Source organism: Thermobia domestica, chromosome 3, assembly GCF_964235325.1.
Source record: "Thermobia domestica chromosome 3, izTheDome1.hap1.1, whole genome shotgun sequence".
NCBI lineage: Eukaryota > Metazoa > Arthropoda > Insecta > Zygentoma > Lepismatidae > Thermobia > Thermobia domestica.
Window position 1 is genome coordinate 201,356,059 of NC_137456.1, and position 246,636 is coordinate 201,602,694.

General features: G+C 35.5%; 1 protein-coding gene across 1 annotated transcript; it reads right to left on the reverse strand.

Annotated features, from left to right (window-relative positions):
* Positions 1–27,296: 27,296 nt before the first annotated feature.
* LOC145681564 (uncharacterized) lies at positions 27,297–163,901 on the reverse strand. The gene is made up of 6 exons (XM_081753202.1): positions 163,812–163,901; positions 157,975–158,108; positions 150,127–150,228; positions 106,334–106,447; positions 87,977–88,093; positions 27,297–28,060 (listed from the first exon to the last, which is right to left on the reverse strand). The coding sequence occupies exons 1-6, from the start codon at positions 163,828–163,830 to the stop codon at positions 27,977–27,979; spliced, it is 570 nt and encodes a 189-aa protein (XP_081609328.1). The 5' UTR covers positions 163,831–163,901; the 3' UTR covers positions 27,297–27,976.
* Positions 163,902–246,636: the final 82,735 nt, after the last annotated feature.

Here is a 246,636-nt window from a genome sequence, read left to right on the forward strand (position 1 = left end):
TCTTCAGGGCTTAATATACTGTGAAAATGCCACTGAATACTAGATTAGACTGTACAGTAGAGTAGACGGCACCAGCGCGGGCCCCCCTTAGGCGCGGGGCCCGATTGGAAAAAATCGGATCAATTGGCTTAAGGGCGGCCCTGAACGTACAGATAATATAAAGATTCTCATCCAATCCGCGCGGGAGTAAATCAAGTTACAGGTAGTTGCTTGTAAAGCATAACGAGAGGAAATGTACATGTTAGATGAAACAAAAAAAAAAAAAAAAAAAAAAAAAAACATAGAGAAGTAAAACATTAGTATGGTTTGGGATATGCCAAAATATTTCAGACCTCATTTATAATATTACTAACCTCTAGAAGATTGAAAAATCCATCTCTTCAGCGGAAACACGTTTTCTAAACTTTATACTTCAAAACTTTATAAAATATCTGCATTAAAACACTGGATTATGAAATTGAATAAAAATGAGACATTTATCATTGACCCATTCTTCATAATATCCTATGCTAGTCAATGAGTTCAATGAGAACTAATTCTACATACCAAGTGACAATGCATTGCAGGAACAGAAAATTACAACGTAATTTCCTAAATATTCATAAATATCTTCCCAAAAATACAGCTTGCTAGACTCATTCACTTGTATACGTTCTACACTTGCTTTCACAAAGAACATTTTCCGCTTTTCTTTTAGTTGAGCATTTGAACTAAAACTTATTATAATATAAAGCAGAAATGAAGTAAATATCTTACAATCGGAATTCGACTCAAATCAGAAACTATTGTGTGCGTTGACATTACTGAACCCCCGATATAGAACAATGAAACTGACTCAAGATGTGCACCAGGAGCTAATTGGTATTTGTTAGCAATTGATCCTTTTTTTCGGATTTTAACGGAACAGCGAATTATCAACACGGAATTATCTATATTACTACATCTAAGTAGCAGAATTCAGAAAATTTATACAGAGAGGTCTACGTCGGTTTGGTATGCAGTAAAAAACGAGAGGGAGTCGGTCTATGAAGTACAACGGTAGGAAGGCTGTTGAGATGTTTATAGTTCTACAGATGTGTGCGAATGCAGCACTTGAAAGCTTTTTAAATAAAACAGTCATTGCTTTTTAATTTGATACTACTATGGAATTCTTTGCCAACAAAAATACAAATTTTATTGCATAGAGAATATTTAGATGCCAATCAAGTAATGTTTTAAATGTTTTGTATCTAGTAAATATATGCTGTATTCTCCGTTTTACGTATACTCAGTATATTGTGTGTGTATGTTTATTCTTTTGTTTGTAATTATGTATTGTTGTATTTAATACTCCGGTGTAAAGAACATACTTGAAATAAATGCGTAAATATGCAGAAAAAATATTCATTTTTCTTTTGTGCAAACCTTATTCATTTTTTCATTCCAATGAAACATAACACATTTTTGTCATATTAAATACATTTAGATCGAGCGTATGAAGGCTATAGAAGAAAATTTATAAATTGATACAGAGCATTTAATCCCAATTCACAATACGATTAATACCTTTTCAGTTAGCCAGCCATCTTCATGTTTTTGAACTAAAGGGTGGAGAAAATATTGACTTCAGAATGTAGGGTCATAATATCCCAAATGTGTAACTGTGTACCTTTAAGACTTAAAGAGATCATCTGTGGCAATCCTATGGATCAACAAATATTCAAAAACAAATTTTATTATTTCTGATAATACAACTGTTTTCTTTTGAGACATTTAAAAGCCTGATTGAATACACGCTTTTTCGTGAAAACTACATGGTTGTTTCATTTTAATAAGTTCACTTGATATCGGATTAAGTTTCGAAATAAATATTACATTGAGTCCGTAAGCTATAGTTAACATTCTATGCAATCAGATAGTCCTGGGTGTGAATTTTGTGTCGGATAAACAAACTGAAGTTTTCTCAGATTTTTTTTCATATTTTTACTAGCTGAATGTAAAGTGATATATTTAAATACAAGCACCGACTTCTTTTCCTCTCGTCCTTGTTGTTTTGATTGTTAATGATTGCGTACGTACAAATTTGTTAAATAAAATACAGTATTCTATGAACTTGCACAAATTCAATTCTCGTCCTGTTTCTCACACTACTTTTCCATCGTATTCTATGAGTTTCTTTAAGAGTTCTTTCCCATCACATTCGAATTACTTCTATATAAGTTTCGAACACAAATCATATCTTATTAAAACCAATTTGCCCTGCTCATCTCCTATATCTAGATTTAATTATCTGCCTTTCTTGATGCGTATATTCTGAAGTTAAACGTTGTGCAACTTTATTCATTGCCCCTTTCTTTGTCTCTTTTCACATTAAATAATTTCAGTGATACCTTATTTTCGAACTTGTACCATAATTCCCTCCAGACTCAATTGAAACGAAGAAACGGAAAACATCAGAAACAAACGCCTAGAACTAGCAGATTTGGAAGCCAACAAAGTTTTTTACATCGAGAAGAAAATTGAATTCAATTACTAATGAAATCTTTTTCATTACATGCAATACTACACGCTGAATTTCATCAATGAGAAAGCGCTGGTTCAAACTCTCAATTTCAATTATTTCAGGATTTTTGAATATATTGGCTGTACTCGTATTTATTACTGTAAGTGTCCATTTGTGCAAATCTCTTAAGGGGAGGTTAAAATCAAGAAAATCCCGCTTTGTGTACCCCATTGAATACATGAACCGTGTGTTTCTATAAAAAGTTTACAATTTACTTTGAAACACCATTGCATTTTAAGATAATTAAGAAAAAATGTTAAATTTCCAAGATGCAAACAATGTCAGGCGACATTGATAATCATATTCTGCAAAAACAAAGGATTAAACGTGTTGCCAACAGAACATAAAATTGATTTTTATTCAAGTAATACTACGTTAGTTTATTACATATTACAAATCTACTTGTTAAATGAAACCATAAAATATCATATTTATTATTCAGTATTAGAAACTAGATGTATTAATAATTTTGACAACAGTTGATTGCACTCGGATGTGATTGTATGAGGGACGTCCTTGACCGGATTACGAAGTATGATATCATTTAAGACCATCATCTCTAAATTTTTGGCAGCGGTACGTTGGGTCATTCATAATTTTCGGAGAGATACCTAGGACTATCCCTGAAATTTTGGAAATTGACAAAATTAAAAGATAGGTATATAGTATAGGACCGGATTATGTATCCCAATAAGTTTGCCTTTTCCATCTCGTTATTTTTTACGAGTAAAAGAATTTATGAAAATTCAAAATTTTGAGGTTTTCATCTTTTAACCATCTTTCATGAGGCTATCACGTTACATGTTTCAATAGAAGAGTTCATTCTCTTTTATAGTACATGAAACCAGTGATCCTAATTCTGAAGTTTCGAGAAGGATATCTATGACCCCTTAAATTTGATAATTGTCAAAATACAAAATTCAGTAAACATTCTCTAGGGCTCGAATGTATATATTTTTGTGAATTTGGTTGGTTCTGCTTGTTCCCTTCTATGGGTAAAATTGTTAAAATTATAGCAATTAATACGTATTACCACGTTATAGGTTATGACCTGTTTTATTCGCTTCTATAAATTTTCATTGCATGGTATGGTAATGAAAAAGTACTAGGGTTCATTTTCTTCCTGAAGATATTAATATTCTTAAATTTGGGAATAGTTGTATTGGTCCATCCCCAAAATTTAAAGGGTTTTCAAAAATATTTTTATTTATTCTTTAAGACTTAAATTCATACATACTTAGTATATTTGGTTTAATCTGAGAGCAACTCATAATCAAAGCTCAATGAGTGATTGACCTTACTCATTTGGAGTGCACTAGTGACTCTGATTAATAGGTTTTACAAAAGAAACACGAAAAATCAGCAAGTGAAAAACTTTTCGAAAAAAATCGTTTCAATGGATAAAAAAGTTTTCAACAAAAAATTTCAAACTGAAAAATTCTAAACTATAATCTCAAAACAAAGATATTCAAACAATGCAACACAAAATCTTAAGGGAAGTTCCAAACTAAAATTTTAAAAGAAAACTTTTCAGACGTATTTCAAACTAATACTTTTTTTAAAAAATTTCAAACTAAAAGAATAAGTAATTGCAATAATTTTCAAACATTAAACTCTACCCGGCAATTTCAAATGCAAAGTGAAAAAGATAACGAACACTCGGAATAAAATCTGGAACAGCAATGTTCAAACATATTTTTCCCATCAAACATTTTTTTCTGCAAATACAAACAGTTTCAGTTTAATAACTCAACAACTACGCAGCAGAACGAACAGTGCAAAGTAGAAATATTGTAGCAATGAAAGTCTAACAGTTATTCGTCAAACGTTATCCGCTTTTCAATTATTCGATTAACAAAATAATTAATTTTCAACTATTCGACTAAGCCTATTTTTTATCCATAGAAGAAGATAAGCAGGACTAATTTATATTGGTTCCTAGAGAACATTACTAAATTTAAGAATGAACCCATGCACTCGTCCATTTAACCACTTAACGTATTAAAGGCTCATCAAAGAAAATATGAAATGAAGTGAAACCTTTGAGTTTTGCGTCCTACGGTTATGCGTGCAAGGCTAAAGGAGACGGTGAAGATGATAAATGAATTGAATGGTGGAACGAAGAAAGTGGGAGGAAACGGAAGAACCCCAAGGAAACCCACGCACTCGGTGTTTGGCCACCACAAAGTTCACTTGGCGGGAACAGGGTTTGAACCCGAGACCCCACGTACCAAAGGTGAACGCACTACCACTTTTTAAAAATATTTTATTTTACTCTTATTAGCCAATTACATCAGAAACGATTAACAAACAAAATTGTACTGTGAGCAGCCAATTACATGAATGAAGTACAGTGAATATTAGAGGGAGTTTTTTCTGCAGGTACGGGCCATAATTTTTTGATACTGAAACCATATAGCTGTGTTTCGTGAGCAGCTTTCGAGCCCGTGTTGGAGAGTAGCTAGAACATAACAAGTACCACAGAAAGAAATATTGCAGATAACCAATTCATGAAGTTTCCCGTTAGTAGAATATATATTTAGAACAACACTGTATTAAAGAGATTGTATGGCAGGAGACAATACCGGAGTATGAATGTTTGCCCAGAATTTATTCGTGTTTGTCATTGGGTAATGTTCTACAATACTTAGAATAGAAATTGTGGTGGCATGGTAACGACTATATAATTGTCTTACAGAAAGATCTTCAAGGTGATTCCGTGCGATAAGCCGGTAACTAATATCAAGAAATACGTCTTTGGGGCATGGCACAATGGAAACCCAAGGTTGTATATCCAGGGGAGCTTGTAACTCAATATAACATAATGGTACAGCCAGCTACAAAAGTAATCCCCCCTAAGCGCTCTAATTCCATTACGTGGGTCACTTGCGGTTGTGAGAACGCCTAGACAGATGGAAACCAACTTACACGTAACTTTTCTCGGCACTTACAGCAGTTGGTAGCACTGTGTCAAGTCTGAATGAAAGTAAAATTATGAGTAGATGACGCACGAAACATTTCTGCATTCTGAGATAAATTTCTCTGGTTTAGAGCGTGTTGTCGAATGAACATCATATGTTAATCTCACTATTGCTGTGTGTGTAATGTATTTTTTCATTATATACTGTATAATCAAAGAAATAAAAACACTGATCACATATGAATCAGAAAATGCTTGAAAGTAGCTGAAACTATCAAATCTGGAACAACTGCTGAAAATAACTTTGTAAATGATTGCCTCCATTTCAGACCTTCTCCAAATCTCCTCATTCCAACATCATCTTCTTTCTGGAGGAGAGATCTTGCTTATCACACTGAGTATGCATTGAAATTGAAACAAGAAAACTTCAAAAAGCTTCAGCCTGGCCGGAACTCGAACCCGGGTCCACCAAATAGAAGTTCAGTGCGCTAACCATTTTTTAAAAATACATTTATTGAACTGTAATAACTAGTACATTGCAAACAGTAATGTAACACTACATCAGACCAGTATACTATGGAAAATTAGAAGATCACTTTGAGGAAATTAGCAAACGCAGGTGTCTCATGCAGATTGATTATAGGAAAAGTCGGATGAGCATATTTTAAGTACAAATAATATTCCTCCACTGTACACTTCGGCGTACAGGACATAGTATAATAGAGAATATGCCCGATAAGCCAATTAACGACATTGAGTTTTGTATTGGGATACCACACATTGTCCGGAAAGGCAACTATACGGCGGTCAAAATAGTTAGCTGGTTTACTACAGATCACTGCCAGTAATCCACATAAAGAAGTCCATATGCGAGCCGTATCAGTGCACTCAGACACAAGATGCAAAAGATTATCCAGTCGACCGCAGTGCGCACAATTAGGAGATTCAGAACGACGAATAGTATGAATTCGTTCATTGGTAGGGTGTAAGTCATGAATAAAGCACAACCCACTACGAATATCCCAAGATAAAATTTGGTTGTGCACATTTCGCCAGATCGCATGCCAGTCATAGGTGGGAAACTTATGACAAGTTTGAGGTACAAAAGGACATATAGCACTGTTGATTAAAGCGACATACAACAGTTTAGTGGACATGGTGCAAGCCTCGGGTAATAGTGGGATATATGCCCATGCGGAAATGAGTTCCCGCACATATGCAGGCAATGAGGAAAAAGCAAATATTTATTATTGGCGGATTATTTTCAGTTAATGAAACAGTCCAGCACGATATCCATTGCGAACTGTGAGAGTCAGAATCAAGAAATAACTTCAACTCATTACGTATATAAAGAGCTTTGCAATTTTCTCTCACATTAGTAACTTGTAATCCTCCTGAAAAATATGAGAAATAGATATTGTTTCGTTGGAGTCGAAAATAAAATCCACTCCACAGAAACCAGCCTATGAGAGAGTCAATCTTCCTTGCATAACACTCAGGCAGTGGACAGATCTGAGCTGCATACCACACTTTAGAAAGAATGGAAGTGTTAACAAACCAGATGCGTTGGATCAAATTCAAGCTCCGACATTTATTGTGTGCACTAAGTAGGCGTAAGTTCTGAAGAATAGGATCCGAAATTATATCGGTCAGCACGTCAGTTCGAACTGTAAAGGTAATACCAAGTATTTTGACGTGGTCATTTATTAGATAATGGTGGTCAATAGAAAAGGGCGACTGGACAATGGAAGCATTATATAACAACAACGTTGATTTATTCACATTGATTTTTTCACCAGTCATCTGCACGAAAGTCTGTAGATACTCTTGAATATGCGCAAACTGTCCATTCGTAGTGAAAAGGAGTGTCACATCGTGCTTGAACATTGATATTTTGAAAATCATGATACACTGACGACGGGAGCGATATGGTAAGCTTGTAGGCTCGTAGAACAATGTAGAGATAGTCGTGGGATAAAAAGTCAAAAGCATTTTGGAAGTCCACTGATAATAAACATACAGATATGCGCTTAAATTTAAAAAAAAAATTCAGTGATGTCACGGATCTTGCTAAGAGCAGAAAACGCATTTTTGTTGGGATGAATTGCTGCCTGGAAATCACTAATAACCTCGTGACAAACAAGTTTCAAGCGTCGTACCAAAATTTTAGAGAAAAGTTTCATGTCAGTATTGAGTAACGTGATAGGACGGTAGTTCTATATGATCGCCAGAAAATTCGTTTTAGGTATGAGAACAATAAGATCTTGATTATCAATGAAATTGCGATGCCTTAAGAGTTCATTAAAAAGGTGGCATAACTCCGCGCCAAAAATATTTCAAAAGGAGACATAAAATTCATAAATAAGTCCATCAGGACCGTGACACTTGAGGTTGTTGTACGTCAGGAGACAGTTGGAACATTGTCTCCGGAAAATATGTCTCTAGTGCAGTAGCATTGATTAAACCAGTACGATATAACGAAGAGTCTTAAGAGTCTTAAGATCCGTAACTTCGCCAGCACCATACACCGTAATAGCTTCAATGTAGTTCTCTTGACGTCGCTTCTGCGATTGAATATAATGGTAAAAGGAGATGCCTTCAGATTTACAAAATGATGCAGATGTGGAAGCCGTATGATATCGTTCAAGAGCCCGAAGTTGTATACGTGTAATCTGCGCTTTAACCCTATGAATATGACTGAGATTTTGAGAGCTTCTGGGTTGAGACCAGCGATCGTTTAATACAGCGTAGTAATATTCTAATGTCTGATGAGTCTCGCGCTTAATTTCTTTTCCATACCATTGGAAAAATCGATTTATGTTGGGTTTAACAGTGTTGTAAATAGAAATAAAACGTTCGCATTTTTTCAGGAATGTACGTTTTATTTTAAAAAAATTCCCTTTCGTTTTTTTTTAAATTTTATTTTTTTCAAATAGTCATTTGTAGCGCATCTTACGTCTATTTAAGTATGAAATATTTTTATGTAGGTATAATTACCGTAAAATGCAACATAAATTAAACGCTAAATACTGATACGCTACAAATATTTTACAATTTATATGAGTAGCATTCCTACTAACAATTTGGATTTCAGCAGTTTTTATCAATATCAACCTCGCCTCCAATACCTGGTTTGATTCCAGCTCCACCAAGTGGGGTGTGTGAGTAAACATTGTATGTATATTTTCTCGGGATTCTCTCACTTTCTTCATTACATTATTTTCACTCATTATCATCATAACGTCTCCTTGAGCTTCCTAGCATAAACGTGGGACATCACACTCCAGCAGAAATTGTTGCCGTTAGGGTGAGGTAGACGAATAATTCTTGAATCTGAATTATCAAGAAGCTCGTATAATGTTGGAGGAAACTGGAGAATCTCGAGTAAACCCACGTCGATAAAAACGAAAAGTCTTGAGAAAGTGGACAGTGATAAAAGGGAAACTTTTCAACTGTCTAATACAGCAGAAGTAAGTAACGTAGTTAAAACACAAGTCTTTATGGTCTTCGTGGAAATTTCCAGCCTTGAAATGAAGGCACAGTTAGCTGGCATAGAAATCGTTACACAAATTCTAAGTCCAAATTAATAGCAAACTCTTGCCCCGTTTTCTTATGCATCTAGAAATACATGTCTCAATCGATACAAGCTAATATGATGCTCCCTAAGAAATCTATGGAAATTGCCAATAACGGCAGTAGGTTTTGTGCTTCCTAAAGTCTGTAATGCACGTACAGAGCTCTAAAATATCTACTGACAGAAATGAGTGTTATTCAATTATTCATTTCATTTCTTTTCAGTAATTGCAAGCAAATATTCCAAGGGTGTAATTTGGGCAGGACAGGAGGGTGTAATTCCCCTTCTCTTGAGCTTCATAAATACGTATTGTTTGATCAAATGTATAGTAATACATTAATAAAAAAACTGAAAATCTTATGCAGGCGGAGAATCACCCCCACCCCCCAAATAAAATCTAAAAGACACTGCTTTTAGCAACAAACTTATAGAGTTACGATAGCACATTCCTAGAGAGCTTACATTTGGTTTCAAGAGTCTAAGGTTTGATCTCAAGCATATGAGTTCCTGGAAGATATTGAGAGAGTGAGAAAGAGAGAGATTCAAGTATGATGACAGAGAGGGATAATTTATATACACAGATTTAGAATTGGGGAAAAATGATCGGACAGTATTCGTATTATGACGAAAATTGTGATTTTGTGAAACAGACGCAGGGAGGGTTTCGAACTGCGAGGATCACATTAGGCAGTTGTCGAATTAAGGTGGAGAACACTTTTTAGACCATCAGATGATTACGAAGGGAGAGAAAGATCTTGAGAACTGAGGAATTAAGAATTTAAAAAATCTTCAGCTTCCGAGACGCGTTTCGAACCACGCACCTTGTAGTTATCGATCCATGACTTAATCTATTCTGCTACGAATGTGTACTTGTTCTCATACGTTTCCTTTAGCTAGGTTGAAAGCTAACTTAATGGGATATTCAAAAAGTTGATTTGGTGGATGCGCCGTTCAGATAGGACGTAAACCTCTTGCAACTTAGTTACAATGAGTATAATGAACTTCCCCTTGTTAAGGACAGTTTTTTAAAGCAATAAACTTTGTTACTATTGTGTTAATTAAGTTACGTTTGATAGAACCATCAGATATAGTAGTGCCAAACCCTGTGCGTCATCGTCTGTTAGGTGAATGGTTAATGTAAGTTACTCCTTTGTAGATGGTCCGAGCTTCGAATCAAGACTATTCTTATTGATTATTTTCTTTGAGCTACGCTCATACTGTGCATTCCACAAGTTCAATATTGAAGTAATGTAGTCACAGTTAGTTTAATTCGAAATTATTTTCAAATATGCTATTTGTTATTACATGGCCTCATTTGTTTGTAGCCCTGCATAAATGCAAATTTGTTTTAAAAGTATTTTTTACTTTCAAGTATGATTGTTTAAATAAAATTTGTCCTTCAACTTTAATTTATAATTATTTTCTATTTCTTAGTTATAATAACATATTTTCTATATATACTGTATTCTATGTTATACGTTTATTATTTACATTTGAAGAGGAGCTTATGACAATTCAGATCAGCAGGGACATACACAGGATGCAGGCCTTGGGAATCCAAAGCTCCTGCCCTCACGAAATCACTACTTTTCTGTGATTTTTTTTTCAAAAACTTGGACAATTTTAATCTAGAACATTGTTGAGATTCCATTATACATTGTTGAATCATTGTTTGGAATAGAACTTCAATATATTTCATTGTTATTTGACGTTAAATATGAACACCAGTGAATGTCTGTAAATTATATATAATATGAACAAAAACACCAGAGATGTAAAAAGTGCAGCCAAGTTCGTCAGCCTCAACAAAAAGTGTTGAGATGAGGATGGATGACCCAAATTCCTTGGCCACTGCATCTGAAAGAAACACTGGAACTTGGCGCGAGGTGTCAAACATATTCGAATACATTAAGATGTCTGTTCCTAGTTTTACGGCCGGAGCATTTCAGCCCTAAGGCTAGTGGTGACCCCCAAATTCACCACGCTCACAAACACCATCCTTAAGCCTCGTTAACTTCATTTACCTTGACACTTCGTGGAGGAATATAAGGTTTTCTTGTCTGGGTATAGAAACATCAAATCTTACTGCAGTATAATGTGTATGTGCCTTAGCGCCTTAGCAAAATTGATATTCCTAAGTTGGTGGTGGTCCTAAATCCACCACCACTATCCCTAAGGTTCCTTAAAATCATTTTCCTTGACACCTCGCGCCAAGTCCCAGTGTTTGTTTCAGATGCAGTGGCCAAGGAATTTGGGTCATCCATCCTCATCTCAACACTTTTTGAGGCTGACGAACTTGGCTGCACTTTTTACATCTCTGGTGTTTTTGTTCATATTTCACTTCTTTTTGTAGTTCACTATGTCAATATCGTATATTGGGATTCTCAATTGTGGCTTATTGCTGGATTTAAATTTAAAATTGTACATTTTTAAAGGAGTCATAATGTGTCACATGCAACATTAGTTCCCAAGGGCTCTCCCACCGGGAATCGAACCCAAGACCCTGTACAAGAAAGGCGCACATGCTGGCCACTAGAACAGCAGGAAGGATTTATTCTACTAAATATCTGTCAGAGAGTTATGTCCAAACGAGATTCTATATCATTTACCCGAACTACAAAATCACGATCGCTAATATCTCATTTTTCATTACCTAAATACGAAGAGTATCAACAGGGCCCAAAACCCTTGATGCTGAATCCTCGCTGCTACATCACTAGACATGGCTGGTGTTTCAATATACTTAGTTGTTCTCTACCCTTCCACATTGCGAAATTACGGAGTTCATGTCGCGCAGTTTCATACTGCCTCGGGTTTTCCTTTCAATGATATACACCTTTCAAATAACTTGTAAACTTAATAATATTTGCCACCAACATATCCTAACTGTATATAAAACTACATGAACTGACATAAATTAAAGGGGTGCTTCCGGTTGACGTGGAAAGTTGAAATGATGAAGAATTTTCCCATGTTATTTAAATGGGTCTGGATGAAGAATTTTCCCGTTATTTAAATGGGTCTTTTTGACATATAATCTCATGTTTTAGGAACTTGGAATTGGAATAAAAAATTGAAATTCGGTATGCTTGTACGTTTTCATTAGTATTACCTAAGTAAATCAGTAAAACTAACAATTCCAACGTTAGAGTGGTTTTATGGGGAACTGAAAAATCTTTCCCATGGTACGTATTTATATGGAACTCCTTTTACACCTCAAAATTATAGGGCACTTTCTGTAGGGCTACAATGATTAAATTTGACATGATTCTAGTTTTTCCGAACTAACCGACAGAAAAATTGCCAAAAGTGAATATTTTTAATTTTTAGGGAGTCTAAAGGGGAGAGGAAGAAATTCCCCATGCTATTTAAATAGGCCTTTTTTGGACTTATAATCTCATATTTTAGGTACTTGAAATTGGAATACAAACGTGAAATTCGGTACGCGTCAACATTTTTGTTAGTATTAAATAAGTAAGTCAGTAAAAATGAAAATTTCCAACTTCAGAGTGGTTTTATGGGGAACTGAAAAACCTTTCCCATGTTACTTATATTGGACGTCTCCTAAACCCCAAAATGTTTAGGCACTTCCGGCTGGATTAGAATGATGAAATTTGGCACGATTGTAGCCTCCCGGGACTAACCTACAGAAAAATTGCTAAAATTGAATATTTTTAATTTTTAAGGAGTCTAAAGAGAGATAAAGAAATCATCATGTTATTTAAATAGGCGTTTTCCTGGAATACAAAATCTTATCTTTAGCTGAAATAGGAAAAGAAACTTGAATTCGGGAATTGTAAGCTTAAGAGGTGTGAGGAAGTAGGCCGAGCAAAGGCGAGGGTGTGGGGGGCGAACCCCCAGGAAGGCAAATTCAGGAAATATGAAGAGCAAAGGCACGAAATTCACTGTTGATGAAAATACTGATACGTAAGAGACTCTCACACCGTTCACAGATAGTGACACGAATCATCAAGACAATTTTTAGATAACGATTGTGGTAACTATAATATAACTCGTGGTACCAATATATTTACGAAATTGGTTGCATTTTGTTGCTAGTCTCACATAAATTCGAACAATTGAATTTCTCATTTCTTCGAAATCTTAATTAATTTTAAATATTCTCACCTCTACAGTATCTTCCTTATCAAATTAATTTCAATATCTATTTAATACCAATGACTGCAATAAAGGAAAAAATCTTCACCGAAAAAAGACAAAATATTGGCTTTTCTTTTCTGGGTTTCCAACCACGAAATTTACGGCAGTATGTACGTGTATTAGCCCACGTTTTTAAAAGTTAACTGATTCACAGAACGTGACTCATTAACTTGCTTAACTACTTATTACTAGCTTTCACTTATTTCACTCGCACACTGAGAAAAAAATGTATGTGGCGTACGTAAAAACGTTGGTTACATGTGTAAATCCTGTAGTTTTTGGACTTAACATACACTAAACGTATAACTGAAAAAGTATATTTTAAACATACTTTCCGTAGAAGTGTTCCGAATAAACGTACTTTCCGCACGAACGAAAAGCCTGTATGTAGGTGGTCAGGATCTCACATACAGATGGTCGTATGTAACATAGCTGACGTACGTAATGTACGGAAGACTGTTAGATGTCAGACATCCTGCAACGACATTGTGTAACATCTAAGCGGGAAAGAGGGCAGCATGTAGCATATGCATAACGTATATTAAGTATTGATTTATGTAGTAAACATAAGAATCCCGTATAATTGTACACTATACCGCTGTCCGGATAACGGATTTTTCTCAGTGACCTTAGCTCGTTTTTCTATTAACCTAGAACGACAGGGACACGAACACAGAAACATCGCGGAGAGTTAAGATTCCAAAGGCTGTTCCAACGGGAATCGAACTCAGGACCCCATACACCAAAGGCGCACGTGATAGCCAATAGACCAGCGAGGGGGGTACCAGCTCGACCACTCAGATGATTGACAACATTATCACTATGCACATGATGTGTTCAATAGCGGAATCGTTCCCGATTTTTGATTGTAAGGACTGTTTTTTTTTGCCAATGAAAAACTTTTCATAGCAAATTCCTCAAATTTCATTTTCAAGCCGTTATAGGGTACCTTTATGGAGAGTTTTGCATCTTTATCTCATTAAGAAGTACCTAATGGCTATGGACAGTTTCTCGCCAATAAACATTCCCGTAGTACATTCCTTAAATTTGGAACCTTTACTTACACAAGTTATTACATTAGGTGGGTACCATTATGCAGAGTTTCAATTCTCTATCTCATTTGGAAGCATCTAATCAATGATGAGTGAGTAAATGAACCGATCTCTGTTTGAGTAAGGACAGTTTTTCGCCCATAGAAAATTCCATAGCACATTCCTTAAATTTCGGATATTTTTCATTTTCAAGCTATTATAAGCTACCTTCGTATAGACATTCACATCTTCATCTCATTGGGAAGTACCTAATAGCTACGGACAATTTTTCGCCTATAAAAAATTTCCCATAGTCACATTTCGGACTTTTTCCATACTCAGGTCATTATAAGATACCTTTATGCAGAGTTTCACGTTTTATCTCATTGGGAAGTACGAAATCAATGTGATGAAAGAGTGAGTGAACCGATTTCTGCTTGACTAAGGACAGTTTTTTGCCTATAAAAACTTTCCCATAGCACACTCCTCAGATTTCGGACTTTTTGCATACTCAAGTGGTTATAAAGTACCTTTGTGCTCAGTTTCACGTCTCTGTCTCATTGGGAAGTACCTAATCAATTTGATGAGTGAGTGACTGAAACGATTTCTTGCTTGGTTAAGGACAGTTTTTTGCCTATAAAAACTTTCCCATAAGGCATTCCTCAAATTTCGGACTTTTTCCATACTCAAGTCGTTATAAAGTACCTTTGTGCTCAGTTTCACGTCTCTGTCTCATTGGGAAGTACCTAATCAATTTGATGAGTGAGTGAGTGAAACGATTTTTTTCCTGACTAAGGACAGTTTTTTGCCCATAAAAAAATTCCCACAGCACGTTCCCCAGATCTCGGACTTTTTTCGTACTCATTTCGTTATAGGGTACTTTTATGCAAAGTTTCACTTTTCTATCTCATTGGGAAGTACCTAATCAATTCGATGAGTGAGTGAGTGAATCGATTTCTTGCTTGGCTAAGGACAGTTTTTTGCCTATAAAAACTTTCCCATAAGGCATTCCTCAAATTTCGGACTTTTTCCATACTCAAGTCGTTATAAAGTACCTTTGTGCTCAGTTTCACGTCTCTGTCTCATTGGGAAGTACATAATCAATTTGATGAGTGAGTGAGTGAAACGATTTTTTTCCTGACTAAGGACAGTTTTTTGCCCATAAAAAAATTCCCACAGCACGTTCCCCAGATCTCGGACTTTTTTCGTACTCATTTCGTTATAGGGTACTTTTATGCAAAGTTTCACTTTTCTATCTCATTGGGAAGTACCTAATCAATTCGATGAGTGAGTGAGTGAATCGATTTCTTGCTTGGCTAAGGACAGTTTTTTGCCTATAAAAACTTTCCCATGAGGCATTCCTCAAATTTCGGACCTTTTCCATACTCAAGTCATTATAAGGTACCTTTGTGCTAAGTTTCACGTCTCTGTCTCATTGGGACGTACCTAATCAATTTGATGAATGAGTGACTGAAACGATTTTTTTCCTGACTAAAGACAGTTTTTTGCCCATAAAAAATTTCTCACAGCACATTCCTCAGATTTCGGACTTTTTCCATACTCAAGTTATTTTAGGGTACCTTTATTCAAAGTTTCAAGTTTCTATCTCATTGGGAAGTACCTAATCAATTTGATGAGTGAGTGAGTGAATCGATTTCTTGCTTGGCTAAGGACAGTTTTTTGCCTATAAAAACTTTCCCGTAGCCCATTTTTCAAATTTCGGACTTTTTACATATTCAAGTCATTACAAGGTACCTTTGTGCTCAGTTTCAAGTTTCTGTCTCATTGGGAAGTACCTAATCAATTTGATGAGTGAGTGACTGAAACGATTTTTTTCCTGGCTAAGGACAGTTTTTTGCCCATAAAAACTTTCCCATAGCACATTCCTCAGATTTCGGACTTTTTCCATACTCAAGTTATTTTAGGGTACCTTTATGCAAAGTTTCACGTCTCTATCTCATTGGGAAGTACCTAATCAATTTGATGAGTGAATGAGTGAAATGGTTTTTTCCTGACTAAGGATAGTTTTTTGCCCATAAAAAAATTCCCATAGCACATTCTTCAGATGTCAGACTTTTCCATATTCAAGATATTTTAGGGTACCTTTATGCAAAGTTTCACGTCTCTATCTCATTGGGAAGTACCTAATCAATTTGATGAGTGAGTCAGTGAGTCAGTGAGCCTGAAAACTGCATGCTTACGGCAGTGCAGGCCAGTTTTCATTTTCTCCGCGGAACTTGGCTGCCATGCACTGCCGTGCATGTTGATTTTAGGTATGATAATAGACATTTTAGTAAAATATGCCCTCAATCGCTGAAATAAATTCCTGTACAGCTTTCGATGCCATGCCAATAGGGCCAACCTTGGACATATGCACATCTGAAATATTACCTTTTATGTCAGTGATCTCGAAAATTATACATTCGACACAAATATAGGATATTTTCGATTCTTTTTTTTCACCCTTCCATTGTCAACTCCATGCCAAACAAGGCTTAACTTGAACTTACGCAACATGCACAGTGTCACTATTCATCTTTGCACGTGAATTCAACATTAATATCGTTCGTATTTGACTACTTTTACATGTCACTTTCACCTCTTGGTAGGGATGATTTCAGTGTCTCGCTCCCACAACTATGGAGGAATTTCAACCAACGTAAGTGTAATTATAAATTACCATCTGAAAAACAACTGTACGGGTGATCTTTTTCGGATAGGAATTCGTTAGCTACTTTCACAATATTAATGTATTGCCTTTTTATGCTTTCCATGCTGAATTCACTAACAGGTATTAGATTTGATTTAAGCTTGAAGATGTGGAATGCACCAACTCACTGCAGCTAAAAGAAAAAAGCTACAAGAATTTAAAGGATTTGAACGTAGGACCACCAGCAGAAGAATCCCGTTACTAACTACTCATCTAACAAGCCATCAGCTTTTAAAAGTTATAAATTTGCATGCAAATGAAACCATTATACGTTTGTGCAATCAATGTTTTGCTCTTTTTCTCTTCAAAAGCGTAACATGTTTACGACGATTCGTTTTCCATTAGAGCTTCGAAAGAGATGATTTGTGTTTGAGTATAGGATATTTTGTCTACTTTAACCTACAGTTCTAGCAAATACAACTCAATTGACACATCAGAATAAAAAGACTTGTACTGCTTTAGAAAATATTCCTAAAAGGGGGAAACTGCATCATGCACCCTAAATGGTGGCGTAACTAACGGGAGTGCAGTGAGGGAGGCCCACAGCAAAAAGGGGTCCATTGAAGTTTCGTAATTCCACTTTGAAGTTTTTTATATACGAGTAATTTCACACTTTTTTCCTCAATGTCTAAAATGCAACTGCTTTAGCCTTAGATGATAAAGAAGTTGTGAAAGAGCTGTAGACTGTGAAGTTTACTGAAGAGATTTATCACGTCCTTGGAGCAACAACTTATAAAGTTTTCGAACAATAATGAAGAACAAGATTGATTGAAATTTTAACTTAGAACTAGCTGAACCTGCGCTCTCTCGCATATGAGCATAAATATCCTTCTCATTCCTCACAGCATCTGCACATGTCCCTTTACAGACACAAGTGAAAGAAGTCAAAAAAAATCGCCAAGGCATATTATAAAGGGGAGATTTTATTGGTTATTTTTTTCTCAATATCTCGCACCGTGGGAGTTTCTAATGCACGCATGACCAGTATTTCCTTTCTTATTGCATGCAGTATGTAATAAGCAAATTCATTACATACACAATAAATTATAATGGAAGTTGTATATGGTGTTCATTGGGCAAAACACTCTACTTAATCTTCGAGTGGAAAAATAGTTATCCTTCCTTTTTGAATATTATTTGGCCATGAAACAAACGTCTGAGATATATACAATCCCTATATACAACATTGTGGTGTTGGAATGTACAACGCGCAGGAAATGAAATCTTTGAGTTTTACGTCCCGCGGTTATGCCGGTTAGGCTAAAGGAGACGGTGATCATGAGTAATGAATGAAATGGTGGAATGATGAAAGTGTGAGGAAACGGGAGAACCCCAAGAAAACCCACGCACACGGTGTTTGTCCACCACAAAGTTCACTTGGCGGGAGCTGGGATCGAACCCGGGACCCCAAGCACCAGAGGTGAACGCTCTACCACTGAGCCACCGCGGCCCCAACACAACGCGTAGGGTATGATGCTTTAGTTTAGTTTTTAATTTCAACGCTTCCAGTGTACCCTAAAAATGTAATAAAGATATAATGGCCACGTTTTTTTAAAAAATATTCAATTAGAACTGGACAGTCAACGCAAAATTTCATATCGAACAGTGAAAACGTCAACTTTCTAAAGCCTGTAGTTTCCGAGATCTCATTGTCGAAAGGATTGACCACAAACATATAAACGTCCACAACATATACTGTAGATTAAAAGAACTCGGAAGATGGAAGCACAATTCACGTGAATTGATTTTAGAGAAGGTTTATTAAAATACAAAGGCTTTGAACAATAATTTTATATCATAAACTTTATGAAAAACTTCTAGTTAACTAATTTATTTGAAGTACACATACTTAAAATGTTTGTCTCTGTTAAATATGAAATTACACATAATCGTAAATGAAAGATTTGAAATAGAAAATTATAGGTTGGAGCTCAGGCGTTTTTAATTTCTATTATAGTATTTTAATAGAAAGATGAAATAACTAAAAGTCTAATCTTATATAACTCTCATTGATAGTAGTGTCCCGTATTTGTTTAGAAGCCTATTCTTTTATAACTTTACCTATGGTGCATGGGGTTCTTGATTCGATCCCAGTTCGCACCGAATGAACTTTATTATGGACAAACACCATGTGCATGAGTTTTCTCGGGCTTCTCCCGTTTCCTCCAGCTCTCTTCATTCCACGATTTCATTCATTTCTCATCATCACTGTCTCCATTAGCGTAGTCGGCATACACGAGGGACGTAAAACTTAAATATTTCATTTCATATTTCTTTTATGAAATATGTATCTCACTTTTCCTGTGACGAGAGCAACATCTAAGCGAGAATTCAATAAAACCTATATTCATAGCACAATAATGCAGATGAAGTTTAGCCCTTTGGCAATCTTCAGCATGGAAAGCGAAGAAAAGGAAATATATTGATATTGAAACAGTAGTTCACGAATTCCTCCCCGAAAAAGATCATCCGTACAGTTGATTTTTCATATGGTAATTTATAATTATACTCACGTTAGTTGAAATTCCTCCATAGTTGTTGGGGCGAGACACTGAAACCATCCATACCAAGAGGTGAAGGTGACGTAAAAGTAGTCAAATACGAACGAAATTAGTGTCGAATTGACGTGCAAAGATGAATAGTGACACTGTGGATGCCGCATAAGTTCAAATTATGCCTTGTTTGGCATGGAGTTGACAATGGGAGGGTGACAGGAAAAAGAATAGAAAATATCCTATATTTGTGTCGAGTGGATAGTTTTCGGGATCACTGATACAGAAGGTGATATTTCAGATGTGGATATGCCCAAGGTTGGCCCTATTGGCATGGGGGTCATAGGGAGAACCAGTGAAGACTTAAGGACAGTTCCTTTTTGGTGCTTTTCAATATACTGAGAGTGAAAAGTGATAATGCACAAATACTGGTATCACTTTCGGAATTATCGGAGTTATGACTTCTGGGTAAGTGTCGTTGCTCCAGGGAGGCATTACTAATTGAACATTCCCTAAAATCGTCACCGCTTTGCAGGGACGTAGATAGGAATTTATTTAAGCGACTGAGGGCATATTTTACAATAATATCTATCATCATCTCAAAAATTTGACATAATTTACAGAAAAGTAGTGATTTCGTGGATTGCCAAGGCCTGCATCCTGTGTATGTCCCTGCTGATCTGAATTGTCATAAGCTCCTCTTCAAAAGTAAGACATAAAACGTAAATAATAATAACGTAGAATACAATATAAATAGAAAAAATGTTATTATAACTAAGAAATAGAAAATAATTATAAATTAAAGGTGAAGGAAAAGTTTTTTAAACAATCATACATGAAAATAAAATATACTTTTAAAACAATTTTCCATCTATGCAGGGCTACAAACAAGTGAGGAGTGCCATGTAATAACAAATAGCATATTTGAAAATAATTTCGAATTAAACTAGCTGTGACTACATTGCTTCAAAATTGAACTTGTGGAATGCACAGTATGAGCGTAGCTCAAAGAAAATAATGAATAAGAATAGTCTTGATTCGAAGCTCGGACCATCTACGTAGAAGTAACTTACATTAACCATTCACCTAACACACGATGACGCACAGGGTTTGGCACTACTTTATCTGATGGTTCTATTAAACGTAACTTAATTAACACAATAGTAACAAAATTTACTGCTTTAAAAAGTGTCCTGAACAAGTAGAATTTCATTATGCACATTGTAACTAAGTTGCAAGAGGTTTACGTCCTATCTGAACGGCGCATCCACCGAGTCAACTTTTTGAATATCCCATTTTAGTTAGCTTTCAACCTAGCTAAAGGAAACGTATGAGAACGAGTACACATTCGTAGCAGAATAGATTACGTCATGGATCGATAACTTCAAGGCTCGTGGTTCGAAACGCGTCTCGGAAGCTGAAGATTTTTTAAATTCTTAATTCCTCAGTTCTCAAGATCTGATCGTTTTGAGATATGTATTTCTGGATGCATAAGAAAATTGGACAAGAGCTTGTTATTATTTGGACTTAGAATTTGTGTAACGATTTCTATGGCGCGGACTGTACAAAGTATTTGTTATATTTTAAATAACTTTACTGTAGATGTTCATGTAATGTAACTTCTTTATTCACTAATAGATTGAATTTTTTCGCATCTTTATATTTTGTTTATACCCTTTCCCTTCTCCCTCTCATATTTGAGAACCTTGCTTCTTTGCACCGTTTCTCGCTTTTGAGTAAGATATTTCTGAAACTCGGGGTTATATGTCTCATTTCCTCAAATGTTACTTTCTAAATTTTAAGAAGAGATAAATTTTTCTCAAATTTAAAGAAAAATTTGCACCCTTAGAAATGAGGCAGAATTCCACACATTTGAGTCATTGTTTCTCAAAATGATTAGAGAAAATCGAAATATCATTTTTAAGAATATATTATTCGGTGCACAGGTTGGAAACGGATGTTCTCAAATAGGAGAAAAATTTTCTGGATTTTAGGAAACCATTTTTAACATCCTACCACATGTTAATTTTTGCCAATTCCCAAATTTAAGAGGTGAATCAATCTACTCCTCGCAAATTTTGTACAGGTGTATCAATGTACCTATCTCTAATGAAAAAGGAATGGCCAGCTATACTTAGCTATATAATCATATAACGTGATAAACACTTATCGAAGGGATAAATTAGATCAAAAAACCTCCGGAGTATTAAATGTTTGACAATCTTATACTCATAATAACTAAACGATGTGAATTATAATGTTATATATTAGCAGTGGCGTATTTAGGGGGGGGCTTCCGGGCTTAAGCCCCCCCCCGAAATCTTACTTACTATAGTAAAGTATATGAAATGTCTTGCAGAATTTTCACATTTTCAGGGGAAGCCCCCCCGAAACTTAGCAAAGCCCCTCCCGAAACAAAATCGTAAATACGCCATTGTATATTAGGATCCTAGAGAACATCTACCACTTAGTATTTTTTTCACAATTCACAAATTGAAGTGTTGGTTGAATGTATCCCTCCCAAAATTTAAGAGGGATGCAAATTATAACCGTTTAGCAGCTCTTGCGGAAATTTTTCACTGCTTCTGCTAGGAGTAAAATATCAAAATACAGGCAGTCTTCCAGTGTGTTATACTTGAACTCACAACATACTTTTTTGACATGTTTGTAGTCCTCATCATTACTCAGTGGAATTTAACTTGTTATTGAAGGCTTCTGGGGCGGTAATTCGCGCTCCATGAACTTTCGCCATTCATCGACATATACTATTCATGCGGATAAGACACCTTTACATCTATTTGCAGTTGGTCAACCTCAAAGTGCGCCACATTTTTCGTAACTCATTGTGGCTAAGGTGTTTCACAAGCTTATCAAGGGTTTAGGTAAGGAAGTGGAATGAATCAAAGGACCACTGTTCAATCTCCCGCCCATGTTCTCAAATACGAGAAAAATTTTCTCGAATTTAGAGATATAACACACAGCTCTCTAATATGATGATGATTCTTCCTGGTTTAAGATTCAAGTACCTCATGGAAAGGTGAGCATTTTCTTTTCTTTTTTTTTTTTTTTTTTTTTTGAAATATTATCTATAAACACAGGCAAAGTTTTTTTTGTTTGTCTTTTTTATCTGCAGGTTACAATTATTTGATATTAGGGATGGCCAGAACCGGTTCCTAGTGGAACTGGTTTTCGGCTCTGAACGGATCCGCTTACAGGAGATCCGGTTTCGGAACCGGTTTTTCGGATCCATGTCTGAAACCAGCTTTTCGGATCCAGGTATAGAACCGGTTCCGAAACCGGTTTTGAAAACCAGATCTCCAAGAAGCGGTTCCACCGGAACCGGCACTTTGTGGCCATCCCTACGCTAAACCCGAGCTGCTGGCAGGCTGTGAACTGTGTGCTAGATGAAACGGTGGAAGCAACAGACAGGTGCCCAGGCGGCGGCCGCTTGTCTCATTTGGCTCAACAAACTGGGTAACTGGCAAACTCATTGGCTAAACAGGCGAACTGGCAAACTCATTTGACTAAATGCCCACTGGTGAGTCAAACATTTTTCCTGGGGGGCACAAGCGTATTTGGGCGGGGAGGCCACGAGCGCGTTGTCCTCTTTGCAGTGTTTTGAAGGTGAACTTTATGCCACCTTTATGTGTATTTGAGAGATTTCGGATCCAGGTCTGGAAAGTTTCCTAAGATCCGGTTCTGGAACCGGGTTTTCGGATCCAGATCGAACTGGTTCCTAAGGTCCGGTTCTGGAACCAGGTTTTCGGATCCAGGTCTGGAATCCGTTTCGGAATCTGTTCTGAAAACTGGATCTTCAAGAACGGGCTCCGTCGGAACCGGAACTTTGTGGACATTCCTATTTGATATACATACCTGCTACAAAGACTCTCGTTAAATAATGATGGCCCACTTTAATATTTCCACAGATTATTATTTTACATAGAACATTCCATTGCATTTCCGTGCATCTATTGCTGTTCATTGGTAAATCGAAGCATAGAAAATTCACAATCTAAATCGTCACAATCCCACGTAGTTGGCGTCAAAAGAATTTATCGGCTAGATCATCATATGTAGCCTATTTATTTTCCATGCGGATAGTACAGGTTTATGTACAGCTTCATTGTCCTAAGAAACTTGGTATGAAAACCTGCAAGACACAAGCTTATGCGGCAAGCTAGAATGTGAATGTAAGTCGTCATAACTAAAGCTACAGAAACTCGTGGTCGAAATAAGGAAACACTTCCAAAGAAACTTATAAAATTCAAATAACAAAAGTCAGAGGGTGATCCGGCTCGGCATAAAAGTACGACTTGGCAAGTTTAAAAAACCATTCACAATCTGCAACAATACTGCTAGCCTTCAATAATGATCTGTAGTTGTTTCACATGCCTGTAGTGCCGACTGGGATTCTTCATGCAGAGTTTCTTGTGTCTTAGAACTTACCTTTAATATTGACGTGGCAGAGATATCGTCAGTATTTTTCGAAGTGTTCAATGTGTTCTGTTACTTGATTTCGCACTAATCGGGAGAGGTAACGAATTAGTAACTAGTGCGAATCCGCTTCCCTGTTCTCGAGCCACAATTCTTCCTACCTTGTTTTCCTCCCTCACGTATTTGGGGAAGATAACTGCTTCTTCGCGGCTTCAATCGACATCCAATCCATATACGTGAACAGTAATGGGCCCATTTTTGTACAGTTCATTGTATTTCTTCTCGAAACTTTCAACGTGTTTAGGTGATACAGGGACGTCTAAACCCCAAAGTTGCTTCCACAACTTGTTATTGAATTTGTATTTGATAAATTGATCCAGATTTTGATCCGAAGGTACCGGGTATAGTGCAGCTAAATTGCACCAGGTAAAGCAGTGTTTACCTGGTGCGGTTTTGAATGTTCAGAACAGCATGCTCATTTTTTAACCATGCTGGTAGCTTTATTTATTGAGAGGTCCCAATTCTATTTAGTCAGTCCACATCTGTTTCAGGTGGTTAAACTGTTGTAAGTTTTGCGTTTCTTGATTATTGCACAGAACCTGTTTAAAGCATTTCGTCAGGTTATATATTTATTCCCTTGTCTTAATGACATATAGCCTGAACAAAAGTAAAATCTTAACATCTTATCATTGATTGACTTCTCAAATATAGAACCTAATATAAAATTGATCTTGAAAGTTCGTTCTTTGTTTAATAATCGCCGTTATATGTCGATGCCTTCAGGCTTCACTTAATTGAGGAACATCGGCGTATCACCTGGCTATTGTACCTCTTCCTGACAGGAAAAGGAATATATTATGAAAGTATTGTTAAATACACACTCAGTAATTTTAAGCCGACTTTCCCGAACCCACTTTCATGGTGAAACACTCATGTTTAGTAGTAGTTTCATAGGAAGTGTATATAGTATTTTTGGTAGGAAAGGTAGCTAGAATCAAGTTGTTTGCTGCTAGCAATTAAACTACCCCCACTAGCTCGTGCCTGGCTAGAAGCTACTCCATGCACCTAAGTAACCGTAGGTGTGATCCACTAGCTCGTGCCTGACTGGAAACTACTCCATGGACCTAAGTGATCGTAGGTGTGGTGTGTATGCGTATATAGGTATAGATCGTCACAGACCACTTTTGCTGCTTTAACATTAAACTATACACTAGCTAGTGACTGGATAGAAATTGCTTCTTGAAGTTAAATAATGAATGGTGGTGGTGGTGTGTTGGTGTGTGTGTGCATATATTGCATGGCCAGGCTACAGTATATGAGACGTGGATGTACAGTTTAACGTGGGCCGAACATCATCTGAGCTCCTGAAGAAAATTAATTCGTGTCTCCCGCTCCATATGCCCGTACACTAACTATATAGCCAGAAGCTCTGAAAGGGTACCTGTATTAATGGGTTTGTTACAAAAGTGTGGAGATAATTCAGCCAGTTTGTATTAATGAGCATAAAGCTGCAGACAATATCAATTATTCTTTTACCCGCGCTTACGTCATATGATTATAATATCACACGGAAGACGATGCATCCTGAAACATTATAACACGAAGTTACGAAGAAGATGCATCCTGAAATTAGTCTGAGAGTGTTCCCTACACTCCTTAATTGCGGTGTCAAAACATTAACTTATAAAAACAGCACTTATTAACTACAAACAGTCCAAGAGAGAGAAGAAACTAGACTTCTTTTACTAAGTCAAAGTTAACAATGTGACCAGGAAGAAAATAGAAAAATATATTGCTGTTGATGTTGTTTGCAGTCATACAATTATTAATCTAAATATAGAGGAAAGAGAGAAAAGGAATGTGAGAGAGAAGATACGGAAAAGACGAAAGACTCTCCCATATAATGTTTGAAGTCACACAACTAAAGCCAATAACTTTAAGCTAAACATGTAAAAGACTATCGTTGCCAAGTATATGCAATACACGCTCGGCGCACATTTTCAATAGGACTCAATTTCTTCGTATATAATTCACACTGGAGAAAAGAAAAATTAAGTCAATAACTATTGATCTCTCCAGATCACCGACTATCCATCCCGAGAAAAGAGAGATGAAACAAATTAGTAACAACAATCTAAATTGCCATTAGACAGTTGATCCAGCTCCGTACACGAGTCTTTGCGTTGTATCACCAACACTGAACCGTATCAAAATTACACCTGCTTAAAGCAGCATCAGTTGGCTCTAAGGAGATGCACCAAAATATACTTGTTTAGCTGTATTCTGCGAAGTATTCCTCTGTTGTAAGATCAGTGTCTTGTAGTAGTGTGTGGAGCATTGCTTTTAGTTGATCTGGTGGCATTTGACGTGGTGGTTAGAGATGTACAATTAAACTGCTATAAACCACTAGTAACAGCCAAGTCGCATATGTTACATGGCTGCAAGTAAATATGTATATAAGATGCTCGAATAATTAAAGTAAGCTTTATTTATTTATTTAACAATACCAGATACAGCTCAAAGGCCATTTTACACTGGATATCTAACAACAACAATAACAACGGAAAGAATTTGGGAGGGTATCGGCCAGGGCCTATTTAGTAGGTATCATCCCGGCATTTGCCTGATAGGACTGAGGGAAATTCTGGAAAACCCCGGTCAGGGTGGTCGGCAGCGGGAATCGAACCCACAACCTCCCGAATACGAAGCCAACACTCTATCACGTGAGCTACTTCGGTTACTTTTAGTGGATAACGGTTTACATTTGTACTTAATTGTGCTAATTATCTTGGGTTCATTACAAACATGCGAAGATAATGTCTAAGCCTCAAGTTGTAGCATTTATATCATGAGCAAGAAGTTGCATTAATGAGAAATATAAAAGCAACACAGAATAACCCCGAAAATTATCAAATGATTATATATTTTTATTTTTTCACGCTGCATACGCTATACCATTATAACGTCATATAGTAGAAGGTGTATCATAAAACATTACCTATATGAGAGAAAGATATGTGTGTTGAGAGCTTCCCCCCATGCACCTAAATTGCAGTGTTAATATATTAGCTCTTAAAAACATCACATAATGACCCACTATGCATTTTACAATAGTGAATAATAACCATATTTGCACGCGTAGTATTCTATTAACATCATATTACTACCTCCACGTAACACAAACTAACTTTTCTGATAAGGAATATAATAAAAGTGATACGGAACATACTTTTCCCTACTATTTGTACTATCACAGACCAAAAATAACTAAACTTTTGTAGAGTCGAATGTACTGCTACTAAATTTTGGGAGATGTTCAAGATGGACCAATCTAGATGTAAATAAATAACCACAATTTAAATCTACTAACAATAAAAAGAAACAATTTTAGAGGAAGCTTTTATTCATCATTGGACCAAGCATATACCGATAACAATACTTAAGGAGGTGTCAAACATTATCCTTCTTGATCAGAGGGGTAAAGTGTTGGCCAAACGGTGCACATCGTGTACTCTTCTCAAATAGTTTTTTTTCTGACATCAGCACGTTATAAGACTTAATTATAAGTTTGAACTTTGTAGACTTTAAAGAGAATACCTCATATATTTAAAGAAATATCTTTAACAATTAAACTGGGTTCTACTCACAATATCCATAAAGATCCTAAAACCATGAACCGGAAAATGTTATATTGCATTTACGTTTTTCCTTCCCCTTACTGTTGTTTAATTAAGATATTACGTCATGCGAATAAGGGATGTGCGGATTTCAAGCGCAAAACTAGCAACATTAATCGTATGTTAAAATCTTTTTTTTTTTTTTTTTCAAGGAGCTTGAACAGTTCAGGGTTGTGTTTATAACCTAGAAATATGTTAGAATACAGTATTTTGTACCATTGTGATAAGTCATAAAGAGGTTATTTACTTACTGTTTGTACCCTATTAACTATTTAATTCGTAAGCCGTTTATAGAAGAAATCTTTGATTAAACTGTAAAAACAGTTTCTTTATATTGTCATAACAGTAGAGCTTTTAAAAACTAAATATTTATCCACTCTATAAGCGATTTTTATTGAAAAAATGTTCAAGAACACGAGTTACAAATTGCTTCAATCATTTTACAATAGGTAAAATATATGTTGGGTCCACAGTGTAATAAAATCCACCAAAATAAGAAGAAAGTGTACCTCGAACAATCTGCAAAGAGAATAATATTGGTGAGAAATCTTTAAATTACAAGTCAATGTCATCATAAATAATACTGAAAACATTAATAAATTGTCATAACCATTAATCTTTAATTGTTAGTCTAACCTTAGAAACAGAGATAATTAGCTGAAATGATAGTCAAATTGCCTCAAAATGGAATTAATTCATTTAAAGCAAGTTTAAAATTAATATTTAAGTATCAAATTAATATAAGTTGAATAATAAATATAAGTTCCAATATATTTTTAAATACTATCCAGTAGGTTCCTGTACAAAGTAACTTTATAGCAATTCAGCATTTGTCGTTAATTGACGTTATTTATCATAAATGTCATCTATTTTTGTGTATGCAGTAGAGTTGTAACATTAAACATACAGAAACATTGAATATGTTATTCACAACTAAAGCATTTTTCAAACAAAAATTTCGTAAGCGCCCATACAAAATATTGTCAACATATAACAACGACGACATTAAGAAGACAATATATTTTCTTTCTTGTAATTTTGCTGGCATTTAAGAGAAAATTCAGGTTTGTTTTTTTCTCTTTTCATAATTCACCTATTACTAACAAAATTTTTCACAATTTAAATTTATTGTCATTAGGTATTTCATGATACCAAGAAAATCCTCCAGTAAGGGGTAAAATATTAAGAAGAAATACGAGAAAGCAAACAATAAGATCAGATTACGGAAATGGAAAATAATTGAGAATTAAATGCATAACTTCTGGAATAAAGAAAAGAAGTTCAAATATTTGTTGTTTCTTGTTTATCATTCCTTTTCAACATGAAGGCTATATGAGAAATGGACTTTCAACTTAAGACGGAGACTAAACTAAAGCGTTCAATGTTCTCCCTCGGAGAATCGAATCTTGGACTATATGCACCAAAGAAGCTCGCGCCATCCACTAGATCAGCCGGGAGAAGTAGATAAGTTCAAAATTATAGTTAATTAAGTATACATCAGAGGAAATTATACTCTTATACATGGTCCAATATCAAGAATGGAAAAAAATCATAATGTTTTTTCAATCTTTTAGTCTTTTTTCGTTTCCTCACATAATAGTGTTTTCATGCAGATGCACTTTGATGCAGCTCGATCTATTTCCTTGTACCTTTCCTAGTGGCTATATGCTAGATCTTTCTCCTCCTTTTATTTATATCCATCCCTTTCTTACTAAGCAGTGGTTTGATCTCAGTTGCTCTTCCTCATCTTTCAGAGTCGAGTCATTTCTTCTTTCTACCTACCTTCTCTATCTTGTTTCTTTTAATTTCTAACTTAAATTTATCTTCGTCATTAGGTCTATTTTCCTGGAGACACTATTAAGCACTCATAATGAAAGGAATAAATTACTTTCATTCATGTATGTATGTGATAGCTTGGCATAGGAAAAGACAAGAAGAGTCAAACATAAAACACTATAAATGTGTTAGAGCAGTGGTCGGAAATTCTTATTTTTTATGTTTGGGCGGCCGCCAGTTGCATTTGCACAAACCGGGCAGGAAGCACAGAAAAGAACTCTAGCATAATCTGTAAGTGCAATTCACTATTTCCAATTACAGTACAATAGTGCTACTCCCTAGTATTCTATCAATGAAAACATTAGAGTTGCGTTAAAGTAACTCATTTCTGCTGCTCAATCTAAAAGAATGCAAGTACTTATTAGCATTCTCTATCGATAAAAACAATTTAACGAATTGTATATATTATACATTTAAGAAGGTATAAAATTCATGCAGATGCTTACTATATAAGCATATGCTACTATCTCACCGCCCATTTTTCTTCCACATTTATATTTTATTGTAGTTTTTATTGAAATGTGATATTGTAAACTTGAAAGTGCACGTGCACACCTCTGTTTTTAAGAAGAGTAATGTAAAAATTAAAAAATACAGATAATTGTTAAGTTTCTAATCTAATCTAGTTTTTCCTGTTCTTCATGCATGAATCAACGAAGAATATAATGAAAAAAATATCTACACTTAATTTCCGTTCACAAATCTTCAGTGAAATTAAAATATGCAGAGAACGAAAAAACATTGTCCTACTACAATAGCCAATATGCGTTATAAGAGAATTTTCAGGCAAAACCCTTTAATGTAGGAATTTCAACTAAGCTGCAATTTTTCGATTCACGAATCATACACTCAACTAAATGTACTTTATGAAAACGAGGAGCAACTTATGTTTTCAAAAATGTTACTTCGTACTAAAACGCAAACATTAAAATTAAGAAACTTAAACACGTACCATAAGATTACAAAGAACCAAATTAAAATAATAATTATCTACTTCAAATGGAAGAAACAAACTATCTTGTAGACGACCTGAATCTATACATACTTGATTCAATAAAAAGGTAATTGAGAGAAAAGTCTGTCAATGAATTTATCTCGTCCAAACATCCAATCAAAAAGCTTTACAATTAATTTCCCCTTTAATTCGTCTCAATCTATCTCACCTTCTTTCGATCTACAAAAAGGTATTTTCCTCATTCTAAAAAGCAATTCCAGAAAGAAACTTCACGTTACTTCCTTGCTCCACTTTAAAGTTTTGTTTTATTTTAAAAACCATACCTATTGTATGCCATAGGCGATGGCCGGTCATCACACCCAAAATCATAATCATCCTCAACGTAGCTTGAGTCTAGGACACTCATTTCCAACTGAAGAGTTGTCGATGGTCACTCGTGGGTTCATGGTTGCACCTTCACAGAAAATACTTACTCTCCTACATCAACCCTACTCTTCTTCCCTCATTCTACGTATTTATTTCTGCTTTTCTGACATTGTATTTATATGTGGCTGTTTAATCTTCTTTTTTTCTGTACGGTAATTTTCGTAAAGCGAAAAAGGATATATATTTCCTTATCCTTAACACAAGTATTACCTTCTTTCAACAGAATTTAACAAGCTTCAAAATTACAGTTACAAAATTATAACCCTACATAATTCAAGTCTATTGAATGATAATGTAATTGTTCAAACTTGACAACTTGAAGTATTAGTCTATTAGTGTAAATTAACGTTTGTTTCCAACACCTACATGAGGCAGAGCTACTGTTTTAGGCAGAACAGAACCATTACTCGTATTCATAAGAGGCAAGCCTCTTTATCTGTGACGAAACAGGGACCTAGTGCGTTAGTCACTTAGGAATAAAAACCTCTGGGATCTAGCGCGAGAGGATAATAATAACATAGTGAAAATACTTAATATCCTATTTACGACTATGGCATTTTGCACTTACATTTCTTAAAATATTGTTTCCTAATCGAATTTGAAATGCAAAGGAGTTAATAAAGAGCATTCAAATAAATGCTCTCTCTCTGTGTGTGTGTGTGTGTGTGTGTGTGTGTGTGTGTGTGAGTGTGTGTGTGTGTGTGTGTGTGTCTGGTTCAAGTTATGAGCAGGCAATAAAAAGAACTTCACCTACTTCAGGATTTGAACATATGAAAATATGACTAATAAACTGTTCAGACAAACCGTTAAAATTTTCTAACGTTACTTGATTCTGTATTATGTAAAGTGGTTTTCTATTCCACAGTACGATTTGTTTATAGTCATATACGATTGAGTTTGGGTCTGATAATTGGAATAGTTATAATATGTAAAGTATAGATGCATTTCTTTCATAGGACACATTTTCTTTTACGTAACTCCAGTAAAACAGATTTAATCTACGAAAAGAAATGGTTTGAAATGATCGTTATAACAACTACATAAATAATAAAATACGATGAAAATTAATTAATTAAAGATCGTCTTCTCACATGAACCGCAGTGTCTTGCCTACGTTTACATAAAGGATCTTATCTAACTAGCTAGCAGTTTTTATCCAACTTCAAGGAACTGACTAGTGTAAGTAATTGATTACTGAATTCAATAACCACGAAGAAGATCTGGTTCGAATCCCAGTAGATCCGAATTTTCTATTTCCAGCATGCTTCAATTTCTATTTCAATCTATACTATTGCGATAAGCAAGGTCATCTCCTCTGAAGGAAGAAAATATTTTGAGATGACGAGAAATTTGAGCAGGACCATGAACGGAGACAAACATTTGCAAATTTATTTCCTTCGATTGATCCAGATTTCATATTTCATGTATATTTCAAGCATTCTCTAATTTATGTACAGTGTCTTTTTTCTTTCTTCTCACATGCAATATACAGGGTGCTAATGAATCATAACGACAAACTGTATGATCTGATTACTCATATCAAAATAAGAGAAAAAGTAGATACGGACTTATGGCGAAAAGTCCATACTTTCAGAGCTGGGGCTGCCCAAAATCGCGAAAAACCTCAATTTCGAGAGGCCCTATTTCGAATTCCAGAAACTGTTGATGGCGATCGTTATCAGCGTAAAGAAAGCTACACATACACAATCCAAAATGTATATTTCGTCAATTTTCAATAGGTGTACAGTGGGCCACAGAAATTCTTGATGTACAAAGTCCGTGAGTTAGGCAAACCAACTGACGCCCGCTTCAAGATTAATTACGCCTGGTAGAGTAGCTAGAACAGCAGCATGAAGTTGCCCCACTTGTTAAAAGAACAAATCATAAAGAGTGCTTTTGTGTAGGAGTGAGGAGAAACGCCGGCTGACGAAATGACAAAAGGAAGTCTTTGAATACTTGTACTCAGAGTAAACAGCACAATACCAGAAAAAAATATACGGACACCAGAGGCACCGATGAGAAGAAAACAGTCGGGGAACTTGAATAAACTTATAATTAACTCAAATGAGGAATAATAAACAAGTTAACTTACTTCAAATGACTATACATATATGCGTATAAAATAATATACGGATAGATTATACAGTATATGTAGTAGGTTATTTTTTAATAAACACAAAGCCTTGCAATGAGTTTTGAAACTATTAACAATAGTCCTACCTGCAAGTCAATTAAAATATGGGTCGACCATTCGGGGAAAGAGCCCATCCTCTAATGAAAATTTTGGGGGTGTAAGAGGGCCTGAGCTCCTAGGTTCCGGCGCCACTGATTGATACGTAATATTACTTCGAAAGAGGGACATTCCATGTCAAATCACCAAGTCATAAGACTTGACAATCTCAGATTTTTGTAAAAACTGGTGCACAGGTTTATTAAAATGGGAGATGAAAAAATCCCAAATATTACCTCTCTCCTCCTAAAAGTGTCCCCATACAAGGTGTTCAAATATGTCAAAAAAGGGCATTTTTCAGTCACAGTGATTATTAAAAACTGTCATAAAATTGTTAGTATGAGAACTAGAGACATGAAACAAACACAATTGGAAAGCTTAAAGACTCCTATATAAGTTGTACTATATTGAAGAAACATGTAAAATAAAAAATAACAGTTCAAAAACTCAAATTCAAATTTTAATTTTGAATTCCGCACTGAAATGTCCCTCCAAATTTGTTCAAAGTTGTCCAGATTGTAGAGTCATATGTGTACTAAAAGATCACAAAGTTTCGTTTTGGGTACTCAATGGAATCCGATTTAAAAATCAACAAAAACCAAACATTGCACAATATTGACCTTGTGAATATCTGGGTTCAGATCGATAAACACTTGCCTGTAGCTATTAATCTGCAGCATCAAAGCAATTTATGTTCAATTTCATTTGTTTCTTGATGTGTTTATTTGAATTTACACAATTATCCACCTTTCGAGTTATTTAGGGAGGTATTACGTTTCCGGACAGTATTCAATACAGGTCATAATTCTTGTTAGTCAGTATGGATGTTTCTAAATTTATATTGGCTACATTGATACAAGTTATTTTCATTCCTTTGTTTCAGGATTGCTGTCACAGACACGTGGAAGTGTATAATTGAAATAGGAAAAATAGTTTATTGACTAATCGTTTGTGCTGATAGTGTGTGAAGTTTTTGTGAACAGTGTCACTGTGTTGCATAGCACATTTGATACAAATATTGTGAAAAGGAGGGAAATATATCCCTCCATTTCATAATAAGTTCTGTAACAGCAATCCTGAAACAAAGGAATGAAAATAGCTTGTATCAATGTAGCCAATATAAATTTAGAAACATTCATACTTACTAACAAGAATAATGACCTATATTGAGTACTATTCGGAAACGTAATGATAATTCCCCAAATAAATTGAAAGCTGAATAATTGTGTAAATTCAAATTAATACATCAAGAAAAAAATGAAATTGAATATAAATTTCTTTGATGCAGCAGGCAAATAGCTACAGGCAAGTGCTTATCAATCTGAACCCAGATATTCACATGGTCAATATCGTGCAATGTTTGGTTTTGTTGAACTTCGAATCTGACTCCATTGAATGCCCAAAATGAAACTTTGTAATGTTTTAGCACACATGTGACTCTACAATCTGGATCACTTTGAACAAATTTGCAGGGACATTTCTATACGAAATTCAAAATTCAAATTTTAATTTTAATTTTTGAAGTGTTATTTTTTATTTTACAGGACGTTTAGTATAGTATAACTTGTACATCAGTTTTTAAGGTTTCCAATGTTGTTTGTTTGATGTCTCTAGTGCACATATTAACCATTTTATGACAATTTTATTAATCACTGTGACTGAAAAAATGCCCTTTTTGGACATTTTTGAACACCCTGTATGGGGACACTTTCAGAAGGAGAGACCTAATATTTGGGAATTTTTCGTCTCCCACTGTAATAAAGCTGTGCACCAATTTTTACAAAAATCTGAGATGGTCAGGTCAGATTTTGTCAATTCATTGGATAATTTCACATGGAATGTCCTAAGAAGAACTTGCCCGATTTCGTAATTCGTTAAATGACTTTTAAAACTACTAAATATTGGTAAGCAGTAATTTATTTATAAATATTAAAAATGCAAAATTCGATAACACTCAAACGAGTTGGAGAACCTATCCGTACTAAACGTATTTCCCCTTAGGTTGAAAATATAACTGAAGATTCTTGATTTGAATAATATTTGAGAAAATTTACACATTGAGACACAAGGAGAAAAGAGGAGAATATAGTGTCAATAAACAACAATTTAAAAATGCACAAAATTAACGATTAATATTAAATATAGAACCATTAACAGAATTAACTCTGTAACCTGTTTTCTCCATTCATTTTTCTTCCTTTATTTTCAGATTACATCATCACTGAATTTCTACACTGGAGTAGTGTTGTAAATCGAAAAAAAACGTTCGTTTTTTTCAGAAATGTACGTTTTTTAGAAAAAAACATTGCCTCTCGTTTTTTTCTAAATTTTGTTTTTTTTTTCAAATAGTCATTTCTAATGCATCTTACGTCTATTTAAGTATTAAATATTTTTATGTAGGTATAATCACCGTAAAATGCAACATAAATTAAACGCTAGATACTGATACGCTACAAATATTTTACAATTTACATGAATACCATACCTATTAATAATTCGGGTTTCAGCAGTTTTCATCAATATCAACTAAGAAATAAAAGTAGAAATGAAATTTTGTTTCTTCGTGAAAGCAGGCCTTTAATAAGTACGAAAATAATGTCACGAACAGTATAAAATTCATATAACTTGTCTAAAGATAAAAACTAATACAAATTTGTCTAATAGTATTTTTCTAAATGTCATATATAAATAATTTGTCGACTAGATACATATGATACGCAGAGCCGGCTCTACCATATATGCAACACGTGCATTTGCGTAGAGTGACAAGTTTGGATGGTCCGGTAAAATCTGTCATAAGTATATTATTTAAATTAAATATTTCTTGTTGGAAACAGACTTTATGATGATGGTAGTTATATTTACTAAGCTGACCTTCTATTTGAATACTACATTCATAAATTATGTTTAGGATGCATTAGTTTAAGGCCACATGGACAATGCTAAAGCAAATAGTCGAATAAATCCGAGCACAAATTGCTTGATTGTTGCCAAATGCAAGAATTCAATTCTCGAATAGTAGTGAATATCTGTTCCATTTAGTAAGTTATCACAGTTTTGATACGACAACTAGTCTTGTTTTTGTCAGAAACAAGTTCCTTATCATTGAAGATAGAAACAAGTTTTTTTTTTAAAATGTTAACAGATATAGAAGAGAAATCAAGAAATAAAGATAAAAGAACTAGTTGCACTGGAATTGCAAACTGATACATTGAGATAGAAGCTCGATAGTGAATTCTATAAAAAGGATTACCATCTATCCTCTGCAGGTGTGTTTGCTTTACGTTTCACTAACATAATAAATTAATATTTAAAAAAATACACACACACACAACGGGATTGCATTTTTAGTAAGTATTTAACCCTTATCCGGGCAACCGGGGCCTCCCAGGCCCAGTAGCTTCACTTTTCTAAAATTTCTCAATAACCGTACATATTTCGAAGACATAAAATACTGAATTCTTCTATCTTTCGTCGAAGTTAAATCATGAACATATCGAGTTGGTAAAGCTTTTTTTTTTTAATTTCAAAATCTTTTCCTGACGTAACCGGGCAACCGGGGCCTAGGAGGCCCCGTATAACTTTAGTGAAATTCCTGTCAAATATTAGATCAAATTGTCACATAATTATATATTGAACACGCGACTATTGTAACCTTTAGTCGGAACAGTATGCGGCAACAGACATTGAATTTTGAGTGTTCTGCAGTTAAAATATATACTGGGCCTGACAGGCCCCGGTTGCCCGTTTACGTTACAAAAATGTCTGGACCGGATTTGCTATTCTGCTTGGTCGGCTTACAAAACCATGACACGAAGTTTCGCTACTTGACAAAAATATATACCGGTACATTCTTGTGTTGTTTAATATAAATTTGATAATTATATTTGAGTATAATTAAAACTTTTTAAAAAAACTCATTTTAAATATAAAGGCAATAGCAACACTCTTTAGAAAACAAGATATTTCATCAGACGGACAAATCATTGTAAACAACTTCTGGTGAAAGGGAAAGTGTTCTGCCACAATCATATAAAAGGACTCACTTTTAACAACAAGTTATGATTTGGAAGATTTGAAGATTCGAGTTGATTAGACTACCAAGGTTCTTACGAAGTCTTTCAAGAATGGCAGCACACTCTCCTGGCCAGTAAGTTGTCCTTTCTCTCCTAACTGCTTATTTGTTATGATGACATTTGCTATGCCAGATTGTTGGTAGGTCTTCCAACAACAGGCTTCACTTATACTACTGAGCATTCAGATTTATAATTTGTGTAATTATCATGATTGAATAGTACATTTGCTTTGAGAATGCAAATCTCAAGTTGGCTCCCATTTGTTAATGTGTTTGTGTAAAAGATATCTGCTAATGCTAAAGGCACACACACACACACACACACATATATATATATATATATATATATATATATATATATATATATATATAATTAAGTAGTCTCTATAATTGTGCCTATAATAGCGAAAAGGCAGAGTGTGACTTTGTATATTATCTGTCTAATAAATCTGTTAACAGATCCCAACCATTTCATTTAATATAATAATTATATAAGAAAACAATAATATTTTTTTAAGAGACAAAACATTCTAGACTAGTCTGAACAGTAAGTGACAATAGGCATTGATTTTGTGTATTCTGCACTTAAAATATATACTGGGCCTCACAGGCCGCGCTTGCCTGTTTACGTTACAAAAATGTCTTGCCCGGATAAGTTAAGCCTTTCTGAGTGCAACTGCACTTACCCTCACCTTTGTTGTTCATGCTGGAGTAGCATACTTAAAATCATGACTTTTAAGATTTGTTCTTTCTGGAGAAAGGGGGAGGCGGCAAATTATGTCATTGCATGGGGCGACAAATTGACTAGGACTGGCCCTGATGATATGTATATAAAAGACACGAATATAGGATGACTCAAATTGAAGTAATGCAGGATGTTTCAAAATTAATATTAGGGTTTTGAAACTTTGTAGTATCTATTACAATTAACTTACAATTATAAATATTATATCAAATGAAAGAGCAACTCAAACAATTTTGTACGCACGCATGTACATGCATTGTTTCTTCTGTCTGCCGTTAGAAACAGCAAGCAGCAAAGATGTAAACTGGAGAGCAGAAAGTTTTCTGTGTTTTAATAAAGACTGAATCTGTACAGTGCAACGGTCTGTGTGAGGAATATTAAGGGGACGCTTGCAACTACGTCCTTATCGCTTGCAGTTACTACAGGTCTAAAGCCTACAGACTACGGTTTACATGCCAATTTCGCAAGTGAAATATTGCTGCATAACAATGAAGATTTTCTGGATCGTGTCGTCTTCAGTGGTAAATCAACATTTCACCTAAGAGTTAATGTGAACACTCATAATGTTTGTATCTGGCCGTCAGCAAATCCTCAGGAGATGGTACACTTGAAACGAGACTCTCCTAAATTGAATGTGTTTTGTGCCATATGGCGGAAAGTTTATGGGCCTTTCTCGCCTATCGACTAGATGTGTGCCGTGTGACGAATGAATCTCACATTGAACACTTATAGCAAAGACTGTTTGAGGTGCTCTTTTACTTGATGCATTGCTTATAATTGTACGTAAAATGTAATAAGTACTACGAAGACTTAAAACCCTAAAATTCATTTAGAAACACCCTGCATTTCTCACCAACAGTGTTGGAACTAAGATGTAAAAAGGAGAAAATTTTCCTTATAAAGTTATTGTTTACAACTACGATAGTATTATTAGTCGAGACTATAACTACAACAACAACACGAGTTAGTAGTAAAACAAAATGTAATCAAATGTATACTCAGTGGCCCAGGTGGCCAAAGTGGCACACACGGGTGTGCCATTTGTTTAATCCACTCCTGCGTGGACACTAATTAAGAGATCGGGATATTATTCTTGCAAAATATGGTTGGACTATAGTTTATTATATTATTTTTTTCTTCTGGTATCGAATTTCCTTCTCAAATTTCACCCCAGTCAAAAATGCGAGAATTTTCTGATTACGAATTTCCTTTACTACTTTTTTCCCTGTAGCTTCCTTCCTTGTAGAAAGATCTCCTTGAGACTTGCCAAATTGATACCTCGGATGGATACCTACCTGATGACATCAATTGGACGGGCCTGCGCGCAGTGTTGCCAACTAGGGAAATTAAAATTTTCCTAAATTTGGGCAAAAATTAGAAATTTTTATTTATAAATCCGTACCTATACGTCCGAGTGCAAGTCAACTTACGCCAATCGAACATTTGTCCTTACTTAAGAAACGCAAGTTCAGATCGTTACAATGGGATAAGTAGGGAACGCACGAAGAATTCATATTTAGGTTCTAACCCTTGATTTTTCTAGTTTTTCCCTACTTTTCTGTTTACCGTAATATATTTTTGGTAATTACAAGTTTTCTTCCTTAAATATCGTCATAACACTTGTAGAATATATTAGTGGTGTACCAATGTTTAATTTAAGGTAGTTTACGTCTGTCTGGTAGCAGTATTACCAGATACAGAAAATTTTAATTCCAGATTTTAGGGGAAAATTTTAGAAAAAATATCTGTTTTGTCTCTATTATTTCCCTCTTGTTGGCTATATCGGACCAAACGTACCAGTATCTGGAAGTCTCGTCTTTGCTCTACACAACGCACTATAGAAAGTTTCAATAGGATAATTAGGGGAAGTACAGTTGAGGTTTACAGTAGGCCTTGTTCTCTAATTGGGAAGATAACTGTGATTTTTTTAAAGGTAGAATGAGATATTTTTTATTGACATGCTTACTTTATTAGATATCGTCATACTACTTGTAGGATATATTAGAGGGATACCAAATCTTATTTTAAGATAGTTTGTGTGTGTCTGATAACAGTGTTGCCAGATACAAAAAATTTTAATTCCAGATTTTAGGGGCAAATTTTAGAAAAAAATCCCTTTTTTATTTCTATTATTTCCTTCTTGTTGGCTACATTCGAACAAACGTAGCAGTGTCTAGGAGCCTCATTCTTAGCCTAAGCAGCGCACCATGAAAAGTTTCACTAGAATAATTAGGGAAAGTACAGTTGAGGTTTATAATAAACCATGTTCTGTAAGTGGTAAGAAAATGGTGAATTTCTGAGGTAGAATGAGATTTTTTTTAAATTTCATGCTTACTTTGTTATATATCGCCATGATACTTGTAGGATATATTCTTGGAGTACAAATGTTTATTTTTAGATAGTTTTCGTCTGTCTGATGGCAGTGTTTCCAGCCAAAACAATTAATTCCCGCTTTTAGGTGAAAAATTCGGGAAAAATCCCTTTTCTCCTCTAATATTACCCTCTTACTGGCTACATTGAAACAAACGTACCACTACCTGAAAGCTTCCTCTTTGCCCTACAGAACGCATCATAAAAAGTTTCAATAGGATAATTAGAGAAGTTGTAGCCCCGGCATATTTGATTTTTGCTTGTGAGTCGTAAAAAGTGTCAAAATTTCATGTGTATGACAGAATTTTTTCTTTCTCTCTTTGGATGGAAGCAAGCGACTACAGGATTTCACTGTACTTTGTCAACACACCAAAGATTCTTTTAGGTGATTTGAACCCATATAGCAGGAGTGGTACTAGATACAAAAAAAAATTGAAATTCGGTTAGGGATTTTTTTGTAAATTTTCACCCCTACATTTCCCTCAATAATTTCCCACCCATTGGCAACACTGCAATGCAACTTACACCAAAAAATAATCACATCTATTTTCTAAAAAAACAAGGCCTTAACCATATCAATCGAATGAATGGTTTTTGGGCAATAAGTCACTAACTGGAAATGTAGGAAAACGTCAAAAATGACCTGGGGCCGAAAGGAATAATCACAATTTTGCTAGTATATAGGTACAAACAAACAAAAGATTTGTAAGTTACGAGGGCTTCGACTCAAGTTCTGTTGATTATTTCAATAATCTGCAACGTAAATCAATAAACAATAGTTGCCAGAAAAAAAACAGACATTTGAAAAAAAACATGAAAAAGAACGATGTTTTTTATTGAAAAAAACTTCACATAAAAAAACCGTTTTTTTACAACACTACACTTGAGAATATCTTCGTTTAGCAGCATCCAACTGGAGCTCAGGCTTGTAAATGAAACATTTTAAGAAGTTGTAAATGGCGAGGGGGAGACTCGAACTCTTATCACCAATTTAGAAACTCACAATGTTAACCACTTTTTTAAAATACATTTATTGAACTGAAATAATTAGTGCATTGTAAACACTGATGTTACATTGCATCAGACCAGTATACTATGAAAGCTTACAAGATCGCTTTAAGGAAATTAGCAAACATAGATGTTGCATGCAAATTCATTACAGGAAATGTCTGATGAGCATATTTTAAGTACAAGTAATATTCCTTCACTGTACACTTCGGCGTACAGGACATAGTATAATAGAGAGTATGCCCGATAAGCCAATTAACGGCATTGAGTTTTGTATTGGGATATCACACATAGTCCGGAAAGACAAGTATACGACGGTCAAAATAGTTAGCTGATTTACTACAGATCACTGCAAGTAATCCACATAAAGAGGTCCATATGCGAGTCGTATCAGTGCACTCAGACAACACGATGCAAACGAGTATCCAATCAACAGCAGTGCACATAACTAAAAGATTCATAACGACGAATAGCATGAAGTCGTTCATTGGTAGGGTGTAAGTCATGAATAAAGCACAACCAAACACTACGAATGTCCGAAGATAAAATTTGGTTGTGAACGTTTCGCCAGATCGCATTCCAGTCTTACATGGGAAACTTATTACAAGTTCGAGGTACAGAAGGACACATAACACTGTTGATTAAACCGACATACAACATTTTAGTGGACATGGTGGAAGCCTCGGGTAACGGTGGGACATATGCCCATACGGAAATGAGTTCCCGCACATATGCAGGACAATGAGGAAAAAGTGAATGTATGGCGGATTATCTTCAGTTAATGAAACAGTCCAGGACGATATCCATTTTGATTTTTTGTCTCACAGTAGTAACTTGTAATCCGCTTGTAAAATATGAGCAATAGGTAACATTTCGTGGGAGTCGAAAATAGAATCCACTCCACAAAAACCAGCCTATGAGAGAGTCAATCTTCCTCGCATAACACTCAGGCAGAGGACAGATCTGAGCTGCATACCACCTTTAGAAAGAATGTAAATATTAACAAAACAGGTGCGTTAGATCAAATTCAAGCTCCGACATTTATTGTCTGCACTAAGTAGGCGAAAGGTCTGAAGAATAGAGTCCCAAATTATATCTGTCAGCACGTCAGTTCGAACTGTAAAGATAATACCAAGTATTTGGACCACCATTTATCAGATAATGGTGGTCAATAGAAAAGGGGGACTGGACCATCGAAGCATAACATAACAATAACATCAATTTATTCCCATTGAGATTTTCACCACTCACCTGCACGAAAGTCTGTAGACACTCTTCAATTTGCGCAAACTCTTCATTCGTAGTGAAAAGGAGTGTCACATCGTTAGCGAAAGCTTGAATATTGATATTTTGAAAATCATGATTCACTGACGAGGGGAGCAACATTAGATGGTAGAACAGAGGTTCAAGCGCCAAACTAAATAAATGCATAGATAAAGCACATTCTTGTCTTACTCCACAACTTATGGAAAAGGGAGCTGTAAGGTGGCCATTTATTTGCACACGGGAAGTTGGTCAAGAGTACAGCGCACGAATCAAGTCAATGAATGAATCAGGAAACTCGTTGGCTAGTAGAACAATCTAGAGATAGTCGTGGGATAAAAAGTCAAAAGCATTTTGGAAGTCCACTGATAATAAACATGCAGGTATGCGCTTAAATTTAAAATAATCAGTGATGGCACGGATCTTGCTAAGAGCAGAAAACACGTTCTTAGTGGGATGAATTGCTGCCTGGAAATCACTAATAATCTCGTGACAAACAAATTTCAAGAGTCGTGCTAAAACTTTAGAGAAAAGTTTCATGTCAGTATTGAGTAACGTAATAGGACGGTAGTTCTGTATGATCACCGGACAGTTCGTTTTAGGTATAGGGACAATGATACCTTGATTATCAATGAAATTGCGATGCCTTAAGAGTTCATTAAGAAGGTGGCATAACTCCGCACCAACAATATCCCAATAGGAAACATAGAATTCATAAATTAGTCCATCAGGACCGGCACACTTGAGGTCTTTACATGCATTCAATGCTTATGCTTCTTGGACTTCCATCGGTATAATGTCCGCCATTAATTGTTGGTGTATGTCGGGATACTGTTCGGGCATTCCTTCCGGGAAATATGTCTCTAGTGCTGTAGCATTGATTAAACCAGTACGATATAACGAAGAAAAATGTTCACACACATGAGTCTTAAGATCATTAAGATCCGTAACTCCTTAAATAATTTCACCATCCATAGTAATAGCTTCAATGGGGTTCTGTTGACGTCGCTTCTGCGATTGAATATAGTGGTAAAAGGAGATGCGTTCAGAATTATATTATGATTCAGATGTGGAAGTCTTCTGATAGCGTTCAAGAACCCGAAGTTGTATACGTGTAATCTGCGCTTTAACCCTATAAATATGACTGAAATTTTGAGGGCTGCTAGCTTGAGACCAGAGATCCTTTAAGACAGCGTAGTAATATTCTAATGTCTGATAACTCCCACGCTTAATTTCCTTTCCGTATCATTGGTAAAAATGTTTCTTCATGTTGGGTTTAACGTAAGAAGTCCACCATTGAGAGATAGTCGAAAAGTAACGTCGTCGATGTACACAAAATTGCTAACGTTGACGAAAATCATTCCTAATGGTAGCTGGATGGAGAAGTTGAGCATTTAATTTCCAGTAACTTCTACCATGTGTATGCGAGACACCTGTCGGAATTTTAAGAACACAAGAATCCGCTGCATGGTCTCTAAATGAAACTGGGAATATGACCGTTACAATTATATTTGAACACTCAGAAGACGTTATGTACCACCTATCTAACCTGGACATCATATGACTATTCTTAAAAGTAATTTAGGGACGGTCCAATGGTTCCACCACACATCCCTGAGCCGCAACTGTTGGATAAGGTGGGAAAAAGTGACACTAGGATGGAAAATGCCAGTTGTATCGATTTTTCGTTCCAGTACATCGAAGTCACCAGCCAGAATAATAGGATCACAATTATCTGGTAAAACCTGCAAATTTCTTCGTTATAAAAATGACCACGAGAACGCCTGTTAACTGTTCCAGAAATACCATAAACGTTCACAATATTAAATCCATAACAAAATAAACTGATACCACGGCCAGAGAGAAGTCGCTTAATGCGTTCTACGACAATACCCTTTTTGATTAAGATAGCAGTACCACGATTGTTGGGTCCGATATTCACAATTGCATTGTACATTGTTAGAAATTCAAAACATTCAAAGCGGACGGCTTGGAGAAGAATGATGTCGTAACCACTTTGCATAATAAAAGTTTTTAAACTATTTTGTTTCGCTGAGTGGTGAATGCCAGCGATATTGATTGTACATAGACGGCGCACGTTAGGTCTAGTAGGAGAATCTGCCATCAAGTTAATAAATACATAAAATAAGAAAACAATGTGAAAAAATAACTCCCAAAACTGGTGTAAGTGCAAGAATACACCTTACAACAGAGGGGGTAGAGGAGAAATATTGCATCCATCTGGAACACAATTTCCACCACTCTTCCTGAAGTTTGAAAAGAAAGAAAAATAAAAACATAAATAGAAACAATCTGGTAAACATCATGTGAGGACTGCACTGCAGGGAAAAAAATATATGACATAAGAACCCGAAGGCAAGAATGGTGCTGACAAGATGCTATACACAAGAACTTCCGAAGCAGTAGGTTCTGTTTCACCACTCTTCTCACGAGACTCGCCTGTAGAACAGAAGTTGTTACAAACCATGTCAGAGTCAAGGTCAGCACCGTCGCTATGTGTTTCCGGGTTACTCACACTATGTTGGATCGCTTGGCTAACATTGTCTGTTTTATTTGAGAGCATTTCTCGTTTCTTACATAACGATCGCCGTAGTTGATTTATATGAGCACTAGTAAAGGGCAAAGTAGATTCAGATGCATTTTCCGGAGTTGTGTCAGATTTCTTGAAGCTAAACATGAGAGGTAGACAACGGTACATCATCCTGCGACGTTGCCAGGTTGGGCGGGGCAGTTTGTAGCACTGAGGTGGTTGAGGGCCACTGAATCGGGTCAACACAATCATGTAAAGATGTAGTATTTGGCTCAGGTTCGGTTACGACATCATGACATAAAGTAGGAAATTCTGTAGATCATGCACCAAGGGAAGGGGACTCGAGACGCATCATGAACACTCGTGGAAACATTGGGCCGTAAAGAAGAAGATAGAGAGTTTAAGGAGTATTACGGGGTTTACGGGAGATTACCAGTGGATAAAGCTGTCATACGAAAGTCGTCCTGTTTGTGCTGAGGACGAGGTAACTGACGAGGTGGTAATTTGCATTGGGAAACTAGATGATCCGTACTCAAACAGCGAAACCAGGTATGAAGCTGTCCAGGATACACAATCGAAGCCTTATTACCCATGAAGTGGGGTTTACAGGGTACATGTTTTTCCAACTCTATAAACTGCACGAACACCATTCAACACAGGGTATTTTAAGTGAGTGCCCCACTTTTCATGTACAATTTTTAATCTCACTATATTCACGCAAGGTATCACGTACTACATCATCACTAAGTTCACATGGTAATTCAAAAATACGAACTTTAGTATAGTTAGTAGTAGCATCCAATATATTCACCACAGAGGAAACACCAGTCGAATGACGGACGGGAACAGAGTCTGGCAAAGTACGTTAAGCTTGATAAAGTTCTTCTCGAACAATCAGCCAGGTGAAAACTGGTGGATAGGCCAACGTTTCGAGAGCTGTCATCGTTCTCATCATCAGGGCAATTATGTAGAGATCAGCGGATATAAGTAATATATACTCTGGGCTGGCGAAATGCTGGTTCCTGATTAGCTGAAAATGCTGGTTCCTGGTTGGCTGATTCAATCTGAAAACTGGAGCTGTGATTGGCTGGCTATGTTCCTTAGGCCGTGGTACTGATTGGCTGAGGGTTATCTGGATGTTTGTGTGTCGTTTTCTTTGCTGTGGTACTGATGACCGGGTTTCACAGGGGGCTGACTTGAAATCCAGTGTCTCTATTAACGTTGTTCGGTTTATGAACTATGACAAAAGATTCGGCTACTATCCTGGTCCAGTAAGTGGTGCTCTTGGTAATGATGGATGTGTCCTTAAATAAAACTTTATGGCCTTCTCTTAAACTGTGTTCAGCTAAACATGATTATTCTGGATGGAATAATCTAATGTAATTGAGAACTCAGAATATGTCATTGAGAACTTAAAAGGTATTATATCACTATGTTCTCTAAATTATTAACATTTCTGATATTCAAAAACCAAAATACAAAACTCCTTAATTTTGAATGAAATACGGCGCGTATATTATACTCAAAAGCAAACGAAAGATAAACCAATTACTGCGTAGTAATCGTGGTTTAGTGATCAAGGCGCTTGACCAATAATCTGAAGGTAACCAAGTCGCATCCACGAACGACCAATACATTTTTCTTGAACTTTAGCATTTTCGGTGGCGATTGATCAGCGATGACACATGTTCCATTATGTTCACATATTTGAATACTCGGCTGTTTCAATACTTGAACTATCAAATCTTTAGGAATAACAATAGTCATAATAATAATAAAAACTAATAATTATTCTTATTATCTCATTGAAGATTAAAAGTTAGGAGCTTATTATCACTCAGGGCATAAAATTACAACCAGAAGTGTGATATTTGGCAAGAATATTTCGGTTTTCTTTAGTGTTACCCACGAGAAAGGGAATTTCTCATCTCGTTTCTAAAACAAAACAAAATGGAGACGACAATTAACAATTTACATTCAAGACGGGACAACTCTATCTCAAATTATCATCTCGCTTTCGAGATAAGAATTGAGACGAGACGAAAAGTATCGTAAACTTTCTCGTTTTACCTCGATTCTCTAAATAGTGTACTCCATTCTTTAAGTAACAATTGCTTTCTCGACTTAATCTTATACGCTATTTTGTTACTTTGTATTTCGAGCTCATTGAATTTATTATGGTCTGTGTAGGTATTTTTAGCAAAGCTTTTATAATTACTACTGTATATCCTAAACGTTAGTTTATTATATGCCTTACTGTTCAGTGATATTCAGTTATTTTTATTGCAATTATTTTCTATGAAACGTACAGTAGAATACTTTCTTTTAGATTTAGATTTATTGACATATAACACAACAGACACAGGCCTAATTACAGTGTTACATAGTATATCGTTATACAGATTATATAGGTTAATATAGCTATTGGTAATAATTACATTTGTCTTACAAAATTAATAGACCTTTTAAAACTACTTACACCCATTGCCAGTACATCCAGGTTGAAATTTTCTTTAACTAACCTGTTGTAGGTTGCACTAACTCTCCATATAGGAGATCTGCTTAAAACGTTTGTTTTCGCTGTCATACAAAAAAATGTATTTTTCGAAGCAGTGCGCAATTTAATGGATGATACTTGGATACATATTTTTTCGTTAAGATCAGGACAGTCCATTTTGCCATGAAAGAGTTTGTGTAAAAACAATAAATCAATATTTCTTCTCCTGAGTTCTAATGTTTCAAAATTAAAATTTTCAACAAGGTTAATGTAGCTTTCAAATTTTGGATAGAATTTTGTTTTCTTAAGCGTGAGAAGCCTTAAAAACTTATTTTGAGTACGCTCAATCAAGAATGAGTATTTCTGTATATTAGGGTTGCATATATTACTACAATATTCTAATTTCGACCTGACGTATGCATAATACAGCACAATTAAAGTTTGATCATTTTGAAAATCTTTACTGACTCGATAAATATATCCAAGATTTTTGTAGGCTTCTTTGCAAATAGTTTCAATATGTTGAATAAAGGTTAATTTTGAATCAAAAATAACTCCCAAATCCCTTATAAAATAAAGCTTTTTTTAGTTTTTCCCCTAATATTGAATAATTATATTGAATATATTTTTCTTTTCAAGTGAATGTTAAATAACTGCATTTACGAACATTTAACTTAAATTTATTGTTTTTACACCAAATTTCAAGATTTTGTAAGTCACTCTGAAGTTCTAAACAATCCTGAATTGTTTCAATTCTGTTGAATATTTTAAGGTCATCAGTAAAGAGTAGATTTTTAGAAAATTGAAAGCACTCAGGAAGCTCATTTACCGCCAAAATGAAAAGTAGAAGTCCCAGATTCGAGCCTTGAGGGACTCCAGATGTTGCATGAAAGATTTGAGATTTATGATTACGATACAATACAGTTTGTTTACGATTTTGAAGGTAGGAAGCAAAATATTGCAGAGTTGATTTCGAGAAGTTAAAGGATGCCAGTTTGTTTAAGAGAATGTCATGGTCAATGAAGTCAAATGCTTTAGAGAAATCAGTATATACGACATCTACTTGTCCTTGCTTGTCAAGTTCCTTCGAAATGTAGTCTGCTATTAGTGCTAGATTTGATACAGTAGATCCGCCCTTCAGAAATCCATGTTGACTGACAGATAATGCAGGTTTAACATGATCCATTATTCGCTTATGCAGTATATATTCATACACCTTGGCAAACGCAGATAAGATAGAAATTGGTCGGAACTGTTCGATGTTACTAGCTGAGTTTATTTTGGGTATTGGACATACAACTGACTCCTTCCATTTTTCAGGAAAGGTACATGTTTTTTATAGATAAATTAAATATAATATTCAGAGGTTGTAAGAATATATCTCAACAGCAAGAATATATCTCAATGTACGTTGGGATCACATATGGGCCACTTGCTGTTTTCGATTTCAACTTCCTTACTGCTTCTTTTATTTCTTTTTCAGATATGAGAGGTAATGAAAATATGTCAAGAAGAGCACTGGAACGATCATTTAGAGACATGCTCGATACGTCATAGTCCGCTCTTAAGGAGCCATAGACTGAACTAAAATGTTGCCCGAATGCTTTAGCTATGTCCCTATCATCAGTAAGGTCGTAACCATTGTACTGTATGCGATCAGGAGTCAAGTGACGCGATTTATTTTTGATGAAGGATCATAATAATTTCGGATCATTCTTCTATTTATCTTCTGTGCTGCTTAAAAACTCTTTATAAGCAGCAGTTATTTCTGCTTTAATTTCCCTACGCAATTGACGAAATTGCTCTTCATGGTACTTACTGTTGCCTACACTGAGACGACTTTTTTTACGATGATAAGTTTTACATTTAATTTTATTAATAATATTCGGGGTAAACCATGTAGGGTAGAATTTATTAGTTGCTCTTCTACGTGAAACTACAGTGGAACGGATCCGTTTAAAATTTTCGCAGTTGCAGAGGTGTGTCCTGGAGGTCTGGAAAAACTCCGAAATCCCGACTTATCAGTAAGTTTTGCCTAATGTTAGGGCAAGTTTAAAAATGTTAAACAATTATTATTATTATTATTATTATTATTATTATTATTATTATTATTATTATTATTATTATTATTATTATTATTATTATTATTATTATTATTATATTATTATTATTATTATTTCTGAAGATTTAACACCTCTATATTACATCTTATTGCAATGTAAATAAACCTACTGAAGTTGATAAAAAAAGAAAAAGAAAGGATAAGAGATACTTTGGAATGATTTGAGTCCGAAAGGAAACGGGTGGGGGTACTTAAACAGAAATTATTCTATTTATCTTCATAACGATACATAGTAAGACGCTTTCTTTGAATAAAAGACTTTGGATTATGTATGCGTTATATTGATATTTTAACAAAATATACATACGAATATAAAAAAGAATAGGCCTAGTTCCTATTTACAAAGTTTGTTTGAACGGATATATGGAACGTGTTGGAAATTGCGAACGAAACTATTATTATTTCTAGCTGTAGGAGCAATAGTGGAAGAAGTTCTGAATAATAGCTAGGGACCAATATCGTTTCTCACACATTTATGACCCATATTAGGCCCGAAGCATGATCCTTGTGTATTCATGGATTCTTGGCTAACCACGTTACGTTCTCTTACAGAACGAATCAAGGTTGTAGACAGACATCTGACGTCATATTGGTAGTCCAATATTTCCTCTGCAAAGAAAGTCTTTTTCACTCTAACTTGTAAGACCGAAAGAAATTGAGTGTTTTTATTTTATTAAACATCAGAAGTATGAGTATTGTAGTTTGATAAAAAGAAATTACAGCAGCGGGAATCGAACCCGGGACACCTGCATTACGAAACGAATGCTAACGCTACAACGCTAAAACAGTTCTGCTAAGTAAGAGTCAAAAAACATTCTTGTATGTAGCAGATTGCACACGTTTACGATAACGACGAAACACAATGATTTCGGTCATGATAAAATACTATAGTCGAGAGACTTTAAATTTTAACTAGAAAACAAAATTAGATTTACAAACACGCAAGAACATGAAGGAGAAACTGGTTTTAAGAGTAATTCGACCCCTTAACTGGAATCTGATGCCTCAGACCATTTTCTTTTCTGATTCACCGAAAGTATCTCTGTAACTTGTCTCTATTATACTTAGTAATACTTGTTTTACAGTTATTTTCAGTAACCTTGGACGACAGGGACACGAACACAGATACATCGAGGATATACAACTTCAAAGGATCACCCACCGGAAATCGAACACTAGACCGCGACCGCTAGTGATGACCTAGGTCAATGAACAACTTGATTTACCACCCATCGTGACCCACGACCCTCCATGACCCACCACTCACCGTTATCCACTCTGACCCACCAACCAACAGGAGCGACTCTTAACCACCACGAACCACCACAAACCGTGACCCACTCTGAACCACCACCAACCATGACCCACTATGACCCACCATCCATACACCCACCACCCACCAAACACATTGTCATCAGTTCTGACACATGATCCACGGCCTCTTCTTTACTGACTAAAGAGTTTATCCTTGTAATAAAATCATATTAAATTCTAACTAATCAGAGTTGGAATTAGTTTCAATTGAGTTATTTTGACAAACCAACTCACTATCAATTTTATTTTTTTATTTCATAAGCACAACATAACAGGCTTAATGCCCAGTTATAGTGTCGTATACAGAATTATTTAACATACACTATTATACATACATTATATACATACACAAATATACGTTATCTAACTATACTTAAGTTATTTCATGATAATTCTTTTGAACTTGTTCTCTGACATACTAACACATCTATTACATGAAATCTAATCATTTCATTCTATGAGCACACATTCTCCACAGACGAGACTTATGTAATATTTTCGTTCTTGCTTTTCTACAATAGAATGTCCCAGCGTTTGGTGTTCTAGTCTTACCTGTTGGGACACGCAATAATACTTCTGAAACTAATTCTGGACAATCAATTTTACCATTTAATAATTTATGTAAGAACAACAAATCAAAAACACATCTCCATTTTTTCAATGTTTGAAAGTTAAAATTCCTTACCAAGTCTTCATAGGGGACATGCTTTGGGTAGAAACCGGTTTTCTTGTATGCAAGCATTTTAAGAATTTAAATTGTATTTTTTCTATTGCATCAGTGTATTTAGTGACATTTGGTGTAAACAGTACAACAGTATTCTAATTTTTACCTCACATATAAAAAATATAACCTTATAAATATTGATTGTTTGTAGAAACCCTGTCCTATCCTATAAATTGAACCTAGGTTTCTATATGCACTACTCGTTATCGCGTCAATATGTTGAGTAAAGGTCAATTTGCTATCAAATATAATTCGTAGATCTTTGATAGTATTTGGGGTAGATAAGGAAGTGCCACTTATTGTATACGTAAAGTTAATTTGATTTTATTTCCTCGTGAAAGATACAGATTTACATTGTGAAACATTCAAGAATAATTTATTCTTATCACAGCACATTTGAATACTCTCTAGATCTTGTTGAAGTTTCACGCAGTCATCAATTGAACCTAATTGGAGTATAATTTAAGATCGTCGGCAGAAAGAAGAATTTGAGTTTAATACATAGAGGAATATCCTTAATAGCAAGAAGAAACAACAGAGGATCTAGATTAGATCCTTCAGGGGCTCACGATAGAGTATTAAATTTTTCAGTAACAAATCCTTTGTACGAAACATATTGTTTTCGGTTATGCAAGTATGATACAAGATACTCCATTGCTTGTTTCGAAAAATTCAGAGATCCTACTCTCAGTAGCAAGACATCGTGATCAACGACGTCAAATGCCTTGCTAAAGTCAGTATAAACGACATCTACTTGACCGTCTCTATCTAATTCTGTTATTATAAAATTTGTTAAAATTGATAAGTTTGTCGAATAGACCTATTACGTAAGAAGCCGTGTTGATAAGTTGAAACAACAGGTTCTACATTATTTACAATTCGCGCATATTATATGCTTTCAAGAAGTTTTGCAAAGGGCGATAGAATAACACTTGGTCTGAAATTTTCTATTTCTCTCTTGTTTCCAGATTTGGTAATGGACAGACTAAACTTTCTTTCCATTTATCTGAGAAAGTGTTTGTTCTAATAGAAATATTAAATATAGTGCGAAGTGGATATTTAAATATATCACTACAACCTTTCACAACATAAGGGGGAATGCTATCAGGATCACAAGATGCTTTTAATTCAACGCTCGTACAACATTTTCTATTTCTTCGAGTTTTAGTTCATCTAATTGAACGTTGTCTAATATATTACATTCGGTTCGATTGGAGAGAAAAGAGTCAACGGCGGGTACATTGTTGTGCCGGGTACATTGTTGTACACTAAATGGAATTAATGTGTAAATGCCTGTGCTATTTCACTGATATGTTGGATATCATGATCATTGTATGTAAGGGAGTTTCATGACAAATGCTGTGTTTTGCGTTTAATAAAGCTCCAGATCTGGCTTGGGTCTTTCTCGATAGAGCATTCTGAGTTTAAAATAAAAGTTTTGTAGGCTAATTTTATGTCAGATTTTATTTCTTTACGCAATCTCTCAAATTAATCGCGATGATAAAGTATATTTGTTGATCCCTTTTTCCACTTGTTATGGTCATATGTCTTGGATTTTATTTTCTTAATTATATTATAAGTAAACCAACATGGATAACTTCTGTTGATATGTCTTTTAAGTGGAACACATATAGAAAATATGTTGCTAATCATTTGATAAAAGTTTGTTAATGCTATATTTACATCATCCGATTTCGAAAGGCAATCCCAGTTTATTTAGAGAGTTCTATGTACATCTTTGGAACTCTGTTTTTCTAAAATTAAAACCGGGTTCCTTAATTTCTTTCTTAGATTGATGCAGGTGTTGAAATGGGAAAGAGATAAGCAAAGCTGGATGATGCCTGTCTTCATTAGTAACAAGAGAACACTCTTTATTACCGAAACGTCATTAAGATTTGAGAGTACTAAGTCTAAGGTTCGACCATTATTATTTTGAATGTCCTTATGAAATTAATTTAAGTCATACAACAACATGAAGTTATTTAAGTCTTTACATTTATTTGTTGAAAGTAGGATGTCAAAATTAGAAAACGTTATTTGACTTATATTAAAGTCCCCTGAACGGAGCTTCCTATTGGAACATTACTCTCAATAAATTCATAAAACAATTCATATATCGTTACAGTTGAATCTGGAGGATTGTATATTGCAAAAATAAACACCTTTAGTGAGTGACTGGAGAGTTTGACAATTACACATTCAAAATTTAGATCACAAGAGTATATATAGGAGACATTGTAATTTTGATGTACTGCTATTATTACACCCCCTCCCTTCCAATTTTTTTGATAGTTCAAGGTTCCTGTTTTGACGAAAAACTTTGTATCTTTTATCGAAGAATTATCCATCAGTATGACATTCTGCTAAAAAAAACTTTCGGTGATTGTGACTACATCATAATTATTTGATAAGACATTTGTATAGAATTCTGGGGCTTTGGACCGTAAGCCGAAAGTATTTTGATAAAACACTGAAACCAATTTACAAGTATGGTTTTGAAGCATATTTTCGGATACACAGCTATTATCTACAGAGCGTGACAATGAATAAGCCTCGGGGCTTGACAATACAATAAAACTTGAAGGTGAAGTTCTGCTTTTAACACACTTGGTATTTACTAATTTTGGTGTATACTCAAATTGATGCAGTTCCTGAACACAAAATTCTCATCGGTTGCAGGTCGATTTCCGTTTCACTGACTCAGGACTAGGTAGTTGGTTTCTTAACAATGGGGATGGAACGGGAGAAGGGTTAACATTCTCCAGAGAACTAAAACTTTCACTTTGAACTGCCTTAGGCTGATTTGGTGACAGGCGTTCAGAGGCTATAAGCTGGAATGTGAAGTCTCTTGTTCTGCTTGGATGCTGTCTGTTTCTATTTCCAAGTGAATTTTTCCCCATCAATATACAGATAACGAAACTGCAGATAAGCATGACTACTGCGTTGCCTTGCGTCTTTCATGAAAACTTGTAAATTTTTGCGTTCATTTCTCACTTTGTTAGAAGAATCCTGTTCAATGTAAATGTTACTACAAAGAAGTTTGCGTCTACTTTTAAGAACATCTTCTTTTCTTTTGTCTCTTATAAACTTACACACGATAGGTAGATTTTTATTCGCAGTTATCTTTCCTACTCTGTGAGCTCGCATTATTTCGTCGTCTCTTAACTGAATTTTTAATCTGTCTTGAATTACTTTGCACACTTTTTCTTCAGTTTCTGTCCATGTCTCTCTTTCGCTCTCTTCAATGCTCACACAACACAATGCTTTGCCTTCTACTCCTATTTTTGAGGTCGTCCAGCCGTTCTTCCAGGAATTCAGTGTATTTTTGTAGTTCACTGACGTCATTTGTTATGGTCTTGAGTTTCTTGTAAATCATATCAAGTCTATCCATAATTTTTGTCACAGTTTCTGTCAACCCACGCACTTCACTGACAACAACTTCATTTGAACTTTTAGTATTGCCTTGATTTCAGCAATATCCGATTTGTTTGAACTTTTGGGGCCCGGATTGATTTCAACACCTCCTATAACAAGCATTACGAGAATCACTATTCCATATACATAATATGGTTTCTGGGTTTCGTTTCGCGCATCAACAATTTCTACAGAAAATTCATTTCTTGATTTAATACAATTGAATAGACCGATAGCGCTTTACGCTCTGCTGAACTTCGGAGCTAGACACACACAGGTCTTTTCACCACGACAGTTCAAGGAAATTTTGCATATATAGAAAGTGCCACCACCACCATAAAGAAGAATTTTAAAAGATGCTGTGTGACGTTCTGTTCACTTTTAATAAAGAGTTAATATACTGAATTTCAGCTCTGTAAGTTTAACGGCTTGTTAGATACGCAATTTTTTTTTCTAAAAAATTCGGATTCCCATACCCCGATATTGTTATAATATTGATCATTCTACACTATATTACTGGAACCAAAATTGGTTCGTTTTGCCAGGATTTCTTAACGGAGGGGGTGACATGAAATTCTGAAGGACCAGGAGCTCGATGAATCAAAACTACTTAACTATCAACATATATTGGTTCATTAGGACAATAAAATGAGGAAATGTTAGTAAGTATTTTAATAACAAAACTATGAAGAAACCTCGAGTAAAATAATAAAAATAATATTGAAAAAGATTTTACAATATTTACGTCCATCCTCTGTTCATTCAAATATAACAATTTTGCTTTCATTATAGTATGCCTCAACTATTATAGAAACTACATATTCACTATTATAAAAAGTACATACTCAATAATATCTTGTAAAAATTTTACACTATCTGTGTTCCTTTGTCTGCTGAATCAAATGTTAACAGAAATTTCTTTCCATATAAATTTTTGCTTTTATTGTTCCGTCAACTACTGTCTGTTCCAAATCACAGGTTAAAGTAGCAGTAGAAAACTGTTTTTGAAATAACATGTTTGATACTGCAATGATCCGATGACGAAAAATTATGATAAAAAATGTCCAAGCTGTTACACAAAGGCAATATGCTTTTGGAAGCTTGATATCTCCCTGACAGAAATTTCAAATTCCCTGACTTTTCCAGGATATCTCTCTCACCTCGCCACCATGTATTGCAGGTAATAAAAATCTCCTCATAAGAAAGAGTAACCAAAAGCTCCTTGTAGTTTTTTAAAAAGCTGGTCCTTCCTTTTCTCATTTTATTTTGTTTCATCCTTCCTTAATTTTTTTCATTTCTCGAAAGAGGAGTGTCTGGTGCCTGCTTGAAAGCCAAGTAGTAGTGGAAGTCCAATTGATATTATTGCAATTACAAATATCAATATTCAAGAGATGCCTGCTGTTCTTTTTTCACTTAGGGGTACTCATCTGAGGTAAGTAAACAGAAACAAATGAAAAAGGAACGGTAATGGAGGCCTTGAAAGTAAAACGTAGACACATTCACCAGTGTTCAGAAGGATATTTTTAAATCACGCTCTACTCTACTCATAGGAGCTAAATACGCGATTCTGGTTAGTTATCCGTTTCTCGCCACGTAGCCGAAATATAGCAGAAATCCAAACACTGTTACTGGCGGTCTTCGTGGCTGAGTGTACTAGCGCAATGGACTAGTAATTACAATTGCTTTTGGTGAAGGTTCAAACCCGGGGCAGGGAAATATTTTACTTTTATATTTTATTTTTTAAATTTCCATAACACTTTTTTCATTAAAATAACATAAATAACAGTCAAAAAGTGATTTACTTACATTGCGCTTCCAGTTTTGCTTCACGAATCCGTAGTATAAGCAGTAATGCTAGTACTAGTAAGACTACTAGTAGTAGTAGTAGTAGTATTAGTAGGAAACAGAAGCCCCGGAGGGCTTGTTTTGTTCCACCTTGATTGCCATGATATTAATTTAACCTCATCTGCTTCTTCAATCTTTTTCTTCTTTCATTCCAAGAAAGTGATAATTTTCTTCTAGTTCTATAACACACATTACATACACCCCAAGGTTTGGACAATCGCAAACTGCAAAATATCTTAAACGTGTATTTAGTTCCTATACGCAAAAGGGAAACGAATATTTTTTGTTTTCCGCGGAAAAGCTGTTTTAGTATGCAAAAGCAACCACCAAAAATTGTGAAAGTTGATGCCCAAAAGACAAGAAGAGGTGGACTGAAGTGAATGTAATTGTGCACAGATACTGTATATAAGATGAAGGAATATGTGTTTCGTATTTTCCTTAAAAAAGTTGGATGGGGCACAAACCTTTCCAAACCTTTGAATAGGAATTATCAAAAGTGCTAATAACTATACGTCAGAAGTGCCTAAAGATATGGAGAATTGCAACGAAACTAAAAGACAATACGCAAAAAGTAAGCGAACATGTGTTTTTAGTTTGTGTGGAGAAGCAGTGTTGTGGCCAAGACCTCCTCCGAAAAAAGTAAATATAATCGTAGAAGTACAGGAAGGAGTGGATCCAAGCAAATGAAATTGTGTGTAGATATTGTGTATGTAAAATAAGGCAATTCGTGTTCCCCGATTGTCCCCTTCCGATTTGCTTCAAATTTGGCACACCAATAGTAAGTAGAAATCTACACGTGTTTTTGTTTATGCATCAGAAAAGCGTCGCACAAAGGTCTTCCACAGCCGATAAAAATATACATTCCGTGGTTGTATTTTCCAGGTTGGGCCCTGCGGTATTGTGCGCAACGTTGTATGCTTTTCACTCGGCTCTATTTCGCGTAATGTGTTTTCACAATGGCCACGCCATGCATCTAATAGGAGAACAGTATTTTGTTGCGTAATTGGAAAATACACTTCAGTGAACCATGTTCGAACATGCTCCTTTGTAGGTTTACCGGACTTCGAGGCAGCTAGGTAAATGTTACGTGGGCGAAACATAGTGTCCTGCACCCTTGGACCGAACTCACCTTTTGGCTCCTTCAACACAACAAATAATGGTGATAGCAAGATCCCATCCGCAGATATTATCGGTTGGATTGTATAGGTATGTGTTGTCGCACTCACAGCTTGAACAAGTGTTTCGACTTTTTTCATGGCCTGCCGTGCCAAGGTACGACCGGCATGCATTTCTAGTTGGAATCAGCTTTGGTCCGAATTATAAACGTTATTTGGGCCGTATTCAATAATTAGTTGTTTCACATTGTTCACAAAGTCACTTACAATATTCGCGGAATCCTTGTCGTCTACTGCATGTGCAGTAGATATAAATTTTGTCACTTTACGCGACACAATGCTGTGTCTTCTTTTAAATCGCCACAGCCAGGTATGCGATGCTGAAAATGAAGGTAGACCAAATCGGTTACTAGCCTGCAACGCCCACCTCCGGAGGTCCACATCGTGTATTGGAAAGTGAGCGTTTAGAGCATCTTTAAACGTACGTAGAACGAACTGTGACACTTCAGCTAGTTTGTCCTTCCGTGTCCCTCTAGGAGCAACTAGTTTTTCCCATCGCACGAGCTGTTCCCTAGAGGTAACCTTTCTGTATTTCGATCGGACAGATCCCACGGAAAGAGGCCTCTTCTTACCACTTTTCCAGTACGTGACGGCATTCCGTTTATACTCAAGGGTGACATCCCCAACAGATGCGGTGTCGGGTACAGCACATTCTTCCGCGTCATCCTCCGGTGCTTAATCTACGTCGTCCTGTTCTCTTCCTTTATCGTCATTTGCAAGAGCTAATGTCGTAACTATTTTCATCTGCAACGTAATTCCCGCTTTCATCCAGTCCTCCAACAAATTCTGTAGTATATTTGCTACATGCCTTTCCTTTGCTGTTATTGCTGTCTGCGGTAGATGTATTACATCGAATGCAAGATGCAACAACGCTATAACATTTGCAGCATTTACTGCCAGGGAGTAATATACACCCCCCCAACACCCCCCTAACACCCCTCCAAATTTCTTTACACACACCCCTGAATGGAAAAGGAATACTTCCCCAAACCCAATAGTATCAATCGGTATCATATAGGTTGTTTATTACATCAAGTTAAAAAAGGTTTAGCGTTTAGGAAGGAAGGCAATATTCTTATTTATTTATTTCACTTCGAAATACGAAGCGACCTCGTTCTCATGTACTACTTCGAGAATCACATGACCTCATTGTTTCGGGTGGTGTTTCGATCGAAACAATTGACAAACCAGACCGCTCATTCCTACCCTCCTGGGCTCCGCGGTCCTTTCCGAGAAAAGAGATTGATGTACTGTACAGATGCAGATGACTGAAATTGGCAGTCTTGAGGGGTCATTCACCTACCTCCTCCTCAATAAGGAAAAATGTGATAATATAGTAATAAGCCTATACCAGATTCAGTTGGTAAGTGTTACTCTGCAACAGGCTCGCAACCAGAGGGGGGACTAGGGAGGGCCTGGCCCTCCCCAAATCTTTCATGTCCCCTCCAGACCTCAATACAAAATGTAATATTTGGATATTTGCAAGAGAATTTTTAATAACTTGGTCCCTTCTAACATATTCATTGGCCCCCAAAGCTCTGTGGTTGGTTTCGAGCCTGCTCTGCAAGTGGTGTATCAACAGACGGACGTTAGAAGGGTGTAGTCAAAACGTTCTTAGAGATGAAGAGATCGGTCGAAGTAAGAATTATATATTTTTTAGACTGAGTCTAGTGTTGTGCGGGAATACATTTGGCGCTAGCTTAATTTTTTGTAAAGTATATTTTTATTCATGTAAATTCATTGAGCGGAACTGGGCTCATAGCGAGTCACTTTTTAAACTAAAATTTACTTTTTTTCAAGTTGGTCACTAAAAGTTACCTTTTATTCAGAGGTAAAGTGACTTTTTTGAGTGATTTATGTTTTGGATTGGCAGTTTGCTAAGAAAAGTATACAGCAAATGGAAAAAGGCAGAAACTTGTTACTTATTATTCGTTACTCATTCTGAAAGCTTCAGTACTTGCTGCCAAATGTGAAACAGTCAGTTTTATTCTCACTTCAGCTTTTATTCTTTCTAAAGCACAGTGGACGATTTGTGGATGCTTAAGCACTCAAGGTGGAGTTGAGAACCCTTCTGTGTCTATTCTTTCTTCTATCGTAATAATCTTTTAGTTTTCTCTCGTAATAGTTAACGCTCCGTTCAACGTTGTGTTGTGTGTTTGTGTGGTTCATCATGTTCGTCTTGTGTTATGCTTCTTGTATGTTCTTCTTAAGAGTAGGTGATGAATTTGATTATTTCACGTTTTTGAGAACTCTTAATGCTAAATTAAATATAATGACTATGATGAAGAAATTCGGAAATAGGCCAGAACTTGTTCCACTTACTCAAAAGCTTTTTACGTCTGCTTAGGGTAACTACAAAGCATACTTAGAAAACCTAAGAAAGGAGGAAGTTCAAAAAGAAAGAAACAAAAGTACAGAAGAAACAAAACAACAAACAAAGGGAGAGGTGATGGAAAAATTGACAAAGGAAAAAAAAAGGAGCATGATGAGATTTTGGTAACTTTTTCGTGTGCTTTTGGCCATTTTTGGTCACTTTTCAACTATTTACAAGAGACCAGACCACTATGAGCCCTGGGATTATTAAAATTAGGGTACATTAAAAAAGACAAAACAGAAATATACAAAATATTTGTAAATTGAAAAACTGGATTTCTGGAAAACAACTAAATCAATGAATAATTTTCTTATGAAAGATATTCAGAGCAAATAACGTAGCCAGGAAGAGGCTGGAGCCGAGATTAAGAGATCAAATAATATTACAACCATTAACGTTAACAACAGGGTTAGAATATTAAAATAATGAAATTGTAACTATGTACAGTATTAATTACTAAACGAATGTGATTTCAGCATGGGACGAGGGAATTTTTTCCCAATTAATATTTTGAAAAAAAATCACCCACTAAAACTTGCTGGGGGTAAATAAATTGAATAATAGCAGAATTTTGCAAAATAATTACAATAATTTGTATGTAATCATTCAAGTGTAATTACTGGATAAAATAGTGGAAGTTAATTCCTAATACAGTGAAACTTCCCTTAACGGCCATCTCTCAATAGTGGACACCTTCATAAGAGGACAAACTTTCTTATTCTTCCATTTCACAAATATGTGTGGTGTGGTGTTATGAGAGAGAACCCTTCCTTTTAGGGACATCTGTTCATTTACGGACAAATAATCGGTTACACCGATGTCCGTTTTGAGAGGTTTCACTGTATTACTTAGTTTAATAATAATGATAATAATAAATGCTGAAATGTGTGAACTGACTTCATTGAACCTACCACTGCGAAGAGCTAATATAATAATAATAATAATAATAATAATAATAATAATAATAATAATAATAATAATAATAATAATAATAATAATAATAATAATAATAATAATAATAATAGTATTGCAATAGTTGCGTAACAAAATATACTGTTTTCTTTGAGTTTGTTTAAAACTGTATATCGCTGTTCTGAGAGCACCCCTCCTTTTATTTTGAACACCCCCCTAAGTAAAAATTTCTGGCGTACTTACTGTTTACTGCAACCATACTGTCGTCTTGGTAGGCTCCTTCTTCCCCCTCTCTCTCTATGTATGCATGTGTGTGTGTGTGTGTATGGTCTCCGTGCCATATATATCATCAGCCGTCGATTATGAGTTCTATGCAATCAGTATCCATAATGACCCTTTTCCCGTACATGTTTGTACTATTGAGCGAGTAAATACCCCTTTGTATACTTATCATGTTCCCTATCGCATCAGGTGCCACTCACGAGTGTAAGCAAGATAACATCGTAAGACCACCAACAGTCCATACAAAGTTTAGTGTGTTTGCACAACTTCTTGACTATTCTTTGTCGTGTGCTGTTTGCATATACTGATCTTCCGTATTGGATTAGCGTTCGTTGTTCTTAATAGCAACTGCACACGTAACGCACCTCTTGTAAATAACACAAGTAGGTATAGTACATACAATTACATAATAGTTTTATTTACAGAATATTACATAAAAGTACTCAAAATAATGGAAAGGAGTGCTGAAAAACTTAAGGAGCGACCTGTTCTCAATTCACATTCCAAGAAGCTTCACCATACTCCATATTAAACATCACAATTAATTTACTACTGTCACCATCACCATTAATCATAATGATAATAATAATAATCATAATAATAATAATAATAATCATAATGATAATAATAATAATCATAATAATCGCTAGGCTTCCCTGAGGTTGCTATTCTTCGGTTCCCTTGTGCTATCATTTTACGACTACAATATCTGTACACAATTTCATTTGCTTCGGTCTACTTGTTTTTGGCCTTCGTGGGCCCACTTTCAAAATTTTGGGTGGGGGCTTTTGCCCCCTCAAACCTTTTTTCCTTAGCAAATAAAAAACACGTATTCGCTTATTTTTTGTGTATTGTTCGTACACAGAGTTTGGTTACAATTCTGCATGTGCTTGAGGTACTTTTGCATTACACTTACTATCCCTTTTTAGATTTCGTGTTTATACGTTTGGAGGGGTCTGTGCCCCACCCGACTGATTTTTCCCGGAAAACACGAAACACGTATTCCCATATTTTATGTCTAGTGTATGTGTGTACAATTTCATTTGCTTCGATCCACTTGTTCTTGCCCTTCGGGGGCCCACTTTCAAAATTTTGGGTGAGGGCTTTTGCCTCCTCAAACCGTTTTTCCGCAGAAAATAAAAAAAAAACACGTATTCGTTTATTTCCTGTGTAGTATCTCCCTGCCAAATTTCATCAAAAGCGGCTTGGATCACTAAGATGATGTTCCTTGTAAGTTGATGCACAAAATGATTCTCTATTTTAATATTAACCTCTTATGTCTGGGATGTTTTGTCCTGTGAGTACCATATATCAAAGACATTATAACTGGTATGTATAATGTATTATTTCACTATACGGGGTGTTAATTAACTTTACAGACAAACTGTAAGAGGTGGTTCCTTACATCAAAATAAGAGAATAAGTTCATATGGACCTATGGAGAAAGTGCATAGTTTCAGAGCTAGGGCTGTTCAAAATCGCGAATAAGCTAAATTTCAAGAGGTCCTATTTCGAATTCGAGAAACTCTGGATGGTGGTTCTTATCAGTTTAAGCAAAGTCACACATGCGCATTCCAAAATTGCATATTTTATTAATGTTCAATGGGTGTACAGAGTATTCCATGCAGGATAAAATTCCCAGAAATGCCATCAACAGAATTTTGAGATATGCTCTGACTTTGTGATTGGTCCAAAGTAGACAAGCGATAAGCCTTGATAGCAGTGACCACGGAACCCCTTGGTGCGATGTCGGAAGTGTTAAGGATCGTCAGCAGCACGGTCTTTCGTACTCGCGAAAACACATGCTGCAATGTTTTCTTTCACGTTTATAAATGAAGAAAACTTGAAGTATACCGTGACGAAATATATTGCACCATAGGTTATTCCGAACAGAAAAAAACACAGAGCTGTCGTTTCCTAACAATTTCGACTTCCCTCCGAAGTACTGTATGCCCATTCTTCTCAAGGCTTACTTCCTGCCACTTTGGACCCTTCTTGAAATCAGGGTACATCTGAGAACTCTATTGAGAGTATATCTTATAATTACACCCTGTAGGGAACACCCTGTACAGAGGGCCACAGAAATTCTTGATGTACAAAGTCCGTGACCTAGGCAGCCCAACTAACGCCCGGTCCAAGATAGCACAGCAGTGTGAAGTTGACCCCACCTGTTAAAAGCACAAATCGTGAAGAGTATTTTTGTGCAGAAGTGGAGCGAAACGCTGGCTGACGAAATGACAAAAAGGAGTCTTTGGATGTTTGCACTCACAATAAACAGCACAATACCAGAAAAAATATACGGACACCAGAGGCTCCGATGAGAAGATAACAGTCAGGGGACTTAAATAATCTTATAATTAACTCAAGTGAGGGATTATATAAGCAAGTTAACTTACTTCAAATAACTGTACATATATGCGTATCTAATAATATACGGATAGATTATTCGGTACCGTATATGTATTAGGTTAATCTTTTAAGTAAACACAAAGCCTTGCGCTGAGTTTTGAAACTATTAACAGTAGTCCTATTTGCAAATAAATTAAAGTATGAATGGATTATTCAGGGGAAGAACCCAGCCCCTAATGAACATTTTGGGTGTCTAATAGGGCCTGAGTTCTTAGTTTCTGCAGCCACTGATTGATACGTAATATTACTTCGAAAGAAGAACTTGTCCGATGTCATTATTCGTTAAATGACTATTGAAACTGCTGAATATTAGTAAGCAGTAATTTATTTGTAAATATTAAAAATACAAAATTGGATAACACTCAAACGAGTTGCAGAACCTATCCGTACTAAGCGTATTCCCCTTAGGTTGTAAATATAACTGAAGGTTCTTGTGAATAATATTTGTGAAAATTTACACATTCATACACAAGGAGAAAAGAGGAGAAAATAGTGTCAATAAACAATTTATAAATGCACGAAATTAACGGTTAATATCAAATATAGAACCATTAACAGAATCAACTCTCTAACTCGTTTTCTCCATCCATTTTTCTTCCTTTATTTTCAGAATTACGTAATCACTGAATTTCTCCACTGGAGATTATCTTTCATTTAGCAGCATCCAACTGGAGCTCAGGCTTGTAAATGAAACATTTTAAAAAGTTGCAAATGGCGAGGGGAAGACTCCAACTCGGATCACCGGTTTAGAAAATCACAGCGCTAACCACTCACATAAAGCGTTAATTACTTGGGCGGGTTAAATAAAGAGCCTTTTTGGTTCGCTCAAAACAGTGGCTTGTTAATAGTCAAATTCAAACACAGGAATATGTAATTGAGAATTCGGAGGGTATTATATTACTCTATTCACTAAGTTATTAACATTTTAGATTTAAAAAAAAAAAACAAATACAAAACTCCTTTATTTTGAATAAAATACGACGCGTATATTATACTCCTACACAAATTAAACGCGAATCAATTACTGCGTAGTAATAGTGGTTCAGTGGTCAAGGCACTTGACCAATAATCTGAAGATAACTAACTCGGATCCACGAACGACCAGTACATTTTTTTACTTTAAAATTGTCGGTGGCGATTGATCAGCGATGACACATGTTCCATTATCTTCAGATGTTTAAATACTCGGCTGTTTGAATACTTGAACTATCAAATCTTTAGGAATAACAATAGTAATAACAATAATAATAATAAAACTAATTATTATTATTATTATCTCATTGATGATTAAAAGTTAGGAGCTTATTATCACTCAGGCAGAATATTACAACCACAAACGTGATATTTGGCAAGAATATTTCGGTTTTCTTTAGTGTTGCCCACAAGAAGACGAATTTCCCACCTCGTTTCTAAAACAAAACAAAATTGAGACGAGAATTAACATTTTATATTCGAGACGTACAAGGTTAACTCAATTTATCGTCTCGCTCTGGAGATGAGAATCGAGACGAGAGGAAAAGTATCGTAAACTTTCTCGTTTTCTCTCGATTCTTGAAATAATGTATGCCCATTTTTTAAGTAACAATTGCTTTTTTAGACTGAATCTTATACGCTATTTTATTACTTTGTATTTCGGAGCTCATAAAATTTATTATGGTGTGTGTAGGTAATTTTGTAGCAAAGCTTTTATAATTACATCTGTATACCCTAAAAGTTATTTTATTATATGCCTTACTGTTCAGTGATATTCAGTTATTTTCCTTAAAAACGTACAGTAGAATACTTTCTACAAGAAACTATAGGGGAACGCTTTCGTTTAAAATTTTCGTAGTTGCAGAGGTGTGTCCTGGAGGTCCGGAGAAACTCCCGAAATGCCGAGCTATCTGTAAGTTTTGTCTAATTTTAGGGCAACATTAAAAATGTTAATACAATTTCTATTATTATTATTATTATTATTATTATTATTATTATTATTATTATTATTATTATTATTATTATTATTATTATTATTATTATTATTATTATTACTGAAGATTTAAGATCTCAACATTACGTCTTATTGCAATGTAAATAAGCGTGCTGAAGTTTATAGTAAAACAAAAAGAAAGACAAGAGATACTTTCGAATGATTTGAGTCCGAAAGGAAACAAGGGGGTTGAAAGAAGGTGTAAGCTCCTGGGCAATGTTAATATCGGAACTTCGGATGCTTAAACAGAAACTAAGTAGGCTTTGTTTTCATGACGACGCTTTCTTTTGATAAAACACTTTGGATTATCTATGCGTTATATTGATATTTTAACAAAATATACATACGAATATATAAAAAAATAGTTCCTATTTACAAAGTTTGGTTGAACGGATATATGGAACGTGTAGGAAATGGAGAACGAAAATATTATTATTTCTAGCAGTAGGAGTAATAGTAGAAGACGTTCGGAATAATTGCTAGGAAACAATATCGTTCAAGACACATTTATGACCAATACTAGGCCCTAAGCATGATCCTTATGTATTCATGAATTGTTTGGTAACCACGATACGTTCTCCTACAGTACGAATCAAGGTTGTAGACAGACATGTGACGTCATATTGCTAGTATAGTATTTCCAATGCGAAGAATGCTCATGCCACTACGCTAAGACTGCTCTCCCTTATATATAAACTTGCATATAAGGGACAATATAATAAAATTGCAATCATTGACACATAATCAATTTTCCTCTCCACGATATCGAGACGTGCTTAAATACTCTTGGCATGTGATCGGTTACACAACAAAACGACCAGCAAAGTTTCAGACACCTGCAGAGTACACTTTCGACACGAATAGCGTACCCATGTGAGATATTTGTGGACAAGTTGGTGTGATTCGTTGCGGATGGTGTAAGCGATCACTGTGTTTGCAACATTTTTTTGTGGACTATCATTACTACTAGACGTACACTTCTATGTATGGACAACATGCAAGGTGTTTGCAACACGCGTTACTATACATACCAAATGTACGACTGTGGGGAAAGATTGTGTGGTCCACACAGAAATAAATTAGGATCTACACTTCATGCTTCATAATTTGTTTACCTTCAACATATCCACCTTCTCTCAACGTCAAAGCCCACCTCATGGCAACTACTCCTGACTAGTAGATTACATGCCAGAATCCACACTTTACGTGTAACAGAGAATACCTGCCTTGAAAGAGTATGGTATCTCGGTAGATATGTTCACAGAACATAATATTATATGTATGGTTATAGGGAAACTGGGGAAACAGGTCGTCTTACTAATCGCTAGAAGTTGAACTCGACTGTCATTGTGGGCCATACAACAGCTGCAGTTAACGTAGGTTCACGAATGCCAAAATCTTATGGCCAGTACATTTCTCATAGAGTTCAATAATTACAACATGCTGGACATACGTGTGTATCCTGCATTCTTTGTTCTCTTGCAGCTCAAATGTCTATATGTACTTCATTCGCTTACTTTCTCCAATCATCTCGTTTCTGATGCTGACTGCCAAATTATTTCGCGGCCCGTTTCGGCTACCAAGCAGTTTTTCTGTACAAAATAACCACTCGTATTCGCTTATGTTTTTGTGTTATGTGTGCATTAGCCCTAACCAGAGTTTGGTTGCAATTTTGCATGTGCTTGAGGTACTTTTGCATTACACTTACTATCCCTTTTTAGGTTTCTTGTTTATATGTCTGGAGGGGTTTGTGCCCTACCCGACTGTTTTTTCCCGGAAAACACGAAACAAGTATTCCCTTATTTTATGTCTAGTGTATGTGTGTACAATTTCATTTGCTTCGGTCCACTTGTTCTTACCCTTCGAGGGCCTACTTTCAAAATTTTGGGTGGGGGATTTTGCCCCCTCAAACCGTTTTTCCGCAGAAAATAAAAAACACGTATTCGTTTATTTCCTGTGTAGTATCTTCCTACCAAATTTCATCAAAGTCGGCTTGGATCAGTAAGATGATGTTCCTTGTTAGATACTTGAAAAGTTTCATATAAGTTAAGTTGCACATGTTCCATTCAAAAGTACTAGATCCAACATAATGAAGTTTTAGTATTAAGGAGCAAGTTCTCTGTGGTGACTGTACAGCATTCAACACGAATGGTTACACTTGAGTTTATACATTTTTCAATGTAGACTAAATATCTAGAGGTGTTAGAAGTTAGGAAGTCAGTTGATCACACTTTTGTGCCCCTGCGTCAGTTGATCACCCTTTTGTGCCCCTGCGTCCCTCTGTCAGACATCATGATTCCTGCTCAAGGGCCATAAACCCGACGTATGTAGAATCACCCCCAGGGGTGCCAAGGACCACTTTACCCCACCTCAGGCGTATAGAACCTGTAGAATTTTGGAGAACCATCTGGTCCTTTTAATGGCTATAAAATTATCAAAGAAATCAATTTCGGAGTTTTTGACCTATGTTATCCTCTTTGATAAGTTATCAAAGAAAATCAAATTTTCTTTTTTTTTAATTCTACACTAATGAAGACTGTTGATCTGATTGTGTGTGTATTTATCAGTGAGTATTCTTTGGTTCAACAGTATGAATTTTAAAATTCAACTGAACAAGTGAACGTTTGAAATTCAACGGAACGAATTAGAGGTAAATCCAATTTTATTCTCAAGCTACTTTTATCGAAACGTAGCGTATGTGTTATTGTGTCGGAATATCGAATTTCGAAAGTTTATTCTGGAACAAGTTTATAAATTTTCGGTTTTCTCAAAAATTTCGCAAGTGAATTTCGCTCGTTATTCAGTATCAGTTTCATTTTCATCAGTGTTGTGATTCTTGAACCACAATAATTGTGAGTTTAGAAAATGTTGTTTCTCGGAAACTATACATGAAGATTTTTCTTGTTGAAGTGTTCATCAATGGTATATTTAATTCATTTTGAATTTAGAAAACTTTGCGGATAATAAAATCATTCTCCTTTAAACAGCGTTAATTTTAAGGTTTTACATTTTTTTCTCGAAAACTATGCCTGAGTATTTTCCATGTTATTGATTTTCCAATGGTGTGATTCATGTACTACATTAATTTTGAGTTGATAAAATTTAAAGGATAAATAAAATAGTTTTTCTCTCAAGATTGATAATTTAGTTTTTTTTTTTTTGGTTAATGTTAATTATTCTCTTTCTCTCTCTCTCTCACTCTCTCTCTTTCTCTCTTTAATGAACATGTGCATAAAGAAGTAGCGAACTCTGATCTGGGAACCAAAATATTTCATTAGTGTTTCTTTTCCTTTCTTTCATGTTTTAGATATTTTCTTTACTTACATTTTCTTTCCTTTTATTTTCCTATCTTTTTATTTGAAAATAAGTACATCTAGATTTACTATTTTGAGAAAAATCAACATACATAATCTGTGTTTCAATCGTCCTGATAGTGGCACAGTTGGAGTTCAGATATCATTCCAACATATGTAAGATTATATATTGGAAAATGTCGGACAATCCTCCATGGTTGGATTATCCACATTATTACGTGATGAGAAAAACAAGCCGTTCTATTTATCGTTTAGGCGGGCAAGCAATCTGACCTTGGAGATTTTATGTTCATCATTTGCCGCTGCTGCAGAGCAGTAACACTTTTCTCATGAACGAATCGTTCATTGTATATTTTCACCAAGTTAATGTTCCCGTGGGTACGGACCATGAGTACGTCAAGGCATTTTATCAAATGATGAAATACTAGAAGCAAGAAAGGCATCTTACTTGTAAAAAAAAAAAAACAAACAAAAAAACAAAAAAAAACAGTTAAGAAGTGTTTGGCTAATGCAATCGTGACTGCTGTTGGTCTGAAGGTGTAGAAGGATACACATAAGAAAATTTACGATCAATAACGCAAACAGCGCGAGTATATTGTTATTCCGGATGTACACTCCGCATCAAAAAATAGCGACAGCTAACGTCGTGCAATTAGGCCACCCAATATACACCTTCTTATCCCATAATTGTGTCAGGTAAAGAGACCCCCTCTATCTCCTCCTTTATTCTCTCCCATACTAAAATTAGCGAACAACATGAGCACAATTTTAATTTCAAACTACACATGTATTAGTTTTGAAAAATGAAATAACAAATCCGAGACGAAACAAGATCCATACGTTGATTTAGGGAGAAACTGAAACACACACAATGAAGAGTTGAGACCAATGAAAGTCTATTACACATACATTCAAAAATGAAGCAGAGAGAGAGAAAGAGAGAAAATAGAAGAAGAAAAAGAAAAGGAACAACAGATACAATTGTGGAATTCAAACGTAGTAATAAAATAAAGTAACATTATAAAGTTCCATTTCCTGAAATCCAACAGTAATGTAGAAATAACGTTTGTTTTCATATATTTTTTCTGAACTATTCGAATATATAGAGGATGGTTTAAACATTCATTATGTCACTTTCATAATGAATAGGATACCAATTTCCAGTAGAACTGTATATCTCCAAGACACATCTAGGGTAATGTCAAAAGTTTAACACACATACTTTGTTTCCGCATGGTTCGATTGCAAATTCGGTAGTGTTCATTGGACGTACTGATCCAAAAAACATTCTAATATACCCAGTAGATAGTGTTGGTCAATCCTCCATTTCAGATTACTAATGCAAACTGAACAAAAAACGAAAAGGAAAATAAAGAAAGAAAGAGAAAATTGAAGAGCGCTATTTTACTGCTAAATTTCTATCAGAAATACCCTATATTAAAAGTCCAAACTGTATCGTAATGATAAGTTACAAATGTTTATGCTCCTCTCAGATGTAGCATGTTTGAAATTTCAACGTGAATAAAACACAGTAAATTATAGGATGGAAACAAATTTTGTGTCGAGCTAGTATAAATAAAATTATGTTTTCAAATAACCAAAGAGGTTACCATTTTCTACTATTTTCCTAAGATTTATCACTTCCGAACATCCATTATTGATTTCATATCTTCCGGATATAACGTAATTTGTACAGATAGAATGAACACGTTAAGAGCTCAAACGGATCATCGTGTCAGTCGGATGGTGTTGGATAGGTTATAGACCACCACTGGGTCGAGGATTCAAATCCGTAGTGACCCGGTAATTCGACTGAGACTCGGTAACCCAGAGGATAAAAAAGAGATTTACATATTCCCTTGCGTTTAAACAGTATTTTTGTCAGAGGTGACCAGGACTGTGGATATTACCCCAGAGCACGAAAACCACGACGCCGAAGTTCCCAGTTAATTAGGTTCTCCAGACCAGGTATATCGAGCTCTTCCTCCGCTTTAACATTGGAACATGAAATATATGTGTGTGTGTGTGAAAGAGAGAGGGGTAGAAGTGAAAGATGCAAAGACAGGATAGGGAAATGTCAAGAAAGAGAGGGGGACGAATATAAATATGAAACATACTTATCAGTGCAATGTATAGCGTAGAACGCACACACTGTTTACTCGAAATATCGCCAGTGATGCTTTGTAAGTTCTCCATCAGAAGATAAATCTCTGTTTGCAGGCATTATGCGAAAAAATCATAACTGATGGGGAATCGAACCAAGATTTCCCATTTGGAAGTCTAGCGCACTACCACTACTCCACCGATTGCTTCAGCCAAACTTTGTTTAACAAATGGTGTAGTGTTTCTTTCTGAGAACGATAACACAAAAGGTGTATACTGCAGATCAATAACGTCTTTGGAATGTCCTGGTAATTCCTTTGCCCTTTCCCAACCAACATTCGTAAATCGACTACCATGATACAGGTGTTTGCGTCCACATTCTTATGTATTGCTTGTCCAGTATAACAAGTTGATACTTCACAATCACTTTGTAAAAAATTATCTTTGGTGTGAACATGATTTGAACCTATGTAAGATAGCTGTATTATTCAGAAGGCCATTAAGTTACTCCTACAGTATCGAGCCACTGAAATAAAAGCTGAATATTACTTACTTTAGCCCTGATCTCTGGAGCGAAACGGCTTCTTCCTGTAACGTTATTTGCACCAAAGTGCACAACAAAATTCATTTATTGGACGTCCTAGAGAGAAATTAATGCCCACTAATAAAGGAAAAACATACAATCCAGGGAAAAAGAGAGAAAGAAAGCATATTTTGCAGTAATTTTGCCGTGCAAGTTCAAAAGTACGCAAACAATAATAATAATAATAATAATAATAATAATAATAATAATAATAATAATAATAATAATAATAATAATAATAATAATAATTCTATGGCCTATGGAACCCAGACGTTCAATGTCGCGTTCACAAAAGCTCTCTAGTGACTTCTATCCTTAGCCAATCTGATCCAGTTTCTACTTTGTATTCCTATCTCTGCGAGATCCATGTTAGTTGTCCTCCCATCTGCGCCTAGCTCTTTCTAATGGTCGTTTTCCGATTTTAATTCCAGTCAAAACTTTGAAATCGTTTCTACTTTCTTCCATTCTAGCTACATGACCTGCCCACCTAAGCTTCATAGACTTGACGGCCATAACAATGTTGGGTAAACCGTATAAATTATGTAGTTCCTCGTTATGAAAATAATCAGACTTACATGAGATCTTGGTGGTTCAGTTGAAGAGTTGTAACAATTGCAAAGCTATTTGATCGATCAGAAAAGTACAATCTATACCAGTTTTAACGGAACGGATATTGTGCATGAAGTCAAAATTCCAATCCATCTCATGAGCATCAGTTCTCGATATGACATACTTACCACACTAATATCCATTTTCTTTTCTCATTAGTATTGCGTAATACGTCACAAAAATATGATCATCTTGATAGACACTTCAACAATTGTTCGGCTATGTGCGAGAAATGTTTACAAAAATAGGCATGCAAAATTCAGAACCAAAATGAGGAGCAGTGTTCAGAATAGAATCGAGAATTTTATGGTAAGACATGCTACACAGATCATCTTACAGTACCATATCACAAAGGTCAAAAAGTACCTTTGTGATAGATTGTTCCAAATGTCTACGCATTTATTTCCTTGTACAGTCCGCTGCATAAAATTTGTTACAAAAATTCTAAGTCCAAATGAATAACAAACTCTTGCCCAGTTTTCTTATGCATTCCCGCAATACATGTATCAATCGATTAGTTGCTTCTAGTATTTATTCCAACTCCTCCCCGTCCTCCACCTCTCCTTGTCTAAAGCAGTGTGTGTGACGTAGTACACTCTTTCCATTCAGCTGAAAAAGAAACAGGAATCAAGTTTACAACGTTATAGCTTTAAAACAGTCTTTTCCATTCGTTTGTTCTGAAATATTTTTAAGAGCCTAAATTAAAGGAAAGTCACACAATCTTCCCAGAGCTTCATAAAAATCTTTAGTTTCATTCTTTTCTTTCTTTAAAGAGTGCAAGCTAGTGAGATGCTCCCTAAGAAATCTTTGGAAATTGCCAAGAGCTCTAAAATATCTACGGACAGAAACGAGTTTTATTCAATGATTCATTGAATTTCTTTTCAGTAAGTGCAAGCAAATGTTTCAGAGGCGTCATTTGGGCAGGACAGGAGGGTGTAATTCCCCCTCTCTTGAGCTTCATAAATACGTATTTTTTGATCAAATGTATAGTAATACACTAATAAAAAGTGAAAATCTTATGTTGCCGGAGAATCTCTTCCTTCCCCCCCTCCCCCCCGAATAAAGTCTAAAAGACACTGGTTTTAACAACAAACCTATAGAGCTACGATAGCACATTGCTAAAGAGCTTACATTTGGTTTCAAGAGTCGAAGGTTTGATCTCAAGCCATATGACTTCCTGGGTGACATTGAGAGAGAGACAGAGGGATTCAAGTATGGAGACAGAGAGGGATGATTTGTATACACAGATTTAGAATTGGGGAAAAAATGATCGGATAGCATTCGTATTATCACGAAAATTCTGATTTTATGAAAGATAAGAAGGGAAGTTTTCGAACTGCGAGGATCACATTAGGCAATTGTCGAATTAATGTGGAGAACTCTTTTTAGAGCATCAGATGATTACGAAAGAGAGAAAGATCTTCAGAACTGAGGAATTAAGATTTTAAGAAATCTGGTTTCGGCGAGGGGTTTCGAACCACGAACCTTGTGGTTATCGAACCATGACTTTATCCATTCTGCTACGGAGAATTCTATTACTCGTTCACATACGTTTCCCTTAGCTGCGTTGAAAGCTACCTTAAGGGGATATTCCAAAAGTTGACTCGGTGGATGCGCCGTTCAGATAGGACGTAAACCTCTTGTAACTTAGTTACAATGTGCAAAATGAACTTCCTCTTCTTCAGGACACTTTTCTAAGCTTTAAAATTTGTTACTATTGTTTTAATTTACATTTGATAGAACCATCTGATAAAGTAGTGCCAAGCCCTGTGCGTCATTGTCTGTTAAGTGAATGGTTAATGTAAGTTACTCCTACGTGCATGGTCCGAGCTTCCAATCAAGACCATTCTTATTGATTATTTTCTTTGAGCTGCGCTCATAGTGTATATTCCACAAGTTCAATTTTGAAGTAATGTAGTCACAGCTAGTTTAATTCGAAATAATTTTCCAATATTATATTTGTTACGAAATTTACATGGCACTCCTCACTGTTTGTAGTCCTGCATAAATGCAAAATTGTTTTAAAAGTATATTTTACTTTCAAGTTTTATTGTTTTTTTAATTGTCCTTCAACTTTATTTTATAATTATTTTCCATTTCTTAATTATAACATATGTTGTATTTATATTGTATTCTATGTTACACGTTTATTATTTATATTTTATGTCTTACCTTTGAAGAGGAGCTTTTGACAATTCAGAGCAGCAGGGACATACACAGGATGCAGGCCTTTGCAATCAAGAGCTTTTGCCCCCACGAAATCACTACTTTTTTCTGTAAATTATATCTAATTTTAGAGATGATGATAGCAGGGGCGGATTCAGGGGAGTGTGTTTGGGCGATCACATCCCCCAGAATAGGGAACATTTTATACTTTTTATTTTATAAATAAAACATATCCTAAGTATTTTTCATCTTTGTATTATAAACTTAAATTAAAACCTAAAGTAGATAGGCCTTACTTTCTTAAGAAAGTTAATTCTGCAGAATAGCTACTTCTCCTTTCTAAATTTGTTTTTTTTTCTTTTCTTTTCTTTCTTTCTTTCTTTTTTTTTCTTTTTTTTTAGCAATCCCCTCTTACCTTGATTTGACTTCCAAAGACCGCCCTCCCAAACAATCATCCTGGATCCGCCCCTGATGATAGACATTTTAATAAAATATGCCCTCAATCGCTGAAATAAATTCCTGTCAAGCTTTCGATCTCTGAAATAAATTTCTGTCTAAGGCCCTGCAAACAGTGACGATTTTAGGCAGTGATCAGTTAGTAATGCCTCCCTGGAGCAACGACACACTTCCCCAGAAGTCATATCTCCGGTAATTCAGAATGTGATTTGTGCATTATCACTTTTCACTCTCAGTGTCTTGAAACGCACCATAAAGGAACTGTTCTGAAGTATTTGCTGGTTCTCACTATGATCCCATTTCAATATGGCCAACCTTGGACATATACGCATCTGAAATATCACCTTTTATGTCAGTGATCCCGAAAACTATCCATTCAACACAAATATAGGATATTTTCGATTCTTTATTCCTGTCACCCTCCCATTGTCAAGTCAAAGCCAACCAAGGCTTATTTTGGACTTACGCAGCATCCACAGTGTCACTTTTCATCTTTGCACATCAATTCGACAATAATTTCGTTCGTATTTGACTACTGTTACATGTCACCTTCACCTCTTGGTAGGGATTTTTTCAGTATCTCGCCCCCACAACTGTGGAGAAATTTCAACCAACTAAGTATAATTATAAATTATCATCTGAAACACAACACTACGGGTGATCTTTTTCGCAGAGGAATTCGTTAACTACTGTTTCAATATCAATGTATTGGCTTTTTTTGCTCTGCATGCTGGAGATTGCCAAAGAGCTAAACTTCATTCTGTACTATTGTGCTATGAATATAGTAGTTTAATTCACTGAATACTCGCTTAGATGATGCTCTCGTCACAGGAAAATTGAGATACAGTTATAAAAGAAAAACGAAACGAAATATTTAAGTTTTACGTCCCACGTTATGCCGACTACGCTAATGGAGACAGTGATGGTGAGAAACGAATGAAATCGTTTAATGAAGAAAGTGGGAGGAAACTGGAGAAACCCGAGAAAACTCATGCACACGGTGTTTGTCCATAATAAAGTTCATTCAGCGCGAGGTGGGATCTAACCAACCATTCCATGCACCATAGGTAAAGTTATAAAAGAATAGGCGTCTAAAAAAATACGGAACACTACTATCAATGAGAGTTGTATAAGATAAGATTTTTATTTATTTTATTCTAAGTTGAAATTTCAATCAATCTTGATCTTCATTACTGTTCGAAATCCGGACCAACCAGTATTCTTTACTAGGGTAAAGATTAATTGATCGCCAACAGAAATCCAAAATCCTCTGTATAACCCCACGTTCCATTATTCCATATACACAATTAAGAGTCCAGCGTAACCTACCAGTTAATTAGTTTTCTTCTTCTTATTATTATTTTTAACACCTCAAAAATATAGGCTCATAATTGAACCACTGATTGGAAAAAGGGAATAAGTACATAAAAATATGTTTTCCATTTTTAAGCTTTTCTCACCAATTGCAGTGCTACAATACAAGATTCTTCTTCTTGTCTTAGAGTTTGTCAGTTCTTTTGCTAGAATTAATCAGTTATACACATGTTGAAACAAATACAAATACTCCTCGGGAACGTTTTTTTTAGCGTTTCTGAAAACTTAGGTCTGATGTACTTATTCCTTTTTGCTGGAAATAGTTGCTGCAAGGACGTGATAAATCTTTTCGGTAGACTTCATAGTCTATAGCTCCTTCACAACTTCCTTTTCATCTAAGGCTAAGTAGTTACATTTTAGACATTGAGGAAAAAGTGTGAAATTAATTAAAACCCTTCAAAGTGGAGTTACGAATCTTCCATGAACCCAATTTTGCTGTTGGCCTCGCTCAACGCACTCCCGTCACTGTTCAGGGTGCACGATGGAGTTTCTCCCTTTTAGGAATACTTTCTAAGACAGTACTAGTTTTTTTTTTACACCTGTTTCAATTGAATTGTATTTGCTAGAACTGTTGGTTAAAGGAAACAAAAGATCCTATACTCAAACACAAATCATCTCTCTAGAACCTCTAATGGAAAACGAAACGAATCGTCGTAAACATGTTACGTTCTTGAAGAGGAAAACAGCAAAACATTGATTGCACAAACGTATAATGGTATCATTTGCTTGCAAATTTAAAACTTATAGAAGTTGATGGCTTGTTACGTGAGGGGTTAGTGAACAGGATTTTTGTACTGAAGGTCCAGGGTTCGAATCTCGTCCGTTCTTCTTACGCTTTGTTTCTTTAAGCTACACTGAGTTTGTTCATTCCAATTCTTTAAGCTTGAATTAAATCTAATACCAGTTAGTGAATTAAAAGTAGCTAACATTATTTTCAAATACGAGACGTTATTACATGCTTGTCACTAGCTCACAATACTCAACTTTGATATAAACTCTTGCAGCCTTCATTTAACTCATTTCTTCACGTGTTTTGTTACAAAACTCATGAATCGTGGCGAACAAAATGGCTTTACCAGATAATGGTGACTGCTTTGAAACCAAATGACAAGTATGAGAATTAAACGTTTGGTGTGGAGAAAAAACCAAATAGCGAACGAAAGGTTTAAGAACAACCACGTTATTAATATAAACTATGCCAAAGATTATTGACTTATATGATTAAAAAAAAATCGAAAGAAATTTTGAAAGAACGAAAAATATTAACTTAGAATTTTGTAACTGGAGGCAAGGAAATCTAATTTAAACATACTAAAACATACCATTTAGCGCATATAGAACGTGGGTCTGTGCTCAGGGCGCTAGCTAATAATCTGGAGGTTCTCAAGTCGGAACCATGTGTGAATATTTTGTTTAAATTTAGAATTTTTGGTGATCTTTAGTCGGCGATGACACACATTTTGATCTTTCTATATTTGAATGATCAAATCTTCAATAATAATAATAATAATAATAATTATTATTATTATTATTATTAGCAAAGTAATTCAATAACACGTTAATATCTTTAATTATTTCTCGATAACTACTCGAACTTAAGACGTCCTCGAATCTAAGTCGCACCCCGATTTCGCTGGGCTAAATTAAAGAAAAATAGTAATATGTTATGGTTTTACTGTTACTAAAGCACTCTTTGATATTGATCATTTTCGATGATTTTATGTATCCCTCTCCCCTCTCCATGTTGGGGGCACGATATGACAAAAATTATCTCAGGCCCGAATGTCATGTACGTTGAAAATTTGATCGAAATCTGTTGGATGGTTCAAGAGTTGTTCTTTTTATTTTTATATATTAATCTCCCCTTCTTTTATTCTCTCCTATGTTCTACCGTCAAAGTGAAAATATTAAAACAAAAGTTTCTAGGCCCGAACGTCGTCTATGTTGAAAATTAGATCGAGATCGGTCAGGTGGTTCAAGAGTTGATAAGTTTTATTCATTTTTATAGATATCTCCCCTCCCCTCCTCCTACCCTACGTTCTACCATCAAAGGGATATGATAAAAACCAACCCAGGTCCGAACCTCATCTATGTTGATAATTTGATTAAGATCAGTTCGGTGGTTTAAGCGTGATGAAGTCACCAAGACAGCATTTTATTTTTATTTTTTTACATAGTCCCCCCTCCCCCTCCACTACATTGTGCCGTCAAGGCAAAAAATGAAAACATCCCAGGTCCGAACCTTATCTATATTGAATGTTTGATTGATTGGGATCAGTCGGATTGTTCAAGAGTTATTGTTTTATTCATTTTCATATATTTACCCTCCCCTCCTCTTCCGCAAGTTCTAATATCAAAATGAAATAACAAAAAGCTTCCCAGGTTCGAATTTCATCTATGTTCAAAATGTGATTGAGAACGATCGGGTAGTTCAAGAGTTATTCACCACCGAACATTGCCACTTTTATTTTTATATTTATAGCTGTTAGGTATCTTCCCCCTCCTCTCCATCCTCTACGTTATTCCGTCAAAGTGAAATGGTAAAATCCACCCCTCGCGTTAATCGAGACGGGGACATATAGCCTAATTGCTGACGTCCCCATTAATCCCCCTACTCATACCCTTTAGTGTGTTTAAGTTAGTTTTTTTTGTCTTCAGTTGCAAATTTCTAAGTTATTTTTCTTTGTTTCAAAATTCTCGCATTTCTTGTATGATAATAGAAGTTAATAATCTTTGACTTGTTTTATATTAATAATCTGAGTTGTTCTTAAACCTTTGGTTTCCAATTTTGTTTTGTCTCTACACCAAACTACAGATATGACAAATTTAATTCTCATACTTTACATTTGATTTCAAAGCGGTCGCCATGAACTGCTTAAAAACACTTTTTCCGTCACGAAACACCCAGCAGAGGGCGTACGATATCGTCTACAGCAATGAGAGGAAACTCCGCCTTGTTACGTGACGTCACATGAAGCACGTTCCGTTCAAACACCTAAGCAAAGCTATCATTTTGCTTCTGGTGTGAAAATGGCTCACTACGAAGCTTCTGTTAAAAGCAGCGTGATTGCTTTAATTGAGCATGCAGGCATGAACTATAGCGAGGCAGGCGCGAGATATGGCGTTAACCGTGCTACAGCACGGAGGTGGTGGAGGAGATATGAGGAAACAGGAGATGTAAGACGTAAAAGAGGAAGTGGGCGACAAAGAGTTTCATCTGCCGAAGAAGACCAGAGTGTAATTGCCCAATGCCGTCTGCACCCTTTCATGTCTGCCCGACAGTTACGAGAGGAAACCAATTTCCCAGGCGATGTTACGACTGTCCGTCGTAGACTCAAATCCTTTGGTTTGAGATCATACAGGGCAGCTGTTAAGGAGCGACTAACAGAAGACCACATGGTTGACCGTCTGGCGTTTGCACAGTTAAATATTGCACGTGTGTGGGACGAGGTCGTTTTCACAGACGAAAAATATTTTCCAGTGCAAACTTCGGGCCGAAGCGTGTTTACCGCCCCCCTGGAAAAAGGTATGCCTCTGAATACGTTTCCCGTTCTGGTCGAATGGGACATGTAACTGTCCACTGTTGGGCATGGATACGCAAGGCTGCAAATTTCGGAGGAATCTACAGGATTCCTGGTCGCCTAAACGCCCACAAGTATGTGGAACATCTGGATGAAACGCTTCCGGAAATGAAAGCTTATGTAGGTGACGGCATATTATATTTGCAACAGGACAATAGCTCGATACATAATTCAAATGTGGTTCAGACGTGGTTGCAGAGGCAACCTGATGTCGAAATAGTTGACTGGGTTCCTCATGGAGCAGATCTGAACCCTATTGAAAATATGTGGGCCTCTGTTGCAAGGACATTCCGGGAAACCTGGTCGAAAAATCCTCCACGAACATCTAATGGTCTTTGGGAGCGTGTTGAAGATGCGTGGTCGATCTGTTGCACCCAACGCTATATCTCTCGCCTGGTGGATTCAATGCCACGGTGTATGGCAGCTATAATCTAGTCCCAAGGGGACTATACACACTATTAATAAATGCTCGCCCACAACACCATCAGCCCTCTCGAGGGCTACCTAATTCGACCCACTTATTAACAAAATTTTATGAAATACTTTACGCGACACCAGTGAATGTAAATGTCTCAGTATGTTCTGCATTAATAAAGAGGCTAACGTGCGAGACTTGGTGGCCGAGTGGTATTATGCTTGCTATGTAAACCAAAACCGCCTGTAACAGTGGTTCGAATCTAGTGAAGAAGACCCCTACTTTTTATCACCAGGGATATTTGCAATACGCCTTCTGCTATGTCCGCCTTCGTACGGTCTATTATATGACATAATGTGGACCGCCATAAGTTTTTACTTACTAAACAATTTATAAATATATGAACAAATACCTAGGTATATTAGAGTAACAATGGAATATAGTACTTTCGTCCGACTGACGTCGCTCTGCAAAGGTTCATTGTATTACACCGGAAGATGAATTAAATAAAGACTGGAAAATTTGATATAAAAATTGATACGTAATAAGTTAAAGACAAAATATGTAATTATAATCTCATATTTGAAACTAATTTCGACTACAATTATTTCTCTACCTGCTTTCATAAATAATCCAAACCAAACTTCGAGGTTTGGAATGCACAAACTAAGTGTAGCTAAGAGAAAAAAGTAACAAGAGGAGCAGAGATTCGAACCCACGACCACCAGCGTAAGAATTCCTTTTACTAACCCTTCATCTATCACACCATGACGTGAACATGACTTTTGTAAGTTATAAATTTGTATCCAAGAAACACCATTAAGCGTATGTGCAACTACTGCTTTGCTCTTTTTCTCTTCAAAAGCGTAACATGTTTAGGACGATTCGTTTCGTTTTCCATTAGAGTTTCGAAAGAGATTATTTGTGTTTGAGTGTAGGATCTTTAGTTTCCTTTAACCGACACTTCTAGCAAATACAACTTAATTCACACAGCAGTTAAAAAAAACTCGTACGGCCTTAGAAAGTATTCCTAAAAGCAGAAGCTGCATCATGCATCCTGAACAGTGACGTAACTAACGGCAGTGCGTTGAGGGAACCCAGAGTAAAACGGGGCCCATTGAAAATTCGTAATTCCACTATTTTTCCTCGATGCCTAAAATGAGACTACTTTAGCCTTACATGAAAAAGAAGCTGTGGAGGGGACTGCGACGTCTACTGAAAAGATTTATTACGTCCTTGCAGCAAAAACTTTAAGTTTTCGAACAGTAATGAAGAACAAGATTGATTGAAATTTTAACTTAGAATGAAATAACAAAAAATCTAATCTTATATAACTCTCATTGATAGTAGTGTTCCGTATTTGTTTAGACGCCTATTCTTTTATAACTTTACCTATGGTGCATGGGGTCCTTGGTTCGATCCCAGCTCACGCCGAATGAACTTTATTATGGACAAACACCGTGTGCATGAGTGTCCTCGGGTTTCTACCGTTTCCTCCCATTTTTTTCATTAAACAATTTCATTTATTTCTAACCATTACTCTCTCCATTATTATAGTCGCCATAATCATGGGACGTAAAAATTAGATATTTCATTTCATTTTTCTTTTATAACTGTATATCACTTTTTCTGTGACGAGAGCAACATCTAAGCGAGTATTCAGTAAATTAAACCACTAAAACCCATATTCATTGCACAATAATGCAGATGAAGTTTAGCCCTTTGGCAATCATCAGCATGGACAGCAAAAAAAGCCAATACATTGATATTGAAGCAGTAGTTAACGAATTCCTCTGCGAAAAAGATCACCCGTACTGTTGTGTTTAGATGATAATTTATAATTATACTTAGTTGGTTGAAATTTCTCCATAGTTGTGGGGGCGAGATACTGAAAAAATCCCTACCAAGAGCTGAAGGTGACATGTAAAAGTAGTCAAATACGAACGAAATTATTGTCGAATTCATGTGCAAAGATGAAAAGTGACACTGTGGATGCTGCGTAAGTCCAAAATAAGCCTTGGTTGGCTTTGACTTGACAATGGGAGGGTGACAGGAATAAAGAATCGAAAATATCCTATATTTGTGTTGAATGGATAGTTTTCGGGATCACTGACATAAAAGGTGATATTTCAGATGTGTATATGTCCAAGGTTGGCCATATTGAAATGGGGTCATAGGGAGAACCAGTAAATACTTCAGAACATTTCCTTTTTGGTGCGTTTCAAGACACTGAGAGTGAAAAGTGATAATGCACAAATCACATTCTGAATTATCGGAGATATGACTTCTGGGGAAGTGTCGTTGCTCCAGGGAGGCATTACTAACTGATCACTCCCTAAAATCGTCACTGTTTTGCAGAGCCGTAGACAGAAATTTATTTCAGCGATTGAGGGCATATTTTATTAAAATGTCTATCATCAGGGGCGGATCCAGGATGATTGTTTGGGAGGGGCGGTCGTTCGAAGTCAAATCAAGGTAAGAGCGGATTGTAAAAAAAGAAAAGAAAAAAGAAAGAAAGAAAGAAAGAAAATAAAAGAAAGAAACGAAAAAAATAGAAAATGAGAAAGAGCTCTTCTGTAGAATTAACTTTTTTAAGAAAGTAAGGCCTATCGACTTTAGGTTCTAATTTACGTTTATAATACAAAGATGAAAAATACTTAGGATATGTTTTATTTTTAAAATAAAAAGTATAAAATGTTCCCTATTCTGGGGGATGCGATCACCCCAAACACACTCCCCTGGAATCGCCCCTGCTATCACCATCTCTAAAATTAGATATAATTTACAGAAAAAAGTAGTGATTTCGTGGGGGCAAAAGCTCTTGATTGCAAAGGCCTGCATCCTTTGTATGTCCCTGCTGCTCTGAATTGTCAAAAGCTCCTCTTCAAAGGTAAGACATAAAATGTAAATATTAAACGTGTAACATAGAATACAATATAAATACAAAATATGTTATAATTAAGAAATGGAAAATAATTATAAAATAAAGTTGAAGGACAATTAAAAGAACAATAAAACTTGAAAGTAAAATATACTTTTAAAACAATTTTGCATTTATGCAGGACTACAAACAGTGAGGAGTGCCATGTAAATTTCGTAACAAATATAATATTGGAAAATTATTTCGAATTAAACTAGCTGTGACTACATTACTTCAAAATTGAACTTGTGGAATATACACTATGAGCGCAGCTCAAAGAAAATAATCAATAAGAATGGTCTTGATTGGAAGCTCGGACCATGCACGTAGGAGTAACTTACATTAACCATTAACCTAACAGACAATGATGCACAGGGCTTGGCACTACTTTATCAGATGGTTCTATCAAATGTAAATTAAAACAATAGTAACAAATTTTAAAGGTTAAAAAAGTGTCCTGAAGAAGAGGAAGTTCATTTTGCACATTGTAACTAAGTTACAAGAGGTTCACGTCCTAACTGAATGGCGCATCAACCGAGTCAACTTTTGGAATATCCCCTTAAGGTAGCTTTCAACGCAGCTAAAGGAAACGTATGTGAGCGAGTAATAGAATTCTCCGTAGCAGAATGGATAAAGTCATGGTTCGATAACCACAAGGTTCGTGGTTCGAAACACCTCGCCGATACCAGATTTTTTAAAATCTTAATTCCTCAGTTCTGAAGATCTTTCTCTCCTTTCGTAATCATCTGATGCTCTAAAAAGAGTTCTCCAAATTAATTCGACAACTGCCTAATGTGATCCTCGCAGTTCGAAAACTTATCTTTCACAAAATCAGAATTTTCGTCATAATACCAATGTGTCCGATCATTTTTCCCCAATTCTAAATCTTTGTATACAAATCATCCCTCTCTGTCTCCATACTTGAATCCCCCTCTCTCTCTCTCTCTCTTTCTCTCTCTCACAATATCACCCAGGACGTCATATGGCTTGAGATCAAACCTTCGACTCTTGAAACCAAATGCAAGCTCTTTAGCAATGTGCTCTCGTAACTCTATAGGTTTGTGTTTAAAACCAGTGTCTTTTAGACTTTATTCGGGGGGGGAGGGGGGGAAGGAAGAGATTCTCCGGCAACATAAGATTTTCACTTTTTATTAGTGTATTACTATACATTTGATCAAAAAATACATATTTATGAAGCTCAAGAGAGGGGGAATTACACCCTCTTGTCCTGCCCAAATGACGCCCCTGAAACATTTGCTTGCACTTACTGAAAAGAAATTCAATGAATCATTGAATAAAACTCGTTTCTGTTCGTAGATATTTTAGAGCTCTTGGCAATTTCCATAGATTTCTTAGGGAGCATCTTACTAGCTTGCACTCTTTAAAGAAAGAAAAGAATGAAACTAAAGATTTTTATGAAGCTCTGGGAAGATTGTGTGACTTTCCTTTAATTTAGGCTCTTAAAAATATTTCAGAACAAACGAATGGAAAAGACTGTTTTAAAGCTATAACGTTGTAAACTTGATTCCTGTTTCTTTTTCAGCTGAATGGAAAGAGTGTACTACGTCACACACACTGCTTTAGACAAGGAGAGGTGGAGGACGGGGAGGAGTTGGAATAAATACTAGAAGCAACTAATCGATTGATACATGTATTGCGGGAATGCATAAGAAAACTGGGCAAGAGTTTGTTATTCATTTGGACTTAGAATTTTTGTAACAAATTTTATGCCGCGGACTGTACATACAGGTAAAATATGGTATCATTGTAGAAACTATTTTTGTAGTGTGTGTCATAAACACGTTTCGTTGTCCCACCAATGCTACATGATGCCTGATACGACACAATTAAAATTCCGAATTCCATCACTGTTTCATGCAAAGAAAGCCAAGCTGTGTTTGATGATATTGAGGCAACTCAGGAGATTACTGCATTTGATGATGACATGTTCATTCATAAGCCAAATTTACTGGTGGTGAAACAAGTATGGTACAATTGTATTGAAGACCAAGCTATACAACGTCCGTGTGAAGTTTGTGCACAGCCAGAAAACATTCTTCAAAAAGACCCTATCAAAGCCTTTCTTACGTATTTATGAAAACGGAGATTGAAAATCAAGAATTTTACATGTGTTTCATAACAGACGGTGATTGGTTTTAATTTATGTTTTTCCACCAAGGATTTAAGATTGAAATTTTTTAACAGAATTTTCTTTCTTATCCAAAACTTTTCGACTAAAATTTTTAAAATTCTCAAAACAGATTTTTTTCTCTGAACAAAATTCTAGTGCCGAAAAAGTAAATATGATTTTTTCTGAACTAAAAATCTGAATCATAGTTTACCGTTGAAAATAATTTGAACCAAAATTTTGTTTGAAAATTTTAGTTTACATTCTTATAGGCCTAGTTTGGAAATCTTTGAAATTTTTTAATTAGAAATTTTTTGTTTGAAATGTTTTACTTTGGAAAGAGTTTAAAGTTTTTTAATTTTAAAATTTTTGTTTGAAAAATTAGTTTGAAAATTTTGATTTGACAATTTTTAATTTAGAAAATTATGAGTTGACAATTTTTAGTTTTAAAATATTGGTTTGGAAATTTTAGTTTGAAACTTTTTTTTAAATTTGAAAAACTTTTGTTGATTTTTTTTGAAATCACTCTTTTCATCTTGTACTTAAGGAAACCGTTTCCTCAACTTACACGTATTGCCCTAAAATACCATATATAAAATGAAGGTAACCTTGTTGGTAATCGAATCGCAGGAAAACTGTTGAACTGATTGCTTTGATTTTGTTGTCATAGTAATCACCTACTTCGAGTTAGATTTTTATCATGTTACTTTGATTAACATTCATATCATAACGGGAGGTGGAGATAATAATTTATGTAAAAAAAAAGAGTCCATCACGAACCCTTAAAGCTACAAATATAATATTCGGTATAAAAACTTCTTATTAAAATTAAACTTAAACATGAGAGGGTTTTTGAACATTTTTTAAAGGAGGCATTTTATATCCATATTATAAATACATTTATGAATATATGTATGTGTGTGTGTTTCAGCATAACTCTGGATAGCCTGGAGCAATTTATCGAACTTGAAACATTACGACTTACAATCAAGAAATAAATATTGTTGAAGTAAGACACACCTAATACTCTTATGTGATGAAAACGAGGCGACATGTAAAAATAATCAAAAACAACCAATATTAGTGTGGAATTTACAGGTTTTGAGATCCTGATATTAATAGTGACATTCTCGTTGCAATATTCTAGGGAAGACGCTTATAAAGGAGAGAGAGGAGTGACATATAAAAGGTCTTGAAAACACACAATATTAGTCCCGAATTCATATTTTCGGGATCCCCGAGATAAATAGTGACATACCAGATACTGTTTTATTCCAAATCCATTCCTATTGGCAGGAGATACAAAGAGGATGACTTGCAAAAATAATATGAAATGACCAATGTAATTGTCTAATCCATAGTTTATGGAGTAACTGAGATGAGAAACGGCACGGTACCGTTTAAGTCCAATTTTAGCTCCATTGGCATGGAAAGTGAGAAAGAGTGATGGGGACGGATCATGGATTTTTTTTATTACATTTTCATTGAAATGCATATCTTAATGTGGAAAGAGGGTTCAAGTAGTTTCCACAATCATCTCCCCGTGCCAAGAATGGCCATTACTGCTAATAATAAAGAAATGAAATGAAATTTTTCAGTTTTACGTTCCACGTTTATGCCGTGTAGGTTAAAGGAGACGGTAAATGAATGAAATGGAATGGATCAAACCAGGGACCCCACGCACCAGAAATGAACACTCTACCACTGAGCCACCGCGGCCCGGCTAGTAATAAAGATACGTCCAATATAATGGCAATATTTACGAAGACACTTGTTCAGTATACCTTTTTGAAAATACTAGTTACATCGTAGACGTGATGATTAATACCCATGACGTTACTTTTTCAAACACACAGCCAACTGAAAGAGTCAATGTAATATAAAAACATAGAAGATAGAATAGTTCATATCGTATCGGTACTCGTCCCACCCTTGTGTACTCATGTAACTATGCATTATCATTTTTTAGCAGTGTCCATTAATCTAATAAGATCTTCTGATAGCGAAAAGTGTCTTAATATTAAAAAGAGAAGATGACAGCCAATGTGACAACTCGAAATAGACTACATGTATCAAGCGTGTATTTCGAAAAACGTGGCATGTCAGATGTGATGAAGAATTGATTTAAGATTTTTTTGACTATTTACATGGAATCATCAAAGTCACAATTGTTCTCTAGATATGTGCAATAATCAGAAAGAGTAGGTATCAGAAATAATAATATTAATAACATCAACGAAAGTACGAGTAACTTGAAAACTTCAGGACTATACCAATGGATGTTAATACTTACATCAGCAAAAGCTTTCGCAACTTCAAATACCATTGAAAATAATCTAATAATGTTTTGACGGAGGAGTACATACTCATTACCCAGAGGAGGGTCTTCATCTGGTTCAAAGTTAAGATCCTGAGAAAGAAAAAGCGAACATATTATTTGAGAAATTGAACAGAAATTGAATTTGAACAAAATTTTTTTCTAATTTTTTACTGTTTTTACCAACACTGTTTTGAGTAATTTATGTTTTTAAAGAAAGAAATAAAATTTATCTTATATAAAAGCTTGAATACGTTTCTTAGATCACTTCGTTTATTACCACTTTCCATTTTACCAATTAATTATTAACCTGTCAAGTGTGAGGTACAACTTATTCCTTTTCAAAGTTGTGTTAATGAAAATCTACTTGTAAAATCAATAAGACTACTTTTACCCGCCATTGAAAAGAGACATTTTGTTCTCCCGACAGATTTTCGGCTGTTCATAAAATCGAAGGGAAACACCCTTTTTCTGTCTCAAAGGTGTGTCCAAGATAACTTCATACATTCCTGGTTTTGTTTCGAATCTTTCCATATAGACCGATAGGTCACTTTGATAGATAAATCTATTCAATAAATACTATGCGTGACGATAACACATCATTTGAGAGGAAACCCCACTAACGCACAAAATGTGAAATTCATTATGTTTTCTTCCTCCGAGAGTGGTAAGTACGTTTATGTAACTTCATTGTAGAAAGTGCCAATTATATGAATAGTATATGAGTATATCATGTAACGTGGCTATACGAACCTTAAGAGTTATTACTGGTATCACGGATGACCAAGTGATTCAGGTAGTTCCCTAACGTGAGTTTCGTATATATATATATATATATATATATATATATATATATATATATATATATATATATATATATATATATATATATATATATATATATATATAGAGAGAGAGAGAGAGAGAGATTCTAGATGGATAGATAGATAACTTCCCTTGTGTACGTCACTGGATTTTTAACAAATAATAACACATTACTACAAATACAAATCTGTTAGTAAGCAAGCTATCTACACTGAAGCAATTGACTAGGAGAAAGCCCTAAACAGGAATTAAATATAGCTATTGCCTAGGTGCATTTGATGTGTCGCTAATTGAATGGTCTGCTTGGATTCCATAGGAGGCTTAAGTCCAAAATTGATATTTTACAGGAGAGAAATTAAGTTCAAGACCTCATGAAAAATTTATGTCTATTATTTTGGCAACCAAAGCAATAGCTATATAGTTTATGCTTTTATAAGTTATTTTTACAAAAATCTTAAAATGGTACCCATGCATAGAAGTGAATGAAGGGATCACTCTCTCTTTACATTTTTTGGACTCTGGTCACTTGGCATCCAAGCGGTTCAAATGTTGTTACGATATTTTCGTTTGTTTTAAGTTCGTCTGTAAGATGAATGAATCATAATTAAAGTCTAAACCATTTTCAGACAATACTATAAACAATTAGACAGGTTATCATTTGATTCTAGTGCTTCACCCTATGATAATGCCCTTATTCACTGCATGAAAAGTTCACCATACCGGAAACACGATGACAAAATTGTGAACTATGATGACTTATGTTTTTGTTCTTATTTTTCTTTTAGAAGACAATACTTTTACAATTAAAGAGTCGAAGGGAGAAAAATATGAAATAGTGATTCACCCATCCTAGAGTGAGAGAAATTTTGAATAGTTTAAAGCAGTCTTTTCTAAGAACCAGACATTTCAAAAACATTGACAGTTCGTATATGTTTACATAAGAAATGTTCTAATAGTATGCATTTGGACAGTCCATTCAATTTTAAAGTGAGTTTTTCTTATTTCAACGTGGCTTTCCTCCTAGACTATCCAATTGAATGAAATTACGTTCGCTTCTCTACTACTTACATCCGTTTCAGAAATCATTCTAATTCTATACGTAACATATTTTCGTCAGGAAAAGTCAAGGGTAACTGAAAAGAATCATATGCTTACTAATGTGATAATTAATACATTTGCATTGATTTAAACTCGACATAATTACTGCTATCATTTTATTTATAACACTGGGTGAAAATTATGAAGTTTATACACCCGTATGTAGATATTGTGTGCATTATATAATATCTTTGCTGCAAGTTTCGTTCTCTTCTGCTAATTATATAAGCGTTCGCAAATAATATTGTGCATGCTATGTCTTACCAGATCCAGAAGCTCAGAAACTGAGAGGGAATTTAGTACAGTGCAATTAGGTTTAAACCTGGACATTCAAAAAATAACTGAAATATTTTCTAAAATGATCATGATACTATTCAGCAACTCAGAGAAAGTTCAAAAAAATCCTGCGTCGGGTTTGGTCACTATAGCCACCATATTGGATAGCCTATTTCCAAGGCCAAAATTTTCGTGGAAACCATAGCATTTACTTTAACACATTTTTTAAACACAGCAGAGATATAAACTATACCTTGTTGAAAAGATATTTGATTAGTTGTTGTTTTTCTGTGTAAATTGGTGAAATTTACACACTCCCGAGAGGGAAAAATGGATATTCTACAAACTTTCTCGGAAGAGAAATGAAAAGTGAGTTTTTGGATCCTTATTAGTTATTACGATATTTTAAAGAGAAGAAACGTAAAATGTGTGCAAATTGTTGGTTAAATTCTTCTCACACGGGATGAACGCGGTTCTGGGACATGAAATCTGGGGTCAACCTATATATTTTCAGAAAATACTTCTAATGTGATGGTAGAATATGCTTGCAAAAATTCCATCGGGCCTAATTCACCCTGAAATAGGGCGTCCGACAATACAATTGAGCTACCCTATTGACCTATAGAGGAAATTACTTGTAGCGACCTCTAGAATATTGTTTAGGTAGATTTGACACGCTTCTCACAGAATGACATAAATAATTAGTATACAAACATATTTCAGCCATTTTGTCATATATACCGAGATCTATAGGGAAGCTATAGGGACATAAATCCGTAACCTACTCTCCAAGAGGAGTAGTGTGATATTTCGCATGCCATATCCTGACATACACCTCTATGATTTGTCATTAGCCGTCTAATCAGGCCCGTTAAACGTGTGGTTATCGTCGAGTATGCTACTCAGTCGAGTGAGCTATAAAGACGTCGATCGCGATCTAGAGTGATGCATATCCAACAGCTCATCTTGACAAATGATACATGCCTCGGGTAATATCTTGCGTACATCCTACAGCATGAACTTTCTGAAATGTACATTTCGCATAAATGGTGTTATACTTGACGTGAACTAATAGCAGGTCATAGAGGTGTCTATCAGGGTATAGCATGCGATATATCACACTACTCGTGTTCCAGACGAGTATGTTTGGCATCTTGGAATGTTTCTTCTTCGATATTACTCACATCTTCCTTTTCGGGAAGTAGCAAATCTCCATCCACTTCCACTTCATCTTCTATGTCCCTGTTGGTACATCTATGCCCTTCAAGTACATACCTTGGTTGAGAATCTTAACGTACCTCTCCGGCGCTCACAACTTCTTCACAGTCATCGGTGCACGAATAGGAGATAAGATACAGCAGGATTTCAGGAGCAGCGGACTTCAAAGTTGGTATGGAACATAAACAATCATTGAATAAATTTCAATACAAGCATAAAGAGTCCATGTTACACCACACCATTGCTACACCTGATAAAAGACTCAAAACTAAAGGTTCTCTACCAAGAATTCGGGATCCGGAAACTGTGCAAATATTTAGATAGAAGGCCACGAAGGAATACTGGTGAAATATGACTGGACGACAGCAAAGGGTAAATTCAATATGGCTGCCAGAAGGTCATGCAAATCGACTTTTTCAAGCAACCTCTCAACCACTTCCCATGGGCAGATTGACTTATGTTTTGCAGATTGATATATGTATGAACACTACATATCTATTGGTTTGAAATTTCGTTGACGTATTGAACCCAATATGGACGATCAAAATGTCAATGTGTCAACGATTTGTGTCTGGAAAACGAATTGTACTATGAAAGTATAGTATTACTAGACGTGTACGAAGACCATTAAACGGTTCAAAATATCGCCATGTGAAAACCAATAAGGCCGAACAAAATCCTGAACCAAACAGCTCGTACTACAAAAACGACATTTGATGTAAAGGTCCATTACCACTAGTAGGTGAGGAAAATAATACAAATAGATAACAAATTGATCGTGCATCCAATATAGCCGCGAAATAAGGAAAAAAAATATGCACTGTAAACAGTTCAGGTGGTTTAGGCAGTGGCAACATTTTTAACTTACGGGCATTTCACCTGCAAAATCTGTTGCAGTGAATTGTAGGTGATTTATATATATATATATATATATATATATATATATATATAATTTCCCTCAAATTATCGAAAATTTTCCGTTCTTCCTATCTGCAAAGAAGCCAAAGTCTAGGTTTGTAGAGAATATTGAAGCCTCTTCAAATATCTACCTACTGATAATTTCACTCAAAACTTGTGGATGCACAGGTGAAAATTTTACAATATGGGCCAAGAGAAAATTTATTGCATTGCCTGAATCTAATTTAAAAGTCCCATTTCAAAGGATATTAATATTATGAATTTTTAATGTCCGTTGGGAAGAAGGCCGTTTTTAATGTCCGTTTTTAATGTGCCTACTGGGAAGTGTATACGCAATAATTTTGTACACTCCGCATCAAAAGAATTGCGACACCTAACGCCCTGCAGTAAGGCCACCCAATACACACCTTCTTATCCCATAATTGTGTCTGATAAAGAGACCCCTTCTCTCTCCCCCTTTCTTCTCACCCATACTAAAATTAGCGAACAACATGAACGCAATTAAACTACACATGTATTAGTATCGATAAAATGAAATAACAAAACCGACACGAAACAAGATTCATAAGTTGATTTAAGGAGAAACTGATACACATACAATGAAAAATTGAAATCAACGCATGTCTATTACACACAGGTTCAGAAATGAGGCAGAGAGATAGAGAGAAGGAGAGAGAGAGAGAAGGCGAGAGAAGAAGAAGAAGAAGAAAAGGGAGAACAGATAATAATCGAATTTTAAACTTAATAAGAAAAAAATCTAACATTATAAAGTTCCCTTACGAGAAATCCAACAGTAATATAGAAATAACGTTTGTTTTTATATATTTTTTATGACTATTCGAATAGCTATATGGAGGATGCTTGAAATTCATTATGTCTTCTTCATAAAGGATAGCATACTCAATTTCCAGTAGAACTGTAGATCTTGCAGACATATCTAAGATAATGTCAACAGTTTAACACATGCTTTGTTTACGCGTGGTTTGGTTGTAAATTCATTAGTAATCATTGGAGGTACTGATGCAAACCACATTCTAATCAACCCAGTAGGTAGCGTAGGTCATATCTACCATTCCAGACTACTAATGCCAAGTGAACAACAAAAGAAAAAAAACGAAAAGAAAAAGGAAGAAAGAAAGAAAGATACATTTTGAATGACTGCTATTTTATTGGTAAATTTTTATCAGAAATATCCCATATTAAGAGTCCAAACCGTATCATAATGAAAAGTAACAAATGTTCAAATGGAAAATTGGATGTTCCTTATAGATGTAGCAGAACTTGCATGTTTCAAATTTCAACATGAATAAATCACATGGAATAATAAGATAGAAATAAATTTGTGTCGAACTCGTATAAATAAAATTTTGTCTTCAAACAGCCAAAGAGGTTGCCATTTTCTAGTCTTTTCCGAAGATTTATCTGTTCCGAACATCCAGCATCACTTTCATCTCTTGCGGATATAATGTTGTAATTTGCACAGATACAATGAACACGCTAGAGCTGAAACGGATCATAGTGTCACTCAGATGATGTTGGTTCGCTTATGGACCACCACTTGGTCGCCCAGATGATAAAAAAGATATTTTGCTTATTCCCTTGCGTTTGAACATTATTTCTGTCAGAGATGACCAGCACTGGAGATATCCCCCGAGCACAAAAACTCGACGCTGAAGTTTCCAGTTAATTACATTCTCCAGACCAGGTCTATCTGTCTCTTGCTCCGTTTTAACTTTGGAATATGCGCACGCACAAGTGCGTGTGTGTGTGAGAGAGAGAGGGGAAGAAGTGAAAGATGCAAAGACAGGATCGGGAAACGTCAAGAAAGAGACAGAGAGAGAGAGAGAGAGACGAATATAAATATGAAACATACTTATCAGTATAGTGTATGATGAAGAACGCATACACTGTTTATTCGAATTCTCGCCAGTGATGCTTTGTAAGTTCTACAACATAAGATAAATCTCTGTTTGCAGCCAGTATTTTATGCGAAAAGGTTATGCTATGTGACGGGAAATCGAACCCAGATTTTCCGCTTGGAAGTCTGTTACTTTACCACTACACCACCGATTGATTTACCCAAATTTTGTCCAACAAATGCTGTAATATTTCTTTCTGAGAACGATAATACGAAAAGTGTTTACTGGAGACCAATGAAGTGTTTCGAATGTCTGGTGAATCCCTTGCCCTTTCCCAACCAAAATTCGTAACATTCGTCTCTATCATGATAAAGCTGTTTGCTTCCACATTCTTAAACATTGCACGTCTAATATGAGAAATCTATTCTTCACTATCACTTTGTACAAAATGCAACTTTGGTGTGAACAGGATTCGAACCTATGCTTGCCAGCTGTATTAGTCATAACTCCATTACGTTACCGCTACACTATCAGTTTTATTATTACCTTCTTGAGAAATACAAAAGGGACTCAACTAGCTGAGTCTATGCAAAAAAAATCTCTAGACATAAAAATAAAAATGACCAATTCTAGGTTTACAACTATAAATGCGTAGAACTAGAAATAGATAAATGCATAAAAACACGAGAGAGGAACTTTATTTCATGACAAAAGCACTTCTGAAAACCTAATAAAAGAAATCCTTTGCTGCTCCGGAGAATAACATTTCCGGCGTGTACGTTGAAGAAAATCAAAATAAGTGCGTGCATCCAGTAACGTGATATGCCGCTGAAATATAGTAAAGTGCTTGCTAGCAGCAAAAGCACTGTACGATGCTTAGTGGAGGGAAAAAATTAAAGTCCGGCAGAAGCATATGATCAATTTCAAACTGTGCACTCGGACGACGAGTGATCCGACCCACCATCACCTGCAAGGCGTTCCATATCACGGCGCTCCCTCACATGTTGTAAACCGGTGAGCGAAAGTGTCCTTAGAACGACATATAGTACACAAAGCATCTGGTGCTCGTTGTATTGCGCACGTGTCGGGATAAGTTGATGGACTACTTGAAACCATAACACTTGCATATAGGAAGGTAAGATTGGGTTCCAAATGTTACCCCACACTTGCTGCCACTCTATATGTGGAAACTGTTGTACTACTCGTAACTGAGTCGGCTGAGAGGACAATGTGAAGAGAACAGAATATAATGAGCGAGCATTGTGCTGCTGAGGGACCAAAGTCACCCCGGCATAAGTCCAATATCGAGTAAAGATCAAGACATATTTCAGACACTGATCGGCAAATTGAATAAAAGGGGTATTGCCAGGGTGATCGTACTCCGGCCAAAAACAGCTAAACCAATGGTTCGTAATAGAGTCGACGGATAAAAGACCCACGAAGGAATCTGCCATGAAGAGAGTTTGACATTTGAGACGGATATGAACTAAACCTAAACCACCTCGGGAACGTGGGAGGCAAATGACATTTCTGGGAATGCGAAAATAGTAACCCCGCCATATATGCCAAAGGAACAGGGATTCAAATCGTTTTGCGTAAATCTCAGGGAGGGGAAATGCCCGAGCCCTATACCACAACTTAGATGGCACTTATATATTGATAAATTGAATGCGATGCCATAAATGAAGTCTACGAAAACGGACGGAGAAGAATAACCCACGAATTTGCTTAAGGATAGGTTGCCAAACTTCTTCATAGTGGGAAGTGGGAAGTGATGTGAATGGAATGCCTAAAATAGTTAAGGACGTAACATGTGGTATAGTCTGCGTATCTGGGGTAGGAATGGGTAACTGAAATCCGTGAAATTGTAAGACTTGAGGTTTTTTCATTATACTGAAGGCCAGAGCAACTCGAGAATCGCTTGAGAAACGAAAGGACACCCTGAAGAGCAACCGCGTCGACCCCTGTGATAGTCAGATCATCAGCGAAACAATAGATGTTTTGACAAGTAAAGAGGGTAGGGCCTGGGGGAGACACAAACGCCAATCGATAGAGGAGAGGGTCTATAATTGAAGAAAACACAATAGAGCTTAAACTACAGCCCTGGCGCAAATCTCGCTTTAAGCGAATGAGGTCAGATAGATGTCCATTAATTTGGAGACGAAACGTGGCGGTGGCGTATAAATTCGAAATTACTTGACAGAAAGCTGCGGGAAAACCCCAAGCGTCTAGGATTAGACGAAGGAAATTGTGATCGACACTATCATAAGCCTTCTCTAGGTCTACTGCTAACGCTCCTGCTGGAACACCGCGAGACTGAAAGTATGCAAATAGATCTCGAAGAGTAAGAAGGGTGAATTGAATGTTATACGATTCGTGCAGAGCTGCTTGATACGGACTGATAAGTTTCTGTATGATAGGTCGTAATCGGGCTGTAAGAACTTTAGTAAATAATTTCAAATCGACTGGCAATAAAGAGATAGATCGGTAATCAGCCACAACCTGCGCCTTGGACGATTTGGGTATAAGTGCTACAACAGCAGTAATAGCATTAGCCAACCAGGAATTAAAAAGTGTCACAAGTGTACCACTAAGAATAGGCCAGTAATGATGGTAAAAAGATACACTCAAGCCATCTATGCCGGGAGAACTACGTCCCTTAGACTTATTGAGAACCGCAAAGATTACGTCAGCAGTGATACGGGGCAATAAAGCCTGACAATTGTCTTCTGTCAGCCGCCGGGGAAGGGCTGATAGAAAATCAGGAGCAAAAAGAAAATCCGAATTCGACGCGCTCGTAAGGGCGACATACGCGTAAATTCTTGTAAAATCTGTAAAGGGTCGGAAATGGTATCGCCATTGGCCAATACTAACGATTCAATACATGTAGCTCGTCGCTGTCGAAACAGGAGATCCACATGATACAATGAAGACGATTCTTCCGGAAAACAATGATATAGATCTTCTTAAAAATACGCCTGCAACGATACTCGAGAATCGGTTTGACGCATTCTACGTTTAATATCGTTAATACAAGCCTGATTAAGTAGAGACGGTTGTGCAGCCCAGAGGTCACATAGTGCTCTATAACAAAGCTCATATAGCTGACGATCATGCTGTTGGGAGAATTTCCCTCTCCATTGAAAGAAACTACGGAATTTGGGTTTTCAATAAGTAGTCCACCACGCAGTATCCGTTGGAAAATAACGTTGCATTTTACGCCAGTACTTAAAACGCTCAGTAAACTCTTCAACAGTGTCGTCTCTTAACATCACTTCGTTGTTGATCTTCCAGTATGAACGTCCCCTCCCGCCGGAAGAAAAAAAGGCAGTTTAAAATGAACTAATACAGCTGCATGATTTGAGAACGATAAAGGCCTTGTATGAACATCAAGGACAACTTTACTTAAGCTAGCATCGACGTAAATCCTATCCAAGCGACTCTGTGTCGTAGTACACGTGTATGTCATTGCATGCTTAGAGTGAGATCTAAAAGAGCATCGTGGAGTTTAAGAACTCTCACCAACTCAACTAAGGCATGACAGGGAGGTGATGGTGTGAGCGAATCACGTGCGTCGATCACCGCATTATAATCGCCGGCTAATAAACAAGAATTAGGGACCTGGAGGTAACAATGATGGAATGACACTGGAAAAAAATCTTCCCTCTCTCGTGTTTTAAGAAATCCACTAGGGGCATATAAGCATATAATACATATACCGTGAATATAGCAACGGATGGGTCTCCCATCCTGAGATAGCATAACCCTGTCATAATGTAGACCCTTTCGTACTAACAACGCTACACCAGTGTTTTTTTCAGAATTCACTATAGCATTATAGTCAGAGAGAAAGTCAAAAGTATGAAAAGTGACTTCAGTTAAACAATAGACATCTGCACGATTCCGTTCAATAAATGGTTGTAATAACGCGAGATTCTGTGCAGAACTAATTCTATTAATGTTGAGAGTAATTAAAGTAAAAGCATTTATCTACGCTATACTCCCACACAAAAACACTAACAGCAGTACAAACGAAAACTTACTTGTAGCGCCCATAGAAAAACACTGCAGTAGACAATAAATGTATGACACATAAAAAATTGAAAAAGGAATCTTCACCTTGCTAAACACACAACTCAATGCAACTGTAAAACACTCATGAACTGAAAGAGGAAATAAGAAAAAACAAACACACTAGGCAGGCACGCTATATCTCGGAATCTGACGTAGCAAGGTATTTGAGACTGTGGTCACGTGACTTGGACTGTATCGCACCTTGAAAACCACCAATCACAGCTGTATGTTCTTTCTTTTTTGTAGTTGACCTAGATACCCTTCGGCGTTTTTGTTGGGAAGGTGGATCAACGGCAATCAACGTAGCACTGGGTGATATAACAGAATTGCTAAGAGAATCAAGACCCTGGGAGGGGGGAGGGTTCACTCGGACACATTGTCACATCTGCATTCTTGAGATTCTCCGAATGTATCGTAGAGACCAGAGGCAACTCTGAGGGCTGTTGCTCAGACACCGAGATTTTTTCTCCTCCAATGCTGACGACATGGTGGGTAATGGTAAAGGCGCGACGGATCTCGTTGGTAAAGCAGGATACTGAGATTCGTCGGGAACACTGTTATCCTTTGCAAACCCAGTCTTAGATAAACTTGGTTCGTCACATACGTGATCGGAAGATGCCGGAAGCGGATTAGATCGCCATACTTTCCCCAATTCAGTCATAATCACTAGCGGCGAGGGCGGTTTTCCCCCATAGCATTATTCGTCTTCTTTAAATGACAATTAGACACTGTATGTGACGTGCTCTGGCATAAAAAAACAAGTAATTGGCTGACCATCATATGAAACATTCACTTTGTAACCTTGAACTATCAATCTAGACGAAATATGCTTCATTAGCTCAATATGTATGACTCGCACAGCACTGCCAATGCCTGTAGGAAACGGGTCCGCCCAAAATTGTCGTTCTACTCGCCTTACGTATTCATAGGCACGAAAATGTTTTTCCAATAATTGCACTGGAGCTCCCAAGGGAAAATCATAAACTCGCACCAATTTTACAGGATCCTCAGACGGTAAAATTCGTACTGTACTGACGTTACCATCCACATTATTAAAGGGCACAGTCTCAGGCACTGTCAAGGCAAACTGTTCATAACCTGTGAGTGATTTAAACTGAATATAAATACTAAAAGTTTCTTCATGAAGTTGAAGAGCACAAATCTGGTCAAACAGGCGAGGAAACTTCTCTAACAGCCATTGGTAAACTTGACTGGAATTAGTTCGAGAACTTCGATAACGCTTATCGAACAGAAATTTGTATTGTAATTCTTATAAGACATGACACTCAAATTTCTAGACACAGGAATTGGTATCACCACAAATAGCAAACGTACTACCCGTAATAGGCAAAAAAGATTTCACTAAGTTCACCACACCACCAATGTGTGAAAATCTTATGAATTATGCTCCCAGCAGGCTTTCCGACTTGAGCTGCTCGAAGGCACGAGCACGAATGTCTATCATGCCAGCTGAAACTATAAGCGAAATATTACTTACTTTAGCCTTGTTCTTTGGAACGATCAAGCTTCTTCCTGTAAGGTTATTTGCACCTAATACACAACGAAATTCATTTATTCGATGATCTAGAGAGAAATTATTACCCACTAGTAAAGGAAACAACATACAATCCAGGAAAAATTACAGAAATAAAAACATATTATGAATCAATTTCGCCCTGCAAGTTCGAAAGTACACGAATAATAATAATAATAATAATAATAATAATAATAATAATAATAATAATAATTATTATTATTATTATTATTATTATTATTATTATTATTATTATTATTATTATTATTATTATTATTATTATTAACAATTGGCCGGTTTGCTGAGCTAAATTGAGAAAAAATAATAGTATGCTCCCTTATTCATTCACGTTTTACTATTAATAAAGCGTTTTTGATATCGGTCATTTTCGATGAGTTTTACATAATCCTCCCCTTCCCATGTTGCGGAGCGCGACGTCTTCAGTGTCATTGTTCATCTCAGCCACCCGGAAAACTATGAATTCGACAATGATATTGGTCATTTTTATATGTCTGCCCCTCCTCCATGTTGCGAGCTGAATTTGAATTTAAAAAACAGATATGTCACTGTTCATCTCAGCGATTCCAAAAATTATAGATTCGATACTAATATCGGTCATTTTCCGTTCTCTTTTAAATATTGCTATCCTTCTCCCTTTCTTTAGTTACACCATCAAAATGATATGAGGAAAACTATCTCCGGTACGGTGGTTTAAGACTTATTAAATTATATATATATATATATCTTCCTTTCTCATTCCCCTTCTCTAAGTTCTAGCGTCAAAGTGAAACAATAAAAACCATACCAGGCCCGAACCTCATCTATGTTAAAAATTTGACCGGGATAGGTCGCGCGGTTGAAGAGTTATTAAGTTTTATTTATTTTTATATATCTTTCGCCTCCCCACCACTTCCATAGGCGTTACCGTCAAAGTGATATGATGAAAACCACTCGAGGCTCGAACTTCATCCATGTTGAAAATTTGATGCAGATCTGTCCGGTGGTTCAAAACTTATTAATTCTTTAACATAGTCACATTTATATTTATTTCCATCGATTTTTATATATCTCCCCGTCCTCCCCTTCCCTACATTCCTCCATTAAAATAAACGGATAAAAGCAATCCATGCACAAACGTAATGTATGTTGCAAACTTCATCCAGATTGGTCCTTTGATTCAAAACTAATTAAGTTTTCTTTAGTTTTTATATTTTCCATTCTCCCCCTCCTCTAAATAACACCATCAAAACGAATAGATGAACATACTCCCAGGCCCGAACATTATCAATGTTGAATAGTTGATCGAGATCAGTCGGGTGGTTCAAGAGACTATAAATCACAGTTACTTTATTATTATTATTATTATTATTATTATTATTATTATTATTATTATTATTATTATTATTATTATTATTATTATTATTATTATTATTAACAATTGGCCGGTTTGCTGAGCTAAATTGAGAAAAAATAATAGTATGCTCCCTTATTCATTCACGTTTTACTATTAATAAAGCGTTTTTGATATCGGTCATTTTCGATGAGTTTTACATAATCCTCCCCTTCCCATGTTGCGGAGCGCGACGTCTTCAGTGTCATTGTTCATCTCAGCCACCCGGAAAACTATGAATTCGACAATGATATTGGTCATTTTTATATGTCTGCCCCTCCTCCATGTTGCGAGCTGAATTTGAATTTAAAAAACAGATATGTCACTGTTCATCTCAGCGATTCCAAAAATTATAGATTCGATACTAATATCGGTCATTTTCCGTTCTCTTTTAAATATTGCTATCCTTCTCCCTTTCTTTAGTTACACCATCAAAATGATATGAGGAAAACTATCTCCGGTACGGTGGTTTAAGACTTATTAAATTATATATATATATATATCTTCCTTTCTCATTCCCCTTCTCTAAGTTCTAGCGTCAAAGTGAAACAATAAAAACCATACCAGGCCCGAACCTCATCTATGTTAAAAATTTGACCGGGATAGGTCGCGCGGTTGAAGAGTTATTAAGTTTTATTTATTTTTATATATCTTTCGCCTCCCCACCACTTCCATAGGCGTTACCGTCAAAGTGATATGATGAAAACCACTCGAGGCTCGAACTTCATCCATGTTGAAAATTTGATGCAGATCTGTCCGGTGGTTCAAAACTTATTAATTCTTTAACATACTCACATTTATATTTATTTCCATCGATTTTTATATATCTCCCCGTCCTCCCCTTCCCTACATTCCTCCATTAAAATAAACGGATAAAAGCAATCCATGCACAAACGTAATGTATGTTGCAAACTTCATCCAGATTGGTCCTTTGATTCAAAACTAATTAAGTTTTCTTTAGTTTTTATATTTTCCATTCTCCCCCTCCTCTAAATAACACCATCAAAACGAATAGATGAACATACTCCCAGGCCCGAACATTATCAATGTTGAATAGTTGATCGAGATCAGTCGGGTGGTTCAAGAGACTATAAATCACAGTTACTTTATTATTATTATTATTATTATTATTATTATTCGCGTCCTTTTGAATTTGCACGATGAAATTACTGCATCATATGTTTTTATTTCTGTATTTTTTGCATTGAATATGGTTTCCTTTATTAGTGGGCAATAATTTCTTGGGCAATAATTTCGTTGGGCACTTAGGTGCAAATAACCTTACAGGAAGAAGCTCGATCGCTTCAATGATCAGGGCTGAAGTAAGGAATACTTGTGTTCTAGTTTCAGGTGAGATAATAGTGTAGCGCTAACGTAATGGAGTTATGACTAATACAGCTGGCAAGACTAGGTTCGAATCCAGTTCACACCAAAGTTGCATTTTTTTAAAAAAGTGACAGTGAAGAATAGATTTCTCATATTAGACGTGCAATGTTCAAGAATGCGGAAGTAAAAAGCTTTATCATGATAGAGACGATAATGTTGATTGGGAAAGGGCAAGGTATTTACCAGACATTCGAAACACTTCATTGATCTGCAGTAAACAGTTTCGTGTTATCTCTCTCAGAAAGAAATATTACAGCATTTGTTGGACAAAATTTGGGTAAACCAATCGGTGGTGTAGTGGTAAAGTAACAGACTTCCAAGCGGAAAATCTGGGTTCGATTTCCCGTCACATAGCATAACCTTTTCGCATAAAATAATGGCTGCAAACAGAGATTTATCTTATATTGTAGAACTTACAAAGCATCACTGGCGAGAATTAGAATAAACAGTGTGTGCGTTCTTCATCATACACTATAGTGATAAGTATGTTTCATATTTATATTCGTCTCTCTCTCTCTCTTGACGTTTCCCGATCCCGTCTTTGCATCTTTCACTTCTCCCCCCCTCCCTCACACACACTCACTTGTGCGTGTGCATATTCCAAAGTTAAACCGGAGCAGGAGACCGATAGACCTGGTCTGGTGATTAACTGGCAACTTCAGCGTCGAGTTTTTGTGCTCGGGGGATATCTCCAGTGCTGGTCATCTCTAAAAGAAATACTGTTTAAACGCAAGGGAATAATCGAAGTATCTTTTTTATCATCTAGGTTACCGAGTCTCAGTCGAATTACCGGGTCACTACGGCTTTGAATCCTCGACCAAGTGGTGGTCCATAAGCGAACCAACATCATCCGACTGACACTATGGTCCGTTTCAGCTCTAGCGTGTTCATTGTATCTGTGCAAATTACAACGTTATATCCGCAAGAGATGAAAGTGATGCTGGATGTTCGGAACAGATAAATCTTCGGAAAAGACTAGAAAATGGCAACCTCTTTAGTTGTTTGAAGACAGAATTTTATTTATACTAGTTCGACACAAATTTATTTCCATTCTATAATTCAATGTGATTTATTCATGTTGAAATTTGAAACATGCAAGTTCTGCTACATCTATAAGGAACATCCAATTTTCCATTTGAACATTTGTAACTTTTTATTATGATAAGGTTTGGACTCTTAATATGGGATATTTCTGATAAAAATTTACCAATAAAATAGCAGTCATTCAAAATGTATCTTTCTTTCTTTCTTCCTTTTTCTTTTCGTTTTTTTTTCTTTTATTGTTCACTTGGCATTAGTAGTCTGCAATGAACCTACGGTACCTACTGGGTTGACTAGAATGTGGTTTGCATCAGTGCGTCCAATGATTACTAATTAATTTACAACCAAACCACGCGGAAACAAAGCATGTGTTAAACTGTTGACATTATCTTAGATGTGTCTGTGAGATCTAAAGCTCTACTGGAAATTGAGTATGCTATCCTTTATGAAGAAGACATAATGGATTTCAAGCATCCTCTATTTTGCTATTCAATTAGTACTGAAAAAATATATATAAACAAACTTTATTCCTATATTACTGTTGGATTTCCTTTAACGGAACTTTATAATGTTAGATTTTTTCTTATTAAGTTTAAAATTCGACATTATTATCTATTCTCCCTTTTGTTTTTCTTCTTCTCTAGCCTTCTATCTCTCTCTCTCTCTCTCTCTCTTTCTCTCTATCTCTCCGCCTCATTTCTAAACCTGTGTGTAATAGACATCTATTGGTTTCAATTTTTCACTGTATGTGTATCAGTTTCTCCTTAAATCAACTTATGGATCTTGTTTCGTCTCGGATTTGTTATTTCATTTTATCGATACTAATACATGTATAGTTTGAAATTAGAATTGCATTCATGTTGTTCGCTAATTTAAGTATGGGGTAGAAGGAACGAGAAGAGAGAGGGGGTCTGTTTACCAGACACGATTTTGGGATAAAAAGGTGTATATTGGGTGGCCTAATTGCACGGCGTTAGGTGGCGCAATTTTTTATGCGGAGTGTACACATTTTATGTTTCTTCTCCCTACGACATTGTAATAACTAATAAGAGTCCGAAAACTCAAATTTTCACTTCTGTTCTGTGAAGTTTTGCAGAATTTCACCTTTTCACATAAAGTAAAATATAAATTTTCTCAATTTTCACATAATAAGAAAAAATAAGTGAACATCTTTTCAACAAGGCATAACTTTTATTTCTGCTGTATTTACAACCTGTATTATAGACAGTTAAGTAAATGCTATGATTTCCCCGAGAACTTTTGGCGTTGAAAATAGGCTACCCAATATGGCGGCCGTATTGATCAAACCCGACTGGTAACATGTTGGGACTTTCCCTGAGTTGTTGAATAGAGCATCATAATCATTTTACAAAAGGTTTCAGTTGTTTTAATGTACAGTTTTGTCCTTTTTTGCTCTAATTGCTCTGAACTAATTTAGAGGATGGTGATTTCTGAACTGAAAAGCTGTTACAAAATTTTGAAACCTAAAATTGGTAGAGCAATAAACAATGGTATCGGAAATGGGTTCCTTTTTAAATAAAACAGAACACGTGTAAATTTTTAGAAGACTGTGATGCTGACGGGGAAGTGAAATGTCATTTCCACGTGCACTTGCCTCTTAGTTCTGTTGTCCTCCAGCAATGGCTCCTTTGGTGGATATTTGTGTCTCCATTGGTGCGTCTCCTTTCTTCCAATCGGTAAGTGACAGAAACAGTGTGAACTTGGGTCTAACACGGTACACATGAGAATACAGTTATTTCAGCGACGATAAACTTAGCCGAGAAAGAATACTTTTGTAACTGATAAAACATTCTCGTGAAATTTTATAGCAAAGGGAAGAATAGATAATCATCTATATAGGCTAGAGCAAGATTCGGACTTCTAAATTCAAATTTATGATTCCGCCCGATTACATCTTCGTCGTTACAATATTAAGCTTCAACTCGTCCTTCTCTAATCCATTTAGATGGTTTTCTCAGACATTCCTCAGGTCATTCGCTTCCAGTTCGATGAAATTGAACGTATATGATGAAACTGCAAACTACGTGGGCAAAGGAAACAATCTGTAGTTTTGTTCATTAAGAAACATAGAGAACAAGTCAACATAAAATTGAAATGCTTTCGTGTCTCTAATATAATTGAACTGTTAATAAACTGGTGAAATTGTAATTAAAAAGTGACTTCAATATTGATTTAATGATAATAATATGAGTTCATAATTTCAAATAAATAATGATTAATATTTTCACTAATAAAGTCCAATATGCTATGTCCCAAAATTTGTAATTATTATAATACATAATTCATCCTAAAGACACGATACCTGCACAATATTGTAGCGAATTTGCGAAATTGCCCATACCATCTTAAGCAATTTCGCTAATTGCAAGGCTTCGTTTTAGTGTCTGAAACACAATAAATGCCTAAAGGAATAAACAATTTTTTCGTAGATAACAGAGATAACCTATTTCATGGAACGAAAATAATATATCAATGTTCATGTTTGAAGGAGGCTGTAGAGTCTTAACTTCACCACTCAAAGATGTCATCAATAAGTGAATGAAAAAATAAATCACATAAATTATTAGGAAAGCAATATTAATTCTACTTTATATTCATAACAGTGACAAGAAAAATAAATATTTAATTACAAAATCATTTTAAAGATTTTTCATATGAGCGTTTGCAATCAATTATGTGTAATCGTTACTTACGTTTGGCACTCCATATTCTCCCATGCCTATATTGAAATATTTCCTCATGATTCGTAGAAACGACTTTACAACTGGACCCAAAGATATCAGAGCCTGCATCACTTTTTCCAAGAACTGAAAAGCAAAATGAGAATCGAAATGTTATTTGTCATACATTCTCCACTCCCTCTTAAGAAAATGAAGGTTCAATTTTTGTATTAAAGAAATCAACATTTTTCGAATTTAAAATTTGCAAATGGGTTGAAATAACAGTTTATTTCGACGCTTAACGTAGCTCTGTTTAGTACATTCTGTTACAAGGAAAAATTAACTTCTTAAAATAAAATAAGACAGAATACAGGTCATTTAACAGTAGTTATAAGACATAAGAAGTGTTAAAGCTTCCGACAATTAATGACCTGTCTATTTATCGGGATTAATTGGATCTTTAATGATTATAGGGAAACGTCAGGTAAATTTTAGCTAACGTCATAAAAACGTCAGAAAAGCCTTTGATAGATTTTGGGAACCTTTCAATCATTTGAGGCTTGTCCAATTGCTTACTTCCCCTTTATTAATGCTTGCTGTATGTAGCCCATGAATGCTTAGGGTATAATTAAACCCCACAAAGAATCGAATAGAAGTGAAAAAAATCGAAAAAAATGAAAATTTGCCATGTATTCGCCTCCTGTACCCTTCTTCACTCGCCCTCCCAACGGGTCGTACGCATCTTGGTGTTGCTTTGGTAAAGCAGTATAACTTTACAGTTGATTGGAAATAGGATTCATTAGACTAACTAAGTTTATTAAATTTTATTAAAAAATTGAAACATTGGAGTTTTTTTTTATATAAATTTCATCAAATGATAATCAGGAATCACACTAGCGGAAGATGTGAGTAGAACCCGAATATACACGAGCGAAGCATTGTGGTCTTTGACATCACCCTCTCCCCGTCTCTTTGCAAACGTATTTATTTTTTTGATATTTCAAGCGGCAGAGGCGGCCTTAGTTGTATGCGGGGTCCTGGGCGGGGGAGTTCTGTAAGCAAAGCCCCCCCCGGAAGCCAGGAAACATATGTGAAATTTTTGAGGGGGTAAGAGGTTCCTATGGCATGGGGGTCGATATAACTTACGACATTAATGATATTCGGAAACATTTTCATGCATGCAAGATCAACAAACTAGAACACATAATGAAACTATCACTGAGTTACGAAGCAGCTGCTTTGACGGTCACACACGGAAGTCCACTTTTCTGGCTTTTCGCTGTGCAAAATCGTAGATAAGGTCCTCGTAGTCCATTGTTGAGGCAACTTCCTTTTCGATGGACAAAATAGCTAAACCGCACATTCTGCTTTGCGACATTGTTGATCGTAGATAGTTTTTGATAAGTTTCAAGTTCGAAAAGCTTCTTCACGCGCTGGAAACTGTCACAGGAATTGTCAACATAATTCTGTATGCAATAACGATGTTGGGAAATGAATCTCGAATGGGCCAAACGTATTGAAGACACTCTTGGGCGGCATTGATGTTATCAGGAAGCATTTCTCGAAAAATCTTCAATTCTGCGCACAAGTCAATTCCGTCCAAATCGCGTGAATCTTCTGTAACATGTTGTCAAAATCCATGCAGCACTTTAACAAATAATCGTCGTTCAATGACTGCAAACCCTTCAAGTTGTATAGAAATCCAAAGATTGAAGCATACTCTTCCAGTTGTTCGAATCTTTCTTCCATTGAGGTAAGTGCTTGATCCACTATCCATAAGAAATATCCTGTTCTGAAGCGCTCCTCCGGCGAAGATGTTTCTTCGTCGTTACCCTCATAATCGAATTGTTTTTTCTTGCATCTGACTCTTCGTTCCTTGAATTTCTGAGCTACGTTCATTTCGGACCCAACTTCCCTTGGTGCGATCATAGCATCGGAGAATCCGGTTTCCCGGTACTTTCTCAAGAAAGTAACAAGGCCTTTTATTTGCTGTATTGCCAAATCGAGCTGCATGTCAGCTGATTACAAAGTTTTGCTGACAGCATTCACGGCAAATAAAATGTCATACCATATGATTAAGCTCAGAATAAACTCGAAGCTTTCGAGCTCATAATTTGCAAGATATTCGGCTTCACTTTTTACTAGCGGATCATTGGCGGTGTCTGCGACAGTCAACAGTGCCTCCCTGACTTCTTTCGCCTGATAACGCAGCGCTTTCACACTTTCCAGGCGGCACTCCCACCGCGTTTCTGAAAGTGATTTTGTAGTCATGAAAGGCACGGTTTCTTCCAAAATTTTCCACCTTTCAGCCGAGGCAGCAAAGCATTTATATATTCTCTGTATGACACCAAAAAACGTCACTGCTTGGGAGTTGCATTTAGCCACGTCTCCTAAAACAAGGTTCAAATTATGCCAGCCACACGGAGTGTAAAATTCTCAACTGTTCTTGCGAAGAATGTGCGCTTGAACTCCTTGGTGTTTTCCCTTCATGTTCGCACCATTGTCGTACTCCTGGCCACGACAATCGGCGATGTCCAGACCGAGGTTCGCCAGTGTGACAAGAAGAGCTTCAGAAACCCCTTTCCTGTTGCGTTGTCCACATCCAGAAATTCGATGAAGTGCTCCACCACCTTCACTTCCGGATCTGATACGTCCACAAAACGCAATATTAGGGACATCTGCTCTTTGTGGCCAACATCAGGCGTGCAGTCAAGGATGACGGCAAAATATTTAGCAAGTTTCACTTTATCAATAATTTTCCCCTTTACTTCTGACGCCATGAGGTCAATAAGCTCGTTTTGGATCCTGTGCCCGAGATAATGGTCGTGAGCCTCATCGTTCTTAATTCGGCGGAGATGTTCTCATCGTTCTTAATTCTTGCATTGTTGGATCGAATTTGGCCAGCATCTCAACTAAGCCTAAAAACTGATCATTGTTCGGAGCATAAATTTTCTCCGTTCTTCCACGAAATGCGCTGTTGTTTTCGGTAAGGTACTGTACAATCGCTAGAGTTCTTGTTGACACAGCGCGCCAATGCAGCTTTTCTTTTCTAATTCGTTCTAGCATCATGTTATCTATTGCGCTACCATTGGACATTCTCCGAGCTGATTCCAACCACGCTGTCATGCACTTAACGTGATTTACAGAAACTTCGTGGTGCTGAATTTTATAGCCAAGATGCTTCCAGTCGCAGCAGCCTTCGTTTGCTAACTGGCCTCTAGTATCTGTCGTGCCAAACAACTTACAAGAAAAGCAAAATACTCTGTCTCTGATCTTCGAATAACTTAGCCATCGCCTATCCACTGTTTCTCCGTTCGGCATCCTCCGTGCAAAGAAATTGTTCGAAAAATGTCTGTTACCTTCGTCCTTTGGGTGTTCACAGTCACTTAGTCTGATTGGACCCTTCTCCACTAACATGTCACGCACTTCACAGTTAATATGTTTCCAATTACCTGGATCGTATATGTCCTCGGACAGTGTGCTTGTCGTTTGAAGAGTGTCAGAAGTATGCAAAGGAATGGTCGCGCTTTCACAGAAGAGGTCACTTTCTGGGTCTGTTGCAACAACGTTGTCCCCAGAGAATTGCACCAAGTTTTCATTGTTACTTGTGGGACAACAGGGCGTAGAAACAGTTTTGTTGACGGCTAGTTTGTTTTCTTCGTCGGACGCAAAATTTGGTATCACAACCTGGTCTGTCGCATCACACCGGTCGCTCACAGTCACATACAAATCATCATCCGTGTTCTCAAGTTTTTGGTGTTGATCCGCTTATTTTACCGCTACAACAAACTTGTCCAAAAATCCCTTTTGCTTCTGAATGAAATCTTTATATTTCCTTTTCTTGGCTTTCGCAGCCCCACTTTCGTATTTACGGAATTTGTCTCTGTCTCTGCCACTCATGATGGTCACTTATTCTTTACCCAGTAAACGAATAATTGGAAGACACTCACGCACTAATCATAATATTACGTATCCACATAATATCATAATATCACTAATCATAATAATACGCATACGACTGCGCGGTCCGAATTCCGAAGCCAAACTGAGGTGCTACACAAGGCGTGCAATAGGAGCTATTTCTTGGAAGCGATGACTCAGAGGTGTCCGTAGCAACAGGACCACTCTTCTGACCCAAAAGCAACAAACAACATGACTTCTCACTCTATTTCGACAACAAAGAAAAGTTGAGATAAGGCCATTTAGAATAACGTGCATGGTATTAGCGTCGCCTTGTTTGCTGACCCATTGATAATCCAAAACTCAACGGCGTAATTATTACGGTACTTTAAAACCAAAAATATCATGCTAAACGCTTTCATAGTAATGGTGTAGATTTCGGGAATTTAAGGCTCCTAAACGTAAAATATTGAGTAAGAAGTTCTGGTTTATGAAAACGGGTTTCCGAAGAAATCCACCACACCGTATTATTGGCCAAAGTATTCACTTAACTCTAAGCTACGGTACATTAGAATGTTGCTGAGGCCCCGCATATTTGAGCTGACTGTGACAAGAGAATATCTTATCGCGGGACCTGGGGCGGATACCCCAGTCGCCACCCCCAAAGGCCGTCTCTGCAAGCGGTTAAGCTTTAGCACTATCATCTTGAATGTTTTATTGAGCATTTCTTGCATAGGTATTCTTTTCCATTAAGATACACACTAGAAACTCACACGTATGTGAACTTAGCAGTACCACATTTGAAAATTATAAATATTTGCATCCCATTCGTTTGTGCTGCATTTGTACCGGTTTAACAGAAAATATATGGCCACTGTGAGAGACTCTGCAACAATTTGTTTAACTTCAATACCTAACACTTTTAAACGTGTTTTTCAGTTTTGTAATTGTCACAACTGAACGGATTTAGAAGAGTGGCCATATATTTTCTGATGTAGGTTGTATTGACATTTTGACCAGTTGCCCGTTTGCACAGGGTCATCGTAGAGAGTTGAGATTTGTTCTATCTTCTTTTATTTAACAATATCTTTCATACAATATGCTACTTGACCCCCGGTTCCATTTGCCAATTTTGAGTTGGACCCCGCCTGGGACCCTGCGAGTGCCCCGGGGGCAATATTTTTTTCATTCAAAAGGTGGTGGGCTCCCAACACTACTTTGATATGTATTCGCTGAGTTTCCTTACCTGACCGTTTCCGAAAAATCTGACCCGGAAGCTGACTTTGTAGTGTATAGTATGGAGCTCAATTTCGAACTTTTCACGCTTATATCTCTGCAACGGTTGCGATCGAGGATGTATCACTTTTCGTGTTATGTTCTTTTGGGACAAGGTATCCAACGACTGTAGTCTCGACTCGAAGTCAGAGTTGCAATTGGATAGGTTCCCTCGTTAGACTCATCTTCTCGTTTTGTCCTTGCAAATTTTGATCTCATTTAATTTTTTCTTAACAGTACTCGTCTTATTTATTATAGAGCGGCTTCTATGAAATCATTATATAAAAGCTATATATAATTACATTCTAAACTATTTACTTAAGAATCTACTTCATCATGACCCTGTACAGATTCCTTTTCATTATCACTATCTCAATTTGAATATAGCGTATATCTTTCTAGTGCTACATTCTCTTTTTCTTTTAACATTTCCTTTTCTTTTAATATGTTATTTCTAGTAGCCCTGCTATGAATTTAAGATCTTTATGAATAAGGTTATTATGTATTGAGTCGACTGTAGTCTCGACTCGAAGTCAGAGTTGCAATTGGATAGGTTCCCTCGTTAGACTCATCTTCTCGTTTTGTCCTTGCAAATTTTGATCTGATTTAATTTTTTCTTAACAGTACTCGTCTTATTTATTATAGAGCGGCTTCTATGAAATCATTATATAAAAGCTATATATAATTACATTCTAAACTATTTACTTAAGAATCTACTTCATCATGACCCTGTACAGATTCCTTTTCATTATCACTATCTCAATTTGAATATAGCGTATATCTTTCTAGTGCTACATTCTCTTTTTCTTTTAACATTTCCTTTTCTTTTAATATGTTATTTCTAGTAGCCCTGCTATGAATTTAAGATCTTTATGAATAAGGTTATTATGTATTGAATCACAATGTTTCTTCATATTTATTATAAAGAAAATCTTTAAATGAAATTAATTATATTCTTTACAGAAAATCGTAATCGAACATGTCACTTGCTAAACAAGTATTATCTCTTACACCTGTATACAATCGGGTGTGTTATTATTTAGATGATGCTGAATATGACCCAAATGGTCGAGATGAAATAGTTAATTTTGATAATCCTGATTTAATTAATTTTTGCATTGCTGTTAATATGTTAGATCATTTATTTAAAAGAACTGTTAAGGAAAATAACGAACGCCTTATACAAAATATTATTGAGAAGTATATTATGAATTTATCAGATGAAATATTAGATACACTAACAGATGAGCAATGGTCTTATATACGTTTTAGTGAAAATGTTACAGAAGATTTTATACGTAAATACAAGGATAAGATTGAGAAGACTTAACATAAATGACTTATTAGAAGATTTCATAAGAAAGTTAGCAGATAGAGTTAACTGGGTGATTATAACATGCAATGATCTATCAGAAGATTTCATAAGAGAGTTTGCAGATAAAGTTGATTGAGGGATTATATCAAACAGAAAATTATCTGAACATTTTATAAGAAAGTTAGCAATGTTGATTGGGAAAAGTAAGCTCATGTTCACGTTTATCAGTAGATTTTAGTAGGGAGTTTGCTGATATAGTGGGGAGGGAATTCCGCGGAATCGCGCACTTGGTGACAATTTCTGCAATTTCGCATAAGGTTAGGTGTAGACATGAGGATTTCAAAACCCACCGCAAACAAGCTAAGTCTGACCTCTTTGGCCTGATTTCGTAAAAACAAAATCGCCACCGGCGGACTACATCTCTCTAGATTTAAAGTGCTGTAACTTATACAGATTTTTAATTGAGAACTTTTTGATTGAGTGGGTTTTTAGGTAACGTATTGGACATTTCATTTTACTACAGTATATTGCTATACCAACGCCATCTTTTGAACATGGAGTCCTCACAACACAATATTACGTATTTTCAATCCATTTTCTTTGTATTTAAAGGCAAATAAATTTTTATTACACATGTGGGCAAAACAACCCTGAAATCAACGTTGTTGGATAGTTCAAGAGCTTTCCCACGAGGTATGCGCCATTTTTGTATCTTTAAAATTAACGAAACTAGCCTATTTTTTTGTGACCTTAAGTGTAATACTTTATGACTTTAATAGAGACAGGAAAATTTAGCTGAACCCTGCCTTCATAAGTTCGTGGGTTTTTGCTTGAAGACATTTTGCGTGTAGGGAGAAAATATCTTTATTAAAAGCTGCCTAATCATGTGATATCAGGTATCAAGTCGAAGAATGTAGCAGTGGCCCGGGAGGGGAAGGGGGAACAAAATGGCCGCCGGCGGAATTCGTTTCTCTAGTTGAGCTCCCTCGTGGCTAAGCGGTTAGCGTACGCGCCTTTGGCGCGGGAGACCCGGGTTCGGTTCCCGGCGGGAGCTCATGTGGTTCGGATTCCACGTTAATCAGTAGGTCCACGTCTCATATAGCCTCGCTGCTGCAAGGGACGCTAAACTAAAATCAACTCAACTCGTTTCTCTAGTTTTAAAGTACAAGTTTTTTTGCAATCTGGCATGATATTAGGTATAAAGATAGTATTTTCAAAAAGCATCGCAAACAAGTTGAGTCTGGCCTCTTTTGGCTTGTTTCCTAAGTTCAAAATGGCTGCCGCGCGAAAACTATCTTATGCTTCACATCTATTCTATCCGTGCGTTATAAAATTGCTCACAATATTCATTAACATACCATTTACAATTATTATACCATTAATTAAATATACACTAATTATTTGCTGAGCAAAACTATACATTTTCGTTAAAATTCAACACGTGTTACAGTTTCGCCAACTAACTCTTTGGCTTCATCAGACACTATGTGATACAGGATAACTGTACATACGTATATACATACAACAGCTAAGTATATACGTATGATGACTCCGGATGCTAAGATGACTCCGGATGCTCTATATGACCTTCCTCGGTTGATGGAGATAGACTTGCATTTTCAAATTCTTATACAACTCGCAGAACTTCAGGTTTTGATATTTCTGTCACATCCTTCTCTTCTTTCTGGCCGTATAGGCCCTTAGCTCCATTGTCTTGTTTAAGGAATTGGATGCTATGCTCTTGGCTTTGATCAAGGGCCATGAGAGAAAATTTTTTCACTGCGTTGTACTACAAACTTTCCCTTCATGGAAGCTTAATGGATGCTTGGATGTTCTGTTGGTAAACGTGACACGTCTCTTTAAAACACTGGTGTCCAACGAGCGTAATTTGTGTGACCAAACGCAAAAAAACCCATGGACAAAGGTCTCTACAGGCCCTCAGAGTTAGTGGCCAATCACCCGTTCGCTGACTACGGATAAGCCGACAGTTTATTAATAGATATTTCCTAACTTTCTCTCAGTAAATAACAGTTGGAGCAGTAGCAATCAGTCTCTTTTCCCACATCTCCATGGATTCGTGGGGACCATTGCATTCTAACCGATATTGATTATTCCTGAGCACGTGAAGGAAAGCAAGGGTATGATGGTAGGCGTGTCTGGTATGTTTGACATGTTTGCCACTAAGCAGTGACTCTGCAATTCCAGGAGCAAAAATCTTTGCTTATGAGAACAACCTATCCCAACCAGATCCGGCCAACATCTTTTCTCCGCATTCTTGCGATATCATCTCAATAGCAAGGAAACCCATGAGGATCACCATCTTCGATTCTCCAATCTCATCGAGGTACTTCCATTTCTTTTGTTGGGCATATAGTGGGCATCACCTACAATAACTGGAATTTGTCCTGGATTTACAAACTCTATTGCTTTCTTTGCTATGAGCATGGCATGCTTTTTCATGGCCACTGAGGTGCTTTTTCATAGAATGTAGGGAACACTCCAACCGTTGCTTTCGGGAAAATATCTTCTGAATCTTGATTGAAGGAAAAGTAACTTGAATAAGTCTCTGGAATTTCTTGTAGTTTTCCATTGTTTTCAACTAAGACCTTGTAAACATGCCCAAGCGATGCAACTCCAGACAGTCTTCTGCACATCATCAGGTAAGATACACTTCCTTCCATGGTAGTACTTGGTGAAAATGTGATATCACCAGCAAATTCATCGACATGGGGAACAATGACGTACTCTAGAGAAAGCTGGATAGTAGCATCTTCGCGAAGATTAAAATCGAGTGGAGGAGGATTTTCTTCTAAGTTATCACGAGTAAGATGACTCGTCAATGTTATAGCAGTTCCATGGAATTCATATGGTCCAGACTCATCAATGTTATCCACTGCACATGCTGTAAACACTCCCCGTTTATTATTGGTAGGCACAACGATTCCATCATCAATTTACCGTTTTGAAACAGCTCGTGCGAAAGCTTTCTTGTATCCATGACACGATCATACGAAAGTGAAGTACCTAAAGCATGGAAATTGTAAACAGTCCCCTTCGGCCTATCACTGACGTGAAGCTTCAATCCTACATATAAATGAAACTGAGTTTGCCTCTCCTTTTATTCATAGAGAGTGACCGCTGTGCAGGATTCTTTGCTTGCATTGCTGCATATCAATTGAGATATAGTACAAGCTACCCTCACTTTAGCGTTAGCGACCTTATTGTCGGTTTCTGCTATTGAGCTTGATCCTTCTAGTAAAACAAATAGTACTGTTAAAAGTGGTGTGGCAACAGGCTCACTAAGACATACTTGTAAGGAGAATGGTCATACTGCACGAATGCTATTAAATACAAGCTGAGCAATCACTAAAGGGTCATATGGCTACTGGCATGCTGGGATTCCTGTTACATTAGAGAACTTATAGTCTGCACCATGGGCTGCATTCTTTAGTTAAGTATAGCATGAGATATGGTAATGAATATCTGCAGCTTCCGCGACTGCAGCATTGACTGCTATGTTAAGTCGTGCATGCACCACCCAGTTCATAGATTCAGTTGCCCACTTTAGAATGTTTTCTCCACAGTTTCCACTTTTGGCCCGGTAAATACGTTCATCAACTTCATATTTCGCGCAAACTACACAATCTGGTTTCCCTCGATCAAGAGTTGCATTAAAACTTGAGCCAGTTTTCTTGGGACTACAAACGAATTCTTCAGACGCTTCTACTTGTCTCTTTTTATGTTCTCTGTCAAGAAAGTAGGGGCGGCATTGCGACCAACACTTATTATGATACTTTGTCTTATTTTTTAGCAATGTGTTGGCAATCTCGTAACCATCGTCCAAACATTTCACGCTGATAGTTAAAGGTAAGGGAATTTTACTTTCAATCAACTTGTTCAAATCCTTTTCTAACGATTCATACGCAATATAACACTTCTTATTGTACGGACACCGCAAATGTTCACTGGACTGTTGTTGACACAAACAGCATAGCTCCCAATCAGTTTCTTTCCGGATAGGCCTATCTATGGATTTGGAACATCCATGAAGACTACCGCTATACTAAATTCTCTGCGTTTAAATAATCGCACCGTAACTACAACTAGATCAAACACAATGATCGTTCAATTAACATTTTTTACATGCTAGCCAGAAGGGCTAGCCACCTTTAAGAAGGTTATGCCCTCTGTTAGGAATGAAATGCAATGATAGGATAGGCTAAGGTTACTGTTGTTGGGCTAAGTGTTTCATAAATATTTATTAACTTCAAATTGTCAAAATCAGAAAGTGACTTAAGGGGTGATGTTCGTGTTTGGGCTCAAAATTTCCGATTTTTGAAAAGTATCATTTCCAGAATCTAGGGTCTTTGAAGTTTCATTATGGAAAGTTTCATGTTCGTACAACATCAAGTTCCCTTCAAGAAATGCAAATTATTGTGTACTTCCGTTTTATTTTCAGGCTTCTATATATGTGTTGTCAATTTTGACGTTCATTCCAGATTTTTTGATCTACGGTTTGATCATCCTACTCCTCTGTAAAGATGTAGTAAATATATTTTGCTTTATCGTTCCGAAAATAATACACTCATCATTTTGTTTACTGTTATTTACTATTCTGCGTTCACAGTTCTTTATTAGTCTGTGTTAGTAAATTAAGTGCCACAGAAATTGATAGCTTACAGGTACATTATGGGAAAGAAATCTGGGAACCTTCAGCACATGGAGAAAGCAGTGTAGACTACTGTTTTCCATAAATATTCAACTGCCGAGAAACAAACGCATATGCTTTGTCCCAAAGGAGAAAATCCCTAGTATATGAGTATAAGCATTCATTGTCTGCTGCAATGATCGATGCTATCGGATCTATCTACAGAGCTCTTGCGGCTCCAGTTCTTTTGCAAAAATGTTTGCATTTGAATAGACATAGCCGAGCAGATTTTATCATGACCCCAATGAAAGTTTCAATGTACTGATATGGCAACAATGCCCAAAAATTACATTTGCGTGTTCTGAAATTGTACAAATTGCAGTGTATGACGCTATTCTGTGTTTTAATAATGGCCATGAAGCAAATACTACACTGTAAAAAATCGTTGTGTTATTTCAACGACATACCTATGTGTTAACACGATTGTGTTAAAATACAACACAAACAAGTGGTTAGAACAACTCACTCTCCATTTGGAGTTGTGTGTCAAATACCGGTAGTTCAAATGGCACACAACCTGTGTGTTAAATTAACACAAGTGTAGAATCTTCGGTGTTGGTTTCTGCGTGATTGCCAAATATGTTGGTCATCTAATTATAAAGGCTTATGAATTGAAGCTACAGCCAACACAGTAGAAAGAAATACTTAAACAAATCCAGGCATACGCAAAATTTCATCTCCCACATTTAATGTATTTGTTGCTTCTTTTTCTAAGCGATTGTGTACTGGAGGCAACAAACGCATCAACTTTATTGAATGGCAACTGTCGCCGATCATTTAAAAGTGAATATGGAAGAACTATAAAATAAAGTAAATAATTAGACAGTCGTCATTTTTGTTATAAAATTACATAGCGAGCAGATTTTATCATATCCCGAACGGTTATCGTAGAATATACGCGGCTTAAAAGGTGCACTCTGATTAGCCAAATTCAAAAGACCTCAACAATTTATCCCTCTATAAGCGATGTTTTCTTCATTGCCTCTGTGGCCAAGTCAGAAGTGCACGCGGCTAGTAATCGAAAGGTTTGTGGTTCGTGCCCTGCCCCCACCACTGAAATATTTTTTTAAAGTGTTTTTTAGACTCAGGACATACGTTCGTGAGACTTCGTGCTAGTAACATCGTCTCTCGCTCGCTGACCGTTTGCGTTGTAACCCAGGACAAGTTGCGAAATTAGTTTGTGTACTGTGTTAATTCTCAGTGACATACTTAAGTTTGTGTTAGTGTTTTGGATCTGCATATCCATATATATATATATTGTTTTTTTTCTTTTCGAAGTGATTTTTGTGGTCGTGTTTCGACGGAAAATTCAACATGAGTTGTTTGCGTGAGAATACCTTACGTATTAATTTTGGTCAAGTAAGTCAAAAGCCTACTTCAATTTTTATCCATGAATGGATACGAAACACATTCAAATTAACAATTGATCAACTCCATAGTATCGAACTGGACTACATAAGGAAACAACTGTATATTAAACTAGTCAACAAGGTGCTGTGTGAACGAATTCTCGCTTCAACTAATGGTGAAGTCAAATACACCGATAGTGACAAGGAACATTTACTTCCTATTGATCTTGCTGACAACAGCTTTACAGTCGTTAAAGTATCTTTGTGCCCCATGGAACTTAGTAACCAACAGTTAACTCGGGTTTTTTCTCATTATGGTGAAATACAGTCAATCATAGACGAACAGTATTCTGCGAACCATGTGTATGTCACCCTACTGGACATAAATTAATTAAGATGAAGGTTAAACAAAATATTCCTTCATTTATTACAGTGTGTGGTTTAAGGCTATTTTGTAGTTACTCAGGACAAATCCAAACTTGCGCGTTGTGCAATTCACAGGACCATTTTGTTCAAGAGTGCCCCCGCAAAAAAAGTTCCGCAACTCAAAGTTAATCCGCAAGTTAGAAGCTTCCAACCGCCACCGCTCCGTATACCTCATAATCTTCCACACGAAAAAGATGCTTTGCATACTGATAACTACACGGAATTTCCTCTGCTTAATTCTGCTCGCCTTGGTGCTGCAAGTCAAGATGTTCCAGCAGTTGAAACATCCCTCGATCCAGACATTCTCCCCGACCCACCTATGGAAGGAGTTCGTTCTACTGACCCGGAAGTTCTTGCTCCTTCAGAACCTACTGCAGTACCCTCAACTAATTCTGATCCCAAGGCCCAGGAAATTATCCAGGAAGGACAACTTGCTACGGTAGGTGACCAATCGTCAGTTCAGGATATAAAAGTTGTTCCGAGTGCTCCCATGGACCATGATAATCAATCTGCCGTGCACTTGGGAGCAGACTCAAGCATCACTCTCGATAGGAATGTACAACCCCTTACCAGTGACTCTGCTAGTGAATCTGATCTCAGTGCTCCTGTATACGAAAAACGTAAACTTTCCAAACTAAAGACAACTGTTAGTGGAGTTTCGAAAAATTCTAAAGGAAGCCGTACTTCCGATGTTACCCAAGTTTCAGGTGCCCGAACCCGGGCCACTTTGAAAAAGTTGAAAGCTGGTATCCCCGTTGGAGACGACTTATAATTATTTTCCTCGTTCTAGTGTGGTCTATATTACAGCCATTTATGCAGTGTTTAACATTTCGCATCACTCTATTTTTGTTTATGTTTATCTTTATGTATAGTTTTAGTTTTGCCCCCATTAACTTAAATGGATTTACTTCTCCTTTTAAACAAGAAGCATTAAGAGACTTTATCTACAAAGCAGACATTGATGTGTTGTTCGCTCAAGCAGTAGAACTTCAAGAGTGTAGTTATCTTTCACATCATACATGCTATTCTCGTTTTACGGAGAATGGGCTAGGTACAGCTATCATCTACCGTAATGATCTAAAGTTTAAGGCCGTTAATGATCACCCAAATGAACGAATATCCATTGGAATGCTTGACCGCATCAAATTATGCAATATTTACGTGCCATCGGGGTCTCACAAAAGGCGAGAGAGACAGGATTTTTTCAACACTGATCTTGCGCAGACTTTATTTAATGGTGCCAACCCTTGTATTTTAGGTGGAGATTTTAATTCCGTTTTACAACCTATTGACCAGAATCCCAACTTTAACTTCTCTCCAGAACTCCAGCGAATAGTAGACACATATAACCTAGTTGATTTGTGGCGTCACTTTCGACCCACTGACCCAGGTCACTCATTTCATACTTCAAAATCATCCAGTCGCTTGGACCGTTTTTACGGACGCTCACTAGTAGCACAAGTACGAGATGTTACCCTCGAACCTGTCTGTTTTAGCGATCATTATGCGCTTGTTATGAGAATAACCCTACCAGTGTCAAAATTTTTGAGAAATAGTCCTCTTTGGTATTTTAACACTTCTATACTTATGGACCCTGAATACCAGCATTTAATTCGAGAGGAATGGAGAATCTTGTCTCCATTAATATCACGCTATCAGGGCAAACTTATGTATTTTTGGGATAAGCGAGTTAAACCTAGATTTCGATCCATAAGTAAGCAATATTGTATCCAAAGGAACCAAGCATATAATACTCAATATAACTATTACTCGCGCCTACTCAAGGAATACATGCAAGAACAATTGCGAGGCCGCCAGGTCAGGCCTCAAATACAAGAAATGAAAGCTCATCTATTGTCATTGCATAACCAACGAATGCGTGGTTTTTTTGTTCGCAGCAAAATTGCCCCGGCCGCTGACATGGAACAGGCTAGTATTGTACAAATTCAAAAAGAACGACTCAGAGGCAAACAAAAGTTGATTTCATCCATTAGGGGCACGGATGGCCAGATTTATGAAGGTTTGCAGGTACTTCCCCAATTTGTTCAGTATTATAAACAATTGTATGCAAAACCTAATGTAAATAATGAAGATGAATCTCTTTTGGACTATATCCCTTCAATCTTAGATGTTATTGCTCAAGAGTATCTAAACAGTCCCTTTACCATCGATGAAGTTGAGACCTCCATTAGATTAGGAAAACGTGGCAAATCTACTGGAATTGACTCTCTTCCTTTAGAATTTTATCTTAGTTTCATTGATATTCTTGCCCCCTTTCTCACGGATCTCTTCAATGAATATCGAGAAAACTTTACTTTAGGAGAATCTCTCTCTACGGCATTACTGTTTTAATACCTAAAAAGTCTAACTCTACGTCTATTGATCATTACCGCCCGATCAGTCTTTTATGTGCCGATTTAAAAATCTTAACACGATGTATAGCGCTTCGCATGAACCATTATATAGGAGAGTTGTTTAGTTCCTGTCAATACGGTCATGGACACCATGCGTTACTTTATGAAGCTTTAGCTAACATAAGAGATTTTATAGCCTATCATGAGACTGCCGCCCCAACTCCTGTGGCCATTCTATCCACTGATTTTTCACAAGCTTTTGATAGGGTATCACACGACTATCTCTTTAAAGTCCTACACAAATTTGGATTTAATGGCATTTTTCTGTCCATGCTTCAGGGAGTGTATCACAACAGAATTACGAAATTGAAACTTAATGGTGGTTTAAGCTCCGCTATCCCTTTATGTACTGGAATTCTTCAAGGTGACACCATGTCCAGTATTCTATTTAGTCTCTCAATCGCACCTCTAATATACGCGGCGCAGACCAAACTCAATGGCATCAAATTTACCACGCCTCTATTTCAGTCGCGAGTTACTAAGATGATGTACACTTCTATGTGAACAGTATTTCCACCCTCGAAAATATTCAGAATCTTATAGACGCGTATCAAAGCATTTCAGGAGCAAGCTTAAATAAACAAAAAACAAAGCTCCTCTGTATTCATCCAAAATATCAGGATCAATATAGTGCGTACTACACGGCAGTTAATTCCGTCAAAATCCTGGGTATTGAGTGGTTCAATACCATCAAACAAACCATTACTTCCAATTATGATATCATAGAACACAAAATACGTGGTCTTCTAATACGACATAAACCCCGCAATATGGACATGATCAGTAGAAATTTCTTTCTCAAACAAAAAACGTTCAGCCTTCTGTGGTTTGTTTGCTCTATTTTTCCTCTCCCCCTACAAACATACAAATTCCTCACGAGTCAAGCTTTGTTCTTTCTGTGGCATAATAAAGTGCTTCGCGTTTCACGTGAGCAACTCGTGTTACCTCCGGCACAACGTGGCATAGGATTTCAAAACATATTGCTCCAAGGTCAGGCACTACTATTGAAACGAACCATCGACGTGTTCACGAATGATAAGAACAGTGTATCTAGTAACGTTATCTCTGCTTGTTTAGCTTGTGTCGACCTTCAAACACCTATTAATATTTTTCCTTGGGGCCATAAATTCCCACACCTGCGAGAGCCAGTTCTTGATATAGCCTATGGGCTGATTGCCCGAAGCAACTTAGACCTCATGCCTGTTAGAGCAATTTATCGCCGTTATGTGCAAACACAACACTTCGTCATGCCTCATATTCAATTGAAAGAGCCACAACTTCACTGGCCTTATATTTGGCGAAATATCAACGCTCCTTTCTTAACTACTCAGCAAAAATCGCTCTGGCATTTCATTGTCAACAACAAATACGAAGCGCTAGACCGCCTCTTTAACTTAGGAATGGTGGATCACAATGTGTGTTTTCACTGCAATAACAAAGATACTCTTGAGCATCGCTTACAATTTTGTACAGAGATTCAAAATATCTGGCACCATTTTAGCTTACTTATAAGTAAGATTTGTCGCTCATCTCCCCACTACGTTACGGCTAACAATATTCTTATTTATCCTGATTTTCATTATTTCCCTAATGCAAAAAATAACAGTGTAATTTGGCTCGCTGCATATACTCTTCTATATGTGCTTACCACACATCGACCGTATCATGTCGATGTGTATTCGTCTTATCTGCGACACCATTTGGAGAAACTTCCTGTGCAATATAAACGAAAACATTTTGCCAATTATTTGTTTGTTTTAGTTTCATAACCTAGTATGTACTTTTCTTAACTGTGAATTGTTATCTATCTTTTAATCAACATGTTTTGTCTCGCCTGAATAACAGCCCAATGTGATGACTATAAACTCTTTGCAATAATTTGGTAGTCTTACTTTCATGACACTTATGTTTAATGTTTATAATTGTCAATTGTTCCTTCTTTATTTTTAATTTTTTTATTTTTTTATTTTAAATTTTTTTCTTTTAATTTATTCCAATTTACATTTCTATATAGTTTTTTCCGGCACATTGTTTCTGAATTACTTTTGTAACTGCCTAATGTAACTTTAATTCACTTGTGAATAAAGTCTTAAAAAAAAGTCAGAAGTGCACGCGGCTAGTAATCGAAAGGTTTGTGGTTCGTGCCCTGCCCCCACCACTGAAATATCTTTTTAAAGTGTTTTTTAGACTCAGGATAATATAAACGCATTACTCATATAGGCGATTTAACATATTTTGAGGGAGTAATTTTGTGGTTCATTAACGCTTACGGCACGGCTCGACACCGGTTGTGTGTTAAAGACGTAACACCCCTCTGTGTTGAACTCCAACACCGCGGGGTATGTGTTGAACTAGCACCGCATAGTGGTAGTCACGCTGGAAGCACTGCCTTGTGTTAAAATTGAGTTGAATTAACACAACCATTTTTTACTTTGTAGTGTTCTGGAAAAGATGAGAATTTCAAGCGGTGAATATACCTCCAAACTACTACGATACTTGGACAGTAAGCGAATAACAACATCGGAGTTGGTAATACTGAAGCTTACCAAGGAATCAAGAATGAACAAAAGGTGTAGAAAGGATAAAGAAGACACAGCCGAACACGAAAAATATAGTTATTGTGCTTTCTGAATGTTGTGATCCGCATTATTGATAAAAATCCATTGTAAGTTTTAAACTTTCAATTTCTCAAAATTGCATTCTTGGACATACATGTACCATTTTCTCACAAACTACTAACGATAAATTAGCCAAATTTTGCACAAATCTTACTTATTTACACCTCTATTTACTGAACTAGAATTATGACATAGTTCCTTCAGTTCTCTTAATTACACTTTTGTGAATATAAAAAATCACATTATTAAAATTCTTCGTGCGTGGTATAAAAATTGAAAGAATCCCTTCAGTAGTTTCCATGAAAAAGGTACGAACACTTTTTTAGAGCTATACTAAAAATTTGAGCAAGTGTCATAAGCGTAAAAGGCAAGATAGAGAGACAAAAATTAACAGAGATACTGAAGTTCTATACATATCTACCAACATTGAACTTCTACAAGCAACAGCAAAGCGCGGGTTAGCAAATTTCTCATAAGGGGCGAAAACACGGACAGGAACTTTGATCCTTAACATTTGGTGAGGTGAAAAAACAAATATTCAAAATAACATGATGATTAGAAATCCATGAAAACGTGCATTTGAAAATGTGCGTGAAATATAAGAATAGGAATAATACAGAGGTTGTTCAGTCTACATTCGGCCACTTTCGACTTAACTACAAATTTGGAAGAATCCATGGTGCCAGGTTCGTAAGTGCTTGATGTGTTTCCCTTGGTTCCAAACAATAGCCCGACAGCGTAATTTCCACTCTAATAGGCTTCTCTGAAGACCTGGGAGGGGAATCTTGTCCCATTAACTTTGCACAGCTTTCCAAAGTCCTTCCACAGTTGTCACAAGCCGTTTTCTCAAAGCTCGCTTCAGCAATCCAAATCCACAATAGTCCACAGGACTTGCATCTGGAGATTTAACAGGTACATCATTGAAAGGTACATCACCTGTTTACCACTTGCCTCCTCCATCTCCCTGTAGAATGCGAGGGACGATCGTGAGGTAGGTGGTGAGGCCTTGTCCATGTGAATGCGCACCAGATTGGCGTCATTTCCGTACATTGTTGGAATCTCATGCTCTTAGATCGGCCGCATGATCTGCTCCTGAAAATACTGCGAATTTATTTTGCAGTTCTTCGCCACCCTACGCATCTTCAGTTTACCTCGGTAACAGTAGAAAGTAACGACCATGAACCCCTTTGGGAAGGATTCTTTCCAGACACGAACACACCTTCTGAAGTTCTTGGCGTCTTTCTCTCGGTACATGATGGCTCTCGTTTTGCCTCAGTCGGAAAGGTAAATCCATGCTTCATCGAGCGTTACGACGTACATCCACCTTTGCTTTGCCAGATGCCGTTCGTACAGCTTCCGGGCGTTACACTTTCGTTCCTTTTGGTGGGCATCCGTGAGATGGTGGCCGCGAGCTTTCATGACTTTTTCCAGCTTGAGTTGATGATGTAACGTCCGGCTCACAGTCCCCAAAGAAACGTCGAAACTTTTAGCCATACATCTTGGTGTTGGCAGATTTTCTTGCATTGCCATTTTGCGAAATTTTCTCTGCATGGTGGAGGTGGCCTTGGTGCATTCCCGCTTCCTAGGCAACTTCGTTGGTAATCCAAATGGTGGAGCTTCGTTGCCTTTCTACGTTTTAATAACATTTTTTATTCCACTTGAACTGATGTTACAACCATTCTTCTTGCACTGTTTTCTAATGACAGAAACACTAAAGTGGGCGGCATAAAGAGCCGCAAGATAGCCTTAACAAAACCGGTTTAGTTTGGGCGGCATTTTGGTCACAGAGAGGAAACCAACACACTTGGAAACAAATTTAATACAAAACTCACAACAATGATCTTGTTTTGTGCGTTATTGTCGTCCGCGCGGAAAAACAACTCCGTTCCCAGGAAGCTACTGGACAACATTGCAGGACGCCACGAGCTAGGTCGTGTGAGTCCATTCTGCCCGGGACGGGAAAGGAACGAAAACGGCCAAACGTAGGCTGAACAACCTCTGTAATACAAGACATTGAAAAATATTTCAATGGGCGTGAAAGATGAGGCAAAGAGATATACAGAATACAACACTTTAGGTGATGTTAGTAACACAGATGAACTTAATCTTCAGCCTAAGGGCTGCTCTAGGCACTGATGAGAACATGGGAAGCCCAAGTTAATAAACAAAGGTAACTACTGTGCGGAAAGTAAAGAATGGATGAGAAGAAGATGGTCGTGAACAACATATTCTGATATGGATTGCAAAGTTGGGTCTGGTAGTTGTAGCGTGAAGTGATATAACGTAAACAGTAGATAAAGTGGTGGATAATAGTAGGTATAAGGTGTGGGATGAACTGCTAAATAATGCATTGTATCTTGGACTAATGGGTGGCGAGTTTGAAAGCGTTTGGAGATGTATGTTAGCCGCAGTTTTGCAAGATGAAATTTCAGAATTGGAAAAGTAATATGGCGGTAAAGTTCCTTTGTAAGGCTAGAGACCTTAATGCGACAAGCTGGACAGAAAGCGTGGCGTTCTAAGATGAAAAGTTTATGATAGTACTGAGGTCGGAAACCATATGTCAAAACAGGTCTGATGAAAACTTTGTAGGTGTTGAGAATTGTGTGTGGCTTGACACCCCATGTAATACCAGTAAGAGGTTTCAAAAGATTGATGTGATTATAAGCTTTAGTAGTGACTGTTTTCAGATCTTGCGCCCAAGTAAGATGGCGATCAAAGGTAATTCCCAGATACGTTACTGTATTTATGGCCTGAAGGGGCACTTGATCAACATGGAGAGATAAGCGACGTGTGCGTTTCTGCGAACTCTGGAAGATCGTCGTGGAGGTAAGAAGACCATGGCCTGTGGTTTTGTTGCGTTAATAAGTCTCCAGTGATTACACCAGGTACTGAATCGATCGATAGCAAGCTGGACTACGGTATTGATCTGTTGGATACAGTTTCATCGGCATATTGATAAAGATAAACGTTATCAGGTAGTTTGGGCATGTCAGCGACGTATAAGAGGTAGAGTAAAGGAGATAATGCAAACCCTTGTGTCACTCCAGTAAGTAGAAGGATCGGATGGGATAAACAGTCATGAATGGATAATAAACGAGACGGTTGGTAATGAAATTGTAAATTAGGCGGATGTAGCACATGGGGAGCCGAAACTAAAGAAGTTTGTATATTAGCCAGTTGTGCCAGACTTTATCAAACGCCTTTTCTAAGTCAAATAGAAATAGACATTATGGTTTTGCAGAATTGTAGTGATGAGTAATAAGTGATGTGAGTTTATTAACAAATGGGTAAGTAGATATAATCAAATCAACTGCTTACACCTGTATTTGTTATAACCACATTAACAGAGTGACTTAATTTTAACCCTCTGATTATCACACTTCATCTACTACAGAATTATTAATTACTAAATCATATGTATTCAGCTTACATTCTTTTGGATTACTTCCAATGTCACAAGAGCATGTAAGGTGCTGCCATCTAACAATCGCCAAAAGAACCAACATAGTCTGATATTAACAGAAACACAAATTGTCAAAGGCGACATTTAATATAAAGCTAGAAATACTAGGGGCGTGAGCCCAATGGACCAATCATCTTGCGATGGCAGTGAACAATTAATGAATGAATTAATTAAGAAAGTAATTAAGTAACTAAATATGAACAAAATAGAGAAAATAAACACATGATGACTTAAGGGATGAAACATTTTTTGTTTTTCGTAACAGAGTGAAATTAGCTTACCAGAAGTTCTGGCTTTCCTTCCAGACTTATTTCACGAGACATAATACTATCAAATAGACACGGGTCTCTTCGAAAATTTTTGTGCAAAAAGACTCATTTAGTTTACACTAGATTGCAATCTAATCACTTCTGCTCCTTCAAAAGAGAAAATATGAATACTATTTTAAAAACCTTTCTGTTTGTTACCTCACATATACGCCCTTGAAATGTTATTTGTTATTTGTAAATGACCTCAGAATATATAAAGATTCATTCTTCTCATCGAAAACATTTAAAAAAGTAATAATCGAATAAATAAAGGGCTAAAGTGGAACTTAAGCATAAGGTAAAGTTTTCGCGCGGCAGCCATTTTGAACTTAGGAAACAAGCCAAAAGAGGCCAGACTCAACTTGTTTGCGATGCTTTTTGAAAATATTATCTTTATACCTAACATCATGACAGATTGCAACAAAAAAAAAACTTGCACTTTAAAGCTAGAGAAACGAATTCCGCCGGCGGCCATTTTGTTCCCTCTTTCCCTCCCGAGCCACTCCTGCATTCTTCGACTTGACACCTGATATCACATGATTAGATAGCTTCTAATAAAGATATTTTCTCCCTACACGCAAAATGTCTTCAAGCAAAAACCCACGGACTTATAAAGGCAGGGTTCAGTTAAATTTTTCTGGCTCTATTAAAGTCATAAAGTACACTTAAGATCACAAAAAATAGGCTAGTCTCGTTAATTTTAAAGATACAAAAATGGCACATACCTCGTAGGAAAGCTCTTGAACTGTCCAATAACGTTGATTTCAGGGTAGTTTTGCCTACATGTGGTAATAAAAATTTATTTGCCTTTAAATACAAAGAAAATGGATTGAAAATACGTAAGTTTGGGTTTTAAGGAAGCCATATTCAAGAGATAGCGCCGCTATTGCAATATACTGTAGTAAAATGAAATATCCAATACGTTACCTAAACATTTGCTAAGTCACAAAGTTCTCAATTAAAAATTTGTATAAGTTATAGCACTTTAAATCTAGAGAGACATAGTCTGCCGCGGGCCATTTTGTTTGTACGCAAACAGGCCAACAGAGGTAAGTTTAAGCTTGTTTTCGGTGCTTTTTGAAAACCTTATGTCTATACTTAACACCATGCGAAATTGCAAAAACTTGTCACCAAGTGCGCGATTTCACTCGGTATAAGAATATTTCCTCTCTGCTAGATAAAAGTAATTGGGATGATATATCATGGTTTCGAACTTTATCTGAGAACTTTATAAGAGATTACGCTGATAGAGTATGCTGGATAGGGATTTCAATGAGACAACATTTATCAAAAGCTTTTGTTTTAGAATTTAAAGATAAGATCCCTAACGACCTTCTATTTATATCTAGAGACTATTTTGAGGAGTTATAGATTCTGGCGGCTTTTAGTTTTCAGATACCATTCGATGATACGAAACTACCAGAACCTCTTTCGCTTTCGTTATCAAATTATGTAACTACTTCGATTGGTAACGGGTCATGTTTTATTAGAACTAACTGTACAATCCGCTGAAATCTTTAAGAATAGTTTCATCATAAGGAATGCTTAAAATGTCTAAGCATTGCGTAAACTCCAAATAGCATTGCGTAATGATGAAATAGCCAATGCTTTTGCACAGCATTTCTCGTCAGTATATGTGCCAGATACAGGTTTCACTGACATTCCTACGAACAATTTATTAACTTATGTAAGTAACAAACTAGAGTCACTTACCATTCAGGAAATCACTCAATCTGAAGCAGTAATGGCAATCAAAAAATTAAAGCCCAGAACTGCTGTTGGCCCTGATGGAATACCTCCATATATCATAAAGGGTTGTATAGATGCGTTTACATATCCGCTAAGGATTGCATTCAATGTCGCTTTAAAAACATGCGTTTTTCCGGATAAATGGAAATCATCTATAGTTTGTCCAATACCAAAAACCAATGATAAACACGAAATAAATAACTACCGGCCTATATCAATTTTACCTACTTTTGCAAAGATGTTTGAACAAATCTTATACCGACGGATAATTGACCACATCCAACCCGTAATCTCACCTTATCAACATGGCTTTATCCCACACAAATCAACAACAACAAACCTTGCACTTATCACAGACTTTATAGCAAATTCGTTAGATGTAGGATGTCAGGTTGATGTAATATATATAGATTTTGAAAAAGCATTTGACAGAGTCAATCACAAGGTATTATTACATAAGCTAGGCGAATATAATTTCTTTTCTCCCTTGATCAAGTTCTTTTCATCATATTTAAATAATCGTAAACAAACTGTTATCTACAAGGAATATAAATCATCTGATTATATTGCATATTCTGGAATTCCCCAGGGCTCTAATCTAGGTCCGTTATTGTTCCTTTTATTCATTAACGATCTCCCTGATCATATATTATTAAGTAACAAATTGCTTTTTGCTGATGACCTCAAAATATACGGTAGGATAAAGACCATCTGTGACTGTCTCGATTTACACGTGACATGGAAAATATTGCTAATTGGTGTTCTCTTAACAAACTTAATGTAAACATAAACAAATGTAACATTTTATCGTTTACCAGAAACAAAAGTCAAATAGAGTTTGATTACTCAATGAATCAGATCTTACTAAATAGATTAAATTCAGTCAAAGATCTTGGAGTTATATTTGATACGAAACTGACATTTAATAACCATGTAGAGAACATAGTTAACGAATCTCTCAAGATGTTAGGGTTCATAATTAGAACTGGAAAGGAATTTAACAATAGTACTACACTAACAAAAATGTATTATGCCTATGTCCGATCAAAACTGGAATATGCTGCTGTGATTTGGAACCCATCACAACAGCAATACAGACACCAAGTGGAAAAGGTCCAATCTAAATTTATCAAATACTTGATGTACAAGAAAATTGGAATCTATCCATATTATGAAAATTATCTAACATTAATAGACAACTTCTGTATCCCTACACTTGAGCAAAGGCCAAATGTGACAGATTTGATTTTTCTCCATAAAATAGTACAAAACGAATTTAATTGAACGGATATCATATCAACATTAAATTTTCATGTCCCGACACTTAAATTTCGTGCTAATAACTCTGGTCTGTTTTATTGCAAACAAGCAAGGACCAACGTATTATTGAAATCATCAATTTGGAGAATGTGTTCTACTTACAACAAAATATGTATCAAACACAAAGAAATTGACATCTGCAATATGAACTCTATGTTTAAGAAAACTATTGTAAATGTATTATGTAATACACAAACACTATAATTGGGCTTATGCCTGTTGTGTTGATGGCAAATAAATATGTTAATATGTTAAGATCGTCAAATAGTTCACAAACAGACAATATTATGGACGTTCTTTTATTAATTACCACCATAACTTCTCCGTGATATCCACTATCTATATAACACTTGCACATACATCTATATCTTCTTTTAAACTCGAACTCGATCTAGAAAGATTTATCCAAAGTATCCTTGTGGCATGCGCATCATAATTCCTGTTTTAAGTAAATGAGTGTGTCCAGGTTTTATTCTTAGAATTTTTGAAGAATAGAGATCATAGCCAGCAGAATCTTTTACCATAACTCTAGGAACAACGCTATATTCATTTAAACAACTTTGAGAGAATGATACAATATTCACTTTGATGAGATAATTCGTAAAAGTTTCATTTTTGTTAGCTTATACATAAAATGAAATGATTTATATTTTTACGTACAGAACAATTGTAATCGAATATAGTAGATACTTAAGAAGTTTTATCTCTTAAACCTGCATTTGAGCGTGTGTGTTACTTTTTAGATCATGCTTAAGTTGATGATGGCCCATATAATGATATAGATGTTGATGATGACCAATATGATGATGAATATTATGCTAAAGTTGATGATAGCCCATATGATGATCTAATTAACTTCTGCATTTCTAATGGCATGTTAGATTATTTATTTAAAATAGCTGTTATACAGAACCATGTACTTATTATAAAATGTATTATTAAGAAATATATTATGAATTTATCAGATGAAATATTGGATATGCGAACTGTTGATCTATGGTCTCATTTATTTAGGTTTTATAAATAAATATCAAGATAAGATTCATTGGAAAAACAGAGACTTAGAAGATTTTGAGCTTTTGGTTTCCTTACAACAGTCTATTAGTTCTTTAGAGCTTTTGTTTTCTAACCAATGTTTAAACTCCTTACCGTCATCTTTACATAACTTAGTAGCATTGAAATATCCTGTACTTTAATCAATTTAAAATCAGCATATCAATAATCATCTTTAATCTGGTCGTAGCAAATATCATTTAAACCAAGACAATAATCCATAGTACTCATATTTTTTTATGAAGAAGATAGTTTTATTTCATTTTTACGGGACATAGACTTCTCATCATAGTATTTCTCTTCTAACTCCAAACCTTTTAAAATTTCACTTTTGTATTTCTTCTATAATTTCTTTGATAGTATTTAATTCACATTTAAAAAGTCACCTCTATATTTAAATTCACTTAATTCTTTATTAGGGATGCATTCGAGTCGAGTCGAGTCGAGATTTAAGCCTGTCTCGACTCGTCTCGAGAAAATGTTGTCTCGACTCGTGTCTCGACTCGAAAATATGTTTCTGTCTCGACTCGTGTCTCGACTCGACAGTCTCTGTCTCGACAAGACTCGAATTCGAGTCGAGACGTCTCGAAATTCGAGTCGAGACAAAATGTACGAGTTAAAATATACGCACCCATCAGCCAGACCATCATGACTACCTACCTAATTCTCAGTATGTCGACTTTTGGCATGGATAAAAACGGCGACACGTCTTGGCATACACGCAATGATCCTTGATAGGTCGCTGGAGAGAGCTGGCACCACATGTGCTCACTCAGGTCACCTAATTCCCGTAAATTCCGGGAAGGGAGGCGATGTGTTCTGACGTCACGTTCAATCACATCCCACAAGGGACATCACTCAAATGTCCGGCTCCAATTTCAATGAAAATTTTTTTTTGCTGATAGAAGGCATGTATGCATCATTACTTGTGATGACAAATTTTGGCCATGGTGCATGTTTTCTATTTTTTTTAAATAACTTTTAAGAGTTGTGATGTGGTTATTAGAGATTACTACAGAAGTCCCTTACTACCCTTTGTAAACGGAGCGTTAATGAAGAAAAGTGAAGAAAAACCATGTGGATTCATATAAGTTCTGGGGGGAAGTCGTATGGTAGTTATGACCTTGATGGCAGCCATCTTGAAATCCGCCATTTTGAATTAAGGTCAAGTTTTCAAAATGGGAATAGGGTAATATGATACATAATTTCGGGCTAGAATTTAATTAGAAAAATAATGGTGAGGTTAGTTTTAAGATACACCCATTTGGGGGAAAGTTACAGGCATATTAATTGTTTTTACTTACTGTGTGCGTAAGTCCCTTCTTACTTTCGTCTCAAGACGTGTAAATCGATCGCAACGGCAGAGCCCGGTTTCGCACTAGTGTTTAGAATTCTTTAAACTCACTTGAGGCAATATTTGTGGATTATTGTATTGTATTTTGTCTTTAATTAAATTTGAACCCACTTCATGATCTTGTGTAAAGTATCACTAAAAGAGAATTTATGTTTTTATGGAGAACGTAAGCACGGCAATTATAAAAGTTGAGTAAGGTTCGTATGTATTTATAAGAAAGTTTATTTTACGAGTCTTTTGCGGTTCCGCCAACCTATTCTTTAGTTGTTGTTTTTTTTCAAAATACTCATATCTCATAAATAAAAGAGCTATTATAAAATCTCTTACCACTATTCTTTAATACTTATAAAATTTTATTTATTGTAAAAGCACTGGCGAGATGTTTCTTATCGCCCACTAAAATTATGGTGGAGCTCCTTCGTGGCTAACGGTTACATACACTTGCCTTTGGCGTGGGAAACCTGGGTTTGGTTCCCGGTGGGAGTTCATGTGATTCGGATTCCACGTTAATCAGTAGGTCCACGTATCACATAGCCTCGCTGCTGAACGGGACGTTAAACTCAGAATCAATTCAACTCAAAATTATGGTTTTGACTTTATTATGATGTTATTAGTTTAAACGCCCAACTGCCCGGTAATTATAAACATTGACTACATTATAAAATTGTAATTTGTGACGACTAAAATATCAGAAATTAAAGATTATTCTTAGGGTTTTGGAACACATTGAAAAACGTGAAAAACTGGTACTGCACCGATACAACACACCTTTTGGATTTGTCATAACATGTCTTACATAGCTTTGGTTCGATTCTCAACACGGACTTCAACTACCCGTTAAATTGTGCATCCGAAAGGCACTCTTTGTTAAACCTCGCTTATCACCGCTCATCTTAATAATATATATAACTTCATAGCGAAGCAAATGTTGCATTTCTCTCTTTCATCCTAATACAAAACAAAACCAACCACAGCTGTGACACGAAGGAGCTATTTCGAAAAGAAACAAGCTGTGCTTCATAGAGATGTGTACCAAATGATAGAAGTATAAAGTATTGTTTTCTTACCTGTTTATTGATATCAGTTGGTGTTCTTAATAAGTTTACTCACTAGTTTAGAAAGAGTATATATGGAATTTGGACATATGTTGTACGTATTCTCCTGAGAAATTGATGAGACTAGAAAAGTTATAAGGACAGATAGAATAGGTTTAAGCGCATCTACGTGACTTTATCAAATATTTATTCTCCATAATGGTACCACGCGGAAAACTTGGTATAGGCCAAATTTTATCTTTGCCTCCCTCTGTTAGCTGTTTCGTATCATATATAAACGGATGGTTTTGATATTTCTTCTGATCATTAAAACAACAATGGTACCTGTGTGCGTGCAGAAATGCAAAAGCACAAGGTAACTTCCTATTTGTTTTGGAAACAACAAACCCATTTCACGTGTGCGAGAGAAATTGAGCACAGCGAGATCGGGTGTTTACTCACGGTCAGTTCGCAGCAGGAGTCCATGGTAAAAGATTTGGCTATCTCGAAAGCACTCGCAAAACCTTACAAATACAAAAGACTGCGCTTCAAAGAAAGTTTAGACACAGATGTTTCAATTTTCTTTTAGCATCTTTCTTCAGCAAAAGAGTTGGTTCATTGTATTCGAAAAAGGGAAGGGAGAAAGGGTGAATTTATATTTTATGTGGGGGGTAACGTTGTAAGTACTATAAACAATATATACCGCTTCCGACTCTGTACTGAACCACTTCCTTTAGCGGTATATCACTAGATCTATCCTGACCCTCATCCCACCTCAAGTTGTAAAGTAGAAAGGGACAGAAGTATTCAACATGACTGCGCACTTGAGTTTCAGTTCACAATACGAAAACCAGTGAGCAAGTAAACAGTCTTTTGTAGGATCGTCTTTTACTTCTTGAATTTATTTTTGAACATTTCTGTGAATTCAACAAGAGAACGCAGTAGAAATACGGACTAGTTTTTACTCCAACCATTACTTTCGCTCCAACCCAGGGATGCCACATTTATGATTTCGTACTAGATTTAGTGATTTTACTATTGAACTAGTGATTTAGTACGTACTTTGGGTAAATAGGCACATTCTAGTGATTTTTTTGCATTCTTTCTGATGCAGACAAATGAGAAGGAAATGGTTCTTAAAATAAAAGGAAGAAGTATATTGCAGTTCAAAACAAATGTAGAAACCTTAAATTATTTTTTTCTTTTCCCTCTGACTGAATGAAACCCCTGCTGTGTAACGACCTTAAGTAAACAACGGCTATCTTTGGTCCCCTACCTCCTTTTGTTAGCCGACATGAGATGGGTTACTTTTTTTTTCTGGAAGAAAGTGAAGAAATAATTATCCAGTACATTTACGTTTTGTCAGGCACACAGGCGCAGTCTGTACTTGTTTCCTAACGAATTTTAGCAACATAACATAAATGAAACATATGTACCAGAAAATAGAGGCAGTACAAACGGAAATTTTCATCTATGACACATTTGATGAGAAATATAGTTAGAAGTCACGTGCAAGCACTCTAAACATGTCCTATCCTGTAATTCTATTCGTATGTTTATGTAGGTGAGACTGAGAAATCAAGAAACAATTATAACTGGTTTACTTCAGGGGGAAAATTTAAATGTGAAGGGGTGTTACACTGGGACTTTAATTGCGTCCTTTGTACACGATTAACAAGTAATAGCAATTTTTAAATTTATTTTAGTTCTTGGGGAGAGGAAGATGGAAGCGAACCCTCGTAAGGACCTCTGCAAGGAAACATGAATACTAGCCGCCACTGTTTGTTACATTACACAAAATAGTTTTTTATATATATATATATATATATATATATATATATATATATATATATATATATATATATATATATATATTGAGTTTTATTCAGGGTTTTCATTCTGCAGGAGAGGGGGGGATAGTAATACCTGACGAACATTTTCTATTCGCAGAGTGTTGCAATGATAGCATTTCCTCCATTATAACTTGGCCAAGCTAGTTGCATTATATGTAAGGATTAAGTTAGCCTAAAAAGCTTAAATTTCTATGGCTGTTTTACTCTGTACCCATCTTTCTCATTTTCGGTCTACGGGACTCTGTGTCCGGAAATTTTCGATGGCTTCCAAGTCGGAAAATAAGTGTATCAAAGGCATATATATTATATCTATGGTTATATGAGGCATGGATCTACAGTTTTAAAGTGAGATACTGGTAACAACTTCATGAGCTTCCACCGTAAATCGAACCAGAGTCTCCCGCGATCAAGACGTATGTGTTAACCATACAGCCACGAGAAAATTCACATAAGCACACACACATATATATTGTTGAGTTGATTTTGACTTTACCGTCTCTTTCAGCAGCGAGGATATATGAAATGTAGACCTACTGATTAACGTGGAATCCGAACTACATGAGCTCGCGCCGGGAATTGAACCCGAATCTTCCACGGCAAAGACGCGTACACTAGCCGCGGAGTTCACACACATACACACAGAATCAGAGTCCTCACACACCAAGGGTTAGAGCTGTGCCACTGAGTCGCAGCGGCCACGGGGCTAGGTCGAGTCCACTTTACGTTCATAGTTTCTTAGTACATAAATGTTACGATTATGAAATAGATTTTCCTTAATGAGCTGCATAAAAACAAAAGCTTTCGAAATGCATTAAACAATTAGCTCGATTTGAGTGTGAACTTCAAGTTATATCAGAGTGTAAATACGGATACGCACCAAAGCTCGAAAACTTAATACACTATTTCTCCTATATAGTCAGCATGTATCAAGCAATCGTTCAGCTTTCATTTGAGAGGATGGAAATCGAAGGCCCCTGAACAACTATGTTACTAATGTGCGGAATGTATTTATTTTACAGTGAACTGCTTTGATGCCAAGTGGCCTAACACCAAAATTGAAATTTTCCAGGAGTGAAAGTTGAAGTTCAATATCTCATGAACAATCCATATTTCTTTTATGTTGGGAACCAAAACCATAATTACTGTATGTAGTTCATTGTTTTATAACTTAGTGTTTACAAAAATCCTTTTAAAAATACCTATTCATAGAAGTGAATGGTACTTATCTGTACTAGTTCTTGGCATCCAAGCAGTCCATTTATTGTAATACTAGCCTAATATACCCATTCTTCGCATGTATTTGGAAGTCAACACCTGTGGAAGTATCACCATTCATTTCAGTGACCGCGAAAACTATGGATTTGACACTAGTATCAATCAATATGGGCTATTTATACATGTCTCGGTATTCCTCACCCGCTGACACCCGGCCCGCATACAGTAGTAGCTGAATTTGCAAGTCATCGCTGATGGAAGTGTCACCATTGATCTCAGCGACCGTGAAAACTATGAATTTGACACTAATGTCGATCAATTTGGATTACTTTTACTACATGTCTCGCTAAATGCCCCCCTGAGACCCCCTGGTTCCAATTTTGACAAAAATGCTTCGCCTTAGACTGGGACCTGGACCAAGGTATCCGTGACCAAAATTTGGTAACTCTCGGTCAACTTGTCTGGTCCTCAGGTCGGTCCCAGTAAGCGTCCCCCCTCCCGAGACCCCCTGGTTCGAAATTTAAAAAAAACGCTTCGTCTTGATCTGGGGCCTGGACCAAGGTACCCGTGACCAAATTTTGGGAACTCTCGGTCCACTCGTCTGGTCCCCAGGTTGCACACAAACAGACAGACAAACACACAAACAAACTTTATTTTATTTATATTAGATAAGACATATTATGTAAAATAGTCTCGTATCATAATATGTGATGTACAACCAATGTTACATTATATATTATCCGTAGCTCTTGATATGCTGCAACATATTAAAGCCTCAAAATAGTTGGGCAAGCGAATAATCCAGAAGTTTACGTAACCCTATTGCGTTCATGGGAACAAAAACACAATGATTATAACTATGCTAAATTACTATAGACTACCAACTGCTCATTCAGAGAATTTATGAAGTTCACCTTATCGCAATAGTTTTATACAAACTAGATTTAGACTACGGATAATAGTTTTATACAAACTAGATAATCAATTATTATTATTATCATTATATTTGCAGTACAACCAAATACAACGACATTAACTATTAGTTCTAATTAACTGAATTGAGCTGAAAATTAAATCTTGATCTTTAAGGATTAACTATTAATTTTATGCGTTCTGTACCTTTCTGAAGGAATAAAAGCTGGAATTGGTTTCAAGGCTGTTTCTGAGTGAATACTTTCTTCAAAATAATATTAAAAATTATAGAAAGATTTTCGAGACATTCGAGTCGAGTCGAGAAATACGTTTGTCTCGACTCGTCTCGAATTTTACAAAGTGTGTCTCGACTCGAATCTCGACTCGAATTCGAGTCGAGTCGAGTCGAGATTCGAGACATGTCTCGACTCGAGCGCATCCCTATTCTTTATGTATTAGTGATTCTAATTTCTTAGCATTAAGTGTCTTATAAGTTTCTTCATAATAAAAATTCTCAAAGTCAAGTCTAAACTCATTAAACTGACCTAGACGTTGTTCAAATTTTTTTTTGTATAACCCACTTTATATATACTTCTTTCTTTGTGATGTCTAATAGTTGCTACATAAACATAACCTGATGTATCTTGTTCTTTCTTTATAAATGCCCATCTCTTTATTTCTTGAAGTGAGCAGGTGTGAATGTATGAACCAGATATAATATTGTTTACTTGTTACCTCCTGGTTTTATCATACATATTATTAAGCTTGTTTTTTTATAATATTCTATCAGTTCTTTATACTGTTTATTTTCCATCCAATTATCATACCTTCTACCACCACTCTTACAGAGTTTAGTAGTGTTCAAATATTCTGTTTTTCTCTATAATCAATTTAAAATAGCCAAATAAACCATTCCAATAATTATCTTTAATCTGTTTGTAGCAAAGATCGTTTAAACTATCCATGGTACTCATATTTTTCATGAAGAAAATAGTTTCATTTCACTTTTATGGGTTTAGAAGGGGACACCAGGTGATCCAAAACAACTACTTTTACTAAATATGTTGATTTTTTGAAGTGATCGTCCATTAAAGCAGTGTCCGGAATGTCGACCACCGCTTTTTTCATTATAAGCGTTTCAGATTGCCAATGAAAAAATCGCCTAATGATTTCCATCCTCGGTTTCTTGATGCTGGAAACATATGCTACAACAGAATCCTAGAAACTTTTATGAGTAATTATCATAAAAAGACAAAACATTAAATCTACACTACAACATTATCTCTATTTATCCAACTATTATACGAATTATCAAACATTAGCCATTTAACAAATACCTTATTACCTTTCTTAAGCAATACCTTTTGAACAAGCTACTCTTCTTTATATTTAGTTTTTAATAATTCTTGCTCATAAAACCTTCCTTGTACATCCTCGTTATCTAAATATTTTCTTCTTAATGTTTGTGGATTGGATGGAATAACCTCTGTAATAGTAAATACTTCTGTTGGCCAGTTGGGCGTAAATTCTTTCTCAAACAAAACTATAGATTTACTTATACGAACGTAATCATTAATTTTATATTTAGGTTTAACACGCTTATATTCTTTCTTATACACTTTCTCTAATATTATTTGCTCGTTCTTTTTATTAACTTTCACATGCTTTATACCAATTATTCTATCTACTTTATTATTATAAACGCTAACTAACGTTGGAAATATATCCATCCATTTATAATTCCTTGCCTAGTAAATTTCTTCCATGTGTTACCTTTAAGAGTTCTGTTGAAGTGTAAGCTGAGTAAGGATTGATATTATATTCCTTCATCAACTCTTTAAAATCTTGGTTATAAAATTCTTTACCTTTATCACTTCGTAAGTTACAAGGTTTTAATACTGATTCAAACGCTTCTGTAACTATTCTTCCCGCTCTTATCTTTAACAGGAAAAGCAAACGCATATTTCGAGAACACATCAATAATCGTTAGTAATTACTTATAGCCTTTGCTTCATTTGAAAACACCTTTTAATACCCCACTATCCTTTCTACAAGATCAGCCTGCCAAAGATCATCGATACCTTATATAACATCACTTAGCCTAGGATAGATTTTTCTTGCAGGCTTGTGAATTTCCTCTATAATGTCTTCTCTAACACCTTCACCTTCTCCTAGTCAAGCATTCTTTGTAACAAATTGAGATTTAGTAACACCACATACAGAACAAACACCTTTCTTGATATATTTTCCATTCTTTGTTCGCTCTATTCTAATGGTATCTTTCTTTCTATCTCTTGACTTCTTACACTTAACACAATACATACTATTTATTATTTAGAAAATTATTAAACTTCTTTTGCTATGTACATAATAACAAATAGCAATTGTCCTTCTTCCATAGCAGCGTTTTCTTTTGGTTTAATCGTAATTTTATTATCTTTGTTAAAGCTGAAAGGTAAATTTTAACTCAAATTATCATCACCTAAATATATATTTGGATGGGCTTTATCGGAATATGATTCTATTTGCATTAGTTTACCATTATAAAGAAATTTGTAACTATTAGATAGATTGAATATTCTAAAAATTGGATCTTTAACACCTTTACGTCTGACTCGACATAATAAATGATGGTGTCCCCCTTCATAATGAACATATTTCCTTCTTTATTTGATATTAGGAAATCTTTTGTAGCAAATTTATTTAACACTGACGTAAGTTGACGTAGTTACAGCATCAGAATCTGGTATTGCATCACGTAAAATACTTAATTGTCTACCTTCGACGAGTATATATCTATCAGCTTTCCGAATATTTAACTTTGTTAATTCTGATACTGTATCTAATTCATCTTTCTTTAATATGTGTCTCGTAATTTTTAATACATCGTGAAACTTCTTTCTATCACTTTCTAATTGATTATTTATTGGCTCAAGTTGTCACAAAGTTACCATATCTTGTTGATCCATACTATCAGCTACATTAACAAGTCTTTTATTTCTGAATTCAACTCATGATTCATTGTTTGTTAAAAAGGTTTTCTAAAGTTCATTTTTAAAAGCTTCACCACCTACATAGTACTGTTTACGAATGGTTTTTCTTATGTGTTTACCATATTCTTCTCTCTTAGCAAAATTCTGTAGTAGCTCTACTCAAAATGTTAACATCACTTTTCTTACTTATGATATTGCCGAAGATATCCATTATTTACTATATAAAAATGGCAATTCCCAACCTAACTTCTCGAAAATGTTTTCAATACAATGTAAGTTTTTTGACCTTTTAAACTCAATATCAATATCTATACCATGTTTTATTAATAGCCAATACAAAACATGTTTCACATTTATAAAGGCTTTTTGTTTACCATAATCAAGCTCGCAAAAGGTGTAATATTACTCTTCAAATTCATATTCAAGTCTATCTCTCACATGTAAGTTTATAAGTTTTTGATCTGTAAAGTCAAAGTAAATTATATAAACATCGTGATAATATTTTAAGTATTTATGTTTCTTTAGTATTTTAATATATCTTGTACTGATATTTCATCTTTCGGTATATTTTTAAATTCTTCGTATAACATCGTAAACACCTCTTTTGGAATAACCCTATCTTGTAAAGCTTGTAAATGAGATAATTGTAACAAATCTTTTTACAGTATTATACCAGCACTCATACCAGCACTATAATAAATATTTGTTCTTTCATCTATATAGTTGGAGCCATGATGATTAGCTACTAATTATATTTTCAAATCTTCTAAGGTAATTATGGGATAACTTCTCCAACTCTTGATCTGGATATAAAAACTGTGGAGTAAATATTTTCCGTAAATCATGAACTGATATATATTATCTTTATCATGTAAATTTATTTTACTAGCATACCCACAATACTTAAAATAATTATACATATCATCCCAACTAAGTCAATGATCATGTTTCTTAAAATAATCTTTAATTCTATTATGTATAACTTCCATATTTATTTTAAACGAACTTTTATGAAGATATTCATGAAAGCCATTAAAATATTTTTATTCATTTTCTATTATATACAGTACGTCCCTAAAAGAATATCCATGACTTAATAATTTTAAAACCTTAACACATAATATCCAATGTGTGCCAATGTTTTCTGATTTATCTAAATTAACAACACCACACTCATTTTCTTTAGATTTTCTAGGTAATTCATCGCTTATAAACACTCCTCGAAAGTACTTTACCTTGAATTCTATCACCAACCTCTCTATGTCGAAGTTGGTTAATGGTTTTAGGTTTTTGACTTTTACCACCACTTTGTTTGCCTTCCATTGCTAAATTGTGTCGCTTTTGTTCTTCTAATTCTTGTTTATTTTTGCATCAAGGGCAGTATTAGCTATAGCTGCTGATCCTTCTGTTAAAGAACTTAATGCTCCAAATGTTGTGAGAATAGCTGGTATCGTAAATATAAATCCACTAATATGTTCTTTAGGCGAACTCTTAATCTTTTTTATTTGCGAAGTGGTTAGAGATAAATTCATACCTTTTCCTTCTTCCACCTTCTTAGCTTTATCACTTACTTGTTTTTTGTAATATATGATCAATCTTTAAATTCTCAAGTTCTTTTTGGGGAGTAAAAAAGGTACAACTTTTAATAGAACACATATCTGCTATTTATTTAATAGAAAATCTTTGTAAAAGTATGATTGTTGTTGTTCCACCAAAATCGATTAAATTTTCATTCTCAACTGTTATTTTTATTTCAAATTCATGGATCTTTTTTCTTGTTAAATGGGAAAATAAAGTTTAAGTGGGTTCATATATAATACTATGTTTAGCGTTTGTTTTAAATGTTGCTATTACTCCTGTTTCTCTATGAATATAATAAAAACCTTTAACGATCATCCCATCAATTTCATTACAGTGAACGTTAATTGTATCAAAGAGATGAAACTTTGGTAATTCACTTCCAATATGTTTCGTTCTTTGCTAATACTGGTAAATGCTCAAATCCAAAAACAGTTTTTTTAATTTCTTATTACAAAATCACTATTGTCTATTTCTATTTTAACTCTATTTCTTATCTGATCTTCTGTTACTGTTATGCTTACAGATTGAGATTTTAAATAATCGTTAAGGCTCTTTAAACTGTATTGTCCGCCTGGTATAAATACTCGTTCACCTCTCTATGTAACTAATGTATTATTTAGAACGTTTGGATTAAAATAAGTGCTATAAATGCAGCTAGTAATATACCTAAATCGTTATTAGTATTATCTAATTCGTAATGTAATTTCGTTTTCAAAATTAAAGTATCACCAGTTAACTTGAACACTTTAGCCATTTATTATATAATAAATGAATGAATATGATTTGCCTAAAGATATTCCAAGAAAAAGTAATCAAATTAATAGAAGATATTATTCTAAAATTAGAATATAGCTTAAAGAAGAAAAAGAATAAATTACGTTATGTTTAATATGCGTATTACAGCTTAATCACTTTATCCATATTACTATCTGCAACATCTGGTTTTGTTAATGTATTTATTCCTGTGACAGTTTATTCAATTATATCAAGATATTTCGCTACAAATAGTGCAGTTATTACAGAGTTGTCTTCTAAACTTAATATTAGTAAGAAGAATGAATATAAGACTATTGCATCAACTCCTTTAAAGAAGAATTAAAGATGATAATAATATTGAATGGCGACATCGATAAAGAATATAATGAAGACCCTGTTTATAAGATTAAGCCAACACTTAGAAATATAAAAACTTCAGACTCCCTAATTAAGATTTGTTATATAATAAATGAGTAAGGATAAGAAAATTGTTAATTGGGATGTGCAGAGATGATTAAAGAAAAAAACTACTAAAAAGAGAATTGGATTACTTATACGTGATTGTATATGTTGTCTTATTGTAGGTCCATCTGCTTGTGGAAAAACGTTTCTCTCATTTAACTTTTTATTACAGCCAGGTTGGATAAACAATAATTTTTACGACATTTATTCTAAAAGCATGAATCAGGCAAAGTATCAGGAACTACGAAAACGATTTGAAAAAGCAAAATTAAAATTTAAGAAACAAACAGCAAAATTTTTAAGTGGTAATGATTCGATCGTACCTATTGATGAATGTGAAAAATACTCTATTGTTGTATGTTGATTATATTTTAGAAAATCAAGATAGTATTAGAAATAACTTTACAAGAGGAAAGCATAAGCATTTAGATTGTTTCTATTTTGCACAAAGATATTCCAAAGTACCTAAACAGCAAGTAAGAGATAATGTTAGCTTCTTATGTTTATTTTGTCAAGATGATACTAATTTAAAGCATGTGTACAATGAGTTTGTCGGAGGAGATATGTCTTGCGATAAATTTAAAGAGATATGTTCTTCTTGTTGGAAAGATGATTATGGTTTGATAGTTATCGATATGACAAGGAAAGTAAATAAAGGCAACAACATAAAACATTTTATAAACATTTGACGTTTCTTTGCGTTTTCTAGCAGTCTACTACAGTTTTTTCTACGTTTCTTCCTGTTTTTCGTGTTTCTTACGTTTTCTTGACTTTATTGATGTTTGTCGACGTTTTCTAAACGTTTATAAACTTTTCTGACATTTATCAACGTTTCCTAGACGTTCATCGACGTTTTTACGTTTTCTAGACGTTTAATGATGATTTTGACGTTTTCTAGACGTTCATCGACATTTTGTGACGTTTTCTAGACGTTTTTAATGTTTTCTAGACATTTCTTCACGCTTATTTGTTTCCTTTATAATAAATGAATGAGAGAGAAATTGTGAGGAACCTGAAGTTAAAGGAATTCCATATTAAAGGTTTTAAAATTTCGAAAAAAGGAAGAGCAGGAGTATATGACAAGTACAACAAGCAAGAACAACCTGTATTTGATGCTATTGAAAATTTAGATAATAAGATTAAAGAAGTAGTTGAACAGAACTAAAACTTAATAACAGAACTTGTTCCAGCTGTAAATAAGAGTGCTACAGTAGATTCAAAATATTTTCAATCACCTCCAATGTATGAGAGTTCTGTAGAGGTAGGTGATTTGCCAGTGACTAAAGAGATAAAGAAATGACAAAACAAATTAAAGATAAAGTAGAAGGAGTAAAGCCTTTAATAACTCATTTTGGTAACATTGCAACGAGATATTACGCAAAAAGAAGTGTTGAGGAAATTGGTAAGATAATAAATAAAATAGGAAATTCCAATGTTAATGTTATTGGTGATGATTTAATAATTAACGGTAAAACCTCTAAACGAACAGAAGGTTTATGTGAGCTGTTAGCAATGAATACTAACAAAAAAATGAGGATTATTATAAGGATAATTTTAAAAATTATAAAGAAATAATAAAATCAGATTCAGCGTTTCAAAATTATGATCTAGATAGTAAAAGAGTTGCGTCTAGTAGAAGTACAAAATACAAAAATATTATAAAATCTATTTGGGAGACAGAGATTAAACCAAACTTCCCTCTAACTACTAAATCAAAGTCGGGAGTAGGAATTAAATAATATACTGAACTGACTAAAGAATATATTTGGATGGATGATGTTCGAAAGTTAATGGATAGATGAATTGTTATAAATGGAGAAAAAAGCTGGTAATAATATTTTTTACGATGAGAAATATGTATAGTAGGTATGATTAATAATAAGCTTTCACAATTCACTCCTAAAGATTCAAAAGATATAGGTTATTTGATAAAGATATTAAACAAATTGCCGCAAAGATTTTGGAATAATGAGAAACTTGGTAAAGGGTTAATGAATAAAATTTTAAATATGAAAGAAATTCCAGAGTTACATTTACCAGGCTACTCGTACTGCAGACCCTTTACGAAGGTACAAGAAAGATTAGAAAGAGGAGATTAACCCGTTAATTGGCAAGCATTGATAGCATTACCATTAAAATATTTTGTTTGATTTTATGGTTGAACCATGTCTTTCTGATCGCACTTTTTAAAGTATTTTTGTGTTTTGGTTACAAAATACAGGATGTTTATTTCAAAGCAATACTGCCATAAAATAGGTCTTATGTGTTGTTACTGAGCAGCATTGCCCTATTATGGTCAAATATCATAAGAATATTTTCAGTAATTACCAGCAGTTTCGTTGAAATATCTTCCTACAGAACAAGAAACCACAAATAAAAAAGTAAACAAAGAACTTTCGTGGAAAGTAGGAGATAAAGCATCTACAATTCTTAATTTGACTGTTCCCTGTTGATGAAGATTAAAAATATCTAAACAAGTGACCTGCAAATCATGTATATGAATATTGTATGAACGCAAAAATGTCAATTACATAATCACTTAAGTTAAGATTCGTGCGGGTAACGGAATAAAATGCGATGTTGCTTGTAAGTAACAGTGCCAAGTAAAGCGTTAAGGTATTATCCCATTAGATGAAGTTTGTAGAGAACACGATATATATAATAGAGATAATAGAGAAACAGCTTCAAAATTTATTGCTGATAAAGGATTAGAACATCAAGCTTGGAAAAGAGTATTTAATAGATATGCATCAATTGGTGAAAGACTTGCAGCTTTTGGAGTTGGTTCTGCTATGAATGCTAAAGTCAAGTTAGGATGGGGATTGTAATTGTCTTTCAACATTTTCTTTATAATAAATAGTATGGAGAGTATTGCGAGTTTGAGTTGCAAATTATTACAGCAAATACAAGAACATATAATAATTTGAACGAACCTAACGAAGATATTGAATTTGACTTTTTTGTAGATGGATTTATTCATCCTCACAGAGCAGACTGTTATACGAAATTTGAAGTTGCAGGTGCTCAAGAAAGTGGAATATTTGTAGCTAATGATGCAATAAAACTTGTAAATAATCTTTCCATTCTTCTCTAGTATAGAAATTAGGAAGCATGATGTAATTATAGATAGGATTGATATACCTGGAATCACATCTACAGCTATCGGAAGTTTAAAGATTTCTAAACCAGAAGTTGAGTACTTAAAACAAGCAGGTTTCCAAACAGATGATAAACTTGGATTGAGAAAATGTTTTAGTTTTATATCTGCTAAGATTAATTCCAGGCTTTTTAAGTGATTGTAAAGAAGTTATGTGGAAAGGTGGATTGAGAATAACTTCTGTAAGGGCTGGAAATAATAATGATGTGTCTTAGAAATGGACAGAAGCAAGTGCAACATCGACTCATGATGGTAAGATAATAAAGAGTATGAAAATAAGAATGCCAATTGTAGAGTATGAACCAAATTACGAAAGCAAATTAAAGTTAAATATTCTTAAAGAACCTAAAATTATGATTTCAATCCACACATATTAATGTGTACAAAAGAATGTAGAAAGTTCTTTCTTGGAGTTTGATGTAACTACTCAATTTAATTCTCGACAATATGATATGCCTAATTTTGTAATGGTAATATTTCAAACTGATAAAAGCAATAAGCAGACTGCAGATTCTAGTAAATTTAATCGTTGTAAAGTTAAGAATCTCTATCTGAAAAATGTAGATAGGAAGTCTTTCCAAAGGAAAATAGAAATTTAGATATTGCTAATAATGATTATTTTAAAATGTATGAAGATTACATTGCATTTAAGAGAATAACTTGTCGAGATACAGAAATGTACTACAATTCAGTTCAGTTCATGAAAAGTAGACCGATGTATGTGATTAATTGTAGTAAGACAAAGTGTTTATATAAATAAGAGAAGTAATATAAAAATAGTAGTAGATTTTGCAGAAGCAGTAACTAATAATACAATTTGTTATGCGATTTTAATTGTTCGAAAGAACTACTTATGATGCTAAGAATGAGAAAGTAGTAGAAGAGTTTTAGATTAGATTAGATTGTTTGTTTTGGATTTAGTTTTTAGAACTTTTATGAGTATATTTTTCATAAGAGTTGTTATGAGACATATCTCAAGAGGATAAAGATTTTCTATTAAATAAGTATAACAGAACACATTGAACCTTTAAATAACTTGCAAACTTAGGACAGAAACTAGTTATAAATTTACGAGAATTAGACGTAGAACATCAGATTCTAAAAATGGACAAAATAAAGGCTAAGTTTGGTAGAATTATGTTAGTTGAGTGTGAAAACTTTAAGGTATTTCTCCCACATAGATTTACGAAACATTTAACTGGTAAAATGATAAGTGTTAAAGATGGATTAAAGCTTAAATATACTGGGCTAAAAGATTACTCAACTGTTGAATTCTCTGTTTGAGTCAAAGGTTTTATATAATATAAATAAGAAATGGCATCCTATTTAAACAAGAAGAATGATATTGCTGTTTTAAGACCTGTAAAATTTCAAGATTTTAAGAGAGGGAAAGCTTACGAAATCACATTATGAAAATTGACTAAAACAAAATACACAGGTGAAAGAGTTCTAGTACATTTATATGGGAAATTGCATCAAATATTTTTCAAAAATGATTTTTTTAGTAAATCTACAAGCGAAAAGTGAGTTACAAGTACGGAACCTCAAAGAAGTTTATTCTTACCAGCACATTCAACGTAATCATCATGAACGTTCAGGACCATGCTGAAATCGTGTATGAGGTGAATGGCTGCTTATTTTCTTTAAACTACGATCAATGAACTGTGTTTAAGAAGTCATTGTTTCCCATAGAGAACGAGATAAGCAGGAGATTTCACTATCAGCATCCAAACTTGTAATCATGTAAACATATAATACGTACTATTTAGGAATTAAGTTTTTATGGTTATATCATAAAATCTATCTTGTCAATGTCTGTATAGGTATTGTTTTGTTAGTTTGTTTTTAATACATTAGTTGGAATGTCATCAGATAAGGAGGGATATTTGTATTATGTTTTGCGTACGCGTTGTGGATTTATACTAATTCCCGACTGAAACGAGTTTTATAATTTCTTACTCTTGGAGAAATTTCTTGGTAGACTCGATAAAAGATTTTCAAAAGACACTGTATTGGGTTTTAAATTTATACCAAAAGAACTCTACCATGGTGTCAGTATTGATAGAATATAAGTAGATATAGCTTGTAGATATAAGTTAGTTATAGTTTTAGATGTAAGAATACTTTATGGATGTAACTAAAGTTTTGGGCTAAGTAAAGTACAGTGGTCAGTGACGGTTGTGCTAGAAGTTATGGTCAATGAGGGTTGTAGGGGAGAAGTAGCCCAGAAGTGAGCTATCGATTCTACTGTGTACTTGCCCACCAACAAAAGGAAGCGTTCTCTGATGCTTTGAACGTACTGTTACACCCAGAACATAGTTGCTATATAACTAGTCTTTTATCTAAGAGGGGTTTATTTTCAAAGTAATTGCTGAAAATAGAAATAACACAAGTATACACAGTAAATAAATCAAATACAGTTATACAAATAATAGTAATAAATCGCATCTATTCCAGATCAGGACTCCTTAACCTAATAACAATCATAACTTAGGAATATATAAAATCCGCACAAATATATTGACAATACAATATATAAATTGAAGAAGAATTATTTCAATATTAAAAAAGCAAAATACCCAAAAGTGTCACTTGCAACTTCAATTCTTACCGTGACTATTGATCCATAAAACACTCTGGCAACTTCTGCAGTTCTCTTACTTCTTATAATACCGTTCGTTCTGGTTGGCTCCTCCTCATGACTGGGCGCTACCTAAGAAAATAAAGTTATCAGAGAATTATACGGTAGTACCACCTATGATTTGATTAATTCATATTTGTCTGGTTTCAGGTATAGTCAACAGCAAAAGTATCTCCCTCTTGACTGTTACAACTCCATTAGGTCGAATCTAATACATTTTCTAGTATCACAAACGACTGGAAGATGCAAACCAATTTATACCTAACATTTCAACCAGAAGACAACAGTTGGTAAGCCTGTAAAGCTCTGAAATAAGCTCTTGCTGTGCAGTTGATGCAAGACAAATGTTAATGTTCAAGATTAATGTCTAGTGTCCATGGCATGTTATTCACTGAGTGTCACATATCTATGACATTATAATTCTTTGTATGTATAATCTATTTATTACTGCATACTGCATGTAAGAAGAAAGAGAAAATCACACACCATACATGGGTTAAAAAGCGGTTGAAATTAACTGAAAATATCAAATTTGGAACAATTAAAGGAAATAAGTTTGCTGTCAATCTCGCCATTCGGACATCTCTGTCCTCTACAGGAGAAGATTATGCACATCGCTGAATATGGATTGAAATTGAAATTGAATTGAAGCATACTAAAAATTTCAGACTTGTGTGAATTCGAACCCGTGCCGCCTGGGTCAATACGATAATCACCTACCTGCGCCAATCCCTCACTTTATACACTGATAGACAGTTGCTAGGGATGAAATCCATTTAATCTGAGGTTTTCATGTTGACCCTACAGCCAACGAAGAAGAAAATGTGGTAGATGTTATTTCCTAATCCCTTAAATTGTATCAAGGCATGCAAGAGTACCAGTTAGGATTCGAAATATTTGAAATTAAAATATACTTAGAAACGTATGTTCTGAGTAACTAGTAGTTTACATTGTTAACATTGCATCAATGATTTCTAACGAAGTAGTGCTGATTGAAGGTGCCAAGTGAAATCCCCGGGATCAGACCAGTTTTGTCAATTAATTTTCTTCATCAGATTTTGTTGCTTAGATAGTTATTATTATTATTATTATTATTATTATTATTATTATTATTATTATTATTATTATTATTATTATTATTATTATTATTATTATTATTATTATTATTATTAACGATTATTAAAATTTCATCGATCATTATTGTAATTCAAAGTCTCACTAAGGATGGATTTTTGAAAATTCGACTGGAAATCGGGGTAAAAGAGGAGTGGTAATTATTATCTTAAAACGTCCATATCTCGGTGTCTCTAAATTTTAGAGTTATGAAATTAGGTATATAGACTTCTCGTTTAAAATAATTAGAGATGTCTTTCAGCATTTTTGTTTTTAATATTTGACCTATGCAAGTTTTTTCGGGCAGTCTTCGCGATAGAAAAGTCTCTTACTTTTTGCGTATAACACTTCAAAAATCTTCCTGTGGCAAAAACTACTAAAAGGATTTAAATAAATTTAAACTCCTAAAGAATAATTGAATTATCAATTCGTTTTAGGAAAGTTATGTCTAGAGTAATTCTTAATATTCTATATATTTAACATATACCTAACTTTATAGTTTCTGCTTAAACTACGAGTTCATATCGAAGATATAAAATCTTTACAACAGTATCTTAATAGCTATTTATTTATTATAAATGGGTCTCTAGTTGAAATGATTCCCTAAATAAATTATTTGAGAGACACCAAACTAGGTAGTCTTTTCTCCATAAATTTCTGAAAGGGCATGGATGCATAAGTATAGCGAAATGGCCCCAGATCAATCTTGGGACAAGTAGGTGGTATGTAGATACCCCCGAGACACATGAATCCCTCACGTTTCAAACCTCAACTCTCATTGGTTCATGGGAAATGGCTCAAAATCGGAAGAGTGGGATTAATTTATTTCTCAGGAACGGCTCAATCGATTTTGTTCAAACTTGGATATATGTATAGGTGAAAAAGTTTTCCAAAATTGTATCACGGGTACGCCATGGTCAAAATTAGCCAAAACCAATCATACCACACCTATAAGGGAGCGATTGCAAAAAGAACAGATATTGATGTAGCTGAAGTATATTTGGTACGTGAATGAATGAAAAATCACACCTGAAGTGTCAAATTCACGGAGGCCTCATTTGATGGCCTGTGGCGCTCCTTTTCCTAGCTTGGGACATAGTGAAACTGTTGAAATTTAACCATTTATTTATGAATGAACACCCTTGTCACTTTAAAACAAACACGAAACAATGAATTATTGTGATTGTGTGAATTTGTCGCGAAAAACGGAATACTGACAGCCAGGAGCGTCAGTTGCGATTTTTCTTGGGGGCCAAGATCCCCCATGTATATAAGAAATGTACGTTTTACATTAGTAAATTAGTGGCCAATGGATTAAAATATAGACCCTGTAAAACTTATATTGAGGACAAAGGTTATGAAATCCCTATGTCTGCATTTAAAGGCAAAATGTCGCAATTGTCCATTGCAGAATCAAAAGATACTAGGTTTGTTACACGAATTCGTTGGACAGCTGAAGCTACACATGGAATGCTGAAAGAAAAGACATATTAGTTCCTAAGTGATGTCTTGAACCGACTGCGGTAGATCCCATAATTTTAGAGTTATGAACCTTTAAAGTTCATTTTTCCATACTTTCGGCAGCCTATAACTCCGAAAGGAAGCATTTGTGTACCCAGGTTGGTGGATACTTTTCGTCTTATCTTGGTGTAAGGAATCACCTCCCAGACGTTGTCGGTGTTGTTTTGAAACACCCTGTAGATATATAAATATATCTCCTATAACTGCTTGTGACACATTCCAAATATGTTAATTAACTTTGAAAATTTACATTTATTAGTGTTAAACATTGCTTAGTTCACTTAGAGTTCCATGTAGCAGAACTAAACATAGTTGTATACACTTTATACTCGTACATGTAATTTTTATTTTCAACATAATACATATACGTTAATTTGTGCATGTGCACATAATGCATATAGGGGTAGCATATATTAATTTTAGTGTAAGAAAGCTCTAACACCTGGAAACTATTGAACACTGTACTAGATTTAAAGTGTAGTGTACTATGGGAAAATATTGTAATACAATGAAACCTCTTAATAACGGACGCCAAAGGGGACATGAATTTTTGGCCGTTACTGAGAGATGTCCGTTACAGGGAGGTTACAAAAATTTAATTTCTCACGACGGCAGTTGTATGGAGTAATATACAGTAAATACATTATGTAAGAGCGTAAATACGTAAAATTCAATATGAAAATACTGTATTTAGTACGTGTTTGGATTACTGGGAGGGATGAAGAAATTCATTTCTGTTAAATATTATTATTCCTGGAGGATGTATTAATATATTCGTATACTGCAGAAGATAATGCTTGTTATGGTAATTTTCTGAAGTGATGTCAAAGATGTTTAGATGTTTTCCTACATGGGAGGGAAAGCGTTTTTCATCATGTCAAATCCTCAGAACTTTCTCTAAAGATTTATTAGGAACCAACTACCACTCGACATTGTTCGCTTAACATTGCTCATTGAAAATGTTATTGCAAAACAATGTTTGTTTTGTTATCTATGAAATTGTAGGGAAAAATACAAGACCCAGAGGAGAAAGGACTAAATTTGTTAGGGAAGGGAACATCTTTCGCATAGAATTCTTGGCCATACGACTGACCCTGAGTGTTATTTCTTATTGAAAGTTTTCTAGGATTTCTACCAGAAAGGAGTTTATTGCGGGCAGAAAAAAGACTTTCAAGTTCAACGTGTTCTGTTTGTTGGTTCACCAGGTCCACTCCTGATAGATACAGTTGAGGGGAAAACAGTCCTCTGTTTACTGTAATATATTGCAGAACCGAGAATAATTCCTGCCCGTTATGAAGAGGTTATTGAAACGTTTGGGAGGAAAAAGGACTGTCCGCGTCCGTATCTGAGAGTGTCTGTAAAAGGAAGGATTTTGTTCAGTAAGAGAACATGTATTTTTGCCGGGACAAAAAAAAAATGTCCGTATTATGGAGGTGTCCGTTAAGGGATGTTTCACTGTATAAATATTTGAAGAAGTCTTGTTTAAGAGTTTGCTTTCAGTTAATACGAAATAATAAGGTTCCAAATATTGAAAAAACCTCAACTCTTCAAGTACCAGGAAGAATCATGAATTACTTCTTCAAATAGTTGTTTTTGACTCCAAGGTAGGCGAAGAAGCAAGAACCCACCATCAGTGACATACTACACATTTTCAGGCAGACTTACTTCGATTTTTATTTGCTCATGTATGAATTTAGCAAGTTGAAACTTTCCAGAATCTCTCATACGCCCACTTCAATCACATAATATAGGAGGGTACGTGCAGAGCTAGTAAGAAAACATTTCTCTCTAATCAAAACTAGTTGTTTAAGTACAGAGTACGAGGCGTTGGAATGGTAGTTCAGGTTCAATTTGAAAGTTTCATCTTTACATTTAACTTCTTGAATGGACTTCATAGGATTCATAAGTTTATTTTTCTTGAAAATATACTCAGTAACTGTTCTATGAGTCATCTCATCGAATTGTAGTGTACCATGAAAAAATATTGTAATAAAAATTTTCGAAAAAAAAAACTTGTTTAAGAGTTTGCTTTCAATTAATACGAAAGAATAAGGTTCCAAATATGGACCTCAACATATAACGATTTATAGTAGTAGGAAACGTGTGCCAATATTAAAAAATTTATCACAGCAGACCTATACGCTCTCGGAGGTGGTACAATTTTAATAAGTTTCTCTAAGGTATTTTTCATTTAAAAAATGTCAACACTAAAGAATACACTACTATAACACCGCGGTTCAGTGTTTTTTCTACCTAATTTGTTAGGCTGTTAAGTTCCATTCTACTTCTATTAGTAGAATATTCTATTTTCCAATTGGAACAAATAAGAACAACTATTACATTGCATGTTGTTTTCATACAATCGTATACTTTCTCCAATAAAGTCAATGATACAGTATGCGTATACAACAATTATAATTTTTCAATTATAAACAAATAACTACTTTGTAATTTTTCAACTTTCTTGTTTTTCTACAATCCAGTGGGTCAAATAGGGATCAGTGCTATCTGAAATCTGTGTTCCATACGCTTTACAACGATGAAAACGTCATGAGACTGTGGTGATTAGGATGGTCGCAGGGTGTTCTCATATAATGGTCTACTGGATTTCTTCAATTGAAATTGGTGATACAGCCAATAAATGATATCTCATATTAGGACACCTTCCTCGGGCTAGATCTCAGTGACTGTTTTGCATCTTACACACAAATGTGTAAGGTATGTAATAACGAGTTTTCTTCTTACTCTGCTGTACACACAGTGTTGTCTGAAATGAAATATTTTCGGAAAGAACAGAGTTTTCTGTGATCAGCGCAGTCGGTGAGCAAAATGGGAAACAATGTTACATCGTTGGAATCTGCGTTCCGTAAGCTTTGCATAGATGGATTATTGATTGCTCCATGTTAATTAGGAGCGCCACAAGAAGTGCATGAATGAGACTTTGCGAATAGTAGTAACGCATGCGGCCATGTTGGAAAATTCTCCATAGCCTTTTACCCCACCTCGGAGGGTGGTAGACTTTTCGCCATCGTTTCCCTCAGTTATTTTTCCATAAGAACCCGTTAACAAAATTGTATTGCAATTTGTTCTCGGTTCAACAACAATTTGCCTAGCCTAATTTCCATATAAAAGAAACACGTGTTGCAGAGTCATATATATATATATATATATATATATATATATATATATATATATATATATATATATATATATATATATATATATATATATATATGTGTGTGTGTGTGTGTGTGTGTGTGTGTGTGTGTGTGTATGTATGTATATATATAGGTGTATTTACGAATTTACGATTTTGTTTCGGGGGACCTTGCTAACGTTATTTCTGGAAATGTGAAAATTAATGAAGATATTAGATATTTCGTTTACTTTAAAATAGCAAATAAAATTTCGGAAAGGCTTGAGTCCGAAAGCCTTGTCTGAGTCCTTGTCTGAAAACACAAATTGCACTATGTGGCAACGTCGCAAATGGAGAACCATAGGTTTGATCAATCAATCTATCGAATAGTTATATCAATTATTTTCAGATGGCAGCTAAAGTCGATATTGAGTGACAACACCATCAATTATCAGTGTAGCAATCAATTAAACTGCTTGTTCTATTCGTAGAGTAATGCTAATGGCTTCATGTTAATTTGCGACGTTTCCACATTGAGAAATTTTGATTCCCAATAGTGGCTGAGGGTTATCAAGGTTAAATATCAAAATACGCTGAAAAAAGGTTTAATTATTTTAAATGAATTTTAAATTTCTTATTTCTAAACTTAAGAGATTCCGTAATATAGACATACTATTGGAAATTTGGCTTGAAAAAGGTAAAATTGTGATTATTATAAAAAGATTTCCATAATTTAGAATTTCTTAGATGTAGAGACATGAAATGTAGTATTTAAATATTTCATTTAAAATTATTTAACAAAATCTTTTAGCATTTTTGAAAATATTTTACCTAGAAAACAAGAGATGGGAAAGAATGGGTCACCAAGATGTTCATATTTCAGAATTCCTTAGGTTTAGAGAAATATAGTTTTGTGCTTAAACTTTTCATTTAAAAAAGTGTTGCTTGATATTTGAATTGGGCCATAGAGAAAGGAGTGGAGGGCGAGTGGGCACCAGGCCACGATCTTCAATCGCCCGGCTCGATAGAAGTTCGCTGACAACACTCGCAATGTGTCACGAACAGGCACACAGGTGAGAATATAAGTGTCTTCCGTACACCTTATTCTTCCCAATCGAGAAACAATGATTTCTGTTAGTCCAGTGATGGGCAAACTACAGTCCGTATGCCAGATGCTGTACCCTGAAAGGTTTTGTCCAGCCCACAATATGATTCTTAATCTGACGAATGGAAAGAGTAGAGTTACTTCGAAGAAAAGTAATGTTAGAAACACAATGACAGGTGAGCATTTAACTTCACTTTTGACTATCAGTAAATCTCAGTCCGAACCAGATTCTGAGACACTTCAAACATTAATAGGGTTTAGTATTACAAGGATTTTGTAAAATGCAGCATTGATGTTTTTAATATACTATATTGGCCTGCTTAAAGTATTTTATTGTTTCTTTGGCCCTCTCGGAAAGAACTTTGTCCATCACTGTTGTCAGTCAATAAGATGCAGGGGAGGCTTTAGGGTTTTAATTTTACGTAGGCCCGTTCCCTCGCTTATGGATACATATACACATTTGATTGATTAATGACAGTAGGAAACTGCTTTTAGAGTAATTTTTGATGCTATTTGTTAAATAATTATCTACCATTAATATAAATAGTGGTAAATATATTTACTCTGTATTGTATCTTTTAACATTTATATATTTTTCAGAATTTTTGGGTAGCCTGTGCCTACCCAGCCTACCCGCTAAAGCCGCCACTGATAAGATGACGAATTGCTGTTGTTTCTAAACTGATCATTGAATTATATATCACAGCACTTAATACACAGTATATGGTTTCACACTTAAAACTATTCTACAGTATATTGGTATTGAAAGAGAAAAAGTGTAACAGAAAATATTTTAACAATGATTGAATTTACACTATAAAACATTGTGTATATCTTGTGCTTATATTATGGGATGAACAAGATATATAAATACAATAAATAAGTTTTGTGGTTAGATAAAAGTTACCGAAACTGAACTTCTCAAAAGAAAATTGAAACCCACCTGTCGTTGTTCATTGTACGTTTCTGATTGATTCATTGCTTTTTCTTTGTTGAAAGGAACGCATGATGATGGAATTGTTGCCACGTATAAGGTTAACAATGCCAGAAGAACTACTCCGCCGTGTTTCCACATTCCTACAAAATAATAATAAAAATAATAATAATAATAATAATAATAATAATAATAATAATAATAATAATAATAGTATTAAAAATTAAGTTTAGTTTAAACTAATAAAACTAATAATAGTGTAGGAGAATGGATAAATTTAGCAATTAAGTGAAGTACTAGAAAATGAAAAGGAAATCAAACATGAAAAGCGTTTACTGTGAGTGCCCAAGGCATTTTTCCAAGATCTTTACATACTAAAAGTGATCCAAAAATTCTACTTCAGAATGTGAAAGCATTAATAATTCAGCATGCATATACTACATATATTATAATTATTATCGGTGCGAGCGGTACCGGGTTCGATTCCTAGTGGGGGCACTCGGTCGAAAAAGTGTAAAGAGCTTTTTCAGTTCAGCAATCCTGAATGAGGTTTTCCTGGGTTTTCCTCATTCACATCAGGCAAATGCCGGGACCAAACTTATAGGTCCCAGACCGCTTCCTTCGTACCCTTTTCCCGGATAGTGTGCTCGACGAGGGACATCATCCATCATACGTGACAGGTTAAATGGTCATATAGTACTCGCGCCCAGTCGTGAAGCTTCGGCTCTAAATCAATCATAGAAATATTTTGCTTGAGCTCCGATGCATCGGAAAACTTCGGTACAATTCGTGGAGCCGCTTCCCGAGCGCAGACTTGGGGAAACGTCAAACAGCTGAAATTCACCAACAATGTTGCCAAACTTTGAAGACATAGTAAATGAATATTTAAAAAAAGCATTTAAATATTACCAATAATAACAACCCACAACACTAACCAGTGTAACAATTATTCTAAAATGGTGACAATAACACGAATAGTAACAACGAAAATATAACGCAATAAAAAAGCAATTAACAAAAAGGAACTTGGCGCCAATCCGACAACACTGTACTCTCGGGAGGTGTTTCCCGTGTAGTGCGAGAGAAGACACTGACAAAATCTGATGGGTGGGGGTTGACGAATGGAATATATCCTCGCGTTCTATTGGGTGGTGAAATCGGTAGATCTAGGTCAAGCTTCACGAGTCGGCGCGAATACTGTAGATGCCGAAAGCCCAGAAATCTAAAACCTGAATCTAATTATTATTATTATTTTCAGCTGAAACATGGGCTTTGATACTGAGCATGATTAGAATCACAAGTTGTAGGAAATGTGCCGGGTTATTACTGAAACATTTATGAAATTTGAATGAAGCTATGTTTTTGGATCCACTGAGATCCGAACGAGACAATTGCTTTGCATTTGATATGTTATAACTAGACGAATCCCAAAGATATACGTGCCATCAGTCGGAATATCGTGAGTTAGAACACATTTTGTAACGTAAAAGCTGTTAGTTTGTAGAATAGTTTGAACCGGTCATTTGTTCGGAAACGGTTGGGTATATGGAAAACTCACCAAACACGTATCGCACCATTTTCAAGGGCACGATTTTGGGGTAAGAAAGTTTGACTCAGAATCTCAAACGGGGCCCGCTCAAAAGTTTCAAAAGGCAAGGGGGTTAATTAGCACATCATTTGAAAGCTGTCGCGAAATGAAAGAAGGTGGAGCAAGTCTCGACTCTCTGCAACAACCCTATGTAAAATGGCGGCAAGTCAAAACGTAAACAAAAACAATTGATTAATTTATTTTTTAATTTATTTTTAGTTTAACGTCCGTTTCAGCAGCGAGGCTATATGAGACGTGGACCTACTGATTAACGTGGAATCCGAACCACGTGGGCTCCCGCCGGGAATCGAACCCGCGTCTCCCACGCCAAAAACTTAATTGAAAAGTCCATGGCCATAGTCCTATAAATCGAAAGTCGTGAGTCAAATGTACAAACAGGAACAAGCATTTTCAAAGTACAACGATTTAAAATAATAAAAAAAAATGTCTTGTCCCAGAGCCCCCGCATTGTCCCAGGTCCGGTCCAGCTCAAAGTTTTCAAATGGCAAGAGAGTAAACAGCACATGATTTAAAAGGTGTTGTTAAATGAAAGAAGATAGAACAATTCTTGACTCTGTACGATAACTCTGTGCAAAATGGCATAGGATCAAAATGTAAACACAAACTTAATTGAAAATTCTATATCCACCTTGAATTCAAGATGGCCGCATAGAACCTATGACGAAAGGATAGGTACTCGAAACTACTGAAGCTAGGAAAACCAAATTTGGCATGAATATTGATCAGTAAGCGTAGGTGACGAAAAGATATGAAATGTTCAAAAACGCGACATCTTAACTTCAAACTGCCGTACTATGTACCACACACATGTCCACCCAGCTCAAACCACTGAAGCTGGAGATGCGAAGTGTGGTATTTACGTTTATTTTCAATAGCAGATATTCAGAGAAAGACGAAGAAATATCATGTGTAATCCAAAATGGCTGCCACCGTGAAAAATGAATTTGTATATAAATGCTGACAATTATGTTGCGTGTGACAATCACAGCTGACAATTATGTTGCATCTTCGACCCGTTGAAATAAAGAGATCTACGAATGACACGTCCGAAGTACAGAAGTTGTTGCCACCAGGAGGCAGCTCTAAGTGCCGCAAAGGACGATTGGAAGCATAATAGAACAGAGACTAGTTATTTCTTTGTTATTCTCACCTTCATTTTCTATCCGGTTTGTATCATATATAAATTAGTCCGTCATTGTGAACTCATCTTCTTTCATTACACAACAGTTTTCAAAGGATTACTTAACCCCCTTACATTCGAAAGTTTTAAGTTGGACCCCATATGGGACCTTGCGGGAGCCCTGAGACAAGACAATTTTACTTTATATAATTGTGCTTTGAAAATAATGACACACGTGCTTTCGTGTTTTCACATTTGTCTCACGGTTTTCGATTTATAAAGGTGGCCATAGACTTTTTAATTAACTTTTGGTCCCCATTTTAGCCCGCCACCATTTTGCATAGGTTTCTCGTAAAGAATCGAGACTTACTTCATCCTCTTTCATTTCACAACAGCTTTCAAATTATGTGCTTCTTAACCCCTCCCTTGCCATTTGAAACTTTTGAGTTGGACCCACCTGGGAACCTTCGGGGGCTCTGGGACAAGACGTTTCTGAAAATAGTATTTTACTTTCCTGTTTGCACATTTGTCTCACCGTTTCCGATTTATATGGGTAGCCATGGACTTTTCAATTTAGTTTTTGTTTACATTTTGACCTCCCGCCGTTTTGCATAGGGTTGTTGTAGAGAATCGAGACTTGCTCCATCTTCTTTCAGTTCACAACAACTTTTAAACGATTTGCTACTGAACCTCCCTTGTATTTTGAAACTGTTGATTTGGACCACTTCTGGGAACAGGCGGGGGACTCTGGAGTAAACATTTTTGCCACAAAAACGTGCCCTTGGAAATGGTGGGATACGTTTTTGGTGAGTTTTCCATATACCCAACCGTTTCCGAACAAATGACCCAGTTCAAACTATTCTGCCAGCTAATTTTTGTAGCCTTTACATTACAAAATACGTATGTTCTACCTCACGATATTCCGACCGGTGGCACATATAACTTTGGGATTCTTCTAGTTATAACATATCAAATACAAGTCAATTGTCTTGTTGGGATCTCAGCGAAGCCAGTTCGTGACCTTCCTTCCCTTGTCAGCCTTAAAATAGACCATCGTTTGAGGACTTTTTAATGACAAATAACTATCATATGTTACGGTTGCTTGTAAAACGTTTGTTAATGAACTATCAATAAAATTTCATGGGTCATATTTGAAGGTATAAGAAATAAAATTTACAAAGAAAGGAAACTACCCATTTACACATCTTTGTGACAAGCGTTTTGCGCAACATTGTAGAGTTATTAGCGGTAAAAAAATTTCTTTAAAAGACTTTTTCTTTTAGAAAACTCAAATCTCGAATTCGATTTTTTTTACAGTCACCATACTTTCTTCTCTCCTATTGTCGCATGAAAACAAAAATGGTAAAAACACACAAAAATGAAAATATACTATCACTCTCAGACAGTTATGCAACATAATCTTAGATTAAGAAAATAGGAACTATGTGCATCTAGTTAACTAAATGAGAGTAAGAAAGTTGATAATTAGTCAGCAACAATGACGTAGTCAGGGGGCTGATTCGGCTCAAGTTCTTCCCCCTTAATTACTAATCGAAATGGATCCTGATTTCATGTAGTATGTTCCAATTGTGGCTCTTTTATATAGACATGTTACCACTCATTTATATAATTTGTCACGAAAAACAAGCTTTACACAAGATTTCAATGTTATACACTGTATTCTTAATCTTTTTGATTTTTTTTCTTACCATAGGGATCAAAATATACCATCTGAAGGTACTAACAGAGAGTTTTAAAAAAGAAAGTGGAAGTTTACATTTTATTACTATTATTATTCAACTATGGCTTAGCCGCATTCTTAACATGCACGGCCTCGGTATGCGTAATCCCTAGTTCTATTTCCGCTGGGAGCACAAAATTTTCTGGTGTTGACCCAGCATCATGACGCAACTGAGGAGCTAACTGAATTAAGGTATAGCGAACTCCGTTCTAGAAAGCAAGTAATAATGTCACCTTGAAACCGATGTGATGCCACTCATCACTGAGTTGAACATGAGCCATCTGGCTGGTTATAATCCTTCATGGCTGTAGTGTCAGGATGTATAATTTAGCAAATTTCATCAATATTTCAATACTTTGTAACTCTAAAGAAAAAAAACTTTTCTTATTTGTCTCACCTGCAATTCACCTCACCTATATGTACTGAAATTACTAAGCTTCTTGTCACAAAAGTCTATGAAGTACTCTGACCCACATTTCAGCAAGTGACGTCATATGATGTTTGGCCATAAAATTTGAGCCGGAACTCTTGTCATTAAAACGTACCTTATGGGAGGTTAGAAAGAGTCTCCAAACAATAAGGTATCTCACATTAGAAAGATAACTTGGCATATGAGTTATCCATTAAAGTAACTGAAGTTTTATTTTAGCATTTTTAGAAAATTCCACTTCTAAAAGGGAAAAGAGGGAAACATTTACAAAATTTCCGGTGTTATATTCATTAAAACCTTATTCTTACCGTTTGAAGAATGGCCATTTCTATTTGTTTTACGTATTATAAGCATTCATTTGCTTTAGTAAACATGTTTAAATAAATACCTAACACTCGAACTTAGGGAGGGTAGGAAGTTGTTTGGTTGGAGGGGCACACATTTGTCCTAACCATTGGTACACTCCTGGTGTCGTTTAATATACTTTCGATATGCCACGTGATCAGAGGTGTCATTTGCCCTTTTTCTTCCCTGTATATGGCCATGACTATGGCTATCCAGGGGATATTGTTATACCAACTTGTACATAACGTAACAGTTCACGAATTTAGAGTGAAGATAATTTCAGTAGTCTTTTGCCAATATTCGAGACGAGTCCGAGGCTGAACTTAGTCTAGTCTCGATATTGTTTCGAAGTATAAGTGTTCGTCTCAATCTCGGTATAGTGTTGAGTAAGTCTTGGTACTTTGAGTCTGAATCTCGTTTCGATTTCCAAACGTCAATCTCGATCTCGATCTCGTCTCGAAATTTCGAGACGACACAAGACGGTCTGGGTGCCATTCGTATTTGAAAATGATTCACCTAAGTAGTTTTAATTAAAAACTACCCTGATACAGTATAAATTAGCTCTACAGAAACTTAAATTTATCTAAGTAAGCAACATTACCTGTCAACTTAATCCGCATGAAGTGGTACTTTACAGTAAAGAAATACACCGTCTTCTGAGATACGAGAAATAAAAAACGTTATGTAATTAAATAAGTCTTCTCCACGAATAATTATAAAACCAGTATATAATTATACTTTAAAAGACAATATAGGGCAAATGTCTTTTATGTCATTTCCATATGCTAACGGTTCATGGTTCTACATGAATGTATTAATATATCGTTAATTGTATTCAAACATGGAGGTTAAATGTATTCAACCGTAAACCATCCACGTCCCATACTATTAAAAAAAATAAAGTAAAAGGGTGATATTCGCTTAAGGTAATTGAGTTTCTCCTGCCAAAATTCTAAAATTCCAAATTCAATGAAAAACTTAGTATATTCCGCTTTGATCAAACAATTATTGTCCAATGAATTTCAAATCTGATCCTGTTTTTTCTTCTAAATTGAATCAGTAGTTTTGAAAAGATCATGAGTCAGAAAAGTAAAGTTATGAAAAAAATAAACAAAAAACTGTTTAATTTTTGAAAATCCTGCTAGACATGAAATGATCGACCTTTGTTTGAAAAAGTAGAGTTTTCTTGTGATTAATAACTCTTTAGAGCAATTGGTAAAAACAAAAAGTATACTCAATACAATACAAACTCGCCATTTCTGACTCATGACCTTTTCAAAAATACTGATGCAATTCTTGTCAAAGGTACAGTTTAACTCTGAAACGTAGTGTTTGGATACATCTCATACTCATTTATCAAATAACCTACTTTAAATTCTCTAACTACAAAGCTTTAAACACCGACTTCCATCTTTCGATATATTCTGAAAGAATGCTTTTAAAGAAACACTTTTACTAGGAATGCCTGCTTCCATTGGCTGTCTTAGCCTTTATCGAGCGTAGGGCAAGGGATCCCAACGGGGCACTTTGCTCAGTTGCATGACACAACTAAAGTAAAAATGTATAAAATAGAAACGAAATATCGCCTGTCAAAATATCGCAAAGAAAATATAGAATTGTCCTCGATTTCATTTCATTTCGTTTCGTTTCTCCATCTAACCAATACATGGCATTTGGAGGGTTCAGTTCACATGTATATACATAGTATTTATGAGATTATAAAACAAACATATGATTTACAGAAGTAATTATACATATAGATAAAATATTTTACATTATTATACATATATTTCTAGATATTTTTAACACTATAAAATTCTTTCTCTATTAGATATTAAGTTCTGGGGCATTAAGTTTAAAATTATTTTAGTTTTTCTCCATTTTATGTGATTCGGCAAAGCATTGAATATTTTACTTGCCATACATCTAGAACCTTGTTGTATCAGTGATAATCTATTAGAGTAAGAGTTTTTGTTTTCATCTCTAGTATTGTAACGATGATCTTTCCCTTCATCTACATTTTGCGCTAGACTAAAAACGGATGCTTCATATATACCTAGGTATAAATAGATAGAACTGTTAATATGTTTAATTTTTTTAAATACGATTTGCAGCTTGCAGTGTAATGTAAGTTTGCAATAGTGCGGATGGCCTCTTTTCGTTTAATAAATATAGATTTGCTTTCAGTTGCATTACCTCAAAATAGGATGCCATACTTTATGATTGGGTATATGGAGCCATAGGAGATTTGTATTAATCCTTTTAGTGTTAAAGTGTCTTTTAGCACTCTTAGAGCAGTATCGTTTGCAAATGGTAATATTAGTGATTAGTGAGAGCTGCTTAACTTAACCAATTTTTCATGTGCAATCAGGAATATGGAGTAGTGTTGGTTTTTAATAACTTTTCTTAAATTTTGCTTTTGTTTGCCCTGAGGTTTATAAATTCATCTTGAGTATTTCTTCTGAGATTATTCCTGAATGCCGAATTCAGGATTGTACGCATTGCTGAATTTTAAGAAGCACATAGGTGAAAAGTGGTTAATAAATAGCCTTTCTAAAATACTATATTTCTAGCACTATTGTTCTGCTCTAATTTGAATTTGGGATACGCAATCGATAGTTGTTCCATGTTTCAGTCCTTTTTCAAAATCAACCAACAATCTTTGTTATGCTTGTTGATTAGCGCATGCATCTTTGGTCCTGAGTTTGATTTCTAATGGGAGACAATTTGAACGTATTTAGGTGGTTCGGATTCTCCCCGACTCATTTAACATTGGTGATGAAAAGAGACGCTAAACTTCAATAAACAAACAAGCAAACAACAATCTAACAAAATCAGACATTCACCGTCTGCAGGTTATTGGGCGTTAACACTACAGACTTTACTCTCGACAACAGTCTTCAACATTTTGTGGTCAGGCAATACGGTAGGTTTGGATTCATTAAATTGTGTAGAGGAGAGACATTTTATTTGCTCCTTTATTTTCCTAACTTCCAACAGGCACGTAGCCAGGATTTCGAAATAGGGGGGGGGGGGGGGTCCGTGACGAAATACTGTGGTTATCATACCAGGGGCTCGATCATTCTAAATTATTTTAGTGACAACATATATTCGTTCGTTTAGCCAGGATTTCGTAATCGAGGGAAGAGGGGTGACATGAAATACTATGGTTACACACCAGGGAATCGAGCAATCTAAACTATTTTACTGACAACATACCCATATTGGTCTTTTAGGACAATAAAATGAGGACATGTTAGTAAGTATTTTAAGAAGAAAAACTATGAAGGAATCTTGAGTAAAAGAAAATAAAAAGTATTGAAAAAGATATAGACTTCCGAGATCATTCGAACTCGTTTCTACTTGTCTTCTTTCTTCTTCTTTTTCTTATCTTCGTTTAATGCCATCAAGGATAGCAACGAGATACTCTTTCGGGAGTAAAGACATCTTTTTAAATGGATTAGAGTTGCCACGAAATTCAAAATGGCTCATATTATTGGTGATTCTGGGCATTTCTTAAGTTCTACCTGAGAGTCTATGTTATTTATGCAGATAGATGGAATTTGGAATGCTTCGTTACAAGAATACCAATTTTCAACTCCCTTTCCCCCTGGTTTCCTCCACACAAAGCTCCTCATAAGAAAGAGTAACCAAACACTTGCCGTAGCTTTATATTTTTGACGCTGATTCATCTTTTTCTCGTTTCTTTTTGTTTCATCCTTCCTTAATATTTTTCATTTCTGGATCCGAAGGGGGGGGGTCCGGACCCCCCGGACCCACCCCTTGGCTACGTGCCTGCTTCCAATCTAGTTGATTGTCCAATCTCTTTCTTAGAAAGCAATTTTATTGGCTGACAACATCAAGTTAAAGATGTAATTTTCCCGAAATATATGGCCATTACTTTTATAACGGTAGAGAAATAAGTGAAACAATGAATAAAAGTTCATAATGCTGTAGTGCGTCCTCTGTATTTTCACGACAACCTGTTTATACGAGTATATATTTTATCCTAACACACTGTCGCAGAATCATTTAAACAGCATTGTCAACTTTAAATTAGTATTAAATATTTTCAAAATATTACTATCACTTCTGAGTAATCGCTGAATAATGTGATCCAATAAAGATTGAAGCTTTACTTGTAACGGTGTATATATTTTTATCTCTAACAATTTATTATAAGATGGATAAACATTGGAGTGTTGAAATTTTGCTTAGCTAAGAATTAAATTGTAATGTTGTGTGATTAATTCAGTATTAACATATAATGCTAAGGCTTGTTTTCCTGTCTATTAAATTGGTAGAGCTTCATTACAATTGTTTTGAGCCTTTTTACATTCGCATGTCCTCCTGGATGGTATTTGGGTTTCTTAATTACTTCGGCAGCAGCTCGTTTTCCTTTTGAGTGCAAACTCATTTGCGCTTCATAAACTACTTCTTCAGCTGTCGATTGCTCTACTACAAATGGCAACCGTGTTTTTCTATTTTGTCACGAAACTGTTTTCTGGTCGGCCTCTTAGTGCTAAAGAATCACTCAATGGACCTGGTCTTCTTCAAGCAGATTCACTTAACATTATTAAAAATATTTGACATCTGCCTTTCATATATACACAATCTACAACGTGCTTATCACAGTCTTCTAATATAAAACAGTGATTTACACAGTAAATACTGTGGTTTTTAGTAAAAACACTTTGTTCACCACGCTAGGTGTTGAACATCTTTTTTCGATTGAGGGCACCTTTTGTTGCTGAAAGTGAAATAAACAATAAAGTTGGTAGAATACAATTGCACATTTTATTGTACACACTCTAAAATAGTTCTTGAAAACAAACATCGTTATTAAAAGATAGATACTAACAGAATTTTTATAAGTCTCAATTACATAGAATAATCATAAGTGAGTTTTACATTATTCTGTTCATTTTGCCGTTAATAACAATGTCTGAACATCTTCAGTGTAGTATATTTTATTATTATAAACCAAATTTACATACTTGTGGTTAAAGTTTTCACAACACAGAATTGAAATAACACACACGCCGTAATTGAAATAAGTTCTTATATTACAGATTTAATAGAACTAGCAAATACACAAAATTAAAGATGTAGTTTCATCCCTTCTATTTGCTTCTGACGAAAGACCCATTCTAGCCTAGCGAAGTTTTTATGTATCCAATTACTACCAAGCCTTTTAAATGAGCTTGCAAAATGTATAACTTATTTCTATGAAATCGTATTTTCGAGTTTTATCCACAAATAGGCACGTAGCCAAGGGTGGGTTCGGGGGGTCCGGACCCCCCTTGGAAACCAGAAATGAAAAAATAAGGAAGGATGAAACAAAAATAATTTCTAAAAAATTCTAGAAAAAGTTACGGAATTCTCAGAATTTCTGCTACTAGTCAGGGAATTTTCAAGCTTTCGAAAACATAGTGCTGATCTGTAATAGTACGGACATTTTTTATCGTAATTTTTCGTCATCGCTTCTCTGCAGTATCAAATATGTTGTTTGAGAAACAGTTTTCTATTGCTCTTTTAATTTGTCATTTGGAACAGATAGTAATTGACGGAATAATAAAAACAAAAGGTTATGTGGAAAGAAAGTTCTGTTAATATTTGATTCAACAGAGAAAGGAACGCAGTTATTGTAAAATATTTTACAAGACATTATTGGATATGTATTTTTTATAATAGGGAATGTATGCTTTTTATAATAGTTGAGGTCATAATGAAAGGAAAATTGTTATATTTGAATGAATAGAGGAAGAAACGTAGATATTGGAAAACCTTTTTCAATCCTTTTTTATATTCTTTTACTCGAGATTTCTTCATTTCATGTCAAGGACCTCCCCTATTACGAAATCCTGGCTACGTGCCTGCCACGAAAAATAGGCATATGAACCCGTATGTGTGTGCTTGCAAAATAATTGGCAATTTATTAATAGAGTAAACACCACCACACTAGCACCTTTTAGTTTATTAGTAACTAGTGCTTTTAGTGAATCATCCATAAACATAATTATCATTATTGCTTATAATAGCATATAACACTTCTTAATTGTGAACAGTCAAAATTCTGATGAACTGATGCATCTTGTAAATCTTGGTGAAAAATGCTTTACACAGTCCTCCATTAATTATAAATGTTGCTAACACTAACCCTTAGCTATATTATGTGGGTCAAATTGACACCCTGTCTATTTTCTTCTTGAGTTACTAAGTTTTACTGTAACATAATGATTTTTTGTAATATAAAACTATTTTGTCAATTATTATCCATACTCATTTTCTTGTTATTTTAAGATGGGGAGTGTATAACTTGTTTTCTCCATTTACTACGAGTTTACACTTTATAGGTCAATTGGACCCCTAATTTGTATGACATACCAGAAGTTGTACACTTGCAAGATTTGCACGTATATGGCATAGTATATCGAGTTGTATACGATGATCTTACTACATTAAGAATATTGAAGGAGAAGAAGAAGAAGAAGATGGAAAATTTAATTTTGCTTTCAAGAGTGCACTATGGCCAATTGTCGAGCAATGGCGAGTGTTTGTCATATGTGACTCATAATATGGGCAGAGTTATGCAACAACCATTCAACCCACGAGTCAATTGTGGGGAAATCGCAGTTATAGGTTTCTCGACCCCCTAAGATATTACCATATCTTGGTTGACTTTTCTCTTCATAGATGGCAGACCAATCGCAAACCCGTTACCAGGATTTTGTAGTATATTCCTTACATATGTTCGAACCCTCCAGCGGGGTTAACTCATTTGTGTTTAAATTTTGCAGGTTGACTCGTTGTTGCATTACACCGTTATTCTTAGCACACGTAACTTTTGCAGTGTTTATCTTTTTTTAAAAAAAAAAAAATGAGTGGACTTACAGAGAAGGAAATAATGGATGAACTATTACTAACTGATACTGAAGATGATTTCAGTGATTGAGAGGACATGGTACAAGAAATTGATTCAGATTTTTGCAACGGAAGTGATTATTATGAAGAAGAATCGAGTAGGGACTAGCGGTACTTACATCCCTTGCTTTTCGGATTGTACGGAGAACTAGAGTTAACACAAAATAAAGGTTACATATCCAAAGGCGGTACAATTTGGAACAAACATACTTCCAAAATTTCACAAACGTGTGAACGTAATGTGATAAAGAGCTTCCCAGGGCCAGCTAGAAATGTTATTGTTTCACCACCGAAATCTGCATTGGATACATTTACCCCTCACCTGCTCCACAAGATAATACTATGTACAAATTTAGAAGCTTAAAGTATTGCACGAGAAAAAACAATTAACTGTAAAGAAATCGATGCTATTGAATTAACTGCTTTTATAGGTTTGTTTTTGCTTGCAAGTCTTTCGAAAAACTGGGATGTAAGTGTAAAGGAAAAATTTCTTGATCGACATTCAAACCCAAAATACAGGGCAACTATATCCGTAAGCCGTTCCCTGAATATACTTTGCGTTTTACGGTTTAATGATAAACGTACTAGAACTGTATGGTTACAGATGGATCGCCCTACAGCAATCAGTTTTGTGTGGGATATATTTATACAAAGAAACTGTACAAGGGTACAGTACCAGAGGTGAATCTTACAATTGATGAGCCATTGGTGTCTTACACGGGTAGAGGTCAGTTACTTCAATACATGTCACAAATACGTGCAAAATAAAGCGCCATTGAATGGATTTATTCTATATACAAGCGTCAATCCGGATTACAATATAAACGTTACTCATCGTTGCAGACTTTTCTTGAAAGAAGATCTTGACGAGATGGTGAAACCTTTCATGCAAGTGCGCGGCAGTAGTTGTAGCTTGATTAAAAGTGTATCTGATGCCTTAGATAGATGCCATTTAACTGTGTCTTCGAAGCAAAAGGGCCCATCAGGAAAAAGAAAGAGGAAAAGGTATTAGGTGTGATCACATTCAAGGGATACGAAGACCTCAACCGTGTGTTTCAAATGCCATAAGTACGACTGTTCAATTCGTATACTCACTCATTACGCGAAAACTATGTGTATGTTCCAACAAACCTCTAAATAACATTCAAATAGTTTGTTTTCTGGGCAAATTGATGTGTAATTTGAAGGAAATTTCATGGTGTGAAAAATGTGCCCTTGTACAGAAGTATCTTTTAAAGTATATTTTTAAAATAACAATTTCGGAGCTAATTGTCATAACTTGCAGTAACAAGTCACAAAGTTCAAATTAATGTAAACACCAGATTTATAATAAGACATATAAAATGTACTAACATGAGTGCAAAATATTTTACCAAGGAGATGACAAAGTTAATGCAAAAGAAGAATATAGAATACATCGCACATTCAAATGCCATATATCTTATGAATATTGAAGAAGACAAGATGATCCTACAAGTTCAGCGACAGGAGGGACGTCCTGGGTGTATTTGGGGAATCGACAAGGCGCTACTTGAAAAAGAAAAGAAAGTGAAGGGAGAAGAGACACTATACTGGAAAAAGCAACGATCCAAACTTAAAAAAGATACGATATTCGAGAATACAATGATAACGAGGAGCAGTAGCAAAGAAGAGGAAGAGGAAGATCCAACAGAAGCTCCAGGCCCCAGTAAACTAGTTGATGTTCGACTTCGAAAGCAAGGTTTGTGGTGGACAAACACCGTGTGCGTGGGTTTTCTCGGGGTTCTCCCGTTTCCTCCCACTTTCTTCATTCCACCATTTCGTTCATTACTCATCATCACCGTCTCCTTTAGCCTAACCGGCATAACCGTGGGACGTAAAACTTAAAGATTTCATTTCATTTCGAAAGCAAGGATGCAAAAATGTTATATCATCTCACCTATCCACAATGCTCGATAGGAACAGAATCAGTGACAGATGCGGCATTATGATTTTCTTCGAGGCTTGCAAGGCCTGTGGACAAGATCCTTGGGAGCTAGCCATAATAGATCAACCATCCACTCTCAGCGTCAACAATACAGGCAATCGGCTGATACTCCCATTAAAGAGTCATTCAAACCAAACACAATTTTGGCAGTTCAGTGGGATGGAAAGCTAATGAGTGATGTTACTGGAACCAATAAGGTATAGAGGCCTCCCAACTTGGTATCGACCATGGGAGGGAAGAAATTGTTAGAAATTTCCAAGTTATCCTTTGAGAGTAAAAAGGGCTAACGCTCACGCTGAATACAGTAGTGTGAAAGAATGGAGATTGGAAAACTTGATCCGTGCCATGTGTTTTGACACTACCAGTTCCAACAGTGGCCTTTCATCATGAGCGGGTATCATTTTTGAACAGCTACTAGGTTATAGTCTTGTACACTTCGGATGTCCACATCACATCCTGGAACTTATATTGTCCTCTGCATTTGGAACATACTTAAGACTCATCTGCTCAACAGACATTCCCATGTTCAAACGTTTCAAGTAACAGTGGCCCTCACTTGATCAGGAAAAGTATGAGGACAGATCTCAGACAATTTTATAGCAGCAGAAATTCATGATGTCCAGGATAAAGTAATTTCTTTCTGTGAACACTAAATGCAGGCTCGTCCACCGCGAGATAATTATCGCGAATTGTTCTTGCTGATGTTAATATTCTTGGGAAGTTCACCATCTAATCATCAACCGAGATAAAGTTCCGAGCTCCTGGGTCAATGCGTCAAGTTCGTAGGATGACGAAGGCAATCTACAGTCTTAAGGTTTGATTGTTCCATTCCCAATTTAAACTGACACAGACAGAGTTGTAGGGATTGCGAGGTCTTAACATATCTCGACGATTTATGTTATATTCTGGTTTCAGACACCATAAGCTTCTACGGCAGCTAAAAATGGTCTCCAATTCCTTAAGGAACTTCATGCTTATACTCAACGTGAGATTCGTGAAGCAACATCACATAAAATGACACATCTCTGGTACCTTTCAGAAGATTTGATCCTCTTTAATCTCTTTGATCCAGAGTGAAACTCTAATACAAAACGAGCTACGATGCAATCTTCAGCATAAATCAATCCGAGCAGAAGTGAATTTGATGGTGGTAGAAAGTAAGACACACGCCGAATTTGTGGTAAAAAGAAGCAAAAATATATTTTCCCCTCTTGGCATCCTAGATAGCTTCCTCATTGAACACCTTCATGTGCGGATTGATAGGTATGACTTTAAAGCCGCTAAGGCAATTGTTTGCTCATTGGCAACTACAAATTATCATGGAGGGCTGGGTGACGTCCTAATACAAAAAGCGACTCAAGTCAGGACTCTTTAAGACTGAAAAACGGTAGCAGTATGCGATCCAAGTAATCGAACACATACAGGAAAAGTTCCCTGTTGCAAGAAAATCTACTTTTCTTCAGGATTAGTGACTGCAAACCTAGGCATATGTCTTTACTCACAATCGGAATATGTTGTTCTGTAATAAATAATTCAGTAAAGACTATTCCAAACTTTTACAACTACATTGATTTGCTGTGAATACCTGACTGTATGAAACATAGAATACTCGAACAATTAGCATTAGGCTTTTACGTAGCAGAACTAACATTGTTGAACCACCTCTAAATATTAAAATTCTCATATAATGTATTTTACACCTATTATTTCTATATAAAAACGACTTTTCAGGGGGTCAGAGAGTAAATCGCTTTATTTTGAAATTTCACCATATACGTATATAACAATGGAATTTTGATTAACCGCCCGACTACCGTCGTTGTGCAAATCTTCATCATGAGATGGCATAGGGAAAGAGTTAAATTAAGGTTGTAAGATTTAATATCAAAGTAGAAACATCACAAGTTAAAGAAAAGCATGTAATAACAAAACATACTTAAAAATAATTTCGGTTTAAAGTAACTGTGACTACATTTAATTCAAAATTGAATTTCTAGAATGCAAAGTATGAGCGTAGCTAAAAGAAAAAATAAATAAGAGCGATCGGGATTCGAACCTAGAACCATCCACGTAGGATTCCCTTATACTAACCATTTTTTCTTTACTCAAGGAAAGTTCAATTATTTAATTAAACACAGACTTAAGCTAAGAAACTGAAGACAAAACTTGAACATTAATAAATGGCGTTTACGTAATTAGCAAAATATTTCTGTTGTTGAGATGTAAGAAGTGACAGATGAGAAAATAGTTTTAGATACAGATCAGTAATTCCTTGATATTGTCCTCAAGTATTAAAGCTGCCGTAGTAATCGTTAACCAAATATTAATATTGTGCTTTGCTGCGGAAAATGTTTATGTTTAGGAAGGACCAAATAATAGTAACAGTGGCATATTTTGGGTGCAGACGGGCTTACAATACAACAATATTAGGACCAGATACATTTGGTGTAATGACACTCAGAAATGCGTTATTCAATTATATCCTCAGTAAGGCAATGAGAACAATATATAGTATTACTTACTCCAATGACACATCTACGTACATTTGTAACAAATTCTCTACAAGAAGAAACCAAAGCGATCACAAGAAAAAAAATCGCCGTAATATTGGTCCAAATTTGCGACCATTTAATAGTTGGGAATTGCTGCTGTATTTTAGGAACAAACCTAATATTACTATGATGATAAAAATATAATTGTTTAACAGTATACGTTTCAATACTCTCACGACAGACTAGAGCATAACTTATATTAAGCATAACATTAGTAAGGTGTGGATACATACGAGACCAAGGGAAAACACTGACTGGCGAATCTAAAGATACATAAAAATACATTGTTTTAGATACTCAGCTGTGATTGAAGAATCATACACTCCAAGTAAAGCACATGTAAGCCGTAAAAATAAACTGCGGCATTGTTGGCGAATATTTAAAATACATAAACCTCCATTCGCAAGAGGCTCATATACAGTTGGACGAGCAACTCTGAAGATTTGTTTTTGCCACTGAAAGTATAAAGCGTTTATATTTAACAGGTAATGGGAAAATTTGACCGAAAAAACAATTTTGAGAAATTGCGAATACAATAAACACGGCCATATAATGCAAGGTCTCGCAACTTATTATCATATAAAATAGAAATTACCTTAGCCGTGACTTGCGAATAATTATAATCTATGGTTTCTTTTATTTTGCGCGCCAGTGAACTCCTAAAAATTTAAAACCATCAACAAGAATAAAGGGCTTGTGATAAAACTGTTCAGCCTCAGAGTGGAAACAAAAAAGGTTTAGTTTTGTAATAATTAACAACAGCACCTGAAATACCAGCAAAATTATTAAGCTCAGTCTGAACCACCTGTAAATCTGCAGTTGAATTAAGTGTGACGTGGACATCATCAATGTAAGCTTGAATGCAAATGGCCCTTGTTTCAGTACGGACACCAGGCAAAAGATTATTAAGTTTGTATACTAAGGGTAAAATAGCTAAACAGTATAAAATAGAACTTAAAGGGGGGTCCCTGGGAGAGACCCCTTTTCACCACCATATGCTGAGATAAAATCCATTACAATGTATTTAAAGTAAACGAACGGAAGAAAGAACTTTTATCATAGAAATAAAATGAGGTACTATACCATAAGACGGTAGTAATTTATATAAATAATCGAGATGGATATGATCAAAAGCTTGTGCCATATTGACTGATAGTAATGCCGTAGTAGAACCATGATATTAGTAAAATAAACAATAGTGTCCTTGATATTACTTAAGGCGTAATACAAGGGGGCAAGAGCCATGACCAAACTGAATTGAGACAATAAACGTTGTAAGACGTCCTCCAGTCTATCTGCAAGAAAACGAACAAAACTCTTGTAGTCAGAATTAAGTAACATAATAGGACGATAATCCTGAATACAGGTAGAATAAGCATGCTTAGGAACTAATACCAAAAAAACCTTTCTTCATGTGCCTAATCAAATGAGGCTTACTCCAAAATTCTTTAAACATTTGAGTGAGGAGTGAGGGTGAGTTACGTAACAACAAGTCAATAAGCGTTAAGTACATTTTGTTGGGTACTATGTCAGGATCTGCAGATTTATATCATTTACCCATAAGAATGGCATTTTTAACTTTCTGTTCTGTAAGTGGTACATTCACAGTATCTCGATCGGCAGTTTACAAGCTAGGATGCATTGCAAAAAATTGGAAAGAGGAAGTATTTACAGGAGACACATTAGTATATAAAATGGTATAATAATTATGAAAGCATGACACCACTTGATTATTCTGATGCACAGTGTTAGTCTGATTCACTACTTTACTCAGTGGCGTAACTGATTGCTTGGGGGCCACCCCGCAGAACAGGTAAAATGGGGCCCCTTCTCTACGTCCTACATCACGATTTGGGGCCCCGTGATGGCTTCGGGCCCCCCGCAATGCGAGGTCTGCGTTCCCTTATTTACGTCCCTGACTGTACTTATAAGTTTACGTTGACGACGTTTGCGTTATTTACAAATTTGGTGAAGTGCAGCATCCACCGTTGCATTACAACTTTCTGTTTTACATTTGACAAAAAACCTTTTGTACGCTTTCGATACAAAGACAGCAGGATCGCTTCAATTTTTTGACCTTGACAAACACGGAAGGAGGCATAGGACCAGGATATGTAGAGTAATATGCATGAAGTAAACGGATATAATAATTAAACTGGGTATTATAATCATGCCAACGCTCCTTACTATGTCCAAATTGTAACTAAAGCCGCCTCTGAATCTTGGATTTAGAAGAGGATCGTTAGAAGCTGAAAATAGATTATGAAATCAAATGATATTGTTTAATATCGAAAAAGAAAAAAATGTTATAACATTTTTTTATTTCTTGAAAGAGAAGTAAAAAGAAAATTTATAATGATTAAAAAGGATTTAAGAAAAGGTGAAAAATGTGAATAATATTTCCAGACGGCAACACTGTTTCCTTCTTCCTTGCAGCGAAGCGGATTCCCAGCCGGTGAGTTACGTACGGCATGCCCCGGTGTGAGGATGTATGCTTGGGAATTCTGTGACATGAGGAAGTGTGGATTCGCTGCACGATCACGAGTTTGTTTGTGGCCATGTATTAACTACTTCGTTTAACTTTTGTTTAGTGCTTATCAAGAAGACAAATTATTGTTATCAATTACAAATATATCGGAAGAAGTTATAAAAGTGAGAATTGATATATTCTCGCGAGTGTCGGAAAGTGGGCAGAAAAGTGGAGTTTTAAATGGCAAGATATTTAGTTGAATACTAATATGAATAATCGATTGTGGTAAAGAAAAAGGCTTAAGAAAGTGAATGATTTTTGATTATCACACCAACTACCGGATCGCTTATTTGTGAATAGATCGATGAAAAATCGATCACCACTTTATTTCGTCTTTCCGGATTACGTAATTACTTCTTTTAAAACGTTGTCTTTCTTCTGTCTTTCTAATTCTATTGTTGTTTGTGGTTGATGCTGTAGTTTAGTAGTAGTTAAACGAAGGTCACTTTTCCGTCCAAAGGAGAGAGACGACTGGAAGCACTTTGGTAAGGAAAGGTATTTGACCACCATTATAAGGTAAGAATTGGTTTAATTTTGGTCTCCCTGTGTCCCTTGTCAATGTTAGGGAATATTTTTCTTAAATGTGTGGTTGTTTCGTAGTTCGCTTCCCATAAATAGGTATTGGCTTCCGTTGCTCGTTAAGTAAAAAAAAACTATCCAGACCACATTTAAACTATTCAGCCGTTTTGACTAAATCTCAGCTCGATTCTTAAGAACGATTTGCAGAAGTCAAAGGAGAAAGAGGTCATTTGTTGTCTGGAAAAACTAAGATATATATTTTATTGCATGAGAAATTTTATAAAAATTGAAATTAATGTTTTAATTGTTTACGGGATTCATCCCAGTGTATCATTAATGTGAGTACGTGGCGTGACCACTTGTGACGATTGAATTATATTTGACACTAAATAAATTCTAGATAAAATGTTTAAAAAGTAAGGAAAGAAAAAGAGGAAAAATTTGATTAAAATTAAGGTTAGGTGGAGGTCCCCCAGATTTCTTATATGAGTAACATTTGAGAGTTATATATATAATTGTGACCTTAGATAGCATTGAAACTATAGACAGTTCAATAATAAGTAGGAGATTATATACTTTAATTATTTGAAAGTACAAAAAATATTTAAAAAGTGCAATTTTGATGGTTCACGTCGCAATCATATATAGCATTAAATTATTATTATATTTGTTATTACTCACGACGAATTATTTCTTGTTATTCCTTTTGAGGTTTAATAAAACTTGAGTAGTTATTTCCCATTATATGCATATATGTATATATTATTTTATTTCAGCTATTAAATTGTGCATTATGTTCAATGGAAGGTTGGTGGAGTTTTACACTATTTTATCCAATAGAAGGTAAGGGTTGTTGGAGGATTGAGCTATCTTACACAAGGGTCTTTAGACTTCCCGCACCCAAAGTGCCCTATTGATGAAGGATGGTTCATTTCTTTTTTTAACTAACCGGATTATTTACGGGCGTGATATAAGTTTGTGCCGTATTTAACTCAGGCTCCTTCAGTGAGTTATTACACCGATTCATTCAATGAATATGAATACGGGTTTACTTAGGTATAGTTAGCGTACAATAATTTGACAGTCCACCATACTAAAATTACTTTGTACACTCACTCGCATAGTTGTTTAAACCTGTATAAGATTCAGTTTGCCTGAGGACTTTAATGTTAATTGAATATTATTCTTGGTTAATAAGCACTTTGTTTACAGTATGGATTTCTCAGAAACTAGTAAGAGAATGGCAATTATTATTACATAAATTAAATGATATTTATATATAAGGATTCGAATCTCTAATATCCCCGTTGATTATTGAGAAGGATTTTTTTGCGTTGTTATAGTTGTCGTTTTGCAGTTGATATTGAATTCTGTTGATGATGTAGTGTACTATCTCTGTAGTGTTATCATACCTTTGGTATTTTGTAGTTATTATATTATCTATTTATATTAGTCTTTATGTATGTTATTATTTATATGTTAATTATGTGTTCTTCACAGCTAAATGATTGTGTAATCGATATTCCTGAAGAATTTTTGGAATACGTAATGGTTGATCGTACTGGCTTTCCCGATAATAGTAATTTTGGAGAAATTTCGTTGTCTCTTACACCTCCATCAAATATAAGGGGGATTGATTATTATAGGTTAGGAAATGTTAGTCTAAATCTTCGTGATCGTAACACAGAAAATTCTAGTTTCTCAAGGGCAAGTCGGGATATTAACGCATCCTCTATAGGTAATGTTAATCCGTATTCTAGACGCGTTGAATTTGAAATAACAAACCAGAATAATACGAGAAGTCAGTCTCAAGATCATAGATACTTGAAAATGCGTAATTATTATCAAAGAGTGACTCAGATTAGGAATTCGACTCCTAAAGGTATTGCTACGTACCCTGCATTTTTTAACCCTTTAACATCCAGATTTCCCGTAGGTAATGATGAACAATTTTCACAAGCTAATAAATTACAGTCAAATGAAGCGGGAGCTTCTAGGCAAGATTCATATCAGGGTATTGAAGAAAATTGATCTTAAAATATACGTTTAATAAAACTAGTCAATATCTTGAGGAAAGTTCCGGGATATTAAAAATTTTAATGGTGCAGATAGTTTGCAGACATTTGAGGTTTTATGTAGAATTGAAGAGTTGTTGAATTCCACGAGTTATTCAATACAAATGATTCTGATTGTGCTTATATCAAAATGTGATGGAGCTTGTTTGAGAGAAATACAGTGTACCCTACAAAATCATTTAAATTGGTATCAAATTTGTAAGAGGTTTACCTCATTATTTATGACTCCTGTTTGTAAACATACTTTAATATCGAAGAAAATATTTTGTAGGCAAGGTCTTTCGAAGTTAGTGGACCATTATGTTAGAGCAATTATATATTTAATTAAGGTCTTAGGATTTGTTGGATCTGAAGGCGAAATAGTTTACTTAATTTTAAAAGGCATGAATCCTGCAATACGTTTTAGGATTTAGACGATTATATTTTTAAAAGCAGAACAGAATTAATAGAAATCTGTGAAAAGTTTTGTTAAGACAACGTATTCAACTTGACTTTAATAGAAGAGAGACATCAAGTAAAGGTCAACCAAATAATATTCCTAGGTCATCTCCGAAATTTGATAATAGAAAGTTCGAGCACACAATATATTTTTCTGTTATGATATTTCGAGGTCAGATAAACAAATTGTAAAAGCTCAGAGCAAAATAATCGAGTTTGGTGTACCGCGTTTTACAGGTCGAGAGATTATTCCTGCCGAGCGAAATGATACCGTAACTTCATTTATTGATGGAATAATAAATGGACAGAGAGTTGATTGTTGCTTGTATAGCGGATTATCTTTCAATTTAACAATATATAGGTTGGTGAAAAGTATGGTGCCCAGCAGTACATTAGAAAAGTTCCTGAACGAACTGTAGAGGCAGCATCTGGTTTAAAACTTTCGACGAATACTGAAGTTATTACGTTACTTAATTTTGCGGGACAGTTTGGAAAAATTAAATTTAAATTGGTGAATGTTTTGCCATGTGATTGTATATTGGGAACACCATACTTACGTGGAACTCAATCTACCATAGACTACACATCGAATTGCATAGTACTTAAAAATGGCAGTAAACGACTTCGATTAAATTTTAAAGAAATTAATCGTGTGAATGGTGATAATGCATGATTTAGATCTGGGGATAGAAGAGTCAAGGTAAAATTATTCAAATTGTAATTCCGGGAACTTAAGGATCCAGCAAAGACAATCTTCATTGGATGTTAGATCTGGCAATCGGATTGACCATCAGGACCCACAATCAAGATTTAAATCAGATGTGATACACCACTTTCGAGAAGATAAATCAAAAACATCTTATAGAAGTTATGCGAAACCTAAATCGAAAAAGGGGAATGTTTCATGATTACCATCGGGTGATCGTGATGACCAGTGTTCAGATGGACGAGTTTCACTAATGATAGATTATGGGGAGTGTCAAAATGATGATGGATTTGTAACGTTGAATGAGAGGGATGATCTTTTATACACATATCCAAGTGTATATTATGGTAGTGAAGATCATATGATTTCGTTTATATCGTCGTTCGGGGAGGAACTTGATTCGTTTTCAAAATATTGGGTGCAATGCGAAATAAGCTTAAAAGACGTTGAAAGGAAATTATTCATATTAGTGCCCCAAGTGATTCCAGTGTGAAAGAATTGAGAGATTTGGTTCGTAATATGGAAGAGAACTCTGTACGGGATCGAAATTTCATCGAATAATGGAATTGAAGCAGATGTTTGTAATATTTCAACGAATACGTCGCATTATGAATTTGCTTCAGTAATCCCAGATAGAATGCAATATCAAGTGGAAACCAGTGGTTTAGTGAATGTCAATCAAGGTGTTACGGACCAGGCACTCCAAAATGTTTTATCACGTGTTGAGAATATAACTATTCGGAAAGAAGACGAGAATGACTCTTATGTCGGTCAGAAGACAACGAAAAGGAAGAAAAGAAAGAAAGGGAAAGTAGAAAAAAAGAGTGAAGATGTCACCCGTAAGCAGACGGTATCTAAAGAGAATCCTTTAATACAGATAGACGTTTCTCCAGTTAACAATGATAATAATGTAGAGAGTGACTCACAAGCTTCGGACGTTGATCAAGAACAAACTAGTAACTTTTATACATTACTACATCGAAATAAAAAGTATTTGGATCCGAAGTTAACTCACAAGAGGAGGAACCAATCTGAATTAAACACACAGGTGAATAATCCCACTAAAGATGAGGATAAACTTAAGACTTGGAAATATTCGGGTTCGGATATTGAGGAATTTGTGTCTGAGGTTAAAACATCTTTTAATGATGTTATAAATAAAAGAGTAGGGTGTACTAAAGACTTCGTTGGTCGATTATATTTACAACAACAAAAATCTTTTAAAGAAACACCATTTCCAATACCTCGTCAAAAAGAACAGATGTTTGATTCGTAAATTAAAGAATTGATAGACCAAGGGATTTTAGTTAAAGTCGATCACTCCAATTATTCCAGCGCGTGTTTTCTTGTGAAAAATAGATGGTACATATCGTCCTGACGGGAATTTTTGTAAGGCTAATTCATTAATTGTCAATGACATATACTCTTCGCCTAATCTCGAGGAGTGTTCGACTGCCTTGGCGGGTAATACAGTGTATTCCAGATTAGATATTAAGAGAGCCTATCTACAAATTTACCTCCATGAAGACTCTGGAGAAATAACTACCAAAGTAACATCAAAAGGTAGTTATCAGTTTACTCGAATTAAGGTCCGAATTAAAACGGGAGGTAACATACTCGACAGAGCAATGGGAAAGATTCTCGGAGATTTGGTAAGTGAAGGTGTACGCATATACATTGATGATGTCCTTATAGAAATTGATAAAAGTGCTTCATCGTTTTCGTAAATATAATATAACAATTTCCCCAGAGAAGAGTTTGTTCTTTTATAGGAAAATTAAATATCTTGGTTATATTATAGACGGTAGCACTATGGAAATAGTGTAGAGGATATCAGGCTTAGCGCCTATTTTGAATTCTCCCTGTATGTTGTTATTGTTCTTCAAACAAGAAATTGTAATTATTAAATAATAAAGAAGAGACTTCCCTATGTTGTAACCTCATCCCAATACAAATTCATGCTTACCATTCTCTTCCTAGTTTCCGTAACTTCATCAAAACAAGTTCAGCCACGCCGTTTCAGCAATTAACAAACTTCCCTATTGACCAAGATAATTGTGATGAGCTAGTCATCCACGTGCGGAGCACCAGGAAGAAGCGAAAGCTAGGAAGTAGAACAAAACCAGGGGACACGGAACCCTCGGGGTGAGAAGTGTGACAGAAGCCGCCAGAAACACACTTTGGACCCCTATTCAGAAGAGTCGTCGTAGCAGCAATTGAGAGACGGTTGGCACGCCTGGGCCCTCACCATCTACTGCATGACGGAGGTGTCATTCCGAAGAGGCCAGGACATCTGGAAGCTGTTGCCCTGAGGTCGAGAGGTTCTTCACTCTCGAACGTGAGGTCCGGGATCGATACCAGACGGAAACACTAAACGGATTGGAGGATAAGGCATCACCCAATAATTGAAGAGGCTTATCATATCGAAATGGCTGAGGTACAGTAAGACCCTTTCCTTTCCTAACCTTTGCGTCTCTGTGATTTCTTCTATTAGTAAACATGTATTTCATTTCATTCATCCCCAATTAATTACTTCAGCGCTGTACTGCTCAGATTCCCACGTACTTTCTCTCTTGCCATGCGAAGTGCTATCCCCACATTCTTTCAGTTAAGAACTTATAATTGAGCAAATGACTGTGGTTGTAACCCCACAGTACAGTACAGCAAGATGGTGGAGATGTGGACCTTCACTTTGTGAAGATTTTTGAGGCCTTTGCCTAGCATTTAGGATTATTTTCTCCTAATATAGAAATGCAGCTTCTGTGAGACATTGTTATTATAAATTCCGAACCATAAGACTTTTAAATTAACGTCAATCCATCGATTTTTATCATATCATTTTTTTGTTACAATTCTGTTACATCAAACCATGTCTTTCTTATTATTTATTTTTTGAAGTGACGCAAAGATTGGGTTTATTTTAACTTTAAGTATGTTGTGTTGACACTGATTTTATGTGCATGTTTACTTAGCATTTTCAGCATGTTTTGATTATTAGCTGAACATTATCTACAGCCTTTTGATGATCTAAACGATATTTCTACTACGCAGTACTTTGAACCTATAATTTGTTCATCACCGATTGCCATTCTAGTTACTAGAAATTTTTATACCAATCTTAAAGACAATTTGCATTTATCTACCCCAGTTTCAAGTATTTCTTATTCTTTCACACCGGACAGTTTAAACATGGTCCAGAATAATAGTGAGAATGTAGAAGGTTCATTGACCTCGATTCATACGATAGTAAGGCCCGAACCATTTTATGCTAAATTAAGAGAAGACATCACGCGGTATTTGCAGAAATACGAGGCTATTGTCTCCATCAATAATTGGACAGGCATAAGAAAAAAGCTAATCCTATGTACATTGATGAAGGGTCCGGCTGAATTTTGGATGGACAATACTTCCAAAATACCCGAATTTGCCAATTGGACTTACGATGAGTTCAAAGCGAAATTAATAGAAGCCTTTGGGAGCAACACCATGCCTCAGTTGACAGAAAGTGAAATGCGTGCTCGCGAACAAGGAGAAACTGAGAGCATATCTGATTATGTTTATTCTAAACTCAACCTCATTTTGAGGGTAGACCCTCAAGCCCCCCCAGCGAAACAAACACAATTAATCATAGAAGGTTTGCAACCTGAGTATTTTAGGGCCGTTATTCGCAAGGAATATGATTCAGTTGAAAAACTGATATCAGACTTAATAACTGAGGAAAAAACAAAGATCTTACTAGAACGGAAAACCATCGAGAAATACATTAAGCGCAATTCGTCAATATTGCAGTCTTCATTAGTTTCTAGTAATACGAATGTTGACCCGATGAATACGCATTCTTGCTCTCAGCCTACCACACAGTCCAGAGCTGTTGAGAAACTTTCTGCTCAGAAAAATGCTGACGCGCATGTAAACTCTCAGGTCCATGACTCCAATGCACTGCAGCAAATACAGCAACAGTTAGAGAAACTTTCTTTAAATATTACGTCTCTGACTGCAAATCAAGGTCAATCGACAAACACATGAAATGCAAGTTCATCTTTTCGTGGTAATAACAGAGGAAGAAGAGGCCGAGGTAGAGGGGGAAACCAAGCTCGCCACTACAACAATTATGCCCAAAATCAAGGGAGTAATGGTGACAGGGGTAACGCGATTGACAATAACTCAAGTGACCAGGGTTCAAGCCCCGCTGCGGGAACTTCTAAACCACCACGTTCTCCTATTGTATGTTTGCGCTGCCAAGGATTAAATCATATAGCCCGAGATTGTCGCGCATTTTTAAACGAAGAAACGGAATAGTTGGTCGGGACACAACTATTCGTCATTCTGTGTTACAAGTCCCTATATTCAAGGAATCAGAACTCCCATACATTAATATTAGAGCAGGGAGCGTGTACACTCCATTGTTAATCGACTCAGGATCACAAGTTTCTTGTCTCCTTGAAAATTTAGTTCCTAAAGGAGCAAAGAAAATAGCAATTACTACAAAATTAAAGGGAGTGACGGGCAACGCAATTGAAGTATCTCATATTGTTTTTTTGTGTGTTTCTTCATAGGAAAAAAGAGCTTTACGCATCCGTTCAGAATAATTCCTCGGTTTTCATTTAAGCCTCTGCTTGGTCAGGATTTCTTAACATCCCATAATGTTTTCCTGGATTTTCAAAACAATATTTTTTCAGTTAATAGATTTGGGAAGCCCCCTGTAATCCAGCTTCCACGTAATAACAATCAGGGTGTAATTTCTGAAACTTTAAAAGAGAAATTGGCGTCTCTTTCTAAAGCTATTTACACACTTTCTGAACGAATAGTGCTTCCAGCGAAAACGCATACTCGAGTTTCTCTCACTAAACGTTACGACATAGGAGCGAATAAGAATCTTTTAGTGCCAAATATTTCTTTGCAGAATAAATTAGAAATTTTTATTCCTTTTTGTGTGTTGTCACCATCTCAGCATTGTGTATGGATTACGAATCCTACTATTAAAGACATAACGTTAAACGAGGGTCAAGAAATAGGGTTAGCCGAAGAATTTGAAGAAATACACTAGTTAACAAATTTAAACTTTTTGTTTGTTACATGAGAAAAATCACCTGATCTTAAAGGAACTTTTTGCGCTGAATTCGAATATGCACTCGGTCTCTCTCCATCACGTAAGTTTTCCCTAACAGAGGGATTTTCGGGAAATTCCCTCAAAAATGTCCCTTTTTCAGATATTTTATTCCTCTAGCTCCTGTCCCCTTACATATAGTAACATAGAAATTATACCTAAGTATACCTTGATTTATATTTAATAAACCCTAAAAGTTTCGTAAAAATCGCTTTGTTCTTTCTAGAGAAATAAATATATTTGTATGTATAATGTGTGCACTGTTTATTGCACCTGATAGTAATGCTTTCAGATCTCCTGAGTTGGGGTAAAAACGATTTGCTTTATTACTACAAACATATACATAAAAATGAATATTTAGAATAGTCAACAACACACTTGTATTGCTCTCTGTAAATTAGAAACGTGTATAAAAATAGATGATGATGATCATAACCTTGATGAACCATCGACATCAACATGTACATCCAAGGATCCAACGTTCATCCCTGACTGTGTTCGCGAGCCACATTTCATCCGGCAATGTGAACTTAATGACCTAGTCCGTGATTTGCACCTGACAAAACAAGAGGCGGAACTTCTGGGATCAAGGCTCCAGCAGTGGAACTTATTGGATGCAGAAACGAACATATCAGTATACAGGAAAAGGCATGTTCAATTTTCAAGCTATTTCTCAATGCAAGATAATGTGTGCGAATGTACGGATATAAATGGGTTGATGGCGGAGCTAGGAATTCCTTACGTTCCAGAAGAATGGAGGTTATTTATCGACGCGTCAAAGGTCAGCCTTAAAGCTGTCCTTTTACATAATGGAAATAAAAAACCTTCTATACCACTTGCGCACTCAGTGAAGATTAAGGAATCCTATGACACCATGTCAACTTTGCTAAATCTTATAAATTACAAGGACCATTACACGAAGTACCAATATCTTTTATGTTTATGGGATAGCCGAGCTGATGACAAACATTATGAAGTGAAGGAATGGGAACCTAGAGTGAATTACGTACCTGGAGAATGCAACGTCAAATACGCTCCTTTGGTAGATCCTAATAAGATATTACTACCGCCACTTCATATCAAGTTAGGACTTATGAAAAACTTTGTCAAAGCCATGGACACATCTGGTGAAGGTTTCAAGTATTTGCGAGATAAGTTCCCTAACCTGAGTGATGCTAAGATTTCAGCGGGAGTGTTTATTGGTCCCCAAATTAGGAAATTAATGCCTGATGATAGCTTTGACAGCAAGTTAAACAGTGCTGAGCTAGCGGCCTGGACAGCATTTAAGTGTGTTGTGCGCAACTTTCTGGGCAATAACAAAGCTGAGAGTTACACAGAAATCGTACAGGACATGATACAGAAATACAAAGAGTTGGGTTGTAGGATGTCTTTAAAAATCCACTCTTTGCACTCCCACCTCAGCTTCTTTCCTGCTAACATAGGTGCTCTCAGCGACGAACAGGGGGAAAGATTCCACCAAGATATAATGGCAATGGAGAAAAGGTACCAGGGACGATGGGATCCTTCAATGATGGGGGACTATTGTTGGGGTCTTGTTAGAGAATGCAACATTTCTTACAAAAGAAGGAAGTAGTGTACGTTTTTGTAACCCAACGGAAGTTTCATATATTGTGGTAGTTTTGATTGTCTTTTCATGACCTTTTCGTACATTGGTATTATTGTTTATTGTAAATTGTCACACTTGTAAATTATATATGTATTTGTGGTAATAAAGCAAAACGTTTTACGTCAACTTAAGAGATCTGAAAGCATTACTATAAGGTGCAATAAAGAATACACACAGTATACATACAAACATATTTATTTCTCTAGAAAGAATAAAGCGATTATTACGAAACTTGGAGGGTTTGTTAAATATGAATCAAAGTATACTTAGGTATAATTTCTATGTTAGTATATCCAAGGGGACAAGATCTTGAGGTGTAAAATAAACGAAAAGGGAAATTTTTGAGGGATTTTCCCGAAAATCCCTCTGTTACGGGAAAATCGTACGTGATGGAGAAAAACCGAGTGCATATTCGAATTCAGCGCAAAAAGTTCCTTTAAGAACAGGTATTTCCTTTTATGTAACAAAACCTTTGTTAACTAGTGATATCAGAGGAAGACTCTGCTTGTCTAGTAGGTCAAATTCAGGAGCAATTGTCACCGGAAATTTTAGAAAAGAGAAAACTGTTTGACAGGTCACAAATTCAGGTTAACCCCGAACTTTCTGAAAGTGATAAAGAGAAATTTTATTATCTCGCTTATCGTTATAGTGATATTTTTATGTGGCACGATCAAGATTTTTCTTTTGCTAAGGATTATGAATATCAAATCCAGCTCAAAGACCACACGTCCATTTGCAAACCAGCCCTACCTATACCGTACCATTTGCGCGCTGTAGTTAAAAACAGCTGGACAATTTATTACAAAGAGGGATCATTTCGAGAACTATATCCCCATGGAACTCACCCATTCTCTTAGTTAAAAAACGAACAGGAGATTATCGTTTTGTTTCTGATTTTCGGGCTGTAAATGTAAACTGCAGGGTGGATTACTTTCCGATTCCTAGCATGGAGGACGTGTTAAATCGTGTTTCTGGAAAGAAATTTATTACAACGTGTGACCAAAAAGATGCCTGAAGCATAATGAAAAAAAAAGTCAAACGAGATTGTGATTATCAGAGTTGGAAACATTGAACATTGCTATGAATAGTTAATGTGCTGCCATCTATAAACTTACGTTTGATAAATTGACCTATCGAACCTTGTAGTTTCGCAAGGTAATAACAAGAGTCAACATGTTATAATTTTGAGAGTGAAATTGTTTCGAAATTGTGTCGGGAAGATGAGAAGTTAAAAGTGTATAGTGTATTGTGGTTTGTATAAGGAAACGGGAGCATTGCGAGTGTGTGGTTAATATTCCCTGATTCTAAATTTATAACCTTTTTTTATTTTCCATTTTCGATCAAACGACCAGGTTAGTATTGGTCACCCACTTAGGAATGGCCCCGATTCCTATTAGATCATCTGTGTATGTACTTATTAATATTGGTTTGGTAATTGATTTCTACTTTCGATTTTGAGACTAAATGAAAACTTCAAATTTAAATCAAATTATTATAAATTAAATGAGTAGTGGAAGAATAGCTCATTTTCGCCTTCCGACATTAAGCCGTGATTGCGAGGCAATTTCACCCAGGAATCGGTTTGTTAGTTGTTATTATATTTATATGTTTTTCTTTAAATTATTTGTTATAATAAATTATGTCTCAATTGAAACTGATTCCTTCTAATTTAAAAACTGTTTAATAACCCTTTCACCAAGTCTTGTTTTCCGTAACCACTCGGAAAATGCAGTGTACCTGTCGTTTCTTTGACTTGATTGCTGCATAGTAATTTAGTTACCTTGCGAAACTACTGGCAATATTAAGACTTTGGTTAGAAAGAAAGGGATTTATATTGTTTTGGAATTGAACCTGAGTACGAAAATTACGAATGAAAGACCAGATATTAATTGAAAGTGTAATAATAAGTGAAAATAGCGAGAAGGAATTTAGGCGTAATATTAGAAATTATAGTTTTAGGATTTAAACCTGGGGGAAAAAAATGTCACAGAACCTTCTTGAGTGTTTTTCAACGGGCGAGAATGGCCAGTGGAATTCTCTCCTAGTTGACCTTGGCGAAGGGGAAAGAGCGAATGCTTGCGGACAAGGGCGAGTAAACGATGACGATTCCTCGCTTGATTTCGCAGGTGTGGTTCTTCCTCCACATCGCGTGTTAAAGCCAGCTGTTAGACCTGCTATAAGATGTAATTTTAATAAGCTTTTGGGTGATAACATGTATAAAGCTATAGAAAAGCAGGTTAGTCAGTTACCTGAAATAGATGGAAGTAATGGCTTTGAAGTATGTAAATTTCTATTAAAATTTGACTTGTTACAAGCCCAACTTGAAAATTGTGTAGAAGTTTTGTTAGTGGCTTCTCTGAGTAAATGTACAGGCCCAGCATTCGAGGAAATGCAAAGGTTATTGAATATCACCACTGACTGGGAAAGAATTATAACAGCATTTTTAGAAAGATTTGTTACTCCGCTAGTAAAAATGGAATTCTTGAAAATAACGTTGTATAGAATAATGCAAGTAGAGGAATCTCTGGTAGATTTCATTAAGGAAAAATTAAGTGTATTATTCATTTTTGATATGAAAATGTCGGAGGATGAATTAACTAAAACTATTGCTAACCTTGTACCACCTGAAATAAGGGATTTAATGATAATTACTCAAGTTCCCCATACTGAGAAGGAATTAGTTGCATTTGCAGAAAGTTACGAAATGAATCGGCGTTACCGGTTGGATTATATATTTATTACACAAAACCAAAATCAGAATGTAAAGCCCCTTGGTTATGTTAACGAGAAAAATAGGCAGAGGAATAATTTTAGTAAATGTAATTTATGTGGTCTTAATAATCATTTTTGGAAAATGTGTCCTTATAATAAAAGAAGTATTCGTGGAGAAAAAACATACTATGTTAGTGAGGAACAACCTCCCTCCTTATTACAAATGCCTGTTTCGATTTGTCGAGATCTGTATCCCTGTATCATTGACTCTGGAAGTAGCCTGTCCTTAATTGAAGAACGAGTGTTGGCCAGGATTGAACGTAGGTGCCGTCCAAAAACTAGAGTAGTGAACTTTACCCTCTCAGTCATGAATTCTGAACCTATTAAAATCTCTAAACAAGTGGAACTAATATACTTTATAAATGGTGTTAAGTTTGTAAACTGGTTTTCGGTGGTTCAACATTCATCTTTAAAACTGCTAGTGGGACTTGATTCCCTACAAAAATATAACGTTAATATAAACATTCGAAATCGTGAGTTGAACTTTACGAAACTTAATTTAACCGTAAAATTAACTGAATGGAATGAAACTCGTTGTGAATCCAGTGATCTGTGCCCACAAATTTTCTCGTTTTAGGTCTGGTCCTGAGAACTCTGTGTCGCCGCACGACCTTGACGCAGGGGGAGCGGGGAAACCCAGACCTAGTCAGCGAACGATACAGCCGTCAACCACTTGTCAACCTCGATCAGCTGATTCTAGGAACAGCGGCCAGACAGCCCAGCAGTGTTTCCATACACAACGCAAAAGAGCCAAGCGGAATTTTTGTAGGGAGGAGTCCAGAGTTCGGCAACCGAAACCAGGGACCAGCCAGCGATCTTCCACAGTACTTCAGGATCATGATGTTAGGGGAGGTGAACAATATCAAGACATTCCAGCTGGAGTACCAATTTCCAATCCTACCATCCATGATATTTATCCGGAGGAAGAAAATACAGGTACAGTAAACCTTCATGAAAATATTTTTTCTGACGATTTAATACCATATGTTGAGAACGTTTTAGACAAATATAAGGACGTTATAAATGAAGAATTAGGAACAGTTAAAGATTTTGTTTATGAAATTAAAATGAATGATTTAAGTCCGAGTATAGCTCAACCATATCCTATGCCACGTCATAAGTTGCGTGAATTAGATGAATACTTGGATGAATTAATTAAGAAAAAGGTCATTGAGGAAGTTTCCAGTTCTGCCTACATTTCTCCGTGCTTCCTAGTTAATAATCGCGATGGAACCAAGCGGCTAGTGGTAAATTATTTTAATATTAATTCAAAAGTGCTTGTAACTGGATTTCCAGCTCCTAATGCTGAAGCTACTATTGCTAATATAGGTAAACATAAGATTTACAGCGTTCTCGATGCCAAGGAGGCTTTCCACCAATTACTGTTAGATGAAAACTCTAGGCAATATACTACTTTTGCTACTCCAACTAGGTTGTTAAGATATTTGAAAATGCCGATGGGTTTCATAAACTCACCATTTATTCTCTCTAGTATCATGAATAAAATCTTTAGGGATCTCTTAGGAGATTATTTAGACATATTTTGTGACGATATTATTATTCATACTGATACTATTGAAAAGCATAAAGAAATATTAGAGCTAGTTTTACAGAGATTACGAAAATGGGGTATTACTATTTCTAAAAGAAAAACTAAACTATGTAAAAATAAAATAAAATTTTTAGGTTATATATTTTCAGGTGGATATATGATGATTGATGATGACCGAGTCCAGGTAATTAAAAATCTACCTCGTCCTAAGAATCGTAGAGCGTTGAGTAAGATGATTGGTTTCTTGTCATATTATTTAAAATTTGTGAAAGATTATGGTGAACTAATGGGTCCTTTACATGCCTTAAAATCAAATAAAATACCATTTCGTTGGGGAAAAGAAGAAGATGAGATACTAGATCAAATAAAAGAGGCCATTATAAATCATATTGTATTGAAAGTCCCGGACTTCTCTAGTCCTTTTGTAATCCACATAGATAGTAGTAGTAGGGCTTATAGCGCGATCTTAAGTCAATATGATGATGAAGGACGTCTTCGTCCTGTATATTTCTTTTCGAAAATGATTCCATCTAGTGATTGGTCTAAAAGTATTTTCGATCTTGAAATGAAAAGTTTAGTCTATGCTTTAGATAAGTTCGATATTTACTTGCAAAAGAAATTTACTATTTATACTGACAATGCTAGTTTATCTTGGATATTAAGAAATCATAAAAGGCAAAAGAAGTATGGTTCTTTAATAGAGAAAATAAGTAAGTACTCTTTCGATATAATTCACCTGCGCTCTTTCAAAAACCATCTCGTAGATTACATCAGTCGTATGTATAATTATGTAGACTTTACTCCACCCAACAGTGATATAGAAGAGATTAATGCTATTAATGAACAGAAGGTCCATCTTTCTTTTGTAAATTTCTGGAGTCATTCCATCTTTAATAAACCACTGGCTGAACATCAAAGAGAAGATCCTCAGTTGAAAGAGATAATTTTAGCTTTAGAGAGAAAGGAAAATAAGGATCCGTACATATTGAAAGAAGGTGTGCTATTAAAAAGAACTAATGGTAGAAAATATGGTGGTTTACGTGCAGTAATTCCCCATTCTTTGCGCTATTCTGTTATAAAGTATTGGCACGAAGAATTAGTGGGGGGATGTCATGGTGGGATCCAGAAAACTATCTCTAAGGTTGCATCTAGGTTTACTTGGGATAAAATGTATGCTGAAATTAGTGATTTCGTGAGACGATGTAAAATTTGTCAAGAGAGCCAAGAACTTAATAGGAAACCGTATGGTACTTATTATTCTAAGGAGCCTCGATACCCAAATAATGTCCTACACTTAGATTGTATGGGAGCTTTGCCTACTAGTAATGGATTTAAATACATTATGGTTTTGACAGATAGTTATAGTCGATTTGTTATAATAGAACCTTTAAGATCTTTGAATTCTAAATTAATTTGTTCTAAATTAACTAAGATCTTTCTAACTTACGGGTATCCATTTTCTATTTTGCATGATAATGCGTCATACCTCAGTAGTGAGTACTTCAAACAGTATTTGTTTAGCCTAGGAATTAAAAACATCTGTACTTCACCTTATTCTATGTCCTCGAACAGAACCGAGCGTATGAATAAAACGATTAAAGGGATACTCAGATCTTATATTAACAAGAATCATACCAAATGGGCTAACTATCTTTATCAAATCCAATATACTTTGAATATAACTGAAAATTGTGAAACTCAGAAAAGTCCAAGTGAGTTGTATCTTGGGCGTAAAATGTTCAATCCATTAGATGTTAACTGGATTTTAGATTTGGGTATAATAGAGAAATTACAAAATAAAGAAGAGATTAATGATATTATAGTTGATAACATCGAGAAAGCTTGGAAAAGGAGACAACAAGCTTATAATAAAAAACATGTAAAACATGTACCTAGTAATTTGCCTGTGGGAGAATTAGTACTTGTAAAGAAAATGTTAAAATCATCCTTGGATAAGAAATATTATGCCAAGTTTGATACTAAATATTCCGGTCCATTCAAACTTTTGAATTATGTAACACCCAATACTGTGTGGGTTGAGTTAATTAGTAATCCTGATGTAAAGTTAAAACGTCATGTTCAATTTATAAAGAAGTACTTGCCACCAAGAAATGTAAACAGTGTTGCACATATTAATAATAATAATGACTAAACTAAGAAAGAAAAAAAAGAAATTGTTCATTTCCAAGATAATGTAAATTATATATATATATTTGTGTGTAGTTTATGTAATGTTTCTGTAAGAAATGTACTGTTGTGTATTTTTACAATTCTGCAGGTTCAGAATTATGTGGATCCACTATGTTTGTGTTTCCGTCTGAGACAACTGATTACCTTGAATCTACTGCTTGGTCGAGGAAAGGCGATTTTGTCAACCCGAAGGCTAGATATGTTTCCCACTCTTTTCATCTCATGGGTGCTTCCAGTCAATCTGTGGTAGATAAGGAGGAAGATCTCATCTTGTTGTGAACATCTACTTCTGGGACTTGAGATAGGACGTCCGGACATTGGTAATCGTGTAATATCTGGAAGTTGTTGGACTACTCTTGGTGAGTCGAACTATCCTTATTTCTGCATGCAGTGATTTGACTTCAACAGTGAATTATATTTTTTTCCTTTTTCATTTCGATAACCATTGTAAAGAAGCAAAACTTCTCAGAGGGGAGGAAAAAAAAGTCAAACGAGATTGTGATTATCAGAGTTGGAAACATTGAACATTGCTATGAATAGTTAATGTGCTGCCATCTATAAACTTACGTTTGATAAATTGACCTATCGAACCTTGTAGTTTCGCAAGGTAATAACAAGAGTCAACATGTTATAATTTTGAGAGTGAAATTGTTTCGAAATTGTGTCGGGAAGATGAGAAGTTAAAAGTGTATAGTGTATTGTGGTTTGTATAACGAAACGGGAGCATTGCGAGTGTGTGGTTAATATTCCCTGATTCTAAATTTATAACCTTTTTTTATTTTCCATTTTCGATCAAACGACCAGGTTAGTATTGGTCACCCACTTAGGAATGGCCCCGATTCCTATTAGATCATCTGTGTATGTACTTATTAATATTGGTTTGGTAATTGATTTCTACTTTCGATTTTGAGACTAAATGAAAACTTCAAATTTAAATCAAATTATTATAAATTAAATGAGTAGTGGAAGAATAGCTCATTTTCGCCTTCCGACATTAAGCCGTGATTGCGAGGCAATTTCACCCAGGAATCGGTTTGTTAGTTGTTATTATATTTATATGTTTTTCTTTAAATTATTTGTTATAATAAATTATGTCTCAATTGAAACTGATTCCTTCTAATTTAAAAACTGTTTAATAACCCTTTCACCAAGTCTTGTTTTCCGTAACCACTCGGAAAATGCAGTGTACCTGTCGTTTCTTTGACTTGATTGCTGCATGCCTTCTTCCAAATCCGCATCACAGAAGATAGCAAACTAATCACAGCATTCTCTGTTCCGGGGGAGGGATCCTTTCATTATAATGTAGTTCCCCAGGGATTACTTTGTTCTTCCGCGGCGTTGAACCGGCTCATAAAACTGACATTATCTGATATTCCATCGCCCCATATATTGAATTACCTAGATGACTATTTTATAGTAGCTGACACCATACCGGAAATGTTAGAATTATGCACAAACTTTTTTGATGCTTTTCGAGGTTTAAAATTGTCTCCAAAGAAAACTAAGTTTGCACAGACTTCTGTAGTTGTTCTTGGACATAAAGTAAATAAATATGGTATTTCTGTTTCTGACAAAGTGATTGACACTATAAAATGTTACAAATGTCCAAAAACTAAAAAAACAACTCAAATCATTTTTCGGCACTTGTAGTTTCGTGAGACGCTTTGTAAAGAATTTCAGTGAAATTTCAGCTCCTCTCTTACAATTACTTAAGCGTGATGCTAAATATAGCTGGAAAAAGCCACAACAGGATGCTTTTGAAAAACTCAAAGAAGCAATAATAAATTCACCAACTTTAATGAACTATCACCCCAACAGACCATTATTTCTGTACACGGATGGATGTAAATCTGGGGTGGGGGCGGTTGCTAAGCAACCAATTGATGATAACCCTGACAGTGAATTAGTTCCTATTGGGTATTGTTCCCGGTCTCTAAACGCCACAGAAAAAAATTACTCAATATATGAGATTGAGCTTCTTGGGGTGCTATATGCACTACGTTCTTTTCGTTACTGGCTCATCGGAAGACATTTTTTTCTAAAAACAGACTGTAGAGCGATTACATTTCTGAAACAATCTAAAACTGTTAGTGGCAAGCTAGCTCGGTGGCTTTCTCAACTAGAACAATTTGACTTTACAATATCCCATGTCTCAGGAACCGCCAATATAGAAGCTGATAATATCAGTCGTTTTGCTTCCAATAAAAGAGATCTCGAAGATGAAAAGTTAAGTTCAGAGGACCCCTGTGTTTTTTTTCTAGAAGATAACACCGGTATTAATATTAGCGAAGCTCAGAGAAAAGATAATGTTCTTAAGCACATTATTGATTGGCTTGAGGACAAATCTAAAGACAATCAGTATGAAAGACAAGCTTCCTGTTATGAATTGCGCAATAACATTCTGTACAAAAAAAACACCTATGGGTATGAACTACTTGCTTGCCATTCCCTTGTCATTGCGGGAAACAGTTTTTAAGAAGTGTCATGAGGAGATTTTGGGAGCCAATCACTCTGCTTTTAGTAAAACATATAAATTGTTAGTTAACAGTGTATATTTTCCTGACATGGAACGTTTTGTATATAGACACTGTAGAGAATGTCTTCACTGCCAAATGTTAAAGAAAAGAGTTGGTTTGAGTCATGGTAAGCTGCAAACTCACCCTAGTGTTATGCCCTTTTACCGGCTTTATTTGGACGTAGCTGGGCCTTATTGCACTAACAATATTTTGAAACACAAATATTTTGTAGTTTGTTTGGATGAAGCCACAAGATTTTGTATAACAGCTAGTATTCCAGACACCACTGCCAATATTTTGGCATCATTCCTTTTTAATGACGTCATTTTAAAATATGGGTTATTTTATGAACTCTGCCTAGACAGGGCAGCTGCTTTTACAAGCGCCATATTTAAGGAATTGTGCAATATTTGTGATGTTACGTTGAAATTTGCAGACGTGAAAGCACATTTTTCTATTGGGCTCGCTGAAGTAACAATACGTAATTTGGAACAAAAATTGAAGCTCAATATTGACCCAGATAATTCAGGAAACTGGGTGGAGTTACTTCCCAAAGTTACATTTAGCCATAATATTTCTATTAACACAAGTATGGGATACTCCAGTTTTGAATTACTCCATGGTTTCAAACTAAGGTTAATACATCAAGCTATGTTTGACACACAGTGTCACTTTCAAGACAACGCAGTCAGGCTATCTCATCTTAATGATATTCGAGAGCAGGCTGCTGAAAAATTATTCAAAAGGTTCCAAACTTCTGCGAAATCATATGACAAGCGTCATAAACAAGTGCAATTTCAGAAGGGAGATCTTGTTTGGATATATGTAGATAATATGAAACGAGGCCAGACACGTGCTTTCACAAGGAAATACATTGGACCAGGTGAGATACAAGGCAAGAATAACAAAAATAGTTACTTCCTTAAATTCACTACTGGCACAGGGAGACAGAAAATAGACTCCATTACTGTTGACCGTCTTAAGAAATATTACCCTCCGTCGCCTCTGGACGAGTTAGGAGATCACGACCATCAACGCAAGAAGCCTCCCACTAGTGACGATATTGAAGCCAGAGACTCAGCTATTCAAGGAGAGAACGTACCCTCTGAAGAGAACTGTACAGAAGATGAGGTGGAACGGAATCAGCTGTCTCCACGGAATGATGAAGACGAAACAGGCTTACCAACATCTAGGTTTATTATTGAATTCACTGAAAGGAAAGAGGGAGAGGAAGAAAAAGATGATCAAACTGACAATTACACGTGCCTAAATATCGTTAATGCCATTTCTATGCTCCATTTACCGGCGTGGTATGTCACAGCCAGACGTACGCTACATAATGCACCTAAAGTTCCTTCAAAATTTGGTGTGAACACTGAGATCAATTCTAAAGTAGCTTTGTACCATGGAAGCATTGTAGAACTCCAGGGTGATGCCATTGTAAACCCAAGCAACACGGATTTATTATCCATAGGGGGCGCAGACAGGGCAATACACTTGGCAGCAGGGCCACAATTAACTCAAGAATGTGCACGCATTGGGAAATTAAAAGAAGGTTCGTGCATAATTACAGAAGGTTTCAATCTTCCAGCTAAACACGTAATACACACTTGTGGACCTAAAGGTAAAAATAGCAAATCATTACAGTCTTGTTACGAGAAAATCTTATTTAGTGTGTTAAACAATGATTTTCGTACAGTTGCATTGCCCAGCATTTCAACAGGTGCATTTTTATATCCTAAAACACCAGCATGTCACATAGCCTTAAGAACTGTGAGAAATTTCTTGGAGGAAAATTTGGATTCCATAGATAAAATTATTTTTTGTGTTTACGATGTACAGAATAAACGAATCTACGAACATTTGATGCATGAATATTTTCCTGTGGTGTAAAAAAAAAAAGCTTGAGCATTTGAGTGAATAAGCTAATCTTATTATTACGATACATTAGTAATGTATAGTGAAGTATTGATACTCTATTTTTGATAATTTTGAAACTACTTTTTAGTTTCTGTGGGATATTTTCATAGTCCTTTTATTTTGAGTATTATTTATTGTGTATGAGTAGTGGGTTGCATGACAAGTGTTCTTTGAATATGTTTCATATTCTTTCCTAACCTTTTTGTTGGTCGTTTTTTTACTATCAGTGAACCTTCAAGTAACATGGAAATAAATAAATAAATAAATAAATAAATGAATAAAAATATATGTACATATTAGACGAAATAAGGGAAAGAAGCACTCAAATGTTTCTAGTGCTATATATAGTAGATAATTTTAATATTGTTTTATTATTGCTCATAGCTCTTCACCATGAAGTTAAGAAGTAAACACAAGAATACTGCTTCAAATCTATATTTAATTGTAGAACTAGGCATGATTTCTATTCTAATGTGCCACTTTTCTCACTTTGCTGCAGGCAAAATATCTCATTCTGCTTTTTGTGACGATAAAGGGAAGTAAAAAGAAAAATAATGATTAAAAAGATTCTAAGAAAAGGTGAAAAAGTTGTTACGTCATTTTACATGATGACAGATCACCAACTTCCACTGCTCGAGAATTGTATTTTTACCTTTTGTACCCATATTCGCCACAGTCCATGTAACCTGTTTGATTCAAAACGTTCAATGTTGCTTATGCACCTCTGTCATGACCTCTCTTCTGCTGTCATCTGCTGTACATGTCTTGTCACCATGCCATGCCCTCTACATAGTACACAAATGAGTAAACACCGTTGGTGTTATGGAAACCCAATATTAATGGAAGGTATTTTTGGTCCATTATCTGTTTCACATCCTGTTACCAAGCATTGGTTAGCATTTTGTGCCACATTTTTTCTTTAAGAGTTGAATATGTACCAACGTATCTTTTGCCTTAAAAATGAAGTTTACTTGACCGTTTATGATATAAATCCAACTTTGTGACAATTCCTAATAAAAACTGAACATTAATGTGAGCGATTGTAGGTTTATTGTTAAAAGCAGTGTCATTTTAGTTTTTTTTCCCGGGAGGAGGCGGAGATCCTCCGGCGACATAAGAATTTACCTTTTTTATTAGTGTATTAGTATACAATTGATCAAACAATATACAGGGTGTTTCAAAACAACATGGACAACGTTTGAGAGGTGAGTCTTGACCCCAAGATAAGACAAAAGTATAGACCAACCTGGGTGCACAAATGATTCCTTTCGGAGGTAAAGGCTACCGAAAACATGAAAAAGTGAATTTTAAAGCTACAAAACTATGCGACCTACCGTAGTCGGGTCAAGACTTCACTTCGGAATTAGTACGTGTCCTATTCAAATATCCAAATTTAGGTACTTACTTAACAATTTTTGTAGAAGTAGTTGAAGAGTACTTCAAATTATATGCCCATAGCCAAACTAACTCTAAAAATTGTTGCGTGAGTACTGCAGGGTTCTGAAACGTATTTTTGGATAGGGCTCATACTATTTTATAAGTGAAGTCTTGACCCGACTACGGTAGGTCCCATAGTTTAGGAGCTACGGACCTTTAAAGTTCGTTTTTTCATATTTTCGGCAGCCTATAACTCCGAAAGGAAGCATTTGTGCACCCAGGTTGGTCTAAACTTTTTGTCTTATCCTGATGTCAGGAATCACTTCCCAATCGTTGTCGGTGTTGTTTTTAAACACCCTGTATATTTATCAAGCAGAAGGGGAGGGGAAATTACACCCTCCTGTCATGCACAAATGGCGCTCCTCGAACCTTTGATTGCTATTACTGACAAGAAATAAAATTAATCATTGAATAGCAGTCATTTCTGTCAGTAGTCTTGGAACTCTGCGCCCTCATTACTAGAGTCCGGATTTTTATTTAATATCAACCCCTAAATATGTACATAAATATGTAACAAAAATCGCTTAAAATGTAAGAAATATGTAATATTATATGAGAATATGTAATATTACATGTTACATACTTATGAAAACGTAATATTATTTTCACGCTTGCAATATTCAAACGAATTATGAAAATAAGAAGGAAAATCTACTACACTTTATACTGCTTAACGCAAGTCTCCCAATGAAGTGAAATGCTTGAACAGTTGAGACTGCCTGTTTCTCTCTAGCCATACGTCATTGACGTGACCGATTGCAGGATAATAAAAATCAGACGCGAAAGAAGGAAGATGTGAATCGGCTAGAGAGAAACAGGAAAGCCCCGAGAAAAGCAGTGCATACGGCATTTGTACGTCAGAAATCTCATGTGGTGTGGTGTGGTCAGCTTTCATGTGCATCTATCACCACGACCCAATCTTGAAATGAATTACACGCAATATACAAATTTAAATACTAAAAGCAACTTAAACGAAATGTATTGTTATATATATATATATATATATTTTCATCTGCTAATGATTATGACACCAAACACTAATCGAAGCTTTCTTGCACCCACTGGAAAGCGTGAAGTATATTAATATTTATGTGCATATATTGTTATTGTTGACTGTTCCCATAATGCCCATCGACTTCGATTTTACAAAATTTGAGAAATAAATTTCAATTTTTATTTTGTGGTCAATTTGAAGGCATTTTGTTATACTACCATTAAGAAACGCATATACATCATATTACGGATCAATCATTACGGAACAATTTCATGTGTTAGGCGCAGCAGTGGTACCAATCTTTGAAAATTTCATTTACAACTTTTTTCTTTTTTCTTTTTTAATTGATTTTGTGAGTAATAGTGCATTCAGTATAAAGGTACAACAAGATTTTTTTCCTCTCTCTCTCTCTCTGTCTGTGTGTGTGTGTTTCTATCTTCCAGCTTAAGCGTGTGGATACTACCAGATATACTTTCGTGTGTACATACGCTAGTGTGTGTATGTGGCGGGGGTGTATGAGGTATCGCGTACTGGAACTTATCGATATTAGCACGTACATACGAGCGGCCGTTACTTCACACGATAACTTTGGACGAATGCGATTTTTTTAATTCTGCTTTTTAGCAATAAATAAGTAGAGTGATTCCTCTTGAGGGAGTTAGTTAATGGAGGTGATTCGCCAATTGGAAGTAGCAGAAATGGGTCATTTCCGATTTTAACGTTGATAACTATAGAGTTTACAAAATTTGGACGATTACTGTGTTTGGATTTCATCAAAATATTTCAGTCCACGTCTCACATAACATCGTTGCAGAAAGGGAATCCTAAACTTAAATAATTAACTAACTTGAAACCTATGAGAGTACAAAACTCAAGCTTTTGGCAGAAAACTAGCACAAAAATTTGGAATAGAAACAGTATCAAGTATCCAATTGGAGTTGGAGGGAAAGGATGGGAACACGGACATAAGACCATAAAACACATTATTGAAACGGCAGTCAGTGATGATTATAGACGTGGCTCTTGGGCCTAGAGTAGGGATGGCCAGACGGATCCGGATCTCGGATATCCGGATCTTATAATATCCGGATCCGGATCTTATACTATCCGGATCCGGATCCTATAAGATCCAGATCCGGATCCGGAATTTCGAATCTTGGATCCGGATATCCGGTTCCTGGATCCGGATCCGAAATTTCCGATCTTGGATCCGGATCCGAAGTTTTGGATCTTGGATCCGGATCCGGAATTTTGGATCTTGGATCCGGATCCGAAGTTTTGTATCTTGAATCCGGATCCGGAATTTTGGATCTTGGATCCGGATCCGAAGTTTCAAATATTGGATCCGGATATTCGGTTCCTATATCCACACCCGAAATTTCGAAGTTCAGATTCGGACTCCTGATTTGAATATTTTAGGCCTTAGATTGAGACCCAGAACTAAAATATCCATATGTATAAAATTGACTAGGTGAATTTTATCTAACTTAGTGGGAAAACAATTCAATTTAAATGACAAAAGATTACATGAAAATCTCATTTTCACATTTTTCGGGGTTAGACCACTGTTGCGCACACCCCATCATTTAGTCTTAATATATCTTTAAACGTACTACAAGTATGCCACTTTCATCTCAAGTCAGTAATTGTATAGATCTGCCTTTTGTTATATATTAATCGAGTTAGGATTAAAACTCGATTGTTTGTGAGACCTATGATAATATTTTCAGAATGAGTTATAACGTTGAAAAACTGCATAGTAATGCTGCATATTTTCTTTGTGCCACATTGGAATTTAATGTAGTCTATCTTATACAGTCGGCTCTTATGATTAATTCAATGATCTGAACTCCTGCAGCATTACGCTAAAATAAAGGATGTCTCTGAATTTTCGTCATTATTTCTATTTTTTATTACGAGCAAAATAAATATCATAAGCAGCATTTTACGTAATACATATAGACGCAGTTCAGTCAGTTGATTGCTTAAAGTTTATAGCAAAGCTATTACATTTCTAAGACACTGGCGGCTTTAGGACAAAATCCATGGCTTTCCCATAAAATCTTAAATCTCTCTATATAAAAAGGGCAAAGTCCTGAGTGAGTGAGTGACAGATCACCGTACAGGCCAAATCGCTTAAGCTACAAACGTGAAATTTGGACAGTTTATAGGCTTTGTGACGTAGGATACTACTAAGGAAGGACTTTGGGAAATTCGACGAGGAAGGGGGGAAATGGGGTGGAAAATAATGATGATTCTTGACGTTAGATACTTCAAATTTGGTATTTGGGTTTCTCATTGAAAATAATTTGATACTTGTTAAAGTGCTTTTTGATATTTAAATTAGAAGAGGCAGGGAAGATGTAGAAAGTAAAAGAACGGGTGGTAATTGCAATTATTGCAATTAGTACAACAATATGCCTATATTTTGGAAACTTAAAGGGTTAGAAACATGGACTTTGGTATTTGGACTTCTCACTTAAAATAATTAGATACGTATTTCAACGTTTTTTGATATGTGGCCCAGAAGGGAAGAAAAAGGGCGAGAAGAAAGGTTAGAGACTTGAAATTTGGCATATGCATTTCTCATTGAAAATAATTTGACATGTGTTTCAGTGGTTTTTGACGTTTTAGTAAAAAGAGAAAGAGAATGAGATTGCTCTCACCTAAGTCGACAGTTTTACTCAATCAAATTTGGAGTAATTGTGACATATTAAGGAACGAAAACCAAATATCAACAGAATGAAGAGAACGCAAGGCTGTCACACGATCAGATACCAAATCTTATTTTAAGCATAGGAATGAAAGTCACTTTGTCAATAATTTCGAAAATTTTGCTGATTCGGAACACCCGAATTTTCTGACACGGAGTTTCGAATCCGGATCCAAGATCCGTTTTATCGGATCCGGATCAAAGATCCGTTTTTTCGGATCCGGATCCAAGATCCGGATTTTCGGATCCGGATCCAAAAAAATACCCGGATCTGGCCATCCCTAGCCTAGAGCTTCGAAATTCCCTCTATGGCATTTCCAGAGCGTGCACAATCTGAGTTACAATTTTCACAGTACTATATTCAGCCATCTTTTATTCAATTCCCCCGCCCTTCAAACTCTGAAATGAACATTGCCTCCTATGGTGCTCAATATAAATTACATGTGTTTTTGCAGTATTGCTTTTCACGTCCATTTAGACAGCCCCCCCCCTCCTACCCATCAAAACTCAATCGGAAATGGTCTCAATCGTTTGCACAGAAATCTGCAGACGAAATATTCATTTCTACACAATTAGGGGCGCCACCAGAAAGAAAACAAAGTGGGAGGCTGACCAAATGGTAGCCCCCCAAACCATGTCAAATTCAACCACAAATCTTCGCGATCGTTTGTACAGAAATGTGCAGGCGAAATTTTCGCTTGTACACAATTAGGGGCGCCGCCAGAAAGAAAACAATGTGGGCGAGCTGTCTAAATGATAACCCCCAACTTGTCAAATTCAATCACAAATTGTCGCAATCGATTGTACACCGTTTGTACAGAAATGTGCAGGCCAAATTTTCGTTTGTACACAATTAGGGGCGCCGCCAGAACGAAAAGAAAGTGTTAAGAGGCTGTCTAGATGGAAGCTCCCCACCATATAAAATTCAATCACAAATCGTCACAATCGTTTGTACATCGTTTGTTCAGAAATGTGCAGGCGAAATTTTCGTTTGTGCACATTTGGGAGCGCCGCCAGGACGAAAACAAAATGGGGGCGGTCCTAATGGTAGCCGCCCATCATGTCCTGTTCAATCACAAATCGTCGCAATCGTTTGTACATCGTTTGTACTGAGATGTGCAGGCCAAATTTTGGTATGTACATAATTAGGGGCGACGCCAGAAGAAAAACAAAGTGGGGGAGGGTTGTCTAATTGATAGCCCCTCACCATGTCCAATGAAAATCACAAATTGTCGCACTCGTTTGTGCATCGTTTGTACAAAAATGTGCAGGCCAAATTTTCGTTTATACACAATTAGGGGTGCCGCCAGAACTAAAAAATGTGGGGCTGTCTAAGTGGTAGCCCCCCACCATGTCCAATTCAATCACAAATTGTCTCAATTGTTTGTACATTGTTTGTACAGAAATGTACGAGTGAAATTTTCGTTAGTTCACAATTAGGGGCGCCGCCAGAACGAAAGAAAGTAAGAGGGGCTGTCTAAATGGAAGCCCTCACCATGTCCAATTCAATCACAAATTGTCGCAATCGTTTCTACGTCGTTTGTACAGAAATGTGGAGGCGAAAATTTCGTTTATACACAATTAGGGGCCCCGCCAGAACGAAAACAAAGTGGGGTATGTCTAGGTGGTAGCACCCACCATGTCAAATTCAATCACAAATCGTTGCAATCGTTTGTACACTGATTGTACAGAAATGCGCAGGAGAAATTTTCGTTTGTACATAATTAGGGACGCCGCCAGAAGAAAACAATGTGGGGGACTGTCTAAATGGTATTAACATTTAAAAAAATGTGTCACATACTATGGAGTACTTTTCTATCAAGACTTTGTACACACTATTGTGTCCATTGGTATGTTCACACTATCGCGTGATTCACTACATTGATCTTATTCTAACGATGATGGAATTAAATTTTTTTTGTTTTTATATTTATATTTACACTTACAATCATTATTGCTGAGTTAGTTTATCACTCCTCGGCTCTTATTATTAAACTTATTCATTATTTCTTACGTGAGCTGAATCCGTATGAGAAAAATGCATTTTTTTCTTTCTAACTTGCTCAGAAACCGTTATTTTCGTCTCGTACAGGAAATTGATAAGTAGAAGATATAACAAATTGACAAAGAAGACTGCTAAAGGGTAAATTATAACACAGTATCTTGTTTTATTTGAACATATTCATTAAACTCATTTTGCAGAAACTATAGAATGCATGGTGAAGTATTTTGGTGCATTCTGCATTCTGATTTACGAGTAGGGTTGCTAACTGGTCGGTATTTCACCGGCCTGGTTGGGAATATTGCTGTGATTTTGATTAAGGCCGGTGACCGGTACAAACTTCTTATTAGCCCCCTTCTTACCGGTATTTTGGAATCTTCAATCCAGAATATAACATTGAACATCGAAACTTTTCAACAGTGCCTTTACAAACATAAATTTCCGTTGCATTATACATTATCGATATCTTTTTTTTTTCTATGGCAGTTTTTTTTATTTATTTAACATAAGAAATTTGATAACACTTAGATTTTATTGTAAAAGAATTTTATGCATTTATTGGAAGAAGAAAATGGCTTTTTAAAGCAATTTCCTTTGTTTGAAGTGTAAGTTTATAGAGTAAATTTCATTTTATGAATCAACAATTGTTACGTAAAGATTAATATCCAGTATTATTCATCTGTTTCGATAATTTTAAGGAAGTGGCAATTGCTGGTAAATACAATAATGATCAATACAGTCTTCAGTTTCTCATTTGTACAGAGAATTTTGAGGGTTTGCGGTAATTTTGTTTTCCTGAGTTGGCAACCTATTTACGAGGTTTTGTTTCAACTCATGAAAATAAGTATGTAAGGCTACCATACGTCCCGGTTTCTTAAAATTTGTCCCGGTTTGCAGAAATTTTCCTTCTTGTCCTGTTTTTTTTTATTATTTTTTTATTAATTACATATCAAATGTTCTGAAAAGATAATAAAATCGACTTATTCCTTTTGCTTTCGATTCCGGCAATACCATAGGAAAAATTTCATTCTAATCTATTATTATTCCAATCGCTGCTTCCCCCGATATAACATGCAATGTTTAAACCCTCCTAACTGGCACTCTTATCACCAAAAGTAAAAATGTATATCCCGAGGTGGCAACAAATTTTTATGACGTTGCAGACCAGCCCCGAAAACACTTTTTTTTTTTTGCTTCAGAAAAACAATTATGCAAATTGCTTTCTTTTAGTTCGCATTTTGGGTTAACAAAAATAAATCAGTCCATTGAAATTGGGAAACAACTTCGTAAATCTGGATTTTTTTTTCTTTATAGACATGTAGAGCATGTGAGGTGGTATGTGTAATAATATTGAAAATATAATTTTTGCCTAAATATTGTATGTTGACTGATTGCGTTTATATCGTATAACAGCTTCTATCTTCTATAATAATTCTTAGCACTGTTGATTAATTATGGACTATATTAATACATTATTTTAAGTTGTGGAATTAGTGCGATGCTGTAGTAATTTTCGAAATATAAAATTAATACAAATGCAATATTTACTACTAATTTGTAAGATATCCCGTTTTTTCTGTTTTCAAAAAATATGGTAGCCTTAAAGTATGCTAAACCATACAAAATAAATTGTACTGTAAATTGTACCCCTCTGATAGTGATCTCAAACGGGTCGGGTCGGGTCGGGTCAGTCGGGTCAGCTCTTGTTGGGTTGTCGGGTCGGGTCGTCACATTCTTAACTTATTTTGAAATACTATAAGGAGCTTTGTTGTAGAATTCAATTCGAAGTTGGTGAATGAATGATAATTGTGACTAATTGTAGCTGAAATAGCAATAAAATTTTAATTTAACTCTATATTAACTAATTAGCATTGTAATTGTAATTAATATTACGACTGACTTTATCCTTTCTGCGTTTTTATGTCAAGTCAAATGTCACATTAAGTGAAATTGAAAGGAAATATCTATTTAACGTTCCACGTTATGCACCAACGCTAAGAGAGACAGTGATGATGAGAAATAATTGAAGTGGCTGAATGAAGAAAGTTGGATGAAATGGGAGAACACCGAGAAAACCCATGCACACGGTGTTTGTCCATCAGAAAACTTACTTGGTACCAGCTGCCGTGGACCTCCGGGTCAAACATCTGCCTTTGAGCAGGACACAGTATTATTATTATTATTATTATTATTATTATTATTATTATTATTATTACTTTAAGAGTGACCAAGAAAGTTCCGCCGCCTTTTCACCGACACCTTCGAACATTGATATGTAACCTAAGACGTACCTGGTATATCAAAAATAGTCTCCATCAGCATCGACGACCTTCTGCCAACGTTCTGGAAGGCTATGGATTCCATCGCAGTGAGGAATGTGAAGCGAAGAAGAAATACAGTTCATATTGAACCTCTACTAGCGATTTGAACTGGCGTTCTCTAAGGTGATTGTCCAAGGAATGGAACAGGTGATAATCGGACGGTACAATGTCCGTGTAGTATGGCGGATCCAATAGTGTTTCCCATCCAAGGCGTAGAATGGTGTCCTGGGTCATCTTAACTACGTGGAGCTTAGCGTTGCCTTGTAACAGGAGGTCCCCTTTGCGATTCAGAAGTGGTGGATCCCGAGGGTGACAGTACACAGTTGCATTGATGCTCTGACCAGCTGGTAGCAGTTCCCGATGGACAATGCCGCGAGCAGTCCACAAAATGAACAGGAGAACCTTATGTCCGAGCAGCTTGGTGTTCATTTAAATGTTTAACAGAGAATTTTTTTAGGAAACAAGAAAGCACCAAATTACCGTAAAATTGTGAGTGATTTCCTGCAATCATTCAAAGAAAGGGTTGCAACATGTCCCTTAAAGTTCACTTTCTAGACTCCCACCTGTATTTCTTTCCTGAAAACCGTGGTGCTTTTAGTGATGAGTATGGGGAACGTTTTCATTAGGACATTTCCTCCATGGAGAAGAGATACAAAAATGCTACCTGATTACTGTTGGACACCCAAAACAGATGGTCCAGAAGCCAAACACAGAAGAAAGTCGACAACTAAAACATATTAGTTGAGGTAAGTACGTGTTTATTTATTAAGAAGATACCACTCACTTCTTTTATATTATTTATTAAGTAGATATAAAATGGTGACACGGTGTATACATTATTGAAAAATGTTTTATTTCAAATCCAATGAGATATAAACCGTGCTTAATTGTAATTTTCGTAGAAGTTATATGTGATTTTATCTGCACTAATGAATACCGTAAAATGAACAGTACACATAGCATTTTTTTATATAAATATGTTTATTTCCCTAGAAAGAATAATGATATTCTTATGAAACTTAGAGGGCTTACTAAGCATAAATCAAGCTAACATACAATATAATTTGTGCGTTTATATATATAAGTTACCCGAGCTACAGGTATGAAAATGGTAAAAAAAAAAAAAAAAAAAAAAAATTTAGGGGAAATTTCCCGAAAATCCCTCTGTCACGGGAAAACTGAGGGTGATAGAGAAAAACCGATTGCAGATTCCAATTCTACGTGAAAAGTTCTATTAGAATTATATATTTTCTTTCGTGTGTCAGAGAGAAAGATTTTTTTTGTCGACTAGTGTAATAGGTATGATCTGTCAGGAAAGTAAATGTACACCTATTTTTCGAGTCTGGCATTCCTGCGCTCCATCCGTGGAGAGTATGAGAATTAAATCAATCAAATGTTTACTGAGGGGCAAAAAGAAAAGCTTAATCTGAATAAGACATTGCAGAGGGACACAAGCTGTGAATACGAATAGTGCATAGTGTAAATAAAGGACGACACCGAAAGAGAAAGCCAGAAACAGCTGTTAAACTTACAAAAAAAGAGTAAAAATTGTCGAAGTGGGAACATAAAACACAAATACAACAAATACGTCGACAACTAAACGATCAACCTGCCATGATCTTGGTGTAGTTGTTAAGGTGCTGGCTTACAAATTCAAAGGTCGACAGTTCGAACCTTAAGCGAGGACATTTTAAAAATTTTTTGTTAATAATACATACAACTCATGAGAGATGGTAAGAGAGGTCGTATTTAGTTTTTCGTAGCAATTATTATTGGTAATGTTTAGTACTGATAATACTTTTTGTCTTTGCGTATTCCTTTTATTCTTTTCTTCATTTCGAAAGAAAAGAATATCCGAACAAATGCCACCAAAATTCCTCATATTTTGAATGTAAACGCCATTTGCAATTAGTAAAGAATAAAAATTGAACGTTCCGAAGAAGCTGCAAAAAGTAAAAGGAAAAAACATGGAAGTCGACCATACTCATGGTTACCAAAAATACAATTTCTACATGCCTTACACCTCCCGACCACGTTTCTACGTTAACAATTAAGAGGTTTTGTGTTTAGGTTAGGCTGGTCAATACGTTTTGCAAAGGGGCCCGGTTTAGCTCTGACGCACCACAGGTGCGAGAAGGGAGAAAAACACTTTTTCTCTCTCCCTCTGTGTGTCTATTTATCTATCTATTTGTATATATATAACGCTATTTGTGAATGCCATAACCACCCTAATTTTCAGCGGATTGAGACGAAACTTGGCACAAACATTAATTGTTGAAATATCTTGATGAGTTCGTTAACCAGAATAATCAGATGAAAATGTTCAAAATGGTGGCCCTTCAAACTCTTAAAAAGTTCCAAGGGAACGAAATTTCGCCCATAAATAGGTATTCAGAAAGTTTGAATAAATTTTCCTCTTTTACTGAAATATTTGTGTGCAGAAACTTATTGAAATATTGGACCCGATTAATCGCCTAAAGAAGGTTCACGCCCTTTCGCTACGGTCAGTTTTTTTTTTTTTTTTTTTTTTTGCAGGAGGGGGTTATTTTCCTATCGGAACAAGATGATTGTTAGTGATGATATGAAATTACACATTGAAGGTGAAGTAACTTGTGAAACGTGTTATTTGAAAGAATAATATAATAAATGTGCATTCCTCTAACACAGAGAACTGTAAATCATGTATTTCGAGTTCGGGAGCCTGAATGGCGAGGAGTGTTATTTGATTTGCTTTTTAGTAACACATTGCATTGCAAATAAAGGTAGGCAACATTAGTGGTAAGTAATAATAATAATAATAATAATAATAATAATAATAATAATAATAATAATAATAATAATAATAATAATAATAATAATAATAATAGGTGTTGTTTGTAGCAAGGCAATATCTTAATCAATTCTTCTTCAAACGTAATGATTGTAACGCCATATCTCCCTTACAAATTAGCAATTTATATCGAGAGAACGGGAAACTGTAGAGCGATGGGAGCAACGTTGGACAGTATGCACTCATAGTACTCAGAAAAGTAAGCGATTTCAATGCAAAATGAACGAAGAGTCATTGTCATGGGTACTCATGGGGCCACGGCAGAGCCCTCTTTAAACAAAGTGTCAATAACTTATATCGAGAGGTGATAGTGGGATGGGACCAACTTTGGACACCGTGGACCCATAAAGCGCATCGAAAAAAATAGGGGGGGGGGCGCCAGCCAGCCTTACTTATTTCCACATAATAATATAAAATTATGTTGTCGAAATACACACACGAGTTAGCTACTAATATTTCATATTATTATTATTATTATTATCGACAGCGTCTTTTCATTACGTGTGCGTGTTTGACATGAAGCCAAAGAGAAGAACCATCATTCGTAGAAAGAATAATAGTCAGTTACTTTAACTGTGAACGACAGCGAAAAATACGAAAAGAGTGGACTACCTGTACCGTAAAGAAGCAATATTTGCTCTCAAATGGATAAAAAATCAAGGCGAGATTGATTCGAACTCGCATGGACGGCGCGAAAAGCCAGTGCTTTGTCCACTTTTTTTTTTAACTGACTCACTGAACGTGTTTCAGTAACTTACTTATTGCTAATTTTACTTGCTTCACTCGTTTAACTTGCTTTTTCTAATAACTTATAACGACAGGGACACGAACACAGAAACATCGAGAACAGTTAAAAATCATAGATGCTCTCCCGCCGGGAATCGAACCCGGAACTCCATACACCAAAGGCGCACATGCTAGCGACTAGACCAGCGGGAAGGGCACCACTCTCTCCCTGTGTCGTTAGGGATTACGACCACTGTCTTGCCAGCTATCACTTCTGTGGGTTGTATACTATGATCACATGTTTCTTCTCTGCTGGAAGAGTAAAACCTACATTATATGTAATACATGAGGTATTTAGACCTACATGCTCTTCATATAATGTAATAAAAGGGCCATGCTGGGAATAAGAAAAAGAACATTCCTTGGACAAAACGGAAACTATTGGCATCAGAAATATTTATCTACGAGGCATGCGCAGTAGTATATTTCAGAATAGTTACTGTTTTGTTCAGTAAACGAAGAAAGGGGTATAAAAAAGCAAATATGTCGCGTCAACGAGATCGACCAGATTTGACAGGGGAGGAAGCAGATGTATAGTAATACAACAACTTCGCTCAGTTGATACGAGCCGAGCCAGTTGATATCACTACCCGAGTTGGTCTTCTGCTTGGGCTCAAGAATTCGACCGTGCAGGTCTCAGCCTTGATTTTAAGAACTACAGTATATACTTATATTGGTGATTACGACATTTGAGGCTGTCTCGTAATAATAATAAAAAAACTCTTGTCTTCTCGTTATCTAGACGAGACGAGATACACTAAAATTGCCCCACGAGATGCACTAAAATTACGAGAGGAGACGCACCCTTGCCGTGAGCAACACTAAAAGTATCCCACATTACTGCCTACATTTCTCATGGCTTTTGCTTTCCAGTCTGATCAGGCCAATATTTCAAAACGAGTTAAAACGAGCTGAACGAGCGAGCGAGCCATTATAAAACTCGACTCAACTCGAAACTCGACCTCCAAAACAGCGACTTGGCTTGGAACTCAACTCAAGAAAAATAACTTTGACTCGACTCGGATTGAACTCGAGTCGAGTCGAATTTTGGCTCGAATCCTGCTCATTCCTATTCGTATTTGTATTTTGTTTCCACTTCAAAAATTTCTACTCTTTTTTTTCTTCGTTTACCTATTGTTTCTGGATTTCTCTGTCGGTGTCGTCCTTTATTAACACCATGCACTATTCTTATTCCCAGCTTGTGACCCGCTTCAATGTCTTATTCAGTTTAGGCTTTTCTCCTTATATTGACTTGACATGTGATTGATTTAATTCTCACTTTACGCGCACGACCGATGAAAATGTTTTATTATTATTATTATTATTATTATTATTATTATTTATTATTATTATTATTATACGATTGAACTTGCACGGCGAAATTACTGTATAATACGATATCATTTCAGTAATTTTTATTCCATTGTATGTTATTTAATTTATTAATGGGCACTAAATTGTCTCCAGATCAACGAACAAATTAACTACGGCATGCACTTTGGTGGAAAATATCATTACATGAACATGTTTGGAACGAGCCAATAATCTTATTTATGATATTTCCACCAAAGTGCATACCGTAGTTAATTTATTCGTTGATCTGGAGACAATTTAGTGCCCATAATAAACTAAATAACTACAATGGAGTAAAATTACAGAAGTGATATCGTATTATACAGTAATTTCGCCGTGCAAGTTCAATAGTATAATAATAATAATATAATAATAATAATAATAATAATAATAATAATAATAATAATAATAATAATAACACATTTTCATCGGTCGTGCGCGGAAAGTGAGAATTAAATCAATCACATGTGAAGTCAATGTAAGGAGAAAAGCATAAAACTGAATAAGACATTGAAGCGGGTCGCAAGCTGGGAATAAGAATAGTGCACGGTGTAAATAAAGGACGACACCGAAAGAGAAATCCAGAAACAGCAGGTAAAAGGAGAAAAAAGAGTAGACATTGTTGAAGTGGAAACATAAAATACAAACACGAATAGGGATGAGCACAAGTCGAGCCAAATTCAATTCGACTCGAGTACAATTTGAGTCGAGTCAAAGGTAATTTTCTTGAATTGAGTTCCGAGCCAAGTCGCTGTTTTCGAGGTCGAGTTCGAGTGAGTTGAGTTTGATAATGGCTTGCTCGCTCGTTCAGCTCGTTTTTAACTCGTTTTGAAAATATTGGCCTGATCAGACTGGAAAGCAAAAGCCATGAGAAATGTAAGCAGTAATGTGGAATACTTTTAGTGTTGCTCACGACAGAGGTGCGTCTCATCTCGTAATTTTAGTGCATCTCGTGGGGCAATTTTAGTGTATCTCGTCTCGTCTAGATAACGAGAAGACAAGAGTTTATTATTATTATTATTATTATTATTTATTATTATTATTATTATTATTACGAGACAGCCTCAAATGTCGTAATCACCAATATAAGTATATACTGTAGTTCTTAAAATCAAGGCTGAGATCTGCACGGTCGAATTCTTGAGCCCAAGCAGAAGACCATCTCGGGTAGTGATATCAACCGGCTCAGCTCGTATCAACTCAGCGAACAGCTCGAGTCGGCTCGGTTGGGATGAGCCGATGACCCGAGCCGGCTTAGTTGGAACAAGCCATCGACTCAGCTCAATTGAGCCGATGGCTCGAGCTTTCTCGGTTGGGATGGGTCACCTACTCGGCTCATGTGAACCGGTTCGAGCCAGCTAAGTTGAAACTAGTTCATCAGCTCGTTTCGACTCAGCTCAACTAAGCCGATGGCTCAAATCGGCTCGGTGTGGTGAGCTGTTGGCTCGGCTCACTTCTCGATTCGGTTCGATATTGAATGAGCTGTAAGCCGAGCCGCTCGAGCCGTTGAGAGGCCCAAACCCGGTCCCAGCTGTTTTGAATATGTTTGGATGAAGCCTATAACTTTTAACAATTTTTGGCTCGAGCGCGAATACTTGCCCCTTCGGAACTCAAACCCAGAACGTGACCGATGTCCTTGCCTCCTGAAGACTTCCAGACGACCGAGATCGACAGTCAATTAGCTTTTACTATTCAGATACAAACCGTATATCTTTTAAAGATTATACATGGAGTTGATATAATAATAATAATAATAATAATAATAATAATAATAATAATAATAATAATAATAATAATAATAATAATAATAATAATAATAATAATAATAATAATATAGTTTTAAACTTGCCCTGAAATTTGGCAAAACTTACTTAAAAGTAGAGATTTCGGGGAAAGGGTTCCGTACCTTCAAGACACACCTCTGCAACTACCAACATTTTAAACTAGAACCTTTCATTGAAGTTTCATGTAGAAAGTATGTTTTGAGAAAAATAACTGTAATAAATATAACTGAATATCACGCGACAGTAAGGCATACAATAAACTAATTTTTAGAATATGCAGAGGAAAATATAAAAGCTTTGCTACAAAAATACCTACACAGAGCATAATTCAATGAGCTCTGAAATACAATGTAACGAAATAGCCTATGAGATTCAGTCTACAGAGCAATTGTTACTTAAAGAATGGACATAAACTATTTCGAGAATCGAGACAAGACGGGAAATGTTTACGATACTTTTCGTCTCGTCTCGATTCTCATCTCCAAAGAGAGACGAAAATTTTGATTTAGCCCTGACCCGTCTCGAATGTAAAATGTTAATTCTCATGTTATTTTATTTGTTTTAGAAATGAGATGAGAAACTCCTCTTCTCGTGAGCAACATTAAACCAAACCGAAATATTCTTTCCAAATGTCACGTTTCTCCTTGTAATGGTATGACCTGAGCGATAATTTAGCTTCTAGCTTTTAATCTTCTACGAGATAATAATAATAATTATTATTACTATTATTATTCGTGAAGATTTGATAGTTCAAGTATTGAAACATCCGAGTATTCAAATATCTGAGTATAATAAAACGTATGTTATCGCTGATCAATCGCCATCAAAAATTCTAAAGTAAGAAAAAAAAATTGCAACGTGTATTCGCAGAAGCACCTTGACTACTGAACCGCGATCGCTACGCGGTAAACGATCCGTCTTTAGTCTGGTTACGTTAGGTTTCTTTGTCTCCGCTTGCAAACTTCTATGTTATATTTTTCGATTCAAAATGTCTTTCGTATTTCTTTTATGAAGTCGGCAAAGTTTATATTAATAACTTGAGTTTTTCTTAAACCACTGGTTCACAAGTTCGTTCTTTCTCCACACGAAACTACAAATATGACAGATTGAATTCTCATACTCCCCATTTCTTTCAAAGCAGTCGCCATTACCTGGTCAAAGACTTATTTCCGCCACGATTCATATTAACCAAAATAAATTCATTTTTTGGAAGCGGAACTTTCACTTTCCGGATTTCGCAAAATTATGGAATTCAGTTATACTCCGGAATTCAGAAGAATTTCGGAACTCGGAAAGAATCCGGAATTTAGAAAATTCCGGAATTGAGAAAAACTCCGACTTTCGAAAAATCCGGATTTTACGAATTCCGGAATGTTAACGAAATCAGAAATTTCTAAATTCCGGATTTTTCCGAATTCCGGAATTTGTCCCGCTTTACTTTCGGGAGTCCGAAAACTAATAATTCCGGAACGGGCTATCCCTAGTTTATACACAACCTTTCAGAACACTAAGCTAGTAGCTATCTACAAACAAACAAGTAATGCAAAGCATGTTGTATCCTGCAATACGCCATGTATTAAAATCCGACAGCATGACCCTTTTATTACATTATATGAAGAGCATGTAGGTCTAAATACCTCATGTATTACATATAATGTGGGTTTTACTCTTCCAGCAAAGAAGAAACATGTGATCATAGTATACAACCCACAGAAGTGATAGCTGGCAATACAGTGGTCGTAATACCTAACGACACAGGAAGTGAGCGTTGCCATCGCCGCTGGTCTAGAGGCTAGCACGTGAGCCTTGGGTGTATGGAGTCTCGGGATCGATTCTCGGCGGTAGAGCATCTATCATTTTTAACTGTTCTCGATGCTTCTTTGTTCGTGTCCCTGTCGTTATAAGTTATTAGAAAAAGCAAGTTAAACGAGTGAAGCAAGTAAAATTAGCAATAAGTAAGTTACTGAAACGCGTTCGGTGAGTCATTTAAAAAAATAGTGGACAAAGCACTGGCTTTTCGCGCCGTCCATGCGAGTTCGAATCAATCTCGGCTTGATATTTTATCCATTTGAAAGAAAGTATTGTTTCTTTTCGCTACAGGATGGATTTTCTCTTTGGTTTCATGTCAAACATGCTCACGTAATGAAAAGACGCTGTAGATAATAATGATAATAATAATAATAATAATAATAATAATAATAATAATAATAATAATAATAATAATAATAATAACATAATAATAATAATAATAATAATAATAATAATAATAATAATAATAATAATAATAATAATATGAAATATTAGTAGCTAACTCGTGTGTGTATTTCGACAATATAATTTTATATTATTATGTGGAAATAAGTATGGCTGGCTGGCGCCCGCCTCCCTAATTTTTTCGATGCGCCTTATGGGTCCACGGTGTCCAACGTTGGTCCCATCCCACTATGACCTCCTGTTTTCTCGATATAAGCTATCGACATTTTGCCTAAAGAGGGCTTTGCCGTGGCCCCATGAGTACCCATGACAATGACTCTTCGTTCATTTTGCATTGAAATCGCTTACTTTTCTGAGTACTATGAGTGCATACTGTCCAACGTTGCTCCCATCGCTCTACAGTTTCCCGTTCTCTCGATATAAATTGCTAATATTTTGTTTGTAAGGGAGATATGGCATTACAATCATTACGTTTGAAGAAGAATTGATTAAGATATTGCCTTGCTACAAACAACACCTATTATTATTATTATTATTATTATTATTATTATTATTATTATTATTATTATTATTATTATTATTATTATTATTATTATTATTATTATTATTATTGTTTTACTCACCACTAATGTTGCCTACCTTTATTTGCAATGCAATGTGTTACTAAAAAGCAAATCAAATAACACTCCTCGCCATTCAGGCTCCCGAACTCGAAATACATGAGTTCTCTGTGTTAGAGGAATGCACATTTATTATATTATTCTTTCAAATAACACGTTACACAAATTACTTCACTTTCAATATGTAATTTCATATCATCACTAACAATCATCTTGTTCCGATAGGAAAATAACCCCCTCCTGCAAAAAAAAAAAAAAAAAAAAAACTGACCGTAGCGAAAGGGCGTGAACCTTCTTTAGGCGATTAATCGGGTCCAATATTTCAATAAGTTTCTGCACATAAATATTTCAGTAAAAGAGGAAAATTTATTCAAACTTTCTGAATACCTATTTATGGGCGAAATTTGGTTCCCTTGGAACATTTTAAGAGTTTGAAGGGCCACCATTTTGAACATTTTCATCTGATTATTCTGGTTAACGAACTCATCAAGATATTTCAACAATTAATGTTTGTGCCAAGTTTCGTCTCAATTCGCTGAAAATTAGGGTGGTTATGGCATTCACAAATAGCGTTATATATATACAAATAGATAGATAAATAGACACACAGAGGGAGAGAGAAAAAAGTGTTTTTCTCCCTTCTCGCACCTGTGGTGCGTCAGAGCTAAACCGGGCCCCTTTGCAAAACGTATTGACCAGCCTAACCTAAACACAAGCCTCTTACTTGCTAACGTAGAAACGTGGTCGGGAGGTGTAAGGCATGTAGAAATTGTATTTTTAGTAACCATGAGTATGGTCGACTTCCATGTTTTTTCCTTTTACTTTTTGCAGCTTCTTCGGAACGTTCAATTTTTATTCTTTACTAATTGCAAATGGCGTTTACATTCAAAATATGAGGAATTTTGGTGGCATTTGTTCGGATATTCTTCTCTTTCGAAATGAAGACAAGAACAAAAGCAATACGCAGAGACAAAAAGTATTATCAGTACTAAACATTACCAATAATAATTGCTACGAAAAACTAAATACGACTTCTTTTACCATCTCTCATGAGTTGTATGTATTATTAACAAAATTTTTTAAAAATGTCCTTGCCGAGGATTCGAACTTGCGTCCTTTGAATTTGTAAGCCAGCACCTTAACAACTACACCAAGATCATGACATGGTGATCGTGTAGTTGTCGACGTATTTATTGTATTTGTGTTTTATGTTCCACTTCGACAATTTTTACTCTTTTTTTTGTAAGTTTAACAGCTGTTTCTGGCTTTCTCTTTCGGTGTCGTCCTTTATTTACACTATGCACTATTCGTATTCACAGCTTGTGTCCCTCTGCAATGTCTTATTCAGATTAAGCTTTTCTTTTTGCCCCTCAGTAAACATTTGATTGATTTAATTCTCATACTCTCCACGGATGGAGCGCAGGAATGCCAGACTCGAAAAATAGGTGTACATTTACTTTCCTGACAGATCATACCATTTTCAATCTCAGCAACCATTATTCAAACCGGTTAACGTTGATCGCTAAACAGCAAAAACGGTAATATAGAGCTGTAGCCCCACCCCCTTCCCCACTTTCTACGTTAAGTATCGAAAAACGTTAAAACACGATACACTGGTTTAACATTTGAAATGATAAGTCGAAATAACAACTTTCATACCTCTATTAAAAATAGTCACATCCGTATATTATTTAGTACAAACGAAAATTTTACCTGCACATTTCTGCACAAACGATGTATAAACGATCGCGACAATTTGTGGTTCAATCGAACATGGTGAGGCGAGCACTTTAACAGCTCCCCTTTGTTTTCCACCTTTCGACGCCCCTGATAGCGTAGAAAGAAAACTTTCGCCTGCGCATTACTGTACAAACGATGTACAAACAAGTGCGACAGTTTGTGGTTGAATTCGACATGGTAGGAGGGCTATCAATTAGACAGTCCATAGTTTGTTATCGTTTTGGCGGTGCCCCATTTATGTGCAAATGAAAACTTCAGCTGCACATTTATGTACAAAGACGTGCAAACGATTGCGACAGTTTGTGGTTCAATTGAACATGGTGGGAGGGCTACCATTTAGACAGCCCCCACTTTTTTTTTTGTTCTGGCGACATTTCTGTACAAACGATGCACAAACGATTGCGACAATTTGTGATTGAATTGGACATGGTGCGGGCTACCACTTAGACAGACCCCACTTTGTTTTCGTTCTGGCGGCGCCCCTAATTATGTACATACGAAAATTTCGCCTGCACATTTCTGTACAGACCATGTACTATCTGTCAGGAAAGAAAATGTACACCTATTTTACGAGTCTGGCATTCCTGTGCTCCATCCGTGGAGAGTATGAGAATTAAATCAATCAAATGTTTACTGAGGGGCAAAAGAAAAGTTTAATCTGAATAAGACATTGCAGAGGAGCACAAGCTGTGAATACGAATAGTGCATATTGTAAATAAAGGACGACACCGAAAGAGAAAGCCAGAAACAGCTGTTAAACTTAGAAAAAAGAGTAAAAATTGTCGAAGTGGGAACATAAAACTCAAATACAAGAAATACGCCGACAACTAAACGTTCACCACGCCATGATCTTGGTGTAGTGGTTAAGGTGCTGACTTACAAATGAAAACAACGCGAGTTCGAATCCCCATCAAGGACGTTTTTTAAAAATTTTGTTAATAATACATACAGCTCATGAGAGATGGTAAAAGAGGTCGTATTTAGTATTTCGTAGCAATTATTATTGGTAATGTTTAATACTGGTAATACTTTTTGTCTTTGCGTATTGCTTTTATTCTCTTCTTAATTTTGAAAGAGAAGAATATCCGAACAAATGCCACCAAAATTCCTCATATTTTGAATGTAAACGCTTCTTGCAATTAGTAAAGAATAAAAATTGAACGTTCCGATGTAGCTGCAAAAAGTAAAAAGAAAAACATGGAAGTGGAGTGTTCGAATCCATACTCGTGGTTATTAAAAATACAATTTCTACATGCTTTACACCTCCCGACCACGTTTCTACGTTAGCAATTAAGAGGTTTGTGTTTCGGTTAGGCTGGTCAATACGTTTTGCAAAGGGGCCCGGTTTAGCTCTGACGCACCACAGGTGCGAGCAGGGAGCAAAACACCTTTTCTCTCTCCATCTGTGTGTCTATTTATCTATCTATCTGTATGTATATATATGCAACGCTATTTGTGAATGCCATAACCACCCTAATTTTCAGCGGATTGAGACGAAACTTCGCACAAACATTAATTGTTGAAATATCTTGATGAGTTCGTTAACAATAATAAACAGATGAAAATGTTCAAAATGGCGGCCCTTCAAACTCTTAAAAACTTCCAAGGGAACCAAATTTCGCCCATAAATAGGTATTCAGAAAGTTTGAATAACTTTTCCTCTTTTACTGAAATATTTGTGTGCAGGGACTTATTGAAATATTGGACCGGATTAATCGCATAAAGAAGATTCACGCCTTCCTCTACGATCAGGCTTTTTTTTGTAGGTTTGCCGGAGGGGGGTTATTTTTCTATTGGAACAAGATGATTATTAGTGACGATATGGAATTACACATTAAGAGTGAATAACTTGTGAAACGTGGTATTAAAAGAATAATATAATAAATGTGTTTTCCCCTAACACAGAGAAGTGTAAATCATGTATTTCAAGTTCGGGAGCGTGAATGGCGAGGAGTGTTATTTGATTTGCTTTTTAGTAACACATTGCATTGCAAGTAAAGGTAGGCAACATTAGTGGTAAGTAAAATATTATTATTATTAATAATAATAATACTAATAATAATAATAATAATAATAATAATAGGTATTGTTTGTGGCAAGACAATATCTTCCTCAATTCTTTTTCAAACGTAATAATTGAAACGCCATATCTCCCTTACAAACAAAATATTAGCAATTTATATCGAGAGAACGGGAGGTGATAGTGAGATGAACCAACGTTGGACACTGTGGACCCATAAGGCTCATCGAAAAAAATTAGTGCGGGGGGGGGCCCAGCCAGCCTTACTTATTTCCACATAATAATATAAAATTATATTGTCGAAATACACACACGAGTTAGCTAGTAATATTTGATATTATTATTATTATTATTATTATTATTATTATTATTATTATTATTATTATTATTATTATTATTATCTTCGACAGCGTATTTTCATTACGTTTGCATGTTTGACATGAAGCCAAAGGGAAGATCCATCATTCGTAGAAAGAATAAGAATAGTCAGTTACTTTAACTGTGAACGACAGCGAAAAATACGAAAAGAGTGATTAGCTGTAGCGAAAAGAAACAATACTTTCTCTCAAATGGATAAAAGCCAAGCCGAGATTGATTCGAACTCGCATGGATGGCGTGAAAAGTCAGTGCTTTGTCCACTTTTGTTTTAACTGACTCACCGAACGTGTTTCAGTAACTTACTTATTGCTAATTTTACTTGCTTCACTCGTTCAACTTGCTTTTTCTAATAGTTTATAACGACAGAGACACGAACACAGAAACATAAGGAACAGTTAAAAATCATAGATGCTCTCCCGCCGGAAATCGAACCCGGGACACCAGACACCAAAGTCGCACGTGCTAGCCACTTTTTTTATTTGGAATCGAACCCAGGTCTCCTCCCCAGTTTTTTTTCACTTGTTTATTGTTAATAATTGATATTACATATCAGCGCAAAATTCAGAAAAACAATAAGACTACAAATTGGTATAGTTGGCAATTACAAAGTGAATATATATAGTTGAGCAAATAACAAGAACTTTACATGTCAATTATAGTGCATACCCATACAAGAGGTAATTCAGGTAATGCGCAAAGAGCTTTTTCTTTCTTGGTGGTGGTAATTTACCGTATCGTAAACACAGGAAATATTTGTAGGTGTGATATGCTTGAGGAGAACTAGGGGACAGAATAAATTCAATGGTAGTAGCAGTGAGCCATACAACAGAGTTGTGCTTCTCATTAGGAAAAAACTTAAAATCAGGAAACAAAAGCATCTGAACAGTAATAGAATCCATGCTTATTTTACACAAATATTGAACCATTTCTCTATAGGTTTTCCAAACTGAGGTCGATCCGTTGCAGGTGGTGAGACGGTGTTCTAAAGTATCAGCTTGTCCACAAAGAGAACACTGGTTGTCATCTGTAATATGAAGGTGATGTCGTTTAGCCTTAGTATCTATAATGTTATGAACAGTTCTGTACCATAAAGAGCGGGGTGAGGTTGACACAACAGTAGAGGAAATTGTTCTCCAAATACGTTGCCAATGTGCAGATGGGAAGTTTGTAACTATGTGAGGACATTGGCTTGGTTGGTCTTGTAGAAACAAGTTATAGAGAAGTTTCACGCTGTGAGGTAAGGTGTGAAGGCCACGGGCAGACAGGTAGAAATAATTACATATTACATCTTTAAAATACCAAAAGTCGGGAGGAATCTGGGATAAGTTCACAGGTAGTACTCCATCATTGGTAGCTACGAGAGACGATAGAACGGTCGTGCTGAGTTGATCTCCAATACCTTGAATGTTTTGGAATCCTCGGTAGGAGAATAAAGCTTTCGTTTTACTTGCAACATGGATTAAGTTGAGCCCTCCTGCACCATATGGTAAACATGGAGCTGGATATCGTACTCCAAAAATCATACCTGTCCACACAAACCAGTTACCAATGCTCGTAAACTTCTGAATGTAAAATGTAGGCATAGGCAAAATTTGACTGATGTACCACAACTTGGAAAATGCATATGTATTCACAAAGTAGACACGAGATATTAACGACAGGTGACGAGATGTATGTTGATGTAAAACAGAGCGAACCTTCAGAATAACATCTTCAAAATTTTTTGCTATACTCTCATCCAAGTTGCAGGAAAAATAAATACCAATTACTTTCATAACCTTCACTACCTGAGAAAAATTGGTATATGTATTCGTAGAACCATTTCCTAATGGCATAAGTTTAGATTTTAAGCGATTAAGACGTGCTCCTGACTGTTCAGAGTACTTGTGAACGCAATCTTCAACTACTTTTAAATCCTGGGGATCACGAAGGAAAACATGTACGTCGTCAGCAAAACTATACACCTTAACAGGAACATTGCAGATAGTAAGGCCTTGGATACGTTGCGCAATGCTGTGTAGGAAGGGACAGATGGAAATTATAAAAAGAGTCATGCTTAATGGACATCCTTGCCTAACACTGCGTTTGAGTTTTAGAGGTGTAGTCAGGAACCCATTGATTTTTAATTTCGATTGAGCGTCACCATACAGGACACGAATCCAACGGACAAATAAGTCTCCAACGCCCATATGGTTCAATACTGACCACAAATAATTGTGATCTACACGATCAAAGGCTTGGTTAAAATCTAAGGATAGCAAAGCATGACTAGTAGTGTTAGTCTGAAAATTTGCAATAACATCTCGAACAGTTTGAAGTACGTGATATATTTTTTTCACTCCGACTCGTGCATATTGAAATGGTCCAGCGAGAATATCAATATAGTGGGTGAGTCTGTTCAAACAACGAGTAAGTAACTTGTAATCACAATTCAAGAGAGTGATGGGTCGATAATGAGTAACACTTGTAGGGTGTGCTTGCTTAGGGATAAATACTGTGACACCAGGACTTCTATACAGTCTCTGTGGGTTATTACTGAAATATTCATTAACAAGACAGGTCAGTGTTTCACCAATTAGAGGGAAAAACTTAACATACCATTCTGCAGATATGCCATCTAGTCCTGGAGATTTACCTTTCGGAGCTGCGAGAACAGCGTGATGTACATCTTCAATACTAAAAGCTCGAACAAGAGATTGCTGTGCTGCATCATCAAGAATACCAGAAAGTGAAGCAGATAATTCCCCAGACGTTGTAGTAGTGTCTGCAATACTATAGAGTTCTGAGTAGTGCATCCAAAACACATGTTTAACGGAAGCAACATCCTTATGAAGATGTCCGTCGTCATCTATGATTTGATGGATCCATTTTCCTTGGCCTCGTTTGATTTCTTTGAGGACATGATGTAATGATGGCTCTTCATCAGCATCTATTATGGGAACCTTGCTTCTGACCTTGATGCCAGCTACACGGCGGCGATGCAAATTGAGAAGCAAAGCTTGATAGCTCCTAACCTGAGAAAACATAGATAAGTCAGAAACAGCAGCACAGCGAGCTTCTCGCAAACACCTGGTATAAAAGTAAAGCAGATGACGAATATCTCTTGATTTTTCAGATGAGTACCACCGACAGAAACTTGCAAACCGTGGTTTGAAATAAGTATTCCACCAGTCGCCTACTGTGGGAAAGTATTGACGTTGCCTAAGCCAGTAACGCCATTTGGACTGAAACTCAGCACAAAATTGATCGTCTTCCAATAACGATGTATTGAATTGCCAATAACCCCTGCCTCGTTCAACTCGTAGATCAGGAAAGCTGAAAGATACTATATAGGCTGAGTGATCAGAAAAGGAGGTGGGGGCAATTTCAACGTGCTTAATGCATGGTACCAACACAGGAGATACATATATGCGATCAAGGCAAGAGGCACTCTGGTGTGATAAATAAGGGTAATCCCGTGCTTGTGGCTTCAGACAGATCCATGTGTCTCGTAAATGAAGTCCATTGACTAACTCGTGGAGGGTATGGCAGTAGTTAAATCCCGGCGTTTGATCTTCAGGCCTTAAAACGCAATTATAATCTCCAGCCAAAATTAACCTGTCAACATTGGGTCCAAGCGACAGAGCAACGTCCTGGAAAAAGAAAACATTTCGCTTAGTGCGAGCTTGTGAACCACTCGGAGAATAAATATTGACAAGATTGATGTCTCCTAGATTACCCCGTATTATTCGAACAGATGGATGGAACACAGGTGAAGAAAAATTTGTTGAATGTCGGTAAGCAATAGCTGTACCTGTGCCACTATTGTCAAAGTTATTTTCTACAGCATGGAATGGACTAAGATTTAATTCAGAAATACCAACCTCTTGTAAAAGGGCAACGTCAATGCCCTCTATGCGCAAAAAGTCACAAAGAGCAAACTGCTTGGCGGAACTTTGCAAATTATTAATGTTAATCGTAGCAATTTTAAGCATCATCACACTGCTAAGCACAGAAAACCACCGACACAAAAGAATGAGCAGAGAAAGTAAATATAACGGCATAATTTCTGACAAGAGAAACAATAAAAGAAAGCTTAAAACATCTAAATGACATACATATTAATGTAACGTATTATAGAAGAAGAGAGTAACGTGTCGTAAGATACTTAAACTGAATTCATTAAAAAATAGCACATGTACTGTATTAAGAACCATATTACAACATAATGTCAGTATTTGGAGACAGAATAGACGCATTCGTGTCATTTTCAGACTTTTTAAATAGCTTTTGACTTAATTCATTACGTTTCGTACGCTTGCGTCGATTTCGATTGTCGTCACTAACTGTACTTACTTCCATGATAGGAGAAGCGACCTCCGACTCACTACACTGAGATGGGGGGAGAGAACATGAACATTTTCTTCAGGAGAACCACACTTTGCTTGGGAGTCAGGCGAGCAGCTCTCATTACGATTAACTGTCGTAGAAATCTGCGCAGTAGAGAGATCTTGTCCCCCACGAACTGTTTTGAGATCAGAAACAGAATTAGATAAAGGTGCATCAGATGGGCGTAGTAACGGCTGTGAATCATCTTGTTTTTCAGTGGAACAACTAAAACACGCACTTGCGGACGATTCGGAGGAAACACTCTTAGCACTGTTCGGCTCGCAGGAAACATTCGTACTTGGTAGTTCCGGAAATTGAGAAGCGTCTATTGTAGGTACATTTGCGTCAGATGAGCACGATACACTAGCTGTGGGTTTGTTCCAGTGTCGGGAAGGAATGGGCAAACTGTCAAATTTAGGCATAAGACGCTCTGCAGGATCGTTATTGCGAAATATAGGAGCTACCTTCCCTGCATAACTGTTAGGATCACTGGAAACTCGAAGGGGACAATTGGAGTACATATGAGCCCCATTGCACCTGAGACATGTTCGGATCTGGTTGGGGTACGTGACACAAAACTTTTGTCCTTGGATGACAACAAAAGATGGAATAGGCCTTTTTACTTCCATACGTATTAATTTACGCCCGGTTCGTATAGGGTAAACATGATCAACGGAATATAGTTCATCAGAAATTTTCGAGATGATCCCATAATCCCCAAGAACTTTCTTAATTTCAAAATCGTCAAGTTCCATTGGCGTACAAAGCAATTTAACTGTTACAATTTGCACATCAGCCCGCAAAACTGGTACCGCATGTTGACCGTCTGTATCACTATAGTACACAGTTCCGTCAGAAGCACGCAAAACGTTTTCACAAAGTTCTTCGGTACGAAGTTTCACATACAATAATTTACGATAAACATCCATTTCAATACTCAAGACATCATCAACAGAAAACTTGAAAGAATAACTGAGCCACTGATGCAAACTCAAGGTACTTGGTCGTTGTGAAACACCACCAAAATCATATTTTAATGTATTGACCCTTTTTAACGACATGGTTCATTCAACGAATTCACTCACAAAAATAACAGAGGAAAACAAGAACAAAAAAAGAACAACAGCAAACTGAATGCTAAGGAAAGCACCGTTGAAGGTAAACACGTCAGAGCTTGTTGCACAGAGCGAAGACACGTCTACTCACTTCAACAAGCAAACACAGTATGCCACTAGACCAGAGGAAGGGCACTGCTCAGTCTCTGTGTCGTTAGGGATTACGATTTCTGTGTTGCCAGCTATCACTTCTGTGGGTTGTATACTATGATCACATGTTTCTTCTTTGCTGGAAGAGTTAAACCTACATTCCATGTAATACATGAGGTATTTAGACCTACATGCTCTTCATATAATGTAATAAAAGGGACATGCTGGGAATAAGAAAAAGAACATTCCTTGGACAAAACGGAAACTATTGGCATCTGAAATATTTATCTACGAGGCATGAGCAGTAGTATATTTCAGAATAGTTACTGTTTAGTTCAGTAAACGAAGAAAGGGGTATAAAAAGCAAATATGTCGTGTCAACGAGATCGATCAGAGTTGACAGAGGCGGAAGCAGATGTGTAGTAATAAAACAACTTGATTAAATTGATAATTGGTTCTTTATTCTGTAGTAGATCGTATCACAACTTTACAGGAGAGCAGAGAGAGACTTACTAACGCTGTCATATAGTAAGCTTTAGTAACACGATCACATAGACACAAATGGATGTAACTGTGAGTACTACAACTTGGATTTAACGAAAGCCGTTTAGATATTCAGTAGTTTGCAGGGTTGTATAACACACAAAAAGATAAGACACAATACAATTCTTCATACCTCAGCTTCCAGTAACTAGATACATGCAATTTCTGGTTAGATACTGAAACTACTGTCGGATTTTAATGCATGACGTATTGCAGGATACAAAATGCTTTGCATTATTTGTTTGTTTGTAGACAGCTACTAGCTTAGTGTTCTGGTTAATAATAATAATAATAATAATAATATTTTACTTACCACTAATGTTGCCTACCTTTATTTGCAATGCAATGTGTTACTAAACAGCAAATCAAATAACACTCCTCGCCATTCTCGCTCCCGAACTTGAAATACATGATTTACAATTCTCTGTGTTAGGGGAAAGCACATTTATTATATTATTCTTTCAAATAACACGTTTCACAAGGGCGTGAACATTCTTTATGCGATTAATCGGGTCCAATATTTCAATAAGTCCCTGCACACAAATATTTCAGTAAAACAGGAAAAGTTATTCAAACTTTCTGAATACCTATTTATGGGCGAAATTTGGTTCCCTTGGAAGTTCTTAAGAGTTTGAAGGGCCGCCATTTTGAACATTTTCATCTGTTTATTATTGTTAACGAACTCATCAAGATATTTCAACAATTAATGTTTGTGCGAAGTTTCGTCTCAATCCGCTGAAAATTAGGGTGGTTATGGCATTCACAAATAGCGTTGCATATATATACATACAGATAGATAGATAAATAGACACACAGATGGAGAGAGAAAAGGTGTTTTGCTCCCTGCTCGCACCTGTGGTGCGTCAGAGCTAAACCGGGCCCCTTTGCAAAACGTATTGACCAGCCTAACCGAAACACAAACCTCTTAATTGCTAATGTAGAAACGTGGTCGGGAGCTGTAAAGCATGTAGAAATTGTATTTTTAATAACCACGAGTATGGATTCGAACACTCCACTTCCATGTTTTTCTTTTTACTTTTTGCAGCTACATCGGAACGTTCAATTTTTATTCTTTACTAATTGCAAATGACGTTTACATTCAAAATATGAGGAATTTTGGTGGCATTTGTTCGGATATTCTCTTTCAAAATTAAGAAGAGAATAAAAGCAATACGCAAAGACGAAAAGTACTATCAGTATTAAACATTACCAATAATAATTGCTACGAAAGACTAAATACGACCTCTTTTACCATCTCTCATGAGCTGTATGTATTATTAACAAAATTTTTAAAAAACGTCCTTGATGGGCATTCGAACTCGCGTTCTTTTCATTTGTAAGCCAGCACCTTAACCACTATACCAAGATCATGGCGTGGTGTACGTTTAGTTGTCGGCGTATTTGTTATATTTGAGTTTCATGTTCCCACTTCGACAATTTTTACTCTTTTTTCTAAGTTTAACAGCTGTTTCTGGCTTTCTCTTTCGGTGTCATCCTTTATTTACACTATGCACTATTCGTATTCACAGCTTGTGCTCCTCTAGAATGTCTTATTCAGATTAAACTTTTCTTTTTGCCCCTCAGTAAACATTTGATTGATTTAATTCTTATACTCTCCACGGATGGAGCGCAGGAATGCCAGACTCGAAAAATAGGTGTACATTTACTATCCTGACAGATAATACAAACGATTGCAGCAATTTGTGATTGAATTGGACCTGGTGGGGGGCTTCCATTTAGACAGCCTCTCCCACTTTCTTTTCGTTCTGGCGGCGCCCCTAATAGTGTACAAACGAAAATTTGGCCTGCACGTTTCTGTACAAACGATTGCGACAATTTGTGATTGAATTGGACATGGTGGGGGGCTATCATTTAGACAGCCCCCATTTTTTCGTTCTGGTGGCGCCCCTAATTGTGTATAAACGAAAATTTGGCCGGCAATTTCTGTACAAACGATGTGCAAACGATTGCGACGATTCGTGATTGAATTAGACATGATAGTGGGGCTACCATTTAGATAGTCCTCCCCCAATTTGTTTTCGTTCTGGCGGCGCCCCTAATTGTGTACAAACAAAAATTTCGCCTGCACATTTCTGTAGAAACGACTGCGACCATTTCTGAACGAGTTTTAAAAGGGGGGGGGGCTGTCTAAATGGACGTTTGCTTTTCACCTCTAGCGTAATAAAATTCTTTCACGAGAAAATCTGGAATCAACACTCTGAGTAGCTACGTCCTCGACTAATATACATTTACAAATACAGCTTTATTTTCGTATTCTTTTCAACAGTTAATCAATTAAAAACCGTATTATAATTGAAAGTACTTACCATATTTGTATCGTAAACAAGAATATGTAGTTAACTTCTTAAATACTTCTCTCCGCAGGAACCCGTTCAGCGCGTACAACAACTAAAAACATGTTTGGCGTCTCACAAATGACAAAGGAGAAAAAAGAAAAACAAAAGCAGTACAGCAGTGCCTTATCGCAGTCAGAGCTGACAACATAGTTTCGGTCGTCACATACGCCAATGGACCTACAAGCAGTGTACAAGAGTTATACAGTTCCAATATACGTTGTGCCACAGCAGCGCAACAGGTGGAATGTGCACGAGCTACAAATGAATATGTTTCTTACAAGTATCAGACACTGTTGCACCCTCTTTACATTCTACACATCCTTTTTTCTTCCATTTTTTGACCTTGACAAGCAGAAGTAGCAGATTTTCCGAGTTCACAACTATAAACTGTTTATGTACAGAGTAAGTTTTCAGTTCTTCGAATGACTGTGCGCGCGAAGAACAAGGGTGATGATCGGACAGCCGTATGCGGTAGCCAGAAACACCCGGTTGCAACTTTAAATGTAAAATACCAATATAGAACCTTGACAATACCGTGAGGATGTATATATATATATATATATATATATATATATATATATATATATATATATATATATATATATATATATATATATATATATATATATATATCATGCAGGGAAAAGCAGTCCTATATTTTTTAAACTATACCAGCTGAACTAAGATTGAAGAATATTTCCACTAATGAACCTTTTTAATTTGAAATAAAGTACTTACAAAAGATGTGCCTGCAGTTCAACTGTATGTTGTTGCACAATGGGTTACAAGGTACATTTCCAAACGATCAGAAGTAAAATTTTGTCGGCGGTCGGATCTCTTTGCTTCCTCTATGATTTCCATGGATTCCGGAAGAGGCTGCCCAATAGTCTGTAGTTTTTTAATGCTTGTAGGTAGTCGACCACAATTGCTGTCTATGTATGCGATATCATAGGCTACTTTTGAGACATTAAACAGTTTCTGAGCAATGCCAACTGACACAGCAGACTCCGATGGAAATGAATGAACAACAGGCTAATTTATTTGAAAATATTCATTGTAGAAATATACTGCCTGTATCCAAGTGCCCCATCGCGTTAGCACAGGCTCCGGAGGAAGTGGCACGTCTAGCAGTTGATCTCTGTAAACTTGAACACGTTGTGGCGCCTTAAGAAACATTTTTTTCTTGGAAGAAACTAGTTGATTTCATTCGCAAAAGTCTGAAGAGCATGGGCCATGCAGATGAAATGAATTAAGTGAGGGTAAAAAACTGTAAGTGCTCTAGCCACTTTTAACATGTACGCTGCACTGTCTGTATAGAGAACAAGGACTTTTTCTTCCTGAACTCCTCCCGGCCATAACACTTTAAGACCATCGTTTAGGAAGCGAGCAATCGTGGAATGATTCGTGCGTTCCAGCAATTTAATCGCCATAAGAATTTAGATGGAGCATCTTCACTTAACTTTCCAATTACTAAATTTGATACATAATGTCCGAAAACGTCAGTTGTTTCGTTCACAGAAATCCGAATATATGAACTACCTATTTCTGCCCTAATGGTATCTATAACTTCCCTATAACAAACTTCGAGATAACACTTTCGAAGAGTGGATTCGTCAGTGATTCGACGCCCGCAGTACTTCTTCAGAAAAGCACGGTCTTTTGGCACTTGAACTTTGTTCCAAGGAATGTTTGCTGCTATCATTGCTTGGCACAAGTCTTTGAAAAACTCACTCACTGAAATATCTTGGTGCATTTGTGTGTTTTTTTCTTTTTTTTTTTTTTGCAGTTCGCAAGTTTTTATTTCTACCATGGAGTGCACTTGCACTTCGTACATGTTGATCTAACTGAGATTTCATTGAACATCAGTAGTGTACATATGTAGGTTCTGCAAACAACTTTCTCCCCTCCCAATATCCTTCGACCAGCGCACAGGAAAAACACAAAAGCATTTTACAGAAGGATCCAACTAACTACACATAGCGCACAGTATTTATATAAGAAGCGTGAATAAGATAAAACAAACTTTAAGACAGCACACATGATATTGAAAAGAAATAAACAATCTAGAACACTTTTTATTTTCCCCCAGTACTTTGATTATTAGCACAGTAGGAAAAACACAAAAGCATTTTACAGAAGGATCCAACCAACTACACATAGCGCACAGTATTTATATAAGAAGCGTGAACAAGATAGGAAACTTTAAGCCAGCACACATGACATTGAAAAGAAATAAACAATCTAGTTACAAAATTACAAAAAATCACTAAATCTAGTTACAAAATTACAAAAAAAAACAATAAATCTAGTTACAAAATTACAAAAATCACTAAATCTAGTTACAAAATTACAAAATCACTAAATCTAGTTACATAATTACAAAAAGTCACTAAATCTAGTTACAAAATTACACAAAAAATCACTAAATCTAGTTACAAAAATTACAAAAAAATCACTAAATCTAGTTACAAAATTACAAAAATCACTAAATCTAGTTACAAAAGGATTTTCATAAGGAATCAAATTAATTAGTACTTTATAGCCCTTCACTATAAAGAACTTACATTTAAAAACTTACATCTAAAAACTTACATCTAAAACTACACTACACTACACTATACATAATTACATTTTTACTTTATCTTATAATGACCCCAAGCTAAAGTATTTACACCATCTCGTAATATATACCTTTTATCGTCTGAAGAATCTAGTGCTAGCTTATGAACGGTTATACTATATATATCATGCTTATAACTTCTATTAGGTTTATGTCTTTATACGTTTTTACATTTTTAAATAAGCTTTCTTTATAATCATTAAACTGCAACTGTTTTGATATTACGCATTTAGTTACTCCTTTAGCTTTTTTCTTCTCCTTATTTTCTACTCTATAAGCATACATCTTTGATCTCAATCCAATAAACTCTGTCATTATCTTACCTTTATTCTCATCTTTCATCTTACCTATTACTTTCTTGTTTATTAGTGGTAGTCCATATATGTTATTTTTCTCGTATTCGCTCGTATCAAATTGATTAATTACACTAGTTAACAAAGGTTTGGTTGCATAAAAGGAAATACCTATTCTTAAAGGAACTTTTTGCGCTGAATTCGAATATGCACTCGGTTTTTCTCCATCACGTACGATTTTCCCGTAACAGAGGGATTTTCGGGAAAATCCCTCAAAAATTTCCCTTTCGTTTATTTTACACCCCAAGATCTTGTCCCCTTGCATATACTAACATAGAAATTATACCTAAGTATACTTTGATTCATATTTAACAAACCCTCCAAGTTTCGTAATAATCGCTTTATTCTTTCTAGAGAAATAAATATGTTTGTATGTATACTGTGTGTACTCTTTATTGCACCTTATAGTAATGCTTTCAGATCTCTTAAGTTGAGGTAAAACGTTTTGCTTTATTACCACAAACACATATATAAAATATAATACAATATAATTTACAAGTGTGACAATTTACAATAAACAATAATACAAATGTACCAAAAGGTCATGAAAAGACAATCAAAACTATCACAATATATGAAACTTCCGTTGGGTTACAAAAACGTACACTACTTCCTTCTTTTGTAAGAAATGTTGCATTCTCTAACAAGACCCCAACAATAGTCCCCCATCATTGAAGGATCCCATCGTCCCTGGTACCTTTTCTCCATTGCCATTATATCTTGGTGGAATCTTTCCCCCTGTTCGTCGCTGAGAGCACCTAGGTTAGCAGGAAAGAAGCTGAGGTGGGAGTGCAAAAAGTGGATTTTTAAAGACATACTACAACCCAACTCTTTGTATTTCTGTATCATGTCCTGTACGATTTCTGTGTAACTCTCAGCTTTGTTATTGCCCAGAAAGTTGCGCACAACACACTTAAATGCTGTCCATGCAGCTAGCTCAGCACTGTTTAACTTGCTGTCAAAGCTATCATCAGGCATTAATTTCCTAATTCGGGGACCAATAAACACTCCCGCTGAAACCTTAGCATCACTCAGGTTAGGGAACTTATCTCGCAAATACTTGAAACCTTCACCAGATGTGTCCATGGCTTTGACAAAGTTTTTCATAAGTCCTAACTTGGTATGAAGTGGCGGTAGTAATATCTTATTAGGATCTACCAAAGGAGCGTATTTGACGTTGCATTCTCCAGGTACGTAATTCACTCTAGGTTCCCATTCCTTCACTTCATAATGTTTGTCATCAGCTCGGCTATCCTAAAACATAAAAAACATTGGTACTTCGTGTAACAGCACTGCAGTCCTAATAAAATACCAACTACCTTGAGATCACAACATATTTGCCAACAATGGTCCTTGTAATTTATAAGATTTAGCAAAGTTGACATGGTGTCATAGGATTCCTTAATCTTCACTGAGTGCGCAAGTGGTATAGAAGGTTTTTTATTTCCATTATGTAAAAGGACAGCTTTAAGGCTGACCTTTGACGCGTCGATAAATAACCTCCATTCTTCTGGAACGTAAGGAATTCCTAGCTCCGCCATCAACCCATTTATATCCGTACATACGCACACATTATCTTGCATTGAGAAATAGCTTGAAAATTGAACATGCCTTTTCCTGTACACTGATATGTTCGTTTCTGCATCCAGTAAGTTCCACTGCTGGAGCCTTGATCCCAGAAGTTCCGCCTCTTGTTTTGTCAGGTGCAAATCACGGACTAGGTCATTAAGTTCACATTGCCGGATGAAATGTGGCTCGCGAACACAGTCAGGGATGAACGTTGGATCCTTGGATGTACATGTTGATGTCGATGGTTCTTTTGGCCATATCTCTTCCCAGTTGGTAGGGGGCTTGGGAAGTGGAAGTTCATCCCCGTGCGGAATAGGTCTAATTGCGGATTTAACGTTGGGATAACTTATTGTGTATTTGCTTTTTTTAGAATGTCTTTTAACTACTGTGAGACAAAAATAATCATCCAGATGGTTGGTGGGTTCTCTCCACACCATTGGTACAGCAAATTTCATGAACCTCCGTTTCCCTTTAGCCCATGCAAGTAAAGTGACGTAGCACGACGCACAAATTATGTTGGGTGCCCAAGCAAATCGTTTTTACCCCAACTCAGGAGATCTGAAAGCATTACTATCAGGTGCAATAAACAGTGCACACAGTATACATACAAATATATTTATTTCTCTAGAAAGAACAAAGCGATATTTACGAAACTTTTAGGGTTTATTAAATATAAATCAAGGTATACTTAGGTATAATTTCTATGTTACTATATGTAAGGGGACAGGAGCTAGGGGAATAAAATATCTGAAAAAGGGACATTTTTGAGGGAATTTCCCGAAAATCCCTCTGTTACGGGAAAACTGTACGTGATGGAGAGAAACCGAGTGCATATTCGAATTCAGAGCAAAAATTCCTTTAAGATCAGGTGATTTTTCTCATGTAACAAACAAAAAGTTTAAATTTGTTAACTAGTGTTATTTCTGCTATATCTTTGTAAAAGTCTTCAGTCTCAATCTCATATATAAAGCTATCAGTATCCATGTAACATAAATCTATATTGTTTCCATATTTCGGCTTCATAGTGTTATAGTGAAAATCACACATTAATAGTTTTGATAGTTCTAATACGCTCATACCAACATATATTGGCTTACTAAACTTCAATCGCTCTTTTTTTATATGTATAGCACACAGATTCTCTTTAAATATTGTTCTGTAATCAAAATTAGGTTTTGCAATTAATTTTTCTACTCTTTCAGGATCACATTCTAATTGTATGGGCTGTCTCTTTCTAATATTCTCCATAGTCTTCCCAAATACTGAATTATTCATGAGTTTATAGAAGTCTTTTTCAAAATCATTTGTTGCTGTCGCTCTCATATTTGTATTTAAATCAATGTATTTCTTTAACCAGTCTGATTGTTTGAATTCTAATACTCTATGCACTTTCTTTAATTTCATTCCAAGCGACATATATAGTTTTAAGTTCCTATAGTGAATTACATATCTTTCCTTATTGTGAAGTGTTGTTAGTAGTTTTGATTGTTTAGATTCTGGTGGACACATGTTTTCTGGAGCTAATGGTAAATCAGAATTTTTGTTGTGTAAATATCTCGGATATTCTAAATCTACTTCTAATATGTAACCAGTTTCTGAGTCATCTGGAATGTTCATTATATCTATGTAAGGTTTAACCCACTTAAAGTCTTTATAAAACATGTATTGACTCATCGCCCATCCGTATAAGTTATTTGCGTCTAAATATGCTAGGTATGTTCAACACTCATATTTATTATAATTTGTCATGTATTTGTTGTTAGCTTTTACGTATCTTTTACTACATTGTGAGATTCCTCCTCGTATACCCTTTTCTAACATTAGTATTTTATCATAATCAGTTAACATTTCTAATATAATTTTAGTCATCTTTAACATTGCATCCCACGATAAGCCTGGTGCTCTATAATACCATGCATGATCTAATCCTTATGCCTTTAAACACACATCTCTAAAGTTTTCAAATATATCTGCTAATTGAAGGACATATGTTTTGTTATAATATTCAGTTAAGTCCCTCACTAACTTCAGATAGAATTCTTTACAAACTCGTACATGAAGCTTATGACGTTCAGGTCTCATTTTTTCTCCTGTTAATCTATTCCTAAATTTGTCTATAGATAATGGAACAGGTTCTTCTAATTTTTCAAATGAATCAACATAATCAAATCAATCACCTTTAGTATTAACTAGATCAAGTTTATCAATCGGGAAAAACTTTAACGTTTCTCGAAATTGTTCTGGCTTTAAATTACTAGTTAACTCTGCTAAACTCTTTGACATAAATCTAAATAAATCAACAAATCTTAAATTTATTCCATCTTTTGGTCCTGCTTTTATATATTTTTCATATGTTATGTACCTTTCTTCATTATTTGCAATCAATTTAATTTTCTGTGTGTCATAAGCTAACTCCTTAATTAACAAATGCGTGTCATAGCCAGTTAAGTTGTGAAGAAATACTGGAACAAAGTTAGGATTTTTATAGTTTAAATTGCAATAAATATGAGCTGCACCTCTAAACTTTCCAGCTAAATGATCATGATCTCTTAGTTTTGCTTTATTTTTATTTATCTTATACAAACATTTTCTTAATTCATATTTCCATTCATTTATTTTTTCACTCATATCTCTATCCTTGTAGAACTGTATTTTCTTCTTTAATATATTTATTTTTTTCTCAACAGCTGGTGGTAAGTCATTCATGTTTTTCTCACATATATGGCAAGTATCCGAACTGTTATAAGCTTCTATTTCTTCCTCAGTAAGCGGATTCATATTAACTATCCTTTTATATATTTTCATAATTTCTATTGCTTCTTTTTGTAACATTTCAATAAATACTTTTGCAGCATCTGGACCTATATAACTAACAGGACTTTTATAATCTCCATTTGAATTTTTGACATAGTAACAAAAACTCATTGGTTCATGCTTTTGATATTTTACTGTTTTACTACAATAATGCTGTATTTTTAAAATTAGTTACATTCAAAGTCAGCAAGTATCACAAATGGAACTCTTAATGATCGATTATAGTTCTGAAACTCTATTTGATTGTCGTATGGTTTTGGAAGTTCTATTCTAACAGCCTCATGCTCCTTACAATATAGTTCATGGTTTTGTAACTGCTTCTCATTTCGAAAGTGTCGCAAAAGTATAGTTTTTCCTCGTGTTTTGTTACCTGACTTCTTACTAGTCTTGACAAGTTTTTTATCTGACAAAAATGATTGTTTTTCATCTTTTACATATAATAAATTGATATGAGTTTCCTGCTTATTTTTTGTGATTTGAAGTGGATATACATTATAGCTCTTGTCATAGCTGTAAACATTGATAGAAATATTACTTCTTCTTTCGAATTTTGGAATATCTTTTAATTCTACTTGAAATTCAATATTATCACAATACTTCTTTTTCAACTTATTAACAAGCAGTTTATAATGCGAAGGTCTTTGATACTGAGAACATCTATCTACAGGTTTTAAGTAACTTGCAATAGCGTATAAGAAACATTTATTGTCTTCATTTTTAATATTAATCACTGCTTTCTTATCTTTAATTGGTTTAGGAAGTTCAATATAGGAAGAAGCTCTTAATGGTACATATTTGTTTAATCTGATTTGCAAGTATTTAATTTGACGTAATGTCCATCCTGATCCTCTACCTTCAAATTCTTCCATTTCTCTACAAAGTTTTTGTTTTGCATAAGATATATATTCATTTAAGTCAGTTGATTCTGATATTCTCTCGTTCGATGTTTTGAAATTGCGTTCTTGTATTTCTTAATCTTTTATATAATCACAAATGAAAACAAGGTTAACTTTAACAGGGTGAAATTTTAATTCCTCTTTGATTTTGTTAATAGCAACTCTTCCACTTGTATCTAAAAATTTTATTGCGTCTTTATAACCACCTGTGTTTTCAACTTGAATAGTTTGTAAACGCTTCTTGAGTGCTGTTTCTTCTAATTCTACTTTTATAGGTATACGTGCTAGTTTCGGTTCTTCAATCACAGCATCTTCAAATGGGAATATCCTTTTTAATTGTTTACTTTTTTACTTTCGGTTCTTGTTGTTCTAGCTTTGTATTTTGAAAAAGGTCTTTATTGTTTTTCTTGTTTAGTCTTCTTATAAGTTGATCTTTTCTTAACGTTCTATAACTTTGTATATTTAATTTCTTTGCTTCTTGTTTAAGCTGTGTTATATTTAAATCACTATACTTATCTACATTGTAGAATGGTAATTGTATAAGATTGTCATGCTCAATAAGTTTGTCAATAAGTTCTGCTTTCCTTAATCGAGAATAACCTTTTATCCCTTTCTCTTTACATCGCTGCCTTAACTCTATTACGGTAAATCTACTATAATTACTCATCTTCATGGTTATTATATAGAAAATCAACGTTTACTCTTCAATTTTTTTCTTTCACCAGATTATTTCTAATCATTTTTGTACTACTTTTATTTTCATGTATCCTCATACAACACTTAACATTCTACACTCCTGCCATTGCCTACATATTACGCGTTGTATTAGAACATGGCTTTCATGGGAATAACCCATCAAAGTTATATATACACATTTTAAATCTTAATCATTTTTGAAAACCTACTCATCATCATAATCATCACTACCATATTCATATTCATCATCACTACTCAAATCAGATGTTTTTGTTGTGTTATTAATAATTCTTTTTCCTTTAACATTATTTGCTTCTCTATTAACAGTGCTTGCTTCTCTAGTAGTGTTGCTAAGAGTTTAAGATCATGATGAATTAGTTTTAAGTCTATCATGTAATAAATCAAAATGTTTCTCCATATTTATTATATAGAAAATATTTGATCACTACAAATTAAGTTTTTATATAGGATTAGATATTAACTGATCATATAAACAATCTATACTGTTAACCAAACCTTCTTCTAATAGGGATGTCCAAAACGCATTACCCTTACCTTTACGAATATCTAGTTCTTGCTGCATTAGATTGAATAGCTTAATAATATTAGGATCTCTAAACTTTTTGTATATTATTACATGATTCGGATATTTTTTTCTGCTTCATTAAGAGGCTTATATAGACTTCTCTTTTGGCATCTAATAGTATAATAAGGGAAAGGATCATTAAGTTTGTTCTTTTTGTATATGATTAGGCAATTATCTTTTGAATTATCGTCTGTATATGGTGCAGCTATCCCTCTGTCTTGTGTTTTCTTTTTTTAATCTTTCCATTGTTTGTTCTATCTCTTCTACCTTTCCTTCTCGTTCTTCGTTATTTTGTTGGTATTGTTTAAAACCCCGAATAAAATAGTCTACGATTATATCATAACACTTATCGTAAAAATCATCAGATATCCATGTTGCAATATCTAAAATTATCTTTTTATAAACATATGTTCCTGATATCTTATTATTTAATTCGCTTCCTGCAAATTTTATTTCATAAGATGAGTTTCTGAAGTGGTCGGAATCCCGACTATTAAGCTTTTTCTTATAATAATTGATTCGTCTCTTAGATCTTATATTTTCTAACCAATGTTTAAATTATTTTCCACCATCTTGGCATATTTTAGTAGCGTTAAAGTATCCTGTACTCTTAAATATAATAAATTTAAAATCACCAAAAATACCATACCAATAATTGTCTTTAATCTGTTCGTAGCAAATATCGTTTAAACTAAGAGAACTATCCATAGTACTCATATTTATTATATAGAAAATCATGATGATTTTCGCCGGAGCATATCTGCTCCAGCTAATTTTTTATCATAATATTCAAGTAGTTTCTTATTTTTTACTTTTTACCACCACTTGCACATAACTTCGAGGATTCAATCCCCAGCATTTGTCTGGATCACAATCTGTTTCTTTAGATAGATTTTACCCATGGTTTTAACGGGTAAAAAATTAAACATCCGTGGTTTTAACGGGTAAAAATTTAAACATCCATGGTAAAGAGTAACGTTTCGTTACCCTTTGTTGTTTGAAGAGTAACGTTTCATTACTTTTATCTCATTCAAACTAGCCTTTTATGGTTATTATTCTATAAAAGACAACATTTATATTTACATTACAACATTACTTTTACTATCCAGCTATTATGCGAATCATCAAATTCTAACCATTTAACATATACTTTGTCACCTTTCTTTCTCAACACCTTTTCCACCAAGTATTCATCTTTATGTTTCGTCTTTAATAGTTGCGGTTCGTAAAATCTACCTTGCACATCATCCTCTTCTAAATCTTTAATTCTATACGTAGGTGGATTAGATGGAATAACTTCGCTAATAACAAATGCTTCTGTTGACCAATTAGGTATATATTCTTTCTCAAATAACATTTTCGATTTACTTATACGAACATGATCACCTAATTTGTATTTGGGGTTAACGCGCTTATATTCTTTCTTATACACTTTCTCCAATATTGTTCGCTCATTCTTCTTGTTAACTTCTATAGGCTTTAAACCAATTGTTCTATGTAGTCTATTATTATACTCACTAACCAATGTTGGTAATGTCTCTATCCATTTGTAATTCCCTTGTGTTGTGAACCTTTTCCACATGTTCTGTTTAAGTGTTCTATTAAAACTCTCAACAGAAGCTTTCTTACCACTATAGGTTGAGTAATGATTAATCCTATTTTCCCCCATTAACTTATTACATTCTTTATTGTAAAACTCGTTACCTTGATCAGTTTGTAAGTTACTAGGTTTTCTCGCTCTTAATATGGATTCAAATGCTTCTGTAACATTCTTAGCACTCTTATCTTTAACAGGGACAGCAAACGCATATTTCGAAAACACATCTATAATAGTTAGCAGATACTTATAGCCTTTATTTAACTTGGAGACACCTTTTAACACACCACTATCCATTTCTACAAGACCAGCTTGCCAAAGATCATCGATACCTTTTATAACCATATTTAGTCTGTCAAAGTTTTTTCTAGATGGTTTGCGAATTTCTTCTATAATGTCTTCTCTAACACCTTTACCATCATATAGTCAATCTTTCTTTTTAACGAATTGAGATTTACTAACACCATATACAGAACATATACCTTTCTTTACATATCTTCCATTCTTTGTTTGTTCAATTCTAATGGTATCTTTCTTCGTATCTGTTGATTTCTTACATTTCACGCAATACATTATCATTATTATTTATTGTATAGAAAATCAAGAAAAAAATTAAAATTTATCATTACCTAATACTATACTTCTAACATTATCGTCATCATCACTTGATTCGTTTTCACCTTCATCTTCTGTTTCAATATACATAATAAGAAATAAGAATTTACCTTCTTTCAAATCAGAATCTTCGGATGGTCTAGTTGTTAACTGATCATACATATTAAAGTGTAATGGAAAACTTTCAACTAAAGCGTCATTTAAAAATAGGTCTATAAGATGTTTATTAAGGCTTGATTCTATATGCATTAACCTACCTCTATAAAGAAATTTCTAAGCAGCAGCTAAATTATATACAAAAAAGGCTGGTTTCCCAAGATCATCTTCTGGCAATCGACATTGAAATTCAACAATTTATTTTCGTGTAAGTAAATTAAACTCTTCTTTGCTGATTCAAGCTGTTCTAATGTTACAACATCTTGTTTATCAATAGCATTAGACACATTAACCAATCTTTTGCTCTTAAAATCAACCCAGGATGTATAATTTGACGAAAAAACTTCTCTAGATTCTTCTTTTCTACTTTTAACATTACAAAAAATAGACATATTTATTATATAGCAAACGCCTATAGGAAAGTTCTCTTTCTATGTACATTACAACAAACAATAATTGTCCTTCTTCCATAGCAGAATTTTTATTTGGTTTAATTGTAATTATATCATTATTGTTAAAGCTCAAAGGTAAATTTTCAATCAAAGTATCATCCAAACATATCTCTAGAAAGTATTTATCCAAACTTAATTCCATATGCATTTTTTCCATTATAGAGAAACCGATAACCATTAGAAATATTGAATATTTTAAAGGTTGCGTTTTTAACATTCTTGGTTCACAATCGATATAATAGAGGTATGGTTTCTTTCTGCATAATCAATTTAGTAGTATCCATCCTAATCTTTGAAAATCTTCTTTCTTTATGTATGTGTCTTGTAACATTTCTAATGCATCTTCAAATCGTTTTCTATCGTTCTCTAATTAAGCTTCTATTGGTCTAAGTTGACTTACGCTAACAATATCATTTAAATTCGCCAGCAATTTTAATTTTTCTTCACTAATATTAACATCACCTTTTCTATCCGCAACATTACCAAACATATCCATGCTCATTTTATTATAAAGAAAATGTCCATCCAAATTTTTCAAAACATTTCTTTAACATCTCTATTTGTTTAGGTGAGTGTTTAAAATCAATATCAACATGAACATCATGCTTTTTCAACAGATAGTACAATACACATTTTAAGTTAATAAACAATACTCTTTTCGGATACAGTTCTATAAAGGCCTCGTGTAAGTTTTCAAACTCGTTTATAAGTGTTTCTTCCATATGTTGTAATTTTAATGGTTTTTGATCGCTAACGTGGTAGTGTATTAAATAGACATCATCATAATATTTTGTGTATTTGTTTTTCTTTAGTACTTCTAGAATATTATTTGTTGATATTAAATCTTTTGGTATATCTCTAAATTCATCGTTTAACACTTTGAACACATCTCCGGAAATAATTTTATCCTGTAAAGCTTGTAAACGAGATAACTATAACTTAAATATTTTTGTAGTATCATACCATGGTTTTCTTGCACAACCAGCTTTCATTTCTTCATTAGTACTGTAAACCCAACCACTGTCTACAAAACAATCATTACAAATGTAGCTATTCATATTTCTTGTTAATGAGTTACTACCACAATTACTGCATTCTAATCGTCTAGAGCTATAATTTGACAACTCCTTTAAGGTAATTATTGGACGTAACTTTTCCAGCTCTTCATCCGTGTACAAAAATTTAGGTATTAACGTTCTCCATAAATCAATAACATTATATACGTTGTTTCTATCTTTTAAGTCTATCTCACTAACATACTCAAAATACTGCTAAAAATTATAGCTTTCTAGTGCATCTAGTTCATCTCCATGTTTCTAAAAATAATCTAAAAATCTATTGTGTATAGGTTTCATATTTATTTTAAACAAAACTTTTATGGATACAAACCACAAAAGCACTTAAAGTTAATAATATTTAATCATTTTTAATCATATACATAACATCACTAAAAGAATACCTTTGATTTAGAAGATTTAAAACCTTAACACAAAGATGACCACATATAACTGAATTAAAGTCTTGTATTCGTTCGTCATTGTAAAATAAGTTTTTGGTACCAAGATATTGTACTAGTTGTTTAGGAGGAACACCACCATAAGAATCGAACACATACTTTTCGTTGTTATCTTTCCAATAGCATATCCAATGAGTACCAATGTTGTCTGATTTATCGAGGTTAACTATACCACACTCATTTACATAAGGTTTTTGTGGAAGTTCGTCACTCATAAATACACCTCTAAATCGTTTTATCTTTATTTCTTTAACCAACCTCTCTATATCGAACTTGGTCAATGGTTTTAGTTTTTTGAGTTCTTTGGTTTACCTGCCTATATTTGGTTTACCTGGTCCTTTTTCTTCTATAGCCATATTGTCTTTTTTATTCTTCAAGTTCTTGTTTATTTTTCTTAGCATCAAGTACAGTTTTAGTAATCGCTGATGCACCACCTGCTAATGAACCAACTGCTCCTAAAGCTGCTAGAATGGCTGGAATCGTAAAGATAAAACCATCCATATGCTCTTTCTTAATCTTTTTCATCTGTGCAGTACTTAGAGTTAAATCCATTCCTTTACCTTCTTTAATTTTTTAGATTTATCACTAAGTTGTTTCATTGTTAATACATGATCGATATTTAAATCTTTTTGTTCACCGTAAGGAACACTAAACATACAACCTTTAATAGAACACATCTTCCTATTTATTTAAGAGAAAATCTTGGTTTGTTAAAGTACAGTTGTTGTAGCTCCACCAAAATCAATTAAGGAATTATTCTCATCTGTTATCCTTATCTCAAAATTATCAACCTTGTCTTTAGATATAGAAAAAATAATGGATAAGTAGGCTCGTAAATAATACTATGTTTAAACTCAGTATCTGTTTTAAATGATGTTATAATTCCTGTTTCTCTATGTGTGTACTCCGTATCTTTAACAAACATACCATCTGTTATATTACAGTGAACATTAATTGTATCGAACGGATGAAACCTTGGTAACTTATCTCCAACATGTTCTATGTTACTAGCCAAGTTTTTCTCACTAAAACCTAATACAGTATTAATGGTATCTAAGATTATATCACAATGCCCGCTAAATATTTTAACTCTATTTTTCTCTGTCCTCAGTAAATTTAATATTTTTAAAAGCATCAGTTGAGTATGGAAGATTTGATTTAATATATTCTTCTAATTCTTTTTAATTATATTGACCAGGTAGAATTATAAGTTGTTTTCTAAGATCAGGAAAGTCAGGAAGGTTACTACAAATTGTCAACTTATTATTTTTCTCTGTAACGTTTGGAGTTAGATATGTACTGTAAAACCTAACTAGCCCCATTCTTAAATAGTTGCTACTGTTGTCTAATTCGTAATGGAGTTTCTTCTTTAAAACAGAAGTATCACTCGTTACCTTAAATACCTTAGCCTTTTATTATATAATAAATGAACGAGTTTGATTTACCTAGAGATATTCCAAGAGAGAAAGTAATTAAGTTAATAGAAATTAGAATACAACAGTTATCATTCAAAAGTTAGAATACAGCTTAAAGAAAAAGAGAAAAATACGAATTTTTAGATATGCATACTACACTTTGATTACGTTATCGGTTATACTTTCTGCAACAACTGGGTTTATTAATACTTTTATACCCGTAACAATTTACTCAATATTAACAACGTCTCTTGCAACTGGAAGTGTTATAATAACAGGTTTGTCTTCTAAATTAAACATAAGCAAAAGAAAAGATGAATATAAGACCATTTTTACTTGTATTAACTCATTTAAAGAACAGTTAGAAATTATAATAACATTAAATGGCGAAATGGATGAAAAATATATAAAAAAATACGTTGCATGAGATCAGAGAACAACTTAAGGATATAAGATCGTAAAAGGTGCTGACACCCAGGGACTCGACGATTTATCAGGTCTGAATCAAAATTTTCTCTATAATAAATGAGTAAGAAAACTATTAATTGGGATGTAAAAGAGAGGATAAAAGAAACAACAGCTAAGAAAAGAAATGGAGAACTTACACCTCATGATATTCGATGTCTTATTGTGGGTCCATCTGGTTGTGGTGAGACTTTTCTGTTATTTAACTTATTACAGCCAGGTTGGTTAAACAATAATTACTTCTACATATATTCTAAAAGCATGAATCAGCCAAAGTATGAACAATTAAAAGATCGATTTGAAAAAGCAGAACTAAAGTTCAAAATGCAAATAGCAACGTTCTTAAGCAGTAATGATTATATTGTACCTATTGATGAATGTGAAAAATACTCTGTCGTTGTGTTTTATGATTAGATTTTAGAGAACCAAGATACTGTTAGAAATTACTTTACGAGATGTAGACATAGACATTTAGACTGTTTCTATCTTGCGCAGACATATTCAAAAGTACCTAAACAGCTTATAAAAGATAACGTTAACTTCCTATGCGTATTTAGACAAGATGATACTAATCTTAAACATGTGTATAACGAGTTTGTTGGAGGAGATATGTCTTA

Coding starts and splice junctions, on each gene's coding strand:
- LOC145681564 (XM_081753202.1), bottom strand. Junction 88,094..106,333: donor GAGAATATGGAGTGCCAAAC/GTAAGTAACGAT, acceptor TTTCTTTCTCAG/GATCTTAACTTTGAACCAGA. Junction 28,061..87,976: donor TTGCGAAAGCTTTTGCTGAT/GTAAGTATTAAC, acceptor TTCTCTTTGCAG/ATTGTTCGAGGTACACTTTC.